General features: G+C 42.4%; 1 protein-coding gene and 2 long non-coding RNA genes across 9 annotated transcripts; 2 read left to right on the plus strand and 1 right to left on the minus strand.

Annotated features, from left to right (window-relative positions):
- Nucleotides 1-103,726: 103,726 nt before the first annotated feature.
- ZNF608 (zinc finger protein 608) lies at nt 103,727-214,753 on the minus strand. 7 transcript variants are annotated; one of them, XM_025431899.3, is made up of 10 exons: nt 214,451-214,734; nt 209,882-210,988; nt 160,967-161,222; nt 115,194-115,281; nt 112,212-114,672; nt 110,107-110,524; nt 109,332-109,504; nt 107,784-107,937; nt 105,506-105,587; nt 103,727-104,716 (listed from the first exon to the last, which is right to left on the minus strand). In XM_025431899.3, exons 2-10 carry the CDS (start codon nt 210,791-210,793, stop codon nt 104,710-104,712), a joined length of 4,551 nt encoding a protein of 1,516 aa, XP_025287684.3. In that variant the 5' UTR covers nt 210,794-210,988; nt 214,451-214,734; the 3' UTR covers nt 103,727-104,709. The 7 variants fall into 7 exon arrangements, with proteins under 7 accessions (XP_025287684.3, XP_025287686.3, XP_025287681.3 ...); XM_025431901.3 differs by lacking the exon at nt 214,451-214,734 and adding an exon at nt 212,401-212,630; XM_025431896.3 differs by lacking the exon at nt 214,451-214,734 and adding an exon at nt 212,009-212,146.
- Nucleotides 175,963-178,229, plus strand: LOC125756038 (uncharacterized). The gene is made up of 2 exons (XR_007413933.1): nt 175,963-176,098; nt 177,678-178,229. It is a non-coding gene; the product is annotated as an uncharacterized LOC125756038 (long non-coding RNA).
- On the plus strand, nt 212,309-216,312 carry LOC118350155 (uncharacterized). Its single transcript, XR_004803456.2, has 2 exons — nt 212,309-212,445; nt 216,068-216,312. It is a non-coding gene; the product is annotated as an uncharacterized LOC118350155 (long non-coding RNA).
- Nucleotides 216,313-268,718: the final 52,406 nt, after the last annotated feature.

Raw genomic sequence — 268,718 nt, forward strand, 5'->3', positions numbered from 1 at the left:
GGCAATCTGTAGCACCATGCAGTATTTACTGCCAGGCAGCTTATATTAAATGTGCCAGTAAAAAAAAGAGCCAGCACATCTATTATAGAAAACAAATCCTGGAAGAGAGATGTGGGGGGCAGGGAGGAACTGTGATATTGCCAATATTTTAAATAGCTCTGCATGATACACAGTGCCTTGTACCAAGAGAAAAGGAGAAATCATGAGGCTAGGTAAAAGCAACAACATTCCAAAATGAGTCAGAAATGAAGGAACCACTGAGGCAAAAATGGTCTCATGATGCTTTGGTCAAGACCCCAAGCACCCATTACAGAAGGTCTCATTATTTAGTAGAGGATGCCTATAGCCATCCCAGGGGAACCTTGGTGTGGTAGCATCATCAACTCCCTGAAAACCCACCCTGAGTTGGATAAACTCTAGGAACATGCAGCATTCTTGCCTCCAGAAAGTTGTAGAAGCAGCACTACAAATTCCATAGATTTTGAAACTCAGTCCTAGAACATTAGCAATTCACCTGTAACCAGGACAACTGTACCACATGATCTGCTCACCCCAAAACTCTTGGAACTTTCCCATGACCCTGGGACAGCAGTGAATTAGAACTCAGGCAACAGCTGTACTGAATTGTCTGCTTGTCCAATGAGATATGACCTCAGAGATACCTTTAATTTAGAAGAGCAAGGTAGGGTGACATTTCTGTTTAGAAATAAGATTCATACCCACTAAGACAGAAGCTCAACAGTAGAATCTCACTGGTGCCTCTATGAATTCCCTCTGCTTTGAATTTATTTAACCCTTTTACATTTTCAGAATAAGGCAACTTTTCCATGTGACTTTGGCACAAGAATTTGCCTGAATGTGCCAAGCTAGACCTAAGAAGAACCATGGCTGGCCTGAGAGAGCACACCACCTTCTAAGGTGAACAAAGGCAACTTTTAAAACCTACATCCAGACAAATATTACCATGGGAATTGCCAATTCCAGATTGAAATTGTAGCTTCTATGATGTGGAAGATCATGGCCATCTTTTCTCTTCTTCATCAATGGTTTTCAAAATATTCTCTGAGTAGTCCTATACATTCCACTAGTCTCCTTGGGGAAGGTACTGGGGGCTTGGATGGGGGCCCAGAGCTTGACTCTCCTTCCCCACCCAGGCTCTAAGTGCCACAGTCTACTCTCCTCTGTTGGATTCTGGATATAACTCATGGTTTGTGTGGTTTTGTTTCAAAAAACAGTCCTGCTGCTCTAACAGTATTGAAAACCACTTTTAGTGACTGTTATTTTGTTTTCTAAGTTTCTTCCAAACCTCTTCATCTCTGGTGGCCCATAGTGCAATAAATCAAGTCACTAGACAATCACTTCTGAGCCTGCCAAGTAAGTGTGTTTATACTAAATGGTGTTAACACTTTCAGTTTAACTCGGTTCATTTTTACCTGCCTTTCTATTCAGATTTCCATTCTAGTTTCATACCCAAATGTCAAACAGTAATAAGGATTTCATCTGAAAGGATATATGGTTTGTTTGAAAATCCATACAATGCTTTGACAGCACGAGAGTGCAGCATATACCAATTTAGTAAGAATCTAATGTGTTCTATACATTTATCTTTAGCATGTGCCTAAGCTTTGAAAAGAAGAGAATCCCATCTGCCTGTTGAACAGAGATTAGAGGAGATAAATTTAAATGCTGGTGTTCATCATTCTTATTTAATAAGCAAGAACACACTGTAGAAACATCTAAGGCACTTTCTATATTACAGAGAGGTCAGTGGGCTCTCTTTTAGCCACAAGGCCCTCTGCTTTCAATATGTCGTCAAACAAATCCACTCAAATAAAGTCACCTACCTCTAAATGTAGTACTTGTTCATTTTTGCCAAAATGTCAGGCTATTCTGCAAGGTTTCATTTAAACACCAGTGGAGAACACAGTCTATAAAAACTCCAGTTTAGAAGAGCCGGAGCTTCCTAATTTTCTCAAAATAAAAACTAAACAGAAAGGTAGTAAGCTGTTTAGACTCTAGCAGTAGCTGAGAGCCAAAAAGTTGTGCTGGAAAGTAGCAGTCCCTTTCTGGACATAATGGCATCAGGCATAACAGGAAAGCATTATCCTCAGTCTATGGACTTCCTCAGCGCCCTCTTGGGACACATACGGTTCCTTCTTCATCTATCTATCCTGTGGCCTGAGAAATGGCTCCATCAGACCCCTGATTTCTCAAACTATGGAACTCAGCATGCCTCATACTCCTGCTCTTCTCACCCCACTCCTTCATTCAACTAGTCACCAAGCTCTATTCCATTCTCCTGCTTAAATGTCTCCCCAGTTATCTTATGTCCCAGGTTACCTCCCACCCAGGGCTACTGCCCTCATTGAGGCTTGTGTCATGTATTAAACAAACCACTAGGACAGTTCCTAATGAGTCTTTCTACTTCTCAGCTCCATTCCTTTTAATTCACTGGCCACGTTTACCAAAATATGATCTTTCTAAATCACAAACCCAATCAGGCCTCTGCTTATAATCTTTTCCTGGTTTTCCACTGCCTTCAGAATAAGAGCCAAATTCCTTAACAATGCATACAAAGTAGGGTGACTCTTTCCTGCCTTTCCAGTCTAACCTTCCATAACCTCTAGATATATTCCCTGTGGCCAGTCTGCCACCTGGTTCCATGATTATGCCTCACTTTTCATACATCTGGGCATGCTCATTTCTCTCCCATGAAGAAAGACTTTATCTGCTCTTCCACTGAGCAGAAAGTTTACTTACCCGGCAAGACTCACTTCACATTTCACCTCCCCTAAGAAATCCCTTTACATTCTGGCATATACTTCTTTTTGGATGTTTGTCTCTCTATATTTGAATTGTTTGTTAACATGCCCGTCTTCCCACTACCACATGATTTTCTCCAGGACAGGCACTATGACTTCACCAGTACTTCCTGTGTAGTATGGTGTCTGGCATAAAACAAAGATCCCCCAAATGCTGACATACTGACAGCTTGTCTACAGAAAATTTCATTAGTTTAGGTGCCAGGAGTCCAGCCTCCTAGTCTCACCCTTGCAACATTCAACTCAACCTCACTGAGGTCCAGAATCTTTAAAAAATAAAACTATGACACTAAATGGTTAGGTGGGTGAGTCTCTTCCCAGCTTTAAAAAAAATTCTACAATTCTATGGACTCTAGAGCTGTGGTGATAACCATTCCTACCTTTAAGGACTCCTGTGCAACAAAAGTGGTTGTTAGAGGCAATTTCAGAGTGATATACCTCAAGAAACAAGAAAAACTCAAATAAACAACCTAACTTTGCACCTCAAGGAACTAGGAAAAAAATGGAACCCAGAGTTAGTAGAAGAAAAAAAGTAACAAAGATCAAAGCAGACATAAATAAAAGAGAAACTGAGCAGACAGCAGAAAAAAATCAATGAAACCAAGAGCTGAAATAGAACAAACAATTCTAAAAGCTGTATGGAACCATGAAAGACTTTCAATAGCAAATGCAGTTTTGCTACTGCATGATGCAGGGAGGCATCATACTCCTTGAATTCCAGCTATATTACAAAGCTTTAATTATCAAAAGACTATGGTAATGGTGTAAAAACAAACACATACATCAACGGAATGGAATAGAGAGCCAAGAAATAAACCCGTGCACAAGGGTCAATTAATTTATGACAAAGGAGCCAAGAACATACAAAGAGGAAATGACAGTCTCTTCAATAAATGGTGTTGAGAGAACTAGATAGTCACATGCAAAAGAATCGTACATCTTGGGGTACCTGGGTGACTCAGTCAGTTGGTTCAACTCTTGATTTTGGCTCAGGTCACCATCTCAGGGTCATGGGAACGGGCGGGCTCCACGCTCTTCAGAGAGTCTGATTGTCCCTCTCCCTCTGCTTCCTGCCCCTACTCACACACACTCTCTCTGTCAAATAAATAATTAAAATCTTAAAAAAATCATATATCTTACAACATATACAAAATTGACTCAAAGGGATTAAAGACTTGAATGTAAGACTCAACACCTTGAAATTTCCAGTAGAAAACAAACATCATAGGCTCCTTGATTTCAATCTTGGTGATGATATTTTGGACCTGAGTCCAGAAAGCAAAGGCAACAAAAGCAAAAAATAAACAAGTAAGACCACATCAAACTAAAAAGCTTCTGCATATCGCTTCTCAGCTTTTTGGCTAAGATCAAGTGTAGAAAGCTTCTGCACGGTAAAGAAAACCACCACCAAAATGAAAATCAACCTCTAGGTGGGAGAAAGTATTTGTAAATCATATTATCTGATAAAGGGTTAATATCATACATATAAAAATCACCAAAAAAATCTAATGTAATAGCAAAAAACAAATCAGCAAACAAATCATTCAATTAAAAAATGGGCAGAGAATCTGATTTTAGTCATTTTTCTAGAAAATACAGAGAGGGCAAACAGGTATGGAGAAAAAATACTTAACATCATTCATCATCAGGGAAACACAAATTAATACCACAAGAAGATAATACCTCACACCTGTCAGAATGGGTAAAATGAAAAACTCAAGAAAAAAACAAGTATTGGTGAGGTTGCCGAGAAAGGGGAACCCTCGTGTACTATTGATGGGAGTGCAAATAGTGCAGCCACTGCAGAAAACAGCATGTAGTTTCCTCAAGAAACTGAAAATTAGAACTACCATATGCTCCAGCAATGTCATTTCTGGATATTTGTCCAAAGAAAATGAAAATACTAAATATATATATATACACACACACAAACACACTACATGTTCACTGCAAAATTTTTTATAATAAATGTGTAAACAATCTAAGTGTCCATCAATTGATGAAAGGATCAAAATGCAACATGTATATACATACATAAAGTGTGTATATTAAAAAATACATGTATGCATACTGTACACACGTGCATGCATATATAGAATAGAATATTATTCAGCCATAAAAAAAGAATAAATCTTGCCATGAGTGAACCTTGAGGACAGTATTCTCAGTGACATAAATCAGACAGGAAAAGACAAATACCACTTACATGTGCAATCTTAAAGAGAAAAAGAAAAAATCACACTCACAGATACCAAGAACAGATTGGTGCTCACCAAAGACAGGGTGGGCAAAATGGGTGGAGGGGGTCAAAAGGTACAAACTTTCAGTTACAAAATAAATGTCACAGGGATATAATACATAGTATGGCAACCATGGTTAAAAATACTGTATTGCATATTTGAAAGTCGCTAAAAGAGTAGATCTTAACATTTCTCCTAACAAGAGAAAATCTGTTAACTAAAGTGACAGCTATTAACTAGACTTAACGTGAGAATCATTTTGTAAAATATACAAATATGGAATCATTGTTATCTGCCTAAAACTGATATAATAGTCAATTTTCAATTATATCTCAATTTTAAAAAGAAACAAAATTTCAATTAAAAAAAAAAAAAAAAAAAAGGACTCCTAAAGTTGTAAACGCGAGAACACACACCTAAAACCAGTTGGAACCTCTAAGTTCCCTAGATGTCAGGTTATCAAGGCCATCCCATGCCGATAAAAATGAGATCCCTTAAGGAATGAACATATCAGTGAATGGAATCTTTTTTTCATACATTCTACTTTGGTTTATAAATCTAGATTTTGGGATTGCTTCTCAATTTCTAATGGCCTTTTTTCCCCATCAAAGTAGACTGATTTAATGGGGAGAAGCTATTGTTAATTACACACACATCTACATCTCCCAGGAACAGAGCAGAAATTATATAGCAATATTGGAATCGGTCCAAGGCATTCTTATTTTGACAATAGGAGAGGATTAGTTTCTAAAGACTCCAAAGCCAATGACACCTTCCTAATTTGACAGTTTCCGTTTTACTGAGAGAAGAAAAACATGTCATTGGCACCATGTTTTTAATGCTTAATCATGTACAACAGGTGACATGCAAAGCTAAAAGAGATCCTAGTTAGCCTCTTTCAAAGTCAAATGTCTAATGGAAGAGTACTGTCAGAGCAGAGGGAAAAATTAACATTAATTAGCCAGTTCTAGAGGAAATATCTTGAAGCACAATGAAATAATACCCATACAAGCATCAAACTTTTCTGTTATAGCTTTAAAATGTGTACCCACACATTTCCAACTGGCTGTTTTTGCCAGAGATACGAAAGAAAGCTTGACAGTAATGAAGTTGTAGAGGTACTTGATGCAATTTTTCCCAGGCAGACCAATTAGTAATTGTAGCCTTGAAAAGAATCATTTTGTAACTTTCTGTCAAGGGAAATACAGGCAAACTTAGCAGGAAAGGGGGAAAAAGGCATTTCACTTGCCTCTGCTGTGACAGCTTTCCTTTCTCTGGAGAAGATACTGGCCTTCCTCACACCACGGCCCCCAAAGCTTGGTTTGAGGTTCTTTTCCTCAATACATAATCCTGAGTGTGCTGACGTGCAGCATTTTCACTGCTCAAGAAATCCACTCTGGCACCAGCAGCTAGCGGAGAGCTATATGTTACTGGTGTGTTAATCAGTACCCTTTTCAGTTGCAAAAGAAATGCTACCTCATACTGGCTTCAGGCAAAAGGAGATTTGGAGGCTCAAAGCCATCAGGAACCTCCCTGTTCATCTCTCAGGTCTGCTTTCCTCTGTATCCCCTTCAATCTCTGGAAAGATCTCCTGTGTCATGGCTCAGATGCCCTCCTACACCTCCAGTTACATGCTATCAGCTGAACAGCCCACCTACTACATGGATCTCTTTCATGCTAACTCCAGGAAAATGCCCCAGCCAGAACTGTCACTGCCTTATCTCAGGTCGCATGACCTTCACAAACTAACATTAATTAGCCAGTTCTAGAGGAAATATCTTGAAGCAATGGTTCCAATGCTGTAGCCAGCAAGGTTCCAATGCTCTGATTGACAGACTGTGGTGATCCCGGGGCTCCTGGCATGGGGTGATAGGGGGTGAGAAGAGACCAAGTAATTCTACAACAAAAAATTGGGGTGCTGTGGTCAGAGAAAGTGAAGAGAGGCTAAGAAGGCAAGAGTAACCAATGCTGCCTACAAAACGGAGTCATACTTTCCCCCCCAAGGTATGTGCTTGTTTCCTACACAGTTAAAAGTAGAATGAAAAGCAAAAGCAAAACGAGAAGCACATTGTTTTTCTCAACAGAAATACACCCCCAGGCTAATGGCTCAACCATCCTCCCCGTATCACCTTAGAGCCTTTCCTCTGATAGCCTTTCAAAATCTCCAAGGAAGATGGATGGATGGATGGATGGATGGATGGATGAAAGGAAGAAAGAAAGAGCAGGCTTACTAGTCGTGTGTGCCTATGGCCCACTGGCACTTCAAGGTCAATGTCAACAATGGACCCTGTCATATTTCTTCCTGAACCTACTTCTCCTACAGTCTCTGTTTCTGGAGGTGTGACTGCCATTGCCCTCATCCCAGAGAGGCTAACATCACAGATCTTGGCCTTCTTCTGCTCTCTCACCATCTTCCACCCTCAGTGGCACCCATCACAGAGTCGTCACCAAGCCCTGCCAATATTTCCTCCTACACATAAGGTTCTATCTCTGGTGGCACCATCAGGGACTACACCAACTCTCATCTGGACTCCCATGGTGACTCCCATGGTGACTGCCTGCTTCCTTCCAGAATAGCAGCTGAAGGGATGGCACCTCCAGTTTGGCCCATCTCTCCCTACTCCACAACCTTCCTATGCTTCTCCCTCACCTACCACTGCAGTTTCCCAAGGAATCTTATATGAAAGCCCAGCGTGTGATGGCTTGAACAACTTGATGGTTTAACCAACAGAGACATGTCTCTCACTGTCCTGCAAACCAGACCTCAAGGTGTTGTCTCACTTCTGGTGGCTCCAGAAGTCCTAGGTGTTCCCCAGCTTGTAGGGAGCTCACTTGATTCTCTGCTCAGCCTTCTCCCCTGTGTTTCTCTTTAGGGTGTGTATGTCTTCATTCTCCCATTCTTGTCTCTTATAAGGACATTAGTCACTGGATTCAAGACCCACCTAGTCAAACAAAGATGACCTCATTTTGAGACTCTTAATTAAATTTCATCTGCAAAGACCTTGTTTCCAAATAAGATCACATTCACAGGTACCAGGGGTTAGGATTTAGACATCTGTTTGTGAAGGGCACAGTCCAAGCCTCTATGCCAACTATATGCAACCATGTACCTAATATACAGCCCAAGGTGTTACACGACATGATCCTAAGATTATCATGACTTGGGCCCCATCCTCCCTTGGGTGGTATTCTCACCATCTGACACCTCTGCTGTCACCAGCTCCCATGCCTCCTCTGTGCTTCTGTCCTGCCTGGAGTTCCTTCCGGTCTTTGGCAGTGCTGATGCCTCTAACTGGGAGCTCCCTCCCTCGTTCCTGTGTCACCTGAGACCTTGCCAGAGCTAAGCCACCAAGGCACAGGCACCAGTGATAATCACAAGTAAAACTGAACTCCACCGCTTTACTTGGCTTTAGCAACATGTAAGAAAACTTTTAACCAACTGCTGACTTTCAATGATCAAGAGACTGACATAAAAATCCTTACCTGCAGCTGGCACACGGCAGCAAAGCCTGCCTTCCGGTACAACAGGAGCCTGGCACTGAGTGGTGGCGGAAAACTCTTCAGTCCTATGGTGTTTCTCTGTTCATCCACAAGCTGTGGCACTCACCTCCATTTCTGCTAGACCCTGGAGATCATTCCCTGCCCTAAGGCCTAGCTCCCAAACTGAGCTCTCTGCTCTCCAGGGAAATCCATGTCCTCCTCCCCAATGTCCTGTTCCTGTCCCACCGCCTGCCCCTGAGGAGGGAGTCACCTTACGCAGACACTCGCAGTCTTTGCTTGAGATGGGAGGCTTCAACAAGTGAAATGTGTTTCTCACAGTTTTGGAGATTGACAAGTTAAAGATCAAGGTGCCAGCTGATTCAGACTCTAGGACTCTCTTCCTGGCTTGCACATAGGAATGTGTCCTCACATGGCAGAGAGGGATCACTCCAGAGCCCCTCCTTACTAGGGCACCCATCTCACCACAGGCCCTCATGACTCTTCAAAATCTAATCACCTCCCATAAGCCCTACTTCCACACCCCATCACATTGGGGGGATAGTGTTTCAACATATGGATTTGGAGATGGGGGATGCCTTTGGACCATAACACACACACACACACACACACACACACACACACACCCTCACTAGCTGGCACTCTTCTTTGTTCTCCACTTCTTTCACAATAGATTGTACATTTTATATATGCATTTAATGTTATAAGCCACAACACCTAGGTGAAAGCAGAGCACCACTGCCCATATCCAAATGCCTTCCTAACCTGCAAGCCATTAGCCGTTGCCATTTTACGCTTACTTTTCCATTTCAAGAGTGTCTCAGCTATTCATTTTAACCTAGTGTTACTAATATTAAAATGCCAATGACACTGGAAAAAATGGTGGGATGCATCCTACTCCACGTATCTCAAGATGTGGTTCTTTTTTTTCTTTTTTTTTAAAGATTTATTTGAGAGAGAGAGAGAGAGAGCACATGTGCACAGAGTGGGGAGGGGGGCAGAGGTAGAGAGAGACCACACACCCCCCAAACCCTCATTGAGCATGGAGCCCATCGAAGGGCTCGATCCCAGGATCCCAAGATCACGACATGAGCCTAAATCAAGAGTCGACTGCTTAGCTGACTGAGCCACCCAGGTGATACCTCCTAAGAAGCATTTTTAACAGACAGAACTGGTGTTCAGGACCCACTGACCCAGGCTTAGTACATATGGCCCATCTGCGGCAATGTGATGTCCATGCCAAACTGTAGGAGTGAAGGTTTAAAGTGAAACACTACTGTAAGCTGAGAACTGCTAACAGCATGTGGCTGACTACATGGACATCTCCTTCCCCTGAGATAACTAATGGTGCAGTCTCTGGACGTGTGAGCTGGGCCAAGTTACTTCATGTACCTTTGCCTCCATTTCTTTATCAGTGAAATGCGGGTGGCGGTGGGAGCTACCTCATGAGACTGTTGTGAAGGTCAAATGAGTCCCTGTGTGTCATGAAATTAGCACAAGGCCTGGCATCAATAAATATCAGCTATTTTTTCCTGCTAAGGGAGGAAGCAGTTTTGAAAAGGCAGGACTCCAAACCTCAGATGCAAAGACCTGGGGAAAATAGGCCCCCTCATCTGAAAGGAGCAATGCTTACCAAGTCTCTGCTCCCATCACTGCCCCATGTGCTCTTACCTCCCAGCATTTCTAGATAATCAGAAGGCAGGTTTTTATGTGAAAGGTCTGATTTGTCAAGTCCCAAATTAACATTTAAAACATCACATGGTCTGAGCCACCTGGATAGTTCAGTGGTTGAGCTTCTGCTTTCAACTCAGGGTATGATTCTGAGGCCCTGGGATCGAGTCTTGCATCAGGCTCTCTGCAGAGAGCCTCCTTCTCCCTCTGCTTCTCTCTGTGTCTCCCATGAATAAAAAAATAAAAATCTTAAAAAGAAATCACATGGGCCAATCAGAACGAAGCAATGGACCTGCAGTGTGGGTCCTGTGTCCAAAGCAGGAGAGGGACAGAGCCTCCCCGCATTAATTCATTTACCCACCAGCACATCCCAGGGCCCTCCTTGCACTCCCCACTTATTGCTCCTGTATTGCCTCGATCCATCGAACCATCTACCCATTCTTCACTGTGTCTCTCAGTGACTGAAAAAAAAAGATCAAAACCAGCAGCCAGCCACCCAAGCAAATTTTAATTGAAAGGGTAAATTGCTATAATTACTCCTTGGCCCTGCAAACTGGTTCTCTGGAAGCTTCAGAGACCTCTAAACCCTCTAGAGGATGTTCACCAACGCACGCTGCTGGACTCCCATGCTGAGGGAAGCCCTCCCACCTCACCCCCTTCCCTAGCCTCACCCAGATCTGTCCTGTGCTTAAAAATGGCCAAATGGGAGCTCACCTGACAAAGAATAAGTGCTAAAACGCCACAGTAGAATAATTTGTTTTTTCCCAGCTTCCTAGCCTGCTCTCCTGTGCAATACATCAGGTATCTAAGAATCCCATTCATTTTTCCAGAATCGAGTCTCACCCATTCACAGAACCACTCAAACTTCCGGTCCCCACCAGAGTGATCTTTACAGCCACACAGACAAGAGGGTATTGTTGGAAAGCCATCTCGCGCTCAGAGTTCATGTCAACAAAGGGCCTTACGATGAGGAAGTTAGTGTTATTTAACTGTACGACAGGTCCTCTTTAAAACAATGGTGCCCAGAAAATAACTCGCCTCTCATTATTTTATTACTTTACTGTTGTGCTTCTATTTTTTAAATGACTGTGTTGTGCCTTTTGCACCTATATTGCACTTTATTATACCCTCAAGGTGTCATTTAAGTGTATCTGTATTCTCATTTTAGGGCATATGGTTTGCAGTTTTGCAACAATTGGAACAAGTGGAGTTGTAGTAAAGCAATTTGAGGAGAGGCCAGTCTTTGAAGCTTGTACTTTTAAGGGCTTTGAATTGGGAGGGGAAATTTTTTTTTTGTTTTACTTATTCACTGTGGTTTAAAGGACCATTACATTTGCTTGTAAATCATTCATAATTTGAGAACGGACAGTTTCTTTAGAGCCTCAGAAAATAGCCCACTTGCCACCAGCATATTTTCCATTTTGGCGTGGTAATAAAACAGCATTCAGTAAATGAAAGACCTTGGAATTTGTTTGGATTTCGTGTTTGAACTTTTTATATAAAACACTTCTGTTCCATTAGGATAATCCTATTTGACTTGCTTCTCTCAGTCAAAGAAAAGGAAAAAGCTATTATGAGAGCGCCAGGAACAAAGGATTTCCCACCCCTGGTCGGGCTTTTGATCCCCACATGGTCATAACAGGCCTCTGGCAGTAGCCAATAACTTCCGGCTTCAAAGGAAGGGAAACAGGCTTACAATGAAAGCACCTCCCAATGATGCCATGAGGTTTGTGGCCAACAGATTGCTCTCCTGACCCTGTATACAATCTCTTTCTGCCCTCAAGTGATGGATACAATTACCACTGTTTTACCTACAGAGAAGCCCCCACTATTATTTTTATAGCCACAGATTTTCAACTGCTTGCACCTAACAGTCATGGTGTTGAACTCCACCCTCACACACTACATTTGTGTTAAGAAATCAAAGAATGTGATCCTCAGAGTCCCTTTCATTTTCTGTAAAAACACCAGAGAAGAAACCAAGTTTTACAAACTCACCACAGCAAGATTTCTTTTTTTTTTATTTTTTTTTTTTTGAGTCTTCTTTGCTGACGTAGCAACTGCTTTACATAAAAGAAAGAGGACATAAATCTGCTGCTGTCCTGGATCTACACAAACAAGAAAAAAAAAGCACTCATAATTTTGGAAATGATCGAGCTCAGCAACTCTATCAACTTAAAATTAATCTCAGAATGTCAGGCCACCACTGTTGCCAGATTAGCTCGAAAGCTCTCTGAGACCCTAGAATTCTGTGAACCAGACCTTTTCCTTATTTATCTATCTATTTATTTTCTCCCTCCCATATCCTCGTTCTTGCCTCTGTCCCTTCCCATTCCTCTTCATCCTTCCCTATCTGCCACAACTTGGTAGTGATGGTGGGCAGAAGTCATGGACACCACTGTGTATCAGCAGGACCCAAGAGCCAACCACAGAGGTCAGGCAAAGGAAGACAGCCTCCACCAAATATGGAAAAGACAAATGGGTTCTAGGCCATCAAGCTCCACCTCCCGCACACCATCCACATTCTTCTCCTTATGGGCTCTTCTACTCACTTCCCCCCATATACATTTTTGTAGCTCTCTCTTTCTAAACCTCCACACAGAACATTCTTTCTAAAGAAAGAATACCTTCCCTGAGTGTATTTATATAAATCTATTCTTCATTTCAAAATAGAGCTCAATTCTTTCTCTTTCTTCAAGCATTCAAAGACCAAAGGACAGGCTATGAACATTCCTATCTTTGAACATGTAGTAGTAACTGCCCACAGCTAGCATTTCATTCATTCAATAAAGCACACTTGAACACCTTACTATATCCTTACCACAATGCTAAACCCTGCACAGCAGGATATTTTTTTAAATGACCAAAATTTACTCTAGCAAGGAAGAAAAGATGACATATGACACACATATCTGTATGACAATGCAGAATGACAATGCAGAATGTGATGAGTATCAAGAAAGATAGATAAACTAATTTTATAATTCAAAAGAAAGAAGACAGATGACTTTTCTCAGGGGAAATTGCTTCAAGAATTGGCTTGTCCCGCAGCAAGTATCATTCTCAATGGGGAAACACTGGGAGCCTTTCTCCTAAGATCAGGAACAAGACAGGGATGTCCACTCTCACCACTGCTACTCATCATAGTACTAGAAGTCTTTGCCTCAGCAATCAGGCAAGAAAAAGAAATAAAAGGCATGCAAATTGGCAAAGAAGAAGTCAAACTCTCCCTTTTTTGCAGATGACATGATACTCTACATAGAAAACACCAAAGACTCCCCCCCAAGATTGCTAGAACTCATATAGCAATTCGGCAGTGTAGCAGGATACAAAACCAATGCCCAGAAATCAATGGCATTTCTATACACTAACAATGAGACTGAAGAAAGAGAAATTAAGGAGTCAATCCCATTAATAATTGCACCCAAAAGCATAAGATACCTAGGAATAAACCTAACCAAAGAGGTAAAGGATCTCTACCCTAAAAACTAAAGAACACTTCAGAAAGAAATTGAGGAAGACACAAAGAGATGGAAAAATATTCCATGCTCATGGATTGGAAAAATTAATATTGTGAAAATGTCAATGCTACCCAGGGCAATTTACACATTTAATGCAATCCCTATCAAAATACCATGGACTTTCTTCAGAGAGTTGGAACAAATCATCTTAAGATTTGTGTGAAATCAGAAAAGACCCCAAATAAGCAGGCAAGTATTGAAAAAGAAAACCAGATTTGGGGGCATCGCAATGCCAGATTTCAGGTTGTACTACAAAGCTGTGATCATCAAGACAGTGTGGTACTGGGACAAAAACAGACACATAGATCAATGGAACAGAACAGAGAACCCAGAAATGGGCCCTCAACTCTATGGTCAACTCATATTCGACAAAGCAGAAAAGACTATCCACTGGAGAAAGGACAGTCTCTTCAATAGATGGTGCTGGGAAAATTGGACAGCCACGTGCAGAAGAATGAAACTAGACCCTTCTCTTACACCATACACAAAGATAAACTCAAAATGGATGAAATATCTAAATGGGAGACAAGAATCCAGCAAAATCCTAGAGAACACAGGCAACACCCTTTTTGAACTTGACCACAGCAACTTCTTGCAAGATACATCTATGAAGGCAAGGGAAACAAAAGCAAAAATGAACTATTGGGACTTAATCAAGATAAACAGCTTCTGCACAGCAAAAGAAACAGTCAATAAAACTAAAAGACAACCTACAGAATGGAGAAAGATATTTGCAAATGACCTATCAGATAAAGGGCTAGTATCCAAGATCTATAAAGAACTTATTAAACTCAACAGCAAAGAAACAAACAATCCAATCATGAAATGAGCAAAAGACATGAACAGAAATCTCACAGAGGAAGACAGAGACATGGCCAACAAGCACATGAGAAAATGCTCCGCATCACTTGCCATCAGGGAAATACACATCAAAACCACAATGAGATACCACCTCACACCAGTGAGAATAGGGAAAATTAACAAGGCAGGAAACAACAAATGTTGGAGAGGATGTGGAGAATGTGAACTGGTTGCATTGTTGGTGGGAATGTGAACTGGTGCAGCCACTCTGGAAAACTATGTGGAGGTTCCTCAAAGAGTTAAAAATAGATCTGCCCTAAGACCCAGCAGTTGCACTGCTGGGGATTTACCCCAAAGATACAGATACAATGAAACGCCAGGACACCTGCACCCCGATGTTTCTAGCAGCAATGTCCACGATAGCCAAACTGTGGAAGGAGCCTCGGTGTCCATTGAAAGACGAATGGATAAAGAAGCTATGGTCTATGTATACAATGGAATATTCCTCAGCCATTAGAAATGATGAATACCCACCATTTGCTTCAACATGGATGGAACTGGAGGGTATTATGCTGAGGAGAAGGACAAACAGTATATGGTCTCATTCATTCGGGGAATATAAAAAATAGTGAAAGGGAATAAAGGGGAAAGGAGAGAAAATGAGTGGGAAAAATCAGAGAGGTTGACAGGACATGAGAGACTCCTAACTCTGGGAAACGAACAAGGGGTAGTGGAAGGGGAGGTGGGAGGGGGGTTGGAGTGACTGGGTGTCGGGCACTGACGGGGGCACCTGACGGGATGAGCACTGGTGTTATTATAGTATATGTTGGCAAATCAAGCTCCAATAAAAAATATACATACATACATACATACATAATAAAAAATTTTAAAATTTTTAAAAAGGATTGGCTTGTTATGCCAGCCTCGGAGGAATGCCAATCTCTGTCACATAAGTATTTGTGGCCCGGACGTCATCCCTCTTGCCTTCTACCACTTGTGGCCTTGCATTGTCACTCACGTTTTCAAATGGCTTCTGAGCTGCCACTCTAGACTCTGAGCTCAAAATGGACTGAGATTCTACCTAATATTTTACACAGTTCCCTCTCTGCCTCATATATAATGGTTATGTGGTAAATGTCTGTTTATTTCCACCCCCATCCCCCCAAAAAAAATCTTTTACGTCACTCTTAGCCTTTCTAGATTCTGTGCTGTGTTGCACAGTAGTTATACAAAAAGCATATAATCATAAAATCCAGTTCCCACTTAAGTGAAATACATAGTCAAATACTCGATATTTGATTTCCACTAGCAGGTGTACAGTACATCAGCACATAGGCACCCTGAGGGCCAAAACAATAGCAGCCAACCTCTGTAGAGAGGATCCTGGCCAGGGAGTGGTTCCACGAAGGACATGAAAAATGAGCAAAGCTTCACAGAGCGAGTGAAGGTTTACCAGATGGACAAGGAGAGAAGCGGTGTTCCTGACACAGCAAGGCAACGTGCAAAGGGCCAAGACCCCAAAGGAATGGTAAACAGAAGTTGGGGGTGGGAGTGGGGTCTGTATTGGCTACGTTGAGATCTTACTCTGGTGCCTCTCATAGGCACAGTGCAGAATTAGCTCAACCACTCTTTTTATTCCTTATGCTAAAAGTTGGATTTATAAAAAGTTGGATTTTGTCTATTTTAAGACAAAAAAAATTTTTTTTTTGTTTTAGGCTTGTGATTTTCCCTTATTTTCAGTCTGATAGGAAATCCTGAATCTGCATCCTCCTGAAATAAACAACTCAGTCCACTGGCCCATTGTTTCTTCACTACTTCCCCAGATTAAGGAAAAATTAATTTTAGCATGCATATAATTTCCCTTCAAATCCACAGTGGGCCCAGGATGCCTAGGTGGCTCAGCGGTTGAGCATCTGCTTTTGGCTCAGGGCATGATCCCTGGTCCAGGGACCGAGTGCCCATCAGGATCCCCTTGGGGAGCCTGCTACTCCCTCTGCCTGTTTCTGTGTCTCTCATGAATAAAATTTTTTAAAAAATCCACTGTGGTCCCTTCCCCCCAAAAAAAACATTCCATGCAAGATTCCTTCTGAGCAACTATGTAAGTCAGCAATGATATTTGCCTAAAGCAGGCAGCCCTGGGGATTATACCAGAAATTGTGGGTAAATCAAGAGGTCTTTTTGGTAAGGGATCTAGCCAATGGCCAATTCCATGTGGCTTCTCTGAGATTTACCAGGATTCCCAGCCGGGAGCAAGCAACCACAAGAAATTTGGTCTGCGCAGTACTTTCCACAGTTGGATTTCATCACCACTGGCCACTCTTTCCCCTCTGCCTCACTCCCTCTCTCTCCTGAAAAATCAAAAATAATTTCCTCATCCCCAATCCTTCTGGGGATTCCTGACCTTGGAATTATAAAAGTTTAATGTTATTGGACAAGTAGGCATTTCATTTAAAATCCCCATCTCTGTTTTAATAAAGGCATCATTCCTAAGATAAATGCTCCATTTTCTGAACATGTGCATGGATCTGAGCTTATTTTTTCCCATAGGCTCTATGCGGAGACACATTTAAAATATCTGTAGGCTACATTTCAGAAGATCAAGGGAATTTTGTTCTAAAAGATGACTAAGAAAGCTGTTAGTAGGACAATTCCAAAAATAGCTCCTTGGTAGAGATTTCTATATTATTATTGGGTGGAAATTGGACATAGGAAAGCATTTCATTGACAAGTTGGGGACGAAAAATAAATGTGAATTTCATGCTCAGCTGATAAGCATAAAAAAATACATTATGTGGAAGTTCGGTTAAAGAGAAGAATGGAAATTAAGTTCAAGAGATTTGAGGATATAGGGATGCCTAAGTGGCTCAGCGGTTGAGGGTCTGTCTTTGGCTCACATCATGTTCCTGGGGTCCTGGGATCAAGTCCAACACCAGGCTTCCCACAGGGAGCCTGCTTCTCCCTCTGCCAGTGTCTCTGCCTTTCTCTGTGTCCCCCATGAATAAATAAATAGAATCTTTAAAAAAGAGAGAGAGATTTGAGGATATAATGACACTGAAAGGTGGAAACTAACTGTGATAAGGGGTAGGACTGGTTGCTCCAGTGACTATATGGGGTCAGACCTCCTACTACAGATTTCTATTTGTCATTTTGTCCAAGACTCCCACTCTCTAAGCTCCTACATAGAAAAGAGATGTCTCAAGTAGCAATAACCATGTTCCCATAAATTCTAAAGCAATACTATTTGACACTATCTTAGGGTGATTTGCTGGAAAAGAAACAATTAAGGGACTCTCTTGGGGTCCACTGGCCCCACTCCCACTGCATCTAGGTAAGAGTCTACATTTAGAAGAAGCCTGACAACCAGATACTAAGTGATCATACCCTTCAACTCACCAGCACCTCTGTGATCTAATCCAGACAATTAAAACCACCCTTGACTCTTCTGTCCCTATTCTTAGTACCTCCCATTCAATTTATTACAAAATCCTACCAAAAATCACCTCCTATAAAACTCTTGACTCCATCCACATCTCTCCTAACCAATGTCACCTCCCGGCTGAGCCCCCCCGCCCCCGATTACCTCCAGTCTTTTCTCCATGAGCTAGAGAGAGAGATTCTGAAATGTCAGCCTTTCACAGGTTAGAAGCCATCACCTCCTCAGTGACCACCCATAGGATACACTCCTAACTCTTTCCAGAAAAGTCTTCATAGTCCAGCTCGAGCCAGCCTTATCTGGTTCATGGTTCATTCCTCCCTACTTCCACTTGACCCTCCACTACACGTGCACACACACACACACATACACATATACTCTACACATACTCTTCCTCCTACTCATTTTTCAGTACTTACAAGTTAGCTCCTCTGGGAAACTTTCCCTGAGCAATCTAGTTTGGAAGAGCCACTAATGTCCAATGTTTCCCCATTTCTACATTGTTATCTATCTACCTGCATGCAGCCCTGTGCCTAATAGATATGAGGTCAGGGCAGAAAGACAAATGGAAATCCCTGGACTAGGGTTTGCTCTCTCCTTTCTTTCCATTCATGGTTCTAGCAGAACTGAGAGGGCCCACACATACCTTTGGACACCAGAGCCCATAGAGCCAAGTTCTACCCCAACCCTCTTTCCTAATCATCCCCAACCAATCCATGGGCCTGACAGAGCTTATGGAGTCCATGTTATCTAATCTTGGAGGCTGGACCTGGACGAAGGCAATTCGTGCCCGAGAAGATGTTCCAACTGTTGAGGCAGGAATTCCCAGCCTGGGCTTCTGGAGAAAGCATGGGAGCAGTAAGCTTAAAGTGGGAATTGTTTCCCTGGCCCTAGGAATCCCTGCCCTTGTGTAGAGTGTGGCCTCAACTAGTGCAAAGCCTAGTGCAGGGACCAGAATGCCTGGATCAGGGTTAGGGAGGGTGTGCCTCCCTCCCTCCACGTGAAATTAAATTCCTAAGGAAAATGCACAATGACAGCTTGATCACCACATATATCATGCAGACCTTGTCAGAGCATTTAGTAGCTGCTTAGCAAGTACTGGCTACATAAATTAATGACAGACTTTGGGGGAGATAAGGAAGATGGCATGAGAATTGATTACAAAATATGTTCAGATCAGCAACTATTTACTGATCCCTTATGAGTAAAGCTCCATGAAAGATTAAAAAATGAACCAGCTGTGTCTCTTATACTTGGTTACAATCTACTATATATAATGACACGTGTTTATAACTATAGTGCCAGGCAATTAGCTGTATAAGCTCATGGTAAAATATGATTATGGACACTGGTTTCTTAAAGGAAAATATTTCAAGAAAGATACTGATCAAAAGGAAGCTAATGTAGCTGCCTACTTATTAGAGAATTTTGGTACAAATTTTAATTATTATAGCTGATTGTACCACAAGTAGACTTTCTATACATTTTGGACACATTTTATTTTGGAAGCACCTCCCATATGTTTGCATTTTTGCCTGGTTAGAAACTGTGGAATGCAAATGACCTTTTTTTCCTTCTCCTTTGTCCTCAGCATAATAACCTCTTTAAATAATTCTACCTTCCTGGGCAAGGCAGTGTCCTGTGAGCTACCACAAACAGAGCTTCTTCCCACAGAGAGGACAGGAACAGTCTGCGCGGCGTGCTCTGACGCAATCAATGCCTGTTACTATTCCTGTACACAACACTTCACCGACTCCAACTATAGAACAGCAAAGAGGTGTATTTGTCGGCAACTACTTACAAAAAAGAGCAATACTTCCGCCAGATAATCAAAACTGCACTCCTCAAACCTGGCAGATTTTTTTATTATATATTTTTGTTATTTCTAAAAGCTTCTTTGGTAAAGACACCCCTGGCCCTGAAGTCCTCTGTAGCAAGTTCCGTTTGATTGCAATTGTTCATCTTCATTAGGAGTTGCACCTATAAATGAGTGTATTCAAGAGAAAGCTTGGTGGGAGTTTCAAATTAGTTGCTTTCATGCTTCAAATCAGAGATTCTATCCTGTTGTGATTGTGCTCATTTCGGAGTGTTTTCTTTGGTTTGGATACTTGGATTAATTGTTAGACTTGGATCCCTTGTAAATGGAAGTTTCCGAGGTATTGTTTGATCAATATCTTAGTGCTTTAATGATCACCATGTGTCCTCCCCTCCATTTCGGCATTGCAGGTCACACCTTAACAAACTTCAAAGGCCTCCCAAGTAACAGATATACCATAACCGATCACATTACCTGAAATAGATTGCCCACTTTCTGCAGTGTGGAAACTTTTTGCTCTATAGAGACTCAAAGTACGTTGGACTCTTTGAAGATGCACAAAAGAGACATGTGCTCAGGTTACCCCAAAAGGTCGTGGGATTTGTTGCCTGTGTTAATTAACAAGAGTTCTTTCATCCTTTCTTCATTACGGTAGAGGGTCCCCTATCAGCCTTGCTCTCCTGACTCGTCCCTCATTGAGCTGCTAGGCCCATGGCATTCACTGTCTCCAGGAAGAGTTACTGTAGCAAAAAGAGAAGAAAAGTGAAGTCTCTGACTGGATCAGATCTTGAGGTTCTAGTGCTCTAAAGGAAGAGGAATAGACATGTCTCAAAATACACCAAAAACACAAGGAATGTGAGTTAGCACCTGTTCCTTGATGACTAACTATACTGAGATAATCTTGGGCTTCCCAAGGCCATGAGGGAGAAGGATAGTGAGCCAAAGGAAGGGGACATATGCGGGCCTCCAGTTAGGCAGAGCTTGGAGTCACCCTGAGGCAGTACATTTCCCTGGCCTTCCTGATCTTTCCTCCTTTATTAGGCCCTCTGTCACCAGCATCTTCTAAAGGTGGTCTGGTCCCCACAATGAACAAAGCACCTCCCTGCTCCAGAGAGCTGTGCCACCTCTCCTTCCCAAGGCTTCCCACACAAGCATTGCTGTGACAGCAGACAGCACATCTTCAGGAACCCTGGGCTCAACCTTCCCCAAGCCCCACGCCCACCCCAGCACTGAGCCAAGCGGTGATAAAACACAGCATCGCATAAGAATTCCCCAGAAAGCTAGGAAGGCAGGAAACATTCAGAGTCTGCCCAGCCAGTTCTGAGACTGGAATATCGGCTCCGACTCAGTGCAGCACCAGCCTTCAAGCCATCGTATCCCCTCCGCAGGTGACTTCTGCTGTTCCCCACTCCAGGGCCCAGAGCGGGTGGATGACACAGACACTCTTCCTGTTGCTGGGTTCTGAGTTCCCCTGCTCCTGCTGCCGCCAACTAATTCTGAGTGCCTGGAGTCCACATGATAGAGCTGACTGGTTAGCTCATGTAGAAGAGCTAGATAAAGCCATCAGGCCACAGCCCTGATAGGCCACAGGCCAGCCTCTGAGTTGGCTGCCATTGGATAGGGGACCAATCACTGGCCAGATCAATAATGCCAAAAACAGTAGAGGACTTAGGAATGGCAGTTATTCTGAGACTTCACAACCAGGGACATGGGGACTGACAAGTACTTCACAGGCCATTGGGATGGAAAGACTATTATCACATGCAGTTTCCAGCAACCAAACTCCAGGGGGGGGAGTAATCAGACCAATGTCACACAACTCGTTACTGACTGAAGTGGAACTAGAAACTGGTTCTCTTTATATTGTAGAAGGCGAGATACAGAATATAAATACCAATTGAGGGGCATGCACGCCACTTTCCATGTCACCAAAATTTCAACATCTTTTCTTTCTGATGTGTCCACGTAGACCCGGAGCAGCAGTAACAATGGAGGAGGCACAATGTTGTAGAGACAACTTGGATCTCAAACAAAGCAGAAAGCGCACTGAGGAAGAAAAGCTACCTCTCCCAGATTGGAAGATTCCTAAATCAGCTTAAACACAGCCAGCAGCATCTCTGTCCCCGGGACAGGAAGGAGAATAGCGAGGCCACTAAGATTACATTTGCAGCTCCACGGGCCAAGTGCCAGGGGCTCGTGGACTCACTGCAACCTCTCCTATGCAGTGCTGATTTAGGTCGCCTTTTCTGTGCTGGTCACAGGCTGGTTACATTCATGCCCAAGAATATTAATTTGAATTATTCAAGATGCTTTACAAGTATTTCTGCAATAACTGCATGTCCACGTACCCCATAACCAGGGGTTATTCTGTAAAGCGCACACCAAAAATAACAGGACTTTGAGGGGAAAATAGTGTTGAGGAAATTGAGACAAAACTTATGGAACTTTGTCACTGGAGACATAATGAAAAGACTAACAACCCTCATAGATATATGGCCATAATGACCCTGCCACTGCCATTAGCACCCAGCGCCACAATAAGTTGATTATTTGGGGGTTTGGAACCTGAGACCCTGGCTTCCTGCCTTCAGATGTAAATCCTTAAAGGCATGTGGAGACCAGTTTCATCAAAACTAAAAATCAGATCCTTTGTTTTAATACAGTAGGAGAAGTTTTTTTAGCTTCTTTCTCTGTACTGCTGGCTTCCTCAGATAGCTTCAGGTGTTAAAAAGTGTAGTCATTTTTTTTAAGGTACCATTTTTTAAATTTATTTATTTATTTATTTATTTATTTATTTATTTATTTATTTGAGAGAGAGAGAGAACACAGAGGGAGAATGAGAAGCAGACTTCTCACTTAGTGGAGAGCCAGATGTGAGGCTCAGTCCCAGGATGCCAAGATTGTGATCTGAGCTGAAGGCAGATGCTTAACCAACTGAGCCCCCCAGGCACCTCAAGTGTAGCCACTCTTGAACACTTTAACCCAGACATTACTAGCACCAAAGGAGGTCAGTTCTATAAGAGTTTTAGAGATTTTCATGTCTGGTCAAAGATTTCTCTTTGTAAGAAGACTTGCTTCTAATTATTTCCAAACATTAATGTACCTTGGGAAATTCTATGCAAATCCACATGACTTCTGCATTTTACTGACATCATTCCCTGGCATTTCAGCCAGTTTACATTAAATAAACATGCATTGTCACAGAAGAGTCTGTAGTGCTTTAATTGTCCTGTTTTTAGGACAGAGGAAGCTATTAGAACAACACCATTGTCCCTGGCATGTTGGCATTTCTGTTATCAGCTGGAAATAGAAACCACAAATTAGAGATAAGCCATAATAGCTGAAAGCACATTTAAGAAAGCCAAACTTACCCTGAATTTCTGTGAGCTGAGTTTGGTATTACAGAGCTGAATGGTTCAAGTGAAGGAAATGGTAAATGGTGGTGTCAAAAAGAGAACAAAGAGTAGAACTGAATTATTCTTTCATGCTCTTTCTCAGGGAATGCATCAGGTCTCTCAAATGAAAACCAGAACCAAAATTCTTGAAAGCTAACAATCAGACATGCAGGTAAAATTTAGAACAAAGAATAAGCATACCTAGAACTTTCATCTCCTTAAAATAAAGAGACGAAAAAGGAAAGAGTTGGAAGGAGATGAGATCACCTGGGTTCTCAGAGACATATGAACACTGATGATAAGTACTCGAGATGAGATCTCTCAAAAGGAATAATGTTCTCATCATGAATTCAAACTTACTCAATGTCATGTCCTTGTTCCTCATAAAATAATCTCCTGCACCTTCATGGTACACAACCCAGCATGGGAATTCCTGCTCTAGGGCAACCGGTCAGACACTTAGCTACTCAACAGTGGGGAACATTCCCTCAGGTACTGTCTCAGCACCAAGGAGAGTTCCAAATCAATCTGGAGATCGGGCCATTCTTGTATGCTTCGCTTCTGAGCAACCAAGGGAAGTCTGGTCCAGCTGACTCCTTCATCCTTTTGGTGTATGTGTGCTCCAGGTAGATTCCAACTGCACGTTCCAATAAGTTCTTTTGTTCCCCTCCCGGCTGAGACAGGCCCATTCCTATTTTTTTCTTCATCAGAACCCTGTTCTAGAATTCATTCCAGAACCAGCATAGGCTGGTTCCTATGGGGTCTCCTGGGTGGCTCAGTCAGTTGGGTGTTTGACTCGTGGTTTCAGCTCAGGTCATGATCTCAGGATCATGAGATGAAGTCCTGAACTGAGTTCTGCACTCAGCTTGGAGACTGCTTGAGATTCACTGCCACTCCCTCTGCCCCTCCCTCCACTCATGCATGCTTCCATGTGCTCACACACTCTCCTCTCCCCCACTTCAAATATATAAAGAAAGAAAGAAAATCTTTTTAAAAAATTTAGGGAACAATGAAAATGTGAATGTTTATGTGAGAATGGAAGCAATGGTGACCCACTCTGCCCTGCGTGTGTGTGTTTGTGTGAGTGAACATGCATATATAAAGTCAAAGTCAATCTTCCACTCATTATACCCATCCTACGGGTATAAAACCATTTCTCCTCTAACAACTTGGAAACTGAGATATTAAATGACCAGGTGAATTTTGTTCCTCAGGTAAAAACCTGAGTGATGGAATAATAATACAAACACACTGACATTAGCCTTTCACTGTACTTGTATCTGCTCCTATCTTTTCCTCCATGAGACTTGTTTTTTCCTCCTCTCAAAAAGGGCAGAAGAAGAAATAAAATAAGGGCATAAGAGAAAATGAGCTATGATTTAGGTAGCCCTTTTTTCTTCTTTTATTTCAAAAGAATGATCTGGAACAAGGAATACTTTTGTGAGGTAAAACAGATGATCCTCTAAGAGGGCTGCACAATATGTGAGCATTATTGATTTTTCTTCCTAAGTCATTTCAGCGATACAATCTTGAGCCGAGTGACCATCGATAGTAAATGATTTCCAGCCAGACACTCAATCGTCAGACCTGCTTCTCTCAAAGGTTTAGCACTTCTGGTGAAAATACGTACATGGATTTTGAAGTACTAGTAGTATGTGATAGAAGATATAAACTTCAGAGGATTTTTACTTATTATAATAAGCCCTATGGCTGGAATCACAAAGGAGCAGGTTAAAGGGAGACAAAATTCCTGCTAGGTCTTTTTATTAATATTTTTTATTCAAGGCTTGAGAAGTTACATGGACTAGATCTATTGCTTCCTAAACCTTTAAGCCAAAATGAGACAACATTAAATCACCCAGTATGCAGATTGCTCATGTCAAAGGACCCTAAATAAGTTAAATCTTTAATGTCTTAAGTAGAAGCCTACCACCTTCAAAGGTCAGCAGTATCATGATGCATAGGCAATAGGGTCTAAGGGACTTTTTTTTTAATAATCTCTGATGAGCCCCCTCTAAAGCTCTGACTTGAGCTATATTCAAACCAAAGTCCTAGGAAAATTCTAGATAACTGGTTCTCTTGAAGTGTACAAAATATTGATGACTTAACCACAAAATTCACATTTCAAAATGGCTCTTAAATCAAACAATAACCCTAAAACTTCAGGTTCAATTCATAATCTTTCTACCATACATATATTGTCTCCTCTGCACACACCCCCCATTGTTACCTCCATACTTAGGGCCAAGATGATTCTGGACAAGCTCATGTAAGTCCTTGGAAAATCAGAATGATGCTGGACTGCACTGAATCAACCTAATGAGGAAGGACACTCAAGAAAGATAAAAATGTGGACACTCTAAGACTACCCTATAAGGTTCTAGTAGGTTCTCCCAAGATTATCTGGGCAAAGAGTAGCATGTTAATATTCAAAGTAGCAGAAATTTAATGGCAGGAGTGCGCATGGGGAAAGCAAGTGACAACTTCCACAATGTACCTCCAAGGTTATTCTCCCTGAAAAACCCACAGCTTTGTGCCACCTGCATAAATAGCATTTCTATAAGTTCATGGGCTCATGGGTTTGGCCAACCCGGTAGCTAGGTTCTTTTTTTTTTTAATTTTTATTTATTTATGATAGTCACAGAGAGAGAGAGGCAGAGACACAGGCAGAGGGAGAAGCAGGCTCCATGCACTGGGAGCCCGACGTGGGACTCGATCCCGGGTCTCCAGGATCGCGCCCTGGGCCAAAGGCAAGCGCTAAACCACTGCGCCACCCAGGGATCCCCCCGGTAGCCAGGTTCTATCTTTATTTATTGAAAGGTAAGTCTGCTCAACAAATAGATATTCATTAGATTTGCCAGTTCAAACAACTCATCATTTGATATCCAGCTGATCAATTTAAATTACCACTAACTTCACTATAATTGCTTCTCTAATTATAAAGAGGCTAAAAGACTTTGGAAATTATCTTGGATTCTTCAGCACTTACCATAGTATTAACCAACCAAATGCCAATTGCGAGAATCTGTCCCCCACAAAGAGAGGCCTATGGAAAATAAAGAGGGAGGAGAAGCAATGAAATGGGAGGACTTTCTAAACTCAAGGATTAGTGTTGTTTGGAAGATCTATTTCTCTCATGTCTGAAATGAAGAAGAGTCAAAACCAGGGTGGGTAATTCATCGTGTACTAGAGGTGCTGCAGGAAGGACAAAGGTGCTTGACTAGAATGAGGGAAAAAATAAGAAGAAGGGTCTTGGGGCCCCAGGCCATAGGTGACCTCCTGCTCCCATGTGCTAATTGTCACATAATAGCTTGTTGAACTGTCCTTGCCAGTCTTAATAGCAGGTTGGGTTCTCACTTATGAACTATATCAGCTCCTAGTTGTAATTACACACAATAAATTGTCTCTCAAATTCTTTTATTTTTCTTTGCTTCTGTTTCTCAAATGGAATCTCCATCAGCTTGACATGGAGCAGAAACTACGGTGGTAAGAAGGAGAGAAACCAGCACGGACCTTGTAAGTCACTTCTGAGCTGGACTACAAGGCATGGGACATACGGGGCAGGCAGATCTAGAAAACCTGCTACTGATAAACAGCAGCTAGTTCACCTACCCCTTGGGACCAAGTTTTCTGTGACCTGGCTTTACTTCTCCCCTCTCCTCCTCCTACAGAAAGTCCTCTGAGGGAAGGAGGTCTCACCATTAGAATGGTTAGTTTTCCAGAATTTGTGCCAGACATTTCTTTCTAATTGCTTATGGGCCTCAAAAAACAAATTTCAGAACCACTGAGGTCCTTCGACTTGTTTTACTATGAATCAAGAGCCGATCTCTCAATCCACCAGGTAACATTTCCATCTACTCCTTTGAATATCATGCAAGCCCATAAATCACACCAGCAGCGGCTCCTTCTCATAGGAGATGTAAGGAAATGATAATGTTTTATGCGAGTAATTAATCCTGTGGCAGATGTAGAGTCTCCAAGACTACTACCATTAGCACATTGACAGGCTTCCGAACACATATTCCAACACTGGTTAGTAATGATTTTAATATGCTAATACTATGTTACTCATAAACAAGAAACATTCAGGCCGTAAGTTCTATATAAGTGCTATTATTTGCAGAGGCTGTTCAGAGAAGACTAGTGATGAGGTTTTTATATTCTTAATGCTGCTGTTGAATAAACAGTGTCCAATTAACATACCAGCTGGAAGTACACCATTCCTCAGTTCTATTTCTTCCTATAATATCCAACATTTGTAAAGTGAATAAAATAATTCAGATTGAAACTAATGGCCGTTTGGGGAGGAGAAAACAGGAGTTCTGTGCTGGATGATTTCTCAGCGATGTGGCTTTTGGTCCTGGAAATTACCAAACTGACAAATAGAGCTAGCAAAGAAGATGGGAAATATATATATATATATATATATATATATATATATATATATATATTGCATTTAATAATTTAAAAAGATTTCCTAAAAACACAGAACTGGAGCAGGCCTCAGCCTGGCCTCGCCTGGTGGCTGCTGTGGGGGGGTTGTCACAGGATGAGCTTGTAGCTACACATTGGGAGCCCACACAGTCAACAGTCTGAAATTTGCTTTCTTATTTTCCCCTAGTTCAGGTAAGGTAATAATCCCTAGATAGCCACAGTACCTTCTGTCTACTTTTCTTGTTGTCACATTTCCACCTTAAATTGTTCTAGTACAATAATAAATTGCTATCCATGGTAAACGTGCTTCATCATAATTTTGCTACATTCTGAATTCAGAAAATGGCCACTGTCGCTGACAGGCAGTCCGCAAAACGAACAGCAGCTACTGTCTTGCTGCAGGAACTAACTCAAGGTCAAAGCCTCTGTGCTGGAAAGGATAAAACCCAGCCTCTTTGAGAATAGTGTTTCTTAGTGTGATGTGTTCAATTTGATAAGAGGAAAGGACTCTTGTCACCATAAAGATTCAGTAAACAAGTTCTTTCCTAAAGAAAACATTCTGATCAGGCAATATAGGCAACCACTGGCCTGTGGATTGAAACAGAAGGCCGGGGGCACCTGGGTGGCTCAGTGGTTGAGCGTCTGCCTTCAGCTCAGGTCATGATCCCGGGGTCCTGGGATCGAGTCCTATATCAGGTTTCCCACAGGGAGCCTGCTTCTCCCTCTGCCTGTGTCTTTGCCTCTCTCTCTCTCTCTGTGTGTGTGTGTGTGTGTCTCTCATGAATAAATAAATAAGATCTTTTAAAAAAAAGAAAGAAACAGAAGGCCAAAAACAGTGGGGGGCAGGGAATGCATTGAGTAACTAAAGGAATGGATTCCAGCACATTCAGTAGGCTTTGGTTGGCCATCAGTCTTCATTTTATGCTAGCATCGACACACAAGAGTCTTACCAGAAACTTCTCTTGAGTCCAATATACTGACTGTACCAAGGAGAGGGTTTTGTTTGCTTTGCTCAGGCCTCTATGTTATGTGACTCAATCCTTCAGACCCATCATTTCAACAGACTGCCCAACCGTGCTCAGGCTCGAGGCAAATGGCCTTGGTCATATCTCCCAGGGAAGCAGCTAGAAGGTAGTGTTGCTCAGGGGACAGAATCCCTCCCTGCAGTCACCTGAAAGACCCTCCTTTCTCCCATGTCTATGTCTTTCATGATTTGGTCCAAGGAAATGCTGTGAGCGCTGAACAAGTGTCTGAGTTCATACCTTGTCCTAAGCAGTCTCTAACCACATTGCTTAATCCTCAGAATGTCCCTATGAGACAGAAATCATTTTCTCATTTCAGATGAGCCAAAGCAAAGATAATTCAATTGTTCCTGGCCCTGAGATTCAAATCCAGTTTTGTGTGGCTTCAGACTCTGCTTTCATCACTTCTGCTTCTCATCCTCCCAATCCTGACCAAAGTCCCTGGAAATTATTCTTGAAACTCTAGAATGATAAAATCATCCCTCTCTTAGAGAATGGCAAATTTCCACTAACAATTTACAAGCTTAGATTACCAATGGACATTTTCACCTTACAGAATATATCCTAAAGAGTCCATTTAATTTGAAAGCTTCATTGGTAGAATCAAGATTTCAAAACCGCAGCCAACTTAAGCGTTTGCATTTTCTCACTCCGTTTTTCATTTTGTCTTGTGAACCAGGGTGATGTCAGTATAATGAGCTAACAAGGTGCTTTCTCCATAAATAGATGTAAATCTTCAATCAAATTCATCAGTTTTAGTGCTTTAACTATAAGCAGACCTCAAAGACTAAACTACTGCTACATGTTATGCACCTAAAAGGAAATAATATGCCTGAATAATGGTGAATTAGAACTACATTAGACTCTATATGCAGTTACTTCATGCATTTTAAAACTCTTTCCATTTCATTGGTCTCATGTAGATACTGGGGGTTTATGTGAGCCCTGCAGTCCTCTTCCTTTATCAGCCTGGAAAAAGCAGGCATCACTGTCTTTCAATTCCCTGGCCTTTGCAAAATGTACAGTCATGATCCCACAGTGGTGTTTTAAATTCTCCCAATCATTCTCCCCATAGCAAACTCACATTTTCATAATATGTTGCTTCCATAATTCAGCAAATCATTCTTTTGCATTTGCAACATGAGAGGCAGTGTGTCAGGCATACTGTCATAAACAAGTGGACAAAATACTTTCCTTGCTCTTATAGAGTTTACATCCTAGATCAGGGGTCAATATTTTTTTTTTTACATGGCAAGATAGTAAATATTCTAGCTTTGTGAGTCATATAGTCCCCGATGCAACGACTCACTTTTGTCATTGCAGTACAAAAACATAGCCAAAGACATCAGGTCAGTTAATGAGCATACCTGTGTTTCAGTAAAAGGTTACTTAAAAAAATAAGCCATAGGCCAGACTTGGCCTGTCAGTCATAATTTACCAGTGTCTGTTCCACAACGTGCCATGCTGTTACCATTCTTGGTTCTTATTACACGTACTATTCAAATAAACATGATATTATTTTTAACTAGACTTCTTGTTTTTGTATAATTACAGATTCACATGAAGTTGTAAGAAATAATACAAAGTGGGGGATGAGACAAATGGGTAAAGGTGAATAAAGGGCACATACCTTCACTTATAAGATAAATAAGGGGCACAAGGGTATTTCAGCCGGTTGAGTGTCCAGCTCTTGTTTTTTGGTTCAGGCCATGATCTCATGGGTGATGAGATCGAGCCCCATGTGGGGCTCCGTGCTCAGCTGGGAGTCTGCCTGAAGATTTTTATCCTTTGCCTCTCCCCCACTCTCAAGCCCATGCACGCGCTCTCTCAAATAAATAAATAAATCTTAAAAAATTAAAAATAAGGGGATCCCTGGGTGGCGCAGAGGTTTAGTGCTTGCCTTTGGCCCAGGGCTCGATCCTGAAGACTAGGGATCGAGTCCCATGTCGGGCTCCCTGCATGGAGCCTGCTTCTCCCTCTGCCTGTGTCTCTGCCTCTGTGTGTGTGTGTGTCTATCATGAATAAATAAATAAAATCTTTAAAAAATTAAAAATAAGATAAATAAGATCTAGGGACATAATACACAGCATGATGATTACACCTAACAATATTGTATTGTATATTTGAAAGTCACTAAGAGAGTAGAAATGAGAAGCTTTCCCCCTGCACATAGAATATTGTAACTATGTAAGGTGATATGTTAACTCACCTTATTGTGGTAATTGTTTAGCCAGATATACAGATATCAAATCATCAAATTATACAAAACTTATACAGGGTTGTATGTTAGAAGATAAACTGGGACATAGTAAACTTTTTAAAATTTATTTGAGCAAAAATCTATTTCAATTGGGCAGCACCAAACCAGAAGTGGTTAGGAGCTCTCCACCAGCAGGAGCCAGGAGAGAGACTTCTAGAGAGTAGAGGTTGAAGCAAAGCCAGAGAATTATTTGATTGGCTATAGTTTAAATGGTGGCATTATTTGGGAAAACCTGGTTGGCTTTCTGTGATTAGCTGTCTTTAAATTTCAATTTCTTTATCTTGAGGCATTACAGGCTTAGGTTTTAGTTTGCTTAGGTAAGCTTCTAAGGCATTAAAGCCATCTCAGTCTAATGGCCTTCTTTGATTAATTTCATAGTAATATGTCTGTTTTGTTTTATTAAAGCCAAAAAATAATTGCTTTTTTTGTGGCACCTGCCTGGCTCAATAAGAAAAGTATGTGACTCTTGATCTCAGGGTCATGAGTTCAAGTCTCGTGCTGGGGCAAAGATTACTTAAATAAATAAAACTTTTAAGAAAATAATTGCTTTAAAAAAAGAAAAGAAACAATACAGAGAAATCTCATTCACCCTTTACCCAGTTTCCTCCCAATGATGATAACATCTTCAAAAACTAGAGTACAATGTTACAACCAAAATATTGACAGTAATGTAGTCAAAATACAGAACATTTCCAACACTTCATGAAACCCTCATCTTGCCCTTACATAGCCTATGCCCCAAGCTGCCTCCTTACACCCTAGCAACCACTAATCTGCTCTCCATTTATCGCCAGTCCTTCTCACCTTCTTCACTTTCAAGGTTAAGAATAAAATGTTCTTCTCCTATTGCTGTTATCATAACACAGAGAGTCATATCTTACTCAGTATTTAGATTCTAAAGCTAGTAAACAAGTTGAAAGTTAATTGCATATAATCAAATTTATCCTTCAGAGTTTTTAGAAAGGCGCCCCTTTGTAGATACACACACTTACTCAAAGTACAATAGAGCCAACGTGTCCTTCAGGGGTAGACCAGATGGCTTTCTCTTTGCTTAGGCATTGAAAGAGGCTGTTTCTGTATATTCGGGATTATGTAGCTGAATCACTAGAATTTCATTCAGTACTACCGGAAAAGAATCATGGGGAAACTGAAGTTACCAAGAAAACATGTCAGCTTCTTATCTCACATGCCTTATGTGGCAGGTGATTGTCCTTTGAATGGAACATCCTTCTCTGTCCCTCTCTGCATCTCCCTTTTGTTCCCTAATGCCAAGTATATATTGATTTGTAGCATATATAGCGATTCTTCTGATTATCACTGGGGGTTTTACAGTGCAATTCAGTCTTGGTAGAGTTCATCTAACTTGGTAGAAATAGCAAAACTACTGCCTGCTTCTGTTCTAGTTTCACACACTGGTACATTTCAGCTAGATGGTTTCTTAGAACTGCATCAGTTCTTAAAAAAATAAAAATACCTTTTTTCCTCTAGTAGACATTATATAGCTTCAGTACTATAATTTTGAACACAGTGTATAAAGACTCCTTATCTAAAATTGGGTATTTGTTTTATACATTAAGGAGAGCATTAAGGTTTGATTTTTTTTTTTTTTTAGCTTTCATGAAGAAAATATTGCAAACATCTATAGAAAGAATCAATTTTCTCCAATACTTAAGGGCTTTGTTGTCTTCTTGTGACTTTCAAAGAGCTTGGCTAATGTAAACCAAATCAGATTTTTTTTAAAAAAGGCATTATTCAAAGGGAGTGCTCTGGTATGCCAGGTTTTCACCTACAGAGAATTTTTACAGTCAAGTTACAACCACCTTAAAATAGGGTTATAATGGAAAACACCAGAAGACAAACAGTAGTCACTTCAGAAGTTCCTTTTAATAGCAGGATAAGCACTGGCTGCTTTTTCCTGAGAAATATTTGAAAGAGCTAACTGTGTTCACCTTTTTTCAGCCAGGCACCTTCTAAATAATTTCCTAGTACAAGTGGAGGTTTGTGACTAGAAGAGCAGCATGGGCTGTCTGGAATGTTCCCTCAGATTTCTGCAGTAAGCGTGTGCCCTCCACATCAGTCACTCTTAACATGAAAGAGACTTGATTTAACTCCTGCCCAGCTGCATGCCCTTGGACGGTTATGAAATGGAAGCTTATATTCAATGCATGAGCTTGATCCTGAGAGCCTCACGATTCAGAGCTCTCCCCAGAGGGAGTGAAGCCCTTGCTCCTTAGCCTTTGCCGTGTACCATGGCTGTGCCTCTATTTGAGCACATATTTCATGCTGCCTTGCAGAATAATATGTGGTGTGCATGTTCATTTTTCCAACCAGATTCCAAGCTCTCAAGACTATTATTCCCCACAGCATCTAGTGCAGAGTCTGGTGCATGGTGAGTACTCTCAAAATATGTTCGAGACTAAATGTGTGCCAAAAAGCTGTATGTACTGCTGTAAGTGAACTAGATCTGGGGTATCAGAGTTGGCAATACAGAGGACTAAGGACACATGAATTCCAGATAAACAATAACATCTTTTTAATGCAGTGTGGGAAACTTGTAAGGGAATCCCAAAAGAGGAAAGAAAAAGAAAGAGAAGAGATCAAAATGAAGCCAGAGGGGTGAACAATAAGAACACAAATCTGTAGTTTACCTAAGAGTAAATTTCAACAGTAGGACAGGGCTTGGGTGGCTAAACCGTCGTGAATGTTGCAGTCTCGGGGAGCTGAATCTGGGAGCCATGCACTAGCGTGCATCTTCCAAAAATGCCAGCGAGATGCCAGGTAAGTAGTACTTCATCCCCAACTGCAAGAAGAATGAAACACAAATCCTCTCTGCAAAAATATATCCCTAATTTAGGCTCACACAATTCTTGGAGATTCAGTTGAACCAAAAAGGACCTCATAACAACTACAACAACAATAAAAGTCACCAGACACAAGGAAATAAGAAGCTACAAATGAATTCAGCAGAAACAAAAATCCAAGATTCCATGGCTTGATAATTTCAATATTAGAATGATACTGAGAATATAAAATACATATGAAATTAGTTAGTATGTGATTTTTTAACTAGCCAGCAACGAGACCACAAAATTATCAGAAAGATTAATAAGAATCAAACCAAACTTTCAGAAATAAAAAAGAGAAACATTTAAATTTAAAATTCAACTGAAATATTGTACGACAGAGTATACAGAACTGAAAAGAATTAGAGAACTGCGATCAATATTAAAAAGTCACAAAGCAGCACATCGAGGGTGACACAGGAGAGTCAAATCAGAAGGTTACAAATTCACCAAAATACATTCTTAGAAGAGGACAATACTCAAGAGAACTCAAGAGGACAATGTCTGATAGCTTTCCATAACTGATAAAAGGCAAAAATCTTCAGAGAGAGGACGCAAAACTCCTATCAGACAGCACAGATACAAACTCACACTTAGACACATCCTAGTAAAAAAGCAAAACACCAAACACAAAATAAAAAGATCACAAAGTATACAGAATATAAGACGAATCACCTACAGAGAAATGATTAGATGTGCAACAAGATTCTCAAGGGGTGGAATGAAGGCTAAAAGACAGTAGAAGAATTCCATCAAAACACAAAGAGATACAAAGGTCAAGCTAAACCAGTAGAACCAGAAGAATATCCTTTACAAATAAGGAAGAAATAAGGATGTGTTTAAATAAGCAAGTACTAAGAGAATATGCTCAGGAGCCCTTCACTAATGGAAGATGTATTTTAGGAAATGAAAAAAGCTGCCCAATACAGAAGATCTAAGACACGAGAAAAAAAAGAAAAAAAGAAAAAGAAAATTGGAAAACACGCATGTAAACCTAAATAAATGTTGTATAAAATGATAATGATGCTCATATCTGAAATAATGGACAAAAATAGAAGGTAATTAGGAGGTGGGTTATCTAGATAACTAGAATTTCTAAGTTCCTGTAGTGTTCAGAAAAGCATTTACATAAGATTGAGGTTGGACTCTGTTAAGATAAATACATGTAGTAAAATTTCACATGTAACCTCTAAAAAAAATATGCACACACACAAAAAAATACGCACAGTCTTATCCTCCAAGCAAGTGGAAGGAGAAAATAGATATGAAAATAAGTAAACTGAATCTGGAGAAAGAGAGAAAAGCACAGAAGAGTTAAGATACAGAAAAACAACAAAGTAATATGCTAGATGTAGACTCAATTGATTAGAAAAACTAATTGTAAATAAATTTGATTTTTCAACAAGGAATAGAGATCATCAAATTGAAAAAAGCAGTCTGCCTATATGCTATTCACAAAATAGAGTTTTAAAATGAAGAGATGGGGGGCACCTGGATGTCTCAGTCCATTAATCAACCAGCTCTTGGTTGCAGCTCAGGTTATAATCTCATGTGTCATGGGACCAGGCCCCTCATCAGGCTTGTGCTCAGTAGGTTGTCTGCTTCTGAGACTCCCTCTACTCCTCCCCATACTCTCCCACACTCTTTCTCTCTCTCAAACAAATAAATCTTTTAAAAATGTTTTTAAATAAAATGAGGACATGGTAAGGTTGGAATAAAAGAATGAAAGTAGGGGCACCTGGGTGGCTCAGTCAGGTGAGTGTCCAGCTCTTGGTTTAAGCTCAGGTCATGATCTCAGGGTGGTGGGATAAGCCTCACATTGGGCTCTGCATTCATCTAGAGTCTGCTTCAGGAACTATCTATCCCTCTCCCTCTGTCTCTCTTCCCTCTCTTTCTCACTCTCAATCTCTCTAAAATAAATAAATCTTCTAAAAAATTAAAATTTAAAATATTTTTTAAAAAGAATGAAAGTTGATAAAATTGAAAGTAAAAGGAGAAAAATATACAGTCATCATGAACCAAAGAAGGCAGACTTAGATATATTAATTCAGAAAGAAAAGTTTAAGAAATATATATTTTGAAACAAAGGGTGTCATTGTGGGAAAAAGTTTTATGTCAACAGAAATAGGTAAAAACTTAAAAAGCACCTATACCAAACAGAAACTCAAAATACATCAAACAACAGAATGATTAAACCACAGGTGAAAATTAACACATCCACCATTACAAGGGAATGTTTCAGTATGTATATCTCACTTATTGAAAGCTTAAGCTGACAAAAACTAGGTAAATATATAAACTTTAAATTCACAACCAAATACTTAAAAGACATAAGTAAAATGTGTACCCAACAATTTGAGAATATACAGTTCTCTCAGGCACACATGGAACATTTACAAAAAAAATGACCACCCAGAAACCATAAATATGTAAGTACCAACAAATTTCCAATTTTAACCATAACATAGTCTCATTAGAAATAACTAAGTTAGAAATGTTAGACTTCTCTCTAAGCTCATAGAAACGTAAAACAGACTTCCAAATAACTCATGGTTCAAACCAACTCTAATGGATATTTTTAAATACTTGCAAATAAGTGAGAACTTCTAGAAAGCATGCACCAGAAGAAAAACAAAAACACAAACTAGAAATTTGGAGAACGTATTTGCCACACATATGAGAAAAAATGGATTCATAGTCAGAATATATAAATAAGTGCTGCTAAATAATAAAACATGCATCCAAATGGAAAAAAATCAACAAAGATACCGAGAAGTATTTTAGGGAAGAGAAAACAAGATTCTCAAAAAAACTTATGCAGAGGTTCAGGCAAATGTTGAAATGCAATGAGTAGCCATTTTGAATCATTAGATTAGCAGAAATTAAGAGACTTGATAATACCAAATGTTGGCGACAGTATGGAAAAAGAATCTACCACTCAACTACTCAAAATATGAATTATCACTACTTTGGAATAAAATCCTACATTATTTTGTAAAATTGAACTTGCAACCAAACTTGACAGTGCAAGGTACAAACTGAAGAACCTCATGCATATGAGACACGTACAAGATCACTTAGAACAGAAAGTTTGTAGCAAAAACTGAGAACCAGACCAAAAGTATATGAAGGATGTGGATAAATAAAATTTTATCTCAACAGTGGAATTATACGACTACATTAATGAATGAACTCTATGTGCAAAAGAATAAATGAGTTTTAGAAACATGCTGAGTGAAAAAGCACATAAATCTGAAAGGAAAATTATGAAATTCAAATAAAATCAAAGCTAATTGCATATTGTAGTAAAAGCTTATATATAGTACCCTCTGTGGTTAAAAGCTACATTTAAAAACACAAGGGGAGCGCCTGGCGGGCTCAGTTGGTAAAGCATGTAACACTTGATCTCAAGACCATGAGTTCAAATCCCACATTGGGTATAGAGCTTATTTAACACACACACACACACACGCACACACACACACACATGCACGCACCAAAGAGGTCTGGAATTGAGAAAGAAAGGCTAGTAATGTCAATGGATACTGTGTTTCTTTGGGGGTAATGAAAATGTTCCAAAATTGATTGCAGTGATGACAGCACTACTGTGAATATTCTAAAAACACTAAAATCATACACTTTAAACAGTGAATTGTATGATATGTCAATTATATTTCAAAAAAGATGTTTAAAGAAAGAAAAGCAAAGCAATGATTAAACACAAAAATTCAGGAGAGCAGTTGCCTTTGATAACAGAGCATCTCATTCTGGAGATAGAGACAGGTAATATCATGGATGCTTTCTATGTTTTTATTCAAGTTTATACATATCTATGTGGGTACCAAATATTATTTAAATAAAAATGCTATGAAAGGGATCCCTGGGTGGTGCAGTTGTTTGGCGCCTGCCTTTGGCCCAGGGCGCGATCCTGGAGACCCGGGATCGAGTCCCACGTCGGGCTCCCGGTGCATGGAGCCTGCTTCTCCCTCTGCCTATGTCTCTGCCTCTCTCTCTCTCTCTCTGTGACTATCATAAAGAAATAAAAATTTTAAAAAAATGCTATGAAAAACAAACCAACAAATCTATGTAATCTCTCTAGGGAGACCTTACTTTAAGCTTGCAGAAATAGACCTGACATGAAGTTCTAACTGCAGAAGGGACCCACACCTCGTCTCTGGAATACTCATTTTTGGAATATGTGAGTTTATATGAACAAAGTGAAATAAATTCCAAACACTAGAAGCTTGTGGTATAAAAGTTTTCCCACTATAATTAAAAAGTCTAAATATACTTTAGGAATATAACAGAACACAGGACATTTATATCACCACTTTGCTCTTAGAAGCATTTTTAAAGTGAAGCTGACTTATATAAAACCTCTCTACAAATGTTTCCACTGATCTTGAAAAAGTAAGTACATGGCTAGTTTAACTTATATTTAAGATTTTTGCTGGCAGCCTAAAGGCATGAAAAACAGGACTGTACTAATGTGGCCAGAGTTCATCTATAAATTCTACAGTGTTTCAGTCTTTGCTTTCCTACTTTCTCAAAGAGTATCAATTGTTTCACAGAAAGAATAAAATTACAAATGTGAGAATTATATCTAAACTGTATTCGACCAAAATTAGCTTAAAAATTATGTCATTCTTGGTGTCCTTGATTTATATATGTGGACACTACAGGAAATGTTGCTTCTAAAGAGTGCATATGAGGATCCCATGGATCTCAACCACATCCATTTAGAAGAGCACTGTACCTGTGGTATAGCTCTTTCAGATACATACAGTGAGGGGGGCGGGAGGGAGAGAAAGGGATGGATGACCTGGTTATGTGAACAAAATCACACACTATTCCATCTCTGGGGGCAGGAAGAAAATATCTTTATCTATGTGTGTGTGTGTGTGTGTGTGTGTGTGTGTGTCTATAATATATATCTCTACCCACCCACCTACCTACCTACCTGTAGCTCAAACCTCATCCCAGGCCTCCAAAATTAAACAAAACACCCCCTACCCCACCCCCACACACCTTCAGCAATAGCAAAGGTAAAGGAATAAAAACCCCTGAGACAAATCACCAGGTCCCATACTTTCATTGCCACTGCCATGCCATATTTAAAGCCTTAACCTATCCGGTCCATCTTCTAAAATAATTCCTAAATGGTACTTCATGTCTATATAAATAAAATACAAAAGCTATTTCAGATACTGTTGATATGCAACATTCCATCTGATACTTACCATTGCCCTAGAAGGTATGAGGGGACATTTGATTATGTCCATTTATAGATGATGACACAGAGTCACAGAGATCTTAATGAACTCTCAAGGACCTATTTTAATCACATCTATAAAGCTGTGAGATTTTATTAAACCTTTCTAAGCCTTGATTTCCTCATCTGAAAAATGAGGATAAGAATAGTGCCTATCTGGGGTGCCTAATTGGCTCAGCGGTTTAGCATCTGCCCTTGGCTCAGGTCCAGCCCTGAGTCAGGATCCCTGTTCAGCAAGGGAGTCTGCTTCTCCCTCTGTGCTCTGACTCTTTTGCTCTCTCTCAAGTAAACAAATAAAATCTTAAAAAAAAAAAAGGGACAGCACCTATCTTGGGGCACCTGGTTGAATCAGTTGGTAGCACATACGGCTCTTGATCTTGAGGTCATAAGTTTGAGCATGAAGAGCTTGGAATGAGGCAGACATGTGATACATGCTATATGTTAGCTATTACTTTTATTATGCAGGTTCCAGAATCACTGCTGTTTTTGTTATACCTTGTAACACCTATAGGTTGCCTGTTCCTATTCCCAATTGGTAGAAATGTGACCCAGACCTAGTTCTGAATGAAGGAACATTATTGCAGGGAGGACATCCTGGAGTTCTCTATGGCCCAGCCTCCCACCGCAGAGCCCCAGCCCGCAGAGACCCAAGAGCACGTAACAAGTTAGGTGTTGAACTGGATTGAGCAAGCGATGTCACAGTGTTCCATCTTTACTCTGTTCCCACCAACTAAGAGAATTAGCCCAGGGTCTCTAGAATCCCTTCCTTACTCCTGACATTTGGACTTCCTATCCTTATTACCCCTGATTGCATTCTCCATGAAACCATTTTGTTTCCTTTGATCTACTAGCCTGGTCTTCAGGTGATCTAACCCCTCTGGCCAGGTGCTTGCTTGATAATTTGCCCACCTAAACTGCTATCTGCCTTCACCCATGTAAATTTCCATAGTGTATGCATTTGTTGGACCACAAGATGTCCAAGTCGAAGACTGAGCAACAGTGGCTTTTCCTGTCAGTCCTCAAGTCGTACCTTAGGGATATGGAAATAAACACAGACTTTGAAAAATACTGACTTAGAAAGACATGACTACCAAATTCTCTTCATGTCTATATATTTTTTAAGCACCAGGCCACATATTCTCAAATTGACTCATATTACTAAATTCTATGCTGTCATCTGAGCACCTCCAGCAGGGTCTAGAAGCCCCAAACCTTGATCTCTCTCACTTGTCAAAGTATCTTACGTTCTACAAAAAAAATTCAGTTTTGTTTTGTTTTGTTTTGTTTTCAAAGGCAGCTCTGTCTTCCAGAGTTCCTTACTCAAGTGCAAATGCCCTTTAAAAAACAACCACCTGAAGTAGTTCAGCAAGACGAACTGTCAGTCGGGCTCAAGTCCATGCTCTGTAGGAATGTGATTCAAGGTAGGGCTGGGGATGTCCCCACAAAGAGAAGATGACAAGGCATATATTCAGCTAGAGTACAGAGAGGAACAGGATCAAGCAAACCACACTTCTCCCATTTCCTATTCTGGCAGGGGAGGTGATAGGATTACATTTGTTTACAGAGGCAGCAGAATAAGACAACTTTGTGGCAAGTCACCAAGAAACACAGAGTCACCGGTCATCAACTCAAATGGCTTCGGCACCATGACATTGAGGCTGTCACCTTAAAAAAAATTTTTTTTAAGCAGAACAAAAGCTTTATGGCCTGCATTATAGGACACAATATTTCTAGAATAATAAATGAGATATCTCTGTGAGCTAAAAGAGGGAGCCATATGGATGAGAAAGATTCCCCACTGCGACGTGCTACATGTCTAGACTGCCTGAAGCAACTTAATGTATGTCTTAACATTCAAGCTGAGAGATGTTTTAATATTTATCTTTCCTAATTATGAAGGTGATACATTTTCATCTTGGCAAATGGGAAAATTGAAAATGACAATAAAATACCATTTCTTATTCATCAGGTAGGAAAGAAGCCGAAAAGCCCAATCACCTCAAATGTTGGCCAGGATGCCGTGAAATGGAAACTTTTATAGGCTGCTAAAAAGAACAACATAATTTGGCAAGACCTGGTGAAGCTAAAGATGTATGTACCCTGCAATCCAGAAACTCTGCCAGTAGGTATCCACCCTAGAGAAACAGTCACACTTTTACACCTCAAACATGCACAACAGTGTGTGTTGGAGCATGTTTTGCAATAGTAAAATAGTGAAAACAATCCATCTATTTCTCAGTAAAGATAAAGTGTGGAATAGTATATTACATTCAAATTATCTACTAGTATCAACAGATAAATATCAAAAACATCTCATCAACTCTTTTTTAAAGATTTTATTTGATAGACAGCACAAGCACAAGTCAAGGGGAAGGGCAGAGGGAGAGGGAGAAGCAGGCTCCCCGCTGAGCAGGGAGCCCAATGCAGGACTCAATCCCAGGACCCTGGGATCATAAACTGAGCCAAAGGCAGATGTTTAACCAACTGAGCCATCTAGGTGTCCCTCTCATCAAAATTTTTAAAAAGCAAGTTGTAAAAAGCTAGGTACAGTATGATACCATCTAGCTTTAATATTAACACACAATGTATATATTGTTTAGGATACAAGTGTATGTGGTAAAAAAAAAAAAATACAAGACATGAAAAGGATACACAGTACAGTAAATGGATTAATTTAGGCTCCCAGGGAAAGAAAATTTAAAACAGTGGCCTAAGGGGTAACTGGATGGCTTAGTTAAGCATCCGACTCTTGGTTTAGGCTCAGGTCACGATCTCAGGGTCCTGAGATCAAGCCCTGCATCAGGCTCCACGCTCAGTGTAGAGTCTACTCCTCTCCCCACTTGCACTCTCTCTCTTCCAAAAAAATAAATAAATTTTTAAAAATAAATAATAAAAATAAAACAAAAGTAGCTTAAATGAATTATAATTTCATTTGTTTGTCAAACTGAAGTCCAAGTAAGCTGCTTGGGATTGTAATGGCAACTCAGTGAGCAGGAGACATCAGAGCGCTCCTAATTTACAGCTCCACCTTTCTTAACGCACAACTTTCACCTGGTGGCCCATTACAGCTCCTGTCATAATGGCCACTTCCCAGCTAACCTAAGGGGGGAAGGGGAGGAGGGAGGACAGGCGTTTAAGAATTCTGCTGGGAAGGTGTGTGTGTAGCTTCTGCTTTGATTCCACTGACCAGGATTTAATCACATGGCGATATCTGACAAGTACAGTGTTTATTCTAGGCAAATACGTGCCAAACTGAAAATCAGGAGGGAGGGGGAGAGATGGCGGGGAGACCAAAGCTGTTATGTGTGATGTTGACTTCCTTGCATGTTTTAAGGAGAGATTTGAAGCAAATTCGGCATGTTGTTAGTGTCTGCTTATTTTTTGTGATGAGTACTTAAGTGTCAGTTCCGTGATTTTCTTAACTTTTCTGTTTCTTTGAAACTTTCAGGATTTAAAAATGTTTTAAGGAAAACATAGAAAATACAAGAAAAAAGAAGAAAACCCATTGGCCATAGTTCCCTAGACACATCCACGTATATACGTATATACGGTAAATACCAGCATGAACATTTTGGTGGCCGGCCCTTTGATCTCTCCCCCATTACACATTTTTGACACAATTGTGCCTTAAAACTTACGTAGCTTGCAACCTCTTTTCTAATTCATTGCGTCACAAGCATTCTCTGTATCTTTTTAAATTCTTGTAAAATAGAATATTTAATGACTGCCAGGTCATCTATCATAAGGATGGGTCATAACTTAACCCCCTGTGTTGAACACAGGAAACTTCAAATGAATTTTATATTTATGGATTTTAAATGTACTCATTTTAACTTGTGTGACTGTGTCTCCGGATATCATTCATTTCAAGGTAAAAAGAATTCCTCATGTCCCCGTTCATTTAGATTTCTAGTTCACTGCAGACGTGATATTTGTTTTCCTAAGAGATTCTGGTTTCCTGGAGTAACCGTTCAGGTAGTATCTATTCCAGACAAAGTCTTTGAACAAAATTTCTGAGAATCAACTGAAATCCCCTAAGACCCAGTTCTTCCTGCATATTTTCCTGACTCACAGAACTTTCAGTGATTTCCTGAGAGTCTTAGGTTCAATAGGAGTCCAAACATCAAAGAGACGCACATCAAGGACATTGGTCCCCTGGGACTAGTAAGAGCCCACAGCACTCCTTGATCCCATTTCTGTGAGGCCTGGGCTTCTGCACTGGACCAGCCTGATCCCATGAGACCACCAATGCAGATGAGATGCACTTTGAAAAGAGTATTTGGGTACACTTGGTGAATGTGGCAAAGATGATCATCATTTTTCTAATGCTACACCTGATTCTACCTAGAAGGAGAATGATTCTCTTCTTCTTTCTTGTTCTCTCATCCATTTTTAGTGACCTTCCACCTAGACAGTGCATAAAAGATATCATCTGGAATTCCTCTAATGGATGCTCCCAAACAGACTTTAGAACCCCATCTCGATACTACCATGAACCAGAACCTGGTGATGCATTTTCAACCCGAGTCAAAAGGATAGCATTACTACAAATCCTACAACAATCTATTCAAGTAAAAACTTTCCAAATGCCCTCAAACTGACTAATTAATTCACTCATTCAAAAAATAGTTGTTGGGAACTCAGTGTGCTCCAGGAATGCACAGACTAAATGTGGGAGGTAGATCAGGTAAGGACACAATTAAGACAGTATAACACCTAAGTAAGCTAAATAGGAGGTGTTAAGGGAATATTAACTTGTGTATGTGACTATGTGTGTGCGCGCTCGCACGTGCGTAAAACACAGACCTGGCCCTTTGTCTGAAGCATAGGTTATCAATCAGGTCCACTATAAGAAACACACTGACTCACAAGTTCTACCTAATAATTCCGTGGGAACCTGTATCCCACTCAGGAAACTCTTCTCCTTCTGGGTTCTTTCCCAAATATTCATAACTGACATTCCATCCTCATCAACTTATTGTTCATTTTAAGATAAATATAATTTTTGGTGTCCTCATTCATTAACAGTTATAACTGATGGCATCTGCATGGATTCTAACCACATGTCCCTTGCAACCCCATTCTTGGGGGCTCATCTTCCCTGAGGCTTTCTCTCGGTCACGTGACAGCACAGACCTGCTCCGTCTCACCACTACCATTCCCTAAGCACCCACCCCAGAAGCTTGAAGGATTCTACAATAATATTTCTACACTAACAGATCTGATAAATTCAGATCATGCTCCAGTTGTCTTTACCCAGGTTCCTTTTTTTTTTAAATGGACATTGTAGATGAAGCCCAGGGTAAAGACTCAATAAATATTTGTTGAGTGAAAGAATGAATAAATCAATTACTGTGCTTCTAGATTCCCCTTAGCAGAGTGCTGAGCACATAGTTTTCAATAAATTGTCAATTGATTTCCTTCTCTGTTACAAAACTATGAATGTATCAACAGACTTTTTTCTTTTTTTTTTTATGATAGTCACACAGAGAGAGAGAAAGAGAGGCAGAGACATAGACAGAGGGAGAAGCAGGCTCCATGCACCGGGAGCCTGATGTGGGATTCGATCCTGGGTCTCCAGGATCGTGCCCTGGGCCAAAGGCAGGCACTAAACCGCTGTGCCACCCAGAGATCCCAACAGACATTTTTTTTAAAACTAGGTATCCTTTTTCTAATGATTTAGCTTGGCGTTTTTTAATTTATTTAATTAGACATGAAATGTTTGGCAGCACCATTTCAGAATGGGTAATGAGATCTACCTCCCAATTTTGAGATAAGAGATATAAAATTTTTTTGAAAAGAATCTCTAGCCTAGTTTCTCAGATGGCTGACTCCAGGCAAGGCCCTCACTACTGGAGCCTAGACCCCCTAAAGAGTACGAAAAGATCCTTTGGTGTGTTATGTGATCATCATTTTCCTTAGGTACAAGTGCAGCATGTTAAGAGGTACCCAAAGGATAAAATGTCATCCCCCAAAAGCATCCATATGAAGATCTACTATCACACATTCTTCACTTCCTTATCTTACAGGCTGAATTGTGTTTCCTCAAAATTCATACACTGATGTCCCAGCCCCCAATACCCTAGAACATGACTGTATCTGGAGATAGTCTGTAATGTAATTCAGTCAAAGTGAGGCCATTAGAGTGGATCCTGATCCACTATGACTGGTGCCCTTAGAAGAAGAAAGGAGGTAGGGACAGAGACATAAGCAAACACGAGAGAAAGAACATGTGAAGACCCAGGAGGAAGACAGCCATCTATAATCCAAGGAGAGAGGCTCAGAAAATATCAACACTGCCAACCCCACCTCAGACTTCGAGCCTCCGGAACTGTGAGAATATGAAGTCCTGTTGTTTAAGCCACTCAATGTGTGGTTATGGCTGCTCTAGTAAACTAATATGTCTCTCATGGAAGCTCTCCATCTGAACTTCCAGGCTCTAATTGTCCATATTATAATCATGAGCTGCTGGACAATTGTCAACAGGATTTAAAAATGGTATGCCAGTGACCCAGAGATTGACATGCCTGCCCATATGAGCTGAATTGCTCCCTGCTCATGGAGAGCATCGGTGGACAGTGACCCTCCCCATACCCCACCCCTTATTCTCTATCACTCCACCTTACCCTTTACATCCACAGGGTAAGATGCAACCTGTACTTATCTTGTTTCTTGTCTGTCTTCTCACAAGAATGTAAGCTCTGCTAGGGCAGTGGGTCCTCTCTGTATCCTCAGTACCAAGCACAATGCCTACCATAGAGGAAAAGATATTTCTTGAATGAGGCTACAATTTGTGGGGTTTTCTTAATCCTGTCAGTGAGTACAATCTCCATTTTTGACACATTAACCCCATCATACCTTGTTCTGTTTTTTGTTTTGTTTGCTTGTTTTTGTTTTTTTGTTTTTAATTTTTATTTATTTATGATAGTCACAGAGAGAGAGAGAGAGAGAGAGAGAGGCAGAGACACAGGCAGAGGGAGAAGCAGGCCCCATGCACCGGGAGCCCGATGTGGGACTCGATCCCGGGTCTCCAGGATCGCACCCCGGGCCAAAGGCAGGCGCCAAACCGCTGCGCCACCCAGGGATCCCTTGTTTTTGTTTTTATTTCAATTCACTCACTGAGCTCTGGAATCCTGGTTGAGAAACATGGAACTGACTTCTGAAAAGGAAGTTGTAGTGCAAGCCAGAGCCTCGTTTGGGGCACACTAGGCAGCCTGACGGCAACCATTCACACTATTCTATTTTATTTTATTTTTAAAGATTTTTTATTTATTTATTCATGAGAGACACACACACAGAGAGAGAGAGAGGCAGAGACACAGGCAGAGGGAGAAGCAGGCTCCATGCTGGGAGCCCGATGTGGGACTCTCTCCCGGGTCTCCAGGACACACCCTGGGCCAAAGGCAGCGTTAAACCGCTGAGCCACCTGGGCTGCCCTGTTCACACTATTTTAAATGATGGAGGCCAGGCAAAGTAGGTGAGCAGGATGGGAAACCCATCAGAGCAATGATTTAGCATTCAGAGGAATGTTAGAAGTGAAGCATGTGTTATAAATAATAAAACACACCCAACTGTGCATATTAAGTTATAATTCGATCTCTGGCTTCTTCTGACAATGATAAACCACTCAAACACTCCTTCTCATGGTTTCTGACTCCACGAGTTACTAACCTCTCCCAGTGGAATTTCGACCTTAATATTATGAGGTACCATCAATTCTAAATTCTGCATGTATGAAAAATGGGATGGAAAGAACTGGACAACCCCAGATTTTGCTTGCAACTGTGTTTAGCCAGTCATGAAGAGATAAAACATTCTTCTAAATGGAACACCAAAAGGCAGCTGGAGAGAGCAAAGGTTCTGGGTTCTACCTGTAAATTCAGTGAAACGGAACAGAGCAGCGAAAAGCTCAACAGAGCTCTGGGTTCAGGTCCCGGAGCTGCAAACTGTCTCCACCCTGTGCTGACCTGGAACAACACTCATTCTCAACCAGTAAACGCCTCCTCCGGGGACCTGGGGGGGAGGGTAGCCAGCACCCCTCCGGTGAGCAGGCCAGCGGCCTGGGCTGCTCTGCGTGCCACCAAATGGCCTTCCTGTCTTCAGCCAAAACTACGCTACCAGCAGCAGTGGCCCTTCATGCTTCCCGCCATCTGATTGAAGAGGCTCCCCTAGACTTCTCTTCTGAAAGCTGGCCTTGCAGCTACTTGCTCCTCCGCCATCAAGGCTTTCAGCTCCGGCTCACAGGCCCTGCTCAGGATTCAATCTGGGCAGGGCATTTCCGGGCACTTGGAGACCAAACACGAGCTCACTCTTATACCTACTTACTACCCTAGAATTTGGCTCCCGAGTCCCACCCTCCTTCTATGGATCTGGTTTATTCCCTTGGGGGCAACAGGGCATCTCCTGAAGCTACTGAATATGCTGGGCCCTTCTGCCCCAAAGCACTTAGCTAAATCAGAGAAAAGGCATCTCAGATGCCTAAAATAGGAGTGGAGCATTGATTTTTTTCTTTTTCCTCTCACTTCTCTCGACACCCTACTCCCTTCCCCACCAGTCACTTTCACTTCAGCACATTCTCCCCTGAAATCAAGTGAAGGAAGGTCGAGGAGCAGGGGAGGGTCAGGAATTAAAAGACGAAAGCAAGAGCAAGAGCAGGGAAGGGAAGCAGACAGACAGATACGATCCAGGACAGGAGACCCCGACAAGTCGAAACACACATTTCCTCTCACTGGACCAGCTGGGGGGCTGCCGCTCACCCCCAGGGTGGCCCCTGCCCCCCACACAGAGGGTCTTGCTGACGTGCCATGTGGACGAAGCAGCCAGAGCATCCTGAATTGGACACCCTGGATGCTCAAGGGCAGGCTGTGCCTGTCTTGCCCCAACAGCAGGAAAACCACTCCCTTCGACCATGGAGTTTGCTCCTCTTCAAAAAACATTCACCAAGAACAGAGTGTGGATATGTACACACACACACACACACATATACACACAAAACTGCTAATAAGAGTTTATTCCCAAGGGATGGGGTGGACGTCAGAGGGAGACACTGACTTCTTACTTTGCATTTTTTTATAAAAAGCATTAGGGTCATAAGCAGTTTTCACTTCCTTTTGCATTCTCTCTTATGCACTTTTTATTTAAATAAATATGCATTATTAAGAATTATTTCTTTAAATAAAGATGCTTGGGACACCTGGGTGGCTCAGTGGTTGAGTGCCTGCCTTCAGCCCAGGGAATGATCCTGGAGTCCTGGGATCGAGTCCCACATCGGGCTCCCTGCATGGAGCTTGCTTTTCCCTCTGCCTGTGTCTCTGCCCCCTCTCTTTCCCTCTCTCTGTGTCTCTCATGAATAAATAAATAAAATCTTAAAAAAAAAAAAAACGCTGCTTTCCCAGCATGATCACATTTAATATTCTCAACAGCCCCTTGAGGTGAACAGGGTGGACATGGCTAAGGATTCAGGGTCACTTGGACTTGGGTTATGACCCCTTTTCTCCCATCTACCAGAGGTGGAATCTGAGCAGGTGATTTAACCTACACACCACAGACATAATTGGATAATAAAACCCAATATGCCAGGTTCCTAGGAGAATTATAGCAAATACAACATATTAACCCTCATAATAATGCTTGGTACATGATCAGCACCCTGTAACTAGAAGTTACCATTATAATAACAATAATAATTATTATTATTAATTATTATTATTATTATTATTAAAGAAGCTCAGAGATTAACCCAGGGCACTACAGCCACACAGCTAACAGTAGCCTAAGCCAAAACCAGAGCCAAGTCCGTTTAACCCACATTCCAAGGGATTACAGGGACTGTCCACACTGCCCACATTCAAGAGTGTCAGAATGGAACAACACTTCCAGGGCCCACTCCAGAATCAGCCTCAGAGAAAAAAAACTCCATGAGATGTGCACAGCGGGGGCCATGGATCTACCCAGCCCTGTAACCTTCCCACTCCAACCCACAGTTCTTAGGGAACAAATAATGCTACCAAAATAAAGTTTGGCAGAAATAAAATCTGTGCATGGTGGGCACAACCAGAGACAAAGATTTGAAAGGAAAATGAACGTATATGTGGATAAACCTAAAACTGACCTCCTCTTGCAGATTTTGAGAAGAATTTTTAATTGCCCAGAAAGGGAATCAACAACAAACAAGTAGTCTGAACACTCCTCGAGCCTGGTCTCCAATCTGGGGGTCAAAGCAATTCCAAAATTTAGCAGTATTTCACTGCACTTTAGGGCTTCCTTCACCACTTTTATTTTAGACAAAATGATTGACTTTCAGTCTTTTTAAATACCCTCTACGCCATTTAGATTGAAGTCTAAACAGTATCTCAGGTTTTCTAGGTTTTTCGCTTGCGGCCTGGAAGGAGGGTTCACTTCAATTGGGCCTGAAAGCAGCAGTGAGGCATCAACAGAGACCCAGAACCCAGAGATGGGGAAGCAGGGTCTGGCCCTCTGGGAGCAAATACCACCTGGTGTTCTCATTCATCGCCACCGGTGACGACCCCTGACCTCTGCGTGGAGCTGTGCACTCTCAAAGTACATTCTTGTACCTTCATCCACCAGCCTCTCAACAATCTAATAAAAACCAAGTATTATTAGCCCCATTTTTCAGTACCAGAAACTGAAAGCTCAGCAAATGGAAGAGATTTGCTCAAGGCCATAAGGCTAGTAAGGAAAAACACAGCCTGAACTCCATATCTGGCCCCCTCTCCACTACACCTCAAATGCTGTTCACCCCTCTCACTCCAAAAGGAAGGGTTTTCCATTAAATCTCTCCACCGTCCCTGCCATTTGCCTCCACATTCTCCCTTCCCAAACCACGAAGGCTCAGGGAACAAGAAGCCACAGCACGATCAGCCGATGCCCACTAGAGTCCTGACAACGTTGACAAAGTCCTTGGCAGGCCCTTCTACTTTCGTGATCAATGGTACTGTGGCCAGGACCAAGTCCTGCTGGTGCCCATCTCTGCTGTGAAAACGTGCTCACAACATACACATTCGTTTATATTCCAAGCACAGAGGATGAAATAATTCTGCACCGTGTCCATTTTTGTGCTGTTAAGGCATACGGTTGCTTTGCAAGCAAAACAGTAGATCTTTCATTTGCCAGTGACATTCCACAAAGTGCTTATAATTCAGTGTTAGCTTATCAGCCATCCAATCTCCCACTCTAGGGAATGTGTCAACCATCAAAAGAGTGGAGGAGGTGTGCTGCATCGTAATGGCTTTCATTTCATCAGACTTACTTTCTTAAGGGCATTTAATCAATGAGGACAAGTAGTAGGCAGATTTTTAAATAAATGTGTCACTTTAGGTTAATCCACAGCACGGCTGAATTTATTTGTTTATGCGACTCCCAAATATGTCTCTCTGTTGCTCAGCAGAATTGATAATCTGTAAATCAAAACATGTTACAAGCAGTTTTAAACTATCCCCCAAGGAACAGCTTTATTTGACCTGCCAGAATGGGAGATGTCCAGGAGTTTTTCAGGTACAAGGGTGGGGAATGTCAGCGCTGCGCGGCATCCGTGAGTGAATTGCCGCTTCCATTTACAACAAAGCTTCTGATTCTTTCATTTCCCTTTCTTTCATTAACCAGGTGAAGAATGTGCCAAAAAAAAAAAAAAGCGTTTGGGATGACAAAAGAGCCAGGAGAGGATGGTGAGATGGGAAGCAAGAAGACTGCAGGAATTTTAATCTATTCTTGGGGCTATTATTAAATGCAGAAGTGAGTAAAAATTAAAAGGAAACTGGAATGCTACTGATGAGGCTTGCCTCGTTCTGCATTGATTATACCCAGATACCGGCTTCTGTTTATTCTCTCTGCTTTTTGCATCCTTAATGTGGCCCAGACAAACAGAGGAGCTGTAATTGCATCAACTCTGGTCCCATGTCAAATAGAAATTTCTTTTGCCATCCATTATCAGCTATCTGAACTGTCAAAATATGATTGTCACATCTGCTGGAAGTGTATTGGCCAGGTTGTGATGTGAATGCGGTTTTGTTATTTTACATTGATTTTCTTAATGCTGGCCATAAGTGTGCCCGTGTGCAGACTCGCAGATCTTTTCAGCCCTTTTAACAAAGCTTGAACTGTGTTGACATTTGTCCCCAGGCAGCAGTGTCCATTCAGAGCAGGATCTCTGCTGAGGCTTTTGTTGGAAACACTTAAATAATCTCTTTCTTCTCTCTCTCTTTTTTTTTTTTTTAAACAGAGAGTATTTACCAAATAAGATTGAGACCGTATGATCCTTTTGACACTGTAGCTAACAAAAGTTATTAATATTCTGTGGGCTTCAGAGCAAGAATCTATTTAATGGTTGCAAGAATCATTCGAATCCCGGGCACAGCCTTAACTACAGCTTTTTTACAGCTAGAAAAGGATATCCAGGCCTGTGTGTGTGCGTGTGCGGGCGACAGTGCAGAGACACTGGAGGTTGATAAAAGCTCACTGTATTATGTCTCTTCCCCCCATTTCTTTACAGACAGCCAAGGAGAAGCTGGTTTTCTTGAACTTGGGAAGTCATTAAGCTGCCAGCGCTTGTGAATGAACATCAGAAGAAAAGTTGCTGCTCTTCATTTCATTTTATATTACGGAAAATAGTGACATTTAAATAATGACGCATAATCTCTCTGCAGGCCTAGCAAGGGCTCTGCGGGTCTTCTGCATGTTGCCTCTGCTACCACAGAGTGCCAGGACCTCGGAGTTTCTAAGACTCTTGGGTAGAGGACTCCAGCCCTAAGTGTACCTATAAACATACATAATAGCCAATTTACAACAGAGTCAAGTCAGGATGGATATTCATGTGCCAGCTTGTAGTACAATTCAGTTCTCAATTCTGAGACAAATTAAATTCATTCTTGTGCATCCTGGTGGTAATGTACAATTAGCTTGCAGAAACTGCAATGTGTTTTCCTATCATATACGAGCATTTGGAAATCTCAAGGATAACCCCTCCCATTCCCCTTTACCATAATCTTAAGTGTGTTATCTCCAAAGTTACATAAATCAAACCATTCGGTAAACTGTGTGGTAACCTTTTTAAATATAGCTCCCTGTTAGCTTTAACATCATTATATCCCATTGTGATGAAAATGGACTTTCTGTATCCAGTGATAATTCTGCATGCAATTATCCAGGCTTTTCTCAGACTCTAGAGAAATCTAAGCTAATTGCTTTGGGACTTTTCCTACATTTCCATAAATTCTTTGTTAATTTTTCATGAGAAACTGTTATTGCAGTCGGCCCTTAAAGTTCCCATTGTATTCAATAATGTAAAGAAGTCATTATAAAAACAGGACGATTTGCTGGTGTCCCCGCCTGAGCTGGGTTTCTTTTGATCTCTGTGTATTCTCAAATGAGGTAGGGTTTTTTTTCTTTTTCTTCTTCTTCTTCCTTTTTTTTTTTTTTTTTTGATACAAGCTTTTCTTCATCTGAGTTTACTCAAAGCCAATCTAAAAGAGGTTCTATGCGGTGCATGACCTTGTCATTATAGGACATGAATTGAGTTTGCTTTATCTGACAGTTGGCTCTGGAATTGCTTTTATACCTACTCATCAACCCCAGAGACAAAGAACTCTGTTTTAAGTGATAGAGGAGAAACTGAATGAGCCAAGTTTCCCAGGGAATGCTCTGAAATTACCTTAGATGTTACATTTGATTTATTGATTGCTTCAAATCCAGATTCACAATTTCTGTGGCTTCCAATAAGCACTACGTAAGGACAGCTCAAACACATCACAGAGATTTTCAGGATTTTTCATCTTGATTGTCTCCTCCGAGCTCCCTCAGGCACAAGAGCACACTCTCTGGCACTACTTATTCAACATGGGGACACCAACCAGGTGCTCCAAACACCAGCAAAATGAGAACACGACATGCAAAGACACAGAGAACCGGAAAGAAAAGTTTAGTTTGGGTACATCTATCCAAAATCAGCCATCTGAAAACCTAAAATGAAGCTCTTTTAATGTCAAGTTACGTGCCAGGTTTGTGTTTTAGATTTTTTGCACCCAATTTTTATTGCAAATTGCATTGGGTATATTTAAAAATTCATCAACCCGTATCCAAGATTTGTGCAGATTACAATATGAAAGCTATATCTCAATAAAAAGTGACTTGGAAAGAACCCCTCTTCAAAAAGAAACAAACAAATTACCCTAACCTTGTCATTTTCATGGGCCGTGAAAGGCTGGGGTCTTTACAGGAAGGCAGCGAGCATCAGTAACTGTGCCACTCAGCCCACCTTGAACTCCAGGTTGGAAGCTTCGGATGGCTGACTTCTAAGAAAGGCCTCTGCATTCCTTGCAGTTCATAAAGTCTTCTTGAACGTTATGAAAAGGAACTTGGCTATCTTTAAGGCAAACCACAGAGTGGCTAGACTACACCTTTTATTTGGGCACACCTGTGGTGAGCATAGCATCGGCCCTCCCACATGCAACCTAACCTCAGAGCTGACCTTCCATACTGTGCAGTGAACTAACTCTCCTTCACATAGGCTCTTTGTTATGGTGCTGGAAGCCCCATGTGCAAGCTGTCCATTTGCAGACACGCTCATTGATCAGTGAGTGACCAAGCAGACCTTCCCCAAGCATGAAAGCCCACTGGAAGTCATTCAAATCACCTCTCTCTAGGGGCACAGAGTTGACAAACTTGTAAAATTAAACTTAACAACGTTAGACAAAATTAAACTTTCTGTCTTCCAGTCACAAAAGCAAAGTTCTCAAAGCCAGATGGATGTCTGTCAGGAGCCTTACCGGGGGTTACTACCTCAGGAGGCAGCTCAGTAAATATGTGCTAAGTGGAATCTAAAAGAGTAGTGGCATTTGAAATATTCTAAGGGTGTTTTCAGGACATCTGAACATATAACTGGGTACTGAGGAACCCTAAACACCATACTTCCTCTCTTGCATGGAGCCTATCAAGTCACTGGTGCTCTGAAGATGTTCTAGCTTCTCCCAACTGTCAAGGCACAGACATAGCATCAACCACACTTCCCTCCAAATTACAACTTGTGACTCAGTCCTTTCTTAGCCTTCAATCATACTGGCATTTTAACTCATTCCAAGAATTTTGTCAACTACTTCTTTCTGAAATGGCTGCCCTGGCTGTGCAAATGTCAACCCACCAGACAACGCAACAATGAGAGCATTATGTCATCTAAGGATGTGACCTCAAAGAGCAAAGCCAGGCTCTGAGGAAGTCACTATTCATAGGGATTTATATTTGAAAACCCAAAATTAGATGAGTTTGAAACTGCTCTAAGTAAAAAATAAGGAGGTTACTGAACATGAAGTTTCTTTCTTTTTTTTTTTTTTTTTTTTTTTTTTTTTTGCTAACAATGACATTCATCTGGAATAGGTGCTTGCACATCAGCATTCCCTCATGTAATCCTCCTAACAGTAGGATTTAAGAAGCATAATCCCACCTGATTCTCTTCAAGGAGGATGAAGAGATGCAGATTTTAGTGAAGACCCTGAGCAGCAAAACCATCACCCTTAAGGTCAGGCCTAGGGACATCATTGAGCATATCAAAGCCAAAACCCAAGCCAAGGACAGAATCCCACCTGATTGGCAGCATCTAATCTTTGCAGGCAAACAGCAGAATTATGGTCAAACTCCCCCAGGTAACAACAATAGGAGTCCAACCTATACTTGGAGCTTAGCCTGAGGGAGGGTATCATGGACCCTTCCCACCACCAGCTCACCCAGAGCATTTGGAAAAGCAACTGCAACAAAATGATCAAATGTTCGGTTTACCTGAGACCCTGTGCTGTGTCAGCTACCACTAGAAGTCTCACCACCCACCTGAGCCCCCAGAAATTCAAATAAGCCCACTCTAATTGCCTCCTGCCTCCCCTGAAGGGCTGCCTTCTCCTGCACCCCACAGTCCTGGGGCCTCAAAGAAGAGGAACAGGAAGAGAAGAAGGAAGAGAAGATACAGCAGCAGCAGCATCTCTGTTTTATAGGCAAAGCATCCGAGACTAAGGGAGGTCAAATAAATTGCCCAAGAAAATGCAGGAAGTAACAGAAACAAATTCCAACTGCCTCTCTGCAAAACTCCTAATTCTATCATGCCATGTAGGAGACTAGCTCTTTGTGCCCTTTTGATCCACAGCCTTGTCCCATGCTGGGACAGTTGCCCACGTGGTTCTCCGGACTGCCACAGTAATCTAAAGCTTCTTCCAAAGTGCCTATAATATTATATCACAGTTTTTGTGTATGTGTCTGATCAACCGTAAGGCATTTGACGACAGGTGTCTTGTCCTGTTCATCTGTGTATTCCTAGCACCTAACTGCCCTAACTGGTACGGTGCACATTTATCACAAGATAATATGCATGCCCAATAAGCATATATAAAGATACATGAGCACTCTATAAAGAAATGCAAATCAAAGAAACAATGAAATTTTATTTGCTTAGCTCCCAGATTGGTCAATAAGAGATTATTTTCTAACACTGTATTTTCCAGGATGGAAGGTGGGGAGCAAACAAGGACTCTCAGATTTTGTTGGTTGGTGTAAAAATTAACATAATTTTGAATAGCTTCTGGGCAATAGCCACCTAAATTTGAAGTGTACCCTCGTCTTCTAGACATTTGTCCTTCAGACATACCCACAAAGGTACAGATGGAAGTGTATAAGAATGTATATCATGGCTTTGCTTGTAAAGGAGAAAAAAAAATGAAAATTTAATGTCCTTAAAAGGAAACTTTCAATTGTGTAATACATTCATGTGTCAGAATATCATACATCTGAATAAGCGGCAACTGCTTAAAAAGAAAAAGATGATCTTTGTCTACTACAGTGGAAAGAGACACACCTGTACAGAAATCCCTAAAAACAGATACAAGAAACTGAGAGCAGGGGATGCCGGGGTGCCTCAGAGGTTGAGCGTCTGCCGTCAGTCAGGTCATGATCCCGGGGTCCCACATCAGGCTCCCCAATCAGCAGAGAGCCTGTTTCTCCCTCTGCCTGTGTCTCTGCCTCTCTCTGTGTGTCTCTCATGAATAAATAAATAAAATCTTTAAAAAAAAAAAACAAACAAGAGCGGTGTTAGCCTCTGGGGGAGTGGGGAGACCAGGGGACTACAAGACTTTTCCTTTTCATCTTAAATTCACCAACATGTGAATGATTTCACAACCATCATTTTTTTTTTTTAATAATAATTATGCCAAACTAAGGTGGAATTCAGTGAAGGACATTTTTTCAAGTCGGTAAAGCATCTGGCTCCCTCAAGCTCTGTCTGCTTTCTAAACCAAGTTAGGGGGAGCATAGCATTCTACACTAGAGTGACCAACTCACAGGGCTTCGAGCACTGGGAGTCCCACAGCCCAGGGAACTCCTCAGATCCCAGGCAAACCCAAACATCGGTCATTCTTTTAAGTGTGTTGACTCATCTGGCAGTAACCTTCCTTTATCCCAAATCCAGCGTCACCTGAGCTAACTCAGGCTCTTCTCTGGATGCTCTTCCCTAAGTCAGGCCTGGCCATGGGAGTGAGGCACCGTCCAGTCAAGCAGCCTTCCCCAGCAAGGCAGGCAGGTTCTTGGGAAGCCAGGCATCCAGCCCGGGGCCTCCATCGCATGTCAATGCTGATTGTGATGCTGTGCTGTGCTGATCTTGGTGTTCTGGGAACCAATGGGCAAAGTTGGTGCTCCACGGTGAGTGCACACCATTCTCTGCTTTGCTCAGCTGTCATCTCCAATGGTGAGCAGTAGGCAAACAGCCCCTTGAACTGTTTAAAGAGAAACTACCTCTCCCCAAGAGGCAGATTGTGACTCTCTCATCTGGGGGAGCAGTAAAGACATTGGACATTGGCCGGTGCATCCAAATCCAGTGCCTACTGAGACACTGAATCAGAATTCACTTTTCCTTAAAAGTGGCCACGAAATTCAGCGGAGAGTGGGCTTTGTTCTGACCCGGGTTCATTTATCAGCCAGTTGCACTCCTTGCTGTCCTGCATTCTGGCTGTCCAGGGCAGCAAGCAGAAAGTGCCTCCCTCCACATCTGGCTGCATGCATGGCTTTTCTGGCTCAGCGCTGGCCCATGCATTATCCCATCCCCAACATCAGTTGGCATTCATGACAGACAATTGGTTCTTTGAAAACCCCCTGGAACTGCTCGCATTCTCCTCCAGTGGGGAGCGGGAAGCGGGGAGGGAGACAAGGGTAACTTTTAGGCTATTAAAACATCCATCATACAGTCCTTTGCTGTAATGAGTACCTCCCGGGAAAGCAAAGCAGCCAAAGCCAAGAGTATAAACAACTCCTGCCTGTTCATGATCCTGCAGCATCTCTAAAAACTCTTTGGCTCCTGCGTCCAAGCCCCAGCTGGGTGGAAATGAAGTGTCCTGTGCGTCAACCTTGTTCTCCATGATTCCCATTCCTCCCTTGTTCCAGCAGGAATTTTTTCTATGCCACTGTGCAAAAACAGCACTTTACTTAAAGATACTGTGTTGCGTTAAGCAGCCAGTCTGCCATGACTTAGCAACCACACTATACTATGGATGCAGTCCTGTTGTTTTTATTAAAGAGGTTGTCAGGATCTATAATTCACACATCATTAACTGCTTCATTAAGACAGCTGCCCTGTGGGTCCTCAACTCAGGAGTTTGAAGACCATGCAAGTAAACACTCTCCTTGTCTGAGCCAGGGAGGTGGGCCCCCTGTCCAGTGGGAGTGTCTCCAGCAGTGCTGTTTTCTAGGAAACAACTTTTTCTAACTCTAGAGCATAAATGTGTAAAACATATTCACTTAAAACTGATTTAAGTTAAAAGCATTACTTTGCAATGAGCTGCACACCATCCCACACCATCCATCAAAATCCAGCCATCACAGGCCACAGTGTGGAGATACTTAAGCATTTTCATATGCCAGAGCCTTTTTACTGGAAGAAAGAGCAAGACATGAAACACACGGAAGGGAAAACATCCAACTATCTGTACACAGCCCCTGACGTTGATATTCCTCTAACACGGGGTTTTCTGGTTTCAATGGAGCCAAATCCTGCATGTCTTCCCAGCAGCACTCAGCAGATCTTGAAACACAATATGTGGGCTCTGGTTTCCCAGTGAAATCATACGGTTGGTCTGTTTCCTCAGAATAAATGGGCCATATGGAACCAACCCCAGCCCAGGCCCAGATCAAACAGAGCAAGAGCTACAGACCTCTCTGGATCAGCCAACACAGCCAACATACAGACCATTGTTTTTCAAACTCAGCCCTGCTGGTTTCTCCAGACCCTTTCCAGTTGGTTCTATAAATTGGGATTCCTCTGAAGTTTTTGTTTGAAGAAAGCATTCTGGGACGAAAAGAAGTGGAAAATACTGTGACAGAACTTTCTTAAATTTTTTTTGACCACATGAAAACTTCCCTGACCTTATTGCTGTTTTCCTTGGAGCATTGTTAGATAATTGGCTAAGTAAACTGTGTAGTAATAGAGCTAACGCATAAGAGATGAAAACAGAATATATTTATCCTTGCTGCGTACCATTTGCATTTTTACTCAAGTCTTCAATCTCCTCATCAAAAGGAGTTAAGGACGAACTTCAGGTTTCATGACAGGGCTACTTGACAAAACAGTTTTGCCAGAGGAGAGGGGCATGGAGGAGGTGTGCCCAGTACTTAAAAACCATTCCACCTTAGCAATTGCCTCAACAATAATTCCTCAGCTGTGGTGCCCAGATCAGGTACATCAGCACCACCCAGGGAATCTCTTAGAAATGCAAATTTTCAGGCCCCACCTCTGCCCACTGAATCAGAAATTCTGAGCTTGGAGCCCAGGAATCTGTGTTTTCATCAGCACTCCAGGGGATTTAAATACATGCAGACCCTTGAGAACCACAGACCTAGAATAGCATTCTATGTGGAGGTATCTAGAAGCAGAGCCTGAGATGGAGATTTTTATGAAACTCGTATTAAACACATGCTCTCAGGAGGAACTTGTAAGAAGGGAGTGGGGGAGAAGCCAGGAAAGCCTGTGGGCTCAGGGGGAAGTCTACCCTTGGCTGGCTTCACAGAACCAGGCTCTGGAGCACAAACCACACAGCAGAGTTATCGCCCCTCCAGACAACAGGCTGACCTCTGTTTTACCATTTCCTTAGTTACTGACTGCAGGGAGGAGGGTGGCCTCCCATTAGCCGAGGCCAGTTCTCTAGAGAAGAGGAAGCTGATTGTCACTAAAAGCCAAGAGTCACAGTCGCTAGAGAATGGGGAGTCTGCGAGAGACACAGAGTCTACTACTGCTACCATCAATGTATATAATCAGCTTTGGAAATTAGTAAACTCCACCACTTTTACTGTGGATCAGCTAGAGAAGAACTTGGCCTACTTACTCCCAGTAGCCAAGACAAGAGTGGGCCTACAAATAGGAAACAGGACAGGTCTTACACTTGGTCTAGCCCTAAATAGCCACCAGAAGCCCCATGCACACTCCATGAGCATGAGTGATACTAATACTGAAATCCCCTTGGTCAGAACAGGAAGGCAGGAGCCTCTAGATTATGTCCCAAGATCATTCCTTCCATACAGCTTGGGTTTCGAGGACCCCAAATAAATGTACTCTGATCTCCCTTGGGGTATGTATTTCTTCCCCTGGCTGTTCTGGGCTTGGCGAAGCAGATCACTGTGCCTGTTTCTGCTGGACAAGGTGTGAGCATGTGGCCCAAACCGGGTTGTATGGTTGCTCTCCTTGAAATTAAAGTCTTGATCAGAGTAACTGACTATGGTGAAAGTGTATTCATAGCAGTGACTGAATCTGGAGGAAAGCCTTTATCAGTTGCTACTACCAAGGCCCCTAGGGGGCCTCTCTGAGCCAAAACATTCAGAATTCCCATACATCCTTTCAGCTCCATAGTGTGGCAATAACTTCTCTTTTGCTTGAGCCAGAGTTGGGTTTCTTTTCTGCAACCCAAAAACCCTGACATGGGTTCCTCAAATACCTTGAGTTGGAAGGTCCATTTAAAAAAAATATTCAGTTGAGACACCTGGGTGGCTCAGTGATTGAGCATCTGCCTTCGGTTCAGGTCATGATCCCAGGGTCCTGGAATCGAGTCCCACATCAGGCTCCCCATAGGGAACCTGCTTCTCCCTCTGCCTATGTCTTTGCCTCTCCCTCTGCCTATGTCTTTGCTTCTCTCTCTAAATAAAATCTTTTTTAAAAATTAAATTAAAAAATACATGGTTTCTATTCAGTTATTCAATCTTTTTATACCACTTTTGAGAGCATTAAATTCTTGACATCATTTTAAAATTCAGTGGTGTAAAATAGCTATTTTAATATGCTCATAGGTCTGTGGGTCAGGACACAGCACGGGCAGTTTGTCTCTACTAAAGAATGTCTGGAACTTCAGCTCAGAACACCCAAATGCCTGAGGTAAGGAAGAAAGGGTCACTCAATGGGCAGCCCTGGTGGCTCAATGGTTTAGCGCCACCTTCAGCCCAGGGCCTGATCCTGGAGACCCAGGATTGAGTCCCACGTCAGGCTCCCTGCATGGAGCCTGCTTCTCCCTCTATGTCTCTGCCTCTCTCTCTCTGTGTCTCTCATTAATAAATAAATAAAATCTTTAAAAAATTTAAAAAAAAAAAGAAATAGGAGAAGTTTTTAATTAAAAAAAAAAAAGAAAGGGTCACTCAAGAGTGGGAGGCTGGAATCATCCAGAAGCATCATCTTTCATGTGTCAGGTACCTGAACAAGGATGACTGCAAGGCTCAATTCAGCAGGGATGTTGAGTTCATTACCTACATATGCCCTTTCCGTGTAGCGTGGGTTTCCTCACAGCATGGCAGCCTCAGCATAGTTGAACTTCTCACAGAATAAGTCAAGACACCAAGGCAAGTATCTCAGTCATCAAAACAGAAGCTGCCTTTTATGACCTGGCCTCAAAAATTACACAACTTGCAATTCGAGGCATTCTATTAATTATAAATGAACTTTATGTCTAGTTCACATTTAAGGGGATATGATTTAGATCCAACTCATGAGGCTGAGTCTAAAAATTTGTTGACATGTCTTAAAACAACCATTAATACATAAAGTACATAAAATCCATCAATCCTAAGTGTACAGCTGGCTAGTTTTACAAATGTACCCACTCATCCACCACTATCAGAATATTTCTCAGCACCCTAGATGTTTGACTCGTGTCCCTTCCCACAGTCCCCTGAAGGAGCAACAATTGTCCTGACTTCTATGACCAACAGTTTTGCCTATCTTTAACTTCACTGAGTCTGAATCTTAGAGTATGCTCTGACTGCCCTTTTTTTTTTTTTTTGGCTCAGCATCATGTCTGTGAAATTCATCCATGTTGTATCATTTATTCATTTTTATTCCTTGTGGTATTCCTCTATAGGACTATACCACAATTTATTTATACACTGTTTTGTTGATGGACACATCAATTGTTTCTAGTTGAGGCGCAGTTATGAATAAAGCTGTTATCCTTGCATGTTTGAAAACCCATTTTACTAACAAAAAATGTTAATGAATTGCCTCCATGTTCTAGTAGTTATCGATCTTAGAAGTACATAAGGCTAAAAGCTAACTTTTAAAAGCATTTCTATAATATTGTTTCAAAAGAATATACATACATTTCAAATAAGAACTATATCTGTGAAATTATCCTACTAGTGGTAACATAGAGGGTCACATGGATTCATGGACCCCTTTGCAATAACCTGTGCTCTCCACCCATGCTCTGAAGGGTATCTGGTTCTCAGATCAGGAATAACTGCCATTGGTGATTCACTTTTGGGATCTTTTAAGTAAGAAATGTGCTAAAATTTGGATGCCCCTCTTCATACCTCTAGGGTCACAAACTCTCACAATCACACTGGAAGGCAGAGTTTGTACTCATCACCATTCTGTTACACTTTCTTGCTCCCTGATGAAATACCACTTTCTACCCTAGTGGGTCCTGTAAGCCCAGGCTCATCCCTGCCCAACAGAATTGTCCTTGGCAAAAATGGCTTCCTGTGTGGTTACGAGAATGAGACTGACTTTCACTTTGAATGAAATAATAAAAAATATTATTATCAAATAAATAATGAAATGCATTTGAGCTGAAATAAATCAAATTAGGAAGAAATAAAATCCAACCCAATAGGAATCTATGTTGGGATTATTGTTTTAGAAAGACCTTCCGGCTTTCAGAAAGGCTCTTGGAGTCACCTGACCACATCTTCTCCTGTGCTATCTTCTGTTGAGGTCAAATCTCACTGCATTGCTGGGGTTGCAGTTGAGTTTTCTGGGCTATTGACTCCTACCCACTTTTCACTGTCTTTCAGGATTTTATTCTTGAGGTGAGTCGTTTTGAGACATTCACTTTTCACCCAGGGCCCAAAAAAAGCTGTAGGAACAATCCTTGGTCACATCTCCTCAGGTTTTGCTCCATCACTGTCAAGGTGGTCTGCAAAGGAGATCTCAGGAAAACGATATACAATATTTTATGGGACAGCACACAAAGAATGCTAAAGAAGATGGACGATGTTGTACTGTACACTTTGATATTAACCTAAGAGCACCAGGAAGAACTTAATTGATTGATGATATGCCAAAGATCCATTTGAATTGTGCTAAGCTCATTCATTTTAGTTTTGCTGACAATTTAAACACCGTATTTGTTAGCATAAAGTCAGTCTCTGGGTAAATGTACTGTCAGCAGTGATATTGTACAGTCCTTTGAGGTGAAATGTGACGACTTCTATCAATAATTTTTAAAGTAAATAAATTTAAATTTAAAAATTATAAAGCTCTCTCCCTCGGCTCCTATCGGCAGGTGTAGATGACTGATCCAGCTATCTCTTTCTCTTTAATCACTGGCCAGCCAGTCAATGACATCATGGTCTCTGTGGGAAACATTACTCTGAATATTTTTAAGTCTAGTGATTTCTTGGGGGCTGAGGGGTAGGAATTTAATCAAGAAAAAAAACCCTCTTGCTGACAATAAAATGCAGTTAACTACCTCACTTTGACTCTTTTGTATATAGGTTACAAATTATGATACAGTCTTGCTATAATTCATCAAAATACACATGCTACAAATCTGCAGCCAGTACAAAGCTATCGTTAACCTTCATTTACAAACAATGCTTGTGTTTCCTTCTCCCTGAATCACCTCAACTCATTCTATTTTCTTTTCATGAGTTAGCCCTTCAACTTCCAGGATATATTTATGTGATGCAAGATCTGACAAGATGAGATTACTGAAAATCTCCTTATTTTTCTTTTAAAGAGCCACCTGGATGATTTCTGTATTTGTTTATCAGAAAATGAAAGATAAGGACATTCTAATATCTGTCCCTATAAGGGACTCCTATAAAAAGATTGGGCTAGGGACACCTGGGTGGCTCAGTGACTGAGCATCTGCCTTCAGCTCAGGCCATGATCCTGGGGTTCTGGGATTGAGTCCCACATTGGACTACCTTCAGGGAACCTGCTTCTCCCTCTGCCTGTGTCTCTGCCTCTCTGAGTCTCTCATGAATAAATAAATAAAACCTTAAAAAAAATAAGATTGGGCAATTCCCTAACACTGTTTCCCAATCACTGCCATCACCACAACCGAACACACACACAGGATCTCACCACTGTCCTCAGGCTCAACCTACAAATATCCCTGGCAGAAAGACACCTAAGCTCTAGTGACATTAGTTTGGCAGAGCTTTGCCTGGGACGAATAATAGCCAGGGAGCATGTTAACTCTGTTTCCTCAAGAAATACTGATTCACCCATTTGTATGTTGTAAACCAAAGCTTGGACACTTTTTTCATAGAGTGGAAGATAGGACTTGATTTCCTTGAATATCAGCTAGCGACTTAAGGCTTAATTGCTGCTGCTTTGATGCTTATACCGAATATCTGGTCCTGTTGATTATGAAGTGTTTTCAAGATGCTCAGCAACTGCACAAAGACACTCGATTATAAAAATCAGGGAAACTCTTCCAAAACCATAAATAATAGTAAAATGGAACATCTCTGCCTTGTACCGATGAGGTAGAGATTACCTGAGGCAAGTGTGCACATTTCAGAGATTTATAGATCTTGATACTTCAAAGGTTTATCCTCTCATTGGGTCTATTTTTATACTTATTGTAATATAACTTTACAAGGCTTAGAAGGGGACTGTAAGAAATCTATATTAAGCAGAGAATAAGAATACCTCTATCCTTTTCCTACAGGTCAGCTTCACTCGGAAACTGGAAAGCTTGTTGGCATCTTGAAGTTTCAGTCCTGATACATATTTTTATGTCCCATGAACTGTTTGGCCCAATGTTAAATTCAAAATGAGTTATCCTTGAGAAGTTCCTGATTGAGTGAAGGCTGGTTCTGATGCTTGTGATGTAAGATGGCATTTAGACCTTTTCTGCTACTCTGCCTCCTTTCTTTATCTCCTTTTCTAGTTATTTTTCAAATTCTTCTTAGAAATTCAGCAGATATAGCCATACATAATATAGGTCACTAGCAAGATTTTCTAGTAATTAGATACAAAATGATTTCGATGACTTAAAGAAATGCTCATAAAATAACATTGATCAATAATACCTTGATGATATCAAGGCATAAAACTATTTCCTGGATGAGTCTGCTTATTTGCAAACCAGTTCAATTTTCTACCTCACTGTTACTGTCCCCATAAAAACCCAGAGATAAAAACAAAAAACAAAACAAAACAAAAACAAAAAAAACAAAAAAAAAAAAACCAGAGATCTCCTTGCTGAGAGGTTGTCACTGACTTGCTCATGGTTGGAGTCTGACCTAAGGCCATCAATTATATTTTCTCTGTTACTAAAATTTTTTTCTATTTTATTTGTTTAAAAATTGTGATGTTTGGTGGCACCTGGATGGCTCAGTTGGTTCAAGGTCTAATTCTTAGATTTCAGCTCAGGTTGTGATATCAGGGTGGTAAGATCAAGTCCCATGACATGTTTGGAGCTCAGTGAGGAGTCTGCTTGAGATTCTCTCTCTCTCATTCTCTCTCTCTCTCTCTCTCTCTCTCTCTCTCCCCCCCACCCTTCCCCCATCCCTGTGCTTATTTGCTAGCTCTCTCCCTCAAATACATAATCTTTAAAAAACTGTTATATTCACATTTACAGTAAAATCTTTTTTAATGTACAATTCTATAAATGTTGACAAATACATACAGTCGTATCACAACAATCACAATCAGAACACAGAACATTTTCCCTATGCTTAAAAAACTTTGTACTACTACACCTTTGTAGCCAAACAATGTCCTCACTTCAAACTTCTGGCAACCACAGTTCAGTTTTTCATTCCTATACTTTCGCTTTTCTGAGCATGCTCTAATAAGTAGAATAATATACTATGTCACCTTTGAACATGGCTTATTTTACTTAATACATTCAAGATTCATTTGCCTTGTTGTATGTATCAGTACTTCAGTCCTTTTCATTACTAAGTAGTATTCCATTGTATAGATGCACCACAGTTTATTTATGCATTACCCGTTGAAGAACATTTGGGTTGCTTCCAGATTTGGAAAATTATGAATAAAGCTGCTATAAACATTTTTGTGGAGATTGCCTTTGTTGTTTTTATTTCCCTTGAATAATAAATATGTAGAATTTCTGCATCATATGAGAAGTATATATTTAACTTTATAAGAAACTGACAAACTTTTCCAAAGTAGCTTCAAAACTTTTGTCCATATTTTAATTAGATTGTTTGTTGTCTTATTACTGACTTTTGGGAAGTGGTTGTGTACTTGGATACAAGTCTTTGTTGTTCTATGTTGTGCAGGTATTTTCTTCCAGCATAGGGCTTGTCTTTTCAATCTCTTAACAGTATCTGATGCAGAGCAAACATTTTTAATATTGATGAAGTCTCAATTTATCAATCATTTTCTTTTATGGATTGTGCTTTTGGTGTCATACCAAAAAGAAATCTTTGCCCAACCCAAGATCACAAAGATTTTTCTCACTGAGCCCTAGCTTCAGCTGTTGGGTCTATATTTTTTGGCCAAAGGTACCCTGCTCCTACTGTGGTCACTTCATGTGGCAAGCTCCGCAATTACTCCAAGCTACGTCTGGATCCTGCTTTGCCATGGGGAACCAAGGACAGCTCCAGAGAGATCAACTTTAGGACGCCCCTCCCTTGGCCTGAGCATGCTGTACCACCACAATTATTTTACTGTAGCTTCCCCTCTGATGGGTCTGAGGTAGCCAGCCTGGCAACCTCCTCCCACACCCTCAAGATAGAATAGGAAGAAGAAGGTGGGCCACAATCCTGTTGATGTTAACTTCACTTCCTTAACTCACCTCAGGGCACATACCTGATCCCTTCTCTTTTCTTCTCCTTTCCCCTAAACCATACAGGGCTAGAAGAGAGCCATGCTCTTGTGTAGCCCTCCACTGAGCAACTCCCTATGACCCAGGGTGTCGTAATATGGACTTTGATATACTAAAGTAAGGAGACAAAGGAATTTGGGGATTTCTTTCTCAAAGCATTATCATGGCTTTCCAGACTGTCACTTGCAGCAAAATCCTATTTTTTTAATGTCAAAAGTTGAGTATTTTCTCACTTGTTCCTGTCTGCTTTTATGGCAGATGGATAGGTGGATGACTCTGTGTAAGATCAAGTTCAAGCACTTAGAGAAGCAAAAGAACACATCAAACTGTTTTAAACAATTATCAGCTCTACACCTTCTATGGCCCCTCCCCTTCCCCATGCATTCACGCACAAACACAGTCTGAAGAGACCCACAGTGCTTCCTCCCAACTAAAAGCCTATCACAGCACAGACTTCCATCCAAAACCACATCCATGACATCAAAGAAAACTTCCTTAATCTCTTCATGGACCCGCCTCTCAAGACTTGGCATCATGATTATTTCCTCCTATCTCCCTTGTTCCTCAAATTGTAGCTAACACTATGCTGCTTCAGGGTTTTCCTCTCACTTCAACCTTCATTACCCTCTTCTCAGTCTCAGACCTCCCCTCCCCCACACCCACACCTGGGTTCAAACTGGCCAGAGGCTACCTTTGAGGGTGCTGTCTCATGCAAACCCACACCACCACCCTTGGTCCCCCATCCTCTTCTCCCACTAACCCAAATAGCACATTAAGACCTGGTGCCCAACATAGGAGTCTTCTTCAGACAATTGAGGAAGGGACAGAAAGTTCACATGTTAATATGTTAAAATATTTGCCTGGTCACACACACACATACACACAGGGGCAAACACACATATGGAAAATGCCTCAAAAAAAAACACACTCAAGTGTGGTCTTCTCTGGATGAGAGGATGAGAGCAGATTCTTTTCTTCTTCATACTTTTCGGAATTTTCATAAAATGCAATGTTGTGTATTTATTCCTCCCACAGTAAGAAAAACATCATCAAAGTTGGTAACTCTACAACTTGGCTAAAGTATTACTTCCTCCCAGAACCTCATCTATTCACTTCCTCCACCAGAACCTCCTGTCATTAACTTAATAACATTCAACTACTAATTTAATGAGTATTAGTTATATGGCTGTCTCCAGGCTAGGTGTGTGGATACAATACCCAATAAGTTCAATGCACAGCATATTTATAGCCTAGGTAACAACTATCAGGGACTCTTGAATAACACAGGTTTGAAACGCATGGCTCTACTCATACATGGATTTTTTCTTCCCATAGTGTAGTACAGTCAATGTATTCTCTTCCTTTTAATTTTCCAAATGTTTTCTTTTCTCTAGCTCAATTTATCGTAAGAATACAGCATAAAATACACATAAGATACAGACTATGTGTTAATGCAGTGTTTGTATTACTACTAAGACTTCGAGTCAAAGTAAGCAGTGGCCAGATGGGGAAGACACCTCTGTCTCTGTTTCTCTCTCACACACACACTTTCTTTCTCTCTCATTGTTCAAAGGGAGCAGGGAAGGGAAAACAAAGCAAAAAGAATTCCTTATTGTTGTCTATGGAATCATCATTCCACTTCAAAGCCATAGCCAAGATCAAGGGGCAACCCTGCTGGAACACACGCATGCATGCACACGTGTTCCAAAGACAGATGAAGCTGAATTTTAAGTTCTCAGTAAAATAGTGAAGGCAAGAGGTACTAAACTGTATGCAGTAAAAGCAGATCTGTCACAAACAGGAAGCCCAGCTGTCCAAGTGACCTCTCAACTTCACTTAGGGCAGGGTGAGGGACAACCGACTCCCCGGGTTGGTTCAAGATCTCCACATCCTCTTTATTCACTTTCTGTCCTGAGTGTCCTGCACAGCCCAGGACAACCATACCTCTGAGGCCTCTGAAATGTCTGTTTATGTGTCCTGCTTCCTGGAACCTTCCTCCTGGGAGATGAACTCCTTCATTAAAATGGATAAAAACTGCTGGATTCCATGACTGAAACCCTTCCCACTGAGGTCCTGGCATTTCTCAGTGTGTATCTAAGAAGTGTTCTTTAGGAAGCCTGCCTATTCTGGTTTCCAACTTGGATGGCTATGTTCCATCTGTTAGAAGGCTAATGTTGCGATCAAGCTTGGATCACAACCTCCCTGAAATGAGTTGAAACTAGTCGATGGACCACTCTCGTGAGCTACTTGGCAGCCCTTCACTCACATGGATTTTCATTCAGAGCACTTTGAAGTTCCAAAAGAAAATCAACATTTCTTGTTTCTTATGGGGGTAGGGGCAGTAAAAGCAAAGAGGCCAGTCACATCTCCAAATCCAGTATCACTTTACTGCCAAAGATCACCTAGTCCAATTAACTGGGCACCCCCTTGTTATTTTAATCAATATCTAATTCTCTAAAGGATTTGCAGCAGAAAACAAAAATAACTACAAATAAAAATTAGATGGTAAAACACAGCAGGAAAGTGCCTCCTTGAATTTCACTAACAGCTCCACTAAGGCTTCCCTCTTTTTCTTCCTCTTTTTGGACTCTTCTTTTGTCTTCTGTTCTTGTCCTTTGTCCTAACTATATGTATGTATCCTTAAGATTTTGGAATCTTGGATTTATTATCTGTATGGTCTCATAACACCTCACACAGAGTGAGAGTCTGACCAATGCTACCATTTTTCTTCCCTATTATACCTTTTCTCTCTTGTATAATGAGGAAGTGAGATGTTTCTTTCTTCAGTCTTTAACCTCATCCAGAATAGAGACTTCTATTTCTGGCTTTCCATATGAAGGCCAAAACTAACTTCAGTTGCTTTCAGTGAAACTTGAATGTAACCCTTCAAACCCACACTTGAACAATACAAAAATCTCCCCCCTTCTCTAAAGAGATCCCTTTGTCCAGGCCTCCAGAGGCGAAGTCTTATTTTAATTCCCACTCTCCTTTGGGCCTCCCTAAGCCCAGATGATTACATTGAGAGCACTACATGTGGATCAGTCTCTGTGTCTTCTTAACATTCATTTCTACTTCTTCACTGCTCTATGGCCATCATATGCTTTTGAGGGCTACCTGTTTCCCCTACCCAATGGCCAGGTACATCCTCCTTATACCCCCAGACAGATTGATGGCCACTCGAGAGCCAGAAATATCTCCCTCCCTCCCACCAGTAACATCAAATCCCAATCCAGCTTTTACAGCTGTCTCTCCTCATCAATCCTGTGCGATTTTCCACATCCCTAAATCTAAATCTAACCAGGGCTCTACGGGTCCAGTGCTTAATCCCACAGTAAGCTTGGGCTTACCTCCATCTCTCTGGGAGCACCCTCCTTCCTCTGGCCCATCAATACAAAACATTGATGTTCATCAAGCATCAGCCAAATACTTATGAAGCTTTTCTGAGGCAACCACATCTCAAACTGTTTCCTTTTCTTTGAATCCCTTGGTGCTCACCACCTGGGTCACACGTCACACTTGTTCCTATTATTTCAATTGAGTCCTAGTCTCCTATCTCAAATTATTAAACATACATGTGCACACACATTATATAGGTCTTCTAACCCCAATTCAGATTCCCTATTGTGCCTGCACAAGTGATACGCTTCAAGTTGACCTTCTGAGTCCACTGCCAGCTCCTACGGGGTCCAGATGATTGTCAAAAGACAATGTTTCTCAAAACCTGAGACTCATCCTATTGAAGGTGTGGGAGATGAAATAGTTCACCAAGCCAGCCTTAAATAACACTAACTCTCAGAGTGAGAAAGTTATTCTATTTTAATGGTCTCTCAAGCCTTCCAAATCAATCAAAGAGAAATTTCTAGTTCGGTACCAGAAAACCCTTCCCACTTTTCTAAAAACCAACATTTCCCTTCTAATTAAAAAAAAAAAAAAAAAAAAAGAAAAGAATAGGCCTCACACTCAGATCCTTATGGCCTTGAGTCTCTAAAATACCACTGTTTTGACTTCACAGTTTTTTGCTGAGTCTCCTACTTATGACCTGTGATATCCTGTTTCCTTTTATAACACATTTAAGTAAAATATATATATATATATATATATCATCATCAACTCCCCCCCTTTTTTTTTAATTTAGCAAATTTGGAAAGGTGAATCTACAAAGGACTCAAGTATAAGAAATATTGCTCTAAAAGATACTCAAGCTAAAATTCTTTATCTCTAAACCCTGGTGATCACCTTTGGCCCAGAGCTGTAAACATTATCAGTGGCTCTAAGGTGCACTGGTTAGCACTAGCTCTGGACGGTGAAGAGGGAACAGGAAGGAGACAAGGTCTGGGCATTGAACCTGAAACGAGACAGGACCATCATCAATACACAACTCCTTCACAAACCTTCTCTAATACTAAAACAAGCTCCCCATCCCTTAGCTTCACTGACTGCCCTTCTGTGACCTGCCTCCGGACATTACTTCAATTTCCCTCATGACATTCAGTGGCAGAAGGGATATACAGTGGGATTCACTCCAGACCCAACTGCATCCCAATGCTCTGAACCTCACATTTTTCCTAAATATGAATCAAACTCATCCAGGCTCATCTTTGAGCTACATACAAGATGGACATGACAGCCACAATTTGGTATGCTTAAATGTTAGCTGAAACTCAGGTAAGTTCCTGGTCTTACAAATTCCTGAGGAATTCAGACCAAGGAAATTCCATGACACATTAACAATAATGTACCTAAGAAATAATTACACTGAAAACCCTTTGTTATCTATTAATATCATCTGCCAGGCATGCTATCAGCGTAGGGACAAAAAAGAAACCATGATCTTTCACTTCTTACATACTAAAAGAGATAAGATAAAACAGCAGATTCCCATTTGGGCAGAAGCAGACTCTTGTTTTTGTGGTCAACAAAATAGTGCACTAGTTAAGTTCCATTATCGTTCAACAAGGATCTAAAGGAGATTAATGGCTGAGGTTAAAATTCCAAGAGATTTATTCCAAACAGAACTGATAGGAGGAAAACATAACAGAAGCAGAGTGAAAGACTGATCTAAATGTTAGGAATGGCATCCACAAGGGAGCAAGGTGAAGTCCAGTAGTAAATGAGGAGGATTATGGCAAGAAGGGCAGGAATGAAGCCATCTGCCTTCAGGTCAAGATTATAGGAGCTAAGACAAAATACCATACATAAATCATTTAAATAATTGCAAAAAAAAAAGGTTGATTATATAATGCATTCTTTGATGGTCTAATAAATATGTACAGATTTATCAAAATTAGTACAGACTTAATTCTTCAAACTGACCTCTTAGACTTTGCATTAGTTGAAGACTCCAGGTGGTCTGTAAGAATAAGTCCAGGAGACTCCATGGCTGTAACCCTGTCTCGTGTCATCCCCCAAAGACCTGGGTAACCTCATCGATGTTGGCAAACAGCCAGGATAGAAGTGGACTAGCCAGCTACTGTGACATATTTTATATTTTCTTTTTTTTTTTTTTTTTATTTTCAATAAAAGCTGTGTACTTGTGTCTTGTGGAAAAAAAGTACTTACATACCAAATGTGATAATGTTATGGATAAGTCAAAATCTAACTTAGTTAAGGCACTGGAAACTTTTCTTTGTTACCAATAAAGCTGCATTACAACAACTTCTAAACTCAGAATGCACTCCATATTAGGAAAAAAAGTACATATTAATAGTAATAAATAAAACAAAGAGGTATATTGGCAGTTGCTTATAAGACTTATCAAGTATATCCTAAATCTTTTTTTTTTTAAGATTTTATTTATTTATTCATAGAGACACACACACAGAGAGAGAGAGAGGCAGAGGGAGAAGCAGGCTCCATGCAGGGAGCCCGATGTGGGACTTGATCCTGGGTCTCCAGGATCACACCTCAGGCTGCAGGCAGCGCTAAACCGCTGCGCCATGGGGGCTACCCATATATCCTAAATCTTAAGATTCACACTCTATTTGAATGTCCTTCATAAAAAGGTACGATCACACGTGTCAGAGTTCTAAGCTCCTGAGACTTGATTGAGCAAATTCCACCTTAATGCGGTTGTTCTCTCTTGCCATAAAGTTTATTTTTTAAAGATTTTATTTATTCATGAGAGACAGAGAGAGAGGCAGAGACACAGGCTGAGGGAGAAGCAGGCTCCCTGCAGGGAGCCCGATGCAGGACTTGATCTCAGGACCCCAGGATCACGCCTTAAGCCAAGGCAGATGCTCAACCACTGAGCCATCCAGGTGTCCCTCTACTGACATAAAGTTTATAATTAAGAACATCATGTTAATATTGATGGCAAACCGCCGTCCATCCAGGCAAAGGACACAGACATCCACATATACGCATAATTACAACCAACCAAGACTGAGCCTTTGTCTTTTTTTCTGTACTTGCAGACATATTGAACATGACGTTGATGCATTCGGATTTCACAATGCTCAATTTCACAGCTGGAAGGAAGTTACCTTGAAGATGCTGTTGCCCGGGAAAGCCAAGATCCAACAAAGTCTGGGTTCAACCCTCCCGCTAAGTAGGCTACCTATTGACCAGTATATGACTGTGAGCACAGTGCCAGCTTCCCCGAGCCTGCGGGCCAGCTCCTCGCGGGCGCCAGCCACGGGCCCTCTGCAGCTGCACCAACAACAGCTCCTTCAGCCCCGATGGGGGCCAATAAAGACTCGGCCCACTTCAGGCCGTTGGGAAGTGGGAGCGTCAGGGCTTCAGTCAGGTTTCCTGAATTCTCATCCGGGGCCAGTTGCACTTCACCACGGCTGCCCCTAATGTGGCATCTCGTCTTTGAGATCACATTTGTAAGAGACTGATGAATGCGCCAAGCCTGCAGCCTCTTGACTTCGCAGAGAAGCCACGGGAACTGCCTGCGATGTGAGACGAAGTGGCGTTCGAGCGGGGTCTTTAAGAACACTGGAGAAATCCCTCTTGTGTTCCATGACTTTAATTATGACACAGCGAACGAGACTCTGCAAAATTGCCAGCCTGAGAACATTTGCCCGCAGAGACACGCAGGGCTGGCAGTGGCCCCTCATCACGCCCTCGGTCAGGTGTCAGGCAGGGCCCAGGCCCCGGGCACACAGGCGACTTTTGTTTCAGATACCTCCAAAAGCCAGCCAAGTGGCAAATGTGGACATCTGTGCTAGACTGTGGCTGTCCTGTTTTTGCAGTCTAATCTGTCAAGATAACCATTTCCCCATTCTCTTAAACAAACACAGACTTCCTTGTTTAAACACTATAACAGTTCTAACAGAACACACAGCTTTTAATCATTCTGTGTTAAGTACACTGGCAAGAGTCTGAGGAAGAGAATCAAAACATCTTAAATGTGAACTGGCTGATTCTGCTGCTTTACAAATCCCAGGAAACGGGAGAGAGGAACCCGAAGTTCCAGATAAAAGAAGAGGAACATCATAGGAGAAGCTAGAGTGAGTTTTTAAATGATCATTGAATTACAAATGCAATTGTGACTCCAGTTGGCTTCTAAAGGAAAAAGGGAAAGAAATCAGGTCAGGTTTTAATTTTTCTTCTGCAAGGAGTTTCAGGTTCAGCAAATGTTAAGTTCATGGCTCCCACTGTTTTGTATACATTTAGTAAGGCCAGAATATTGGCAAATGCTCAAGTTCAGGATGTGCTTCAGCCTCACTACTCACCCCTTCACTTGCAAAATATCCAAACTCACTCCAAAATGTGACGAAGATAAAACTCACACAAAACGCTGATTGGTATCCTAGAAAAAAAGGGTGATCAAGTAATTGATCATTGATGAAACCCTCCGTTGCCCATGGTTGCATGTTCAAGTACAAGCATGGAGATCTGGCGTCCACATTCTGGATCAGCGATGATCATGTGACTTTAAACGAGATAATAAGCCCCATGGAGCCTTAGGGTTTTGTTTCATTTTGTTTTGTTTCACCTGTGAAATGGGGCTAAGAATCCCTTACAGAGCACTTCTGAAGATGAAAGGAGATTAGCAAGGGTAAGGGCTTCATAAAGTTAGCATTTGTTAAGTAAAGCGTCCACTACCATTCCTGGATAATATTCTAACAGACATAAAATTCAAGTTAATACAGCTGACATGTGATATCTGGATTTCTAACTTTACAAAATTAGAAAATAATTTAACACTGAAATACTAAGCCTGTTTAAGAAATAGAATCTTCTGAGTGTCGATCACATGTACAACTCCTTCTGGAGAAGGGGCCAGAAGTTGCAACAGTTGTCACAGCCATCCCTACACAGCTGGCTGGGTCACATTCCCTAGACACCGGTGGAACCCCAGTCTCTAAGCTCTGGCATGTGGTCACCTGACAGACTGTGGTCCAACCCATAGATGGCTGGAGAATATTGGTAGGTTGGGATCAGCTGACTTGTCCCATCTTCCCCTTGAATGAAAAGTCAAGCCTTGAAGAGGGCGATGGTAGCAAGGACTCACAGAAGCTGACTAATGGTTACTTGATCATGATGGAAAAATCTTGAACTTGGAGAGCAATAGAGACCTGTGCTGAGGACACAGAGACAGAGCCATCAGAACTGAAAATTCTGGTTCTCCACCAGCCCTGATTGTGTGTAAATGAGATTTTATAAATCATTCTTTATTTCCTCATGAATCCTTACAACACCCTAATCGAAATATATACCCAAATATATATTGGCTACTTTTTTAAAGATTTTTTAAAAAATTTGTTTATTCATGAGAGACACAGAGAAAGAGAGAGGCAGAGACACAGGCAGAGGGAGAAGCAGGCTCCATACAGGGAGCTCAACATGGGACCCTGGGCCGAAGGCGGTGCTAAACCTCTGAGCCACCCAGGCCGTCCTATTGACTACTTTTCAACCTGAGTCTCAACTGCATCATTTTATCTTTGATGATTCAGGAGGCACCTAAAGATCTCAAAAACACTTGAGGGTCACAATTATTCTCCTCAGTTCCCATAGGAGCATAGATCTCCAATTACTTCCTCTTGGGATTTTGTGTCTGTATTCTGATAGCTGCTATTACATGGTGGATGACACTAATTAGAGCCTCTTAAGCTCAACCTACATAGGTTAATTAAACAAATATTAACACTAAATGGAATACTATGGTCTACTATGTGTAAGACACAGAGCTGAACGCTGTAAGCAACTAACAAATGAATAAGAAACTTTCCTGTTCTCAAAGGTATTAGAACTTAATGGGATTTGATAAGTTCATGAGTACTATCAGACTTAAATGCTTTAAAAGAAAAGAAAAACTTGTACCATGTTCCAGATATTCATTCACTTGATGGTGGTTGGTAATCATTTCACAAGGTAGATGAATACCAAATCATCACATTGTATCTTCAAATGTATACAATTTTTATTTGTCAACTATATCTCAAGAAAGCTGAAAAAATTTTCAAAAATTGCAATTGAATGGGTAAGTCATTTGCTAAAATAAATTTTTTTAAACATTATTTTAGAGAGAGGCTGAAGATGGGAGGGGTAAAGGGAGAGAGGGGAAAGAGAATCTCAAGCAGACTCCACCTGAGCAGGGAGCCCTACATGCGACTTGATCCCACAACCCCAAGATCATGACCTGAGCAGCAATCAAGAGTTGGATGCTATGCTGACCCAGCCACCCAGGTGTCCCTTGCTGAAATAAATTTTTAAGAACAATGACGATGACGACAATAGTTTGACAATGGTCACATTGGAAGAAATGACAGGCACTTAGGAGGAAAAGTATTCCAGGCATCAGGGAACACTGAGGAAGGGCAAGACTGCACACACCTTGAAATCCAAGTATAGTTTTGATGGTAACTGGAAACCATGACAGGAACAGGATAGAGCTTGGACAGGGACAGTGAAGAGATCACTTGTGCTAAGAGATATATTCAGAGCAAAGTTTGGGGCCAAGGAACAAAGGCCTTGAAATGTCAGGATAAAGCACTCAGAATTTATTTTGTGAGTAATGTTGTCTGGAGAGGTTTTTGAGCAGGGAGTGTTATCATCAGCTGACACAGAGTCTGACACATGCTTCCACACCTGAATAACTTTTCTATAAAAATATGACTTTATCAAAATATCTTTATGAATAAAATAGTGCACACCTATAAAACATGAAGAAGCAAGAGAAACACAATAAAAGACTAAGAATTTAAATAGTATAACATGGAGGCATACTGGAGGCTCCGATTTGCCTTATCAGAGAGAGATGTCAATTTTCTCTCCTAATAATCACTTCAGGCTGATTTCTTTTCAATATTCTTTTTTCTTTCACAGAGCATCCAACAGACCAGTGCTATTTGTCGGGCTCTTTCCTGAGGCTGCAGCATGAGGCAGACATAAAGAATGTGAGCTAGTCTGCACAGAAACGGAAATTTTCATCTGTAATTGCAGCAGTATAAATTGGTACAGCTCTCTTGGAGAGCAATTTGGCATGTCTATTAAGAGCTATGGTATGTTCATATCCATTGACCCAGTCTACCCACTCCTGGGTCTCTCGTCTAAGAACATTTTTAAATAATAAAGAGAAAGTGGTGGGGATTAATACGATTATCATTGTGTTTCTTATACTTCTGAAGGAAAAATAGAGAAACTGAAATTTTTTTAAAAGTAGGAAGAATTCTTAAATAAGTGACAGACTATGTACTCCATGAACTATTATACAGCTATTTTAAATCACAGTTACAAAGACTACATAGGAACATGCAACAATATTTCTGGGTTAAAAAAAAAAATCAGACCCAAAATATACAGCACAATGACAAATGATATAAAAACCCAAAACTTCCTATAAAAGACACTGGACAACAATAGATTAATAATAATAATAATAATAATAATAATAATAATGCCAATTGTGTTAGGATAAGTTTACTAAAGGAGGTGCATTTTTCCTCCTCCAAAATGCTCATATGTTGTTATAATTACCAAATAGTAAAGGAAGAAAAAGATTAAAAGCAGATCTCTAAAAGGAAGCTAGCAGTCCCTTTAAGATGGCATGGGAAGAAAGAAGAAATTGACCTCAGGTGGTTTCTCCCTTGACATATCCTAGGGGTGCTCTGAGTGCTGGCAGGTGGGAGGCTTCCCAGAAGATCCTCAGCCACCAGAGCCACGTGGTGGAGAATGAGAAATGGATTCCTTGATGAATTTGTCCTCGTGGGTCCCTGCACGATGGTGCAGTAAGAAGGGAACAGAGAATGGGAAGAAGGATGTATGACATTCCACTGAGTTGTAGCTCTAACAGACAGATCATCAAATAACACCCTCCACCTTCTGGTCTCAAATGCTAACAGAGAGTACGGTTTCCTTCTTCCTCACTCGGAAATGAGAAATACAAAGTTCAGAAACAGAATACTGTGGATGTAATCACTGCTTACCAGCTGATATTAGCCTCATACATTCAGAAACAGAACTGTTTCATTCTCTTTTTAAGCAAACCAGTACAAATAAAATGGTTCTAGTCACAACTGAGACCATGATAAAGACCTTCTTGAATGTCTTGTGAGTAGCGGAACAGAATGTGGATTCAATCGTGAGCTGCAAATAGTCAAAGTGATGTCTCTACATTTCTCAGAATAACTAATCTCTAGAATTATTCACAATTCCACAATATGTACAGCCACTGAGAGACTAGGAAAACAAAGCATTATCGTATAAAACATAGCCAATTAAATTATTACTTCACAAGGATATAAATATTACTTAATAATTAATGTGCTACGTGGATTGAAACTGTTTTTAAGAGGAAGGAGTGGTTCAAAGGCAATTAGTACCATGAAATGAAAGTTTTGCTTTGGGGATTTTTATTATTTACAAGATAGTTTTATCACTAATGTAAATTAGACAATATCTAACTAGGTATCTACCATGCATGTTGCATAAAGCGGAAGCCACCACTTCTCTCTGAACCGTTTTCTCTGTAGACCCTCTTCCCATTGGAGGTGGCTGTTCAGACCTGGTCCCACGTCCTGGAGTTATTTTCTGGGTGTACAAACATCTTTAACCCTGCGCCTCCTGACCATTGTGACGAAGATATGCAGAAAGAAGGCAGAATCCTGGCAGGATGTCACACTTCGTTCCAAGGAGGAGGCAAAGGTTAAGAATGAGTAAAATTAAGCAGACAACCATGTGTGGCTTGCTATTCTGCAGAGGCGGATTCCCCGGGCACAAATAGAAGAAAGGCCCATGAATGAGATCATGTCAACTTCCTCTGCTTACATAGTCAGACCAGCCTCCTTTCCTTTCGGAAAAACAAGTCATCCGTGCAGCAGAGTTCAGGGCTGCATTGTAAAATGTTTCCGAAGTCCCGGGGACAACACACTCACACAGGTCCAGGGGACTGGCCCAGGCTGGCTTTTGCAGTCCTGCTTGAAGGGTCCTACCAGGATCCAGAGTCCACCTGCTGCATCTCAACGAAATCTGAACCTCTCAGTCCCCAGTAGTCCATGAACCTCTGGAAACACATGCCAAATGAATGGGCTTGCCTTGGCAAGAGAGCACTTTTTCAAGAATTTCAAGATGGTGTTGAGCTGGCTTTGGGCTTAGCGATACATTTTTAAGTGTTATAAGGAAGCGATTCTGGTTTTTGGCAGAGCTGGTGCTCATAGAGGACGAGACTCAGTAAAATTGTTTCACAGATGAACTCTATCAAGTCACAAAGAGTTTTCTAAATGATATTTTAATCCATGGATTAGTTCACTCGATTTCTTTTATGATTTTCTTTTCTCACTAAATTATTTTTGCTCTCCGGGAGTGATTCTAGTTAGGAAATATGACATCAATTCCCAGAGTAGGCATTAACTCATGGTAGATTGAAAGGCTCAAGATCATAATATTTTATATACGAATGAGATTCCTATAATCTAAATCTGAACATTACCCAATTGTTTTATGGGCAAGTCGGCCTCTAAGTTACTGTACATTAAACAATGAGTAATATGTTGCTATGGAAATTCTATATTAAAATCAGATGTGTATAAATGTCTTCTTTTTTTTTTTTTGGTTGTTGCATGTGTGAATATTTTTAAAGTCTCTGTGGGAAAAAAAAAAAAAAAACTTGAAAAGATCCCATAGCTGATATCAGACTAGTAGCCCTCTTGGCCAAGGTAAAAGTTATTAGTAGGGTAAAGGGGTATTATTACTCCAACGACACTGCCCCACCTCAAAGTAATGTTCCCTTGAGGGCAGGTGTCTCTATAGACTTCGTGGTATTCCTTAGGATTTCAGAAACAAAGCTATCTCACACCAAGTAATTTAACAATACAGTAGATCCTCCATTAACTGATCCCAAAAGAGCCAAATCACAGGCCAGGTGATCTATTCCAGCCATAATTCCTGGCCACCAAGGTGGCTCCTCTCATCCCTGATGGGCTCTGCCCTAGACAAAATGTCTGGATTATATTGTGTATCTGCCAGGAAGAAGCTGTGTTGGCTTCTAAACCTGTCTATATAATTTGTCTTTGTTACTATGATTAGGCAATCTATTTACTATTTAAAAGAAACTGATAAAATAAAAATGACAGAAGCAAGATTTGTACTTTCTCTGAAAGAGGGGTCTTTTAAAAATACCAAATCAGGAGTGGGTGAAAAAAATTATAAATGTTCATTGGGCTAATGTAAAACTTTAGAAGAATTTCTTTTCAGATTGCTTCAAAAATTCCTTTAAGTTCTTGTACTTAGGAGAAGAAAAAAAGGGAAAACCCAAAACCAAAGAAACCGTGCAGCTGAGATGTTCGTGCAAAAAAGATAATGTAGAATATGAATCAGTAGCCCAGGAAGTGTTAGACTAATGCACATTTACATGCTTTAAGTTAAAAGAAAATGTTTATGGTATGTGTGTATCGTCACTCAAGATTCCCTGTTTTAACTGACATTCTTTTTATCAACCTGTAAGCTACTGATGTATACTGTAGACACAAATACAAAGTATACAAATATTCCGTAGCATATTTCTACTATAGTGGATAGATTTCTACTGTAGCATATAGATTTCTATTGTAGTATACAGATTTCTATTAAAATATATAAATCTCTAGTGTGGTATATAGAATGCCCAGGTATCAATGAACTAGGAAGAACGATCCTGGAAGCTATTTGAGTAAAAATAAGAAGGAATGAGAATCTGAATTACAGTGATGACAAAGCAAGAGGTGTATATCAGAAAAATTGCTAAGCAAAAGTAGCAAATTCCTGAATATTTAGAAGGGGCTAACATAACTCCAAGGCTTGAGTATGGGTGGTAGGTAGCACTCCGGAAAGACACAGAAAGTCCAGGAAAAGCAGCCGATCTAGTAGGAGGAAGGAATTTGGGTTTCTGATTTAATTAGTTTAAGACTGACAAAGACACCCAGGAGGAGATACTGGACTATCACTAGGATGGGACACGAATAGAAATACAGGTTTGCAAGTGGCAACACAGGCAAGAGTGGTTGAAGTCCTGAGGGTGGAAGAACTCAGAAGGAAAAATCTAGGTTTGAGGGCAAAAGGGATGAGAAGAGCCACATAGATAGGAGAGTTCAAAAACCAAAGATGAGAATCACAAATGGACCAGGTCTCGGATGCTGAGGGAGGAGGGAGTTGGGCAGGTGGCGGATGCTGAGGGACGTGTACCCAGGGAAGTGCCATGTCCTCTGTCAACTGCCAGGCTCCAGTCAGGGAAGCAGTCTCAGGACAAAGGTGAGCGAATACACCAGGTTTCAGAATGTGAAACACTAAGTATCTGGTGAGGAAGAAAGAACACAAGTAATAAAAAGCTCAAGAAGAAGTTTGATGGTGAAGAGGAGAGAGACCACATTATGTCATGGATGGTTAAGATGGGTAAGAGGCGGAGCTGCTGAGGTTTGTTTAGGAGGATGAAATCTGAACTCAGAAACAAAGTCAAAGCTGTGACCTCCACTAGCTTACATTTTCCTTCTTGAGTCTTCTATGCAGTGGCCAAATCCATGTTCAGTGATTAAGAGGCTCTAACATGGGATGCCTGGGTGGCTCAGCAGTTGAGTATCTTACCTTTAGCTCAGGTCGGGGTCCCAGGGTCCCGGGATTGAGTCCCACATTGGGCTCCCTGTGGGGAGCCTGCTTCTCCCTCTGCCTGTGTCTCTGCCTCTCTCTCTGTGTGTCTCATGAATAAATACAATCTTAAAAAGAGACTCTAACATCACCTATGTGTAATTATTAAGCATAGAGTCAGGGGCCACAGTTGAGGCCCCCCCTACGTAGGGGCATACTCACCAAAGGAGACAAGTGATCACAGCATTCAGCAACACAAGCACTCTCCACATAAAGAAAATACAACCAAACCTTTTCTTGTTCTGTTTTCCAACGTGGATGGACATTACACAGATAATCACGGCATCTGGGAGAATTAAGCAAAGATTAAATTAACCATTTCTGAAATTTCTTTTCATGTCCTCCAGTCGTGACTGGGCAGCAAAGTCACCCAAAGGCCCTCGTTGGGATATCACCCAGTCTCTCTGAGCAGCCACTTTCCTGAATAATTGTCTCGTCTAATTATCACAGCATTGACTTGAATTCTTCCGCACACAGACTTCCTAGGGCTGGGTTTGGTATTTCTAAATAAGGCCCCGCCACAGGGAATTTGCTCCTCAGACAGCAGAGCCTCCTGTCGATAGGATGACAATTCCCAGGCACCCCCGTCAGTGAGCTTCACCCGGCAGGCCTTTCCTACCTGTTCACGGCCACTTAAAAGGGTGCCGGATTTACACATGAAGCAGCTGGACTGTTTTTTTCTTTTTAGAAAAACCCCAACAACTGAGGCATTCAGAAGTTAATGTGATAGGAATCAGCCTTTTCTGGATTATTTCAAGTTTACGCTAAAGCGTTTTGCTTGCATTGAGTAATGGAGGGTAATTCTCTGTTCCTGGTGCCCATGACTTCTAGTCTTCACTGATCTTTCTAAGAGGCAGAAGATAACTACATTATATGATTCCAAGAGGGAGCCATCCCCATCCCTCTCTGTCCCAATATATTTCCACCGTGAGGTTGCTCAAATCCCAGACAGCCCTATTTCATTTCTGCTGCTAAGCCACTATAGTTGTATAAATCACCTTTAGGATGAAAATAATCCCAAGAGAAGAGATAACCAATGATTTATAAATTTGGTATAACAAATCCGTCAGTCTGTCCAGAACAATGAAGGACAGAAAGGCGAGAGCGGCAAATGGTCTAGACTCCAGGTAGGCCAAAGAGAACAGGCTTGGGGAGGAAGCTACCCTAGGCCAAGGAGCCGGAGCAGCCAGCGTGGTCCTCTAGAGAAGGTACAGAAATAATTATCCAGGGCAAGTCAGGGAAGGCTTCCATAACTTACCATGGGCCTCCAGAGGCTTGTAGATCACACAAATCTAATAAGGTCACCTGGGTTGTTGCGCACCATTCTGCTCCACAGATGAAATTCCGGTTCAGTGACTTCCTCCCAGCCCAACCCCCAGTGGGGTTCCCAGGGGATCAAGTTACAAAACAAAGGGGATCAGGTCACTAGGTGATCAATGAAACCTGATGATACTTAACATCTCTTCTACCATTGAGATTTGACGATTCTGGAAATTATCACTCACAGTGTGTAGACCAAAATTTAGGATTTCCAAGGTGTTTGTTTCGACAAAGACACTCTTGCAATAAAGATTTGGGCTTTTTAAATGATTAAATTATCTAGGATCACTTTTCTGTTTACATGGACCAAGCAACTATTGCATACTTGGCAATTCATTTTCTTATTTCTCTTTTATACCCATTTGATTTGATACCCATTGAAGTTAAATAACTTGCCCAGGGAAATAAAACCAATGGGCACAGATTCAAGGTGTGACCAGAGTGCTTCTGATACCAAATCTCACGCTCCTGCTACCATGCATGATGGTCTCATGCTTTGATGGATTCCATCAAATCACTCCACATTCACTGGTGAAAATCACATTAGTTTGAAATGTGGGTATAATCCTAAGAACATTCTTGGTCCAAGTATATAGCCTTTGCTAAATAATCTCTTACCATATAAGGAAATCTGTATGCCCATTCTATTCATAGAAAGAATTTCAATGAACTGAATTGTGGTAAATCATTAAAGCATTTTAAGTACCAAATAGTGAAATACAGGATTGTGGGTTTTATAATATGTGTTCAAGCAAAGGCTCAAAGGCAAAAATACCATAGTGGGGTCCTTTAGAAAGGAATCTGATGCTCTACAATACACCCAAATATGACTAATCTTGCATATCCAAAGAGGATGCTTGAAAAAAATAATAAGTCTAGAATAGTTTAAATTCCTTCTCATGTCATGGTTGTAGATCTTATTTTACTCTGGTGTTTAATTTAAATGTTTACTAAAGTCATAAATAGATTCCCTTGAAATACGGTGACAGACTTGCTAGCAATTATATGAGAATATATATATCCTTAAATCATAATTCTCTGACACAGAGCAAACTAAGTAGGCTTTCTTTGCCTTTCCTTCAAAATTAGAGAGCAAAATAAAAGTAGATTGTGTCCCCACACGATTTGAAATTATCTCAAGGAAATCTATAGAAAAAAATCTGATTTTCATGAAGCTATGTATTTGGCTATTTTCTCCACAAAGTTAGAATCCTTTAAGCATGCTTCTCTAAATGTTTGATTCTTCCTGCAAGAAGAATCAAGCGAAGATTGATCGTGAGTTATTTGATTTTTTTTAACTGCTAAAAGAGTAAGAAGGCTGCTGTCAAAACTCACTGACCATGCAATGGACAGTACTGGAAGCATTTGGACAGAACCACCTCATGTGCCACTCTGGGCATGCAGCTCCACCTCGCCTTTTATTAATAAGCTCAGTTTGCTGAATTCTTAGATTAAGAAAGGGCTAAAGTACAACATTCTTTAATTTTTTACTCTTTCCTCTGAAATTTAAGGAACTGTAGTAGTTGGCACCAAGATGATACCATCCATTAGCAACAAACATTATTACAGCTCAGGTCCATGAACTTTGTGTATATCTAGTCTGGAGTTGAAAGGGGGAGTTTAGTTCCAAGAGCTTTCTTTTAAGGGTCCTTTTTAGTTCGTTTGGAGCCTCTTATGCAACGATAGGTTCCAGATGAATCCCAGAACTGGGAAAATCATGCCAAATACGTCAAAATTCTGAACACACTTCAAAGTAACTGCTACCGTCCCATACAATTTTTGACTTAGTATCTTGGGAAATTCTTTTCCATGGATATATATCTTATTTTATAGTCATCATCAATAGGGAAATGGGATTTGCTTTGCAGAAATTCGCTTTACAGACAAATTTGCTATCGTGCATCTATTCCATAAACTGAGAGACGAATTTATATACGTTCGTATCTATCATCTCTAGAACTGCCTACTTCTCTGGGGCTTCCTTCATGTGGAATCTGACAGGAGAAAATTGAGCCAAAGGAGAACGTGGCTAATTCAACAAATATGATAGAACGTGTTGGGGAGAGCTCAACGTACTGTTTACAACCATCTCACAGAACACTTTCTTATGAAGTCACTTGCCATACTGCCTCTCGCTCTCCACCCTCTTCACCGAAAAAAACACAACTAAAATTAGTATTCTCCTTGTGTTATTCTCATCCGTATTTTACAGATTAGGAGGTAAAAGGTTTGGCGATGTTACCTCATTTCCTCAAGATTGCAGAGTTAAGAAATGTGGCACTAATCTCAAGACAGACATTCTTTCACGCCTCCTAGCCCCAAATTCTACTTTATTGTTTTCGCTACACCATACTGATTCGCTTGCTCCATCTGCCAATGTGGTGACCATTTTTATTTTTGCTTTATTTTGCTCTCTTTCTACTGAAGTTCTTTTCTCATTTCTTCACCCAACTGAACAGAAACAGGTGAATGGATTACAAATTTTCAATATTGTAATGCTTCGTCTTTGTCTCTTAAACTCCTCGGTGAGAAAAAAAGATGCTGAGCAAGCTTTATTTCAGGTCAAAGGAGTCTTTAAGCCAAATTGCAAAATGAAGACTGTGTGTGTGTGTGTGTGTGTGAGCGTGCGCGTGCGCGCATGTGCGTGTGTGTGGGTGTGGGTGTGGGTGTGGCAGGGAGGCGAAGGAGAAAGGAGGAGGGAACTGTCCAGAATCCAAGTGGAATCTTTAAGTAGGACTCAGCAATACCTCGCGAGAGGCAGGAAGGGTCTCCTGAAGCAGCAGTCATTTATTTGAGCTTCAGATTATTCACTTTCCCAACTAATCAATAATTGTTATAATTAAAATTGATAGCTGCAAATAACATGACAGAGGGCTGCTGCCAGAATACTGATTGTGTCTTTGGCTTGGAAAGATAGGCAGCAGCGTGGGACACTTACTTTCCAATTTGCTCTTAGCTGTGTGCAAATTGCTTTAGCTGTATCCAGCTGATTTAGACCTTGCCTAGAGGTGCACTAGATTAATTGGGAGCCACACATTCATTGCTTACAGAATGGACTCTGTAATTGGCGAAATTTGTTAGTGCCAGTTATAAAATAACTATATGGTTCTGCTTTTAGCTGTCCTCTCATTACTCTTGCCATGAGAGGGGAGGGGAAACAATTAGGACCCGGTGGACGATTAAGATGAGCGTTTTTACATAAGGACTAAAAAGGAATGTATCCGCAGTCCCTATTTTATGCAAGCTAACATTAGGGTGAAGACGGTATTGATTTTTTTGCAGAAACTGAAAAAGCACTTGAGCATCTCTAAGAATTTTTCCAGCTTTGTTGGGATGGTACCTTTGATAAGAGAACCCACTATGTCAGCACTATAAGATTTTTCAAAATGATTCTTTGTTTTCTGTCCGAATGTCAGAGTCCATGACAATGATGGGCACCCTTCCTTGTTGCCAAATGCAACAATAAGAATGATCCTGTGGCCACAGCTGGGTGCCCTCGTTTGTCTGATTTCTTCCACTCTCTTCTTGGGGCCTTAAGGTACAGGAAAGGGGGAACCCACAGGGCCTAGTAGAAGTATCAGATGAAGCCCAACGAACATGAAAGTCATTTTGGGCAGGAAAACATTTTTTTTTTTCAGGAGCAAAACCTGGTAGGCCAAGAAGAAAATGTAAGCTACACTACATGCTAGAAAACCAAAGAGTTGTCTTTAAAAAAGCTCAGCAGACTTATATATATGCAAAATGGTCAAGTACATTCATCGCATAAATTGTTGTATATGGCCATGCACAGCCACTTGTACAAAGGCTATTCCCGGAATATTCAGAAATGATATAGAAATACGTATGTAGGGGTACCTGGGTGGCTCAGTCGATTGGGCATCTGCCTTCAGCCCGGGCCATGATCCCGGGGTCCTGGGATCGAGCCCCGTGTCAGGAACCCTGCTTAGTTGGGAGCCTGCTTCTCCCTCTCCCTCTCTCTGCTGTTCCTCCTGCCTGTGCTCTCTCTGTCAGATAAATAAATCTTAAATTAAAAAAAAAAAAAAGAACAAAAGAAACACATATGTACTCATGGAGGAGAGATATCAGACAAGACTCTTGGTCACTCAAGTGACAAATTCCCAACTCAAACACATTTCAGTTCACCAACAAATGAAGAAGTGTGGGAGGGGTGATGATTGGCTCAGAGAGGTGAAAAAGTCTGGAAGGAGGACCCCTGTAGACACACTCCAGGGGCTCCCGGAGGTATCATGAGGTTCTCCTGTCACCTTTTCACTCAGCTCTATTTCCTGTCGGCTTTGCTTGCAAGAAAAGCCTTCACTACACAGATGGTCCATCAGACCGAGAGTTCCAGTCTATCTGCTCAGCAACTTCTCTGCAGTTCCAGCAAATTCTCAGATGGAAATTTCTCAGGTCCCTAGTGACTCACTGGCCCACTCCTGAACCACTCACTCCCTGTGGCCAGGAGGGTAGAATGCGCTGACCAACCACACTTGAGCCTGAACGCTCCCAGAGCAGGTGTAGGGGACCCAGCCTGCAGCCCCTGGGTGAGAGCCCAGGACAGAGTCCCCCAGTGGACACGGGGAGAGCGTCAAAGAGCAGGGAAACAGATGCCAGGTGGGAACAAAAAATGACCACAAGATGGAGAAACAAAATAGTAGCAAACTATTGGTATTAGTCATATTTCTTAAACTTCATTCATTTCTATCCTTGGAATCTAACTAAAACTAAAGATGTTTTCTTCCAAAAAAAACACCTATATGGCCATGTAATGCAAAATGCTGCCACTTATTTCAGGAAGGTTCCTGCACCTCCAGAGCCTTGATGATAATGTGGAAACCCAAAAACCTTTTTGCAGTAAAAGACACTTTAGAAGCATCTGCTTCTCCTGAGGGCAACGATTTTGGGTTTTCATTTTCTTTCATTTTCTTTTTCTCTCTCAAGCAAATCTGTTTGTGAAGAATTCCCCTTATGCAGCTATTCTTTATCCTCGTTGTGGATGAATAAACTCTAAAAACCCAAACTGTACCAAATGACTATTTTGTCCAAATGATAGATTGTCCAGGATCGGCCTTTCAATCGGATGACTAACCGAGCAGCCACAAGAGTGATGTCTGTCCTTTATTTGGCACAAAAGAATGAGTGTTCCGAGGTTAGGCTGTGTCCATGAGTCTAACTTAAGGACTCAGCTTGAAGATAAAGACTGCCAAAAATAAACCCTTTCTTTAATCTTATTTCATACAGGACCCTCTGTAATGACTAGTAAGGAGGAAAAAATACATGTAATAAGGCAAACTTTTTCATGGTTACAATCAGAAAGAGAAACTGCCGAAACATTAAGTGAATACTCAAAACAAAGCATTTCATGAAGTCTTGTCTCAGAAACGTGAATTTGGATATTTAAATTAAAGTCATTTCATAATTTTATTTTATTTTTTTTTTCATTTCATAATTTTAAAAAAAGTAAACTGCACATCAAGGGCATAAAAGACACTGTTAGAAAAAAACAACCATGTAGTATTGCTCCAGAATCATCTTCCCAGAGAGAGGTCCTGTCCTGTGTTTGTGAAAAATGATCTTAGAATCTGCCAGAAATACAGAGGAAGGAGAGAGAGAGAGAGAAGGGGTGTGGGGGCGGAACAGAACTTCAGGCGTTGTTTTCAGATTTTGGGAAAGAGTTTAAATGAAAGCTCACCTGAAAGAAGTAGCAAAATCGCCACTATGGGAACAGTCAACTTTTGTCGAATATTCTGTCCTTGCAGGGAGGCAGAACTGCTCTAAATCAACACCAATAAATAATCCTTCTAACAATTTATCAACAGGTTCTGCAGCCATGGAGTAAGAATGAGGTTAATGGCAGCATAAGATAAGGAAAAGGAAACCAGAAAAAAAAAAAAAAACAAAAAACTGAGCACTCACAAATGTCAAGATTAAAGGTATGAACTTCTTTTTTTAAAAACAGAGAGAGAGCGCGCACACACACACACACATGCATGTTCAAGCAGCAGGAGGGGCACAGGGAGAGGGAGAGAGAAACTCAAGTGTACTCCAAGGCGAGCAAGGAGTCCAACACAGAACTGGTCTCCCAACCCTGAGATCATAACCTGAGCCAAAATCAAGAGTCAAGACGTTTTACCTACTGAGTCACAGAGGTGCCCCTAAATATATGAATTTCAAAAATATATAATATCAATTTCATACATACAGAGAAATCTCTAGAAAGACATATACTGACCAGTGACAGAGTTGTTTTTTTCTTTTTTTTTTTTAGTTTGAGAAGAGGCATTAAGGGAGACTTTATTTCCTTTTTTCTTCTGTTCAACTTAAAATAATTCTTAAAATACTCATGTAGTTATATACGATCTATGCAATGAAAAAAAATGACACAATAGAAATAAACATGTTTAAAATATGAGAATGAAATAAGTTTCTGATGTAAACTTAAAGAGAGTTTGGTTCAGAATCTCTCTTTTCTTCCTAGAAACCAGACTGAACAATCAGGTCAATGAAAAAGAAATATCCCTGTAAAACTTGGATACCAAGCACACTACAAACTTATTGTTCATGTTGCCTCCAACAGCTGGGATCAAGCAAAGCCCCAAAAGAAGCTATTCTGGAAGCAGTAGAGAGCCCCCCTGCTCACAGAGGGGCGAAGGGAACCGGGGAGCAGCAGGTTCCAACAAACATCAGCACTAATACACTAAGACTGAAAGAGATCCACTAAAAAGTGAAAGACAAAAGAGAAGTTGGCTTCAAGATGATTAAAATTTAACAGAGCTGAGATCACATCACGTGGTTCAGAGAGGAACAGGAAGCCAAGTGCACAGCACAGAGATGCCACATTGAAGCAAAATGCCTCTAAGGCAGGGAAGGAAAGGATTTTAAGTCACAAAGCCTAGAATTTCATCTTGCCCTACTTCCCACCCTTACTATCCTATAAATAGATGGTCCAGGAAAATCTACCCCAATCAATCACGTGGAACGTAATTAGCATGAGGCTGAAAAAAATTTAAAGCATCAAAATCTAGCAATAGATTAAACACACACACACACACACACACACACACACTCAAAAATATTGCCATAAGGTAGGTGACATCTGGAATCACCAATTTTACTGTGATATGTTAAAATTACTAATAAAACAATTATCTACGTAGAGGAAGGCTTAAAAAATAAAATTATAAGAACACAGAGCAGGGAAGAACAAATACCAGACAGAATAAAATAGATATAGCAGAACTTGGGAAAGAAATGCAAGAGAAAGAAATTTGGGAAATTACTATTATTATTTTTAATGAAAGGAGCAGAGGGGAAAATAGACACTGCAGAAAACCCAAAAAGGAATATTAAAACTAGAAATGAAATCAGCTAATTAAATGAGGTAGATAGAAATATTTTTAAAGAATTAGGAAGATGACAACAATTATAAAAGCTAAAATGTATCTAACAGAGATACAAAGTCAATGGTAACCCACCTACAGATAATTGGAATTCTCAAGAAAGGAAAATAAAGCAGAGTAAGTATTTTTAAACACTCAGTAAGAAAACTAGCCTCAAATCAATGAAGATTTGTATCTACACATTCAAACAGCATATGGTGTATCAGGGAAATTAAACCAGAACAACCAACGTTGAGACACACTCTAATAAATTAACTGGGATTTTAAGATAAAAAATAATCCCCTGGATAGCTAGGCAAAAAGATCAAATCATGTACAATTCTTTTTAAGTACAGAAAATGTTTTTATATAACATGTTTTTAGAAATAAATAAATAATAAATAAATAAATAAATAAATAAATAAATAAATAAATGGTAGGAATTAAATGAGCACAGAAGAATGTTATTTAAAATAGGCAGAATTGAAGACATAATACTATTAAAATGGCAATAAAAACACAATAAAGTTGAAGGAAGGAGTATATTTATGGAGAAAGAAGAGAACATAAGCTAATTTTATTACTAATGATAGTATTTAAAAAAATATTTTATTTATTTATTCATAAGAGACACAGAGAAAAAGAGAGGCAGAGACACAGGCAGAGGGAGAAGCAGGCTCCATGCAGGGATCCCAATGCAGGACTTGATCTGAGGACCCCAGGATCATGACCTGAGCCAAGGGCAGATGCTCAACTGCTGAGCTACCCAGGCATCCCTGATGATAATATTTGAGGTCATTCTATTATATATACCATTGTATGAAGTAATCATGCCTTTCTATGGTACAATAGAGTTGAATAAAATATTTTTTTTTAGAGTTGAATAAAATATTTACACAAAAATACAAAATACTTGTACAGAAATACAAACCTTCTCAAATACTAAAAGAATGGCAATGTTAAAAATAAGCAAAAAATAAAATAACATGACAGCACATAAACAAACAAATCTTTCATAGCCATAAATAAAACTGGGATAAACTTCACTATGAAAAGAAATAGATTTTCAGATCATATTTTACGGAGAAATTTATCTCTAGTCTGCATAAAAGAGACATATCTAAAACAAATGATTCAGAAAGCTTGAAATCAAAGGATAGGCAAAGATTTCTCCAGGCATAAGCAAAATTTTAAAAATGGAGGCTTGCCTCTATTGACATAGAAATATATAGGAGTGGGCAGCCCAGGTGGCTCAGGGGTTTAGTGCTGCCTTCAGCCCAGGGTGTGATCCTGGAGACCTGGGATCGAGTCCCACGTCAGGCTCCCTGCATGGAGCCTGCTTCTCCCTCTGCCTGTGTCTCTGCCTCTCTCTCTCTCTCTCTCTCTGTCTCTCATGAATAAATAAATAAAATCATTAAAAAAAAGAAATATATAGGAGTATATGAGTATATCCTAAGCATGCTTACAGCTCCTGGTCCTCTTAGGTTCTGCTTGTCTACAGATGATAAGCAGGGGTGGGGGGAAAGGAAGACCTATTTTGGGCATTAGCTAACCTTAACTCCTTACTATACCCAATTCTTACTATGCATCTAAGCCACTATATGTCCCCTGTCTCCAAGGTCTCCGAAGTGCCCTTTTAAAAATGCCAACCACAATGCAGATGAGTCCACTGCCAACTCCTCAATGCTCACCACAACTGGATCTCTTAAAAAGATGAAACTCTATAATTTCAAAATGTGAAAAAAATGTGTATTAAAAGAATTTTAAGATAGACCTTTTTACAACTGGTATGGTCTATTTTTAGCTCCAAAATATTAAGCACCAATAAGAGGGTTACTGAATCTGGCAGGGTTGTTTTTTTTTTTTTTTTTTTTTAATTTTGAAGATTTACTTATTTGAGAGAGAGACAGCAAGTGCAGGAGGGAGGAGGGGTAGAGGCAGAGGGAGAGAGAATCTCAAGCTGACTCCCCACTCAGCATGAAGCTGGAGGGGCTGGATCTCACAACCCTGAGATCATGACCTGAGGCAAAACCAAGAGTCAGATGCTTAATCCACTGAGCCACCCAGGCATCCCCAACCTATTCTTAATAAAGACACTTATTTGTTTGCTACTCCATTCAGGCGCTTTCCTCATTAAGCATGTAACGGTATGCATACGATGTTATGCTAAAATAAAACACTATACACAAATAGCCAAGGACAAACTTCACATAATAAATTTCAAGCCAGTTAACATCATTGTGAGAGATTCTAGAACCAGCTAATAAACATTCTCCCTTAATTTAATGTATATATATTAAATAGAGATGAATGACAAAGAGGAAGTAAGATAGCAAGAGAAACGAAAATAAGAGATATCATGCTACATATTCTTGGTGAGAGAAATGACATTTTATTTTGAAAGTGATTTGTGTCCCTCGTTTTAAAAATCAAACAGTTTACAATGATGCTAAAAACAAAGCCCCTTCGTCCTCTTGGCTACCCCCCACTCCCAATTCATGGCAGGTAACCACCGAAAAGAATTTGAGAACCACGCTTTCCAGGATGTCTATACGAATACAAATATAGAACACAAGCACACATGTGTACACACACAAGCCACATGCTGCGGCCACCCTATCGTGTGAATACATAAACACTTCTCTTTCCAAGGCAGCATACTGTGGCTCTGCCCTCACTAGACCCCACTGAGGGACATTTCAGTAGCTCTGGGTTGTTCAGAATGATGCAGTGAACATTTTTGTAGTCTTTGTGTAACTGAGTGAGAAAAGCTGGGAGGCTAAACTCCCAAAAAGGAAATTCCTATGTATGTTTATATTTTTGACAAACAGTGCCAAATCTGTCACACGCATATTTCTCGCTAATAACGTAGCACCTCTGAGCCACACCCTCACCCAGTCTTTAACCTTGGTCGTCCTAATAGGTGAAAAGAAGTCCATTGTCCTTTCACTCACTGTATGAACACCTTTCTATATTTCTGTCCCTCATTGTGGTCCTTTCCTGTTAACTGGTTTGTTTGTATCCTTCATCCCTCCTTTCCATGAGGCTGCTGGCTCAATACTTTTAAAAAAACAATTTCAGTATAAAAATTGGCCTATTGCCTGCGGTCAATTTTGCAAATATTTCCCTCAGTTTCCTGTGTGTTATCTGACTTTATTCATGGTGTTCTTCCCCAAATGCAATTTTAAATTCTTTAATGTAGTCAAATTACCCATCTTTTCCTCGGTTTCTGAATCTGACACTATGTACAGAAACATCACTCCCAGCCCTGAAACCAGAAAAAAAATCACCTGTGTTTTCTTCTGGTGCTATGATACTTCCACTAAATGGTTGATTCTTCTAGAATTTAACTGGTTTTTAAGGAGTTCTCCTGGATTGCAGGCTATTTGCTCTCATATGCTCAATCAGTGTGTCAAGACATGTTTATGATACTAACACACAACCTGTGCTGATTAAGCAATATTTCACTAGAGATGAAGATAAAAAGACTTGTATGTTTCCACCCATTAATTTTTTCAGAAATATTAATAGTGCACTGTAGCCATTCCATAGGTTTTATAATATATATTTCTTTAAGAAACATAATCTGCAGTTTAAATAACACACACTTGTTAATGCTGTGTTATAGGAACATGAGAAAGGAATACCCCGCAAATTCTCTCAACAAGACAGACTCCTAAAAAAAAAGTGAAATCAATTATATTCCACAAAGACATTTTTAAATCATTTCTTCTGTAGAGCTTCAGTGGATTTTTTAGGGTTATATGTCCACTGAAATCGCTGTATCCTTTTGCTTTATGAACGCAGTGCAAAACTTTTATCAAAAAAGTTAAATGTGTTACTTTTCTGCCCCAGCTAACCCAAATCACAGAAATAGGGTGATTAATATAGTATCATTGAAAATTCATTCAAATGGGAAAAAGTATGGAAGGCATATACAATAGGGCATCTTCAGGAGGCAAGTCAAGCTTATTGCAAAGATTGAATGAGAGGCTAAAAACAGCAGTGCCTCTCAGCCTTAAAGGTACCATGTTACCTCCCACCTCGCAAACTTCTCCCATTAAACTTTCTCCCAGCGCTGGCTGCATCTGTGCCCGGCCCCTCCCTTCACATCATGGGGCGACTGCCTCATCCCGTGGACTGTTGCCCCCTCGCCACAAGACTGAAACAGCTGGTAGGCAAATGAGCAAAATTAATATCTATACCGCAGTCTGGGGGACCCACATTCTCAGGACCTTTTTATAAGGACATCCCTCTGCAAAGAATCTGCGGGCACCTGCTTCTATAATTGCGCCCACCTCTTGCCTTTCCTAAAATCTCCCATTCAGGTGATGAAGTTTTAGGCTCATCTAAACAGACAGCTCGTACGTCCCCTTCAGAGTAAAAATTAAGTCCTTGCAATGGCTTCTAACACTGATGCTATGCCACCACTCGGCATCCCTCTCCCGGGCCTCGTGTTATATGCCTCTGCCACACTGAGAATATTCAACTCAAGACAAAACAAAAGTGATTGATGCAAATCATTAGGTGTGTAAAGCACAGATAATTAAATTATTTACCTGGGAGACAGGTTAAGACAGATAAAGCAAATAGAGCATGTATGTGTGAACCTCGATAGAAAGGAAATGGAAGAAGCAAGTAAATACTAAATATTCATGATCGCTAAATATACGTGAGACACACAAAGCACTGAATATTCATTATGTCCTAAATATAGATGAGGACGAGAGGCACTCAGTATCCAGGAGGCCTTACTTCAGCCACTCATTGATGACACTCACGCAAAGCTCTCCCTAACCCCCGTTACTGCCGAGCAAATGAAGCCCGTAGCTGCCCATCAGCCTGTGTTGACTCCAGGCATTTCCTGTCTTCATCATCCTCATGTCTAGTCCTCCGAACCACAAGATCGTGGGGAAGGCTGATGCACCACAGAGATAAACAAGACAGAAGCGTATGTACAACACAGAACTCAGGAGGTGTGGCCCTTCCATCTGCCTGGGCCCTGGCCAGTGTATTAATCCACCCCATTTATTTCCACAGGCTTCAAACTCTATTCATCAGTTTACATCGGTTCAATTCACTGTGCAATTTGTGCATCTTCAATCTGTGTGCTTTCTGTCTCACAACCATGGGACAGCTTGCCTGGCCGGGTACGTGGGGGCTACCATTGTAAGACTGTGTCAACACACAGCTTATCTACCATGGACTCCTCACCTGTGCTCTAGTCACACTCTTCTTCCTCTCCCTTAAATATTCCAAATGCGCTCCTACCTCAGGACCTTTGCGCTTGCTCTTTTCTCTTCCTGAAATGCTATTCTTCAGACATCTATATGATTTGTTCCCTCAACTCCTTTGGGTGTCTATTTTCTGAACACCTCCCCCATATAAAACTGCATCATTTTCTAACAATTCTCCAGTTCTCTGACACCAAGTGAGACAGGTGTCCTATGATTCAGTTCAATTCTGACACTGTCTTGTTAGCAAAGACCCCACAGGTTAAGGATTCAGTCTCTTAAATGAAGACTGCCCCCACTTCAGATGCCAGGTACAAATGGGGTCCTCAAGCTACCTGCGCTTCTGCACAGACAACAATAAATCTAGGGGTTCCCAGAACCCTCCTCCAGTTTGATGATTTGTTAGAATGACTTCTAGAACTTAGAAAACCATATGAATAATAAAATACACTCCCATCACTCAGGCAATTTCAAGTATGCTTAGAAAAGCATGCTTACGGTTATAGTTTAATTGTAAGGATAAAACCCAGGAACAACTAAATGGAAGAGAAGCACAGGACAAGGCATGGTTCAGAGCGTCCATGTCCTCTCCAGGCATGTCACCCTCCCAGCGCATCAGAGTGTTCACCAACCTGGAAGTTCCTCGACCCTCCCTATGGAAGTGCTTTTATCAAAATTTCATTACATAGTCATGCATCATCAAATCATTGGCCATTGGTGATTGAACTCCGTCTCCAGTCCTTGTCCCTCTAAGAGTTCCACCCTCTGATCACACGGTTGCCTCCTCTGCAACCAGCCCTAACTGGAAGCTATTGAGAAGCTGCAAAGAGTCACCTCACTGCTGTACATTTGGGTGTGGTCACAGGGGCTCCTTATGAATAACAAAATACACTCCCATCATTCAGGCAATTTCAAGGGTCGTGCTTGGTTTGCTTGTGTTAAAGATTTATAGGGATGGGGGAGGGACAGAGGGAGAGGAAGAAAGGGAATCTTCAACCAGATTCCCCGCTAGATGTGGAGCCCTGCATGGGGATCGATCTCACGACGCTGAGCCAAGATCAAGACTTGCTCGGATGCTAAACCAGCTGAGCCGCCCAGGCACACCAGCAATTCCAAGGGTATAAGGAGTTTTAATTACATGTATAGAATACCACAAAAATGGGAATTTCCTCTTCCACATGCTAAGTAGTCCCTATCCTCTTGGCTCTACTTTTGCCTGTCTCTACATGGTTCACTACCGCCTGACATGTTACTTATTAACTCGCATATTTTGGGGGGTCACCTTCTCCTAGGAGAACATAAATTGCATGAGCGTGCAGGCACTCAATACATACTTGTCGGATGAGTGAGGGAATGTCATGTGGGATACAGGAGAGATGCCACCCGCTGACCTCCACTCTGAGAATCTGCCTTATGGACACTTCTAGGAGGGACAGTCCTAAGCTCTAGGATTCTGTCCCTCCTCTTCCAAGTCTGGCCAGCCACACCAGGATATGACAGGGACAGAAATCCACCTCACCTGGCATAGGATTTGGAGTGAGAAGCAAAAGGCCAAGTCGGTGAAAGATGGTGAGAGATGGGCCAGAGCGCACTCCGTGACCATCCCCAGCTGTATGTATGTATGTATTTGTTCATTTATTTTTAAAGATTTTATTTATTTATTCATGAGAGACACAGAGAAAGAGAGAGGCAGAGACACAGGCAGGGGGAGAAGCAGGCTCCACACAGGGAGCCCGACGTGGGACTCGATCCTGGGACCCCAAGATCACGTCCTGGGCTGAAGGCGGTCCTAAACCGCTGAGCCCCCCGGGGCTGCCCCCAGCTGTACTTAATAACAGGAGTGGGGGAGCCAGGAGGAGGTAGCATCAGCTTGTCTGTCAACCGAGGCAGGAAAAGGGGACAGTGGCACCAAAAGAAGCAAGGGTAAGAGACCGTGAGTGTCAACTCAAGAGAGATGAGGCGTTTTCTAGACACCGTCACCGTGACCTGCCAATTGCTTCCCTGTCCTTGGACATTACGAGACCGACTTGTAAGCTTTCAACAGACCCTCTTGGTAACTGAGCTGGTTTGAATGGGTCTCTGTCCCGGCCATCGGTGCCCCCTGGACGCAGGCGAGGACGGCAGGGGTGCGGGGCTGGCCCCAGGAAGCAGAACCCAGGAGCCCGCAGAGCAACTGCCCCCCCCCGCCCCCTCGGGGGGCAGGTTGACCCGGAGCCCCAGCTCCTCCGGCCGCGGGGGACCGCTGACCCTGCTCTCCCGGGAACCTGGACTGAGGACCGAGAGCTGGGAATACGGGCAGCCAGTGACGCCTCGCGTTCAGAGCATCCGCACCAGGGAGCAGACAGCGAGCAGCCTCGGGGAGCAGCACAGGGGCGGGGAGGGCAGGGCGGCCAAGGAAGGACCGGGGACCTCTGGTGCCTGCCCCCTTGGAGCTCATCCCCACTTCCTGCCCGTGCTCCGGGACGACCAGTCTGCCCCACTCCGAATCTGCCTATTTCGTTTTTAAGATTTTTTTATTTATTCATGAGAGACACAGAGAGAGGCAGAGACACAGGCAGAGGGAGAAGCAGGCTCCCTGTGGGGACCCTGATATGGGACTCGATCCCGGGACCCCAGGATCACGCCCGGAGCCCAAGGCAGATGCTCAACTGCTGAGCCACCCAGGCGCCCCTGAATCTACCTATTTTACTTGTTTGTTTGAAGAGGTCTCTGCTATGCTATTGACAACTAAGAAGTCCTCGGCCAAGTCAAGTGCTCGAGTGAGCCTGCGAGGCCTCCCGAAGGAGACGCAGAGGCCCCCAGCGCCGCCCCACGGAGCGGGCCCTGTGGAGACACTGGCCTTCCAGGAGCGGCCTGCATTCCTCTTACATGCCCGTCATCGGGACGCCTGCGTGGCTCAGTGGTTGAGTGCCTGCCTTGGGCTCAGGTCATGATCCCGGGGTCCTGGGATCAAGTCCTGCATCGGGCTCCTCCAGGGAGCCTGCTTCTCCCTCTGCCTGTGTCTCTACCCCTCTCTGTGTCTCTCATGAATAAATGGATAAAATCTTTAAAATAAAATAAGTGCCAGTCATCAGTTTCCACCACCAGACCATGAGATGGAAGTCCCTCTGGGTTGATCTTGGGGGATGCTCCTTGGTCACCAACGTGCTCCTGGCCCACCTCAACCTCCAGAGGCAGGCTGGGAACGCTCCTGGACTCCCTGGACTGCCATGTGGGGCTTCCAGAAGCTGCACTGCCACAGCAAGGGGACTCTCAAGATAGAAACCACATACAGGCTGGGCACTAAGGGGCCCCGGGACTTCCCCTGGCCATGTGGCATTTTTTTGCCTCTGACTCTGCTGCTGACTATGGCAGCCTCCAAGCAAGGGGCAGAAATGAGTCACTGACGCTTCCTACCTCCGGGCCTGTCATCTGCCACCCTCCCCAGCAGCCTGCTGACTGAGCTTGCAGCACCACCGGGCAGAGGGCCTCCTGGAGCTGCCTGTTGGGGGCCCTTCCGTGACTGATCCTGCTTCAGCCCCCAGACCATCTGGTCACCAAACTTGTCATAAAACACATCTTTAATTGCATGTGCATCGTTACCACTGAGAGGACGGTGGGGGGTTGGGGGCAGCAGACACCCAGGCACCTGTGGATTTCAGAGGCTGAGCACACCAGGCTTGAAGGTTTAGGAGCTTTGGTGGCAGGGTCCCCAGGGTGAGGGCTCAAGTGCACACACATCTTCGCAGGCAACAGCAGGTCTGTGGGGCGGCTTGACCCAGCCCTGCTGGGGGCTGATGCACAGAGAGGAGGGCCATGCCCCCCTCTGTTTAGAAGGGCTGTGAGCACAAGGGCTGGGCGCTGTGTCCCTAGGAAACACCTGGCCGTTTAGTGGGCACCCGGGAAATACTTCCTGAAAGGATTCTGCGTCCTCTCCTCTTCACCCACTTTCAAAATTCCTTCTTTGGAAGGAGCTGAGTCCCACCCAACATGTTTCCAATCACTAGACCTGCTGGGTGGAGCTCTAGCCCACCCCTCACCCACTCGGAGACCTGCACATGGAACCTCTGAGCTTTCCAGCCTTCCCAGAAGCACCCCTCTTCACCCTGGAGCCAGGAGAGACTGAGAGAAGGGCACGAGATGGGGCCATTCCATTACCTTCTTCCTACCAGCTGCTGTGACCCCCCCAGTGTCAAAGGTTAAGAGGAGGTCAAAGGTTAAGAGGATTAAGCTCCTAAGAGACACAGAAAGACTCATTCCTGTCCCCCAGATGTGGAGGTCTCTGGACAGGGGCCCTGGAACTCCCCAGGCCATTAACACGAGGGATAAAGGGGAGGACAAAGCAGAGTATTCCAGAAGCAGACCCAGGGGCGTGGAGGACTGCATCTGGAGCTCACCCTGCTCTCAGCCTCATGCTATGGAACACAATATATTTCCTTGGGGCTTCAGGAAGTTGGAGTCAAGGTTTCTGTGGCAGAAAACTTCCAACCCTACAACAGCCAACCCTGCTAGAGATGCCCTCTCCATCCAATCAGGTTGAAAAGTCACCCCTGCCAGGCTGGGGATTACACCCCTCTTTCCCCACCTGCCAATCATCACCGTAGAAATAAATCCTGGAAAATTCAGGATCTGATCTAGAAGGATGGGGTGGGTGGTTGGGTGATCCTCACTGGTGAGTGATGGGAAGACGGGACCACCTTTTCTTTCTAACCTATAGTTCTCTGGTGGTTGCACAAGGCTCAGGAAGTCTTGAGCCACCTATGATCTCTATTAGGAAGAATTTTTTTGACCAAATAGTGTATCCTGCCCACAGCATGAAGTCCTTTCAGGGCCCAAGGGAAATCTAGGCCATTCTTTTTTTTTTTTTTTTTTTTTTTTAAGGCTTCCACTATATTAACATAAAGAAGTAATTCCACTAAAGTTTGTAGAAATCAGGATACAGTTTAAATGTTTACTTTCTGCAAAAAAATGTTTCACCTATCTCCATCTGCCACGTTGGCGCACACAAAATGCACTGGAAAAGATCTGGTTACGGGAAATGAATTTAAAGTTGTAGTTTGAACATCTTCCTTTTCTAGTTTGTTTTTTTTTTTTTTCCTTAGTAGGATCTAGGCTCCCTGTGAGCCTTGAACTCATAACCCCAAGAGATCAAGAGCCCCATGTTCCACCCACCCAGTCACCCAGGTGCTCATGGATAGCTTCGCTTTTTTTTTTTTTTTTAACTTAACTTTTCAGAATCCATTTCCCGCATTTGGTGCACCAGCACCGCTTCCCACCAAACCTAACTCGTATTCTGAGCTTTGGGTTCCCAGCTTCATGATGCAGATTATCAGGGGCAGCAAGGACCATCCTGATCACTAGGAAAAAAGTAAAACTTCCAGCAGCTTAGGCCAACGATGAGCTGAGGACCCTCCAAGCTCTCAGGATGCTGGGCCTGGGCTGCTCCCAGGCTCTGGGAAAGGCTGGACCAGGGTTTCATCTTAGCGAGAACTTAGAGACGCTGACTACAGTTCCCTCATTTGCCCCCTCTGAAAGTAATACGGACTTTAGCCAAGAAAGCTGGCTCATCTTATTACTTGAGAGACTTCATGATCCCTTTTCTGAAGCAGGAGAGTACCGTGGTTAGAAAGCCGGCCCCTAGACCTCGAGTTACTTTACCTCGTGCCTCAGTGTCCTCAATGCTGAAACACTAATTGGGTTTTAGGAGTAGGACGCACCGAGGCCAGGAAGCCCCGCTTTGGAGAGCGCTTTTGTTTAGAAAAATAAAGATTCCATGCCAGAAGCCCTGCTAACCGTGGGCTCTACTCCTTTCATGCAAGTAAAGTTCATGCAAGTAAACAACACTGTGATTCAGGCTTCTGCAGGAAGCAGGGGATGGATGGCTCTCGTTTGGTGACAAACAATAATAAATGGCTTTGCCTGTCTAGTCTCTTTTCCAGAGTCAGGGAGGGAATGAAATGACCAGTAATTATCATTGAAACTGCTGTTTTATCTCATATCAATCAGAGCTATTCATTCTGGTTACTCTCAGACCCTTGGGCCCAAACCACAGTAAATCCGGGTCACAGCCAGTGTGAACACAGAAGGCCAGCCTTTAAGTCTCTCGGTGTGAAGGGCTGGTACTGGATGCCACCGGCCAGCTTCCATGAGGAAGCCAGCGGAGATCCTCATCTAGGAGCCGATGGTTCTCCATGGGGCCTGTTACCTGGTTTTTAATATTCTGCATTCGATGGCACCACAGCTGTAAACAACTCCTCACTCCCATTTCTCCTGGAAGTTAATTTGCACTGTGTCAGCACTGGCGGGCTTTTTGCATATGTTCAGGACAAGCTGATATGAGCAGGCCTGGAATGAATAATGTTTAGTAAAATCAATAAACCCTATTATTAGTCACTAAGGGGACTGATTTTATGTCTATAAAAGTAAAACAATTAGAACCGTATTAATGGCAGATTCATCATAGTAATATAACGGAGCCAAGTATGCCTGCCTTTTGGGAATCTTTAATTTACCATTCAGTACTGACTATGTACTCAGCTAGAGAACCGGCACACATAATATAAACAAACCCTGGCCTTTGGGCAATTCATGTTGTCATAAGCAAAGACAACACCATAACAGTTCGGGCGAAGAAACAAAACTTCATTTAGTGATTAATGTAAACCAGTCGTGAATAATGTTCCGGTAAAAGCCTAGAGGGAGAGACTATTCAAATCACATTGTGCTTTTGGCCATATATTTCTCTGCACGTCTGGGCACTCCTGTTTATCACAGTAGCAGAGCGAAGCATGGTCAGATGCACCTACTTACACTCTATCCACTTAGGCGCCTAACTAGTAGTGATCTAAAAGGCTGATTGGTGTGTCCTCTGCACACACCCAGTCACTTTGCGCCTGCAAGGCAAGATTGGCTTTCACGGAATTTTTTAAAGATGCTTTAAAGGCAGGAAAACCATCCAGAATCCATAGCATCACCCAGCCGCCACAGGAACACGCGATTTCAGCAGAAGATGTAAGCTGACCTGGGTCTGAATTGTTTGGTCTATTCTGGAATTGCAGCAGTATGTAGGCAATCAACAGACATACTTTAAACCCTATTCTTGACGGAGGAAACATACTGGCTTAAACAGCATGAGAAAAAATTACATCGACTATTCAAGGACTCATCAAACTGAAAACATCTGATAACTTTAAAAAATGATGAACAGTATGTGAAATTTTCATATAGGTAGGAAAAACCACCACTACCGAGGTTCTCAGAAATAGTCACATGGATGAAACTCAAAAGACAGGCAAGCTGAAAATTCAGAGAAAAATCTTCTTCTGGAGAAATCTATTAAGAACATGGACAAATGTGTAAGGCACCCGCAAACGTAACACTTTTTTTTTTAAGGCGATTTTCCAAAAGCAGAGAAAACACTTTGATTACTTCGATTGCAGGGATCTATTTATTCGTCTGCGAAGCTAAGGTGTCCAAGGAGGAGAGCTAACCAAATGAATACCAAGAACAAAGTTTGTCAATGTCAAGAACGTTTTAGAACACCAAGTGAGAGAACTGCCATTAGCCGTGACAGTAAAAGAAGAAACTGGCAGCTGGAATTGAAGCCCTGAGATCAACCAGCCCAAACGCCTGAAGCACATGCACACTACATGGTTTCTGCTTTGCTTTTGCTTCCAGCTGCAACGCCTTCCCCCCCAGATCTGGGCAAGGACTGCTTGCTTTCCTGTCTCCTGTGGTGAGGCTTCCCCCATCACTCTAGAGAGTCACAGACAGCCCCCCCTCGTATGCTCCCAATACCTACTCCCACGCTCTCTGTCCACAGTGTTGATCAACCATCGAACACGCTCTGGATTATTTTATTAGGCTTACCACACCTAATAGAAAATGCAACTTTTATGAGGACAGGAAGTTTTATCTGTTGTGTCCATGGCTCTATCCCAGTACCTACACAATGCCTGGGATAAAGGAGGTGCTCAGTGCTTATTCGAAGGGAGGGAGGGGGGCAGGAAGGAAGCTCATTCTGTACATGTGGCATAAAATATGCTAATGAAACAACTCAGTGACAGGTTAAATAAATGGCTGGCTGACCAACTTTTCTACAGTCCACACATCACAAGTCTTACATCTTTGGAATATCATTTCCTATCACAGAAATCTGGAACTACTGATTTGTACCAATATTATGCTCCATGTGTGGAGTAAACACCCAATAGATATGCACATGTCCACGGAATTAAATATACCACTTGGATGTTATACCTGTGTATCATATGAGAAAACTCGGTATGTGCGTACATTATCTTTTGAATTGAATATTCATAGTAATAAGAAGCCTTTCTTTGAAAATTAGAATCACCATCGGCCGTCTAGAAATAACATGAGTCAGACAAGAAGCCGTTATAAAAAAAAAAAACCTTTTTAATTCTGATTGCCAAATTATTTAAGGCAGGTATAAAAAAGGAAAGCATTCAATATACATTTTACATAAAATAAACTAGATTACAGCATAAAACAAGTAACCAGGCAATGGCGTTAAAGTCTCTCTCTTCTAAAACTGGATAATTGTAAACATTAAAAAAAAAAAAAAAAAGGACTGCAAGACTATTCAAGTAATAGAACAATCACAGATGTCTCTGGTACGCAGGCTATTGGGTTATTTGCCATTCAAGATTATCAAAAAAATGACACCTCATTATTCACAGATGCTCATTATTTCCCCATTTTAATCTTTACATTATATACAACACAGTTTTTGTGGTACTGGCAACCCCATGCCTTCCAAAAGTCTTTTTTCCACAACACACAAGTACAAACAGTGACTACAGGAACATTTCACACTGATGTGTCTTTAACGGGAGCCACCAAATAGACATCTAAATTGTACCCAAGCGTCATCATCACAGCCAGCCTTTCTGAGGGCCTTACAGGGTATCTATGAAGGATATGCAAGGTTCAGGCACACTGATACAGAACGTCATTTATTTACAATCGAAAAGGAAAAGGAAAAGGAAAAGTAAGCAGCCTTTTGTGGCTAACACTTCTTCAACATGACAAATACGTTTTCTTTATTTCCTTTACTGAGTGGTTTGCGACTTGGCAGCAGACCCTGTGTGTGCGAGCCTGGTTACTGATACAAAAAGTAAAGAATATATATATATATATGTATATATACATATATGTATACGTATATATATATAAAACAGAAGTTTAATTACAGCAACATTTGTTACTCTGTGATAAAATCTGTAATTTACAAAAATGAAATGACTGGTTTTTGCCTGCCATTAAAGGCATTTCAAATTAACACCATGGAACTGATGTCTGTATAAAGCGCTTCCCCATGTGATCCAGTCACATGACAACGTACATTTCCGATCTTGTTATTCTCTGCAAAAGAAAAGAAGACGCTTAGCACAGGGTTCTGTCCACATGTGACACTGCAAATATGAAAACCCCAAGACTGATAGACTTATCTTAGTTCTAGTCCTTTCAAGACATTCAATTCTACAGAAAGTGAATGAACACAAGGGTAATGATATACACTGCAGAAAAAGAAATTATTTTCCCTTCTAAAACAACCTGAGGGACAATTAAAAGTATCAAAGAACAAACATCACCTTTAGCATTATGAAAATAAATAGCTCCCTTTGTGACTTTATTTTTAAGCAGGATAAAACAAAGGGGGTCATGGAGGGTTATTTTAAGCAGGCTGTGAGGACAACCTGAGAGACTTCCAACTGTTCAAAAACAACAACAACAAAAAAAATTAAAAACCCCACAGATTAATTACTAACCTACATTACAGTTAAAGAAAGGAGGGTCCTGGAAAGTAAGCTGTACCTGAAGCACCAGAGACAGAGAGGTACATTCGTTACAGTAATATAAAACCCTCTGGGCACCTGGATGGCTCAGTGGTTGAGCGTCTCCCTTCCACTCAGGTGGTGATCCCGGAGTCCTGGGATCAAGTCCCACATCGAGTTCCCCAGGAGGAGTCTGCTTCTCCCTCTGCCTGTGTCTCTGCCTCTCTCTCTGTGTCTCTCATGAATAATAAAATCTTTATATATAAAAAATCCCAAGGAGCCAAGTGTTTGCTCTAAAAAGCCTAGACTTAATTTCCTCCCACCCATCATGCTGTCTCCCTGTAGAAAACGGATTCCAAATGTACAGGATACTTACCTTCTTTGTGCAGGAAACATTCCTGATGCAGATGCCTGGGCAGCCACCTGCTGAGAGGCAACGAGGGCAGCGGAGGTCAAGCCTAATGGGGAAAAAAATGCAGGGTTTCTGTGACATTGGGTGAGAGAAGAGCAGGTATGGGTCCCACAGTAAAGGGCTACAGCAGCAATCTGTCCTTTCCTAAACACGCACGGTATGTTTCGCTCAGCAAGGACCGAGCACAGACCACTCAGCCTAACCAACATCTATCCATTTATCCCATACTCTGTAGTTTTCTTAATAGCTACTCAAAGGGAATATAGAGCTTTCCATCTCTCAGACTCTGCATGGTGCTAAGTGGTCTGTACGCATTCCCAAATACGAAGCTCAGAGCTCAGGAGAAATAATAGGCACCAGGTCACAAGAGGAATCAAAAGTCACGGTAAATGATGGAAACAACACACTATTTGCTTAGAACACAGTACTTTCTTTTTTTGTTTGTTTGTTTTTTTTTTCAGTACTTTCATCATAACTTTTATCACTTCAACATTTCCCCAGTGAAAGAAGACAACACATTCCGTAAGGCACATGCAATCAGTGAGTCAAACTTAGAAATACTCTTAAGTTGTACCCTGCAAGAAGAAAATGGCAGTCAGAGAATGTAAGAGCTCCAGATGGCATAAAGTTGCCTAAGAGGAAGCAATTTTTAATTCTACAGAAAACAATCCCGAGAAAAATAGAAAAAACAAATGCTAACCTAGGGAAAATTACTCTCCTTCTATGTCCTCTCTGGTCTTTTTTTTTTTTTTTTTTTAAGATTTTATTTATTTATTCATGAGACACACAGAAAGAGAGGCAGACACAGGCAGAGGGAGAAGCAGGCTCCCTGCAAGGGAGCCTGATGTGGGACTCGATCCAAGGACCCCAGGATCACGCCCTGAGCCAAAGGCAGATGCTCAACCACTGAGCCACCCAGGTGCCCCTCTCTCTGGTCCTTCTTAATGCCACTAGTTGACAGCAGGCAACATGGGCTGAATAAAACAAAAACAAAAACAAAAACAAAAACAAACAAAAAACAAACCAAACCAAACCAAAACAAAAAACATGGGCTGAATAGAGAAAAAAGAACCTTCACATTTGTAGAGCACTTCCCACTTTTGGAAGTACTGTTAGGCACGTAATCTTATATTCACACAGCAGCATAAGGGGCAACATGGCAAGTGTAACAACTGTGTCTCTCCAAAATTCCTAGGTGGATGCCCTAACCCACCAATGTTTTTGAAGACAAGACCCTAAATAATTAAGGTTAAATGAGGTCATAAAGATGGTACCCTGACCCAACATCAGCATGCTCTTACACTCTCTCACTCTCTCTCTCTCTCTCTCTCTCTGACACACAGAGAAGAGGTCATGTAAGTACAGAGTAAGATGGAAGCTATCTACAAGAAGGCAGAAACAGAGCATTCACCACAAGCGACCATGCTGGCACCCTGATCTCAGACTCTCAGCATCCAGAACTATGATAAAAATTGCTGCTGTTGAAAGCCATAGAGTCCATGACATTGTGTCCTGGAAGTCTGAGCTAACTAGGAGAGCAAGAACCTGGCAAGTGGGTCGTTGGTAGAGATAGGGCCAGGACCCACCTCCCCCACCATGAGGTGTCCAAGTTGGGACAAGTGGCACAAGCTTAGCTAATAACACCACCAATCGAAGGCTCTCTCACGTCGATTCTATGGCTTTTCAAAATGTTCCTCCATCGTGAAAGTCAGGGTAATGATTGGCTGCAAACAGACCCTGAATTAGAGGTGATTAAAGGTGTTAAACCTAAACACATCACTCCCATTACTTCTGGGGGCGGGGGTGGGGGGGTGGGCGTGGGGTAATGAGAAAGGCCTGCAGAAATCAGCACAATTTCACCCAAGCCTCTCACCATCCCTTCCTTTTTCTCCCCGCAATTTTCCTCGAGGAGCTATCTGATCTCCTGATTGTTATACTCGGTGCCCCAGACAGCGGCCGCCACCTCGGTCTGGGAGATAACGGTAAGCCGCCGATAACATCAACCAGTGACAATTATTAAGTGGGAGCCATCTCATGTCTCAATAGAACACAAAAGACACGGGCGATCGTCTCTGTTGTGTCACCAGGGAATCGGAGGAAATAAGAATTAGGAACTTATTTACTCCCCAGAGTTCATGTTAACCCAAAGCTCAATGTATTCATTTTAAGACATGAAATGTACTGTGGGCACACGGTTTTCCCCAAGCAGAACGAGCCACACGATAGCGACGGAACGGCTGACCTTGGAAAGGGTCATATTGACCCGGGATTAGTGGGTAACCCATGCCAACGTGGGTGTGGTGATGTGTGTGCAGGTGCCGCTGGCCGAAGGGGGAGTGGCGGTCCCTCTCTCTTTCGGCCTCCCGTTCCCGCTCCGCGGTGGCCTTTTCCACGGGCTGCAACAGAAAAGAGACACAGGTCCCGCTTCAAACTCTGAAAAACCACCAGCAAGGGTCCTAAACCACCTCCGTCCCTTGAGCGGTGTGTGTTAATGATTAAGGAACGAAGGCGCAGGTAATTCACATTCCTTATTAATTGACGACAATTTCCAAACGCAGGCAGGGATTGAGCCAACCCTGAAGCAAGGCTCCCACCCACAAGTAAACCGAGCGGCATCCACGTAGGTTTCCCTCGAACTGCGGCAGGAAGGGGACTAACTCTTGGTTCTCGCTCATACCCGCAAGGTTAGGAGTGGCCCGATCTCTTCCCAGAAACAACTTTCATACTGGGGTCAAGGCGGGGTTGGGGGTCGGGGCGGAGGAGTTGTGGACATTTAAGTCAAGTTTTTGAATTATCCTGGTCTTTTACGTACATTTGGTGGGGAGAATCTATCTCGTAAAGTTAAATACGCCTGTCTCTGTTTTCGTCTGTTGAAAATACACGTGTCGGCGCTGTATGTCAATACCGAGTACAGGAAATTGCTGCCCTCTGCCTCTGGAAGCATTCCAGAACCTGTCCGTTTTTGAAGGCGCATAAAAAAGCTCTCAGTTCTGCCAAATAACAGTTTAGTCAAGGACCGTCTTTCCCGTACGTTTCTGCCCACCAGAACTCCGCCAGCCGAAAGTTCTTTGTTCTCACTTGAAAAAAAAAAATCTTTGCACTAGAAGGAGTACCCAAAGAAATAGACTCCTAAATCATCTCTCCTCGCTTCTAGAGTCTCTGGTCGGCTCATTGACAGCACAGATCCTACATTTTATGCCACACTTCTCTTTTCTAGGCAAGAACTACCACATCCTTTGTCTCTTTTCACAACAGCCTCTGGAACTAGCAGATTCCCTTTTCCCTTTTCCTTGGCGGGGGAGCGGCGGGGAGCAGTGAGGGTGGAGCTGTCTTTCACAAAGCCACTTGTTTGCAGGGCTTCGGGAAGTTCCAGGGACAGGACAATGGGTCAAGGCCAAAAGACTCTCACGTGATCACCCTGGCAGACCAGTGTAACAATAGGTCAGGCGTCAAAAATCCTCCGCACCGAAAGTTGGTTCCTATGAATTTAAATGTCCACCTAACAAGCACCCTCCTGGGGAGTCAAGGGTACAGTGCCTCTTGCAAAAGAAAAGCTCGTGAGCACTGCACACATACTTCTGACAATCCCCCACCACCCCCGCTCCCCGCCCCGTGTGAAAGCATCTCACTTTTGAACATTCCCCATTCTTTATGTGTGAAGATAAAACAGCATCTTGAAATCACAGCTGGGTTTGAAAACCATTTATATTTCAAGACCGTTTCCTAGCTTGTCCCCTTTCCTCGCCCCCCAAAACATGGTACTTTTAAGTAACAACAAAAGGAGGCTTACGGCAGGAGACTTGCTGCGGTACTGGTTGGCATGCTGCTGTAGCAAGTCCAGGGCTTTCGATTCCGTCGTTGTTTTCGTGTTGATGCTAGGGCTGCTACTGACTTTCTCTGCCTCTTCTCTCCCTGACATCTTCCCATAAACAGGATAATGAAATCCTGGAGAGAGATAGGCCCCTGCAGATACACAACAAATGCCACATCAAGTTATGGGCTACATCTTTAAAAACAAAAACAAAAAATAACATCATCTGGGTTACATGAACTTGGGAGAAGAGTCGGAGATCTTAAAATAGGGGATTATATTAAGAGTGGGCTACATCGTCGTTAAAACTGTAGGTAGGCTCTCCGATTTTCTTCTCCCAGTTAATTCATCCTGATGAACGGAGGTTATAAACAGAATTGAGCTTACAGCCATTTCATACATTTATGTGTCCGCTTAAGTGAAAGGAATAGGAACTATAATGATTATGACAGTAAGTGCTTAGAATATTTTCATAGGCAATAAAGTATGTGTCAGTCTAACAGCTAGAGCAGACCATCAGAGTCTGCACAAACGAGAGCTGAGGACGCTTGACATTTTACTTAAACAAAAACAAAACCCACTCCCCCAAAAAACCTCATATGAAGTAAGTTTCACCTTGGGGAACTGAAGCAAACTAAAAACAAGCAAAACAAAGGTTACTGTTGAAGCGTCTCATTTATCCTGAGTTTTTCAAACAGCTAATATTTGCACGCAGCCTGTTCCCTCCAATATAGCGAGAACCCGCAACACGTACCAGGGTAACTGTGCATTAGGACGGGAGAGACAGCCCGGTATGCAGGGTGGCTGGGGTCATACATCTGTGGGTAAGGATAAGCATGCAAGTACTGTATGTAGGACTGATGCTGACTCATGGGCGAGGACACCGCCACTCTCGCTCCCCGAGAGTCCTTCCAGTTCATAGGCGTCTTTCCATCATCATTTTTCAGCTTGTTCTCCTCCAGAGACTGAGAGTCAGGACGCTTGGCCTCCTTGGGCTCTTCTTTAATGCTTGTTAGTGATACAGGAAGGCTGGGCACGCCACCCTCCTTAGTGGGGGTCTTCCTAGGACTATCCTCTTTTAATTTCTTTTCCCTATCAAGCTCTTCTGACTTTTGCTGATCCAGGTACTTGGGCTGGTATACGTAATGATGCCATGTCCTTGAATCTGGATCCTGATTTTGAGGGAAAAAAAGAAAGAAAGAAAGAAAAGAAAAGAAAAGAAAAGAAAAGTGGGGGGGAGATTTGTTTTAAAATTTCCATTTTGAAGCAAAACCCATTAATCACCATGACAGCATTATTACTCTTACTTCTAATACTAAGTTAACGTGTATTTCTGGGTTTGCACTGTGCAAGAGCATTACCTCCCTCTTTCCCCAAGTCATGACGTCTGCGGTAGGCATCATTATTAATCTCTTTTACACAAGACAAAACCAAAGCTTTTAAAAGCTCCAGGAACATCAGGGTCGCACCATTGCCCAGGATGGAGCTGGGCCCTTCGTGGGATCCTTCAACATTAAACAGCACGCTCAGACATAATTTAATCGAAAACTCATTTTCCCTTTACTATCTCACACAGGCAAAAAGAATTTTAAAAACTCCCAACTCGGGCTGGCTCATAGTAAATTTAAATCATCATCATATCAATTAACATCAGTTAGTGGGGGAAACTCTTGGTTTCCTAACATATTTTCTTCACCTACAACAGCTGAGGCTTAATACACGGGCTCATGTCTCCTGTGCAGACATCTTAATCAAAACAAAATTTCAAATTAATAGCACACGTTATAGCTTTTCTCTTAGAAAACAAAGGCATCTCTAACCACCCCCACCCCGTGCCCCCAAAGCGTAGGGTTCTAACGCCCTTTGAAGCTACGGCCTGGTTCAGGCCTCCGCAAGTGGGGCAAGGCCTCTGCAACCCCCATCCCAATCATGACAAAACCCCACTGGGTATATTTAGGTCCTGAGAGAACATTCAACCTTGGGCCTACATCTTAACTTCTGGGCAGTAACGAGCATGAAGACAGGATTCTGTGACTCTGGTTCCCCAGGGACAAAAGCATGGGGGTGGAGAGAGGGGTCGGGATGCCAGAAACCTCCAGCGTTAACTCTTAACTCTCAAGAGACCACAGTGAGTCAGGACGTGTGCACTAGGACAGGAAGTGCCAGCACACGTGTGATTTCACAGTGGCTGGTTTTCAGGTGCCGGCCCATGGAACCTCAGGCTGGCTGGCCAGGGGGATCCGGGAGGACTACGGGAGGCCCATGCACCCAGACACCCCCGCCATACTCCACACTTTGCCTCACAGGCGATGGGCACCGAGCCCTACTTTGGGGCTCTTAACATCTAGGCATCTTGGACACCGTGTGGAAGATGGCTGGGCCCCAAGTTTTATGAAAGAGACGAAAGATGGGAAATGTGGACTGAAGGGCCCAGCCTTAATAATATCCCTTGGAGGTGCCAGGAGAAATTTGGGGATGTAACAGAACAAATGTTGTAGAGACCAGGCTCAGGATCTCAGCAGCCACCAGAGTTCCCTCACTCTGGAGTCAGTTAAGAAACTGGGGGGACCTCATCAGATTCACAGTGAGTGAACGGCACAGAACACCAGTCTGCCAAGCACACATCCGAAGTTCCTGTTACCACACAACGCGACAAGGCAATAGTGAGGACCGCGACGCTTGAGAGGTATGAAAGAACTCCTGAGGGAACCTTGTCAGATATTTTTTAGGAGGAGAGGGGATCGACCCTAAGGAGCCCCTGGCTTATTTCCTGCGAAGACGTCTAACCAGATCAAGCCCAGACACATCCAAGTCTCAGACTTGCTCTCTCCCTGTGGGGGCCACGCTCCACAATCTTACTTGTTTAAATCTCGAGGTTGGATCTACACCTGTCTGCTTCATAGAGTCCATGACAGATTTCATTTCTACAGCCTCCTTAATAAGCTGGTGGTTTTCCATCTGCTTAGCTTTGAAGCTGTCGGCCTGAAGCTGCTGCTGGTGACTGGGGAGAAGCTGTGATTTACCTGTCTCCTCAGTTTTATTAGGCACTGGCGGCCCTAGTTTAGAATGGGTTTTGTTAGGCTCCGGGGTAGAGGGAGCTTTTGAGATTGTGGCAGACGGCAGGTTTTTCTGTTTACTGTCCTCCTTGCCCAGCTCTTTCAAGGGGAGCTCGTTTTTCCTGTCGCAATCTCCTCTGCCAGCCTGGGCCAGTTTCTGCTCTGCCAGCCTCTGATCCTCATAGTACTTCTCGTACTGCTGTCTATAGGCAGGGCTGGTGGCCATCAGGGACTTCTGGTCCATATAGAGCCCATAGGCGTACTGGCCGTAGTAAAGTGACTGCGCCAGGGCAGGGTGTCTCTGTGTGATCACTGACTGGTGCTGAGGCTGTAAGGGTGCTGAGGTATGGTCCACTTTCTTGGCATCGAGCTGCTCCACCTTGTCTTTCTTGTCCGGGTCCTCCTCAGACTCCTTCTTGATCTTCATCGCCTGCGCGCTGGCGCCGTTCCCAGCTGCAGGGACTCCCACCTGCCCGGGGTGCATGTAACTCGGAGAATAGTAGGGATCGTAGCCATGGTAGTAGGGTGAATGGGACTCTTTCATCTGAGATGATTGTGCTGGAGCCGAAGGATGCCCTTTGACAACACCATCCTTACTGGAAACGATGTCCGACGGGGAACTGGCCTTGGACCTCATGCCCTCCGACCGGCTGTCGGAACCGCCATCGTCTGCAGCATCGGAGATGTCCGAATAGGCGGGGCTGCTGGTCTTGGCCGCGGACCCCTCTGCGCCGTTCTGGGTGAGCACGTGCAGCGGGGCCAGGGGCGCCTGGCCGTTCACCAAAGTGCTACATTCCATCCTTGAGGCGCTGCCTATGGAGGGGCTGGGGGCGTTGTCCGTGAAGGTGTAAACCTTGTCAGCCTCGGCTTTGATGCTGGCCATCCGGCTCTCCTGGGACTCTGACAGCCCGTTGGCCAGCCCTTCACTCTTGCTGAGATGGTCCTTTAAAAAATGCCCAGATAAATCTTTGCCAGCCCCCTTGGCGTCCTCGAGTTTGCCCAGCTTGGCATCCAGCTTGGGGCTCCCCGACTCTTTCCCCTCTTTGTCCTTCAGCTTCCGCTTCTCCTTCTTCTTTTTGTCTTTGAGGGACACAAGGGCGGGGTTCACGGTGATGGGCTCTCCCATGATCGTGGGCTTTGGCTGAATGGGTTTCAATGGAGGGCTCTTTGGTGTGGCCTGCACGACGGTCGTGGTGAGGGAGGGCAGTCCGGGGATGGTCCCCGTGGTGGTGCTCGTAAAGGTGGCAGTGGGGATGGCGATCAGCTGCGGAGGGGCGGGCGCAGGGGCCGGGGCGGGGGCAATGGGCCGGGCAGTTTTAAGCTTGGAGAGGTTTTTGTCCATTTTGCAGTTGTTGGCTTTCTTGCCCTTTTCTTTGTCGCCCGCGTTCTTCTTGTCGATCAAGCCTTCTGCTTCCAGCTTAGGCATCTCGGCGGCCAGGCCGCCGTCGGGCGCGGAGCAGCTGTCCAGGGTGGTGGTCATGTTGGAGATCACCGGGAGGTTGTTCAGCTCACTGTGGAGGCCTTTCTTCTTGCCCGAGTTCTTCCCCGCTTTTGAGCCGAGGACAGAGCCCGGACCGTTGCTCATCAGCTCTCTCTTCCCCTTGGGGGTGCCCGGGGGATGCCCGGGGCCAGGCGATGCGGGCGCCTTCACCTGCTCGTAAGCCGAGAGGCTGGTGTTGGGCTCACCGCACTCGAGCGCCACGTGACTCAGAGCCTCCTCGCAGTCCGAGATCTTGTCCTCGCTGTCGGGCTCGAACTCCAGCTTGTTCTCTGGGTCCAAGTGTGCGTGAGCCTGGTGGTACCGCAGGCCGTTAATGTGCTTGTACTTTTTGTTGCAGTTGGGGTGGGGGCAGTCGATTAACACTGGAGAGGAGCAGCCTTGGTCCAAAAAAGTAGTCTCCGGCTTCCCTTGAGGAGTGGTGGGAGTGCTTCTGGAATTTGTGCGGACCCGCTTCCCGGGCTTATTGTCCTCGGAGCTGGAATTCAGGTCCAGCTCCATCGGGGGCTTGTTTTTCCTTTTGTTGGTGGAGGAGGGGCTGGCTTTGACGTCCTCAGCGGCACAGTTTGGGGGTGTCCTGCGCCCACTGGCGTTGAGGCTGCCCCGCCGCCCCTTCCCATTGGCACCCCCTCTGTTCTTGTTCTGCAGCCCCCTGGACTCGGTGAAGCTGGCCTCTGAGCCCGGAGCCGCCGCAGCAGACCTGGCTCTCTTCCCTCGGCCCCGGCCCCCTCGCATCTCCAGGTCACTGGTCGGTGACTCACAGAACCTAGGGAAGAGCAAGCGACACATGTCAAAATGAGCACTCCCAAAAGAGCCGGTGAAAACACCAAAGCCACGCAATGCAGGCAAGGGTGGCCAACGGCCCCAGCAGCTTGAGGGCTAGGCCCAGAGAGGGAGAACACACCCTCTTCTTCCGCTATTTCAATCCCTGCGAAAGAACAGGCTAGGGAGGGTGTATATGCTTTAGAACACCAAAGAAAAACGGCTCGGATAGCTAGTTCAAATCCAGTTCCAATTCCCATTTTAAGAGACAGAAAACAAAGGAGTGAGGGAGACGGGGCAGGGAGGAGAGCTCTCGGTGACAGAAAAGAAATCCTGCATCTGCATTTCACTGTGTGCAATCCTGAATTGCCCGTTTCTCTTTTGCCTGGTTTCAATTACAGGCAGACTTTTATGCATTATTAATCTATCTCTCAGGTTTCTTTGCAAAGAGAGGATGGGGGAAAGGAGAGGGGAAGGGGAAGGAAGAGAGAAAACAGAGCCTGAAATAAAAGGCCCTGTGCCTACCTGGGAGGGGCCCAGTCGTGCTTGGTGCAGTCCAGTAGGGTCCCTACGTAAGTTTTGTTCCGCCACGTGACATTGACCACTAGAACACCTGCGGGAACGGGGAATGAAGGAGGTCGACGGTTAGCACTGATTCCTCTATTTCCAAATGATGAAGATGATGATGATCATGATTTTACCAGCAAAGTTCTGCTCTCATTTGCTTTCAAAAGCTGTGGTTTGCATTCTTCCTCTTTCTGGTTTCAGTGACCTCAAGTGAAAACCCACAGGAAATTGTGTGTGTGTGTGTGTGTGTGTGTGTGCGCGCGTGTGTGTAATGCCTGTGCGCATGCGGTACAAAAGGGTAAAACTGTGTGTGAGTGTAATCAAGATACTGCTGACAGAAGGAAATGGTTTTTGCCATGTCCTGCTGTAAAACAGCAACACTCACCTCTTAATTTTTCTATTATTACACATAATTGCTCTCGTTTGGCAAGCAGCCAACAAAAACTAAGCGCCAGTTACCAGTGCTTAAACCAGAAGGTGACTGAAAGGCATCGGCTTTGTTTCCAATTCAACAATATAAAATGGTGATTTTTATTTAGGAAAAGATTATGTGGGTGCACAAAAATACACGTAGAAGGGGAGTGTGGGGGGGTTAGAGTCCAGATAGCAGACAATCAGCTATAATTTCTCTTTCCTAATCCTCCCCTCTCTGGCTTTGTGAGACAAGAAATCAGCCACGGTATGGTATCTGTTTCACTGTTTGGTCTTGTTTCATATTAAGGACTCCTAAAATAGCCCTCTTAAGAAAATAAATGTGCACAATAGGTTTGCTCTTGGGGTTATCTTTAGAATCAACTTTAGTAAGCATTTGCCACAGAGGATTAGAAGAAAAATCTCAAAACCAACACACTTGTTTCCTGCAAGCCATTCTGCTTTTCCCAACTGCTTTGCAGACAGACAATTTAATTTAGCACTGCATCTGTGAATTACTAAACTTAAGTGCACTTAGTGTACCAAATGTCACTGGAAAACAAAATAGAACGTCCTCTTTATTTCTCCAGAGGACCAGCGCTGTATATTTTTTTAATCACTCCTTAAAATTAAATGTATAATAAAAGGACCTAGGATTGTGAGACATACCTAAAACATTAGGGTAAATAAAGGAAACACTTAAACGAGCCTTTGTTTTCTTTTCTGTACCTACAACCCATTCCATCTTGGAAACACCAAGGGACATTAGTCAAAGTCTACTTCTAGCTGGTTTGCTCACTCGCTCACTGCCATTGTGAATTGCAGAGGAAAACCTGTGTTGCACTCCTCTATGGTAAGGGACACCTCACAAGGTAAGACTAATTGTCCTGGGAGCCTTTTAACAGCAGGGGAAAATATCTGAATGGTTGGGACTCAGGTAGTGGGGGAAGGCAGGCTTTCTTCCAAAAAGTCTCAGGAAGAGATTTGAAAATTGTTTCCCATATGGTCTCTGTTGCTATTAGGTGACAGCTGAATTTACTCACTGTAGCAATGGGGGGGGGGGGGGGCGCGTGGGGGGGGGGAGGAAAGGGGACTGGAATGAAGCAAAGCAAGCATTTCCTCAAATCACGGGTTGATTCCATTCTGATTCCCTCAGGGGAAAAAAAAAATCCTGAAACCACTGAGTATAAAAATTCATATTGAGATGAGAATCAATGGTAATTAGGCATTTGGTCAAAATTTGCACAAGACAGAACAATTGGAGGAAAGGATTCTTTATGAGCACATCCCTCCAGGAAAAGGGAGGGGGTGGGCGGGGAGGCGAAGGGGAAGATGGAGCTGGTTTTCTCATCATGTGCTCTCTGGGGCCCTGTGTGTGGTGTCAAAGACCTTTGCAGCTGCTTAAAATTCTTCAGCATGTCAGCTATATTTACAGTGCGGGAATATATCTGTATCGCCAGAAGGTTACTGCATTTGGGCTTTCGACGCAATAGGCTGAATCACCGCGTTCCAGAGTCCCTGATGTAGCACAAATGTATAATTAAAATTGCTTGAAAGGAAACATGAAAGAAACAACAAACCCTCCATTCTTGCAGTAATAAAATTAAAAACAGGAAAAGTCTGCACAGACACTTAACATTTGTCTGCAGTGAAAGGCTTTTGTTATTGCTTTTCCCCTAAGGGGCTCGCGTTTCCAGCGAGCGGCGGCCGCCCATTGGCCGGCACCTGCCGGGGACGCTCGCGTCTGATTGGCTGGGCCCGGGCGGCCGCGGCCCGGGATGAGGGCTCGGCGGCGGGGCCTCGGGGCTGCTCGGGGCTGCTCCGGGGGCTGTTCGGGGCGCGGGGCCCCACGCCGCACCCCGGGAAACGCGGGGGCCGCCCGCGCCGGCAGTCGGCCGCCGGGAGCCGTCACAAAGGCTGAGCTCGCGCTGCAGCAGGCACGCCCCGCCGGATGCGGCCTCTAGAAGCCACGCGGGCAGACCTCGTGTGCGAGCCCCGGTGATGCCGCGAGGTCCCTCATTATCTGCACCGGCACTCGGGGCGGGGGGGGGGGGGGGGGACCCCGCCGAGCCCATTCACAACTTCCAACGGGGCCTCGTTCCAGCTGCCCTCGGCATTTGAGAATGCTCAACCCAAACGCTCCGCTCCCGGGGAGATGCTGACGAGCCTCCATCAGGCCCGGCTGATGGAATACGTGTGCTCGGGTCTATTTTTCTTTCTGCCACAAGAGTATTTCTGTCTGCCCAGGATTCACGTGCGAATACACACACACGCACACACGCACGCCCATGGTGACACAGCCACACTGGAAAGAAGGCTTCAGGAATGCTGCTCTTATAAACTACAAAGTGTATTGTTTCTTTGTAAGGAAGTCTGTGTTTAGACAACATCCCATTGTGCGGGGCCAAGGAGAAGGGTGGCGGTTTAGCTCTAAAACATGCAAACGGTTTCTCCTTTTGCTCAAGTCTCAACATCTCGAATGCATTGTAACCCAACCACGGGGGCATGTCAAGTGGACTCCACTCTTTAACTCACCAAAATGGAAATGAGTCCTTTAAAAGTTCTACTTTGAATGTCATAAATCTGGGCACAGTTGTGTTTCTCGTTTATCTTTTGTACGATGGAAATAAATACACATTTATTACGAAAGGACTTAATATTTCTTTTAATGCACATTTATTCTTCCAACCGCCTAGCCCGTGACCCAGGTGCTGGGGACGCTCTACGCCAGCCTTTTTCATCTTTATAGTCTCCAGGATCCCTCTACGTTTACTGTCCTCCTCTTCCACTCATGAGGATGCTGTTTCTCAAAATGCTGGTAATGCCTGCCCTGTAACGTTTTCTTTTCCCAAAGATTTTATTTATTTATTCGTGAGAGAGGCAGGGACACAGGCAGAGGGAGAGAAGCAGGCTCCATGCAGGGAGCCTGATGTGGGGACTCGATCCCGGGTCTCCAGGATCACGCCCTGGGCCGAAGGTGGCGCTAAACCGCTGAGCCACCCGGGCTGCCCCGAAACGTTTTATATTTGAGAAACATCTGAAGATTGTTGCCAATTACAAATACAGCTGAAGACAGCAATGGATGATTTGTGTGCGCTCACCACACAGGGTTTTCCTATTTATATTAAGGCTCTGAATTAGATACTGATCTAAGAATCTAAGCTACTGCCCCATAAAACTTGTATTATCTACAGGACACTCATAAGAACGTTCTCTGTGTTCTGTGACCTAAGCCTAACGTAACAACCTTAACTCAAGCCAAAAGAGCCCTGAGATCTTGTAAGGATTCCACAGTCACAGGGTTCTAACTATTATTTGCTCTTGTCAATACTTAGCAGTTAAGTGCTCCCAGAGAGACGATCAGGCCCATTAAGCATTTATTGTGTATCTTTAGGTTATATACACTAGATACTTATTTGGTGCTATGGGATCAGCCACATTCTAGCGAGACCTCCATCCAAAGTCTATTCTGCAAGAGCCTGCAAACTTCTAACAGAACCAACACAGGCATACCTGTAATCCAGAAAGGGAAGTATAGATTATGGATTATCCATACCTAGAGAGCAGGCTCCTTGATCCATCAAACTAGACCCTGGATGAGATTTTCCCAGGGTTTACCTTGCCCACAGTCTCTGCTCAGAGGGTAGTTTTAGGTGACTAGGCTCCTAAGCCAGTAATCCTAACCCTGGCCTCATCTGATGTGTCCAGTGATGGGCATCTAAAGCTGAGGCAACCAGAGACTTACTCTGGGAATCAGAGTCAGTCGTAAGGCAAATTGACAACATAAGTAGAAATCTCAAGGTCACAAGGTACCAAAGGCTGAGAGAATTTAAGTGGATCAAAGCCCCAAGGATACAAGAGCTAGGAGATGAAGAAGCCAATGGGTGCAAGACCCTTAGTACTGGTATGTTCCTTCTTTCTCCTCTTCATCAGTGATAGGGGCTCAACAGCACCCAGGATTGCCCCATTATTTTCCAGCCACCTTGGTAAAAAGCTGTTCCTGGTTCTCAATTTAAATCTGTCTCTGAATACCTTGGCTCCTGCTCGTACCTTCCGATACCCTGCAGAGAAAGTCTACCTAAAGTCCAGCCAACAGCCTTTCACCCAGGCAACGGCAATGGCCATGGTAACATTTTCACCCCCAGCTCCCTCTCCTTTTCCCCGCTCCAGCCTACGTGAGTTTCTTCAACCACTGTTTATGCCACAATTTTAATCCCCGGACGATGTTCTATTCCAAATCTCCAAGGAGAGTTCAAGTTCCTAAAGAATCAGCACCAAAGAGAGACAAAGGCAAATGTTATCTCTTCTCTGAATGCTCTCCACTCACACACTGGTGGTGCACGCACATCAAAAAGCAGTTACCTCCCTTCTGAGTCTCCCACGGAACTCTATACCCACAGTCATCTGACCAGTGGATGCTCACCAGAAACCACACTTCCCTCCGAGTCCACAGCTAGACCCTTCTTAGCCTCCCGCCCAGTCAGACACGGATCTGTGGCACATTCAGGTCTAGGACAGCTGGCCCACAACAATCCCTACCCCACCCCGTATGTCCTTCTCATTTCCTCCTCTTTCTGGCTGGCTGGGACAGACTAGGGCAACCATGAAGACCACCAGAGGATGGCAGAGTGTCCTTCATCTGGGACCCAGAATGACAAGGAAAACCCACCAAAGGACTACCAAACTCAGACTATTAGGAAAGCAGCAAATAAACTCTTCCCACATTTGCATGCCACCGAACCTGTCTTAACCTAAATGCACAGTCCCTTGACATCCTACTCCTCTCACAGACAGTCTGCCTCTCCTCCAACCAGAACACACTCCCCGAACACAGGAGCAGGGTCTGCACCCACCGTACCTGGGAGCACAGGACCCAGCTGACAGAGAGAGCTTGCTCAACACCTGGGCATAATGACATGGTGACAGAAGGGAATCTAGATTTGAATCCTTCTTTTCACGGTTACCATACTTTTTCAATAAGCATCATCTCCCACTAGCATACAGATGATAGAAATTCTCTGTGGAAAGACTGTACTCCAAAGATGTTATAAATATGGTTTATGAATTACTGTTTCTGGTATTCGTGAAGATGTTTCCTCAAGAACTGGGCAAATGCCTGATTTCCCAGCGGATCAGCATAACTCTGTTTGTATTACAGTTTAAAGACTGTTTCAGAGTCTTTAAAGTACCTCATCCCTGGGACAGAAGTCTCTGCCAAGCATTGCAAATGCCAAATTTGGAATCAGACGTCGTTTTTTTTTTTTTTTTTTTGAACTCCTATTCAGACTACCACATCTGGATGGACTTGGCGTGCACTCATGCAGAAAACAGAAACCTCACTCTAATAGCACCGAAATGTAACCCAGTTATGCCACAACCCTTTTTTTTTTTTCAAGTTTACACATTTCTTTCCTTTTATATATTTTTTCTAGGGGAATCATTAGTGACAATAAAAAGGCCACATTACGCTGGTTTCATGAGTCCAGGATAATGTTCATGCATTTCAGGTATCCTATTACCTATATCTTTATGCAACATGACTATTGTACCAGGTATGATTTATCACCATTATTCCTTTGTACTTCCACCTCCCTCCCCCAACATTTTATTTTTGTGGTTTCATTGTATCCAACCCTAGTACCTTCTTTAAAAAGACTGAGTCTTGTGTAGTACACTTGTTCCTTTTTTTGCCTTCAAAAGCATCTAACCTTCAGAAAGTTCTTTCTTCAAAGGACAAAGTTGAGTTTCTAATTCTTGGGGGGAGGAAAGGAGATGTTTAATTTATGACTGAGGCTGCCAATGAAATCTCTGACAGCTAAAGAGCAGAGGGACTTTCCTATTCTCCATGCCAAGTATCTATGGAGCACTAAGGACAAGAAAAGTATAGTCACATGACCAGAAAATGCAGGTTTTTTTTTTTTTTTTTTTTTTTAAAGAGCCCTACTGCGGAGCTGAATGTTTGAAGAGTCACTTTAACCACATCCTGTAATCAAACCATCTGGAACACAACGCTGCGATTAGTCACTCTGAACACTGGGCTTTATCTGAACAAATAGTGTATGGCAATGGAGCATGGGAGATAGGGCAGCAGCAACAAAGGGGAGTGTAATGAAACACTTTATGCCCTAGTGTGCCTGCCACCCCAGTCATAAACCCCAGACACACACTGCTCTGGTGTTAATGTACTACTTTATGAAAGCACAGTGAGCTTAAAGATTAAAGAACTGACAGGATAAAAATTGCTGGTTTGGATAGATGTTCCCTGTTGGCGGCTGGAATATGTTGGCACCGCTCTATCTACGTTAATTATAACCTCTCCGACGACAATTCAGCATTCCTTTTAGGGTCTGGTGTTATTTTCAGGGCATCAGGAACAAGGTTCGCTGAGGGGAGGACAGTAATGATTCTCCATTTGCCAGAGGTTCATCTGAACAAGGAGATACTGCTTTTCGGTTCGTCCAAACCCAATCCATAAATAAAGGTGTAGCCTGCAGGAGATCCACTGGCTAATCGAACACCAGAGAGCAAAAAGCAATGGCAAAATGGTGTTGTTCTAATCTACATTTTAAAAGACGGCATTCTTCTTTGAGCTTACTTATCTCTTTCAAAAGTACATTTGATCACTGGGATACCATCTATGGAAATTTTATTAAAAAAAAAAAAAACTGAAAGGTTTCCCCTCCCTTAATACACTGAATAAACCCTAAAAGGGGAGGAGGGGGGGAAAAACATAGCTAAAGAAACCTTGTTTCCCCATGGGCCTTATGGTTTAATACACAAAAGAACACAGAGCCACTTCCATCACTGTCACCTCCCCCGCAGCCTTTGTTCTGAGGCCTGATGAGCTGTATTGATTTGGGAAAATCATTGAGCTTCTTGGAAAACTAGACTCTCGCTTATTCACTGCCATCTATTTCTTTCCCATGAAGACAGGTGGTCAATATCCAGTTGACTGGTCAGCTAAAAGAGGCTCTTGCTGCTTTTCTTTTCTTGCTTCCCTAGTAACATTATCCTTTCCCACTTTTAGAAAATACAATGACCTGTTAAAAAGTCTTGTGGGTAAGAAGAGGGAGAAGAAATAAGGCTTTTGTAAGGCACCTCAAGCAATACTGAAGTGCTGTCCTACACATTTGCATGGGAGCCTGCACTGCATATGCGGCTAATGACAAGATTTTCACTGACCAAGCATTATACAAGTTTAAGTATTAATGAAAAGTCTGATAGCCCAAGACAGAACTTTAAGAAATATACCAAATCAAACCAGATCACTAGAACTTAATGTTCATTTCAGAGACATTTTCCTTTAAAAAAAAAATGAGTACATAAGTTTCATTAAGTTTCTTAATTCTTAATTATAAGATGGTCTAAGTGTCATTATAGACATCTCAGGGAACCAAAAGCATAATGGAAAAAAAAATCACAGGGAGACCTTTTACAAAGTAATTTAAACATGATGAGAACAAAAAGCACTTGATTTCAAGTTAGGCAGACACAGGCATCCTAAGGAAACATTATCCTTGCTGCTTGAGGCTCTTTATTTTATTTTATTTTTTTGAGGCTACTCTTTAAATATATATACAATACAACCACTCACACCAGGATTTTGCAGAGGTGCAGGGAGTCCCCCGCTCCCACCTGGGGATAGACAGGAGGACAGGTTTCAGGTGACAATGTTGGGAACTCAGGCTTGTCCCCTCACCCCACCCCAGCTAAGTCACACTCAGCCAGGCTGCATCAGAAGCTATCCCTGCAACCCCAAGGGGATGCTCTTCAGCCTGTGGTCTATCAAGGCTCAGCCAACACACAGTAAAATGAAGTGATAAGCTCAAGTAAAAGATAAAAGATGAAGGACAGAAAAAAACCCCACAAAGTCTTGAGACAGGCATTTGGAAGAGTTTCAATGCATAAAGTGACCATGTACACATACGGAGTCGATGTATATAGGTATACACTTGTATAAAGAGGTTTCTTGTCTTTGATCAAACTTTCCAGTAAGTAACGCCTTGAGGCTGGCTGGCACAGAGATAAGCTATGGCACCACTCAGATTTCTGGTGCGAAGTTTGAAGCCTGGATTTTTCTCCTGCTCCTTTGCAGGCATGCATTCATATCTCTGAAAACTGATGAGTTCAGATGAATGATTTTTAGTTCCTCAAACCCTCTCCTTTTTTAAGGCACAATTTCCTCACTAGAGAAGCAGGATTTCTCATCCCTCCTCCTCCCTTTCTTCATGGAAAGACCAGGGGTTCAGTGCCAACTGGAACAGAACAGACTCATCTCCCCTACTCCAGCCTCACGAGCTTTAATTATTAGCTCATTAGGAGATCATTTTTTTTTCTTTCTGAACATAATAAAAGCATTCAAAAGTTTGGGAAAGTTATCTCACAAGCATTTCTTGAAGTAGGCTTACTCTGAGCCATGGTCACAATACGATTCTTATCCTATTAACTCCTAATATGCTGTTCCTTTACAAGTGTTATTTTAGGAGGCAGCTGTGTACAAGGGACCCAGGCCCACAATGCATAGCGAGGATGCCCCCCACCCCAACCTCACCCAGAACGGAAGGGACACAGTCTCAACACAATCCCACTGTCAGACCCACCTGCCACCAAAGATAAGCAGCTGAAAGAATGCAGGCCTTTCGTTTCCTGTGCTTAATATTAACCATGGCATCTTTTCTGCTTACAGCTTCTACAGCGGGGACCTCCACAGGGTCGTTGGTTCCCCTTCAGAGACAGGTAAAGAGAACAGCAAGACCAGACAAAAATCAAACTATCCTGCAGGCAACAAGCCCAGCTCTACACCACTGCCCCTAGAAGAGACTGTTCTGAAGCCGAAAGCGGGAAGAAGGGTGCAAGATGCTCTGAATTTGAAAAGTCACTGACTGGGTACTTGTACTGCAATGCCAGGTACAGACAGCAGTCTGTTTCTTGCCCACTGCTCCCCCCCCCCCCAAAAAAGCCCCTCCCCAGGCAGGAGCAGGGTAGGGAGGGGCACTGCGGAGGCCAAGCAATCGCTGAGCTGAATGAAATTCCAACATTCCAGGGAAATAAAACCTAAGAATGAAAAACCTCATATACTTTGGGGAAAGGGAGCAAATTCCAGGAAAGTAATAGGGAGGGACCTTTCTCCTGGCCTGGCTCACAAAGCTCTAGTGGGTCAATCTGGGTGGGTGATTAGCCAAGTTTCAGGTTTAGATGCTAGTGAACTGCTTGTCAAAATATGTGTAATACAACTCTAGGTTACAGGACTGTGTTTTCAAGTAATTTCCTACCATCCCCAGTCCTTGAGATACAGGGAGACAGTGGGAACCAAATGACAATTATGCTCACATCAAAAAGCCGCCACTGATGCATGCATCTCACTGGGACCCAAGAGCCAGGCTTCATATAAATTATGATGCTTTATTTAAAGTCAGAGCGCTTATTTGCTTTTGTGCCAGCTCTGGGCCTTTTTCATCTCCAGCTCTCGCCGGCCCAGGAGAGCACACATTCCTACAGCTTTGCTGGCCACCAGCTGTGTCCCCCATAAATCATAAATCCTCTGAACAAGCCATTCTTTACAAAGACCAACAGCATTTACTGGAGATGATCACTCTGCTATTATTCCACTTGCTGAAATTTAAAATAGCAATTTACAACAGCGGCTGAAAACCAGGGAACTGTGTGTATGTGCATGTGTGTACACAGGAAGGCTCTGCGTGTCTATGGCACACAGAGGGGCACATTTTGTGTGTCACCTAAAAGTCAGCTACTCTGCAAATCCAAAAAGGAAACCAGGGATGTGCCTGTCAGAGGAACCAAAGTCAGTACCCTCACAATTAAAGGCAGTGGGGTGAGTGAGGTGCCTGTCATGGAACAGTTCCTATTCTCACCTGGAGGCAGACAAGCCCTGCAGGCAGTGGGGGAGGGAGTTCGCACACTCTCCTAGTGAGGCCACACAATTATGGCTCCAGTTCAGACTGTAATAAGGAAAGCTGAAGGAATTAACTCCAATCAAGCTCACTCTGCAGGCAATTTTATTTTGAAGACTAGGTGGGGAAGACAGAGTAAGAGTGTTCAGTAATCCCAGTGCAGCATCCCAAGCGCCCGAAAAGATGTCTCTGGAGACAGGCCCACCTGGCTCCCAGCCCGCTCTGCAGCTGGGGCTTCAGCTTGAACTAAACTCTCTCTGCCCCTCGGTTTTCTCATCTATAAAACAGGGACAATCAGAGTATCAGATCATCTGGTGTGATTTCTGTAAAGCATGGAACACATGCACTGGCACAAAAGAGCCACCCAGCAAACGGACTTTGGCTTCCTCATCTTCAAAAGTCCCCTGGAACCCAGGTCAACAAGCTGAAGAATGGAGGGAGATGCCAAAATACTAGGAGTTCCGCACAGAGAGAACAGCCAGCAGCCATCCACAGTGCACTTCGTCCAGGTGAAGCACCCTCGGACACGGGCATCCACCCAAATCATCCCGGAGTCCTGGTGACCAGGCTGTCGTGCACATGGTACATCTGTCTTGTAGAATCTCACGAGCTGCGAATTCCAACCTGAAGGGCTTATGTTATTTCTACGCCTACCACCCATTTCAACCAACATCAAGTTCTCCTTCCTGACATCCCCACTGTTGAAAGCAAACATCTCCTCCTCCTCCTCCCTCCCCACACTCCAGACCACTACCAGATGAGACATGCAGTTCTAAGGCCCTAAAATGTCCAGTATGGTAATGGGGTAAGGAGACCTCACCCCCAGTTTGCAGGAACAGCCACCGAAACAGAATGCCTGGCAACTGTCTAAATGACAAAAGGCAAAACTAAAGGTCCCCAGTACCTGACCCACAGGAATAAGCCCCCGCAGCAAGGCTCTGGGGATGCGAGGCTCTGGGGATGCGGGGAGCGCATTAAAGGCCAACTCATCTTTCCAATTACCATCTGAACAGCCGAGATTTCTCACAATGGTCAGAGGTACCTCCCTCCACCCCCAATCCCAAGTCCCTATCTTTCAGGGAAGAAAAAGGCCCAGCAGAGTTACAAGTATTTCAATAATGTGCTTAGAGACCAGCCCTTTTCTGTAAACAAGCCTAATGAAGCGTGACTAATAGTGCTCTCCGAGCGCAGAGCGAGGGAAAGGGGCCTTTGTTAGCACTTACTGGACCAAGTCATCGTTTTGCTAGAGCAGAACAAAACTTGGCTGGTTATTGATTGACCAGTCTTGCTCGGTGTCACCGCTTTGCTGTCTGTTTCTACATGCCGTGTGTATAAATACATGTGTTTATGTGGGCGCAGAGATGTTCTATACACACACGCATACAGCCACATGCAGCCACCAAGCTAACTTAGGGTGACACTGCTCTGCAGAAGGGATCGAGTCTTCAAGGCATTGCTCTCTTGATACTTGTGCATCTTCTGGTCCTCAATATTCCCCACCGTTTCTCTCCAAGCTGTCAGGACCATGAACCTCAGTTTCAGAGCCTGTAAGCCGATGCTCCCCATGGACACTTAATAGTTTCCAAAGTCACCATGATTTAACCCAACCTAGTTATTACGTTCTACAGGTGATTTACTTTTGTTTTTTAACAAATCCAAACACCTGGTGTTTCTCTCCCCAGCCCCCCACCCCCATTTTACTTCTCAATTCTGAAGCTCCTGAAACCTGGCTCCATGTAACTGCCAAGTAAATACACCTTCCACAGCAGGCTCCAACACTCTTCTGCAATTAAAGTTCATCTTAAATGTTAGTAACACCCGCAACAATGATGGCAGGGAGACCCAAAGCTGACCTGGACTTCTCTTCTGAACCGACAGGAATTCAAGTCAAAACTTGGCTTTCCTTGCAACTCTTAAGCACAAATTTCCGTATAAATTATTGACTGCACTTTGGCCTCATCTGAAACATTAGCCCTGCAGGCTGATAAGTTCTGACCCCAGGTGGCACATCAACCCTCTCCGAAGAGGCTGGAACATTAGTGCTTTGCACTGGGGACTCAGGCGTGAGAGCCAATCAATCAAGCTCCTGACAGCTTTTACGGCCTCTGAGCATTAGGCCCAACTCAACCTCCAAGACTCCTATTGTTTGCATGATTCTCTTCTTCTCTGGTCTGATGAAGTTAGGGTTAAGTCCAAGGCTTCAGCGAGAGAGAAAGGCTATTGTGAGTAACTCAGTCTTTTATTGACTCTGACCTGCAGGGCAGCCAGCTTGAAGTCTCTTCCAGAAAGTAATGCACTGTTAATTGGTGCTCATCATCAGGGTGTGTTTTATACACCTCTTTTCAATGAAAGAAGACCGGACTAAACATTTCAACATCTTTTCCAGGTTGCCTTGTAATTCTCTCAAGAGTTAAATTCTCTCTCTCTCTCTCTCTCTCTCTCTCTCTCTCACACACACACACACACACACACACGGACAAAAATCTGCTTCATACCCATCACGGTCCCTGGGCTGCTGAATTGAATACCACCATGAACAAGGAATGTTTGATCGCACAATGGTAACACTCGTGAGTTGGCATATGGTGCATTCAACTATTTTTTTTTTCCATGGCAAGTATCTGTGGGGATTAGTACATGGCGGGGGGGGGGGGGGTGGTGGCGGAGAGCTGGAGAAATAAGATTGAAACATATTATTTCCTTCTGAGGTCCTCTGCCTGAAATAACCAAAGATCTTTTTTCAGCTGAAACTAGTAGCTGTGTTTGTGAGTAGCCAGCAATAGACTGCGTGGCCTGGGCAGGGAGAGGACACAAAGCCACACGGGCTTCATTTGAAGAATGCAGCACGCTGAAAGGGATGCAGAATTACTAGGTCCAAAAGCTTTCCAGTGTCCTTTGAAAGAAAAACCAGACAAATCATTATCCCTTCTTAGACAAACAGGCCTCCCAGGGGAGGGGAGAGATAAGGCGGCGGCCGGGCAGGAGTGAAGCCCCAGAGCATGCAGTCTGCTTCCCAGCAGACCTGGGCAGCAGGTGACCACATAGGTAAGCCACACACCAAGAGTCCCCCCAACACCTGTTGAAAGTATTGAACAACGGGCTACAAACTAAACACTGTGAAAGAGGAATTTTTTTGGAAATCCTTTTTCTTGGATACAGGAGGAAGAAAAGCACAAAAAAAAAAAAAAAAAAAAACCAACAGGCTTAGCTTTTCACTCAGCTTTTTTGCTTGAGAAATCTTCAGCCACAAAAATCCTACATTTAGCTAAGAGATTATGCTGTTTAATTTAGTACCTCCCAGAATCTGAATTAGTACACATAAATTAGGACATACTTTTCCAAATAAGTGAACAGAAAGCCACTTTTTCAATTAAACTCTGCTTCATTTGTGTGTTTGACGGTATACCAACTCCAAGGTATATGAATGTAATGCTAGATTTGATAAGCTTTCTGAAAAGGTGGTAGTTAAGAGGGTAAACTGTGCTTTCAGACCTGATAAAGTGTCTTGCCACAAAGGACTACGTTTTCTGGTGCCATTCCGTTCGACTCAACTTCAATATCAAAGAAAATTAGAATGTTCTAATTCAATAAGAATGTACAGCCAAAGCACATGTAACTCATAAATATCATGTGCAATCAAATCTAAAGAAGTTGTGTGGACTAGTGAAGAAAACACTGAACGTGTGACCTGTTCATATAAAAGAACTTCCTTGAGTATTCCTACTTCTTTCAGCCCAGAAATAAGTTTGGAAAAGAAGCGGAGAAAACCCAACTACGGTATGCAAGTCATAAGGACCAATTTCAAAGGGTTAAGTCTCAAGTCACCAAAGAAGGAACCCGCAACAAAACAGGCATCCAGTGAAAATGTTTAAGCCTATGGACAAACTGAACTCAAGACAGAATAAATCCTGATAGAGTGGTATAGGAGGTCCCCTCGAAAGCTTCAAAGAAGGAGATTCAAAACTAATACATTTTCCACAACAGGTAGGTCGACATTTTTGTTACCGTCCCTGGGGTGGGGGTGGGGGTGGGTGAAGACAGAAAATAAAGAGAAGGAATACAGTTGGCTTTGTTTTCTGCAGGCCACGAGAATACCATCATGGCATAGATGATCCAGATGATCTCATTTACTTTTCACCACCTACAGGCCAGGTTCTTTGATTATTACTATTTTACCGATGAGCACATTGACCCCACGATAGTTTATCTGACAGACTTGCCCTGAGTTGTTAGAGTCAAGAGATTAGAACACAAGCCATCTGACTTCTGATACCATGCTCCTACGTGCAATGTGTGAGGTCACCTAAACCTAAGTTTATAAATAACAGTTTTGTGAGGGAGCTGCATGTGTGTGCGTGGCAGCCCACGAGCTCAGCGAGGCCGTCTAGGTGGAGAGCACTGGGATGCTTGGGGTTCTGTGCTGTGGATGTGCTTTTCTGTATCTCACACTCTCCCAGTAAAACAAATAGATTCGTTTCTTTGAGGCGTATCTTCCTGGCCCCACCTTCAGTGATCGCACACTGGAAGCTTATAATCGACCACAGTGAGAATATATACACCACAGACAGCAGCAAACATGACAAATCAGGGTTTCCTGCCACTGCCGCCGCCACCACCACCACCACCACCACCACCACCACCCGCAACAGAGCCAGTTGTTAACAATTTACCAGCACACCAATGGTGATAAACCTTCATTTGATGAAATGCCATTCTTCTTTCCCATAAGATGACATGAAAGAATTAGTAGGGTCTAGGGAAAGCAGGGAACCTGGAAACCCTTCCATATTTATGTTTGGGTGCTTAGAAGTTATCTGAAGTGCAAAACTGAGGGATAATTCTAGAACTCACTATAGACTACACTTCTAACTTATAGCATTTTAGCTGTTGTTTCAAAGGAGTCACAATCTGCAATCCCAGACCTCTCCTTCCGTTTAACACTCACACCTAATTGGTCACCAATCTGTGACTGTTTTGACTCCCACTAAACTTCCTAGCTCCATCCCCTCCTCTTCATCCAGACCACTGTCCACAGTCGGGCCATGGTTACTTTTCCACTGTCACCACTCCCCTCTCCCCCACCTCACAATACCTCAAAGTGACTTTAGATGTACCCTGCACACAACAGGTTACTTCTGGCTTCATGCTTTCCTACTGCCTTTTACAGGGAGAAACTAGCCCACCTTAATCTTTAGAGCCTGAGTCCTGGTGCACAGAACTGCAGGACGCCTTGAGGAATGCCTGACTGCTCCCGCAGATATTTCTACCACAGGACTTAAATGACATTCAGAATGCCGGATTTTCACCTGTCAACCTCTGTAGGTGACTCAGTACCAGTACCAGTCTTTCAAAGTGCCTGGCAAAGAGCAGATGCTCAATTTTCCCCCCAAGGCAAATGAAATATTAAAATGAGTAGAAGCGTATAGAAGCCCCTGTGTTATTTTATGCACAAAATCAAAAGAAGTGAAATTGCAATGCCAATGATTATTTGTCACCTGAATCCGATTCCTCCCAAGCAAAGGAGCGCATCTCAGTGGATTCTTTCCAATTTTACAATAATTGGTAATAATATAAATGTAAACAATGTGGGTTTTGAGTTCTATTTTTATTGGAAATTTTTGTGAATTAAGTACTCTGACAAGTTAGAGAAACCCAGAACCTTCCTCTAGGATTGCAAAAGCCATCCACTTTTATTGAACTATTACAAAAGCAATTGATGAGCTACATTTGTCGCTCACCTGATGTAGAAGCTCTAAACACAGACCATAACCGCCCAGCCACGGTAGATCCGGACCGTTGGCCTCTCCCACTACTCCTTGCAATTTAATGAACAGTCATATCCAACAAATCTCCTCCCAATGGGCCTGCCAGTGGTTATTCTCCCAGACTCTGGGGCCCCAAAGACAGATTTGTCATTGCTTAAATAAATTTTACAGATGTAATAGATAAAGGCAATAAAGAAAACAGAGCTTTTATAAAACAAAGTTGACAGAGCAGAAAGCTATCTCTCCATAATGGGCACGTACGTGTGTACGTCCTGGGCTGCGTGGGTGTACCAAAGGGAAATAGACAATGAAGGTTAGGAAGCATGAAATGACAGCCTTCTTTGCCTTTTCAGGGAACGTAAATTTTATTTGCTGAATGTAAATCTTAAAGCCATGGTTTTCAATCTGCATGTGTGATCACCAGAAATTGATTTCAAGGAGATATAAAATTATTTCCCTTATTGCTCAGCAATGCAAATCTCATGTTACACATTCATGACAAGGAATAGTGGAAAACTCTTGTGATGGTGTCCTGTTGTGATCCTTCCTGGATGTGGATTATTTCACCCATCTTTTGGGTAGGCGTGCTACCAGAAGCAGTGCTGGTACTGGTAACTGGTACTAACTGCAAGTCAGCGTTACTGGAAGTATGTGCATGCATCCTGGGTCCTCAACAAGTGGCCCATGACTTTTAATATGGACTTCCTTGGTGCCAGACGCAAAACTGTCTCTGCCAATGTGCTTTTCTGTATCTCACACTCTCCCAGTAATACAAATAGATTAGTTTCCTTTGAAAAGCATCAGATCTTCAGGCTGTGAGGCGCCTAATATAAAGGAAAGACAGGGAAAGGAAACTACTTCAATGCAGTTGCCTTCACAAAGTAGTAACGAGGCACTTTGTTTCCCCAGAAGACTGGGAACTCATTTTGACTTGTGTCTTCACAACTCAAATGATCCAACTCCAAATCAGGTTTGTTGTACGCGTTTTGATCTGTACAACAAACTGTGGTGTTTAATGTTTAATCCCAGTGAATGAGGTTAGTCTAGTTTTACGATACAGCATATTGTGAAACAGAAACTTGGTAGATATGTGTAAGTCACAGTTTGCACGTAAATATTCTACAAGATAGAACCAATAAAAAAGATTTTGGGGGGTAAAAACAGTCATGCTCTATGAGCACAGGGTGTTATAATATATATGTCAGCAAATTGAATTTAAATTTTAAAAAATCTAAAAAAAAAAAAAAAAAGCCATGCTAAAAAAACAAAAACAAAAAAACTGGGCCATAATAGCAACAGTGTAAATGCCAGCCATCCATACATAGGTAGATACAGTAATACAGATGCAGCATGTATCCTCTGGAACAGGAGATTATAAAGATGCAAATTTCCACTTATTATAAATTAGCAATTCAATTGAAAGCAAAAATGAATTGCCTGATCCCTGAATGCATGAGGTATACAGGATCAATCCTTCAAAATAACTTCTACTCAAAATGCACTTACAAGCACAGTCATTACATAAAGGAAATAAAAGAAAAATTTACGAAGATGGGTTTGGGGGCTGGGGAGGAGGCAATAAATATTTTTTACAAAGCATCTACATCTGAAGCACTGTTCCCCACCACGTCTTCTCCTGTTGTTTACATTCTAGGTGATCCCAGAGGAAAGGTACTTCTGACAAGCAGGGAAAACAGGACTCCGAGGGGAGGACGGTTCGTTCACTGCAGATCCCAAGATGCGGTCACTATCTGACCATGGCTCTTCTCTCCTCTCATGTCACCTTTGTTGGAGGGATCTGCAGCCAAGACACCTGCTAGCTTGATATGGCTGTCAGGACACACAGGGCAGTGTGAACACACTGTTAATAACTGGAAGAATATCTACTAGTATGAGCGTCTGCCCATCTTGTAGGCTGGAATCCCAAATTAGAGAGAACATGTTGGCAGGCTAACGAAGAGCACTGCTGTCTCTGCCTAGAAAAAAAATACTACAATGCTGGGAATTCTACTTTGGCTTTTTTTTTTTTCATTGAAAGTACATTTAATGCTGTGTATGAGGCATTATTTGAAATGTCTTAAAGTAGGCTTTCTAACAACCCAACGAGGAGAGTACTATATACTCCCCACTTTACAAATAATGGGCTGATGCATAAAGAAACAGTAAGTTATGTCCCAAGATCACAAAGGCAGGACCCCATGGCATTGCAATGGAACCCAAGGGGCCTGACTCCAGTCTGTGACAGTTACCCAGTGTCCTCATGGAGAAGACACCAGGGCATACACACCTGGCCCCCAATTTAAGGAGTCTTCCTCTTGCACTCATTTGTCAGGGTGCCAAATTCAAATGACAAGAAACACAATTTACACAATAAACTTCATCATATCATGTCCTGAATTCCCTCCAAAACAAACATATCATGCTATTTTCAAGCACAAGAGAATCTTAGCTATCACTTATTCAAAACTTGCTCTCTTTATGAGGAAGTAACTGAAACCCAGAGATTAAATGGTTGATCCCAGGTACCCCCCGCAAGGGAGAAAAGGACCAAAACCACAGTTGGGTCTCTTACTTTCTTCTCTTCCAGAGATCCTGCGGGTCCATACAGAAGTACCCAGGATAGGTAGGCAGCAGCTAGAATGACATGGATGGGGCTCTCAATGCTTCTCTGGTGAGCAAGAGGTTCCTTTAAAGTCAATCACAGAGTCTGGGGCCATTGCAGAATTTTGCCCCAGTGAGACTAACACACATCCAAGTGATAAAAAGTTACTCTGGAGAAGAGGGGACAGTCAAGAAAAGGCTTCTTTGAGGTCTGGATAAAATCCTCTGGATTAAGTCCCAGAACAAAGTCCTGTGGTAGATGAACACAGGAACCAGGGATTTAACTTTTCATTTAATCAATCCTAAATTTCTTGGCCCAATTAGGAAGGCAGCTGAAGGTGAAGATCTCAAATTTATGGCACATAAAATGATTAAAAAGAATCAGAAGACTCCTTGCTGCAGAGGGCATAGTGGGCATAGTGCTAAAACACAGTTCATCTAGTGCCACATTTAGTGTACTGAGAATGAGGAAGAAAACAAGTCAGATAAAGCTATACCCATCTGCCTTCAGTGAATACAACCACAGGCTTCCTGGGACAGCACCCTGATAAGAAGAGAGGTAACAAGTCACAGAGGAGGGGTCTGGTGACTCCTATGGTCCCCCCCCCCCCCCCACTGCTACCAACACATTCTGCCAACAGACTGCATCTCTGTGCTGTCAGAAATCACATGACAAAAGGTTTATCTAGACTGCACTGAGAGCCTCTTGTTCTACTTCCTTTTATCACAAAGCTCAAAAAGTAGCTGCTGATGCCTGAAATGCACGTCCCCAGGTGGTGACTGTCTTTGCTTCGGAAGAGGTGGTGTTCTTGGAATGGCAATGGGTCGTCACCCCCTTCTGGCCTAATGGACATGGTACATGGCTATGGGACCTGGCGAGAGTGAGTGGGTAATGAGCAATACTCAATCCAAATGGAGCATTACTGACACCAAAATCCACGGGCTTCGAGGCTCTGGCTTTTTCTAAATGTTAAGAATCAGGGTTCCACTTTTGAAAATATAGAGCAGGTTTCCAGATGTGGGTCCCTGGCTGAACTACAGAGAAATCTGTGAATCTCACTTCTTTCACTCAAACACACACACACACACAAACACACACACACACAAACACATGCATACACACCCCCTAGAAGATGGCACATGTGGTTTGAAACCCAGGCCTATCAGACTCTAATATTTTCCCAAACTCCCTGGGTGATAAAAATCCTCTTGAGTGCTTATTAAAAATACTGATTCTTAGCTCAACTCCAAACATCTAAGGTGATTCTTATCAGAGCAACTAGGCTAACAGACTTTAAAGGAAAACGTACATCACACAAAATAAGACATACATAAACCATGTTGAGTTTTTCAAGGACAGAAATGGGGAAGAAGGATTATGCTTAATTACCTTCCAGCATGCTGGGGGATAGGGCTGCAGGTGGGGATAGGAGGCATTATGCTATTCCTCTAGGAAAAGTCACCAAGGAGCCTGGAATGATGCTGAGAACTTTTCATCTGCCTGAGCCTTTGGACAGTAGTATTAATACAACAGCTTAACTTGGGTTTAAAGAAAGAATTATTTCACCATCCGCACTAATCTCTTCTGGCAAGAGGCAGGGCTCCGCTGTGGCGACTCACAAAAGATGATGGAGTCCGGCAATCCCTTCTTCAGAGAGGGGAATTGGGAGCTTTACAAAATATTAATATCATCTCACTTCCTAAGATAAAGTGATGCGCCAAAGCACTGGAAATTCTCACACTGGAGCTGCTATATATTTTCTTTTACTTTTTTTTTTCTTCTTCTTTGAACAGAACGGAACTCCAAATAAGAGTGTCCGTTTTCACATCACAGCCTAAAATATTAACATCTTGATATGCTATGTAATTGTGTGCTCTTTTACCAGAAGTCAAATAATTGGACAGGTCACCGGGCAAGATAAAAGAAATTGTAGCTCGGAGCCAAGACTAATGACGCGGCTAGCTCTTCCACCGTTGCAGACAGGGGGACACTGGCATGGGTGAGGGGGGCTGTGTGCCTGAGGGGACCTTCTCACTCCCCATCATCACCCTGCAGCAGAATGAGAGGTAATCAGTGCTTTTCATTAGGTTTATCGAAGGCCTTTTCTTTTAAAAGGTTAAGAAAAAGACAGGCAGGCAGGCAGGCAGGCAGAAAGAGAAGCAAACGAGCCAGCCTTTTCCACCCTGCTCTACCACCAAAAAAACCTCTTGTGAGGTCTTCAAAAATAACAATTCAGCAAAAAGTGACAGCAGAGCAACCACTGAGTCAGCCCTTCTAAGTCCCCTTCAAACAGCTGCTTGCAGGGAATCAATTTTCAGTGTTGTTTCGGTTATCCTTAGAAAACTTTCTACCCTCTCTCCTCTCTCCTTTGGAAATTTGGTAACCATAGTTTCTGTATCCTGCTGAGACCTGATATGTAGAGCTCTATTCTACCTGCTATTAAGCTGCTGATAGCAGTGTTTCTGTTGCAATTTATGAGCAATGTCAGTTGAAGGCAGAGAGTATTGTACACACTATATTTTCCCAGCTGGAGATCTCCGTGAATGGAAAGCAAAAACATGAATACACATGCACTGTGGGCTTGAAAGAATAAAAAGGCAGGGGAAAAAAGTCAGCAGGCTAAAATCAGGTGGGTGGTCTTGATTATAAACCAAGTAGATAATAAAATATTCAAAGGAAGCTCTAACTAAAGGGTCGGGGGTGGGGGGAGAGAAACACGACATAAAGAGAAGCCCAGTCAAGTCTTTTTCTGCCTGAATGTCTCACTGTCAACTCGGAGACTGGTGATGTGCCAGGATGCACCTTGCCGCCTGGGGTTTTAAATAACTTGCCATAACCAAACAGTCATCTGAAACCACAAAGACAAATCCCATTCCACATTAAGTTCCTCATAAGGACCACAGCACAGAGGGAGCTCAACACATCGTTTCCAATCCTCTCCTCTCAATGTCTCCACACAATACCTCCAGAGCCAAATCTGCCTCATTTTCCTTAACCAAAAGCATTTTGTAAGGGGACAGAAGTGGGGTTTTATTTCTGTTGTTAAGAAACAGATACATCATATTGTTGCTGGGCCGTGAGGTCTGTGTCATCACAGAGTGCACCAAAGAGGGGATGGTCCTCACAGAGACCCAATTCTATAGAGAAAGAAAGGATCAATGATCAGTCACAAAACTACCCAGCAAAATTATTAAAAAGCCAAAAGACACTTTCTCTTCCTAAAAACTCTACTGAGAAATACAATATAAAATATTAATAGGCACCTTGTTAAATAAACTTGATTTAATTCTTTCCCACCAAAATAAAATGCAGAATTGGTCTGTATCAGTGGTTTCTGATTCTGCTGCATATCTAAAATATGGGAGAAAGGCTTTTTGTTTTGTTTTGTTTTTAAACAACTGTGCCATGCCCTGACCCCTAATATTGTGATTTGGTTTCCTAGCACTTTTTTTAAAACGTGATTTTAATACTCTCCCCCTCCATGAACATATTAATTCCCTAAAGAATGAATCAAACTGTGCTCAATTATATCAGTAGGCTCTATTCACTGGGAAAAAGGTCTCCAGATACTAAAGGAAACCTATGTGCAAAAAAAAGACAATAACAGAAAGCGAAAGGATCATTCACTTATCAAAAATGGAGCATAGTTTATGATTTTTCCCAAGGAATGCTGGAACAGATGCGCAATTGAGGTAGTCGACTGTCCTCCTAATCAGAATTTAGTGGGGATTTTTTTTATTACGACCCTCATCTCGTAGTACCAACAATACAAAATAAAAATATTTGAGCCTGTTAAATTTACCAAGCTCAGAGCTAACCCAGGAGAAAAGTAATTACCATTTAAATAGCAACATGAACTTCTTTGAGGGAAACCGCCTTTTGATGTTAGCATCTCCAATGCTAAAAGGCAAAAACAAAAATAAGTAAATAAATAAATCTCAGATCTTAAACATTATTCACTGTTTTCCAACCCAGAGAAAACAAATAGGTCTCCTAAAAGTTCTCTCATCAGAAAGAAGTAGGAACCCCAGTCATTTATCATGGGCTTGTAGTTAGGACATGATGACAGCAATAGGGTCCTACAATAAGGACCTTATTTCACTCATTCTCTAAGAAAAAACTAAGAAGAAAAGGGAAGTGTAATCAACTGCCTTCTCACATGATGCAAAAAATGTAACATGAGAGTGGGCATACAGAATTAGTATATTTCTGGAGCTGCCCTCCAATGATGGGTAACCTGACTGCCACACCTGAAGTCATGACACCCTCCACTAGGCTGGCCCGTAACTATCATTCACCTTTTCAAGCTCTTTCCAGTGGATTCAGCACAAAGTTGGCTTTATTAAACTCCATCCCTTAACTCACAGGGGAGGATGGGGCTCTTCTGCCTACAAATGATGGAAAACCTCTTACAGATGACAAGAACCACCAGATAGTACAATGTAGCATATTGTACACAGCTGCCACTCTTATTGCAAGTGATGAACCAGTTGGTAGATTAAACAGGTTGTACATTATTCAGACACTGCAAGACATTCACATTTATCCAAAAACCACAAGACATGATCTTCTAATCTCTTTCCTAGTGGCTCACACAACACTAGGCACATAGTTAGTATCCAATCAGTACGACCCAACAGCTCTTGCTTTCTCACCTTTGCTTATCTACTTGTTTTTAATAGAATGCCACATTTGAGTATCTCGAAACTAGACTAATGAAAACAGAGCAAAACACAATCCAGATAACAGCCCCAAATTTTAAAAAGCCCAGGTGCAGGGGTAAGAAGAAGATCTTCAAGTACAAGAAGACTTTTTTTTTTTTCCATTGGTTTTGCCCTATGAATTCCTACATATTCTAATAAGTAGGTGAGGGTTAGCCATACTCCTGTGGTTAAATATGTATCTCAACAGGCTTTTTATTTCAAAGATTTATGCAACCTGTACTTAATTACCATTTAACTACAGAAAGAAAAAGCAATTACAAATGTCCACTGAAATGTCATAACTGACACATTTTGCTGTTTGTATACATTCTCCTAAATCTGAAATACTTTTGTTTTAACTGGTTTCTTTGCTCAGAGTCAAACCAAGCACATTATGAGAAAATTCACTCACAAGCATAAAATAATAAAAAGCTATATTGACTGGGCTCAGGCCAGGTCCCCCAAACTTGCATGATCATAAGAATCACTGATGGAGTGAGTATGGGATTCCCCAAGTATTCTTCTGGAGATTCTGGAGTGGGTCTGGGAATCTGCATTTTAGGAAGCATTCCAGGTTAGTCGTACCAAAATACAAAACTGTGCAGGCCTTCCTGCGTCAGCTCTGGGTTTATACAGCCCACAGTGGAACACGGTGGTTCAAAAACTGGGGCGCATTAGCATCATGAGAGAAATCTTTTAAAAAAAAAAAATCCTGAGGCCCATCCTGCTTTAAATTTGAACCACTCTGAGCAGGCCCCAAGCATCAATATGTCCTCTCTTCCCAGAGAGATTCCTGGAGACAGATAAGTTTCTAAACAAATCATCTCCTCAAGTGGTTCTCAACCCTCACTGCTGATCAGAATAACCTCAAGAGTCACAAAGAAACTAACACACACACAAAAAAACAATGCTAGATTCCATCCTAAATCAACGGAATTGGAGTATCTGGATGTGAGGTCTGAGCCATGGCATTTCCCCCCGCAAAGTTCCTAAGATGATTTTAATGTGTGGTCTGGGTTGAAGAGAAAGGGTCTAGTAGATTCTGAGGTTAATACAAAGTATTTAAACAACTTAGTAATAAGCTTTTATCCAAACACTCTTTCTCTGCCTGGCACATGACTATGTTTGTCCAATGGAATCACAAATCACAAAGCAAAACAATCCTTCCTCTGAAGGATACTGCAACTTAGCTGGCAGATGAATAATATGCCTAGATAAAAGAACAAGAGAATATCACAAAGTATCAACAGGGGTCAAATTTCAAAACTCTGAATATCTAAGTGTAGATAGGAAAATAAAAATATTCTGAATAAGTTTCCAGTTCCTATGAGCTAAGTGCATTCAGACATGTGCATATTCTCATGGGAAGTTACTGAAGCTGCCTGGGAGTCACAGGTCAGAGAGAAATAGTCTTCTGGAGCCTTCCAAATGACAGGTACTTTTATTTTTGAAGACTGTTATTTACCTACAGGAAAATTCTGAAAGCTGTTTTTGTTTTTTTTTAAGATACTTATTTGAGAGAGAGAGAGAATATGAATGGGAGAAGGGGCAGAGGGAGAGGGAGAAGCAGATTCCCCACTGAGCAGGGAGCCCCATGCAACACATCTTTCACCTTGCTTAAAAAGGAATTTTATATCTGCTAATGTTTTATACTTACTCCATCCATAACCCCATTTCACAGATGAGAAAAATAACAAGGCTAAAGAGTTTGATGACTTCCTTAAGTCTCTAGTCTCTAGGACACATATAAAGACTACAGCCAACCTTTAATTAGAAACCTACTTAATCTGGGGCGTCTGGGTGGCTCCAGTGGTTAAGCATCTGCCTTCAACTCAGGTCATGATCCCAGGGTCCTGGGATCGAGCTCTGCATCAGGCTCCCTGCTCGGGCATCTTCCTCTCCCTCTGCTTTACATGAAGTTCAAGAGAGGCCATGCAAGGCTGTTGGGAATACTACTGGAGAAACCATCAGATCACCAAGTGGCAAGTGCAAACAAGAAATACTCTATGAACTCAGGGAGGAGAGGTGAACACAGCCCGTGTAGACAAAGCAGCCACTTCTTGTGGGAGGGTTTCTTTTCCCACGCTTATCTTTTTGATCTTAAAATTCCTTTTGACTCTTCAAGCTGTAGTTTTGACAAACATTAATGAAACGCATTTTGGAGCAGCAGAAACTTTTATCTGGACCACAATTAAGAGACAAGAAACAAAGCTATGTTTCCTTCACACTGGTGTGTAAATACAGGGCCTTTCTTTGAAGTGGGTAATAAGTGGTCATCTTACAATCTATGATACCTGAAATATTTTGCGGCATACCCTCTTGGCAAAATAAAGCTTAAAAAAAAAATACCAGCATAGTGTTTAAAATAGATTGGTTTGTTTAAAAACTGCCTCAGATACCAAGAGACATGCTACAAGAACGTTCACAGGGACACACGTTTGAAAGAGCAAAGAACTGGCCAGAATCCAAAAATCCATGGGCATAAGAAGGGATAAATCATAATGGTATATTCAAACACCCTGACCCAGCAGTAAAAATGAATCAGAGCTCAATGCTCAGTGAGAACACCAAGTTGAGAGAAGCACTGCACATGATTCCATTTATATGAAGTTCAAAAACATGTAAAACAATGTGCTTCCCTAGGAACTTATAGGTGCAGTAAAATGTGGAAATGAAAAACCCCACAAAATGCAGATTTGTGGGTTTCACGGAAAGCAGAAATGGATGAAGGCAGGGGCACATCAAGGGTTTACAAAGGTCCTGAAACTGAGATTTTCTATTTTTTCATGGAGGTGGTAGGAAATACATGTTTGCTTTCATGTTATTCTTTACCATACACGTCTGCAATAGCATTTTGCATATATTATTTTTCTTTGCATTTGACATATATTTAATAAAACAAGTTTTTGGAACTGACTTTGAAGGGAAACTCAGACCTTCCTCGCCCAAATGCTGCTCTGGCTTGTTTCACATTTGTATGCAAATGCCTTTTTATTTTATTTTTTTAAAGATTTTATTTATTCCTGAGAGAGAGAGAGAGGCAGAGACACAGGCAGAGGGAGAAGCAGGCTCCATGCAGGGAGTCTGACACGGGACTCGATCCCGAGACTCCAGGATCACGACCTGAGCCGAAGTCAGACACTTAACCGCTGAGCCACCCAGGAGTCCCACAAATGCCTTTTTACAAACAGAAGCTGAACACTTTTCCATTTATCCAGTATGTCGGTGACCACAGCCTGGAGAAAAGAGAAGCACCTGAAAACGCAAGACGAATTGCAAGTGAGATCCGTTTTCCCTGAAAAGCCATGGGGAACTGGAGCTGGTGCTCTCCCCTTGAACCAAGTGTAAAGCCTATGGGACCCCCTATCTAATGGACACCACACAGGGTCTGTGACACTTACTGCAGCAACGTTCGCTATTATAAGGGCATATTTTACAGGAAACCAAGGATTCATTTTCTCAAGGCTCATAGGCAAGAATCTCCAAAAAAAGGGGAAAAAATAAAATTATTACATATCCGTGAAAATCAAAATTCATAGAAGAGTGGCAGGCAGCCAACCCAACTAGCCCAGGTCTGCTCCCCCATCTGCTTGGCCTGTTAACTGTCGGAAAATACAAGCAAATCACTTCTTCTGCAACTAATTCTCAATAGGGCTCCTAAAAACCAGACTCCATGATGCAACTTTAATAAGACGGAACAGCTTATTATGATCAATAAAGCAAAGCCTTCCAGCATTGCAGAGCCAAAAGCTGGCTCAAATGCCTCTTGGACAGACATGGAGCATGAACACCATCCTTCCCCAGCACTGCGGAAGGCCCTGGGGCCAGGAACCACTCTGATAACCAGGAATCAGCTCTGTCCTGATTCCCCTCTACAGATGAACCCAAAGGCGTTCTCATCCTGCTAGATTTTATTAGCCCCAATATATGGTAATTAATTTACTGCAGCCTCTTTATTCATAAATGGATCAAATAAAGCCTTACATGGCTTTTGGCAGCTAACCCTTACTAAATTGCGGTGACTAGAAGTTTGTTCAAATGCTGCACATAAGCCAGCCCCTTCAGCTTGTAAAGTTCAATTAGAGAGTTCTTAGCCTATTGTGTGCCTTAAAGCTTCAAAGAAGGCATTATTCATGCATTTGCCATTGCCAAAAAAGAAGAAAGCTGGCCAAGAGGCAATTCCTAGAGGGCTGATCCAGGCATTACCAAGAAATTTTCAAACTTCAGCTCTCAGTACCCAAACGCCTCCACTTTGGGACAAAATCTCAGTGGACTGTATCAGACAAAAATTAATCTGATTAACTGTGGAAATCTACATAATAATGAAAGTTCTGACCCAGAACACACAAACAACCACCTACTAGAGTTTCTTTTTCTATATTCCCCTTACAAGTGGCTGTTGGCAGGTTCCCGTAAATGTGGCCTCAACAGGCTGGAGGCTCAACCAGAGGCCAGAAAGAATGACCTGGAACCACCATCCCCACCACAATGGGCTGCCATCTTGGTTCCGACGGTCCTATCTCAAAACTGGTAGGCAAAGCCAGGGGTGAGGCCTGCTGCAGGTGGCTATGTGTCATAGCCAACTGGCATTTTCAGAGGCTGTATGTCAGGTGCCATCTGCATTTTCTCTGTAGGCAATCTACTTCAGGCAGTGCTTTGCCCACGAGAGGAGGCAAGAACTTTCGCTCTAATGCTCCCCTTCCCGGCAGGTTGGGTGACTGGACTCTAGTTCACCTTCCCGTGGGAGGTGCTGTGGTTGCCCTCACACATGAAAAGGGGTTGACGTATTTTCTCAAGAGCATGCCATTAAGTCAGAGAAGTCCCCGGCCACTGATCTCCATGCCTGTCTGCAAAAGAAGAATCTGGAGCCGCTGGTTCTGCAAACATCCAGCTTTTCCTACTGCGAGGCAGGAGACTAAGAGAAAGGAGCAAGAAAGCAATCCCACTGTGAGCTACTGCCAGGAAGGCCAAGGCTCTAAATCTCCTGGAAGCTGAAAACAAATGAGCAGCTTTGCCTGTATCAAGCCGGCTGACTGCAAGAGGCTCCTTTTCACTTCAGAATTACAAACTGCTCCTCAAAGATAACACTTTTAAGGATATAAAACCATCTCCTTCAGCTTACTGCCAGTCACCTATTGACTCGACTGCTAGAACAGCAGGAAAGTTCCCAGTGAGCGCCACCGTGGGCTCGAGCATCGTGTGGAGAGGCAAGGGAAGAGAACAGGTGGCTTTCAGAGTCGTGCCTGGCCTGATCACCCTTCTCCTCACTGTTCATTCCTGGATTCATTCCTGCAGATGACACTCATTTGTTGGTGGCTGCCCACACGCTTGGCACCACAGGCGTGCACCAGTCAGGCAAAGAACACTGAGTAAGAGAGCAACGTGGTGTTTACCATGGTCTTTCACAGCCATCCCACTCAACATGGAAGTACTCTATATTCTGCTACAGTAGAGGGGGCTAAATGAGAAAAGCCCCTTTCTAGGCTGACAAGGAAAACCTGAAAATACAAATAATTAGTTACAAGTGCTTCAGGTAAGTGAGCAGGGTGCTGCTTCCAGATACAGTCTGCTCCAGCGCTGGGGTTCAGCACGGAAGTCCGCCAAGGAAGGGACCTTAGTTTTAACGAGGCATCTGCACAGCATCCATCCTTTGTAGAAAGAAGAGCTTATAAGAGACCTCTCTCAACCTCAGTGTCTTAGAGGTAGAGGTATTAAAACCTTGGTCAACAACCAAGGGAATGAGACTTTTGCTAAAGGAATGGATTTTTTTTTTTAGACTTTTGCTAAAACAAGGAAAAGAATCTATTGGGGAGAACTTGTGTTGCTAAATATAAGATAAAAAGAACAGAGCTCAAGCCCAACATAATGATCTGGCCAGGACCTGGGAGGGCAGCAGGTAGGGCTGGGATTGGGAGAGTCTGCTTCAGAAGCTACTAAATTTGGGGTCCCTCCGTGGCTCAGTGGTTCAGCATCTGCCTTTGGCTCAGGTCGTGATCCCACAAGGGGTCCTGGGATCGAGTGCCTCTGCCTATGTCTCTGCCTCTCTCTGTGGGTCTATTGAATAAATAAATAAAATCTTTTTTTAAAAAAAAAAAAAGGTGGAGAAGAAAAAGAAGAAGCTACTAAATTTTTTTTTGGTTTGGATAACCAGTGGGCAAACAACAACCAAAAAATAAGGCAGTTTGTTTTTTCATTTATATGCCTCTGTTTTAAGTTCCCAAATGTAGAGTCTGTCTGGAAACGAAGTATAACTCCTGCCACATTGGGGGCAGGGGACTAATAATAAATTGAATGACTTGATCTCCCTATGGAAGTTAAGTGATCATCATGATGGTACATTCCAAGTTGATTAAAACTATCTCAGCTTCAGGTCACGAAATAAATGGTAGCTACCAAGAAAACTTAACAAAGGAACCTAAAGCTCTTGAGTTTTCTCATTTGTATGTGGATAATACTATAGTTATAAAAAAAACGCAAACAGACAAACAAAAAAGTTAAGATTCAATTTTTACACAACAGGGAGTAAAACCTACAACCTTCTTCCTGAAATTGACACCAAAAAAGTCGGTGACCAGGAAATCAGAGAAGGCTTTTCTGGAGAAGCTGATCAAAGCAAGAGAAAAGGCATATGGAAACCCCCACCCCCACCCCTGCTGGGAGATTCCCTAGAGAGACATCCACTCATATCTTCCTAGACCTTCAAAATGCCCTCCCACACATGTGGGACTTCAAACCAGCTTCTAAGACTATCATCCCCACGCAGACAGCCAAGGATCATCAGGCGTTTGAGGAAAGTCTTGGAAGGAAAGGCTACAGACAAAACACACAAAGGAACTTAGAAACAAGGCTGACAAAAGGAAGGAAAGGAGGGATGGAATGAAGGAAGAAAGGATGGGAGGAAGGAGGAAGAAGGAAGGTAGGTCCTCAAGGAATAAGACACTGCAGTCATGAAACTCAAAAGGAGGCTATTAATCCCCATAACATTTAACAACAAAGAGGAGCTTTCAGAAATGAAAAATATGAGAATAGCTTTTTTTTTTCCAAAGACAATATTTAAAGAATGAGGAAACTCCCCAAATCAGAAACTATGTCAAAAACTATAAACCAGAGATTTGAAAAAGGAGAGAAAAGATCAGAAAAGTAGAAGACCAAGGGGCACCTAGGAGGCTCAGTTGGTTAAGTATCCAATTCTTTATTTCAGCTCAAGTTGTGATCTCAGGGTTGTAGGATTGAGCCCCTTCAAGCCCCATGTCAGGCTCCATGCTCAGTGAGGAGTCTGCTTGAGATTCTCTGCCTCTCCCTCTGCCCCTCCCCCCCCCACTCCCACTCTCTCTCTAAAATAAATAAATAAATGTTAAAAAAAAAAAAAAGGGAAAGTAGAAGACTGATACAAGAGGTTCAACATCTAACTAAAAGCAGCTCCAGAAAGAACACGGAAACGGAAATTGTATCTCCTCCAAAGAAAGACATCTGTACAATTTCTAACACTGACAGGGCCCAAGTTCCTAATGAGAGTACCAAGCTCAGCACCAGAGATTAAAAAAGACTCATGCCAAAGGATGTCACAGAGATAGATCAGAATGCTGGAGACAAAGAAGAGATAAAGGCTGGGTGGATAGGGGGACAGCCATTACACTCAAGATCTCAAATCAGGATGGCGCTAAGCTTCTCAAGGACAACACTATGGAGAGTTCAAAGCAGTGGAGCTACGCCTGCAAGTCTGGCAGAAAATGATCTTCACCAACTCCTCATCTAGCCACTTCATTCATCAACTATGAGGGTTGAAGGAAAATGCTGTATGTGTGAACATCCAAGATTTCAACTATTTTACTCCCGGTGGACCCTTTCTTAGAAAACTTTTGGAAGATGGGCTTCACCAAAATGAAAGACAGAAACAAGAGCAAAGCATATGCCAATGCAGGAAATGGAGTATCCAACCTCAGGATGGGATCTTCAGAATGGTGTACAGAGAGCCCAAATTTTTACAACCATTTCACGAGGCCTCTGCATAACCCCTAAAATACCGGTCCAGATTGGAGCAGATGGGAAGACTCTGGAGAGACTGCTCCAAAAGATAAAATGCAGAGAATGCTGGCTGTGTTTCAACAAGTGAGAAGCAATTTATAATTCTGGCGTGACAGTTCTTGGTGAATTAGTGAGGGGTGCATAGAACACTAAGCAAATAAAAAGTGAGGCAACTATTAACTGCAGGTAGAAAGTTGAGGGAGAAAAGAAAAGTAATCGTAATACACTGCTCTGCTGTAAATAATAAATACATACTCATAGTAATGTAAACACTGAATACTGACCTGAGGAAGAATTATTTGTTGTAGGCAGTTCCCAAATGGTCCCAAGTAATTCCTACTTCTTGGTATTGACACCCTTATGTGATACCCTCCCCTCCTGGAACCTGGGCTTGACTTACTGACTCCTAAGGAACCGATTAAGTGGCAAAAGCAATGGGTTGTTCTAACGTGAAGTTATACTAACACTGTGATGTCCACTTTGGGCTCAGTGTCTCTTGGATCTCACCGTGGAAGCAACATACTCTGTTACGAGAACACCGATGGGGGAGGTTCCTCTTCTGACTACTGACCCACAGAAAATGCGAGATAATCCGTGTTTGCTGTTTTAAGGTCTTCTGTCTTGGAGTCATTTGTTGCACAGCAATGGATAACTCACAACTATATTGGGAGAATGGGGAGCAGTCAAATATAGTTGTGTTGGGGAGCTAAGTATGCACTAAATCACCAGTTTCCACCTTTTAAAAAGCCTAAAGCCACACAATGACATCACAAAATACCTACAGAAACATGTGTTTTCAAAATATAATGAAAATACCAATGACAAAAGTTTAAAATAGTTAGCTGCCCCTGGAAAGCAGGAGTAGGTGAAGGAAAAGATGGGAATTTTTCTGCCATCACATTCCTAGTAGAACTGGCTTTTTAAACTATAAACACATGTAATCTGAATAAAACTTAAAGAGAAAATTATACCACATTAAGTGTTTATGCTCATGCATCCAATAAATTTTCTGTTTTGCAGGCTTCTTTTGAACACTGTAAAGATTCTTTTCTTTTTCCTTTTCTTCTTTTTTTTAGATTTTATTTTTAAGTAATCTCTCCACCTAATGTAGGGCTTGAATTTACAAACCCGAGATCAAGAGTCGTACACTTGCCCCCCTGATAGAGCCAGTCAGGCACCCCTGGACGGTGAGGATTCCTAACACAAGGTGTAGATGGAGTAATGCAGAAGTCATTGGAGCTTGTGTGGGCCTTTTAGAGTAGGGGTTCAAAAATCTGCTAATGAAATTGATGATGCTACCTTTTAGGAATCTTTTCAGATAATGTCTTCCATGTGCTCATTCTTCTGTGGAATGTACCAGAGCGTAAAATAAATGTCAGCCTACTCAGAACAGACTTCACTTTACTTGCACAACTGCTAATAGTTCAATAAATGGTTTCAGTAAATAAAGAGTTCCAGAAATAGATCGACTTTGGGACACTCAAAGGCGTGGCTACCTGCTGTTCAACAGGATTTGGCACAAACCCAGAAGGTGATTTAAGGGTAACCCCATTGAGGCTCACTTTTGGCTAACAATTTTCTCCAGAATCTGCTATGTCTGAAATGATTCTGATAAGAACATTCTATGGGAGGCATCTGGGTGACTCAGTGGTTGAGCGTCTGCCTTCGGCTCAGGTTGTGATCCCAGGGTCCTAGGATTGAGCCTCACATCAGGCTCCCCCTTCGGGATCCTGCTTCTCCCTCTGCCTATATCTCTGCCTCTCTCTCTCTCTCTCTCTCTGTCTCTCATGAATAAATAAATAAAATCTTAAAAAAAAAATTAAGCACATTCTATGGGCTTCACACCACCTTTTGCCCCAAAGCTCAGGTAGCTCAGGTAGGTACCCTCAAGGGATTACATATTCTAAAGCCTCCCATTTTACAGATGAGGAAACCAAGGCCCAGGAACCAAGGAAATGCCCCTAGCTTTCAGGGTGGGCAAGGAATAATGTCCACAGAAACAGAGAGAAGCAATAGGAACACTCTAAACGACCCTCATCAGGTCATTATGTATACGTGTATTTTTAGGGCACATGGGGATGGTGCGAAGTAGGCATAACCAATATTAGGGGACGTTTTCCCTTTTCTCTTAAGAACAATATACTCTAGTAACTGCAAAGTTTTAGCAATCAGATCATTTTGATTGGGTTTTTATCCTGGTTTAGCCACTTGTCTTCCCCCAGTTTTCCAAGCAGCAGTTACAACTGTAGTACCGAGAACTCCGGAGGATTCTACAATGGTACTTTTTTTTTTCATCTGCTAAATGGATAGATTTCAAACACTGCAGTGAAAAAAGATAAAGGAGAGTTTTTAACCAAAAAATTATACTGTTCCTTGCTGGATACACTCATGCCCTTCCAGAAGATCTGAATCAACACAGTATTTTGTATGAAATACAATACCTCTCACGGGAGATGATAAAGGCATGTAGCTTCTCATGTGCTTTTTTAGTCCAGTGCTGTCACCCAAGAGGCTTTTTACTAATCAAGTAACCAAAAGACAAGAAGTTAATGTGCAAAGAAGAAAGGCTTTGGCTGCTTCTGTGCAATTATGAATGTCCTGGATTCTAATCAAGCATATTATGCTTACCAACCAGCCTGGCTCTCCTCCTACCTCTTTGTCATGTTTCATTAATTACCAGAACGAAAGAAATAGGGCAACGGCACCTATTTCTGAATCATACAGGTTGAAGCAGCCAGAATTTGCAGAGAGAACACCACAAATTTAGACGCCCTGACAATCCCCTAATATTCCCTTGTAAACACAAGACAACTTTTCCTACTTTCCAAAATATGCAACGATTTACATTGAGCAAATACATGCAAGTTAAGGGTGCACGAGCCTTGGCAGAGTATCTGCATCGTCCTTGGGGCAAGTGTAGAATGAAGCCTGAATCTGCTAATCAGTCGAGGTCAGGGTGGGAGTGAAATGTGAAGGGGAAAAAAGACTTATAAATGAGTCAGAACCCAGACCCCAGAGGATATGGGTTAGCTGCCTGCCAGGTCTGAATTATTCCCCAGAAGACCCCACTGTGATCCAGCCCACCTTTCTCTGAAATTTTATGTAAGTCTATGTGGCTCACTGGACCCTTCCCCAGCCATCACTGAAGCTACTGGAGCTCTGTAGTATTCGATTCTCCTTTAGACCCTGTCTTGACTTCCACTGAAGTCATAAATTCCCCACAGTTTATTTTCTTCCCTTTGACAAAATGAAGACGAGAATGCTAACTACAGCCTCAAATACTCAGCAGTCACACTCAACATGTTACGCTTGGTTGAAATTCCATACTTGGAAATGTGCTACTGCAAGAAACTGCAAGCTCAGGAGGACTGGTATGATGGATGCTATTTATTTCAAGAAGATATTTAATTCAAAAGTCAGATATAAAGGGAGATGTCCTAGAGGTCATACACTTTGGATTCTCTAGTAACTGACTGAGGATTTTGCGGTCAATGCTCGCCTTCTGAATCACTCAAGATGAACATGCAGTCAATAGAATAGTAAGTAGCTCACCGAGTTCTGCTTCTTTGAAAGCTGACCCTCTGTTCCTCTAATCCTCCTGGGTTCATTTGTCCCACTATCAACCTAGACCTTACCACTTTTTTTAGAACTCCCTGGGAACACGATACTGCCTTCTGGTCACCCTACCAAGCAGAGGTTTTATGGAAGAGACAAGTTCAATATATAAGGAAGACTGTCATAGTTCTACTCTGTGGCTCTTCACTTGTCTGCCCTTGGGTATTCAAAGACTCTTTGAGCTCAAAGCATCTCACAGCGCTCAATTACTGCAGCCAGCTCGGTTCCAGGCTCAGAGTGCAAAGCCAGGGCCTTCAACCCAAGGTGCTTCCAGGATGTTGGGGTAAGAAATCATCTTAGAGGTGTATGCTCGAGGTGCCAGTAAGAAGCAGCTCACCGCGAGGCCTGCCTGGGACTGGCTGGCTTTTCCTATTCTGAAAAGCTGCTGGGTATTCTCCTGAAGCTGGGGAAAGCACTGGAAAGCAGTCTTTGTTGGTTCTCTTTAAACAAATTGGCCTGTGCTGCTACTTGAGGGAAATAAGACACATTAAATGTTCAACTTGACTTACTTCAAAAGTTGTCTGTCAACGTGGATATCGAGAAGACATAGACAGGACAACATACAAACCGTGCAGATGTACCAGAGAGTCCCCCAAAAGCTGGCAGGATACAAGCTGCCCACTGAGCCAGGAGAACATGTGGCACTGCCTCTAATGCATGGGAAGTGGTTGGCCATTTTTTCCCTTGTTATGAAATATGTAGTCAAAAACAACATTCTGGGTATTTTTGTAAAAATATTTGGTGAATATTAAATTTAAAAAACATCTCACTCTATAAGCCGAATTGAGTTCCCACATTTCAGTCAAAACCTCAAACTGACAAGCAAATGTTTATTTGCCTTTGAGCATATTTTTTAAATAATTGGTTACATTCATACATACACACACACACAGACTTAAAAACGAGGAAGGGCTGGTCATGTGAGGTACAAAACAAGAATCCAGAAAGGACACACAGACATATTATTCAGAACGGTCTGGGCCTCAGTTTCTCTGCCAGAGTAACAGGGCTCATGATGGGAGTCTTCCACATAAACAAGAAGATGCTATTTAGATGGTGTTGGCAGAGCCACGTAGAGGTCCCCAGGGAAAAGTGTTCGATCACTCAGACACGCCAAACGTGCCATGTGTCATGAAAAGAAGGCAGCCGCGTTTCTAACTTCCAAGGAGTGAAATACTCCACAACTGTTTCAGATACATACTTGAGTCAGAAAGCTTAATTTGAAATGAAGACCATACATGGGTGTGGTATGTTTATAATTGTTCCATTTACTATTCACTTATAAGCAATTATCAAATGAGGGGCAAGGGGCTCACCAAACTCACATCCCTTTGAATCCTACCCGTCTCGGGTTTTCTCTGTGTTACATCAGACTTTGCTAGGTACTCTGCAGTGGTGCCCACGAGCCTAACTCCTGCAACGTTCTTTGCTGAGAATGCTTTTTGCAACCTCTGATAGGCCTTCCCCATATTACAGCTTATTTTCCTTTTGCCAGAAAGGTATTAGCCATCTTATCTGAGGACAGAAGGGCAAGGGAAAGGGTATGTGTGTGAGAACACTTTGGTAGATTACTATTTTTAAAACTACCTGGACAGTTCCTGCTGCTGCAGCCATACAGGGCAGCAGCCAAAGGGAAGAGGCTAAGGAAAAAGAGAAAATGAACGTTGGAAGCAGGGAGGCAAGGCAGGGCTAAGGTGTGCCAGGGAAGAACGTGCAAACAGCCTAATAAGTCAAGTGACAAATGATGTATTATCAACAAATCACAAGGTGCAAAGGTTTTCTGTAAAGATCTTGTCCTTAGTCTACCCTTATTCTGAAGGAGCAAAACTCAAACAGGACTGGCTGAGGTTGCTCCCCATTCAGAATGGATGCTTGATGGACCCAGTTTTGCCCCTGGGTATTTGAATTCCTCACACCCGGAAGTCTTTTTTAATTTGTTTCATTTGGGGGGGGGGGAGGGCCTATGTCAACATAGACAAAAACAGAAGTGATATCTAAACCTCTGTGTCATCCAGAACAAAGTCCTCCCAGGACTTGGGAGGGCTACACACTGCCTGGGGACCCTCGCTGGCACACCTGATTTCTCTGACCGAGCCACTGTCATTTTTATTACAAGGGGAAGAAGGTCGTGTTCCCTTTCTGTCTAGGGCAGGACCCTGGATGTGAGCATTGGAGACTATGCATTTGACTTACAACCCATCCCTTTTGCCACGAAAATGTCAGTGAGACCAAAGTTGTCAGAGAGGTTAAGAGAGAAGAGCGTTCTCAACCAGGGCCATGGACACTGGTACAATTTACCAGTGTCACCGTTCGGGAAAGCAGGTAAGCAATCAATAAATGTTTCAATGCATTGACACAAAAATGTTTGTGTCCTCTGGGTGATTGTTTCTTGAAAGCTGACCCTAGAACAATAACTGCAAATTAATAAAACAGTACAAATATTTCAAGTGCAAAGATACACTAAGCAGGGTGATATCATCTAAGAAGCTGAAAGCAATGTAAATATCCATCCTTAGAGGAATTTGAATTAACTATTGCGTCCATTCCATAATGTGTTTTATATCAACAGAAAATGCATCTCAGAAAATGTTTTGATAACATCAGAAATGCTTGTTTTAATGTTACGATTAAAAGAAAAAGTATTCAAAACTCTATTTACCAAATGATCTCAACTATGTTTTTTAAAAAATGTATTTAAAAAGCAGAAAAAGGAGTAAACCAACAAATTAAAGAGACTGCCTGAACAGTGAGATTATAGATGGTTTTTTTTTTTTCTTCTACCTCTTAGGTGTTTTCTGCCCTGCGGATGTCCCAAAATGGCCAGGTATTCCTTCTAACATCAGAAAATTAAAACCATACTGAGAAAATGAATGACAGAAAAGAAAAAACAAACCAAATCATTTTGTTTCCCCCTTTTTTTGAGATTGGTCTAAGGAGAGCAAAGTTGGGAGGTGAATTTTAATACAGTGTAATCAGATTTTATAGTGGCATTCCCCCCCACCCCTCCAAAGGAAATCAGTGACAACGTCGTTTTCCAGAGCAATATTTTCCAGATTGTCTAGGCCAAACTTAATTCAAAAGTAACATATTCTTGACTAGAAAGCTATACTATGCAAACTTAAACAGGTATCAAGACCATATCACTTTGTTCTGTGAATTTATTCAACATTCAACAAATATGTATGGCACACTTACTCTGTGCCAGGCGCTAGAGATCCAACAGTGAACAAAACAGATGGGATCTGTGGACTAAAGAAGCTTCCAGCTTAGTGGGGCAGAAAGGGATGGTTTGTATACATCAACCCAGATGAAGCAGATTCAGTTACTCCTGCCAAAATCAGATGCTAGCACTATAAAGAATTTCCTATCATTCTGTGCTTAAAAATAAAATAAAAACTCCAATTATTATGTAACATCATACTCTCTTCTTTCCAAAGAGCACTCTAAAATATACACGAACCTGTGTTCAGGGGAAATCCCAGGACTAGGTGTGAAGAGCAAGGAAGGGCTCTGCAAGGCCAAATAGGTGTGCGGTCTTGCACAGGTAAATCCCTTTCTTTTTTTTTTATTTATTTATTTATTTATTTATTTGGTAAATCCCTTTCTAAGTCTCCTTCATGAAAATACGGACTAACATGGTTTACTTTGGACTGTGTTTAAGGTTTAAAGGAAATTATTACCTGGCAAGCATGTCCAGCACAATGCCTGGTATAAGCACTCAATAAAACCACCTTTCCTCTCATCCATAAAATACACATAAAAACAATAAAGAATCGAAGACAAAGATGCATTAGATCAATGAAATTGGGATCGGGGCAAGCAAAAGGGAGTGAGTACCAATGGGTACAGGTTTCTTTTGAATCATAAAAATGCTCTATAATTAATTGTGGTGATGGTTGTAGGACTCTTAGTACATTAAAAAATACCCAATGAATTATACACTTTAAATGGGTGGACTGTATGCTGCGTGAATGATACTTCAATAAAGCTGTCATAAAAATTCTATTTTAAAAAAACAACGAAATCCTTTAAATCAATAAGCGGAGGTGGGCCAAAAGCTATTCTTTGCAACAATGAGAGTATCTCCATTTTGAAATTAGAAAATGCATCTTCAACTCAAGGTCGCTGTAATATTAAGACGCTTTCAAGATTTTCTTACCAAAGAAATCTTGGTAAACTTCAGAGAAATCTTCTCTCTTATAGGGAGAAGATAAATCAAGGGAGGACAATACTACAAATGCAAATCTTGTAAGACAACTTCTTAAATCTTTTACTATGTTCAAGTCTAAAGAAAAGTTGAGTTTTACACACCTCACATTCTGTATTCACATAGAATTTTAGCTACAAATACCAACCAACCTAAAAAGGTAATACTGAAAGGCCTTTAAAGGGAGTTTAGGGATGCCTGGGTGGCTCAGCGGTTTAGCACCTGCCTTCGGCCCAGCACGTGATCCTGGAATCTTGCGATTGAGTCCCACATCGGGCTCCCTGCATGGAGCCTGCTTCTTCCTCTGCCTGTGTCTCTGCTCCCCCCCACCTTCTCTGTGTCTCTCATGAATAAATAAATAAAATCTTTAAAAATAAATAAATAAACAAATAAACAAATAAATAAATAAATAAATAAAATAAAGTGAGTTTAAAGCTGATGGCTTCATGACTTAAGTCACCACCAAAATATACACACAAATGACACAAAAGAAATATGTTTGGTCTAAAAACATGAAGCTGAACCCTACCTAAGAGCATCCTCTTTTTCACACTGACAAGCAGTAATGTTACCATGGTATTGCTTTCCAGAAAAACACACCATCACTCATCATGTGCAAATGATGGCCCTATCAGGAAAGCATCAAACAGGTAGGTCCGAGAGGAAAGCAAAACCAGGAAGACGGCCCAGATAAGCCTCCGCCCTTCCTCATACTCCCCTTCCTTCCTTATACCCCACTTCACTCACAAATGTTTATAGACTACATACTACAAAGACTTGGCCTCCATTTTTAATTTGTGATTTTTCTATGAATCAGGTAACAGGAGTTTCTGTAATCTTAAAAAGAACAAATACTTTGATACGTTTTATAGTTATTTATAATCACATCCTTAAACCAAGTTTATTTTTAAAAAAAAAACTATCACCATTGGACACAGAATAATCAGAGGTAACCAAATTGGTATACGGTCCAGCAAATATACAAATATGGTGTTCTATTTGGGTTGACTTTTGCCTGTAAAAATAGACGGTACTTGCACACTTTGAAAGGCTCACCATTTGAGCTCCTCTGCCACCAGTGGTGATGAATCTCAACTTTTCATTGACAACCACCACTGCAAGGCTGCCCAGGATGCTGAGGGTCAAGTTTATGGCCAATACACAGAGTGGCACTAACTAATAATTCTTCCAGCCCTCTAAACCTCTGGGAGCTCATGCTGAAGATCAAGGCTGGATGCTTTTTCTTAGTAGCACAGTGATTAACCGACTATGCTCATGTGCCAAACTCACAGACCAGGAGCTGATTTACCTCCATTCAGCACATTACTGCCAGGAGGAGCATGCTCATTAGCAATCTCCAAGTTCCCTATGACTGCAGAGTTATAATCATCACTGGTGTGGCGGGTAATGAAATGCAGAAGCGAAACTGGACAGCTTACTTGCCTTGTGAGTCAAAGCTGAATTTATAAAAATCACTGGGAAATACCTCAGTAAGTAATAACATTGCACTTAGTAAAAAAAAAAAAAAAAAAAGGCATTGCATGAGTTCCGAGCTCAGACACCGAAAGCACAAAGTGAGCCTGGATTCATATTTAATCTCTTCTTAAATCAAAATTTAAAATGAAAGTTCTTTTTCCAGTAATAAGTTCAGTAAATCAATACTGCAGCATAGGAGTAAAAATACCCTATGTCAGATCCATGTCAATTTCTAGAGGATCATTTGTCTTTTAATGAATGAACGTGAAACCCCTACACTGCACATTGAAACACTATCCTCTCTATGACTCTGGAGATGCAGAAGAATTTAAGAATATCTCCGGTGGTTTAAAGAGAATCATTTACTTCCCCCAATTAATTACCTTTAAAACATTAATTCCCAAGATCGCTGTTCTTGGAAAACACATAGAACATAAGATGAAAAACCTCATACAAAGAACCATTTTTCCTCTTACACCAGGTGCTAAAGTCTTCTCTAAAAAACCACTTTCATAAGCTACCATTTGCATTTTCACTGTCCCCTCTGAAAGCTCCCTGTGATGCTGCGAGTACAATCTTTTTCATTGGCTACTTTATTAACTCTCTTTAATACTCTGGATTTCTGAACGATTTCAAAAATAATCCAGCAGAGACCACACGGAAATGAAGCTGCCACTGGTCCACCCTACCATATGAATAAATTAGGAAGAGTGGTACCAATTAGTCGTTCTTAACCTCTGTGAAGTCCAGGTTCAGGACCAAACGCTGGACCCTCTTTCTCACTGGCACAGTGATTCAGCAACGACGCTCACTTGCCAGACTGCAGCTTCTAGACATTATCTACCCTGGGAGGTAAATAGAGCAGGGGTGTAGGGTGTCTGTCCATTTTATACCTGAGAAAATGAGGCAATGACACAGTGACTTCCTTAAAGGGAAAAGGTCAAGTAGCTTGCAGAGGGTTAGGACATCCCCTCCTTCCCCTGAGACTGTGGTTCTCAATCTTGTTTGCACATCAGAATCCCCTGGGGAGCTTTGGAAAAAAAAAAAAAAACACTAATGTCAGGTCACCCAACCAGATCAAACTGCCATCCTAGACCAAGTGAATGCCTGGAAGTGGTGCCTGGGCATGTTTTAAAAGATCTCTGGGGGATTCCAAGACACAGAGCTGAGAACCCCAGTCCTATAACCTATACATGTTTTAAAGGCCATAGTAAATGACAGATGTTGACAATGAAGTACAGGCACAGCTGAACCAAGTATGTTCTGGGATAGGGAAGGGGGAGAAAAGCCCACTAAGAAGTATGATTTAATAATAATCCAAAGGAAAATCTATTCATACGAGCTAAAAAGCCAAGTTCAACATGTACGTATTTACACACTCTGCTGTACACATCATGTTTTTTCCGGTTTTACCTCCCTTACCCCCACCCCCACCCCCAAAAGAGTAAATTTCCAAACAAATAACTATACAAAGGCATGTGTGTCCCTAATGTCAGGAATGAAAAGCTAAGGAAATTCTTTCCAACATCTGAGAGTAATTTTGTGCAATACGTCACTGCTCCTATGCAACTCACCTTACAGAAGAGAGATCAGAGTAGGATAACTAAACATCCAAATGCAGTAATAGTTTTTCTCTCCTATTAAGCACGCTCTGAAACCCACTAATTATTTCCAGAGGGAACTTCTCTTGTAACGCATTACTCCTGAGGACAGTCTGATCCTCAGGCAACCAGGACTCCACGTCCTGGCAGCGACACTAAGGGGAAAGTCCATGACTGTAAGAACCCTCCCCACATGAGGATTCCACGCACAAGAAGCAATCAGAATTTAATGCGGATTTCATATTGCAGCCCTGCTGTTGCCAACTACCTTCCAAAAAAAAAAAAAAAATCACAAGAAGACTCCATATTCCCCCAAAGACTGCAAAGATACCAGCTCCTGAAATTTCTAGGGTCTAATACAAACACACACACACACACACACACACACACACACACACACCTACGAATACACATAACAAATTCAGTTTGTGAAAAATGCTGTCAGGTATACAAATAATCTCAAAATGAAAATACCAGGGAAGAGATTTCTTTTTTCAACTCCATCTCCAAGGCCATTAGTCACAGGCAACTGGCCCTTTCCCGAGCCCTCAGCAAGGAGCCTGTCATTAGCATGAACCCATAGTAGAAAACCACGGTGGCTTCACTTCCCCTCTGCTTCTTTCCAAACTCGGCCCTTTTAGCTCTGCCAAATAACTAGCTCCAAATGTGTTTGTTCTCTCTCTCTTTGTCTCTCTTTGTCTTTTCCCCAAAGAGAAAAATTAATGGTCAAGTGGGTTTAATTTTTAAATTGGTACAAGAGCCTGAAACACACTGTACTGGGGGGAAAAAACCAAATGGAATGCTCTTGAGAATGGCTGCACATTAAACACACATTTTAGGACCCAGGCCTTCACAAAGGCAGGTTCTCAGATACTGTGGAGGTTGGAAGCTTAGTTTATGCAGCAAGAATAACTCTATTAAGAGCCTGGGCTCCTTCGTGTCACCACACTCAATATCCACACATTCCAAATACTGGAAAATGTGAGGCAGTAAAAAAGAAGGCTGGCACTACAGGAGGTTCCACTCCTGTGTCTGAAAAGCGCCGAAAGCCATCAGTGTGATACAGGAGGATAGGGGACACCTGAGGGTAGGGGACACACCCATGGCCAGAGGGATCACAGCACATGGGAGTAGGGTGCATGGACTTGGGAGACGGGTGACTCAGAGAACACGGTGCTACTGGTGAGGCTGTGCATGCTGCATGCATCGCAACCAAACAGAAATAATGAAAGATTGTAATAGTAACCCTGATAATACCACAGAGCTCTTTAACCATTTGCCCAGAGTTAACTAGAGTATCTGAATACATTTTTTTCCCCGAGGAACTCCATCTTTCATTAGCAGCTCAGGTTCAAGTCAAAACCAAGCAGACTTCCAAGTGAATCAAAAAAATAACCCAAGACTTGCAGGCGTTCCAGAAAGTTTGTAGCTAATTTTACAACATCTGCCACCCAGTGAGGTCACACTGCAGGAACTCGGTCCTGTCCCACACAGGAATAAATAAAATCATGACCAGCAATAAACCGACAGGCGCTAAGTCATAGCTGAGAAGTAAGCGCAAGGCGCCACTTTAGACAAATGAGCAAGTGATTCAAGTACAAGAAAATCTTTCTTTCTAGTTTATGGAAATTCAATCTTAGCCTTTCCCAATCTTTTTGTGTCTGAATAATCGGTACCCTAAGCTAATTGGCTACAACCTTATAAATGTCTTGATTCTTCGCAGACACCATTAGCTACCACTTCTGCTCTCAGGGAAAATCTGAGAAGGCCAAGGGTGTACAACCCAAGGAGAGGCACTAGAACGAAAGCTTGCTCCCCACATGGGACTCACCCCTGGCACTGGACAGCTTCTAAACAGACAAGTGAGAGAGGAAAATGTGAATTCTAGCTCCTCCTCCACCGACTCCTCCCAATCTGGCTGCAGAGCACTGTTCAAAGTACAGAGAGGGTGCCCACCCTACCTCCCCCCAAACACCAGCCATTCGTAAAGCCAAAAGCCAATGGGAACCACTACTTTCAGTTGAGCACACAAAAGATCTCTGCCTATCTCTTCCAGCTTTCGTTCACCTTCTCCGGTTCCTTCTTCTATAGTGATTTTTCCTTACTGATGCTACCCACAAAATTTGGTATCCAATTACAAAATCTATCCCTCAACAGTATAGTTAACACAATACACAGAATTCGAAGATTCTCCCACGATTTTCTGCTTTTCTACCTTGAGATGGGGTGCGCTGCTTTCCTCCTTCTGATAATTACTGAGACACCTGTCATCTGATTTTCATTCTTTTTTTTTTTTTTTAATATATTTTACTTTCCCTCCCGTGAGTTTCAGCCCTTGGTTTCTCACCTTGATACAGAAGGACCTAAACAGTGATTCTGAGTCTCAGATTTCTAGTTAAACTCCTTCTTGCCCTCACTCCTCTCCCAGCTGGCTAAGATACCGACACAGGTCATCTCCCTTGTCCTTGACCAACATAGCTTGGAGGGAAAGAAAGGGTTGCCCCTCTGTTCTTCACTTTCCTTTGTTTGCCTGGGGCACATTTCTTCCTCACCTTTTCTATTCCTCTCATTCCACCAATGGAGCAATGCAGCGCTCCCCTTGGTATTTTAGTTTTTAATTACCTGTGGGCCTCTACGGTCAGTGACATTGGCCATCGGAAACACAATGGGCCTGGTGACCGTGTGCTAGATGTTGCCAGCCAGCGTTCAGATCTACGGTAGGGATGGCATATGCCACATTTATATTTCTAACAGCAGTGACAGATGAATCCTAACCCATTTCTCTTGTGATGACCGGATTACCCTTGGCAGGTGGCCTGCTGAGCTAAGGGGCAGGGAAGGTGGCTAGGTCTCCAGTCACAGGAGAGAAATGACTGGTGCAGCTGGGGTTTGAGCCTCTGATCTTGGGCTTTGTTCGCTCCATGCACCAATCAGCCACAGCTACATCACGGCCTCGGCCCTCGCCAAATGCAAGAACCCGAGCTCAATTCGGCAGGTAAATTCAAGCCTCAACGACACAGGTCAAGACAAACAAAACCACCAAGTCCGGACAGACAGATCAGCTGGCACATCAAGGAGAAAGTGAACTTGAGAGCAGTCTGTCTCCCTAATTTCCATGATCCCTTCTGGGGGGAAGAGAAGGAAAAGCCTCACCCTGCTTCCCAGACTTTCCCTGCTAGCATTTAAAGCGCAGACCACTTCCAGGGACACCTCCTCCATCCTGAATGGGGAAGCAGCCATGAACATGAACAAAGACGGGGGAATGTGGTCATTTCAACAGAAATCCAGACAGTTGAAAAACCCCTTTTCTTCCTCTCTGAGGACCACAAGACAAAGGCCCCTCACCGGGGGACGTAAATAAATACATCACGGGGAAGAGGGCATAGGGAGAGAGAGAAAAGTGAATTGTATTTACCTTCTTCTGTTTCATGCCACACGATCCCTTCCAAATTCACACTGGTCCCAGGTTCACAGGGCCCGAGACACTCTGGCTCTGTCAGTACTCCAACTTCACATGTATTCACACCCACCGAACGAGTCCGAACCAAAAGCTGCTCAACCGGTGCTGCAATATTGGATGAAGACGGGGAAAAGTAGGAGGGCAGAATCTGAGGCGCGAGGCTGCTGGAAATCGGCGGCGGTGGTGCTGGCACTGTAAACAGGGGGTCAACCTGAAAGACAGACAGGCTTACTGCAGTGGCGCTGTATTCTCGGAGCGGTTTCCAACGCAGTCTGTTTACATCCCTTCTAGAATACATCACCATTCCAAATTCTATTTGCAATTATCATACGCTTCGAGTGTTTGCACGGTGCCAAAAGAGAAAGCAGGATAGCAACGACCATCTGACTCCCCCCACCCCCACCCCACGCCAAACAAGACAACCACCGGGGCTCTTGTGTTCCGACTTAGAGGTGGGACCCCCACGTCCTAGACTCGCCAGTGGACAACTGGTTAGCCTCAGTCTCCGTGAATGAAACACTGCTCTGCAAAATTAAGGCTATTTCCCCGCCTGTGATGGAATCACACTTTTCAAAAGCTACAATATTCTCCAAAGGAGAAACCCCAATAAACACCGCAGATGCATCATTTTGGACAGTTAAGCACAGGAAATGGACTAATATTGTTTTCAAATACTTTATAAACCATAATGAATTAAATCACTGCGAAAATACATTAACTTACTCTGCTGCATATATAAAATACATAAACTTGATTATACACACTCAAACACATAAACTGGATATTATTAGCATGTATTAAGCATCAACTCCTAATTAAGTTCTCTACTGCAAAGTTTAGCAGAATTCATATAAATGGGGAAATAAACCCATGTGCCCAGCATCAACAGAACCGGAGTTTCTCCAATGCACGCATCCTTTTGTGGTTTGACTTGGAAAGATCCCCGATGAATCTGATCGAGTCCTGGGATTCGTCCCTCTAAATCCCAGGAAATGGAAACGACAGCCAAGATAAGAGTTTACAGTGCAACGGTTTATCTCCTTTGCAGCCCTGTCCTACTGAGCAGGGAAGGAGATCTTCACCACAAAAACCTTCAGTAGCCTGGCCATGATGAAACCAAAGGCTATGCAGGTACTCAGTAGGTAAATCACCAACCAACCCATTCGTTCATCAGACCTGTTTTAACCATTGTTAGAACTGTCACAGAATAATCATGGCCCTGCTGATAGGTGGTCAAATGTGGAAGAGCCAAAGGCAAAGCCCACGGCACCATGATGCCACATTCCCTAGATCCTCCTGTTATACACAGATACCTACACGGGATGGTATGCTCTATCAGCTGAGCCAACAAGTCATATGTGTAAAAAAGGACACCCAGAAGGATTTTCTGGTAAGATGCCATCTGAGTCTGTGGTTCATCTATTCCCAATTAACCTTTATGAGAAACCAACACGTGGCTGCAGATATACTATTACATAGTCTTCATTGTTTAAACACACACACACACACAAAGAGTGTATTTCAAGAGAAGTTACATGAGGAAGTGTGCTCCCGGTTAAACAGCTGAAGCAGTCATCTGTGTGGGCTCCTTGTTCATATGACTGCAGGAACTATTTCTACAGTTTGCCTTTCCCTAAAATGATAAACTGACGTTCACTTGCCTGACTGATCCAAGACGCAAGAGAACAGCCCTTCACCCATCTGCATGGTAAAGAAACTTAATTTCCTGCTCTCAGAGCTGCCATAAAACTTCTTTTGCTGCACGCTTTTTATTGTTCTGCATTCTTGATCACAGAGCCCAAGAAAGAAAAGCATTTAACGGCCCCAAACCCCAGATCCGGTGATTTATGCTTTCGCGTAAATAAAGCTTCATGTGGATCAAAGTTCACACTGATATTTCCTATTTTAAAACTGGGCTGACAAATGAAGAAAGCGGTTCTAACGGAGGAAATCTAAGGGGGAGGGGGGCGGACCCGATGCTATCTTGTAGTCTTTACTACAACTGAAAGATTGTGCAAGATTAGAACCGTTTTCCAGAATTAAAAAAAAAAAAAAAAAAAGTCAAGGAAAATTATAAACCAGCTCCTATATAGTCTTTTTTTTTTTTGCATGTTTGCCAACAACTTCTTAATGTGTATAGTTAGCTGTAAATTGGCTATAATTGGTTGCTACATATATAAACTGAAAAGACAAAATGGAACAATATGCTCAAAATACTCTTTATATCACTTGATCGACAGCCTACATTAATTCCAAGAGAACAAACACAGCTTCAGTTGGATAAACAAGAAAATGGGATGAAATAAAAGGAGGTAAGGTGCCCAAGAGGCCATTAATTCTCCGATTTGGAAGGCAAAGCCTATAATAAGGCAAAGCCTACAAAACAAAGTTATTAGGACAGGGTGTTGGACACTGGGAGTTTGGCCTCAACTCTGACACTAATTAGCTGGTGACTTTGGGGAGTCACTTAACCTCTGCTGAACACCACTTTCCTCAACTGGAAAATGTATCCTCCAGCCTTCTACTGATGACAAATCCTATCACAATACAACTTCTGGACTAAATCTCTATTTCAATATAACTATAGTTATGCATGTTGTATACATACAGATACACATACACACACACACACACACACACACACACACAACCATACTCTTTGGGATATTTAAGAGAATCCAAATATCAAACCTCTAAAGAATCTAGAAGGCTTGGAGAGAAAGGCCATAGTATCCTAGGCCTACCAGCAAGTTAACTGAGTTTATTTCCAACCACGCAATCCAAATGTAATGGTAAAAGCCTGGCTGACAGAATTTATAAAGGAGACCTTGGAGCCCTGTCCCCACCAGCATGTCTTAAAACAAGAAGCTAAGTTTCAGAGGGTTTGACCCTCTGAACTAACCACAGACAGTCCCTCAATGCGATAACAGGCTAAAACTCTTTAACTCGATAGGAAAACTCAACAGGCAATACAGTTAAGACGTTCAACTCTTTGACCTACACCATGAACTTCTGGTTCTTTCCACAACACCGGCTTCCTCAAGATAGCTCACAAGCAGCCGTTCCTTTTGATACCAGATCATCACTACCAGTGAGAGAAAAAAGGAGAACTTTCCTCCCTTGTTTTTTCAGAATTTGGAGTCTGGTCTACTGGGAGCCCCTCGTCCCCAGAGGTCACCAACCACAGAGGATGGTAGGGAATTACAGCTCTCCCAGAGGTGTTTTATTTGGTAGGCATGCTACTTCCAAAAACATGATTTTTTGCCAACACAAAAAATGAGGGGAAAGTCTGGATGTGTACTATCTCTTAAAATAATAATTAGAGAATGTGCTGGGCTGGGCCCACATTCCTGGTGGCATCAACCGTCAGGGCTCGGCTTCCCTTTGGCCTCACGATGATGTGCCCGGTGGCAGGCAGCTGACTCTGCATGTCCAGCCTTTCTCTGAGACAATCACAAAATGTTCTACGTAGAGGACCACCTAGCCCAAACTCCTCATCCTAGAAACGTGGCCCATGTTTGCACGAGGGCAATAAGCTAGCTCTGATGGCAACCTAAGTGAGCAGAAGGAAGCCGCATTCTAGAAGCAGAAACGTGACAGAAGGGAGTTCAAAATACACGCCCTGGGAGCCATAAGTGAGGTGGCAGGAAGATAATAGTGCCACAACTTCTTTCTGCCAGCTAATGCACCCCTACAGAAGGTTTCAGTTCTCTTGTGAATCTTCTGGTGCCCAACACAAAGCCACATGCACCATATGCAAAGCAGGACCTGGAGGCATTTTCAGTAGTGTTTTTACCTCCTGCAAAAGATCAACTCCACTGCACCCTGACTTCCCGGTCACTGATCCCTAGACTCAACCGTGACTTCTTCAACCGATGAGGTGCGTTAACACACACGGTAGCAAAAGGACTCCCTCCAAGTGGCACACACTTGTACTTGCTGGTGGTGGATCTCAGGCAGTGATGGGTTCAAATCCTGATCTCCCCGCTATTTGCTGTGGGGCCCCCTAAGCATGCTACTCTGAGGCTCAATGCCCGGGTCTAAGATATGGGAGTAAGACTAACGGTTACCCCCAAGGGGTCACAGTGAAGACTCAGTGAGGTAATTCATCCAAAATGAAGGCTCAAAAAATGCCTAGCTTAGTCAATGCTGGCTTTGAAAAAGTTAAAAAAAAAAAAAAAAAGTCGCTGGTCTGATATTACAGTTCTCTAACCCTGCATGCAACCTTACAAAGCTCCTTTTTATATCCTACTATATTTAACATAAATCTATAATCCCCTCCAAATGCATGGTTAAGTGCGGTTAAAGTGTGTTAAAAGTATAAGAAAAAGGGCTTAACCCTGAGAAGCTCTGCCCCAGGGAAATACTGCTCCTTTCATACATGGGCATCTGGCAACAGCTGACCCAGCTTCATCCCTCCAACCCACTCCTACTTTTACAGCAGATCCTGATGAATCCTATACCTCTATAAAATCTCCTTCTCCTAATCTCTACTTGTACCTTTTTTTTATGCACTGCTGCTCCCCCCAAAAGTCACCTCTGAGTTGCCTCAACTTGATCACACAGCCACCCAAGAAATAGTAACAACACCCCTGCTGTGTGCCAGGCACTGTGCAGCCTGCTGGTGAAACAAGAGCAGGCCAAACCCAAGGCCTCCAGGCCTTCCTGCCTCATCGGCAAGACTGTGGAGCTAATCAAATAATCCTACAAATGCAGCCAAATTATGCAGCAGAACCACATCCCAGGAGCGATCCATCAGGCCTGAGTGCAAAACACAGTATGTAGTGAAGGAAAATGCGGCGGGCATCAGTCTTCAACACTGGAATCCCAGCACTACCTTCAGCTACCCGACCTTTGGGTGAATCACCTGATCCATCTGAGGCTCAATGGCTTCCTCTGTAAAATGGAAATAAGGAGATCCTACAAACACCCCTAGAGCTCAGTTCCCGGTACAGCACTCAACAAACGAGAGCTACTGCCATTGCCAATATTATTATTGTTATTACAAATATACTTGAGACCCGAACTAAAAACCAATAGGTGGTTTGGCCCTCCACAGCCAAATACCAGGATGTGCTACATTTCAAGGCAATTCAGGGGAGGCGATTACGAATACCCTTGGGGAGAGGGGGGCAGAGACCACTAAAATAGTACTAATCGGATATTCCATGCAAAAAAAAAAAAAAATCAGTGGGGAATTATTAGTCTAAGACTACTAACATCTAGAAGAAAAGACCGTAATAGAAAACTAGCCAGTTTTAGCAACGGTTCCTTTGTCAAAGCTCCTTTCTGTCATCTTGATGGGACACTGATGTGACCTATTACACCCCCCCACCCAAAAAAAAAAGAGAAGCAGGAAAGCAGCCATCTCCAGTGGGGGGCGGGGGGAGGGGACCCATAAGTCTAACAGCTGCTGGTGGCAGCCTGTCAAACTGAGGAAAGTTAATGTCAAGAACAGACGCGCGGCAGTCTCTCACTGTTATTTTTGCATGATTATTCCCAGGTGTTGGTGCACGCTGAGCAGTAGCCTGGCTATTTATCACTCGAGAGAGCCTAAGAGCATGGGAGTGGGGGAGTGGGGGAGGTAGAGAGAGGCGGGAAAGGAAAGGTTATTTACACAGATAGCGGCACTTAGTGTGTGTGATCAGAGGGCTGCGGGAGGGGGGATCTGCGGAGAGATTCTGGCAATATTTTCTCAGTTCACCTTATTTCAAGGGCTTTCCTGAGCGCTGAGGAGCAAGGCAGGCTCCAGGGCCAAGAGCACTGGTGGCAGCAGCTCTGCTTCGCTCCAGCACTGGCTGTGTCACTACTGAGAGTGACAGGCAAAGAGGAAGGGTGGCCAGGGCGGGGCTGGGGGCGCTAGGTGGGCACCCCTGCACCCCTCGGATCCAGCAGGGAGGCGGTAGGGCCAGGAAGAGGGAGAAGGGCGGGCCAGGGATGGGCAAGCCTCCCTGGAAGATGTCCCCCCACGCCCTGGGGCAAGCTGGAGCCCGACAGGGGACCTGGGGTTTCTTACAAATCTTGCAAAAGTCTCCACCACCAAGCTCATCTGGCCATTCATTAACCCCTCAATCCTGCGGATCCTCAGATCAACACCAAACGGAGTGGTGATGGTACCTGTAATTCACTCAGTATTTTTACCTTCTTGTGAGCACGCTGGGGCACGATTATTTAATGCTCACATTTTCTCCAAATCACAGTATTTGGCTGTTTTACGAGATTGCCCACAGTCACCTCTTTCATTTAAAACACATTAGACCCGGGACGCCTGGGTGGCTCAGTGATCTGCCTTTGGCTTAGGACGTGATCCTAGGGTCCCGGGATCAAGTCCCACATCGGGCTCCCCACATGGAGCCTGCTTCTCCCTCTGCCTTTGTCTCTGCCTCTCTCTCATGAATAAATAAAATATAAAAAATAAAAATAAAAAGATAAAATGCATTAGACAGAGACTGCCCTTCACATAGGGGAAGTCACAGCTATAGCTATTTGGAGGTGACCACCGCCACCATCTCTCACTTTGCATTTTAACCACCCATGCTACCCAACATCGCTGCTGCTTCATGTAGCAAAGCAAGGGGAGCTTAAGAAACCCTTCGAACTGATCTTTTCCCCAAAAAGGACCACCAAGGATGAATTCCCATCCCTGATAGGGAAACTTGAACATATAGGGGTCGCTTGCTCCAAATTCTGGCCTTCCTAAATGTGGTAGAGACTTTTCCTTTCGGAACCACCATCAGGACAATTTACTCAAGGCCAAATCTCTCTGATTTCAAAGTCTTTGGGCTTTCCTGTAAAAGTACGAGCAGGGACAGCCACGGTTTAACCCCTATTACCTAGGAGGGGTTATACTGTATGCTCTTCTGGTCCATCCAGAAGACTGAGACTGAGAAGGCAAGTATTTACAGATGAGGAAAAGGAAATCTTGGAAAAGTAAGTAACTGTAAAGGGTCACTCGGGGTTGGTGGCTGAGTCAGAACTTGAACCCACAGCAAGGCAAGAGGAAAAGCAAACTCCTCAAAATATAAAATACAACAACACAAGATGGAAAGAAGCCTTTCTCCCAAGGTAATTTCACATCCTTCTCTGTATGTCAGAAGCCACAAACCTGAATCACCTTTCACTGCCCATAGGTCAGAACAGTGCCTCTCGGGGGGATCTAGGCAAACCCTTCCAGAAAACTCGCTGAACCCGAAGCTCGGGTTTGGCGTGGTTATTATTTTAAATCATCCAGTTCTAAAAGCTACAACTACATACAACGGCTGGGCATTGTACTATTACTTTCATTTTCTCATTTCCAGCTATGACGACCAGAGGCTGCCCAAAATAAAAGGCCACAAGCTTACCTGCTAAAAGCAGCTTTTAAAAAGCCTTAGCCGCAGACCTGGGAGGGTCTGCCCGGGGGACTGACCGAGGCTCTGGCCCCGAGACAGCTGCTTCCATTTCCCACCATGCCAAAATCATAGAATGCCAATCCAGGGGCTCTACAGGGTGCTGCCTGGGTGGGAGACGGCACCAGGAGGAGGTCACTGTATGTCACCCCAGAAGGAGCCCTATGCTCAGATCCCAAAGCACACACACACAAAGGCCAGCAACACGTACAAAGTAGACTTTAAACAACAGCAGGTATGTTTACCTTCATTCTCTAGGCATTGGCAGTTTTCAAAGCAAAACAGAAGGTACCGGGGTACATAAAAAATAGAGTATAATTAAGCTACTCAATTCAGTGTCTTAAATTTGTTTTTGTTTTGAAGCCAAATAGAATTCTCCCCCAGGAGGCCCTCAACTGTATAGAGTTCCGGCAGAGGGGCACCAGGGCAGGTGCAGAGGACACAAGGACTCCATCCTGGAGGACTGACTCTATCGGACCACATCCGTTGTCACACGCTTAACTTCCTTTGTGTTCTCAGCAAAAAACCCGTCCTACTGCTGAGCCACAGATTCTTCTGCTGTCTCAAAAGTGCCGCGAACATGTTCCACTGCTCACAGAGGAGCACTAAGTGACCAGGGTTTTTACATCTTGTCCATAGGGTTCTCTGATTTCCTCTCATTCTGCCCATTTCCAAAGTTACTTAAACCACAATAATCAGCCACAAAGGAAGGAGACCTTCATAAAAGTACTTTTAAAAAGTCTATCTTCCTTTGTTAATTCTTTTCACAAGTTCCTTGACTTTGTAGAAAGCTGAATTCCTGAAAATGTCCACACAAATCCCATTTACATCCATTAGACGCGGCTCCCAATCCCCTAGGAATGAAAAAAGCCAGCTCGGTGATAAAAGTCTGGATTTTTAGCTCTGCATTTTGCTTAACATGGGTGTAGCTAACAGTACTAAGCAAATCAGTTTCAAAAACACCTGAATAATGAATATCTGAGCAGATACTACTGGCCAGCCTTCCAGTACCCATCTCTGCATGATCCTTATTTCTCCTTAAAAATTCGGAAAGGTCCTAGGCTTTTCTTTCTACTTGACACAGGCTTAAATTTAAGAGGAAAAAAAGGGGGGGGGGGGTTAAAAAAAAAACAGAAAAAGGAAAGAAAGGCCCATTTGGAAAAAATTACATTATTCCTCTTCTGAACTAACACCAATTCTTTTCTTGCCCCTCTGTTAGGAAATCTCACCTACAATCTGCTACAGAGAATATTTTCAGTTAAAATTCTAGAGATTTGAGCTGCAAATGCAACACATGCTCATCACAACGAATTCAGTCGTAAGGAAGCACCTGAGTCGCACTGTAGAGGTGAGATCTAAGATGGTGCCTTAGCAGGGGTCAAAAACCTGCTTCTGCAAAGCATGGTACGTCAGCCCTAGAAGGGGACAATCCTAACTCCCTGCCCAGGATACCATCTGGGTACCATTCACTCTCCACTCTGCAAAATCTAAACTCTGCTCACTTCAATTCATCCCATGTCTGAGAGGCACAGTGTGAACATCTTGACTCCCTTTCCTCCGTGCCTCCCAAATGCTGTTCCAAAATACTGATCAATTTCAATAAATGAATGAAAGCTTTGAAATTTTAATTTCATACTGAATCAAAATAAATGGCTCCTGAAAGCTCTCTATGCTTTACCACGGAGACAGAGTGGTGAGAGAGAGAGAATCACAGAGCTCCTCCAATCATCTATACACAGGCTCTCAAGGACACCTCAGAGACTTTCATATTCACTCTTATTAGGTCTCTATAGAAAGGCAAGGGTATATTTTCTCATCTGAAGTCTTAAGAGATAAGTTACTTCTCAGCAGCCAAACTAGAGGCTGTCGGCTATCCCAAGGAGGGCTGCTGGGGCCTCTACCAAGCTCTGTACCCAAACTACAACTTTTGAAAGTTTCTTCTCACAAAGCCCCACAGAGAAAGAGCTGTTCACAGGACCAGAATTTTGTTTTCCCTCCTGAGAACAAAGATTCTAGAAGCCAACAGGTCACTCTTTAGGGAGACCCTTTCTTCTAATGGTTCTAATGGTTTCTTATGCATTTCCATCCAGAAATGTTATCCACATAAAAATATGCAGCTCAGAGGGGGGATCAATTTTATTTGACAGCCTTCTGCATGAAATTTTAACATGAACATGTATGACATTTCTAATTTTTTAAAAACTAACCTTTTAACAAAAAGTTGTTAAGCCCTTCTACTGTAGGATAGAAGTAAGCAACTGCCAATGCAGAGGAGAGACAGCATATAATTAAGGCTATTATTTCAAGTCCTTGGGCAGAGGTGCTGAGATCAACAAGTCAAGGGTGGCATAAGGATCTAGTTTGTGTGACAGGAAGACCATGCATAGAACCCATATCATCCCCTTTACAAAGGCTGCTGCTTAAACCCACCTCCTTCCCAGGGAAGTCATTCCTTCATCTGACAAATGTGTTGCCAGGTAACCACCATGTACCTAGCAAGGCCACAGGAGCCCTGGAGGGACACCAACGCCACAGGGGGCACCAGCAGCAAGTGGGCAGGGCTGAGGTGGCATACTGAGGCAGCCCCACAGGATGGGGTGGGGTGTGTGGAAGATGAGTCTTAAGAAAGTGCACGGGGGCAGTAACCTGGGTGGATCGCTGCCTTCGACTCAGGTTGTGATCCTGGGGTCCCAGGATGGAATCCTGCATCAGGCTCCCTCCAGGGAGCCTGCTTCTCCCTCTGCCTGTATCTCTGCCCCTCTCTGTGTGTCTCAAATGAATAAATAAATAAAATCTTAAAAAAAAAAAAAAAAACAGTGGAGGATGGATCCTGGGGAGAGGACAGGGAACAAGGGCAGAGCTGGGCCATGCTAGTCACCACCCAGGGGTTTTTAAGGGGTTTGAAACACAGAGGGTCAGAGTGAAAGCAGGGGAAAAAGCAGGCAGCTCATGGTGACCCTGGATCAGGCTAATAACTTAGGGGTAATTGCGGAGTTGGCAGCCAGTCCTAAAGACATAAAGTAGGGACATGAGTGGGCCAGATTGTTCCTCTGGTCAAAAGCACATGGGACACGGTACAGGGAACAGAGTAGAGGGGAACCTGAGAAAGGAGTGCAGTTAAGAAGCCATGCCAGTGGTCCAAGGTGGTGGCAGTGGTGAGGAGGGCAGGGGAGGACAGGCAGTGCTCCACAGGTTTGGAAGCAGGATGCTAAGATCAGAGTGGTGGGAGGGGGAGGGTATGGTGTCCAACACCGGGACCAGTCCAGAGAAGTCCATGCCCACTCCTGAGGGGCTGGCCCGTGCCCTACCCCCATCCCTCCTAGAGGAGCAGGACTGCTAGCTTTTTAAAGAGTGGTGACTCTTTTCTCTTTTTTTTTAAGATTTTTATTTCCTTATTTGAGAGAGAGCAGAAACTGGGGGAGGGGCAGAGGAAGAAGCAGGCTCCCCACTGAGCAGGGAGGCTGATGTGGGGCTCAATCTCAGCACCCCGGCATCATGACCTGAGCCAAAGGCAGGTGCTTAACCGACTCAGCCACCCAGGTGTCCTAAGGGCTAGTGTTAATGGAGCCCTTAATTTCAGCTTCACAGCAACTGGCAGCCACACTATCTATGGCTCCAACACCTCCTTGTAACCTTCTGTTTCAATCCAGCTGAAGACACTGTGAAAATTAATAAAGGGAGGCCCACTCAAAAGATGGGAAATTCAGCAAGGGACAGAGGAGTGTTCTCATGCCCTGTCACTTGTCATCAACTGCAGACCTAACAAGAAGAGAGGACCTTGCAGGTAGATACTACTTCACTACCCTAGAAGGAAGAAAGGCTTTCCTCCTGCCCCAGCAACAGCCCAGCCAATGAGAACCAGTCATGGCTCAGCCAATGAGAAGGCCTCATATTTCTAGCTCCCAGTTTACTACAATAGACTCAGTTTATAAGAGCCTTCCCACTTCCCTCTGTCTTCCATAAAAGAACTCACTCCTTTATTCTCCAGGGTTAGCTATTATTTTAGCTGCAACCTGCCTGTCCCATATTGCAATTCTCTGCTATTCTCAAAGAATTCCATTTTTGCTGGTAAAATAAGTGGCAGTTTTATTTTTAAGGTTAACATAAAAATGTATTGTGAGCAACTATATACCAACAAATTAGGCAATTCGGGAGAAATGGATGCATTCCTCAAAACCTACAAATTACCAGGGGATCCCTGGGTTGCTCAGCGGTTTAGCGCCTGCCTTTGGCCCAGGGCGCGATCTTGGAGTCCTGGGATCGAGTCCCACATAGGGCTCCCCACGTGGAGCCTGCTTCTCCCTCCTCCTGTGTCTCTGCCTCTCTCTCTCTGTCTCTCTCTCTCTCTATGTCTATCATAAAATAAATAAATAAATCTTAAAAAAAAAAAAACCTACAAATTATCAAAATTTAAACAGGAAGAAATAGAAAACCTGAACAGGCCAATAACCAGCGAGGAAATTGAAGCAGTCATCAAAAGCCTCCTAAGAAACAAAAGTCCAGGGCCAGATGGCTTCCCATGGGAATTCTCCCCAACAGTTAAAGAAGAAATAATACCTATTCTACTAAAGTTGTTTCAAAGGATAGAAATGGAAGGAATACTGCCAAACTCATTCTATGAGGCCAGCATGACCTTGATCCCAAAACCAGACAAAGACACCACCTAAAGGGAGAATTACAGACCAATATCCCTGATGAACATGGATGCAAAAATTCTCACCAAGATACTAACAAATAAGATCCAACAGCACATTAAGAGGATTATTCACTACGACCAAGTGGGATTTATTCCCAGGATGCAAGAGTGGTTCAACATTCGTTAAACAATCAACGTGATAGATCACATTGACAAAAGACAAGACAAGACCCATATGATCCTCTCAATAGATGCAGAGAAAGCATTTGACAAAATACAGCATCCATTACTGATTAAAACTCTTCAAAGTGTAGGGATAGAGGGAACATATCTCAATATCATAAATGCCATCTCTGAAAAGTCCTCAGCGAGTATCATTCTCAATGGGGGAAAAACTAAGAATCTTTCCCCTAAGGTCAGGAACACAACAGGGATGACCACTCTCACTGCTATTGTTCAATATAGTACTATTTATGTCCTTTCCCTTTCTCTTCCAACTCTTGGTACCATATTAAAAATATGTTCTCTCCTTCCCTATGTTTCTACCCCCAGCTACATATCACATTTTCCCCAATGCAAACACCATCCCTTTTTGAAGCAAGGAGCCTTTGCAGAGGAAGTGTATCTAGGGCATTTCACCCTGCCTGGGCCATCAGTCCACAATCTGCACAAGGATCACAAATGAAGGTGGGTGGGTCAAACAATGCCAGCTAATCCATTTTAGTTATTTCCTCTTTAGAGTAGAAAAGGAAAGGGCTAATGAGGGAGTAGGAGAGAGGTCACCCTATCTTAGCATTCATATTTCCAGAATACGTAATCTTACATGTGTCTTATTTCAGAACAGATTTTAGATGACTGTAACAAATTATGAAGGCCAATTTTACAGTAATTGATCCAAACTCCTATCTATCAGATAATACCTGCTCTAAATCTTGGTCATATAAAACCTTGAGATGTCAGGTCCAAAATAAATGGATGACCGCAACTTTTAAAGTTGACTCTATAACCTGACCAAGATTTCTTAAACAATGAATTAGACATTTTATAAAATGGTAGCCTTCCTCCTCCCCCCAAAAAAGGGCAAAAAACTGGGGACATAGTCCAGATACTAATACCAAACCCTGTGGGCAAAGAGCCTCTCATATTTATATTAAAATGTGTATTTCTATTATCCTCCCCCTCAATATTACAGTAATTTCCAGTTAGTCCATAAACACCTGCAGACAATGTTAGCATGAGACTAAGCTAAATTTAAGTTAATTTGAATCATGATGTAAATCATCAGTCAAGAAGAACTGGTATCTTCTTAAAATTAAAGAATGCATACTTATATTTGCCATAATCGTAATACACTTCATAAAACTTACATATACATATATATATATATATACACAATACTTTTTTTAAAGAAAGTTATTATTTAAAGATGGCAAAAAAACCTTTAAATTATTCCAATTATCTTTATCTTTAATATTACCATCCAGCCCTTACACATGAACACGTATTTTACACATCAAAACCATATTCAATCTTTCAATAGCTTTTTTTCAGATTTTACAGCTACATCAGAAACTCCAATATGGCTGCTTTATGTATCAAAACTAAATGAAGAACCCATTTACATCACTGAAAGACTATCCTCTCTAAGTTAATCGTGAATATCTTTCCATGGTTTATTGAAATCAAATAACCATAACCCAAACAACTTATATTTATATTGCTTTCTTTAATAAAAAAGGGAGGGAAGGGCTAATTGCCTTCAACTAGGAATCAATTTCAGAAGCCTAAATATCTTTATTTTTCAATGCTAATCAATGAACAGGATTCACTGACAACAGTACTTATTTTAATTACAGGCCAAAAATTTACTAGGGAACAGGAGTGTTCATGTCAGAGCCACTCCCAGGCAGTTAAATGTAGGACCCAGAATCGAGGACACAATTTAGAAACAAAATGGGAGAAAACAGTTTCATACATGTAAAAATGCCAAACTATTATAGAGAAGGCGTATCTGTCAAGCATTTAACTAACAATTTTAAGTAACTTTAAGAATAACTCTGAAGCACTTGGAATTCTTATCAAACTTCTGGGTTCCAGGGGGTGAGCTAAGAGAAATTTGTTTCAGGTAGCTTTGATGTTAAGTGCATTCTCTTGCATTCTTACATTCTAGAGCCCCAGAGAAACAATTTATTAACAAAACCCTTACTCCCAATCTTGGCCTATACATAGTTTTATTCTGAATACAAGTTAGACATTTTGATAAAATATTTAACTTTGTCACACCTTAAAATTATACAGACATCTCTTAAATGCAATGTGACTTTACACTCTGTAAAGAGAATTCTATTTGTAAAAATCAAATAATTATGATATAACTACTTCTTGGAATCTAGTATTTGACCTAAAAAAAATAATAAGTGAAGATGGATTAACTAATGTTAGCAAAAAGACTCTCAGGGGCTCTGGAGTAACACAGCCCAGGGATATGCAAAAGTATAGAAGGAGAACAGCAAAACGAGCTTGGCAGTTATTTAGTTGCTTTTTTTTTTTTTTTTTTTCAGATAAAGTTACCGCAAGGACACACGATTTTCTAATAGGATAAAGGCCAAGGCTCAGCAGAGGCTCCAAGTCAGCCTACCATGTGCGTGCAATGTGCAACCTGGTTGCATTTCTGCAGTGATCAGACCTCTGGGCAGATGGGGTACTCTAGGTGTGTCTGTGGCAAGCTAAGTATCCCCATATGGGCAGTGAAGGAGAGCGACAGACATGATTTCTGTGGCTGTTACCTCTTTCTCTTGTAATACCTTCTTGCCTTCTCTTGCCCTTCTATGCAGCAGAGTCATACCTCATGCCTGGGTTCAGTACATACTATGATTGAACAATTAGTACAATCTCACAATTCTAGATGGCTGACCCCAGCTATGTCACAATCTGAGTCCAAGCCCATATTCTGAGAACTTTCTCCCCTGTGGCATCTTCTCTTCTTCTCCCCGAGAGGTATGGCCCTAAGAGGCAAAACTGCGCCCTGCCACCCATACCTGTGCATCTTCCCAGTGAGAGCAGGTAATCCTTCTCTGCCTATCATTCTCCAAATGCCTTGTTAGAGGAACAAAAAATTCTCTTTCACATGGTTAGAAAGTCTAATATTTTGTCAAACAGAAATGAAAAATAAACCTAATCTAAGCTGTCACAGAATCATGAAATGCCTCTGGCAGTTCTATCAAAGTACGTAGACATGTACGGACTCTTTGAAGAAATGAAACTGCAGTTTATCAAGTGTGATTTATAAGCAACACTGATGTAGCTGGTAGATAACACTGCTGTCTAATCATCAGTAGTCAGACAACAGCCATGTGAACACATCAATTATGGGCCACTGCCAAAAGCCCTTGAGATCTTGGAGATTAACAGCCAATCCTCTGTTTTACAAGCTCACATCAAAAAGAATATTAATAAGAGGAGGGGCGATGTGAAAGCTTGTCAGAGTAATTCAGCCACTAAAACAAGGCATTTTTTTCCTCTCTCCTCTCTGTTGAATTGGCCCAAGGAACAAGCTGGCATCAGCTACAAAGTGCGACGCTGCCAATTTCTTGGAAAATGTTTTTCACTAACATATGGGAACTTGTAAGGGTCTGCAAAACTGCTATTTGGTGAAGAAAGACAGGCAAGCCTTCTCTGTGTCCCTTTTTTAATGCTGAAATGAAATTCGTGGGATCATTATTGACTTATTCCTAAATTAATATGCAGGGTAGAAAGTAGAAACACCAACTAGCTTTTGCTCTACCCTCAAAATAAAGGAATGTTGGTAAACCTCCCATATGTAGGATACTTCCACCATCTACCAAGATGCAATTCACTGCAAGAAACGACAAGTGCCAACCTACACATTCACGGGTTCTCTCAAATGAACACGGTTCTTCCCAAAGCAGGACCAAAAAAAAAAAAAAAAAAAATCAAAATGTGTGGTCTCTTAACTCTGAGGATTTAAATGTCTTCTTGCCAGCCATCTCAGGAAGACAGATATAAATCCCACCGATATTTCTGCAATTAGCATCAAACCAGCTCTGCCTACCCAGACACCAAAAGCATTTGGAAAAATATATGCCACGGGCATAGCATTTATTTCTGTTATATCAGTATTTAACATACGCACCAGTGAGGATGGCTGTATTTTTGTAAATGATCAAATTAAACCAAACAGCTGGCAGCTCACAGTTTCGTGGGGTTCCAGCAGGCTCCCTAATATGCGAACATGAGCCACATGACAAAATGCATGGCCTGGGTTTCCCTTTGCCACTGAGAAATCGCCTTGCTATTTTTATTTGTAGAACACTCTGCATTCACCAAGTGTTTCCCTAATATTTCAATTGTTGTTCATCATTTCAAAATCAGCATGGCGTAGTGGGAAACGCATTAGGGGAGGAAAAAGAAGCATGGGGTTTCTGTGGCTTCTCAGTAGTCAAGCTGTTTGGCCCCTAACGAAGTCATTTAATTCAAGGGCTTGCTGACAAGCAACTGTTAAATCTGACTCTTTACCCAGGGTTCAAACACTTGGTGGAGTCTGAGACACCATGTAATTATAGAAGCAAAGGTTTGTGTGTTTATACACACCGCTGCGCTTTCTTTTTTTTCCTTCCCCCAGGAGAGAGAGCTCATAGATGCTCAATAAAACTGTAACCCAAAATAGACTTAAGAAGCACTGAGTAACTGTGAGTAAAGTCAGCGGCAGGAGCAACACTTCCCTTTTCATTATACTGCACACTACACACGTCCGCTCAAGTGTATCAGTTACCAGCCTGACTTTCTTCACCTGTTCCAGTTACATGCTCTCTAACAACCTTGAAGACCATCATCAAAATCAACCGGAAACAGCTTCAGAACTACTTAAGCATCATTTAAGCTGTTACTGAATTCAACAAACATTCCTGGGGCACCTGGATGCTGGTGGTTGTCCAAAGATGAATAATTATTGTTTGCATTTTTGATACTAGAAAGGATAGAGCCGGGATGCCTGAGATGGTTAAGCATCTGCCTTCGGCTCAAGTCATGATCTTCGGGTCCTGGGATGGAGCCTTGAGTCTGGCTCCCTGCTCGGCGGGGAGTCTGCGTCTCCCTCTGCCTCTCCCCTGCCCCACCCCCTCCCAATCGTTCTCTCTCCCTCAAGTGAATAAATAAAGCCTTAAAAAAAAAAAAATAGAGGATAGAGCCTTCTGAGTAAATAATTTATCTGGGAAAGTTAGTTGGGGGAGGAGGTCTCAAAAAGAAACTATTCCTAGGCTTTGTTGACACTGTACTGGAAACTCCAAAAGATGCTGAGTTCTCACTAATGAGCATCACCATCAACATCTTATAATATATCCGATTACAAGATTTCTCATCTCATCACTTTTCCAGCAAAGGCTCTCTTGCCATCAGAAAAGCACACAACTTGGTGGGCACTAGAACCACAGGGGTGCCCTGGCCATGTAACACAGCAACATTGGAAACTCACTTGGGTGAAAAAGACTCTCACAATAAACATGTGTAGTTTCAATCTCTTAAATGTATAGTGGCAAGTGTATTTTTTTGAAAAATGTCTTCTAATAACACGTTGAGTTTAAATGGCCAACTTCAAGGTAAAAATCAAACCACTGCTCCATTTAACAAGCTATGACTATTAATGACCTATCATTGTAATCAATGATTATACACCAGAGCTGTCCAAGTGGGCCGTCCTCCAATTTCTTATACAAATCTCACCAAAGATAAAGGGGCCAAATTCATCCCTGAGTTCCCAAGATTTTATTACACTCCAAACTCCTGGGCTGGCCTTTGTTTTTGTTTTTTTTTTTCCCAAATTAGATTGTTAACTTGGTTTAAACAATTTCCCATGGTCACACCTAAACTCTAAGCTATAATTGGCATTTCTCTCTTACTTGAATAATGACCTTTTTTTTTTTTCCTTAAGAGTAGCCTTCCATTTTAGCCCTGAGGGTTTTGTGGCTGACAAAAAAATCGTCAAAAATCAGCCAGCAAACAGGATGTCACTGCAATCTGTTATTCTGACACAGTACAACCCTTCTGGGTAAAGTATCTTATTCTTTAAAATTCAACAGACATGCTCTACCAGACCCAGGAAACCAGGTGCAATATAACTGACTTTACAGATGATGGTGCTTTAAAGAATTAAAAATGCCACATGAATGTGAGATATGAAAAGATCCAGATAATTCCCATCAATGGTTTTGCCTGTGATCTCTACATGGAAAAAAGACAAAAGATATGAACCCAGTGGAGCCAGCCTTGAGGCCCTCCTGCAATCCTATGAAAAGCAGATCCAGCTCAGCAAACATTAACTGAGCATTCCCTACAATCAGGCACAGTGCTGGGTGCTGGGTGCTGCAGAGATCAGAGTTAGTAAGATGGCATCCATCGCCTCAAAGGTCTCAGGTGGGCCGGGGGGAAACATACACGCAGACACAACAGCAACAGACCAGGCTCAAGTCAGAGACACGGACGGGGTGTCCAGTGCAACAGGAGTGGGAGACATGACAATTCTCTTTGGAACTCAAAGGATACTCAGAACACATGGTCCAAGAAGAAACCAAGGCTCAAGGATAGGGATATAGTGACATTTACCCAGGATCATAAAAGAAGTCAAAGCCATTGCATCAAGTGGGACCTAGTCTCCCAATTATTCCCATTCCAGAGCTTCTCCCAGGGATCATGACCCAGGCAGCAATCAGAGTAAAGACACCCCCCATCACCAAATCCCACCCCCCACCCCCAAATACTGCAGAGAACACTCTACCTGAAGACCACATGTGGCCACCACCAACAGGATTTATTGGCTGTGCTCTGCTGAGTAAGAGGGCAAGATAGCAAACTGGCAATTTTCTAAAGCTCAGCTGACCAGAAGAGATGACCCCCATAGATCAGACCTACAGCAGTAATACAACTGCAGGCTTTACCCACTCCCAAACATTTCCTCTGGCCTGCGTGGCAATTACCTACATGCTACTAAACCAAAGTGGCTAACTAAGCAAAACCATGGTTCATCTTGACTGCTTAAGCAGCACGCTGTGCAGGTTGTCTCCGGGAGCCCTAGGAGGACTCAAGGAAACACTGGAGAAGGTATTTATTTACCTGGCTGTGAATATTCCCAGGGCCAGTGCTGCAAATCCTTAGTCCTTTCTCCTCCACCTCCCCTTTGACCAAGTACACTAATTAACCACCTGTAAAACACTTATTGAAGTTATATTTAAAGCAATAGTGTGAGGATTTTTTTTATAAAGAACCAAACAACAACAACAAACAAACCCCAGAAACAGGAAATTCCAATAACCATTCCTAACATTTGCTTTTGAGGAAAAAAAACAAAAAATGACAACTTCCAGTAAGCTATCTGAAGCTTTTTCTAAATGCACACAAAGCAGCCTCCCTGTAGAGCTAGAGAGTCAGAACAGACATACGGGACCTGGAACTGTGTGTTTGGGGAAAGGAAAAAAATTAAGCACTCTTCAAGTGATTCAGATGCACAGCTCTGATTAAGGAACAATCATTTAAATGAAAGGTTCAAGGATTCTGGGTATTTGATCAAACATTATTTATGTTTTATTATTTATTACAGAGGATTAATAAACACTATTTATTATAAAAGCCAATATGACCCCAGAAGCCAATCAGATAAAAATCATATTCACCTTCCAGTTGAAGACTATAAAGATAGACAACTACGACCAAAGCAATACAAAAAAAATTTTTAATCATCTCAGAGAAAAAAAAAAAGGTCCTCTTACACTGACACAAAACCCAGAAGCCACATGAGGAAATGACTAATAAACCTGATGACAAAATTTAAGATACTACAGAGGCAAAAGAAAAAAAAAAAAAAAAAAACTAGCAATAAACAGAATCAGGGGGAAGAATCTGCAAGCACAGGAGAAAATTGGAAAAAATGTTTAAAAAGAAAAGTGTATTTAACTAATATACATTGAATTACTTTAAATAATAAAAAATGGCCAACGACTCCCAAGAAAATGAGTCAGAGGTTATAAATTGTCAATATGGAGGAAAATAGATACAATGGCTTGTAAACATGAAAAGGGGAATTTACAATAAAGGGTCACCATCAGATTAGCACAAATTAAAGTCAAATAATTATAATTCACAGTACCCATTAATTTGTAGAAACACAAGCACTTCGTGTCCCATTGTTGGTGGGAATGCAAGTCATGCCATCAAGGCGGAGATAAATTTTGAAATTTATGTGTTCAGGGATGATCACTAGAGCACTGTGTAACTGAAAAAGGCTGTAAACACCTACATGCTGTTAGTAGAGAATCAGCCATATAAATTACGGAACCAAAGGTAGAAAGCAAAGACAGGACATATCCCAAGATATCCAGTTATACAAAAGAGTAAAGTGCATATTCGTTTCTTTAGCATGCTCGGATCTGTATAAGGAGACAAGAAATATAAATATATATGCTTGAACATATGGAGACTATTTCAGGAAAAGACACACAAAACTGTTCAAAGTAGCTGGCTCTGGGGAGCAGGTCTAATGGAGGGTGGGGGAGGGAACCTACTTTCCATTACATAATATTTTAGTACATTTTAAACTTTTATAGACTCATGTACTGCTTTCTTAATTTAAAAAGAAAACTTGACTAAAAGACATTTTAATAAATGCAACTAGTGTCAAGGTTCTAGACCCATCTCCCACAACAGAGGCATGGTAAAAACCCAGCGGGGATGTGAGAGGTATCCACTGGGGCACAAGAAAAAAAGATGAGAATTTCTATTTATACTCTTACCTCATCATTTTAGAATTTCATTGTTTATAATTTTAGTAATGATCGGCTATATTAATACAATGCCACATGGTTGGGGGGGCACTGTGTGTGCGTGTGCATGCACACAACTGGAGACACCTGGAAACATTCGCTCTGGGGAAAATAATGGTCCCTTTTTAATGAGGAAGCTGCGGAAGGTACCATTGTCTACTCTCTAGGGAAAAAAAAAACAAAAAAAAACAAAAAAAAACCCTTAATATTCATGATCTTGCTTGAGGAACAGAGGCAGTAATCAAGCTTAGGGTAGGTTCTCAAACTCTGAGATCCTTCTATAATATACCTCACAGTGCAGCACCCCCTCACATACAAAAAGCCCCATCGCTCCCCTTCTCTGAGTCTTAGTTGGTTCCTCATGGCTCCCTGGAGCCTGACCTCAGGCTTCTTGAACTCCATCTCTGAGCAAGCTTCTCTCTCCTTCATTCAGCTCCAGCCACCTTGGAGTCTTCCTGAACCACCACACACACACACACACACACACACACACACACACACCCTCTCCCCTCCAGGGCTTATGCACAGGCAGTTCCCTAGTCCCTAGAAAGTTCTCTCCCCAGGGGATCAAATGGCTCCTCCTCACTATCAGGTCCCTATTCAAACACAAAAGAATAAAAACTCTCCTTTCCCACCATCCTTCTCTACCACGTCCTCCCTCTTGAAGCACCTAACACCTCCGGAAACATTTATCCAGAATAAACTAGGATATAAGCTTTATGAAAGCAGAAACTTTGCTCACTACTATATCTCCAGGACCCAGACTGGGCTTGGCATAACAATCAACAGGCAAATCAATCAATCAATCAATCAACAGGCAAAAAGTGTTTGGTGGGTTAAGGAATGAGTGAAGGAATGAATGAAAGAATACACAGAGATCTTCGTTGACACCTCCACCATTTCTGGTATTTCTACTGTCAGAACACAACACAGTCAAAGCTCCCTCCCTGATTACAGGAAGCAGGGAATGAAAATTCAATATCCACCTGTTGTCCAGAATATCTGTATTTAGAAGAATTCCTTAACATAGCAACAATATCCTGCACTAATGATAAAAAAGGAAACCTACCAAACCCACAGCATCTGTACACATTTTCTGACTTTCCCCCTGTTGGAGAGGGGGACCTGTCCCAGCTCCAGAGGCCATGCACAGATGCATCCGTGCAGTGGATATTTCCCATGGCCATCCCCACCCTGAATCCAGGTCACATCACCCCTGCTCTCTCTCCAGGAGATCAGTTCTCTTCTACCTCCCTGTATCGTTCCCATTGGCACACAAACAAGTTATCTAGCAGACAAACAAGCTATTTAACAGAGTGCCCTACTTCTAAAAATGATATAAATATTCCCTGGCCCCATGCTGTCCCTTATGGTAAAGTGTGCTATACTCCTCATGTTCTGTTTTCCTCACCTCACACCCAAAATCTAAGCCCTTCAATCAGACTAGTATTCCCTCCAGCTCCACCTCATCTCTTCCCCAGGACCACTTGTATTAAAATCACTAACAACAGTCATCTTTCCAAAGGCAGAACTCACTTCTGATTCTCATCTTAACCTGACTGCTTGGCAGCGTTTGACACATTGTACTACATCCTTCTTGCTAGAATGTCTTCACTGGCTTTTGAGAAGCACCAGACTTGGATGGGTCCTCTTGCTCCTCAATGAATGCTGTGCTCCCCCTGATGCTCCACACGGCTCAGCACTGGCCTCATCTTTCCCAACTACACTCACTAGATGACCTCCTCCAGGCCCCCGACTGTAAAGCCCACCTGTATACTACCCACTTCTCCCAATCTGTGCCTCCAGCACTGGCCATTCCATTGAGTATCATCACTTGGCAGCCATACACCCAGAGGGTGTCCCAACTCCTGATTCCACCCACCTCCAAAATTCTAGATGCTATCCTAAAGTCTCATCCTCTCACACTCCACATCCAAGTCTGTACATCACCTTAGACAATGTGAGCACTTCTCACCACCTCCATGACCAAGTCTATCCCATTCTGTCTCACCAGGACCATTGAAAAAGCCTTGCAACTGATTCCCCTTCTTTCTCTTCTTGCCTCCCTAGAGTCAATTCTCCTATAAGCAGTCAAAAGTAAATTTTCAGAAACACTGTCACTCTCCCTTACTCAAAATTCTAGAAAGGTTTCTCATCATATTCAAACTAAAATCCCAACTCTTCCCCATGACCTACAAAGCCCTGCGCTATCTGGCCTGCGCTCAACTCCCAATTCAATCTGGGCATGGTCTGCCTGGAACACATTCCATGTGTTATTATCTGGGTGGATTTCACAGCATGTGCAGTCAGCCAAGAGCAAGACCAGGAAGCACATCCAGAAACAAAAGTGCAAACATCCAATCACTGGGAGAAAAGCATTTGGTTCCCCTCAAGTCACTGTCAGGCGCTGAATCTGCTCTTTCTTTCCCATCTCAAGTTTGTACTTGACAAGCACCCTACCCTGTAATTGGGCTACAAACCAGAGCTACCTCACAGCTGCTTCAGCCTCACCTCTTAAATACATGGTGCCCATCGTCAAAGTCCTAAGATCGTAAAGAAATATTAACAGAATACAAGGAGGCTAAAGGCTAATCTTCCACTCCATTTTTCCAATGAATCTCTTCTGCACTGTGTCCTGCAGGATTTCCCATGGAAAGAATATGTAACGGTGTATTTCCAAGACAAAGCTTCAGAGGAAATAAGAGGTACCACTGCCTGCACAAACTATGAGGACCTGTGTCCCGTGGGGGGAGCTGAGGGATACACTGGTGAACTATGTCCTTTTCTGACCTGTGTGCCTAGAATCCCAGTAACCCTGACCTTGTACACCTGCCCTCATAGCCCCTTCAGTTACACACATTATCACATTATTTCAGTTATTTCTATTCCTCAAATCAAATTCATCAGATATATTAAACATACACAAAGAAAATATAGCTTATAAAAATGCATATATATATATATATATATATATAATCTATTAATCCAGAAAATAGAAATATATGACATTTATCCTCCTCTCAAGTCTGTGACTTAATCTGTAACTCAAGGGCAGGATCAATCCTTAGGATCTCATATGCCTACTAGGTTCCTGTTTGAAACACACTCCTTACATTAGTTATAAAACTCCCTTAAAAATATCTGTCGTGAATGGATGCCTGGGTGGCTCAGCAGTTGAGCGTCTGCCTTTGGCTCAGGTCATGATCCTGGGGTCCTGGGATCGAGTCCTGCATCAGGCTCCCAGTGGAGAGCCTGCTTTTCCCTGTGCCTATGTCTCTGCTTCTCTCTCTCTCTCTCTGTGTCTCTCATGATAAATAAAATATTTTATACATATATATATTTTATATATATACATATCCATTATGAAATAGGTGTGTGTGTGTATATATATATATCTCCATTGTGAAATCAAGGGATGATAGGGAGGGCATGGTGGGGAGCCATGTCAGACCCTGCTTCAACCTCATCACTTAAACCTTGCTGCCAGCTTCAAATATACTAAGAAACACTGAAAGAGGTTCTGTCCAAAATCAGCTTTGCAAAAAAAAAAAACAAAAACAAAAAACACAGCTTTGGGGGCAGAGAGGATGCCTAGCCCAAGGGCAGGATGTTCTTAAGACTCCTGGAAATCTCCCCTGCCTCTCCTCCCTACCAAAGGGTCCCTACAGGAGAATTCCATCCCTTGGCCTTCAAAGAAGTCTACTCACAATGTGAGCATGGCACAGTCTTAAAAGTCACCTTTAGGGTCATCTGATGGATTGCTAGCAGAAGGTGAAACTGTTGATAAACGGAGAAAAATTAGGCTCTCAGCAGATAAGGAGATAGCAGAAGGTAAAAAGCAGCTATATTTAAAAGGAATTTCGCTGAGGGCATCGAGGCAAAGACCGCTTCTGCTTTAGGGAGGTTGACCTTCTGTTTATCTTGCTCTCTGTGCCACCAATGATAAGAGCCTCAAAGATCTACCCTCACTCCTCCTGGGAAGCAACTACTCTTGGTCTGTATTTTGCAGGCTTTCCATAGTCTGAAAATCATCGGCCCCACCCAGCTGTTCTCCTGACCTCCCTCACCATGGAAGGCGACCTCCTGCTCATTCCTTGTGCCATTTTACAACACTGTGGCACAGATGTTAGAACAACAGATGGATGGTAACTGTAACACAGATAAATTTGCCTCATTTCTCCATGATTTCTGAGTATCATGAAATGTGTTTATCAATATGTGGACATATTTCCATTCCTGGGACAGAACTGTGTCTATCTGCTTGCCTTAGGGATTACCACGCCAGAAACCCTAGGCAATTCCACTGGAACAAAGCAGATCTTATCTGTAGCCCCAAGGTCTAACCTTCTGGCCATGATAGGTTTACTCTTCTTGCCTCTCTCTCCAGGTAATATAAATAAAGTCCTCCATAGAGCCCTATCAGCCTACCAACTTCAAAGCTAACTTACTGACCCAAGATTTAGGTCAGTGGTATCCCAGCTACAACAGAGGAAGGAGCCAATTTCTATTCTTTAAGCTTGGATCTGAAGCAACCAGAAGGTGGTCTTGGGTAGCTTTAAAAGCATCAGCTCTGGGCAGCCCGGGTGGCTTAGCAGTTTAGCGCTGCCTTCAGCCCAGGGTGTGATCCTGGGGACCTGGGATCGAGTCTCACATCAGGTTCCCTGCATGGAGCCTGCTTCTCCCTCTCCCTGTGTCTCTGCCTCTCTCTCTCTCTCTCTCTCTGTGTGTGTGTGTGTGTGTCTCATGAATAAAAAAATAAAATCTGGGATCCCTGGGTGGCGCAGCGGTTTAGCGCCTGTCTTTGGCCCAGGGCGTGATCCTGGAGACCCAGGATCGAATCCCACATCCGGCTCCCGGTGCATGGAGCCTGCTTCTCCCTCTGCCTGTGTCTTTGCCTCTCTCTCTCTCTCTCTCTCTCTGTGACTATCATAAATAAATGAAAATTTAAAAAAAAAAAATAAAAAAATAAAATAAAATCTTAAAAAATAAAAATAAAAAAGCATCAGCTCCAATTCTTGGAACCTACTAGTGCATGGCCAGCAACCTCGAGAACAGGGAAGGATAAATGGATGCAGACGAGAAGGTGCATCCTTCCAAAGCACTGGGCTCCCTCTGGAGCCCACGTTGGCAGTTCTGGAAGCTCAGGCAGGCCCAGGCCTCAGAAAGCACCATGGCAAGGGGGACACCCACCAGCCAAGAGCGCTAATGCCCTCAGGCTTGATGAGGTAACTGCCAATGCTCTTGAACCAAGAATCCAGGGGACAGGGAAGCCACAGCTTCTCAATACACTTGAGAGAAAACCTTCTTCACGCCCAGGAAATGCCACACATACACATTTGACCAAATAATTGAAACAGAACACACTAAGCCATTAAACATTAAAAAAAAGAAAAAAAAAAAACCCTCTTGATCCTGTCTGTTTATGCTGCTTGGCATAATAAATTCTTCAAGCTTTTCCTGGACTGTAGACACACATACATGTTTAAAAATCTCAAATACACAAATACGCTATATTTAGTGACTTCCGGTTACTCTTCATTCTTTCTGGTTGTTCAGTTGTTGTTTCCTGCACTCCCCCAAAGGGTACTTTGAAATCTTTCCAGTTTTTACAATTAAACCTAACCATCTGGACTAAAATCTTCGCATTCACTAAATTAGTCACAGATTTTGTGGGTAAGCTGAGAAAGTAAATGCTGCGCTCGGTGCTAGGATTTAAACCACATCTACCACAGCAAAACAGTCTGCAATAATCTCTCCAATTATGCACGCACATTCAGGCCTCAAATAGCACAGAGGCAAGTACACCTCACTGCACAGAACATTCGCACAGTCAGGACCAGCCCTCAGCTCGCAATGGGAGCTACCACACACCCAAAATGAAAGTCTCTAAAGACCTGTCAGAATTTATTTGGCAGACAAAAGATAAAACGGTGCCTATTTCTCCCCTGCCACCGAACCCCCCTCCCAGCTGCCAGTGGGTGCTGACAAGCGGCTCCCCAAACCTGAGGTCATCTGCAGAGACCTGTGTCCCTAAGGAGGGGGACACCAAGAACAATATGATCTGAATACACTGGGCGCTTTCTCGATTTTTCCTCGCGCCCCCCCCCCCCCCCCAAGAATGAAAGTCTTTGAACCTCTCTGGGTTTCACTGCAAGGGTCAGAAAAAAATTCAACGGGTTTCAGGGTCAATGTACTTGGCTGAGATCCAACAACCGCACTGCAGCCCCGGTAGAGCTGGGGGCACCGGGAACCTCGGACCGTCCAGCCCTGCGCAGGATCATCGGTGAGAAGGAAGCCCGCAGCGGTACTGCCTGCCAGGTAAGTGGAAAACACTGGCTCTGGCAAGGAAGTAAGGTCCGGGAGTTACAGTGGGCCTTCTGGATTCACACACTAGCCTTTCAAAGGAGACTGGCAGCACGCCTTGAATATGAGCTAAGATACAAAGTATGAGACACGGGCATCAAAATCATTTGCAGAGCACCTTAAAAAAAGTTAGCACCCTTCCTTACACGTTCCAATAGGCTACAGGAAAGCATCCGCTCCAATAGTACACAGAAGAGGTGAGGAAGGAGGAGCCAGAGACCAGGGGAACCCTCATTATTAGGCAGGAAGGCTGAGCACTGACTCCCTGTTATTTTTTAAGATTTTATTTATTTATTTATTTGAGAGACAGAGAGAGAGAGAGCACAAGCAGGGGGAGCAGCAGAGGGAAAGGGAGAAGCAGGCTCCCCGCTGAGCAGAGAACCCCAAGCAGGCCTCGATCTCCAGACCTTGGAATGACGACCTGAGCCCGAGGCAAGCGCTTAACCACCCAGGAGGCCACGGCTCCCTGTTCTCTGGGTACATGTGAATGGGACTGAAACTGAAATATCCAGGATGTTCAGGTGGCTTTTAAAACCCTCTCAAGGGATCCCTGGGTGGCGCAGCGGTTTGGCGCCTGCCTTTGGCCCAGGGCGCGATCCTGGAGACCCGGGATCGAATCCCACATCAGGCTCCCGGTGCATGGAGCCTGCTTCTCCCTCTGCCTATGTCTCTGCCTCTCTCTCTCTCTCTCTCTCTCTCTCTCTGTGACTATCATAAATGAATAAGAAATTAAAAAAAAAAAAAAAAACATAAAACCCTCTCAAGTATTTACATTGTGGAGGCGCTGACAATTTGGTAAAAGTCTTTCTTCCCAGGAGGGATTAAAGCTATAAAGAGACTTTAAGTTTGCAAAGCCTCCAGGCTGTCATAAATATTAACATGAGCAATGTTTTTTATCTTTGCACTTTTGTTTTGGTTTGCTAAGAAAACTTAGGTTGAGTACGTATTAGCAGTCAACACCCAAAGAAATCAAATTTAGGTGAGCATTTGCAGGGATCTACCTCTTTGTTAAACGCAGTAATCCTTTTTGGCATGATTTCTTTAAAAAACATTTTTACACAAATGTAAGCAACTTGGTGACTGTAACTGCTAAAGTTTATGAGATTTCAAAGTTTAAAGTTTTAAAAGTTATGTTGGATGGAGAAGTAAAATCCAGGTTAGAAAATATTAATAGAAAAGCATCCAAAATGAACAACAGCACAATAAAAAGTTACCAGTTTGACAAGACTGAAACCACCTAGACCTTTTACCCTCTTTCTCCTGTTGCTCACCACCTTCCAAAGGAGAAAGATTTGTAAAATGAAGCTATCAGCCATGATTTTGACTGGATAAATCAAGCCTTTCTTAGTGATCATGATACCAAAATAGTCGGAGAAGAACTTAGAGTAAGAAGGAAAATGAAAAAAGAATAAAGAAAAAAAAAAAAACCTAAAACACAATATCACATTAAGTCAATTTAGTGTTTTTAAAATTCAATTTTTCAAATGTGCATCAAATAACAAATAATTTTCACATTCCAGAAGGAACGCGCTTTTTCATGGCCAAACAGAACGCAAAGACATCATGTAGCAACAATACTTGAAAGTATCCTGAGTTGTTATTATGGTGACAGTTTATACACAAAAGAACACTTGGAGATAAAAGGGTTTCATTCCCAAGAAAATGAATGCAAAAATAAAAACAGAGGAGTGTTCAAAATGATACTTTTAGAAAACAACACTTTACTAGTGATTTCCTTAAGCCTATTATTCATAAAAAGGATTAGAAGGACAATCTGCAGCCACAATGGAAACAAAGGCCATGATTTCTGGTCTTCTACTGTGCAATATAATCTAGTCTTAAAAAACGAAAAAAGACATCCTGAAATTCAGGCTGCCTGGCAAACAGCCTGTCCACCCCACCCCAAAATTCCTGTACCACTTCACTGCCGTTGCTGGAGAGTTACTCTCTATTTAGTACCATGGCCACTAACTAAAGAAATAGTGGGGAATTCCTGTAACTGGTCCCAATTATTCAAGAGAATGCATTGTCTAGGGCTGTTTTCACAAAGGCCTTCCAACCAGCACCCACTTTCCCACACACCTTCTATCTACTTTCTACTCCCCACTTCCTCCATCACCACCACTCCCCCTCATCTGAAAAGACAGGAAAATTCACCAAGAGCTGCTTGCTGTCCCTCTCTCTCTCTCAGTTGGAAGAAACCTTAAGTTTTCAGCTTCTGAACCAGACAGTAAAGAAATGACAACCTGCCTCTGCCTTCCTCCTCTCTCTCTCTCTCTAGCCTAAAAAGTACACTTGGCCAGGCAGCTCTCACCATTCCACAATTCATTTTTCTTTTGAGCAAAATGGGCAAAAACAGCTGAACAGGATCACAATACAGAACACTGGGCATTCAAGTCCTATACCTTCCACCCTATTCTTTCACCTCCCGGTCCAGAGGATTTGGTGACCTAATAAATCTTAATCTGTAAACAAATGGTTTGCTCTACAATTAAACCATTCATTCATTTTTTTTTTTTTTTTAACTGCTTGGCGGCTACCCAATCCAGAGACTTCTAGGTTCCTCCATTATTTAGCGCTCCCAATGGTTAAAAGGCAATAAGCTCATTTGGAGTTTATAAACCTATGCACCATCAACAAAAGCATGTAATGCTTCCAAGATGCACAGTGGCTTTCTACGCGCACAATGGGGAGCTGTGTGGAGTCTCCCCCAAAACAAAAATGCCTAGCCCCAATTAAGCGCCTGGGGGGGCCTTCAAAGCATTTATGCTAAGTTGCAAATACAGCAAGATCCACTTGAACTCCAACTGTCTTGTGTGCTTTTCCTCCCAAGGTAGGGAAAAAGCTGGGGCAGACTGACCTCATTAATGGGTAATTAGTGAACCCCGGGACTTGAGGGGCTAGCACAGTCGTGCCTATTGTGAGCATTTCAGTATGGGGCCACTAATTTCTTTTCTTTTTTTTAACCCAGAAGGTCTTGAGAGTCTGAAAGGCCCACATTTTAAGTTTTTTAAGGATTTCAATCTGCCTATGTTTTCTCCTACCAGTCATAGAGTAGGAAGAAAAGAAGCAACACAAAGAGCGACCCTACTTCTTTTGTGGAATTTTGGCATAGCTCAAAGTTTTTAAATAAAATTACTTACATAGTTGGCAGTCCATATGTAGTATTACAATCACTTTTACTTTAGACAAAGTGAAATAAATGCACCACCACCTGATTATAGAGATTGAACATAATATGTACTAAAGAGATACTATAAATCAAGGTGGGGCCTTTAGGATTATACGTGATGATGATGGGGGTGGGGGGTGGAAAACCAAATGATCTATTTGCATGAAGGTGTTATTAAAACTGATACAGGGGATCCTTGGGTGGCTCAGCGATTTAGCGCCTGCCTTTGGCCCAGGGTGCGATCCTGGAGTCCCGGGATCAAGTCCCGCATCGGGCTCCCGGCATGGAGCCTGCTTCTCCCTCCTCCTGTGTTTCTGCCTCTCTCTCTATGTCTATCATGAATAAATAAATAAATCTTTTAAGAAAATAAAATAAAATAAAACTAATACAAAGCAATGTGATCAACATAACCACATTTCCCATCAATAAAATTCTCCACACTTCAAAACTCATGATTATTACTGATACCAATCTGCCAAGATGCTGAGGACTATAAGCCCGTTTACATTACTTAAGAGTACCATCTCTCTGCAAATACACACCCACGGACCCGCTGTCTTGGTGCTAATTCACTAGTATATGAGAAGGTAGTTTGTAAGGCAAGTAATAAATAAAGCGAAACTTGACCTTCTCAGCCATCAAGATCTAAATAACTCTAATACTTACATATAATGAGGTGAATCAATATCTTTGTGGGGTTTTTTTTTAAGATTTTATTTATTTATTCATGAGACACACACAGAGAGAGGCAGAGACATAAGCAGAGGGAGAAGAAGCAGGCTCCCAGCACGGAGCCTGATGCGGTACTCGATCCCAGGACCCTGGGATCAGGACCTGAGCCAAAGGCAGACGCTCAACCACTGAGCCACCAGGTGCCCTCAATATCTTTGTTTTAGAGAAAAATCACTGAAAAGGAGTAAATGGGGTTGGGAGTAATGATCTCCCTCAAAGGAGAACCAGCCCCCAAACCTCAGGTCCAGCATATGGTCTTACAGTGGATTCTGTACAGGTAGAAAGGGTACTAAACTCACAAGAAGCCACTCACTATGCTTACCGCAGCCCTAAAGTTCCAACAGCTCCCAGGACAGGCTGGGGATCTAGGCACAAATTTGCAGGATGGCATTACCGCCCACAGTGGCATCTTTAATGCTGGCCCTGTACTTGGTAAGTCAATTAATCCCACAATTCATTTATCTGGGGTTTACGGCTTTTGAGTATCAAATGAAAAAAATTAAAACAAGTCTTTTGTATTTTGGCCCAATAGACTGAAGTTATATTTAGAAGTGACTTTGTGCGTATCTGTGTTGTATTAAAACACCACACCGGGACCCCCTCCATTAAACTTAGGCCAACAACTTTGTTTTCTTTTAGAAATGCTACAAACTGTATTTGCATAACAAACATATGTAATACATTTGGAGAAATCTTGAAAAGATGGAAAATGCTTATTAAGAGGTGGGGAGACCCCACCATAGTTGTGCTTTTTAAAAAACAGAAAACAAAAAAAAAAAACAAAAAACAAAAAAACAATACAGGAGGCTTGCAGGGAGAGAGGGGGAAAAAAAAAAAAAAAACCACGCAAATCCTGGAAGCCATTCCAAACAGTTGGAAACTCTTCCTCTTAAAGTAAATCCAAGGGCTCAAAAAATAAATATTCAAGAGCATTAATTTGTTTCTAGATGTGTGCGTGCAAGTAAAACAGCAGTCATAATGTGGAAATTTCAGTCACATTTTGCAACTAATTGGAAGCAGATTAGAATTCCGCCTCGGGGGAACGTTGTCAAACTAGAAGCCGGAGCAAATGAAGAAAGAGGTGAGGGCGTCGCGAAGAGCTGACAGATTTACAGCGCTCAGGGCTATAAACGAGCGGCGGGCGGGAGGGGGAGGGGGAGAGGGGGAGGGGAGGGGAGGGGAGGGGAGGGGAAGGGGGGAGGGGGAGGAGGGCGCGCCCCCGCCCGCGCGCCCCCGACACACACGCGCACCCACGCGGCCCCGAGCGCGCGCGGGCAGCCCAGCGGCCACGCCCCGGGCCCCGGCGCTCCATCTGCTGCGGCCTGGAACAATAAACCCGCCTGCGAGCAAAGCAATGGTCCCGATAAGACAGCAACCCTGCAGACTGATAAACTGGAGCATGCAAAAGTCGGCGGGAGAGAAGGTTTCTTTCTTTTAAATGGGGGGGGGGGGGGGGGCGCGGAGGGGAGGGGAGAGAGAGAAAGCAAGCAGATTGTGGAGGATAATCCAGCAATGGAGTAATGGAAACAGCTGCTCGCTTTCTACTTCAGTGTCTGGCATCTGCTGCGGCATCATGGAAAGGCTGGTGAAAAGATTTGGGCAAGGAATATAAATGGAGACAAGTGGCCAAATGGAGTTTGATGCGGAAAAGCTCGACTGCTGTCTTAAAATCATGTTGTTCCCTTCGGGGAGCAGAAGCAAACAGTATCACTTAAGTCGGATTCCACCTTCAAAGCAGTGCGAAGGTTTGGGAATGTGAAGGGCTTTCCGATCAGTTACTGAAGATGGCAAACAGTATAGAGGGGAAATAGCCCTCCGTGGGTCAAAGGGGTGGGCTCACTGGCCAGAGATCGTCACGGAAAAGTGAAATTGAAGGACTTTTCAATTCATTTCACTTACTTTTTTAAAAACTATATACATATAGATGGAATTTATTTATGAAAATTATATACACATACACATACATACATTATGTGTGTGTATATATACTCATATCCATCACAGCTGCTTACTTCTAAACTGGCTCAAGGGACGATTTCTATTTGTTGTGCCTATTTTCCCCTTGGTTGCAAAGATTCAGTTCTAATTTCATTTCCATCACAAAAGAATTGGCAAAGAACGAAAAACTCAGAAACAGAACTGGAGTGCTGCTGTGCTAGTCATAAGCCTATAATAAAGCACAGATTTGATAGCATTATCCATGTACTGTGGTGAACCACACACAAATAAACAGTTCTCCATGAAGAATGAAAACCCAAGGCTTCGACTCTTCCAATTCAAACATTATTGTTGCTTTTAACATGAGCCATCCATAAAATCAGCCAAGGAGGGTAACAGGAAATCCAAAAGTCAGCTGGTCTGGCTACGCACACTTTGCAAAACAAAAGTTAGGAGCCGCTTTCCAACTGGTCCCGATGATATTCTCCACGAAGAATGGGTAAAACTGTAAAATCTCGGTATTGAAATAAATGGTATATTTAGGCCAAGTGAATTCTAACACTCGGTAGGTGTAGCAACCCCCCAAAAAGTACAGCCCTCCCGAAAGGGGAAAGCTTGCTCACCTAACTAGGAACAACTTAGACATGACCTTTGAACCTTCGGTGACTAAAGGCGAAAGAAAGACAGAAAGGTGTACCTAAAAGAACCAGAGGGCCAGATGTGCTTTCCTAAGAAACCAAACCAGTTTTCTTTAATCAAAAGGACGAACTGTAACTTCTAGAAGTTTATGAAAGTGTGACCAATTGGAACTTTGTCGTCTGTTGCTAATTGAAGCATATAAAAGAGTCCATTTCTTAAAACATAACTACAAACACTTTTTTTTTTTTTTTAATTCACTGCCACATGACAAAAACCAGAATCGAGTTGACTGGTGGAAGATCAGTGCAACCAAAGACCACGCTATTATTTCAAACTGTCAGGGGAAGGCAGTAAAATTGCTACCAGGTCTCCTTAAGTTACCCTTCAATAAAAAGAAGCCATCAGGGAAATAAGAGGAAAAGAAAACACATCAAAACCTTAAAAGTCCCTTTAAGTAAAATTATACGTCTGTGGCACCATGCCATCTGCTCTCTGGTTAACATAATAAGCCAATTCCACAACCTAAATATCTGCTTTCTAAAATCATTATATACAACACAAAATATAATCAATAGATTTTTAAAACTGTAAAAGCTGCATTCATATGGCATTATCGGAATAAACCTACATATCCCTGTAGGCACATTTTTCTTATGGTGCTAGCTGACAATGAGGATTCCCAGGAGACAGAAAAGCTCAGTGGTTGAGCTAGAATAGTCACAGTAAAGAATAATCAAACTGAGGAGGAGGGTAGGGATGAAAAGGAGAGCAGCTTTGAAAAGTCAGCAGTAGTATTTATTCATCACTTCAAACCCATTTGTTCTAACCAAAATGGCCTTCTTTTTGAGTTCTCTCTAACAGCTATAATACATATTTTTAAATCTTCATTTAGCCTCACTGTGGGGGGGGGGGGGGAGAAGCCTTCTGAATACCAAATGAGATTCAGGTACTTCAAGGCCTGACCTATCAAAACATATTTGCTTTGTGATCATTTCAGTTCTTCATGTGAAATCCATAATCTCTGTTAATATGTTACCAAAGGGTATCCTTAACCAAAATGTAGCACAAACGTAGAATTCAGCAGAGCAGTCCTGTGCCAATCTCACCCCCTCCTGAAAAATCCTTTGAGTTCTCAAAAAAACCCTTACCAACAGCCGGACTGCTGGTCAACAGACTATGAACAGTTGAACAACCTTTCATTCAGTTGTGAAAGCTTTGTTTCAATTGCCAAGAGACTTTAACTTAAAAAGAACTTGCAGCAGACAGCAGGAAGGCACTCAGTCAAACTTGAGTGGGGAGATAAAATTGAGCCCGGGAGGGGCCTGGGTACCGGGGGTCCCATTTGCCCTGCAGCAGAGTGGAACATAAAAAAAAAACATAAAACTGGTGACACTTATTTTAAAAGAAATCAAGCCCCTACCAACTAGATACTTCCGGTCTACTCTCAACCCAACATCTATGTATGCAACTATAACATATTGCTAAAAAAGAGACAACAGACCCAAAACGGAGTCACTTATGTCAAGCCCCACATCAGCAAAACAAGACTTAACACATAATCTAACTGCAGTTCTAGCCTCTTCCCAGGAATGTAATCTTTAACTAGGTGATCTGGGATTACCTGGTCAGCACCAGTGAGAAAAATCTGTCCAAAAGACCCCTTTTAATCCCCCTTCAGAAGGCGACCCTGCCCAAAACAAGGCACTATGCTAATAAACTTCCTTTTCTTGAACCCTTTCTACCTTTAAAAACTTTTCCTTTCCTATGGTTCTCCAGAGCTCCTTTCTATTTTCAAGATAGGATGCTACTCGGTTCATGAGTCCTTCAATAAAGCCAATTTGATTTCAAAAGTTAGTTGTGTTTTGCTGTTTCACAGATTTGGTGGCAGTGGCAGCACCAGAAGGAGACGTCCAAAGGCACTGGGGACACAGAAGGAGAAACGCAGGCATGGTATCCTTGAGAACTTTGAGTTGTCTTTCTCATCATTTCCAAAGGGAAGGCCATGGATGAGTTCCTCTCAGTTCTGGTTTCCACTCTCTTGGCGTAGAGCTTCTGATCTAACTGGCTTTCCAAAGTTCCTCATTTGATTGAAATCCCTCCCCAAAGTCTCTCCCCACTGCTTCAAGATTCCACATTGGGTAATGCTAGTGGTTATTAGACTGAGTCCAACTTGAAAAACCAGCCTGGGCCTGGAATTGGACTGGGTCTGATTTAAGCTGGACTGTGCCTGATTTGAGCTATTCTGGGTCCTGTGCAAAGCCTTGGGTGAATGAAATTTTAAGTCAAGGCTATTGTTCGTGGGAATCTTGAAGACTACAAAAACAAAAACAAAAAGAAACACAAAAGGCCACAAAATTGATGGCACTGGTCAAGTCATTTAAAGGTGTTACAGTGCTCACCAAACTCGAGCCTTACCTATTGGATAAATTGATGCAACAGGATAAGATTGACACACTAGGTCACCTGCCAACCTCAAGAAAATTTCTGTGCAATAAGACACAATGTAAAACACCACATGATCCCCAACCCAGTTGACATACCCCTCTTAGGTGTTAGTCTGGCTCCAAGACAACCAAAGACTTACCCCCCTCCCCTCAAAAAAGGATCCTTAAAACCCAAAGAGTTAAGTGCGCCACCTTCTGGCATACCGGCTTATTTGGTGTCTAAGAACTATGGTCTCAGAAGCCAAAGATCAATTTTTTAAAAACAGCAAAAACCTTACTGAGCTTGTTTTCAGTCCTAAGAACTTGACTAGGTAACTGTAAGGTTTGAGGGTTCCAAAATACGGCCAGACACAAAAACAGGTTAAACTCCATTGGCAGGTTCCTATGCTCAGGGAACTTAGGCCATTATGAGGAAAGCTCCAATGAGATAAGATCATTGAAGAAGTAGGCTTAAAAGCAAGGGTTCCCAAATCAACCAAACAAAACTGCCCATCTACTTTAAGCCTCTAAGGTCTTCAAAATTCCAAAATAACTAAATTGAAAGATTCACTGCAAAAGGGCAATGAAAAATTAAAAGTACAAAAGGTTCCTAAAACAAGAAACTTTAAGATGGATGTAATCCCACTGTTCTCCTCCACCGTTTCAGTACTCAATCTATTGATCCTTTATCTAAATCGACTTTTCACCCTGAAAAGACTTGTAAACACTTTTAAAATAAGACCACCCAAGGCTCCAAGTGACCCTCTTCAAGTATCTTTCACTCCTTGGTCAAAGGCCAAACTAAGGGCCATAAGTTTAAAAATTAAATTTCCTAAACCCGGGGGACATCCTCAAAAGTTTCTGTTGACAGATTATCTTCTAAGATTAATGAATTAATAAAAAGACAGAAAATAAAAGAATGAGGTCATGACTAAAGGTGAACACTTTGAAACGACCATGACAGTGAACAAAATTGGCCAAATTAATAAAATCTTAAAAAAAAAAAATTGGCCAAATTAGAGGTCTAACAGCCAACCCATTATCTACTCTTGGAGGATCCCATAGAGCTGTCCCCCCACCCCCACCTGCCCCGCAGAGTTGCGGAGACTCAGAAATTTTCTGGTAGAATGCTGTTATTCCCATTAAAAGCCAAGGGAAAACCAAAATTAAAATTAATGAAATTAATGAATTCTGGCGCATACTTTAAACCCAACTTGAAGCCTACAGATGGGATCCTGAGAAAATTAACAAAAGCCAGCTAAGGATGAAAATTCATACCAGAGTCACCTATCCCAAATCTCTGTAGCACCCAGTAGAGAGAGGAAAATAAAGTATTTTTAGCACCATCTCTGGGGACAGCTCGTGTCCAAGGTGTTGTTCAAGATTGCCAGAAATATTTACTGTTTGTCCCAGGTGAGAACTGACAAAATATTTCCAAGTTTTTTTTTCCCCCCAGTAGATGGCCAAATTGGAAGCTATTATTCAGAACATGATACGATGTTTTCAGGCCTTCCCCTAAACTAAACTAAAACTGCACCCAGAAAGTAAGAATAGCCTTCTAAAGTCTTTGCGGAAAGACTCCTAAAATTCTCAAAAAATATAAAAACCCCAACTCCTTTTTCAATTTCACGTGATCTAAAATTGTTTTGTGTGTAACAACTAGATTGAGGTTGTTGGTTTAATTGAAATAGGTGTGTCTTTAAAGTTACCAACATTGAATAAAACACAGATGTACAACTTTTATTCTACCTGAGTTTACTAATCAAGTAAGTTCATGATATCTCTGCTACAACATTTATCAACCAGAAAAATAACTTGGGATATATAATGAAATTTTCATAGGTAATTAAACATAATTGTTAAGAACAGATGAGTTAAATAGATGCAAATGAGATAAAGTTTGTGAACTTTTCAGCAACTTGCCTCCAAAATTTTTTAGCTACTTGAAACAAACTTTTGCCAAGTCAAGTTAAATGACAAATTAAGTCAAGGCCACCGAATAAATATCTGGATCATCTCCAAATAAAATAAAACAGTGAAACTAAATACTTGGGTCCAATAGTAAACATATTTTGTGCCACAGCGAATTTGCTATGAGAAAACATTTATTTCTAAAAATTATGCAAAATATTTATAAATTTGCCAAGCTACTATAACAGTGTACAATTGTTTACTTATTTTTCACAAGAACATAAAGTTTTTAAGGGTTAAAAATTCTAATGTATGTGGAGCACCTGAGTGGCTCAGTCAGTTAAGTGTCTCCCTTCTGCTCAGGTCAGGATCCCAGAGACTTGGGATTGTGCCCCATATGAGTCCCATTTCGAGCTCTCTGCTCAGTGAGGAACCTGCTTCTCCCTCTCCCTCTGCCTGACGCTCCTCCTGCTTGTTCACTTGCTCTCTCTCGATCTCTCTAATTAGCTAATTGATTAAAATAAAACAAAATAAAATCCTTGTCTCACATTAAAAAAAATTCTAATGTATGTAATTGAAGCTACTAGAAACAATAAGGGAAACATCTCTATGCAAAGTAGGATGTGGTTTAAAAAAGGCACAAGGTTGGAGATGCATTTTGTTGAAGGAAAAGAAAAGTACTTTTGTCCTAAAGTGAGGGTGCCTCTGTCAAGATGGGAAAAAGGAAAAAAAGATGACAAAATCAGAATGGAAAAAAAGAAAGTTTGTGAAATAAAAAATTGGGAGGAAAGAATTTTATGCATGCTCAAACAGTAAGATTGAAAACATTTGCTATAAGGGTTTTACAAATAAGCTTTAATGTCAGTAGTGTATTTATATAAAACTAAACCTTGATTTTCTTTCATCTGTTGAGTTGTCTGTAAGACATTGTACAACTATTTAATTTCCTGTATTTGCCTGTAAAGTCTTTTTTTTTTTTTTTTTTTTTTTTAAACTAAGTGCTACACCCAAAGTGAGGCGTGAACTCATGACCCTAAGATCAAGAGTCACATGCTCTGGGATGCCTAGGTGGCTCAGCAGTTGAGCATCTGCCTTCAGCTCAGGGCGTGATCCCAGAGTCAAGCCCAGGATCGAGTCCCTCATGGGGCTCCCTGTGGGGACCCTGCTTCTCCCTCTGCCTATGTCTCTGCCTCTCTATGTCTCTCATGAGTAAATAAATAAAATCTTAAAAAAAAAAAAAGTCACATGTTCTATTGACTGAGCCAACCAGGTACCCCTACCTGTGAAGTCTTAACTCCCCCATTGTTAAATAGATATTTAATCACATTGTTTCACAATGACCAAGTATTTTAAAACCTTTAAAATTTTTGACAAATTTCCCAAAATTAAATCCTAAATGAAGTCTGTTTCACTTAGAACTTTGAGATTTTTCAGAGGGTCCCTAAAACATCTGAAAAGATTTGTTTTCTCTCCTTATAAAAAAGTGAGATGTTAAACTAAGTAGGCTTATTTGCTATGTGGAATTACATGGAAAGCATTGCTAAACAAAAAAATAATAGTAAGACTTCTTTTTTTCCCCTTCCCCCTTGCCCATACCACGACTTCTTTATGTTGTTATTTGCATTTGTTATAAGTGTTTCAGAAACTGTATAAAATTCCTAAAGTCCAATATGTCCTGGTATAACATTATTACCATAGTTCCAGTCATTATTTTTAAATGTGTGCCACAGAAATGACCAAATTTCCTGGCAATTCCCTTATAACGAACTCTCAACTGATCTTTAGCAATGGACATTTTTTTAAGTCTTTTCACTTTCAGGCAGTTACTGTTTTACTCAGATGTTTTCACAAATGTGTTCTGCAAAGGTACATCATCTTTAAGGCTTCAAAATAAGGACTCTGGCAAACACAGGTTTCTGATAACTTTAAGATCATAAAAATAAACTGGTTAATAATTCCCAGAATGAATGGAAAATGTGGATTAAAGCAGAACAAAAATTAATAACATGGGACTGAATGAACTGAGGAGGATGATTATAATTTTTATGACTTCTTATGTGAAATATTGCTAGTTCCTTAATGTTATTTTTCAAGATTTGAGGAAACTTTTTCCCTTATGCTATTTATGACTTACAGTAGTTTGGTAAAGTATATCTTCATGAACAAAGATGAAACATTTACTTTTTTCCTTTGATTTCTTCAGAATTTGGGAACTCTTGAGTATTCTCTTTATGGCAAAATAATTACTTATACAAGTTCAATGAGAATCCAGTCTCTTTGTAACACAACACAACTGGAAACGGTGCTTATATTACCAACACTTTTACTGGAACGTTGTGTTTGAGAGACATTATAGACTCAGGACCAGAGTGTTTTTAAAACCTGAGACTGACTTTATGGAACCAATAAGGCCCCTTGGAAAAACTGGCAGGTACTGTGCTTAAAAGATTCCAGCAATGCAGTCTTAAAAAGAGCATTTTTGGTCAATCACTATTCTTGCTGCATTTACACAAATAATCAAACCAAGTTTAAAGCAAACAAATCACTTTCACTGTGATTATTTCCGGTGGAAATAATGGAAAGAACTATAGAAAGTTAAAAAAAAAAAAAAAGTTTGCATTTAGCTCTTAGATTTATTTCTATATTAGATTCTAACCCTATTAATTGCCTGTAACTGGACTGAGCCCCGAATTCCTCTGTTTCTTAAAATATTTGGTACCACTCCAACTACTGTTTCCAATTTTCTCCCACTTTTCTGATTGGGAATCACTAAGCCCATCAGTATCCTTGGAAGGATGTACCAGATGCCCCTCACTACCCAGATGGCAGCCAAACTTCAGAGACTTGGTTACACAACATATCTCACAGCTGAAGAAGTCTCCACCTGACAGGTCCTATACTCCAGCTGGAGACCTCAAGATCAAATTGACTAGGAAGACAAGTAGCCAACATTGAGGTTCACTGCTTCTTTCCAAGATGTCACACCAAGACTTCATACTTTAAACCTAAAACTTTCTTCCTCGCTTTCTTCATTTTACTCTGGCACTGGCCTGAAAAGGTAATACCATCATCCATATCTCTTAGGCCACTGCAAAGGAGGGTGGCAATCCAACCTCCAAACAATTGTTGGACTTGTCACTACGCTCTCAAACTCAGCAGCCCCAACCCATTTCATCTGACTCCCTAACCATAAGGGTCCATTTCCACATCTCTGGTTAATAATCCCAAAACCCAGGGAACTCTGCACTCAAGTTCGGTGCAAAGAAAGGAATATGAGTCAAGAGTAACTAGAATAAAACTACCAGTGTGGTCTACAAACACTTAAATTTTACTGGCCTCCATGCCTGTACCAGGAGACTTTCATGACTAAAATTAGCTCCCTTTGGCAGGTCTCAATTTCCAGCGTTAGGAGTAAATGCAAGGCTGTGATCAGGAACCCATCCTTAACTCTTGAAAATATTACAGAATCCACCGCCAATGCAAAGTTGTCCCTGAAACACCCTAGACTCTCTGCCCACACTTATTCCTGATAAGAGGGCAGCCCTGGTTTATCTTCCAGCTGAACAACGAGGTGTCTATGCAGTAGCCACCATCACCTGCTATGCCTGGATTTTAACGTTTCTCTGGAAGTTGAAACTCAGTTACTGACTGATCACTGAGCCACTTAGCTTATTATAAAGTGATGCCTTTAGCAGAGTCTTTCCCTGACTTACTTAACTTTGATTGGTTTGGGTGTTGGGGACCATGGCTTCAAAGTGCACTCCAGGCATTGGGAACTATGGAACTATCCTACTTAAAATAATCAGAGTCTTCTCCCTGGCATGCTGTATTCTCTCAGAAGCTTTCAAGTCATGTTGGCAACCACTAATCACTCAGCAAATTAGCTCCCTAAGACTGGGACGCCAGAAAAGGGAGGGAGAAAATGGCCAACTGAACACTGGTGAGCCTGAGGTCATGACCTGCGTGCGAATAACCACCCAAAGGATGAAGAACTGAGAGAACTTCAGATGGGGAACTCATGGGGAGTGGGGCTAATGCCATAAAGTCTGATCACATCTCTACAGTTCAGCAGTTCAGCAGCAGCAGTTCAGCCCTTAATCTAAGGGCAGGGAGTAGGGGAAAGCTGTTAAAAAAAAAAAAAAAAAAAAGAAAAGAAAATAAACAGGCCCAAAACGGAGTCATTTGTGCTAAGCCCCACATCAGCAAACCAAGACCTAACTCTGCCTGCAATTTCAGCCTCTCTCAGGATGTAGACTTTACCCCGTCGTTATGGAATAACCTGATGGAATAACCTGGTCAGCATTAGTAAGGAAACCAACCAAGTAAGACCCCTTCTAGCCCCCCTTAGGAAGGCACTCTGCTAATAAACTTCCTTCTCCTGCCTCCTTTCTACCTTTCAAACCCTCTCCTCTTTCCGACAGCTCTTCAGAGCTCCTTTCTACTTGCTGGATGAGATACTGCTCAATTCATGACTCCTTGATTAAAGCCAATTTGGTCTATTAATTTACTCAGCTAAATTTCACCATTTAATCATTGTACATACACCTATGAAAACAGGAGTTGCAGGGCACTGACACAATCTGTATATCAGCCTTTCACCTTTCACGATGATCAAAGTCATTCTGGAGGCAAAGATTTCACTGGTACTCTTTCCTGGTCTCTAACCTTGACTGTCCAGATGAAGAAACTATTATTTATTGGCCAACAAGCATAGGGAAGAAGGGTTATTTCCACTGTGAGATTGCTAGGCATGGCCCAGTATGTCCTTAGTTCTGGCTCCCATGTCCTACAAGAATGCTATACAAGAAAGTTAGGAATAAACTGTTTAGTATTCAAGCAAAACCCTTGATGTTCAGATCACTGGCAAGTTCAGAGTGCTGGCAATCAAAACTGTGTTGTGCTCCAGTAATTACTATGAAAAAACTTTCAGTGCTTAATATTAAAGAATAGAATAACATGATCTTTCCACCTCTTCTACACCTCTAGAGTGTGTTCAACATGGCAATTATCTCGGTTCAAGAAGTAGAGTTTAAACTGCACTGAAACTCAATTATACCCATGACTTTTTTAAACAGACTTCAAAAGGCAGGTTTCATCACATTCAAATCGCCGAACAAAATCTTCTCCCCAACTTATTTAAAAAAAAAAAAATAATAGATTTTTAATCTGTCTCCTACGAGACCTCTTCATGTATAGAGATGGTTTCTCTTTAGCTTCCGGACCCAGGTTTTTGTTTTTCTGTTTTTTGTTTGTTTTGTTTTGTTTTTGCTTTATGAAGACAGAGGGATGACTGAGCCACGATGAAAGACAAAGAGAGATCCCACCCGATAAAGAGTCAGTTCGAAGGGCAGCTCTTGGACGCCCAGCCTAGAACTGCCACCATTTAAAAAAAAATAAAAAAAAAAATCACACACTTGTTAACCAAAAAAAAAAAAAAACACACACATTTCTTTGCGACTTTTAAAAATGCAAAGGAACCAGGAGTAGTAGATTTATGATTTAAGTGCTTGTGGCTAAAATAGCTTTCCAATTATCAAGGGCCTCTTAGGAAGAGCAAGAATGCATTATGTGTTAATGACCACAACCAGGGGTCCCTTCTTGACTCTTTTGTCAGAACCAGAGCAGATCTTCCCCGCAGCTTCACCATTAATATGTCTGTTTCCTGTCAGCCCACTCAGAGATAATGTCATTTATCTCAGGGAGGTACAAGCCTAGTCATTAGCTTCTATAAAAGACCTCAAACAAAGGCCGGATAACATTTCACCCAGGGCTCTCCCTAAACCCGGAACCAAGCTCGGTGTCTAGGAGTCAGATTCAGAAGTTATCATGGTGAAAAGAATATTTTCCTCCTCATCAACCGTCCCGGATCCAGCTCTGGGGGCGAGCAAGGCCTATGTATAGTAAACACCAGTCCAAAGTGCTATCACGTACAATTAGATTACCCGATAAAAGCTGGCCAGAGTTAGCCTGGGAGAGCCTCTGCCCCTACTGCCTCCAGGGGGAAAATTGACAGAATAATTCAGGTACTGACTAAATAGTGAGATCTTTGAAGAAGTGACCCCTCATTGTGATTGCCTGCAGGAACCGAATAACCATTATAAAGTGTTCAATGGCTGGGCTTCTGGAAATCTTTTAAATAAAAGTGGAACTGGTTAAAATAAATGTAGGAACATGTGTTTTCACAGTGTTGCTCCTATTACTGCAATTTCAAGTTTCTATGAAGTACCAGGTGAACTTTTCTAAATTAAAAAAACACACACACACACACAGACACAGGCAAAATTGGAGCAAATCTCAGCCATTCAATCCTTGTTTTTCAAGCTGAAAACGAAGAACAGATGGTACTTTCCATGTTGTTTGAATCTGGTTATTGAACACCTCTGTGGTTAGGGAGATTTCTGCTTAGCACTTTCGGCATACATTTCATTTACTAACTATAAAATGCTGCTTAGGAAAAATAAGTCTTTATAACACTCTAATTAAAACCATCTTGCAGCCAAGCAATTTCACTTGAAGAGCATTCTTAACCTGGTGACATTTAGACAATGACTCCCCACCCCACTCCCTTCCTCCCCCCACCAGACTATTTGCAAAGTTATTAAAAGTTGCTACACATTACTCATCTCCTTTTAGCACAATCTTGATCCCTCCTATGTATTTTTTTTTCATCTTTCCAGTGCACCTGATACATATCAAATACTATGCTCAGGACTCAGTGATAACATATCAAATACTATGCTCAGGACTCAGTGATACGCCTGGTCACACAAATCCTCCCCCAACTTCCTTGGGTTCTCACAGAACACTTGCTGGGGAAAGGATGGCCTCTGCCTCCACCTCCAAGAGCCCTGTCACCCTCCGAGGCTGCTTCTAGAAAAGTAAGGAGCAGGATCAACGGTGACTGGGAGCCAGCCTTCGTTACCAACATTTTTAACCACTAAATCCCTTATGTAGCTTTCAAAACAGTTTGCTGTCCTGCAACAATGGACTTTGTTTTTTAATTATAGCAAGTGACATTTCTGCCCTTTTATTTCACAGTAGATAAACTGCACTGTCTAAGGAGAATTTGTAGGGGACACCAGATTTGGGGGAAAGGGGTGGAGGCAGGGGGGCGGTTGGGGAGGCTGGCATATTGTCCACAAAACTCATTAATCAAAATATGTTCTTAAACTGCTCACACTCACTTAGAAAATGTGCCAGAATTCCCTAGTGAAGTGTAAAAGGCTTCTACAAGAGAATAAAACAAAATGAATGATACCCCTTATAGACAGGTCCATTTGTAGACAGCACCTTTAGGCTGTTAAGGACCAGCTTAATGAAAGCAGTATGATATCAGGGAAGTAATTCTCTCTGCTGAACATGTACGGAGTAGTCAGAACCCTGAGACACAACTGCAAGCTCTCCTGTGCCTTTTCATGTCTGGGTAAGTCTTAAGTGTTTTAAAGAATTCTCCTGTGTAGTTTTGCATTTTCTGGCAATCCAAAAAAAAAAAATCGTGTACCCTATTTAGCCTGGCCGAGTGCCTGTGTCTGATAAGTCAAAACTGTAAGACGGCTAAGGAGAGAGACATGCAGAAGAGCCTCCATACAGGCTATTATGCTTCAAAAGAAAGGAGGGGGAAGGTGGAGAAGCAGGTTTTAACAACCCAAAGCCAACCCGTCAAATCTACTTATTCAGACATGTCACTGGTGGCTTAACCACAAAATGGGCTATAGAAATATAGCTCAAACATCTTAGAATTATGGCATGTTTTGATTTTGTTCACGTATTAAGGGAGTGGCGACTTTTACAACATACTTGTGGTTTCCACATAAAGGAGTAGAACACTCATTGATTTAATTAGGTTTCATAAGGTCCAATTTATCATGTTTTACATGACTTTGTGTAGTGTAGAAACAGAATAAACAGACCAAAAATAGACATTTAAGCATGCTGTGAAAATTAACCGGTGACAGCAAGGCTTATGAATCTCCTGTGAAACCTTTCAACCAGGAAAAAAATAAATAAAAAATAAAAACAAAAACCCAGAAGAAAAGCACAGGCACAGACAGACACACACACACACCCCCTTCGGCTTTCACATTAGGCCCCTCCTGAGCCACATCTGATGGCTGAAAATTCATCATCTTCACTTCGGAGCCACTTGCTCTTTGCCAACCCAGACTATCAAGCAAGGCGGAAATTAAAACACGATACAAAACATCCAAAAAAAAAAAAAACACCCTTCCTCAAAGATGCCTGGGTGTGAAAATACTTTGTCAGGTAAAGCTCATTGGACTCAATCTGGACCCCCAAAATAGGTACCCTCCGTGAGTTGAGAAGGAAGGAAGTAGTCCCTCCACTGAGGTCTCATTCTCCCATGAATTGGTGGCATTAGGAGTGACACCCCTGGGTGGCATCTGTGCAAGGGAGTGCCATCTCTGTGTGGCAGGGAGGCAAGTGTTCTTAAGAGAAGTCGGTTGGGGGGGGGGAGGTGCGGAGAGCCTATAGAACTCCGTTCCCGGGCGGACACCCCCCTGCTTGACAGAATGGCCAAGGCGGCAGGATCCAAGCCCCCCAGAGCCATCCCTGAGGGTCCCCTGTGCCAACACCAGCGGCCACGATGGGCGGAGGGCGGTGGACTGAATCTAAATGTGCTGAGCTTTCTCCCCTCCTCCACCCCTACCCCACCCCCCTCCACCCCCTCCACTCCACCCCTCTCCACCCCACCTACCCCCCAACCTGACTTGTTTGCTCTTCATTTACGTAATTCATATTATCACATTTATACCGCTCTGACTGAAGAGGAGTTGCATGTATATGAATAATTTAATTCTTCATTCTTTATCCAGTTTCCTCTGTGACTGGAAAGTGAAAAGCGCACACACACACACACACACACACACACACACAAAACGGAGAACCGACACCATGCTCTAATCTCAGTTGCCATGACAGCAGCCTTTGAGATACTGAAATGTTCCGATTGCCAGCTAAACAAAATTGTTGAATGTGAACATTTGGCTGGAAGATTAAAAGGCTAAGGGGAATGCAAAAGGGCAGTACCTCCCACATTCCAGGCCGCAGTGAATCCAATCAAATGGCTCTGACTCCTTAACCACAGCCATTGTGAGCACTGGATTAGGGCAATTCATCTAGATAGTTAGAGCAGATTAGAAGTGCAATTTGAAGACTATTGGCAACAAAAGTAAATGCCCTACTGTACTAAGTAATAAGAAGATTTCAGGACGCCTTTTGGCAGAAATTATGTGCAGCGACACAAGGCAACGTAAGACTCGAAACCTGGGATTTTTGAAAATGCAGTTACGTTCGACGGTGTCAAAAGCTGTTGGACCAAAGGCATACGAATAAAAGAAGCATTCGGACGCTTCTTGGTGATTTTTGGCATCACCTGCACTTTAACGTACCTTCCACCAACTTCCAAAATCATACAATCAGAACTTTCTTCCTGCGCTCTGATTTCAATCTCAAATACAAGAAAACAAAAACAGGAAAGTCTGGAGGGAGAGCGGTGAATAACCGTACTCGGAAATAATCATCCAAAGACATCTGCCATTTCTGATCAAGTTAGAAGTCGGAAAAAAAGCACATTACTTAATAAGCGTACTCCCAAACAACCATGCCAGAAACCACAAAATAGGAATTATAGGAATTCTGCTTCTGCGAAGCACAACCTGCGGAATTCATCTGAAGGTTGACTTGATAAAAACATTACTCAGACCCCCAGCTCCCTCCCAACCTGCCCGGTGGACAGAGCAACCTTCGGTCCCAGGGCACCGCTCAACAACGCATGACCATCACCAGACCAGGGGGTCAGTCCCAGGCCTCCCACACCAGCCACCGCAGCCCCTGGGGGCAGTTTCTCAAAGGCAGTCTCTAACTAGACTTGAAGACAATGACGGAGATGGGAGGGACGCTCCGCGGTGCTTTAAACCGGCGATCCCCCGTTACTCAGGTGCGACACAAAATCCTCGTCCCCTCTAAGCCGTTTCCACGTTTCAGGGACAGCAATCCGCCAGGTCTGTTTCACTTCTCTTACCGACCTGTCCACTCCCTAGGCAAGCTAGCAATCCAAGCGAGAACACGCTTCACTCTCCAGCTGAGAACCGTGCGAGGGGACCAGGGGAGAGCCCTAGGCGCCACCAAAACCATTGCAGTCTTGCTACGCGGTTAAGAAACCAACGACCCCAGGACACCAAGGCTGGGGGGCTAATTCAGGACCAATAAGAGGAGCCCATCCAAGGATGATACCCTTTGACAGAACGATCTTGGAGAAAACAGGTCGAGGGAAGAGTGTAAATGAGAATCCTCGGCATACCTCTCCAGGGAGGGGCCGTGAACCCTGCACCTAAGGACACATTACCAGAAATACCAGGGCGGGCATATTAAAACAGAAGACACCTCTCCTTAGGCGAGAAACCGGGACATGAGTCAAGCGGGTACATGAGCAGGTCTTCTATTAAAAGCACACCACAACCGGCTGGCTGGCCAGGAGCCCCGCTGCAGGGCAAAAGGCACTTGGGAACACCCGGGCCCTCCCACCTGGGGACCCAAACACTTGGCAGCGCCCGCAGCCGCAGCGCGAGCTAAAAGCGGTGCACCCAAGTCAGCTCCCCCACTGCAAGTTTTCATGGAAAGGATGCACACAACAGAAACCTCACAAAGAACCCGAGAGCACGAGTGAGAGGTGTGAGGCACACAGAGGCACACAGAGGCACACACACACACACACACACCCTCCCCCGGCACACACAACAGCCCCCCCCCTACACACACACACACAGAGAGAGACGCACACAAAGAGGAGAGTGGGAAATCTAGGAAGGCGACTTGATCCTACCTTCTCGGTTTTCAGTTTCTTGATTCGCCTGTGGCTCTCCTCCTCCTCCTCTTCCTTCTTTACCAACACAGAGTTTCCCATGAGCCCTGAATCCGGGGCACTTTTGCTAACTTCCCCAGCAGCCGCGCCGCTGCCACTCCCAGCGCCCCCGCAGTGGAAGGGGCTCGCGCCACCTCCATTGCTCTTGGCCCCAAAGGCATAGAGGTGACCCCCCGAAGGGGCCTGGCCGCCACTGCCATTCTGGTGGCCCTGGAGCAGGTCGTGCTTGTCCTTCCTGGATTTCCCCGCATCCTTATCCCGCTTGGCGCCTCGGCTGCTCTGGCTTTTACCTGGCTTCTCCTCTTTGCTTTTCCCGCAGGAGGCCGCCCCCGCGGTGGCAGCGGAGGTGCCGAGGCTGGTACTCGTGCCGTTCGGGTTGCCGCCGCCGCCGCCGCCGCCGCTCACACTTTGACCTAGCGCTGAATTCATGCCAGTTGCCTCTCCAGGGCGCCCTTGGACTTCCTGCCTCCTGCCAGTGCCGCTGATCTCGGGAATCCCATACAAGGCAGCAGAAGGCAGAGATTTATTAGCATCCTTAGAAGTTTTACTCCTTTTCACTTTTGATTTGCTGGTCTCTTTGTGTGAATTCCCCTGGGGAGCAGAGGGCTGAACAGAAGCAAATTTTAGGCCATCAGCTAAGGCTGCGGTAGCGCCGGCCCCACTGGAGGCCAGACCTCCACAATCCTTAGAGTTGCTGCTGCTCGTGCTGTTGGTGGAATTATTCATCTCAAATTTCTGTCTGTCCTTTTCCAAATCAGCGTCCAAATCAATTATTAAATTGCCAACCCCGATTTCCCAATCATCACCACTGTCATAAGTATCAACCGTATTTGGATCCACACCTTTTCCTGCAGTAGAAATGTTCACTGACATCCTGAAGATGAGCTCTCTAGAATAAAAATCCGATGAACTTTCCTTTGGAGATGAGGGGACATTCGTTTAGCTCCGCTGGGCTTGCTCTTAAAAAAAAAAAAAAAAAAAAAAAAATCTTCTAATCTTCCTCTTCTTTTTCCTGCCCCAGGAATGTGTCCAAGGATTTTACACCCTTCAGTCCAGGTCCACCTTTTCCTGTGAAGGGGGGAAAAGTCGAATATTTCTTGTCTGGGTGTTACCAGAATAAAAAACGATTAATACTGGGGAGTCAGTAAGGGGTACAGGGAAGGATGGAGAGGAAAGTGGCTCATACATTGTCTCCACAGCCAGGTTTAAAGGGAAATAACCAAACCCAAAAAACTTACCCACGACAGTAAGCATCTTACAGTAGCTTTAAAAAAAAAAAAAAAAAAGATTCCCTTTATCACCAACACAAGGATAAGCACTTTTTTTTTAAAGGCATTAAGATATCTTAAAGATCTGAGTCAAGTCCAGAAAGGTTTAAAAAACACACACACACACACAGTTTAGGATTTTTTTTTTCATACATGTGATATCTCAACCTCAGAAACGCAACCTAAACACTCAGACAAGAGGGAGGAACACAGCTTTTAACATCCCCAAACGCGTCCTAGATCTCGCAATTTCAAAGACCAGACCCTGCAAGTTCTCTGAGGCTAGTTTCAGAATGATGTTCCTAAATTTTCCTTTATTTCTAATTTGATTACTTCTTTTTACAAATTGTCTGGGCAATCTGTTTTTTGTTCCCAGTAAGGAACAGGAAAAACAAATAACTACCCCCCCTCCAACAAACACATACCCTCTCTTCCCCCACAGTTGATACAATTGTATTTTTGCAATACACACACACATGTCTTCAAGAGCATTTCTCTATAGCAAAGACAGTGTTAAATAAAAGGCTGAATACCTGCCTTTTGAGGGGGAAAAATATTACATGTAAACAATCCTACCCTATTCCTAGGTCACAGACTTGCTCAATCTGTTAAATATGGTGCCACTGACTGTACGGGGAAACTGATTAAGACATGCCCTTTAAGTAGTCTGCGCCAAGGTGGCCTCAATGACCGCAAATGAGTGTGTGTTTGACAAAGATCAGTTAAAACGGTTTTTAAAGGGATCAGCCCCCTTTTAACAGTTGATTGTCGAGAAAAATAAATAAATATACATACACACACACACACAGACATTGCTTACCTTTAATCCTTTATCATTTTTTAATTAGGCCAGCAAATCAAAATGCCTTTCCCACTCCACTCGGCAAACAAGCCTGTGCCTCATTTTACTTAAACACCAAATGATCAAGAAGGAAGAAACCAAATAACACATCTCAGCCAGAATAATCACTCGATAACATTATTCCACCTCCCCACCCCCCTTTTGGCAAACGGATCAGGAGTCCTTTTCTCCTTAAAAAAATGTGTCACTGTACAGCTGGAAGATAATGTTTCACATTCACAACAGAAGGACCAAAGGTTTTTTTTCCTCTGAACAAGCATCGAGAATAATAGTTTAAAAAAAGAGAGAGAGAGAGAGAGAGAGGAGAGAGAGAGAGACAGAGAGAGCTTAGAGAAAAAAGTTTTCCCAACTTCTCATTCCGCCTTCAGTTCCAGACTTCAGAGTCACGGTGATCAGTAAGTAATGATCCCATGTAGCAAACCTACAGGCGTCCGCTAGTAACAAGACAGAATGTGCTAACATCGGGATAAATTAGTGAAAGGGAAGAAAGAATAAGAAGAAACGACTGAAAATCTGGGCTGGATTCCGCCTGTTAGTCGGGAAGTGGCATTTTTCCGCCCGTCCTGACAGATTTGATTTCTTGAACTAACTTAAGAGGAAAGGAGGGGGAGGGGGAGGAGGGGGAGGAGGAAGGGGGAGGAGGGCGGAGGGGGGAGGGGGGAGGGGAAGGAAGAAAGGGGAGGACGAGAAGCCCAGCGAGAGGAGAAAAAGAAAGGTGTGGGGGGGAGGGGAGCAGATGAATCCGTGAGCTGATAAACCGGTGGTAACAGCACTCGCTCGGGGCGGGGGGCGGGGGGACGAGGGAAATAACGGCGTTTAAAATTGGTTCGGTCTTCGAAACCCAAAGGATGTGATGTTTTCCTGTTTTATGTTGTTTTAAGAAAAAGGAACCGAGTTCCTAGTATAGTCCCCCGAGGGGGGGGGGGGGGTAAAATCCGCTGTCGCTCAAGCCAATCAGTCATGTGGTAATTCGATAATTAGAGTCAAAAAAAAAAAAGATTTTTTTTTTTAAGGCGACCTCTTTCAGGACAGTTTTTCCCATTGATAGTCGCAGCAAACGGTGCGTCTCCCTTTTTATTTATTTTCCTCTCCTCCTCCTCCTCCCTCGCCCACCCCCCCCCCCTCCTGTGTTTAGTCAGATGGCCCCGGAGCTTGGCTTAGTATTTTTAATTAGCTGGCGTTTGGAAGCTAAAAGCAGTAATGAATTGTTGATGGATTGGAAGTGGAGAGTCGCTTTGCTGGAAATGTCGGGGCCGGGAGAGGGGGATGGGCGAGTTAGCAACAACCAACCATCTAAAAGGAGCGATTTTGTTACAGTGCAAGCCTTTCACATCACGTGAGGATCAAGGGCTCAATTGGTTGTCGTGAGAACAAAAATGGTGACAAGCGTATCAAGAAAATACTGATCTGGTCTTTAAAAAAAAGCTGAAGGTCTCTCCCCTCCCCCTGCACACACTCCCCCCCCCCCCCCCCGCCGCCGCCGCCGCCGCCGCCGCCTCCCCGCGCCCCCACCCCCCTGCAGTGGGCGCAGCTACAAGTTATGAATGTGAAACATTTCTCGCAGATCTAGGCTCTCGGAAGTTCGAAGGAGTGAAATGTAATGAGCACAAGAGCAAAGCAGATGTTTTAAAGAAACACCTTATAAACCTTTCCTCAACTTATCTCCAATTTGTCGGCTTTCCCGAGGGGCCGGGGATGGGGACGCCCAGAAGGCACCTCCGAGAGCTACTTGGGTTTTTAGGGACCCCCCCCCCTCATGTCTTAAACAAAGAAAAACATTTTGCTAGCTCCCAAGCCAGGTCCCGTAATAAACACACCATTGTTACTCTATTTGTGGGTTTGTTTGGGTTGGGTGGGGCTTCCCCCCCCCCCATGGTGTTTTTGCTGCTTGTTTTTTTTTAAGGAGGTGGAAAATGGTAATTATAACCATTACATGTAATGGGTGACTATTCCCTTGTTTAATATTAAATTATTGGGCACTGGGATGTGGCCAGAGACACAAATCGGCTTGTTCTGCCTTTGCCCTCTTTTTCCTGGCTCGGTTTGGAAGAGGGTCTTGCCCAGCTAGGAGAGGAGAGGGAGGGGGCGAGGTGAGCTAGGGAATGGACACTGCAGATCAGGATATGTAACTGTGTCACTTTTATTCTCCTTGGGTTACAGCCCAAAAGGTAATTTACTCTAAGTTACCCCGAGTGCCCAGTCAAGCTTAATTTGTGTGAAGAAGTTACCAATGCTTCACCCTCCACTGAATAAAATTCACCCTTCTTGGGTTTGTTGTTCTCAATGCAAAAGCCAAACCCTGTAACTAGTTCCTCATTTCAATGCATAAAACTCGCACATTCCCCTGCATGAAGTCCCCGCTAAGTGCTATATAGAGACACACCACGCAACCGTACTTACGGTCTGTATTGGATCGAGTTGACCTTTTCCTTCTAACTGCATTGAGTGTGTTTGGTTGCAGCCGCTTTATTTTGGAAATTATAATCTCTTCAACAAATTTACTATTAAAGAAGATGGACCATCAAATGTCACAGACCGTCCTGTGTATTTTTTTTTATAAAAGCAAAAATCAAAATGAAAAAAAAAAAAAAGAAGAGAAAAGAAAAGAAAAATCCCCCCGGTGCACACACACAAGCTTGTTCTGCAACATTGAAATCAGGACTGAAACACAACACACACACAGGGGGAGTGGAGCAAAAGGAGCTCTCAGCCTCTATACCTGAAAGGCACTTCTCTTTGTTCCCATTGCCCTTTCGCATCGGGCCAATCAGAGAGCAGCTTTTATGAAACTGGGCTCTCTGATTGGCTAGCTGCTTTCTCTTGGCTGCTGTAGGGGGTTGAGATACACACACGTATAAAACACACTCGGAGAGCGGGTGGGGGTGCGGTGGGGGGTGGTGGTGGAGACAAAGCGTTTTATTTTCCAACCAGATTGGGGTTGAGGAACCTCCTGCAGTCAGAAGGGGGGAAAAAAATGGTGCGCCCGTTTTCAATGACTCCATCATTCACAGAAAACACTTATTTATTAAAACAAATCTCAAACAGGCTGCGAGGAAAGGATGTCGGTAAATACAAGTTTGATTGTGTTATCTTGGGGGAAATAATGTATGTGATCGCTCGGTGGCAGAGGGAGGCCAAATGAGCCACCAGCGCGGAGCGAGGAGAAAACCGGAGGCTGGCGGTGTGGCTTCCCTTCCTTGTTGCAAGGGCTCGGCAGCGCGAACTCCCGAGACTGATTTTTCTGGACTGCAGCTTCTGGCTTTCAACCCTCCCCCCCCCCCACCACCACCACTTTGCCCTTCGTCCAATCCCTCCCCCCCCCCCTCCTTGTCTCTCTTTTTACTCGCTGATTAAATAAGAAAAATCGATCTGGGGGGAAAGGCGGTGATGGGGATACAAGTAAACCTTTTGTTTCCAGCCTTCTGGTCTACAAGCACTCGAGTGTGAACGCTGGCAACCACTGAACCACCACTACAGGAACAGTTCTTCCCTGGAATTTGTAACAAATCTTTTCCACCTGGTCCTAGGCCGCTCCAAAAAAAAAAAAAAAAAAAATTAAAAAAGAAAAAAGGTCCCAGCCAACCATATTAACACCTCGGGCCAGCCTCATTTTTTTTACACAATCGATCTGTGGGAGATAAATATACTAGAAAGATTAACCCGTTAAACAGTCCCAGTGTGCATTTTTAAACAGAAAGACGGTCAGAGGTCCCCTTTCCCCAAATCTTTAACCCTATCTTGGGGGAAGTGGGGTGTCAAAGTCCTCTGACGGTTGCACCGCTCAGTCCACCAAGACTACAGAAATATGTTAGAGTTTATTATAGGACGAATGCCAACAACCAACTTAATGGGACTCTGAGGTCACGGGATAAGAGGGGTTATATAAAATAACAAGTTCAGTATTGTACCGTAACAGCTAATATACTTAATGTATTTTTATATATATATACTTATATATTAAGCCTTTAAAGCACTTTTATTTTTAATTTTTCACTTGTTACTTGCCATTACTTTTAGGAGCAACAGTGTGGAAATTTTAAAGTCAGAGTGTGATCTGAGTTTAATTGAAAGCATCATGATCCCAAGCATTAAAGATCCAGCACTACTGTAATTTCGGCATGACAACTGCAATGTGAGAATGTGTCTTCACTGAGTCAAATGGACATATAAAGTGGATTAGTGCTTGCCAAAGACAGCTTATGATGTAAATATTCAGTGATGACTTTGTGGGTCAATAAAAATATTTATGTCACATGTTTTAAGTAATGTCTTTTGACTCATGTTTGCGCTTTCAATATATTTAGTTCTTAAGGAAAAAAAAACTCCAATTAGTTGTTTCACTACCCACGATGAACTCAGTTTGATGCTGCAAATAGTAATAAACAGCAGTTTCCACCCTTTCCTGAGGTCTATAAACTAGAGAAATGCAGTCTAGAATAGTCCTTAGAACTCCCTAAGTAGATCTGTATTCAAATCAACACTGTACATCAACAAATAAAATGGGGCAAATTAGCCACCTGATATCCACTTACCCTCCATTTTCACTTTGATATTTGTTTTATATCGTTGAATGTACAGATGTCACAATTTTTTTACATGCCCTTGATAATAACACAGCATCATATGGGTGATTTAAAAAACAAAACAAAACAAAAAAACTTTTCTTTTTCTGTTGGAAGAGTGGTTCCTCCAACCTCAGGTCACTCTTGGGCCCCTCCAGGGTCCCCAGGGTATCTACTCCATTTCAGCTTTTGAAAGACCACGGCTACCCCATACATTATATCACCTTTTTAAAAACGATCACCGGCTCTTATAACTGGACTTCAAGAAGCGCAGAAAATAAGATCTGAAGTCGGTAAAGTTGGAAAGGGTACAAGCACCCTTCCAACACACTCCCTTGGTAAAAAAGTAAATCACACGGCCTGCAGCGTAGGTTTGAGGATAACTAAAACCAAAGCTCAGGCTTCCTATACATAATCTGATCTAACCCTACCATTAACACCTAACCCTAAAATTTAAAGACTTTTTTGTTAAGCAAGCCCACCTACCAAAGATCGAGGCTTACGCCAAACTCAGTCAATAGATTTAACCCAAACCAGTTTCCTGCCATTCCATCATCTCCAACACCCCATTGGCGCCCCACCCCCCATCGCCTGCCCTCCACATTCTTCCCCAAGATTTGAATAAGCCGGAGTTGTTATGCTGGCTTTGCGTGTGTTTGTTTTGTTTTGTTTGACAAAGGAGGCAATCAAGAGACATCAGAGGGCTATCAGCTAATTGATGAGTGAAACTAAGATAATTAACTACCAGCTTTAGAAAATCAGAGCTACTCCCCTTACAAAATTGGGAAGTTCTCGGTCTGGGAACAGAAAATTTTATCTTTGTCTCTTACAGGATCACAGGAACACGGGAGTCCCCCTACTAATATCCAGGCGCACAAACTCGATGATACTGGCACACTACTGTATAGTACGTGCACTTTGTGACTTAACAGTTTGGTGCGTGTCTCCCCGGGGATGTGGTAGACGGGAAGAGCGGGCCGGAAACAAGTCTAGAAGGAATGGTAGGGGTGGAAGCCTCCGAGAGGATAGTGTAAGAGAGGCTGTTAAAGAGGGTTATCCGTCTCCGATCACTACCAACAGCCCTGCCCCAGGACATTCTGCACTGATTGCAAGGTGATCAGAAGGTCCTGGCACAGGACTTTGCTACTTAATTTTAAGGGCAAAAGAGCTCAAAGTGGAGGAGGCCAGAGGCTTCAAGCAGTGACACAGAAAAAGACAATAGCCTGTCTTTGGTACCTCTTTCCTCTGAATTGCGGTATATTATTAGGGATCAGAAACAAATTCTTGAGCTGCGTTTATTTGGAAGGGAGTACATACCTGGTCCCAGCTCTTCTAAACCCCGGCCAACATGGACCCTTGAGACTTAACTCAGGAACGAGTGGAAAAAGTGGAAAGCAAGGATATAAAAAAATAAAACCTACCTGGAAATGGGCTTAATTTATGGGAAAAGGAACTTAATTTTTAGACATAATGAGAAACCTTGTAGCTGCCCAAGGAGATTGTGGAGAAAGATTCTTATCGGTTTGAGGTTGTTTATGAACAGACCTGCCTCAAGGCAGCGGGCAGATGATCTGCCCTGGTTTCTAGGGAATGTAGAGTTGGTGATTTGAACACCCACACAAACACTAGAAGGTCTTCACTCTTTTTACCTGTGGGTAACATCCTTACTTGCCACTCGCAAAAGATCTTTTAGAGAATACTTTCTCCGCCTTTTCATAAATGCTTACTAAATCCAATTCAAGTTTCTGTGGAGCGTTTTTAACAACATCCATCTCTAGACAACTGTCACCAATAAGAAATGAGTTAAATTGGTTAAATATTTGACATTATTGCAATATCCAGAAATTTTGCCGGACCTAAATAAAGTGACAAGAAGCAGACGTCCATGGGAGAGGACCAGACTGGTACAGAGAAGCATTTCAGGTCCTTTCCTGGGGGCAAGGGTGGAGGTTGGGGTGGGATTTACATAGAAAAGACACTGGTGGGATCACCCTGCCCTGGAAGACCTGGGGGCCTTGTGATAACACATTTCCTGAATATGGACATCGACAACATGTTGTGTAACCACACAGCTGTGTAAACTTTTCAGGTCACTTCTATACACTGTTAGCTCACCTTCAATTTCAAATCCTGGGAGTACAACAGAGGGACTCTCTGTTAGGAGAGAGATGAATGGCTGTCTTGACAAATCTTTCTAACAGTTTTGTTAACAAACGAAATGACATAAAGCAAAATTTCCATAGCTCTGATTTAAGACCACAATGAAGTTTGATCGGAAAGAAACACAAAGTCTAAAGAAGATGCCTCCCTCTAGATGTGTATCTATGTCCCCATTCCTCTTTCTCCCAATCCTCAAACTCAAAAGAAAAAAGACAGCAAATCCTGTCCCTTGAAAGCCGTGCAGCCCTAGAGAAACTAGCAAATGTTGCAAAAACAGTGCATTCTTCTAAAGGAAAACATTTGTACACTGCTCACATTGAGAGAACTGCAATGTAGGTCAGTGTTAAGTGTCTGAAATCTTACCTCCGCTTGGCGCAGGCCCTTGCGGCGTGGTGCACGCTACTATATCTGAATGGGTGCCCAAGCAAGGTCTGCGGATCAGTTAGCAAAGTAAGGCAATTTACCTCGCATGTAATGAAGCCATTTCTGGAAAAGGATTTTTCTTTTATGCCAGTGGAGACCGGGTACATAAAGAAGATCAAAACACAAGCTACAGTTTTCTAAAACTACTTATTGGAGATTGCTGTTGCTGGTTTTATTACAATATGTATTTTACAGATTTAGGTAATAGCCCTGATTTTTCAAATCGACCTCTGTTTAGACACGTTTCACTTTGGGCTGTTTCTTGTCTGCAAAATTACAGTCATTTGCACGTTATTACAGTGAGTAGGAGACAGATTGTATTTAGCGTTGGGTGGGGGAAGGGTTATTATGGGAAGTGTTCTGCTACGGTCAGCACATAATTTCAGCCTGAAGAAAATTGCTTCTGAATGGCTGGTCTGTTAGCTAGCCAAGGAATGGTCACTGGGAGAGCCTGAAAAATACTTCTGCTTAATCTGCATTATAGAATTATTCTCATTTCCAGAAAGATGGTCTGTGGAAAGAATGATGGTTACACTAAATGTAAAAACTTGTAGGTGAAATGTTGTCACCGGTCTGTTTGACTCGAAAACAACAACTCCAACCAAAGACCAAGCAGGAAAGGGCCAAAGGGGAGCAAGATACAGCCAGTGCCTTCTGCTCCCATCGTTTTCCCTTGCTTCGCTCTCTCAGCCACCCCTCCTGCCACTTTTTAAAAATCTCTACGATTTAATGACAGTGGGTCTTTAATATATGTGTAAAATTTTCTGAGAGCAATACAAAACACACTGGCAAATGCATCACCACATTTCACACATACATGACTCCAAGAAAAAAAAAAAATGTTCCCAGTGCAGCTTCTTCTTGGAAACAGTAACACAATCCCCTTAATTGTGAACGTATTTCATGGAACTCTTGGCCCTAGAATGTAAAGATGTCTCCACACTTTACAAACTACATTCCATTTGTGCATATTTCACAGAGCTGGATGAATACAGCAGAGCAGAGATGCTTATCAGGAATAGTAACCCCCCCGTCTGATTTTCATTTAAATCCGACCTTTAGGAGTCTCCTAAGGAGTCTTAATATATGTAGTTAGGGAAGAGAAAAAAAAAAAAAAATCCGGAGATTCAAGTTGAGTTTCAAGAAAAATAAAAGAGTACCATTATATTCGTCTCCTTTGGCTGCTGAGTATCACTTTTGTTGTGAACAACTGTGCCTCTTTTGTTTTCAAAACAAGCTTTCCTAAAGGATGAATCACTGCAATCGTTTGGAGACTATGCAATAAACAACAGAAAGGCAGAAAGTTGTTTCGCTACCTCCTTCAGCAGCGCTCGGCCCATCCCCGCGGCCCTGCGGAGCCTCCAGGCCCCCAGCCAATCATCATTATGGAAATGTGCTTCTCAGCCTCCTGATTGGCTGAGTCCTGGGCCAGTATGTTGGGGTTTCCACAGCTCCACGTACACTGCGTGCTGGCCTGCTCCGTGGACCCTCTTCCAAAAATATTGTAATCACTTTCTCTTTTCCCTACTTTTTTACCCCCCTGCTCTGGTCCTTTCTTTTCTTTCCTTCTGCTTCTTTTTTTTTTTTTTTTTTTTTTAAGATTCTTCATATGGTCCAGGGAATCACCTTTGTTTTTTTTTTTTTTTTTTCCCAAACACCTTTAAAACGTAACGAGCATACTGGAGAACTGCTAGGAATCGTATTTAAGGCCTAGGACACTTATTCTGACCATATTTTAATGTTTTCTATTTCTTTGGGTTCTTACGGCATTTCCTTAGATTCTAGAGGAATCCCACAAGATTTCAATGAACACGTTGTTCTGGCATATTCTTTCATTTTTATAGTCTTAGCATTATCTGTCCTGACCAGAATTGTCTCTGAGATTTGTACAATCTGAAACATTACATTAAAACATGGTTAATTGAGTACTGAAAAGTAGTCATGTCAGACTATTTTTAGGAGCAAAGGAGACCATGTATTTTTTCTTCAAAGCTAAGATGCTGCACCTTCTCTATAATTTTAAAGTCTTTCATAATTTTTCAATGTTATCTCCAAAGACCCACAAATGTCTTAGGGATGCACAATTCTTTCAAACTTAGAAGAGGTTTGTAATTCAAAAACCTCTGAGCAATAATGAGAAATATGCATGTGACTTACCATGTTCCAGAAACTCTTCTTAATTTTTCATACATATTAGTTCATTTAATCTATGTTCATAGCAGTCTCATGAGGCAGGTACTGTTATCATCAGATGAGATGATATGCAGAAAAGCTAAGTGACATTTTCATGTATCACAGCCAAATCTTGGTGGAGCCATTATTAAATGTAGAAAGCCTACCCTGAATCTGAATACTTAGCCACTGTTCTAGACTGCCACAAAAACATGGGTCCAGACAACTATTTCACTCACTTTGTTGAGCGTGGAAACATTAGCAGGTGGCCCATGACTTCTCTTCGTAAAAGAATAATGAATTTAACTGCTTTTCAGTCAAAGAAAAGACATTGTGGTTATTTATTTTTTTTATTTTTATTATTATTTTTTTAACCAGAGATCACTATTATGCCATGCAGCATACATGGCATCTAGGACTCAACATTTATTTTTTAAATATCAATTTCTTATTATTACTCAACTGAAACATTTTAAACAAACAAACAAAAAGTGTTACCATAATGAGTCGCAGAGTGAGGTTAAAAAATGACATAGGACTGGTCATTACTACAATTGCTGGTATATACATTGAGATCATAATACTATTCTTTATGTAACAGACACATATATTTGGACATTTCTATATTAAAAATCAAAAGGAAAACAAGCTACATCTCGGAGAAGGAAGAAGCTATTCAGTAACAGTTTATCCCTTGGCTTTGGAATATTTCTGGCATTAATCCAGTAGGGTAAAATTGTCTCAAATGACATTGCTGAGTATACAAACAACAGATTATACTCGCTTCCTACCATTTGTTTCCTCAGGTTTTTGTTTATTTGTTTGCTTGTTGTAGGTCCAATTCACTTGCTGGGCCATCTATGGAGAAGATCTGTAATGTTCTGTTTGTACATGTGCTTAGGAGACTCCGTTGAACACTTTATAACTTTTTTTTTCTTAAAGATATTTATTTATTCATGAGAGACAGAGAGAGGGGGGCGGGCAGAGACACAGGCAGAAGGAGAAGCAGGCTCCACGCAGGGAGCCCGAAGGTGGGACTCGATACTGGGTCTCCAGGATCACTCCCGGGGCCAAAGGCAGCACTAAACCGCTGGGCCACCCAGGCTGCCCACTTTATAACTTTCTTAAACTGTAGTTCAATCAAGAAGGAAAAAAATCAATCCCATATGGAAACATATTCAATAGAAATTAAGGAATGAAGACTCAATATTTCACTACAGGCATTTTATATGTTGTAAGAAAGAAAAAACGGTATTATTTCGATTTCTATAGCACTTCCTATCTTACTGAAAGAAATTGTAAAAATGAAACCAACAGTTTACTCTTTCATTTTTATTTTTTTAAGATTTTATTTATCCATGAGAGATGCAGAGAGAAAGGCACAGACATAGGCAGAGGGAGAAGCAGGCTTCCCGTGGGGACCCCAATGCAGGACTCAATCCCAGGACCCCAGGATCATAACCTGAGCCAAAGACGGATGCACAACCACTGAGCCACCCAGGTGTCCCTAGTTTAACTCTTTAAATAAAAAGCAACATACAGTGAAAGACAGTAAATGATATAAGCAACATTGAACAGAATTAGACTAAATGATGAGAAAAACTGTTTAATCTTTTCAGAAAGACAATGATATTGAGATTAAAAAGCATTGAAGAAGATGAAATCATGGTAACAGTTCCTATTCTTAACAAACAGGATATAATTTTGTGAAATAATGAAATTATAACACAAGGAGTCACTGATAAAACTGTTATAGAAGAAAATGGATAAATCATTACATATAATGAGATTTAACTATCACTGCAAGAGAAATGATACGTGATTAGAAAAAGGAATAGAGTATAAAAAGAAAGCAATGTTTCTATCCATGGTCCCACATTACTGAAAGCCTCATGATAAAGTATCTCAGGGCCTATTAAAATCGTCCTCTCAAATCCAAGCATGTGTCCTATCAACCTTTCATTTTATTTAACAAACACCTGGACAGCCCCTTTATTTCACTCTGTGAATGGCACTGCACTGAGCATTTTACAAATACAAACTCATTTCCTGTGATTCAGTTTGAGATACTCATTCAAAAAACCTCGATTGTGTCATACAGGTTTACAGAAGATACAAAAAGGAATAAGACATCATCTCTCCTCTTAAGATGTTTCGAATTGTGTAGCCGAGATAAGACACTTGCCCAACTCCAAAGAGGATTTAGGGAAAAAAGTACAAAATGGATTACTTTGGGAAAGAAGAAAAGCTAACTTTACCTAAGGAATCAGTACAGATGCATGGGAAGGAAGTTGGCCAAATCCTTATGCCACATTAGGATGGAAAGGGAGGAAGGTCATGCCAAGCCAAGGAACACAGTGCACATAGGCGTAGAGGCAAAAAAAAAAAAAAAAATTACGAGAGCAGTGGTAGGCCAGCTTAGCTAGATCGTTTGCTTCAGGAATGGTGGTTAGGTTAGAGGCTGAAGCCTTGCTGTAGACAGGGCCATTATGAACCTGTACAGAGGTGTTTTGGTGAGAGAACAATGGAAACTGACATCCAAGTCATGCTCTACTCACTGCCCCGGCTCTGTGCCTGGCAGCCTAAGAAATGGCAGCCTTTTATAACGTATAAACAGGTCCTCTAGGCTGCAATGGATTGGAAACTGCCTCTGTCCTCTAGGAAGAAGAGTGAGTTTACCACAAGGCAATGGATGGCCTAACTCTAGAAGGACTCCGGAAAGCCCATGGATCTTTTATATATTAATTGACAGTCATATAAATATAAAGGATTGGTAGAAAAAAATCCAAGAGGTAGTGAGTGAATTATATTACCCATGCCTGGCTAAGTTCTTGGAAAGTGCAATGTCCAATACCGTTTTTTTAAAACTAATGAACTTAGAATGAACTTCTCTATGCAAGAATAGTAGAAAAGTTTCCCCAGAAACGTAGGAGACGATAAAGGTTAGCGAGGAGCTCAAGGTCTATTCAGGTAAGATTTCAGCCCACAAGTATCGTCAGTGAACAAAATGATAAACATGTAATCAGACAGCTCTGAATTTAGAAACCATCAGCTTAGAAAGTACGAATTCTGTAAGAATATTCCACAGCCACATTAAAGAAACTAACTGGAGCAGGGAGGGTTCTTTATGAATGAAAAACTGTTGAAAGATAGGTCCTTATGAATGAAAACATGTCGACTGAAGCACAAGTTATGTCAACAAGAAGAACGTAAGGTCAAAAATGGAATCTCCGGGGAACACTGACATCTAAGTTTGGAGAAGAAAATAGAACTGTGTGGATGATGAATGAGTATGAGTGAGCAGAGAGATTAAAACAAAAAACAAAAACCCACACACAAAAATCCACTAGGTAAGGGATACCTCTGAGAAGAGCATGACCAACAATTCCAAGTATATCAGGGGAATCAGGTAAGTTTAAGATGAAAAGCCTCCACTGAGGGGTACCTGCTGGCTCAGTGGTTGAGCACCTGCCTTTGGCTCAGGTGGATCCTGGGGTCCTGGGATCAAGTCCTACATCAGGCTTCTCCAGGGAGCCTGCTCCTCCCTCTGCCTGTGTCTCTGCCTCTCTCTGTGTCTCTCATGAACAAGTAAATAAAATCTTAAAAAAAAAAAAAAAAAAAGAAAAGAGCCTCTACTGTTTCTTATTTGGGGGAATTACTCAGTGATCTTAGAAGCAGCAGAGTAAGTAAATTGGTAGCAAAAACCAATGGCTTCATGACTGAAATCGAGGGGACAGATGGACAGATCAAATGAAGCCTACTGTCTTGAGGAGCTTGCTGCTGAAAGGGACCAGAAAAGGAGAGTTTGAAGAAAGAGTCTGGGATGGGGAGACTTTCTCGTCGTCGTCGTCGTTGTTGTTGTTTCATATTTTTCCAGTCCAGGATGAGACAGCCTTCAACATACAACTTGAGAGAAAAGAGTCAGTAGAGAGAATAATTGAAATTTTAGAGGTTCACTGATGAACAAAGATCCTTGCTGAGGAAGGAAAGGACGGGAAATAGTTCAGTTTTGTCTCCAGCAAGACAATTCACCCAGGATCAAGTGAGCAAGGATTTCTAGCACAGGAAACCCGAAATGAGGGGATGAAGCAGAGGCCCTGGGAGCTGCTTCAACAATGCAGCTGCCCCTCACGTGCCCTCAAGTTCCACAAGGGCATCGGTGGAGCCCAGAACAGTCCAGTCCCAGCAGGCAGTGGCAGTGAAATAGCTAATATGAATAGACACTGAGATAATTAGAATTTTTTTTTTATTTGGACACCTAACACTCTTAATAATTCAAGATACCCAGTAACTTTTGGGAAGCTGATGAGTTAAGGGGAAAAGAAACTTCACTTGGGATATTATAACAGATTTGTCTTGTCAGAGTATAAAAAATTTAACATGTATTGTGCTAAATTAGTCTCTCCATTTTTAACAGGATTTCGCTGACAAAAATAAGAAGGGACTTTAGGGCTTCTCTTTACACTCCAACTTTAGATCCTACCGTCTAAGGTTCGAGAGGCTTCTGTCTGACAGCTACAGGCAAATCAAAAGTGACATTTGTCATTGATCCACATTTGAGGCACTTCCCTCAATGCAAAGTGACGGTGCTCACATTAAAATCTGCCAGTTTATTTTATATTGCTCTTTTATTCATCCACTTATATATCATTTATGAAACACCAACTATATTCCAGATACCGTGCTAGACTTGATGATACAACAAAACAAAACAAAATACTTTCTGGATTAATTCTTGAAAAGGGCCCATTTTTTCGTATTTTTTTTCTTTAAAACAAATTTTTTTTTAAGATTTTATTTATTCATTCAGGAGAGGCAGAGGCACAGGCAGAAGGGGAAGCAGACTCCCTGGAGGGAGCCTGATGCGGGACCAGATCTCCAGACCCCGGGATCATGCCCCGTGCCGAAGGAAGATGCTCAACCACTGAGCCACCCAGGCATCCCTAATATTTTATTTTCAAAAAATTTTTTTAAGTTGGATGGTCTCTTAGGAATGAACATAATTCTATAAAATCATGAAGCTTTGCACTCCAGAAATAAGAAACTAATGAGTAGGACTCCCTGCATCCCTTAGTGAAGCATAGATCACTATCAGAAAACAGGGCACAGGATGTCCAGTTCCAGAACTGAGCTTGTCAAAACTTTGAGAACAACCAGGTCACAAACACAACACAAAACAAAACATGAGGCTGTTTTAAGAAGAAAACAAAACAAGCATAACCTGTAAACTCAGCAGCCATCTCAGAAAATTTATTTAAATTTATTTAAATTCAATAGAATGGGGTGCGTCTCAATTGGTTGGGTGCTCAACTCGATTTTGTTTCAGGTCATGATCTCACGGTGGAGAAATTGAGCCCCATGTCAGGTTCTAACTCGGCAGGGAGTCTGCTTGAAGATCTCTTCCTCTGCCCCTCCCCCACTTGTGAGCACGCATACTCTCCCTCAAATAAATAAATCTTTAAACACAGATAAATAAATTCGAGAGAATGGTTCAGAAAGAGCAAAGTTCCTAGAATGATAAATATCATTTTGAGGTGAATAGAATCAATGTATGTAATTAGAGATGATTACACAAATATACTAAACATCTCTCCCCAAACATTCAAAGACACTCTAATGGAAAAAAATATTTGGAAATGGTATATTATTCTCAAGAGGAATCAGAAGAGATTTATGGAAACCATAAAATATTATAGCTCTGGAAAAATATGATACAAAGAAAAAATGTAGGAACTGGATATGCATGTAGTATCTGAGAATAGTACTAAAACTATTAAATGAATTCACCATGGAAAAACAGGTTACCTAAGGTTTTTCATATCCTTAAATATATATTACATCTACTTTTTGATATGAAAATTTTGGATATACTTAGTGTCTGATTATTTTTTAAAACAACTTTATTTAGATATACCTTATGTGCCATAAGATTTATCCATTTTGAGCATATAATTCAATGGATTTTAGTATATTTATAGAATCTTGCAACCATCACATCTAATTTTAGAATATTCCCATCATCCTAAGAAGAAATCTCATGCCTCTTTACCGTCACTAATGGGGTTTCTAATAACAATTTCAGAAACAACATTTAATGATTTGGTACTCTACAAATATTATTCACATAAAAGTTATGATTGGAAAATGAGTTTGATATTTAAACCTATGACTATCACCACCTGAAATCACCTCCTGGAAACATCTGGATAATCCTTTACAGAACTTGATATGAGAAGTACAAGTTTCGATAAAGAAAAATCCTGATGAAGAGCTCATGATAAGAGGCACCTGGGGATCCTCGGGTGGCTCAGCGGTTTAGCGCCTGCCTTTGGCCCAGGGCGCGATCCTGGAGTCCCGGGATCGAGTCCCATGTCGGGCTCCCTGCATGGAGTCTGCTTCTCCCTCTGCCTGTGTCTCTGCCCCTCTCTCCCTCTATGTCTATCATAAATAAATAAATCTTAAAAAAAAAAAAAGAGACACCTGCTCAGTAGGTTGGCCATCTGCCTTTGGCTCAGGTCATGATCCCAGGGTCCTGGGATCAAGTCCTGCATCGGGCTCCCCTCAAGGAGCCTGCTTCTCCCTCTACCTCTGCCCCCTGCTAGTGCTCTCTCTCTCTCTTTCAAATAAATAAAATCTTTTTTTAAAAAAAGAGCTCATAATAATTATGAGTTATCTTTTTTTTTTTTAAGGCCACTCATCTCTGAATTCCTCCTTTCTGCCCACTTTGCAAAAGTGGATCTGAGCCCTTGAAATATTTTTCCTTGCCAGTTGCACAGTGTTAAGCCTTGTTAGTAGAAGGCACTAGAGAGACACTGCAGAAGGGTTTTGTATCCTGGTTCTAGCCGATTCACTTGGCAGGCTCCTGCAGCAGGAGTGGCTTCTCTAGGACCAAGATTCTGTAGCCTAACGCTCCGCCTCTGCAGTGTACAATGACCAGCAGCTTTCCTCCCCACTCCCGTGGCCAATCTTGTAGCTAAATGCCTCTGAAGAGGCAACTCCCTGTGTAGAGCCTTCTCCAAGTCCCTCGAGGATGGATTTCCTGAAAAGTCTGCTGGCATGGGCTCACAATGACTTCTTTGCCATCCAATGACCCAAGGCCATGTTGTCTCCAAAAAGGTTTGGATCTCAGCTGTGGGTGTGGGGGAGACAGAACTCTTCTTTGGGTGCTTTATCTCAGCACAAAGGATGATAGCTATACTATATCATATTACTTATGATATGATATATGATATAACATATTGTTATTCTTATATTCTTTAGAATTCCCCTAACTTCTTAGTAGCTGATTACAATCCCCTGTTATACTCAATGATCATTTATATCAAACTTTCCCTGTTCAAATTACTATTTGGCTTCTAGCACCTGATTTAATGCAAACTGATACAAAAGTATAACATGAGCCAGAAATACCTGCTATTTAAAAGAATCTTTATAACTATCCCCATATCAACAGAGAGTTTAACGTCCACTTACTGTGGATCAATAAGTATGTCTAATCCTTGGAAAACTATGGCTCAATTTAAGAAGACAATCGACACTAATTTCCAAAGGGGAAAAAAAAAATCACAATGCTGAGTCACAGCAGACCAAACACTGGATCAGAACTGAAGTGACCTGAGAATCTTGGCAACTTCAGCCACTGTTCTAATGGTCTATTAGCAAGCAATATCCAAGCAAAGTGGCTTAAAATAATAACCAATTTTCTATATTCCATAATTTTGAGGATCAGCAATAAAGGCAGGACTTGATAAATCCTTTGCTCCATGTGGAGTCAATGAGGTCCATTGGTGGTACTCAGCTGGAGCATGGGCTGCTCTAGAGGGTCAAAGACAGCTTCACTCACATCTCTGGTCCCCTGAGGAGGTGTCTGGAGGGCTGAGCTCAGATGGGACTGTCAACTTTAGTGACAGCCCTTCCAGCCTGGTCCACTTCAGTATAGTTGCACCCCTTACTTGGCACCTTAGAGCCCTAGGAGTAACTGTTCTAGTAAAAGAAGTGATAGTTTTCTGACCCAGCCTTGAAAGGTACATAGGTTACTTTTCTGGTGACAGGCCATCCTGGTTTGTCTGCTTATGAAGACTTCCCTGGGACACTTGCAGTGTTGAAGCCAAGTCCCAAGACACCCAGAATGTTTGGTTCCCACTGGTACCATACTATATCAGTCAAGGGGTCACAGGACCACCCAGATATCAGGGGAAGAGACACAGACCCCCAAAAAAGTCTATGGGAGAGTGTCAAAGCATTCAAAACTATGTTTTTAAAAAAACACCCAGCACCTGAGTGGCTCAGTCGGTTAAGTGTCCCATTCTTGGGATCCCTGGGTGGCGCAGCGGTTTGGCGCCTGCCTTTGGCCCAGGGCGCGATCCTGGAGACCCGGGATGGAATCCCACATCGGGCTCCCGGTGCATGGAGCCTGCTTCTCCCTCTGCCTATGTCTCTGCCTCTCTCTCTCTCTCTCTGTGACTATCATAAATAAATAAAAATTTAAAAAAAAAAATTAAAAAAAAAAAGTGTCCCATTCTTGATTTTGGCTCAGGTCATGATCTCAGGGTCATGGGATTGGGCTCTACACTGTGCATGGAGCATGCTTAGGATTCTTTCTCTCTCTTTTCCTCTGCTTTTCCACCATCCCTCTCTCTTTCCTGCTCTAAAAAAAATAAATGAATAAAAAATAAAAATACTCAGCCAGTTAATCTCTCTGGCTCAATTTCTTTATTTCAAAGACATAAGAATGATTTGCAGAAGACAGCTTCTAAACTTTGATCCATCTCTAAACCTTGATTCTGTCAATGGGAAACAGAAAAGGCATCAGGAACTCTGCTTGGGGTGCACCGAACTCATGGCTGGTACATCTAAGTTGCATAGAGATGACTATATTCAAAGGGCACCTTGCGTCACTGTTTCTTCTGATTCATTTCTTAAATTTCACAGTGTGTGTAGTTGTAGGTCATTTTTTAATGACTCTTGCTCAGCAAACCTGAAACTCTTTTAATTAGCAGGCTTTTATCTGTCTTCATTTCTGGGACTATATTCTTTCTTTTTACTTATTGGTATTTTATTTTTAAGTAATTTCTATGCCCAATGTGGGGCTCGAATTCACAATCCTGAGTTCAAGAGTCGTGCTCTTCATGAGCCAGCTAGGTGCTTCTTCTCCTCCTTTTTTAAAGTCTTGATTAATGTCGACACCCAACGTGGGGTTCGAACTCACAACCCTAGGATCAAGCATGGCCTGCTCTTCTGACTGAGCCAGCTATCCATTATCTCTGTTCTCCCCATCTGGAAGGCTTATTGGATACATGTTAAAACTTCTGGAAATATCTTCTGTGTTTTGTAACTACTTTTTCATATTTTCCATGGTTTTGTCCGCATTAGTCAGCTAGGGCGGCCATAAGAAAATCCTGCAGACTGGGTGGCTTAGTAACAGAAATTTCTATTCTCACAGGTCTGGAGACTGGAAGTCCAAGCTCAAGGCCTGTCTCCGTGGCCTGCAGATGGCTGCCTTCTTGCTGTGTCCCCGGACAGCTTTTTCTCTGTGGGAATTCATCCCTGGTTTCCTGTTTGTACATCCAAATTTCCTCTTGTTATGAAGACACCAGTTTTCATGAGGGCCCACTTACATGACCTAATTTAACCTAAATTACCCTGTTAATGGCCCTTTCTTCAAAGACAGTCACATTCTGAGATACCAGGGATTAGAGTTAAACATGAATTTTGGTGGCAACACTGATCAGCCCAGTCCTTTTGCCCTGTGTTCTGATAGAAACTGTGGGCTCAATTTTCTTGCATATTTATTGAATCACAGTACATCCACTCAGCTTATTTCTTCTATTGAGGATTTTAATTTCAATAAACATCGTTCTTATTTCCAAAAATCCTAATGTTTCTTCTTCATATCTTCCTATTCTTTCATATATGCAATATTCCCTTGACTCTATCTCAATAGCATTTTTTTTCCTAGTTTAAATACATGATTCTATTATTTGAGGCTTTTCCCTCAGGACCGAGTTCTGCTTCCTGAATTTTGAGCCTCTTTTTTACACTATTTTCCCTCATGTGTTTGGTGATATCTCACCATCTGAGTGTGCTCCAGGCTCATCTTCTGGGTTGGGAGCTCCTCTTGGCATTTGTAAGTCACCCAGGGCCCTGCCTCCAGCACGCACCTGTAAGAACTCCCACTTCAGGGACCCCCGTTTAAGGTTTTACCCTTCTTTTTTTCTTTGAGATTGTATTTATTTATTCATGAGGGACACTGAGAGAGAGAGGCAGAGACATAGGCAGAGGGAGAAGAGGCTCCCCGTGGGGAGCCTGATGTATGACTCAATTCCAGGACTCCAGGATCACGACCTGAGCCAAAGTCACAGGCTCAACCACTGAGTCACCCAGGCGTCCTTCAAGGTTTTATCCTAATGGCAAAGCTACATCCAAGAAAAGGAGGGCAACTGAATGCAGCAAGTATTTCCCACCTCAGTAAACCTTGTGTTACACAGGGCTCTTCCCCAACTTGAACTCCTTGCTAGAAACCTTCATTATTGCTTTCTTATTCCAGTTCAAAGCAGCTAGGGTAATAATCTGAAGTAGAAAGCCACTGTTTCCTACTATTCAGTTCACTAGGCAAAGGAGCAAAGAATTGGACTCCACCTGTGCAGCTTTTTCAAATATGGTTCTCTGGGGGCCCCAAGGACCCTGGTGGGACCCCTGTGGACCCTCACCCATGTTAGGTCACTGTCGGGATTGATGCTACGTCCCCAACGATCTGACATGCTAGGTGGTTTTCTTCTATCCATGCTCTTCTCTACTGGTTTCTATTTTCCAGGAATTTCTCAAAATCTGTGGCCCTCTCGTAACTCTCATTGTTCTGCGGCACTCTTAAAAGTGATTTGCTGTCATTTCAGTGGAGTTTTGGGTGTAAGGAGTTAGAGAGTTTGCTTAGGCTACCATCTTGATAGAATCTCTATTAAGTTTTAAATGAACATGATTATTTTTATTCCATCTTAAAAGGTTGTTTTTTAAAAAAAAAAAAAAACAGGAATACAATACATATGTAAGTAAAACAAAAAGGCATATGCTTCCTATCAATGTCCTCCTGACCATACTTCTTTCTCCAGGAGAAACTTCTCCCAAAACTTTACAATGTACCTTTCCATACCTTTTTCTCCATGCATTTATACACATATACATGATATGTAGAGGCGTTTTTTTTTTTTTTTCTCACTAGAACTGGAATTGCACTCTTACAACTACTTTCTACAATGGCTTTTTCACTTTTTAAAAAAAACTTATTTATTTAAGTAATCTCTGCCTTGAACATGGGGCTCCAACTCATGACCTTGAGATCAAGGGTTGCACGTCCTTCCTACTGAACCAGCCAGCCACGCCCATTACTTTTTCACTTAACAATAAATGATAAACATTTGCCCAGGTCAGTAAGTATAAAAAAAAATCTCATTCTTCTTATGGCTACAAAGTATCTTTATTTTTTTATTTTTATTTTTTAAAAGATTTTATTTATTCATGAGAGACAGAGAGAGAGAGAGAGAGAGAGAGGCAGAGACACAGGCAGAGGGAGAAGCAGGCTCCACGCAGGTAGCCTGACGTGGGACTTGATCCCAGGACTCCAGGATCAGGCCCTGGGCTGAAGGGCAGCACTAAACCACTGAGCCACCAGGGCTGCCTACAAAGTATCTTTAGCATGAAAATACTATCATCTATTATGTCAACTCTCCAGGTGACGGATGCCATGAACTGAATATTTATGCCCCTTCAAAAACTCAGATGTTGAAATCCTAATGTCTAATGTGATGGCATTTGGAGATGGGACTTTTAGAAGGTACTTAGGTCATGAGGGTGGATCCCTCATGAATGAGATTAATGTCCTTGTAAAACAAACCTCAGAGAGCTAGCTTGCCCCTTCCACCAGGTGAGGACGCAGTGAGAAGGCAGCTATCAGTAAGAAAGGACTCAGTGAAGAGGTGGGCTCTTACCAGGCACTGAATCTGGTGGCGCCTTTATCCTGGACTTCTAGCCTCCAGAACTGTGGGAGATAATTTCTCTTGTTTTTACGCCAGTCTATGAAATTTTGTTATAGCAGCCTGAACAGAATAAGAATAGATAATTAGACTGTTTCCAGAGAGCTTGTGGTTTGATGTCAACCCCTCCAAGAGTTAGCAAGGTATTATATGAATCAAGTATCAAATGACATTTTCTATCACTATAGAAAATATTCTTAAACCACTATTAAATATGGAAAATGGACGCAATTCCAGGAAAAGCCATTTAGTCGTCTCTCTTGTGCTTGGGATTAAAATTATTAGACAGAAAATACTAAGTTACAGTGGACATGGCTGAGCATGAAAGCAAACATCTCATCAAATATTTGCTTTACACGGGTCATTTCAAGTTCTATCAACTCAGAACACATTGCCTTAAACTGTTGGAATCCAAAAATAGTTGTGCTACTGTTCTCCTTATTGTTCCTATTCATCCCAGATCAGTTTACTTCTGTGAGATGTTTTGTCCTAATATTTATTTAAGCGTTCTCTGGGTGCCAGGCATTCAACTAAACCTTTAGCCAGAGGATTTCACTGAACCCATAACACTCAGAAAAGTATTACCCCCATTTTAAATTAGACAGATTCTGTTCAAATACCAGTTTTATTCTTTGTTAGCTGTGTGGCTTTGTGCAAATAACATAACTTCTTTGAGCCTGAGTGTCCTTGTAAAGAAAATAAGGAACATACTGTAGCATTAAATAATTAACAAACATTTATCAAGTTCTTACTGTGCGCCAGGAATTCTCTCAGGCACTGAGCAGCAAAGATGTTTGGAGGATTAAATGAAATCATGCAAGTAACATGATATTTGGCACAAAACAGGCAATTCAATGGTAGCTACTATTATCGTAGCTAGAAAGATACCAATCTGAATTTGAATCCAAGTCTACATGAGGCCAATGCCTCTCCTCCCCACCCTATTTATTTATTAATTTATTCAGTTGTTTATTTATTTATTTTAAGATTTTATTTATTTATTTACTCATGAGAGACAGAGAGAGACAGAAAGAGAGAGAGGCAGAGACATAGGCAGAGAGAGAGGCAGGCTCCATGCAGGGAGCTGGATGTGGGACTCCATCCCGTGACCCTGAGCCGAAGGCAGATGCTCAACCGCTGAGCCACCCAGGCATCCTCCCACCCTTTTAAAATGACTCCACGCTATCTTCCTAAAACCTACATGTGATCGTACCTATAACTCACTGTTTCTTTTACTGATTTCTGCAATCCAAATTCTATAATTCCTCCAAGGCTAAAAAGCAAACTGAGGGGCAGCCCAGGTGGCTCAGTAGTTTGGCGCCGCCTTAGGCCCAGGGTGTGATCCTGGAGACCCAGGATCGAGTCCCATGTCGGGCTCCCTGCATGGCACCTGCTTCTCCCTCTGCCTGTGTCTCTGCCTCTCTCTGTGTGTCTCTCATGAATAACTACAATCTTTACAAAAAAAAGGCAAACTGAGGGATGTCTGGCTGGCTTAGTCAGTAGACCATGCAGCTCTTGATCTCGTGGCTGTCTCAGCATGACATTGATTGCAGAGATTACTTAAAAATAAAACCTTAAAAAAAATTTAAAACAGTAAACCTAATCCCACCATGGTTTCTGCTCACAGAGGTATGCTTAATTTTAACTAATTTTTTCCTTCTCTGATTTCGTTATTTCTTTATACTGTGCTCTACACGATCTAGTTTTCCAAAGGCGGTCATCCATTTTTTCCTCTAGTGCCTTCTTAAATGTACCTCATCTTTCCAGACTTCACGTGGGCAGACCGTACTTACTGCTTCTTTCATGTTTCTTGTACAGGGCAAAAGCTGTGACTACACATGTGGTAGACTGAGCAATACACAAATGAAATCTGATTTTACGAAATCTGCAGATCAAAAGAAATGGAGGGACAACTGGGATACCTCACCAGCCGGAAAGAGGAGAGCAGTAGAAGATGGTGTGGACCAACACTAGAACATATCAAGGCTCAGTGGGTTAAGGGACTTGGTTTCAGCTCCAGTCATAATCTCAGGGTCTGAGGATAGAGCCCTGTATCCAAGGCTCCACGTTCAGCAGGGAGTCTGCTTGACATTCTCTCTCTCCTTCTACCTCTGCCAACTCGTGTGCACACTCTCTTGAAAATAAATACATCTTTAAAAAAAAATAGAAATAAAAAATAAACATATTGAGGCTTTGTGAAGTTGAAAGAGATTCAAACCAGTGCCCCTGATGTTACAGTAATAAAACTGGGAAGGTGAATGTAAGTCAGCAAGAGTAAACATCTGACCTAACAGTTCATTCAGGGTTGTAAACAGGAACATCACAGTTCAAATGGCAAGCATTTTCACTGCTTCCTATAACCAGCAATGCTATTCCTTCTTCGCTAGAATCCTAGAGTTTTCTTCTTATTTTTAGTTGATTATTCAATGATTTCTATGCCACGATCCATACCAAAAGAGGCAATAGGGCAATATAGCTGAGCATAGCCAGAATTTTTATCTCAAGTAGCCTGTCACATCTAAAATTGTAAACTACAAATACCGACATCAGCTTTTCACCTGCATGTAAGTGTAGCTTTGTACTTTTGTATTTTTATGCAATAATTCCTTGATGAATTCTACCCCTCAAAAAGCAATGTGGTTAGTTGGTAGGAGAGATCTCTTACAACAGAAGAGGATTTGGGGATTTACTATTAGTGGAATGAGTAAGCTGGCTGAGAATGGGGGCAGGCACCATGGAAAGCATTAGAATCCTGGATTCAGAGTTAGAATCCTGAGTTCTTGTCCTACATGTCACTAATCAACAGTGGTGCCTAGGGCAAGCCACTTAAGTTTTCTGCTGTGCCCTAGTTTTTCTTGTTATAAATTGGGACAATAAGGCTTGCTCTACTTACCTCATTAGTTCGTGGTGAGGGTCATAGGAGTTAACATGTACGCACGTACTTTTAAAAGATAAATGCAGTGCAATGCTGTCTGGAAATGCAATGCATTTTCATTTTCTATGTTGACTGGTGAAACTATCAAATAAACCTGTGATGGAATAATATGCCATCTTGACTATTGTGGGTCATACAAACAGGTAAAATACATTTGCTAAGATTATATACTAAAACTGTATTTCCAGTATTAAGCTGATTTTCAGTATGAACTGACAAAAAGTTTTACACATATATGCTTAAGAATATGTTAGAAACTGATATGCTAGAGACTGATGACTATAGGAGATACTGAGATAATGACATAACAGCAAATATGCAATCTAGATCAGTTAGTTTAACACCTAGATAAAGTAATTGTGAGGTTGAGTGTTTTGCTCTAGTAGAAAATGATTTGAAAATATAACCTGAACGTGTATGAAAGTAAATGCTACTTAATTAGAATCAAAGATTTTTAGCTGAAAAAGACCTTAGAATATTCTAATCCAGCTCCCTTAATTTTGCAGCTGAAAACATGGCTTGCATGTGTTCTGTCCGAGACCACACATCTGAGATTAGTGGCAAGATGGATTACTCAGAGCTATCTTTGAAGCTATTTTTCTTTTTCTTTCTTCTTTCTTTCTTTCTTTCTTTCTTTCTTTCTTTCTTTCTTTCTCTCTCTCTCTCTCTCTCTCTCTCTCTCTTCTTCTCTCTCTCTCTTTCTTTCTTTCTCTCTTTCTCTCTTTCACCATTTTTCAACTCCAAAGTGAGAGATTGGCTCAAAGTGGCAGCCAGATTCAGAATCTGAGATTCCATAAATGGGTAAGATGGACATTGCTGGTGTAACTGGTCTAAGAGACTACATAAAGCTCATGGACAACCATGAGTAAAGGCAGATTTGTTGAATGATTCATTCTAGTAAAAAAGCAAAAGTGGGTCAAACAAATTCTAAAGGAAAAAATAGGCTATCCAAGAGAGACCCCGAGCTGGAGATAATGTAGACACAAGGAATAAATTCTACAAGTTAAGACTAACTAACCAAAATGCACTTCGGAGTAATAGCAATACAAGAATAACGATACTACTGTCACTATACTATTACTACTGCTACTACTACTTATAGCTAACTTTTATCCCTTTTAAAAAAAAAAAAACCACAATTCTCTTTTTAAAATCTCACACATATATACAAAATTGAGAAAGAAAGTATGGAGGCAGAGAGTGGGAGAGCTGGAGCCTGGCTTGCATAAGTCCAAAATCCACATACTCAACCACAGTGGTCCATGACCTCTAAAAAAAGGAAGGACAGGGGATCTCTGGGTGGCTCAGCGGTTTAGCACGCCTGCCTTCAGTCCAAGGCATGATCTGGAGTCCTAGGGTCGAGTTCCGCATTGGGCTCCTGGCATGGAGCCTGCTTCTCTCTCTGCCTGTGTCTCTGCCTCTCTCTCTCTCTCTGTCTCTCATAAATAAATAAAATCTTAAAAAAAATAAATAAAAAATAAAAAAGGGAAGGACAGTTAAAGAACATGTGTTGGATTTAGCAATGCCAGCCCTTGACTCATAAATTAACTGGTAGGGGTGCAATATATGACCTCCATGAACTACCAAAGAATCTGAATACAATAAACTACTCAGAACATACATAAAAACTTTGTCTCAAAATTCTAACTTCACATAAACATTCTGCACTGATATTCATATGCCTATGAATTTTCACTATATTAAATAGACATGATAAAGTGGATGTAAAGTGTCGATTGGCTTGTAATTCAGCCTAGTGAACTGACCTTTACACCAAACAACAATCAAAAGCGTAAGATCATTTCCACACTAGTTAAACATTCATAGGATTATAGAATCAGAAATGTATCAAATGTTGATATATATTCTCTTTTTAGGAGAAGCAATTTCTGGGCCTCTATCATATTACCAACATTAATTCATTCCTTCATTCTTTGAACAAATCTTTACTGAGCATCTATTGTGTGCCAAGCTCTATTATAGGTACCGGGTGTATCTGTTACATATAGCAACGTTCTGCTGTCATGGAGTTTGTATTCTACTGAAGTTGAAAAATAATAAGAAAGTAAACAGTTAAATATATATGATAATTTTAGATAGTAAGAACACTTCTTTAGCATTTTATTTAAAAATTTTTTTTAAGATTTTATGAATTTGAGAGAGAGAGAAAGGGAAGAGGAGCAGAAGGGGAGAGAGAAGGAGGAGCAGACTCTCCAAGGAGCAGGGAGCCCAACCCCAGGACCCTGGAATCATGACCTGACCCACCCAGGCACCCCAAGATTTTATTTTTAAGTCACTTCTACACTCATTTTGGGGCTCAAACCTACAAACCTCAGATCAAGAGTCACATGTTCTATTGCCTGAACCAGCCAGGTGCCCTTCACAGAGTAAAAACTTTATGGAGAGAAAAAAACAGAAGAAAATGATGTGAGGGAACCTGACATGGCTGGGAAGAATTTTAACTCTCTAACTGCTCCCACCCCTTCATTAAAGATCAACAAAGCACTCCTCTCCTAAACATGGACTATGAATTGAGTTTAAAATAGGCATCAAAAATACATTTGCGTTAAAGGGAATATTAACTAAGCACTGCCCATTTGAAATAGAATGAGCCCCAGGAAAATCATGTCTTGGTTCCATGCGACCAAGGGATGTGCAAGAGCAGGGCTCCCTAAGCATTTTCCACTCCACCACTGGCCATTGGCTGTGGCCTCTTTGGGGCAACACAACACTGGAATTCCAACCAGCTGTTTTGTTTTGTTTTTTAATATTTTTTTAAATTCAATTTGCCAACATATAGTATAACACCCAGTGCTCATCCCATCAAGTGTCTTCCTCAGTGCCTGTCACCCAGTTACCCCATCCCACCATCCTCCTCAACTCCTGCAACCCTTTGTTTGTTTCCTAGAGTCAAGAGTCTCTCATGGTTTGTCTCCCCCTCTAATTTTTCCCACTCAGTTCCCCTCTTTTCCCTTATAGTCCCTTTCACTATTTCTTATATTCCACGAGTGAAACCATGTGATTGTCTTTCTCTGACTGACTTATGTCGCTCAGCATAATACCCTCCAGTTCCAACCACAGGGAAGTAAATGGTAGGTATTCATCCTTTCTGATGGCTGAGTAATATTCCGTTGTATATGTAGACCACAATTTCTTTACCCATTCGTCTGTTGAAGGACATCGTGGCTCCTTCCACAGTTTGGCTATTGTGGACATTGCTGCTATGAACATGGCCAACCAGCTGTTAGAGATGAAATAACTGTCTGCTGTGGTCTGGTTGGCTGCAAAATAAGGCACGCAGCACATATTTCCTTTGTTTTAGCATATCCATGAATAAAATTAGGCTAACACAAACTAGCATTCTGAAGTAATCAAGAAACTCTCCATACTGGCTGGGCCATTTTCATGATGTTGTCATTTCCCTTCCATAAGCAACGAGGCTCCAATGAGGAAATAGTGCCTGTTAGGCTTGGTCATGTGAATGCAAGCCATCACTCAAGGTCAGAGGAGTAACGCTAGGAAAATGTGGAGACCTTGATTTCACAGTCAGGGCCCCTGTGCACCTGTATCAATATGGAAATGATGAAGGCAAGATGATGACAGGAGACTTGACTGGAAACAAGCTGCAATAAAAATTGGGTTCAAGGTAGTGTTTTCATGAAGAAAAAATCTTTGAAAATCTACAGTGTGGGGCAGTGTGACTGAGGTGGGGAAAGAAGTGGTGAGGAGGGAACAGGAGAAATATGAAGAGGGATGAGAAAGTAGGTAACAAGGCCGGGGGAGGTGGTGGGGTGGGTGGAGCTGATTCTTCCATCTTGGGGCTGTGACTCTGTGCACCTGCGTTTCTCACAAAGGAAGTCCCCGTATCAGATTTTCTCCTGCCTTGGGTGGAAGCTTCTCCTCTTACAAAAACAGTGCCAGCAAGGACAGTCCACTTTGAAAGATTTCACTGAGTTTGTACCCAGGCCACATAGGCTCAGGTTAGGAGAACTATCCCCCTGTGTTTCCTCAGAAGCAGCCCGAGGAATGTATTTTCTTCCAGCCGGTCCAAAGCCCCTGTGGGACGCAGGCCCCATCAAATGCAGATTGACATCTATTTGTAGCACAACTAGAAAAGGCAGTTTCATTCTGAATTATTTAACATGGCAACATTTTGCACATATAAATCATGTCCAGCTTTATTAGATTAGGCCAATTGAAGGAATATATACACCTGCCTGTCATGTAAAGCTCTTCATCTTGGGGCGTCGACTCCCCAGGGGGACATCCCAGGAGGTAAATTGAATACTGAGTGGTTTATCTTGAGATACAGCCTGGATTGGAAATTGAAATTCCTGCATGGACATCGAATTTCACATCAAAAATGAGAACCTAGTTCATCTCTCTTGGTTACCAGGGTACTAATCACTCTAAAAACTGAGATTTACATGACTATGGCCATTCTGTGCCCTTTATGTTGGAGCTGGGCCCCCGTCAATGTGATAATGTTCCTAAAGCCCTTTGAGGTCCTCAGATGAAAGGCATTTTACAAACACAAACTATCACTGGCATAAATCAGCCAAGTAGCTTGATATTATTTCTCTCCGTCATTGGGTTTGCCAGAACGGCACAAGAGATAGCAAATGGCATACAGTGAGATGAAAGGACAGAGATTAATAGGGGACTGGCTGCTTTATAATCAGATAAGGCCTGATGATGTACAGTTGATAGGCCTGATTTTCTGTTATGAGAAAGAAAAAAAATACATCCGGGGTTGTTCTCATTGTACTCGAAATCTCAGAGAAAAATCTCTTTCATAAAAACAGGCTGTATCTCAAATGCTCTTCCTAATTTAAGTTGGGGGGGGTGGCGGGGAGAAATCACTTAGTGCCACATAAGCGGACAGCACAGAGAAAATGGGATTGTATTCCTTCTCTCCCCTCCACCTCCCTCCATCCCCCTTTTTAAAAACCTTGTTAAAGGGAGAAACTATGCATTTGAAAAGAAAAACAAGATGAGGAGACCCAGTGCCATTACTTTGGAGAGCTGAGAGGTGGAGAATGGAAAAGCTATTGGTCTCAGTTTTGCTGCCACAATGGCCTTTTATGAGTGGGATTAGATACGCCGAGAACTGGTACAGCATTCCCTGGTGCCCCGACGACAATTTGGAAAAAGGACGATAAAAATCAGTTTGTCGTAAGGTTAAATCACCAAAGACTTCCTCGATTGGCTTTTCAGATTGTTTTTCCTTTGGAAAGAAGATGAAAAAAGAAAGAAATATGGGCTAAAAGCTGATTTTTCCCCCCTGTCCCTTGCCCCCCCCCACCCTCCGTGCAAGATGTAGCATTCAGAAAACATGTTGAGCCAGTTGAGGCATTAAAAAGATCAGTCTCTGGCTGTTGAATGAAAGGCTCCTGTGCGTGTGACTCACATACTAAATGGAAACCTGCCTTCAAAGCCTATTTTACTGCCTAATTATATATACACAAAATGTAGCTGTCTGTTTCAATCAAATCATAGGAAAAGAAATAAAACTCCTCTAAAGATGCAATTTTCATGGTTTGTCATAACCTTAGAAACACTGCTAATGCAAACGGAGGAAGTACAGCTGCATGGTCCAGATAAGGTTCCAGTAATTGTTTTTCTTTTAATTATTACTTTATAAAGACATTATACCTCCTACTCTGAAGAAGGAAAATTAGTGTCCTCTGTCTCCTTTTTTTTTTTTCCCCTCCCTTCCCATTTTCACACCAGGCTTGTTGATATGCATTTCAGATGTGGCTAAAAGCCAGTGTAGCTATGGAAATAATATTTAAGTCACCGCCATAACTACAGGCTTTCAGAGGATTCCAGGGAGGAAGCCTTTTCCAAATTTATGTTTTGAATTGAGTAGAGCTTTCCAAAGCACAAAACAGAGTGCCAGGGATCAGGATAAAGTGCTTAGACCCAAACAACTGTTTGTACTCTGCTTGCATGGAAATAGTTTCCATTTGTAAGAGCGGATATATTTATTTTTGAAAATTATTAATTGCACGAAAATTTTCATTGTTGTCATCCTCACTGAGGAATGATGTCATAAAACACACAAAAGGCTTCCCCCCCTCAACATTTCATACGTACAGATCTTTCTCGTGCAATAACCCGAAACTGTAAAGTTTAATAAGCCATTACTAATTTACATATTTTCATAGATTCAAATCATTAAAATGCAATGATATTTTAATGGCTTAATATATATCTAATTGCAGATTAAAACTTTCAAACACTGGAGATGGCACTGAACGGACTACCAAGGGATTCCAAGTACCTAATTCAAAAAACATTGGCAGCTACTAACATATCTGAGGGAAACAGAGTTCATTACTGGATGAATACATTGATTATCTTGTAATGTGCGTCTTTTTAAAAAGTCATCATTGTAAGTACACTTACCAGTCTCCTCCTCAATCTCTTCCCACCCACCCCAGTTCTGTTAACTTGGAACCTGCTGTATTAATCCATACAATAAACAAATTGATTAAGAGTTCCATGTTGATTAAGCAGATACAATCATAAAGCTACTCTCGAGGACTCTGAGAAATCCTGCAGCATGAGAAATATGTAGAAAATCAAAAACAGGCAAGAACTGAATGAGGCTTAGGCTCTCAAAATCATTGCCTATATCCTGAATTCCAAAATGGGAGTTTCGACCTGATGGGGCACCTGGGTCGCTCAGGGTTGAAGGTCTGCCTTTGGCTCAAGTTGTGATCCTGGGGTCCTGGGATTGAGTCCCACATCGGGCTCCTCATGGAGAGCCTGCTTCTCCCTCTGCTTCTCTCTGTGTGTCTCTCATGAATAAATAAATAAAATCTTAAAAAAAAAAAAAAGGGAGGGGGAGTTTTGACCTCTTAAAAACAAATGTCCTGGGTGTCTCAGTCAGCTGCACATCCCACTCTTGGTTTTAACTCACGTTACCATCTTGGGGGTTCATGAAATTGAGCCCCATGTGGGGCTCTACACTCAGCATGGAGTCTGTTTGTACTTCCTCTCTTCTGCCTCTCCTCCCAATCCAACACGCTTGCTCTCTCTCTCTCTCTCTCTCTCTCTCAAATAAATAAATGGAATCTTTAAAAACAAAAGTGAACGTTCATGAATGTTCATAACAGCATTATTCATAATAGCTAAAAAGTGGAAACAACTGGAATGTCCATCAACAGATGAATGGATAAACAAATTGGATACACACATTCACACACAATGGAGTATTATTCAGTCATAATAAAGAACAAAGTATCTATCCATGTTACAATGTGAATTAATCTCAAAAACATGCTACCCAAGAGAAGCCAGACTCCAGAGGTCTATGTACATGAAATATAGAGGATAGGTCAACCACAGACACAGAAAGCAAACAGGTGATTGTTGTCAGGGGGCTAGGGGAGGAGAGACCGGGATGTATCCATTTAGTGGGTAAGGGCAATGAATTGGAGTGATTAAAATGTTTTGGAACCAGCTAGAGATGGTAGCTAAGCAACATTGTTAATGTACTACATACCACTGCATTATTCATCTTTAAATTGTTAATTTTATGTTTTGTGCACTTCGCCTCAATGAAAAAAATTTTTGATTGCATTACTCCCTTTACTCATTCGTTTATGACTTCAAGGGGCATCTATTTACCATTGATTATGTGTCAGGCAATGAGGTAGGACCTGGGGATGTCATGTCGACATCATGTCCTATCAGCTAGGCAAGCCTCAGAGAGCTTGCATTCACTGAGCGGCAAAGAAAGCAAAACAAGCCAACAATTGTTTACAAACAGGGTTACCTGAGCAGGAGTGACGAAGTCAGAAGTCAGCCGTATGGGTGCTTTACCTGGAGGGGCTAATGGATGCCTTTCTCAGCGGATCATATTTGAGTTCCGTCTTGAAGAAACAAGAATATATCTGGGGAAGCAAATTACTGGAAGACAGAACATCATATACAAAGGCTTCCGTTTGTCATTTTACAGGATCAGAAATGAATCCCACTGGTAACCAAAATGAGTTAGGGCAAATGCGCAAGACAAAATCAAAGAGGTAAGCAGGAGTTGGTTTACACAGGATCTTGTAGGTCATGTTCAGAAACTTAGATTTTACTCCAATTGTGTTGGGAAGATACTAGAGAGAGTTACACAGAGAAGTGACATGCATTTTCCAAAAGATCATTCATTACTCATGACAGATGAACCAATGGGAGGCGCAGGGCGGTGCCAAAACAAGGACACCAGCAGCAGGCTGCTCTAGCAGTCCACATACAAGATCCCAGTGGCCTGGACCAGGGTGTGAGCAAAGATGGAGAGAAATGGGCAGATGCAGGATCTCCCTTGAAGGTAGAACTGTCAGTATGTGTGCTGGATTAGGTGGGTAGAAGGTAGACGAAGAGAAGCTCAGGGATGACACCTATTTGGCCTAGACAACTGGGTAGATTCTGGTGTTGCCTCTAGAGATGAGGACCGTGTTCTGCTTCTCTTGCCGCTGTAACAACCGATCACAAACTTAGCAGCTTCTAACAACACAGATTTATTATCTCATTGTTCTATAGGACAGACGTCTGACATGAGTCTCAGGGGGCGAAAATCAAGTATTGGCAGCACTGTGTCCCTTTCGAGAGGCTCTAGGGGAAAATCTATTTTCTTGCCATTGCTAGCCTCTAAAGACCACCCTCATTTCTTGGCTCATCAGACTTCTTCTGCAGGTCATCTCTGAGCTGTCTTCTATCATTTCATCTCCCTCTGTCAATAGCTGAGAAAAGTTTGCTATTTTTCAGGATTAAATTGGGCCACATGGATCATCACACTGCTATTATCTCTAGTTTTCCTTTGTCACAGGTCCTCTCTTCTGCCTCCTTCTTTCACTTTTAAGGACCCTTGTGATCACGTTGAGGCTCTCCAGATAATCCCAGATCATCTTCCCATCTCCAGGTCCTTAACCTTAATCACATCTGCAAAATTCCTTTTTCCACAGAAGAGAACACATTCACAGGTCCCAGGCATGTGTATGTACACATCTTTGAGAGGGCCAGACTTCTTCCTACCACAGAGAAAACTAGGACAGGATGAGGTTTAAGATGATAAATAGAGATTTAACTCTGAGATGATTGAAAGATACCCATTGTGGATACTGGAACTCTACTTGCATTTATGTCTAAAGCTCAGGAGAGAGGTCCTGGCTAATAGGTATACATGTGGAAGGTGCGGTATGCAAAACCATGGCACCCAGTAAGATCACCTAGAAAGAGAATGAGAAAGTCTAGAACCAAGCCCCAAAGCTCTCCTGCATCTAGAACTGTGGGGTGAGGGGTGGCAGCAAAAGAGGATTAGAGCGATGAATTAGGAGGCAAAGAATAAAAAAAGCATAGTATCTTGGAAACTAACAGAAGAAGAAAAGCATTTTAAGAAAACATTCTTAATGCGGTAGAGAGAACAAATCAAGAAATGACCTTTGAATTTGGCAATAAGAAAACCATTGGAGAACTTGCCAAAAGAGGTTTCCATGGTGTCAGAGTGGATATGAGGTGAGAAAATAGAAATCATGAGATTAGATAATGTTCTGAGGAAGTCTGGCTCTGAAAGGAAGAGGGAACGGGAACAACATATTCAGAGGAGTTTGTAAAATCAAAGGGGAATTGTTTGTTTGTTTGCTTGTTTTTTTCAATAAGATGGGATGTACTAGCTTGGTGGTTCTCAAAATGTGGTCCCCAGACTGGCTGGCAGCAGCAGCAGCTGGGAACTTGTTAGAATGCAAATTATCGGCTTCCACGCCAGACTGGCTGGATAAGAAGTTCTGGGGGCGAGACACAGCAATCTGTGCTTTATTGAACCCTTTGGGTGATTCTGAGACAAAATTGATTTTGAGACCCAAGACCGCAGTGGTGATGAAGAAGGAAGACCAATGTTATGTGAGAGCGGGGAATGCTTGAAATCTGCAAAGAGATAGGAAGGGATCCTAGTAGAAGGGCAGGACATGGGCTGAATTAGGGATATCTTCCCCTGGAAACACCTCTCTTAAAGAGGTAAGGTCAAGAAGATGGATCCAGTTGTAGGTAAGGCTGCAAAACAGCCAACAAGAAGAAGACAACAAGCCATGGTCCACTATTTCTTTTTATTAAAAAAAAAATGAGATTGGCTAAACAGGCAGGTATAAAATGGAGTGCTGTAAACATCTGATACCCCAATTTTAGAAAGACATATGACAGATTGCCAATGAGATGCTCAGAAAGAAAAGAGACATGAAAATTGGGGAGTCGGAGAGCTGAATGTGGCTGTGGAGCTGGGTGGGGGGGTAGGCAGGACAGTAGTGTCAAGTCTCCATATCAGGGCTTCCCTGCCCAACATTTCACCATCTGCTTGGCTAAAGACAGAGGGAGTGTGCTAATCAAATTTAAATTTGGTATAAACCTGAGGAGGCAAGTAATATATTTGATGACAACACAGATTCAGAAAAACGTTGGCAAATTAGAAAGATGAGCCAGAAACTAAAGATGAAAGTGAACAAGGACAACACTTAATGTATTTATGGTATTTTAAAGATTGTTTCTAGTGACCATTTTGGGATGGGATAAGAGTAAGATTTAGATTGACAGTAGTTTATAGGAGAAAATCTTAGGAATTTTAGTTACCTACACGTTCCATGAGTCAAGAAACTTAGCCTTAGCTTGAGTTAATAAAGTGAAGTAACCAGATCAAGAGATACATCTACTCTTCTGTAGTTGTCATTACCTCTGGGGGTGGGGGTGGGGGGGATTGTGTACAGTACCAGGCAACATAGAGGACTAGGAGACCTCACACATTGACACTTGAATGCACTGAGAAATCTGGAAGTCCTATTATAAGAAAAATTCTGAAGTTACTTGAACTATATTTAATCACAGAGTGAGTATTTCTTGAGCCAGACAAAGGTCTGTGTGATGGGGACAGAGGAGAAAACTGGACAAAGTCCTTATTCTGTCTCCTGGTACTTATCATCTAGTGGACAGATCAAAACAGACCAAAAACAAGAAACAATGTAAATAAAGCAGATCATTTTAAATATGGATCCTTCCCCAAACAAAGTCAGATCACGTCATTCAATTTGTACGTGATATATCAGTATGGCCCCACTGCTGGTTGAGACAAATACCAGCTAATGTCTCAACTGCTCATTCAGAACCCTCCACGAAGAGATTTGCATGGCTTACCCTACAGTCTTTCCATTTCTATGCCCTAGTGACCTAGCCAACAAAAAGGAGGGAATAAATTAAGTTTTTGCAGTCATGTTATATTCCATGTCGTACTGGCCCGATTTCACAGCGAGAGGACTCACAATAACCTCCTTATTCCCATTCTCATGGTTTTTGCACTATGATTTTCTTGTCATCAAAAAGTAGAGTTTATTTCTCTGCCCATTGAATCGAGACTTGGCTGTTGAGACTGACTTTAGCCAATGGGCCATTACAAATGTAAGCAGATATTTGAAAGTGTTTCCATGTGGGTATGCTTCCTTTTGCTTGTGGCTGTAACCCTGAGACTACTGTGTGAATGAGCCCAAGCCAGGCTACTGGAATGGTTATAGGGAGAAAGGAGGTCTCAGCTCTGCAGGGAGACTGCTTCTTCCTACCCCTCTGTCCCTCCCCGCTCCTGTTCCTCTGTGCGCTCCCTCTCTCTCTCAAATACATAAAATCTTTAGAACAAAGTAAAAAATTGCTAGAAGGAGGTTCAGAGAGTTGCTCATAACCTCACAGTAAGTCAAGTGTGGAGCTGGGATTCCAGCCCAGGTCTGCTAACTGCACTGTTTACTTGCCAGTATGTACACTAATTCTCCCGAAGTGTCCTAAAGAGCCACCAACACGGTTAAGCGATATAGGAGGGAAGAATGCATGATGGCACACTTAGCGATGATCCAGACTTAGGGAAAAGGTTCTCTTAGAACTGGATGTACGCAATGCGGCTTGCTTTTTAAATTAAGCAAGGTCATATGATGTCCTTAACCAAAAAAAATAGGTTCGTCCTAGATTTTGGAAAAAAAAAAAAAATCTCTAACCCACTTTATTCCTGCTTCTAGAAAACAAAATAACTTTGTCAGATGCTTTTTCCCATCCTTTTCTGAAGCCTCCAGACAATCCCATAGGATTTGAGCTCATGAGCAGAGGGACCAGGGCCACTCTCCACCTCAGATCCTATGGGTTTGGAGACATCTTGCCTGTGGGGTAGCTAAAATGGTAGCACAGAGGGCCAGGAAGAATGGTGAGCTCTGTAATAATGATAAGCATTCTGAAAGTCACAGGTAATTCTGCATTTGTTTATTTTTAACAGGGATAAGAAAAAGCAAACTTGAAGGGATTGCAGAGGGCAGAAGAGGCAAACTCAAACTCCATCTTGTCCCTAAAATTTCCACTGGCCCTAGAAGTTGTTGATGAAAGGTGATGGAAGTTATCAGCATTCACCTCTGAGGGAGCCTAGATCCTTTCTGACAAGCCAAGGACACCACGTGCTCGGTGCAAGTGTATCAAGCACTTAGTGTGTGCAAAGCACAGCAGGTGCTCAGACAACTGGCAGTCTGTGTGTGTGTGTGTGTTTGTGTGTGTGTGTGTCAGGTGTGCAGTGAGCTCTGGCTTGGGTGCAGAAAGCCCGAGTCCGCAGGTGAGATTATCCCTCAATAGGTTTCGAAGGATAGCCGTGTGCCAACGATTTATGTAAACCCAGCTAACGTGAACTAGTTTTTCTATCAGCACACACACAAAAAAGCCTAATTAGAAGGATAAACCTATTATCCCGGAAAATTTAAAGTTATTAAAAAACTCAGGATAGGCTCATGGTTAGGCCATGCACTGGTGTGGAATATCTGGAACACTGCAATGCAGAGCAATGGGAAAGGATGGGCTGAGGTGGAGAGAACTCTGCTTGTGTCCTAGTTACGATACCATGTGATCTTGCAACTCTGAGTCTCCGAAGGTAGCCTAACTGCTCACAGGTAGGACTGTGAGCAGTAAATACTGTAATGTTTGTAAAAGGTTTGGTACATTGCCTGGTCCCCTGTGGATCTAAAACATGTGTTAGGTCCTAAGTATGTTCCAATGAAAAAAAAATTAACGGAGTATTTACAGGTTATTTTTTGAATAATAAAAATTAAACACTCTCAGGGGGAAGAAAATCTTTAGACAACATCATGGATGAGCCCTGAAAATATCATGCTAAGTGAAATAAAAGACACAGAAGGACAAATACTGCATGATTCCACTCACATGAGGTACCCAGAATAGGCAAATGCATAGAGACAGGAAGCAAAAGAGAAGCTTCTAGAGGGCTGCAGGGAGGAGAGGGAGTTGGTGATTAAAGGGCACAGAGTTTCAGGGTGGGATGATGAAAAAATTCTGGAGATGGATCGTGGCAAGTTTTGCGCATTATGGAAGTCCTTAGGGCCACTACACGGTACACTTCAAATTGTTATAAAGGTACGTATCTGTTAGGTATATTTTGCCACAGACCAATAAAAAAAAAAAAAAAACCTTCAGCCTATCTGGATGAAGCATCGCATAAATGCTAAGTACTCTGCGATGTGTCACTGAGGATATAAAAGACAAAAAGCCTCCCAATCTAGGAGGATAGTGTCAAGTCAGCTTGGGAGGCTAGCTTTGAATGTTAACTACTTCTTTTTAATATCCATTCTCTTTGTCATCATCTCCACAGCAGGTTGAATGAGAACTGATGGATCGGAAAGCAGTTGGCTCCACCTCTGTGCTTAGAGGTCAAGCTCTCAAAGAGGCCCAACTTCTCCATTCTCTACTGCCTCCGCTGGGATCCACCCTCCCCTCCCCTGGAGTACACATCTGGAGAACATAAGCAGTGGAGAGCTGAAGAGGCACAAAAGCTACACGCAGGGGAGACTTAGCGTTGGTGACTCTGGCAGGATTCTTGCATTTCTGGCAAGGAATCCCACTCAGCATGGCTTAAGCAAGAAAGGGAATTTATGGGCTTATGCAACAGAGTTAGTTCTGGCTTTGTAGGAGGCCGGATGCATGGCTCCCATGATGTCACTAAGTTCCCCGGGGGGCTCCCTCCCACTATTGCCCACCTCACTGCCGCCCTCCCAGGGCTCCGGCTCCCCAGGATGGAGCTCAAGAACTCCAGGCTCGAAGCTCCTAAAGCAGTTCCTGACCTCATAGCCTCACACCACATCATCCAGAAGAGAATGGGCCTGTTCTGGTAGATCTCAGGGAGACAGGGACTTGTTGCTCCTAGAAGGGCCAGCAAACACCTCCTTGCATCTCATTGGCTCTGGTCGGGTCACATGCCTATCCCTAAGCTAATCGTGGTGACCCGGGAGATGGGGATGCTGAGTGGCTGAAGCCCAGCTAGTGGCTGCTCCCCCGCTAGTGGCTGCTCCAGGCCTACACTGTAGCCTCAAAGTGACTGACACTTTCTGGAACTGTACAGAGCCCCGAATGCACAGCCAAATCATAAGAGCAACCTGCAAATGTATCTCTTTTTGCCAAGGGTATTCACTCCTTGAATGCAAGGATGGTTGTCACTGTCTTATATCCATTCACATAAGCTGACAGCGTATGGTTACTCAGGAAGATCGTATGAATGAATTCATTATTGTGTGGATGAACAGAAAACTAACTGGAATGCACAAACATCTCAAAAAATCCTGTTACTGAGTACACCAAATATTCTTGATTTTTCCAATAACTTCTACTGGATGATGACCAATTCTTAAATGTTCAATATTAAGTGAAGGTGAGGCCAAGCTTAGATGAATCCAATTTCAACCCTCTGATCTATTGGAAGGTGATATTTTTGGATCTCGCATTTCTTATATCTAGGTTGTTAGGAAAATGCAAAGCTCCGTGAGCAAAAATTAAGCCCTTACCTGAGCCTTGTCTCCATACTCAACATGGGAAAGAAAGCCACCAACGCTGATGGGTTTTTTTGTGACAGTAGTAGGTAGACTATAAACACTAACCTTGCGTGTATTTTTACGATTTAATTTCTCCTTTTTATGGGAATATAAAACGTAGTTTTAAAAATAAATAAATCTTTAATGGAAGTGTATGACGGTGACATGGGAAGTATGTAAATCTGTCACATACGATATAAGACCATATTTAAATACGCATATTATGAACATTTAAAGCTGCAATGGTTCAAAGTAAGTTAGCCTCTTACATGAAACATTATTTTCTACATATGAGCCTACTAGCATCTTAAATACAGATTGCATTTTATATATATAAGCAACCAGGGGTACAATATTTTTAACCTAATAGTTATTCTTAAACGTTCTCTCTCTTTTGGAAATGACTACTGTATGTGCTAAGTTTACTTTTTATTTTGATAGAGAAAAACAGAAAAATCTCTCAAGGCTCTAAGTGTTTTTTTCTGTATGTGAAAAGTAGCACACAGATAATAGAGTCTCCCATAATGACTTCTCTAGTCTGTCTTTCCTTCTATTTCTATGCTCTTCCATGAACACCCTCATTTTCCCCTGTGCCTAAAATAACCACGTATAAGTTAATGACTCCAAATCAGTGTATCCAGTTCTACCATCACTCATCAGTGCCATAATAGGATATCCAACATCCTAACAGAAGTCACCATTATAATATCCCTAGGATCTGAGGTGCCTTGGTGAATGGCATTCGTCATCTGCATATTCCACTCAGCTAGAGCCTTTGGCATCACCTTAGATTCCTTTTTCCCCATCATCTATTCTTTGGCTTCCCTCAGGAACTCACATCTGGTTCTATAATATATCCCTGGCTGGATTTAGGCTGCCATCACTTCTCTTAGGACTGTATCCTCCACCTCTTTGAAGACAACGATTTTAGTTTCTTACCAACTAACCTGTCATCCAACCTGCCCTGTTCCCACATTATAAGAAGTTTCTAATACAATCTGATTATTCAAATTTTCCACCTTAAAATGCTCCCAGACTTCTCATTGCTTTTATTTACTTTTTAAAGATTTTATTTATTCATCTGACACAGAAAGAGAGAGTGCACAGCAGGGGGAACAGCAGGCAGAAGGAGAGGGAGAAATAGGGTCCCTACTGAGCAAGGAGCCCCATGCAGGGCTTGATCCCAGGACTCTGGGACCATGACTCAAGCCGAAGGCAGACACTCAACCAACTGAGCTACCCAGGCATCCTTCTCATTGCTTTTAGAATAAAGTACACATTTGGAGACTCTTATAATCTAGCGCCAACCTGTTGTACCATCTCATGTTCTGAGGCTCCCTTCAGTTACAAGAGCTTCTGCTCCAAGGGCCCAATCCCTGAACTGTCGAGAACACTCTCTAGGTCTTTTTCCCCATTCCTCTGGCTGGACTGCTTTTCTCACCTTTCTTCCCCAGTATAGTTAACTTCAGTAAAGTCTTTGCAGACTTCCCACCATAATTAATCATTCCCCCCTCTGTACTCCCACAAAACTCTGATCAGATTGTGCACATCTGGTACCGGTCTTCCTGGGTGCATCACGCGCTCCTTGGAAGAGGCGGGGAGGGAGGACTGGATCTCATTTGTCTTTGCACGGACAGTTCGACAGTTCGTAGCCAGTGCCTTGTGGTTAGCATGTACTAAAACAATGTTTAGTGAATGAATCTTCTCTTGGATCCTTGGAAAGACTTAACTTCGACCTATAAACTCCTCAAAATAGGAAAAAGGAAGCCTACAGGCTCGGAGTGGTTGTATTGACCACAGGCGGTAAAAGTAAGCAAGTTGTAAAGACAAGCTTTACAGCAGAGTAAACCCATTTTGCTACAGTCCCTTCTCTGTCTTTTAAGAAATGTCTAATTTGAGATCCCTTTCCCGTGCTCCCCTTCCAAGGTTTAATGTACGTGATTAATCTTGACTTGCCTTAATACCGCTAGGAATGTGGCATTGACCTCAGCTGAACACCAGCAAAGTGATTAATGTTACATGAACTGGATGAGATTTTTTTTTCCACTCTAGATCCTGAATAAACACATTCATGCAAGATTCGGTTGCAGACCTTTGCTCAATAGAAAATGTACCATGATTTCAAAGGGTAATGTTTCAGACGCAATAAACAACGTTAAAAAAAAAACATGGCTCTTGTTAAAGAAAATGCTGTTTCAGGCCCAAGTCCCAGGGATCATAAAAGATATATGATGCACTAAACAAAATGAACCACAGGCAGGCAGGTCCATTCGGTGACTAACCACTGATTGAATTTTCCAACACTCTTGGACTTTCTGAGAGATCAACTATTCACAAAAGGTCCATGTTAAATATAAGGCTGTCATTTCCTTTTTATGTTTCTAGTGAGGTCCAAGAACCGTAGAGTGTCCCCCCTCCCTCCCTGCTTCTTTTTTTTTTTTTTTCCCCAATTGGTTGTTTGTGTTTTTGAATTTTTTATGATGTGGGAAGACTGGCAAACACTTGCTATGATTGTCAAATGCCTTAAATCAAGAAGAGAAAATGCAATAAAACACAGTTTCCATGGTAACACATTGTAACCTAGTACCTCTGGATTATGAGCCAGCTTACATCTGTGATCATTACTTGTTGACAGGCATAAATTGAGCCTAAAAGCATTAATTTTAGAGATAAAACTGGAATGTGGAGCTAAGTTATAATAATGTTTAAATATTTCTAAGGTAGTGGCAGCAAATCAAGACTGGTTATGTCACTATTTAAATAATGTTAATAAACTAAGCATAAACACTTAAAAAATTTACAAGCTTTTTCTCTAAAGATGGTGTAAAATACTAATACAAACTCTTGAGGCTGCAAATGGTAGCTGACATGTTTTCGGTGGGGTTAAAAGAAATCCAATGTCAGCAATTAAATGGTATGATAGATAGGCTTTTTAATGAAGGAATGTTTTCAATATGGAAATGACTGAAAAATCTTGGTAGTTTAGTTCCTAAAACTATCTGAGGATATAAATATACAATGTTTCTGGATGTTTTTCAGTAGACATAATTTCCTTTTTTTTATTATTAGAAAAAACTATAATAAAATATGAACTCTCACATTAGAATGTTTTCATATATGCTTTTCTACTTAGTCCCCTGTTCTCATTAAAAGCATTCACACTTCTGTCAGACACTTAAAGGCTTAAAAAAAAAAAAAGATTGATTGTCTTGTGTATATGGCTGTCTCCAGCTGGCTTTAGTAGTTACCCATTAACCAATACGATCAACAGTCGAAAGACAATTTTTTTCCAGGCTATTTGTAACACTTCTAACTATATCCTTATGACAATCAAGATAATCTGATATGATATGATTTAATATGATATGGTAATAAAGAAATGGCCTATTTTCTCAACATTTCGACTTTACATAAAAGTCTACTTTATTCCCCTGGTAACTTCTGAATGCCAATTCCTGGCTAACAGTTAAAGCCATGGTGGGAAAAGCAAGGAAAAGACAGGAAAGTCTTCTTCCTTCAAGGCCTGACTTTTGACGCTTTGAGTCTCAGGGGAACAGAGTGGGGGACGTACCTCGGTTACCACTTCTATACAACAGGGATTAGACCTACTACATAGGAGCACTTACTGAGATGAACGCATGGAGGGAGCTTAGAACTGTACTTGGTGCATGGTAAGCCGTCTGTAAACCCTACTGTTGCCATAGTCACCATCACACTATTCCCCAAGGCCTAGCTCTGTGCTTCACACCTGGGGGTGCCTAGTAAATGTCTGTGAAACTAGTCAGCCAACTTGTTCAACTGGGTACCACAAGAGTTTACTATAATTATTTTTGCTAGAATATATAGCAATTTCAGGAAATTTGACCAGACTGCTTTTATTCACTTACTGTACCTCTCCAAGATTCACCAAACCCCTGGTAAGAGAGCTCACAGAGTTATGCAAGAATCCTATGGCCCGGTGTCACTAATTTGTAGGATTAAACCCTCGGGAACACTGTGGGGTAGCTGAACCAGTGTAACACAGGCTGTGTTTAACCTATTGACCTGGGAAGAGTGTGGATTTAAGAATCCTTCGTCCTTTCAAGCAGTAGCTCTGAAATACGCCATCCACTTCCATGTTCTTGCTCTAGCTTTTTTTTTTTTTCCCCTCCAGCCTAGCTTTTAAAGAATATAACCATTTTAAGAAGGAAGAAAGCAATTTGCTTCTATTGTAATTGCTCTAGACCCTGGATTAGGTCAACCTGCATTTAGTTCGTCTAAAAAAATGAAGACATTGCCCCATGGGTATCCAGCTCTCACTGCTCCGATGTACTAGGTTACATTCCTGTTTTTAATCTGTAATCATTTTCCATTCACCATCCCCCGCGCCTACTCCCAAAAGTATCCATCTTTTAAAATCTGATATCTTTTTTTTTTTTTTAAATCTTAGCCGGGTTCTTCGTCCTGTAGACACAGAAAATAAGGGTTTTCCTATGACATCTCGCTCTCTTTTAACAGCATCCTAACATCTGAGAAAGTGCTGAAGCTATCACACAAAGTCTATGCAAAGCCATCAATAAATGTTAATTCTCTGGTTTCAAGGAAGGAGTTTCCCAGCTTAGGGGAAGCTCTTACCTCTTTCTCAGCTTGACCCTTCCACATATATGCTCAGTTGCTTCCTGAATTTCTCTTCTCTGCACCCTGGTTCTATTCATGGTTCTCACTTCTCTATTTTTAGGAGGGTGTCCCTTTTCTGAATCTTCTCATCGTCTCATATTCTCCCAACCTAGCCTTCCTGCAGAGTCCCTACCTCAATAAAAGCACCTTTGATTCCATTCAGAAATGTAGGGATTATTACCTTTGATACATTCTTTCCCATCCACCGGCCCTAGTGCCCACAGCTGATCCATCTTTAGCAACTGCTCCTCCCTTCCCAGTCTCTCTGTCTTCTCTGTCGCTGCTCTAGGTTGGGTTCAGTGGGACGAGGGTTTGCAGTTGAATAATGTCCAGTGTAGTGGTTGAAAATGGTGGTATAACACTGCTTTTGTCTGGGTGATAGTCTTAATTTAGGATTGGTTTCTATGGTTTTGGGAAATGAATACATTTAGAATGTGGGGCTGGGGGTGCCCGGCTGGCTTGGTCCATGGAGCGTGCAACTCTTAGCCTTGGGTCATGAGTTCGAGCCCCACATTGGGCATAGAGAGGACTCAAAAGTAAAATCTTTAAAAAAAAAAAACCAAAAAACAAAAACGAATGTAAGGCTGGAGAGTTGCAAGGGATCCTTTCATTACTGCATTCCCAGTCTTTGAATTACTGCTCTTATACTCTCACTTGTGGACGAACAGCCCCGGAAAAATTTCTCCCTTTATAGAAACTGCATTTCCTTTCTACCAGTTGTTCAGTGGGCATCAACGTTCCATTAAAGAAACACTATTTTCTTTATGAGATTGGGACCGTCATTGTTTCCTTGGCTCTCTGGGGGTGACAAGCCCCAGAGTATCATTATTCAGTCTATTAGATTTTGATACCAAACAAGCTTACCCACCAGGGGCTAGCAAAGAGAATCAAGAGTCTATTAGTAGCCAACTCAGTGATGGTGTTTCTGGGTAACCTAGAGCAGACTGACTTCAGATCTAGCATGTTTTTGCTTCCTCTAGAGCTCTTCTTCATCCCAGGCAAGTACTTGACCCAAAGGGCAGCAAGAATAAATGAAAGGATGCTAAACCTTCCCCAGTCAGGTCAGCCAACTAAGTGCTTCACCCCTCCAGGATAGCTTTTAAAAATTTCCCAGGACGGGTGCCTGAGTGGTCTAGTTGGTTAAGTAACTAACTCTTTTTTTTTTTAATTTTTTTATTTATTTATGATAGTCACAGAGAGAGAGAGAGAGGCAGAGACATAGTCAGAGGGAGAAGCAGGCTCCATGCACCGGGAGCCCGATGTGGGATTCGATCCCGGGTCTCCAGGATCGCGCCCTGGGCCAAAGGCAGGCGCCAAACCGCTGCGCCACCCAGGGATCCCAGTAACTAACTCTTGATTTTGGCTCAGGTCATTATCTCAGATGTGTGACATCTAGCCCGGCATCAGCCTCCATGCTCAGCATGAAATCTGCTCCAGATTCTCTCTTTCCCTCTCACTATGACTTTCTAAGAGGAAATTAAATAAATAAAAAATTTAAAAATTCCCAGGTAAGCCAAAGCAAAACAGTCCTTCCTCTTTGTGCATGACTACACCTTTTTCATTCATAGAAGAATGTGTTTCCTAGGTTTCTGTATTATCTGTTTCGGTGAAGTGCTGATAAACTGTGGTTTGCCTGTCTTTCCTAAGAGGACATCACTTTCCTGTTCTGGCAATTTTTGGAAGCTTGCAGTAAAGGAAAATAAAAGCCAGGTTCATTGACTAATTCGTGAGGCAGGGATACCTGAACTCCTGACAAGTCTCCATTGTGTTTCTCAGCTCCAGTGCCCAGAGTTGGCTTTCGGTCTTTGGCGTGTCCTAGGGCATACTGTGCTGTCCCCTGAGGACCCGAGGTAGATCCATCCCTACATGCACCATGTTAAAAAGAAAACCACAGGCCCAAAATGACATCACTTATTTTCAGGCCCTAAATCAGTACACCAAGACTTTAATACCTAACCCAACTGCATTTTCAAGCCCCTGGAATGTGACCTTTAGCTAGTCAACATGTGAGTTTCCTGGTCAGTACTAAGAAATTTATTAATAGACCCCTCCCGTTCCTCTTAGGAGGGCAACCTCGCCTACAAAAAATGGATTCTTTGCTACTCATTTCCTTTTTCCTCACTCCCTCTCTACCTTTGAAAACCTTTCTTCAGGATCCCTTTGGAGCTCCTTTCTACTCACTGGATGGGATGCTGCTTGAGTCATGAATTGATTAATCAAGCCACTTAGATCTTCAAAATTGACCCAACTGAATTTTTGTTACTTAACAGCCTAAAGCACAGGGTAAGACGTCAGTTACCTCTACTCCTTCAGTGTAGCCGATATTTCCATCAATGTTCTTCTGAGGGCTTCCACACCAGCAACAAACTCCCGATTACTCTAATCATCGACTGAAGCCTTTCTCTGAATCGCAGCTTTTTTAACTCTGATTTTTTTTTTTTTTAAAGGACAAGACCTCTGTGTTGTTGATTTTTTCCACACCCCCTCAAAAACAGCTGATGCTTATTGACTGATGATTGAATTAAATCGCCTTCAATTTATTAACCGACAAGTACATACAAATCACCAGAATGGAACAGCCAGTCAGCATGATGACATCACAGTCTTTCTTTGAAAGGCGCTTTTAAAAAAAGAAGCTGTGGAACTCAAAGGGCAATGTCCTAACCCAGCTTTGGGAAATGGCTCCACTATCACCATGAGGGAGAGAGAGAGAGAGAGAGAGAGAGAGAGAGAGTTGAAATTCAGATCCATCCAGATTAGGTGAGAAAAGGAAGGGCTGCTTTGCTTTCTTGCCCTTATGCTGCCTCCTTTCATCATTAGTAATTCTATCCCTCTCTTATCTGATCATGCAGGGACACATTATCTCACTAGCAAATGAATACACTGTGGAAAAACTCACCCCATGCAAATGAACAGGAAAAAACGTGCTGATACTGAAATTAAAGGAGGTCTTTTCCCCCCCCTCCCACTGCCTGTGGATGGAGAAGTTATGGATATTCTGAATTAATTCCACCTCTACTTATTCAAACTTTGTCAAGATAAACCTTTTATCTCATTGTTCTAAGGCTACAGAGAGGAGATCATTTACATGACAGTAATTATGTTGCTATATTTAGTAGCATGCTCTTGGCCCATTTCTGGTAACTTCCCTTTATATAAAACACTGAATGGGCTTTTCAAAACTTGGAAGGTATGTGTATGATACTATTTAAAACATGACAGCTAGAAAGCAGAGCAATTTGGGTAGATTTTGTACACCTCATAGCTTTTGGGGAAGATCAAAAGAAGAATAATAGCTCTAAAGTTCCTTTTTAAACAATGTGTACTATTAGAAGGAAGCTTCTGTAAGTTTTATTGGCTTTCTCTTCTTCCCACAAGCAAACGATTATTTTCAATTTTTTATATATTGTGTCAAGCTACCAGAAGCTTTTTTTTTTTTTTTTGTTAACCTGACATTGATTTATTTCTCCTCATCCCTTAGCTTAAAACAATGAAGAAAAAGCAACTATTCCTTTGGTCCAAACAATTTATTTGTAATGTTGACTCCAGAGAGGCCCAGGGAGCATTCTTTCATTGGGTTCAAGGTGTTGATGGGCTTCATCCTTTCTGACTTGTCTGAACACAGTGACGGCTCTGCCCACGGGGAGTTTTCAGGCCAGCTGCCCTATGTCATGTAGGGAAACCACAGGGCCTTTCTTCTTGTTCTGGGGCCCACAGCTCCTGATGGATTTGCTCAAGGTAACATTGCCTCACCTTTTGAATTGACCCATTTGAGTTGTGAGGGTTACGGGTTTCCTCAAATTTTACCTCAAGAATGGCTCCAGATTGTTATCTTGGAATCACAGAGAGCTTCACTAAGTAGAAGGTCTGGCCTGCCCTGACCCCCTGCGGTCTTTCCTCCATCCCAGTCATCAATCTGTAATGATTCTCCCCAACTTTCTAGAACTATCACTAAGTTCTCCACGGTTCATTTTTTATTTCCTCTTCACATTTCATTTTAGTTGCTGAGCTAAGCCTGAATTGGCAACCTCACAAATTTCCCTTTCAGAACTATAAATAATTGTCTCCTTTACTATACTGTGTGTTCTTAAAAGTACATTAAAATGGAAAACTACATTTAGCCTTTCCATGGATGATTTTCTTAATTTTCATTTTTTTGTGTCGGGAAGAAGTGTGGAAGAGAGGGAAAAAACCCAAAGCCTAAAATTGCAGGGAGAGCATGTGTGGGAACATTTCATATATTATAATGGAATTAGAATACATGCTCCCTGATAAATGTGTAACACATATGATCACGTGCCATTTCCAGGGGAATTGGGAAATCTACAAAGCGGAAGAGCTTTTGAAACAAGCTTTTTACTCCTACTCTTTATTGGCATGAGTCTAAAATGGTGTTTTTATTAACAGCATAGCCCTATAGCTCTGTCAGGAGGCATCCCTGGCAGGCCTCTGCACCAGCTGATTCCTCTTGGTCTATATATATATATATATTTATATTTTTTTAAGATTTTACTTATTTATTCATGAGACATGTCGAGGAAGGCAGAGACACAGATAGAGGGAGAAGCAGGCTTCCTATAGGGACCTCATGAAGGACTCGATCCCAGGATCCCGGGATCGCACCCAGAGCCGAAGGCAGCCGCTCAATTCCTGAGCCACCCAGGCACCTCCCCTACTTCTATTTTTCTAGTGTTCTTCCCTCTTTTTTCTTCCTTCCTTCCTTCCTTCCTTCCTTCCTTCCTTCCTTCCTTCCTTCCTTCCTTCCTTCCTTCCTTCCTTCCTTCCTTCCTTCTCTCCCTCCCTCCTTCCTTCCTTCCTTTCTTGTGCCTTCCATGTGCACAATGGTCCTTAGCCCTTGAACTAAACTCTGAACGGTGTCATGACTCTTAAACCACATCAAGAAAAGTCACACAAGGCTCCTCAAAGGATAAGAAATACTGCACCTATACTACTGCACACAGTCGAAGTTTTAGGGCTCCTCTAATCCTAACTTCAGCCTCAAAAACCAGCTGGAGAGGCCCTCTAATTGTTCAGAGCTTTTATTAGAATGCCCAGTGCAGGCTGGAGGTGGGGATTCTGTTTTGAAAGATTCTCAGGTGATTGCTGTTCCCACCAAGGACCCACTAAGATCCTCCCTCAGATACTCATGGAAGCCTCACAAATCACAATGAAATGCATACTCCACATGACTTATTTCCAGTGTAGAGAAAAGAATTTGCTTCAATGGAAAGCTATACATGGTCTGCCCACAGTACACCCTTCCTGTTATCTGATTCGAGACTTTCATTGTCTTTGAGTTGTTTCACAACTTGACATGTTTTAGGTAGCTGATAGACATGCAGATACCTTCCTGTCTGGTAGAGGTTCAATGGATTTCCCTCCTCTCCCTCCTCCCGGTCCCCCAAAAACCCAGTTTTACTCCATTTGCATATTTATTTCAATATTCCTCCTCTGCAAATAGGTCACTTCAGATTCTCAGTTGGTTAAAACATCTCTTGGGTCCCTCTTTGATTAGTAAATAGGATCAAATCTCATTGATTTGTACTCATTTTTGCGCACACGTACTCATTTTTGTACCTGTAGAGGGTCATGATTATACCCTTTTTTGATGGGGCCAGCTGGGTGGCTCTTGGTCTCAGCTCAGGTCTGGATCTCAGGGTGGTGAGTCCAAGCCCAGCATGGAGCCTACTTTAAAAAAAAAAAAAAAAAGAAGAAAGACAAAACAAAACCATTGTCCCCAGCCTTTACCCTTCATTCTTTGCTTACCTTGGAGGGCTCTCTTTACAGGGAGGGGGATTGGGGATTCCTGAATTCAGCATGTGATGGGCATATGTATTTTTTCAAGGGCACGAGGGGCCCCGATATTTAGAGTCGGGATGACCTGGGGAAATCTGGGCTGAATGGCTGCTCGACAATGTGTCCCACAGGACGACATGCTGCTGGGGAAGGTCTTGGGTTCATCTAGTTCCCCCTCCTGTACGGGGAACCGAGCCAACCTCAGCCCAGAACAATTGGAGCCTTTTTTTTGTTGTTGTTTTTCCCAAGACGGCAAGATTTAAAGGAGTACCAGAATGGAACTTGAAGCCAAGTGTGGCTGATTCCAGACTCCGACGGCTTGACGACGACGGCAAATGTACTCTTCCTAAGGTGGAAGGAGAACTCGCACCTGGACGCCACGGCAAGGCTCTCTCGAGCGCAGCGGGCCTCGGCCCAGGGATGCTCGGCCCCAGCAGGCCGGCGCGCCCGCCGCTCCCGGCCAGCGATGCTCAGGGACGTCCGCACCCCATCAAACACGGGGCCCGGACCTGACTGCAGGCGGCCCCGGGGCCGCGGCGCGGGAAACCAAGGCTCCTCCGACCGTCGAGGAGGACGGCAGGTGCTTGGAGCGGTGCGTGGGCCTAACCTAACCTAATCCAACCGGGTGGGCAGTGAATAATTCATCATCTCGAACGATTGCTGCAACTCAATATCCCGACCTACTTTCCCCCCCAGAGAACCGCCTTGCGTTCTGGTGCGGCGTGCACAGGGGCGTGCACAGGGGCGTGCACAGGGGCGTGCACAGGGGCGCCCTCCTAAACCCGGGCGGTGCCGACAGCCTGTTTGAGGAAACTGAGCGGCGGCGCTTCCACTGCTGCGGGCCCTTCCTCCGCACACCTGCGCAGGCCGACCTGCAGCCCCGGCGGACGCGGGGGTGGGGGGGGTGGTGGGCATCAGCGAGCCACCGGCGTTTTGCTGCCCCCCCCCCCGCCCCCCAGCTGTTTCCGTCGCTGCCTGAGCTCTCTGGCCAGGTCTGAGCTGAAGGGCGGCTGCGGAAGCCCCTTCTGGCGGGTTGCCCGGGGAGCCGCTCTCCTGCAGACCGCGCCTCCCTCCAGGAGGTGCCTGCCTTCGGGATAATGGGCCGCATTGAAAGCCGCGAGGCGTTTGGCCGACAAGGTCAGGGTGCCTTTCATTCCCGCAATAATCAACCAGTGTAGCTCTTCCTCAGACCTGGGGAGAGAGAAGATAGAGGTCAAAAGAGCAATTACATTTCACATTGACTCCAGAAAAGGCTTGGATCACAAGGCTGAAAAGAAAAACGGATTCTAGCCTCATTCTCATCCGTTCCCTTTCTGGTCATCTTTGTTATTAACACTGGCCTGAAACCATAACAAGTTTTAGCTGGATGACGTGAAAAACGCATTTTCCGCCTGCAGATGAGATCTTTCTTCCGAGACATTTAGCACTGTCAGCATATTGCAAAAGAATGCAAATGAGCTGTAGGATCTGTAACCAGAGACAGTAAGCAAAGGCCATTAATTATGTTTTTAAAAAATGTTAACCCTAGCAGACTGTATAACAAGCAATTGTGCTAATTTCAATCTGTAATCAGTCCCCACATTAGCATAACTTTATTTATTTAGCATTAAGGCAACAATTTAGAGAATATAATTTAGTTGGCAATGTCAGTAATTTTGCAGTGGCAGATTGTTGTGACAAAGCTACCTCTGTTTGACCTTACAGCTGCCAGGACTAATTAGTTTAATTGCATTAATTGCACTGACCATTCTGGTGCTTAGTGTAGCTGCTGTTTCTCTAACCACTGAGCAAATCAACCTGGCGGAATGCTGTTTCCTTCTAAATCTCCTTTGATTCTTTTCTGCCTTTCGAGAACCCAGATAACCCACAGATTATCAGTGCTGACGCTGAGATCAAGAAGCTTGAGGGAAACCCGGGAAAGAAAAAAAAGAAACCCGTATTTCCTTGATCCTTCATCACTCATTGCTGACTCGATGATAAAATAATGCCTTCAGTTCACGAATGACCAAGAGTGTTTAAAAAATGCTTGTGGCAGTCCGGTAGTAGATGCACACGGTTGGTTTTGTGTTTTGGAATGAAGGCCCCTTTAAAAACCTGTGGTCTTTGTTTGCATCTGTCCCGTGAATACTGGGACGGTTTTCCCTGGGATTTGACTCAACCCGAGGTGAAATACACAGCTAGGTCCAAGCCTGAGACCTGTGGTCTTGTGAATCTAAAAAATGGGTATTTTTTTCTTCATGAGGACATTTAATCCTCCATAGGACATTTAATAAATAATCTGCTACTGAGAACACCCCTATTAGTTGAAATGAACTCTTGAAATACCCATCCTTTTTTTTTTTTTTTTTTTTAAGATCTTATTTATTTATTTGAAAGAGAGTGAGAGAGAAAAGGAGCAAGGGTTGGGGAGAGGCAGAGGGAGAAGCAGACTCTAGGCTGAGAAGGGAGCCCAAAGTGTGGCTCAATCCTGGGACTCCAGGATCATGATCTGAGCCTAAGGTAGATGCTTAACTGCTTAACCGACTGAGCCACCCAGGCAAATTCCCATTCTTATACACGAAATTATGGAATCGGAAAGTCAGAAGGCCTCCATAACATCCAATTCATGCATCCAACCAAGGCACGTGTCTGCTCTCGTTTCTTCCAGATGATTGTCTAATCTCTCGTTAAACACTTGAGGCTTTTTTTTTTTTTCCAGATAACTCAGATTACTTTGTTCAACAACAAAATAATGGATTGCTAAAACATGCTCTGAGCCTGGATTCAAATCCAGATATTTGGGTCTAGAGTCCCTGACTTTGATCTCAATGCTACGCTCCTTCAGCATTAGATCAAATTCTTCCTCCATAGAGGAAGGGTCCATAGAACCAATAAAGCTGCTCTCGGGCTGTGTCAGTGACTCCTGGCTAGCTGTCTCTGGTTCCTCATGTGGCATGACTTCCACCAGGCAACACTTCTCTTGAAAATGAGGCACCCAGATCACAGTAAAGACTAACACAGTGTGTGCAGTACTTAAAGCTAAGTTTGACTTACCTGCAAGTTCCTAACCCATATATCACATCCTTGGGGAAGTTTTCTTGCCCCCTGACCACCTTAGGAAGCCTGATTATAAGCTCTGGTGGACTCCAAGACTTTTTTTTTTCTTTTTAGATTTTATTTATTTATTCATGAGAGACACACACAGAGAGAGGCAGAGACATAGACAGAGGGAGAAGCAGGCTCCCTGTGGGGAGCCCGATGCGGGACTCGATCCCAGATCCCTGGATCACGCCCTGAGCTGAAGGCAGATGCTCAACTGCTACGCAACCAGGCGTCCCCTACAAGGCTTTCTTTATTAGCATGAACTCCTTATAATTGAGCAATTAAGTCACCCTGATTCCCTGCCTTAATAGGGAAAGAAGAAGTGGTAGTGTTCATTTTCAACTGTCTTACCATAAATCAGACAGTCCCACACAAAGCAGGAAGAAACTTAGAAAACACTTGATTCCTTCAGGTTGGTGCTGTATATACCAGTGACACGGTGCCCTCCGGAACAGGTATGGCACTATTAGTCCCCCCGCCCCCCACCTCCCCGTTCATCCATAGCTCCTTATGGCATGTGGAACCCTCCTTATGGCCTCTCTGACAGGTAAAAAAGCTTCTGGACCTAGACTTTATCCCTTCCTCAATAGCTCAGCTATTTTCCCGAACGTAACCCATGACTCTGGCACACCGGGCTTCTCCCTACGTCTTACACATACCCCAGCCTTCTGTCTCCAAGACTGGGCTCGTGTGGTTGCATTCTGCTCACATCCTCCACTCCCCTGTCTGCTTTCTGCTTCCACAAAAAATTGGTGAAATCCTTTCCCTTCCTATGTTCACCTTGGCAGCACATCCAAATCTCTTCCAGAGCCTTTGCAGCAGGCTGTTTTGCAAACTCTATCCTCCCGGATTCCCTCTGCTACCTCGGTTCTCTGCCCCTTGCACCTCCTCTTCATCACCTCGTGCCCGGACCTCTGCAGTAGTAGCCCAGATCCTGGCTGTGCCAGCCCTGTGGTCCCATGCATGTCCCCAGCCTTCCCTGATGGAAAGTCATGGGGGACTCGCCACCGCATTTACCACGGTCAACTCTCAGGCTTGGGCACATCTGCCAGGCATCTTTATGTTTGCAGTCTGAGTCCATTCCTCTGGTGAAGAAGACAGAGCAAAGTAAAAGCTGGATAATTTTATTTGTGCTTTGTCTCAGTGACCTTACATCATGAATGCAACAATGTGACTAACACTTTCTACCTCTTCTTGCTCCTTATACATAGGTCCAGCTGTTTTTTTGGTCATCTTTTTTCTCCCCCAGCAAAATTGAGCTGTTTTTTTTTTTTTTTTTTTTTTTTTTTACTTTATCCTTTATGATACCATTCTTTGGGGTTTGTGCCATTGCATTGCTTTTGTTCTTGGCTGTAAGGTCTTTGATCTTTCCAACAGGCTTTCTAAAATCAGAGCTCAAAGGAGAGTTCTCTAAGCAACCATATTGATTTCTTTAGTTTCTCTCCCATATTCGGCTAATTTTTATTGTACAGTTAGAATTTCATTTTCTATTCCTTCTGGGCCTATCTATACCTTTTGGAACCCTTCTGGCTACGAGATTAAATATATATATATATATATATATATATATATTTAACTTTTTATTATTTTTTATTTTGAAAGATTTTATTTATTTATTCATGAGAGACACAGAAAAGAGGCAGAGACATGGGCAGAGGGAGAAGCAGACTCCTCGCAGGGAGCCATATGCAGAACTCGATCCCAGGACCTTGGGATCACACCCTGAGCCAAAGGAGATGCTCAACCACTGAGCCACCCAGGTGTCCCTTTAAACTTTAAAATGCATGTCAGATACCGATTGATATTCCTGTTTTTTGTTCATCTGAATTCAAAGACCTCATTTCCTCCCAGGTTTTTCAGCACTTCTTTTGTTCTTTTTTATTTTCATTTTTTATTTTTTATTTTTGAGTAAGTTCCACACCTAGCATGGAACCCAATGTGGGGCTCCAACTCACGACCATAATATCAAGACCTGAGCCGAGATCAAGACTTGGACGCCTAACCGACTGAGCTATGCAGGTGCCTCAGTATTTTTTTGTTCTAAACCTGCCCTTTCTTGAAGATCAGAATCAAGTTTAAGGTAACTGTGACTTCCATGTCCAAGCTGATAATCCACACCTCTTTATCTGCTGCGTTGAGGACCTCAGTTTCTGAGGAGAGAGGGGTCCACTCCTCAAACTGCTTAATATGATGGATGGTCCTACCAAGCTTTGGCTCCTGTGCACTAGCGCTAGCTAAGATTGCCAGTGAAGTCGGAGTGGTGACAGCCTTGGGAGAAGTATACCCAGCCTCCTTTACTGGAGAGAAGGTTATCAGGTCAATCGCTTAACCAAAGATGTTGACCACCATCACCCTTTGCCTAGAGGGCCTCCTCTGCAGGTGCAGTTGGGAGATGGTAATGTGGAGGAGATAAGGGAACTAATATAGAAGAAATGGAAAAGGAAGAAGCACAGAGGGAATGGGGGGGGGCAGTAAAATCCACTGAGATGCTCCTGTGCACCAGGCACTGTGAGAGACCCTTCCACATGTTAATCGCTTATTCTCCAAATGCCACTTTAACACATGTGACAACTATGCATTAGGTAAGTTGCTTGACTTCTCTAAGTCATTAGGTAAGTTGCTTGACAGAGCCAGGAAATGCAGAAGCCAGGAATTAAATCTAACGTTGAGGATAAGAGGATAATGAAACAAAACCAAAGCAGGATTTAGAATTCATTGCAATGCAGGCATCTCAGTTACACGCATTATAGGAATAATGATCTTACAAGGACACACACACACAAATCAATGCCTAGTACAACCAACATCAAGAAAATACCTATTCTGTTGCACATTACTAATAATTTTCATGTATGGCACTAGAATCTTATTGTATTTTCTTTCTTGAAACTTGTCCATTATTTCAGTATTTTTTACTAGGCAAGGGTTTGTTTGCTTGGTTCTGTTTTTACTTTAAAATTCTATTGGTGACATTTCTTGGCAAAATGAGGCAACGAAGCAACACCAAAATGGTAGTCACATAATTTGTGACCCTAAAAGGAACTAGTCTTGGTACATTACTGTCAGCTAAACATATAAATGTTCTTTGAAAAGTCTGTTTCTAGATGTTAATGGAAGTATTGATTTTCACCTCTTTTTTTTTTTTTTTTTTTATAACATCTATTTACCATGCTGCCTCCTCATCTCCATTCCGAGCTCTGTTCTCTGGTGTGTCAGTGTCAGAGGCAAATGCCAAAATCAAGGTGACTAAGCGGATGTCAAGCCAGTTGCAGAGACAGAGAGAAGACTTAACTAATGGCATTGGTCTTCCAAGTCAATGGACCCTGTCTCTCCTAATTTCATTATCAATTCACCGCAGGAACCTGACAGAGTCAGTATGTTAAGTCAAATTCAAAGGCTCAAAAAGAAAAGAGAAAAAAAAAAATCCAATATCAGAGTCAGGTAAAAACATCATAATTCAGAGAAAATCTTTATTATTGATTTATAGCTGCAAACTCTTGTCCAAAGGTTTCCTCTTTAAATTAAGAATGCTAATGATTTCCCATCCTGAAATTAATCCAAAAGTTGCACACGTTTTAAAAAGGCACTAATCGTTGTACTTCAACCAGGAAGTGCCAATGCCTAGACTGTTCCTTTCAGCAACTGTGGTTGATGACGCGCCCTGGCCTCCTTGAGAATCACACACTTCCTTGGGAGGCTTTCTTGTGTGTGCCAAGAGGCCATAAATTTGAGAAGGAATATCCTGTTTGTTGAAGCTTCTATACATGCAACCCAATTGCTCTCTGATAAACAGATCTGTTTGGGACAAAAGTTTCTGCCTAAGTAGTTTAGAGACTTCATTGTTCTGGTGGAAGAGGAGACACGGTCCTCAAGTGCAGATAAGTCAGGCAGTCTGGGGTCTGTGCAAGGCACCACATTGGTTCCAGAGGAAACCCAAGGCAACCAGGATAGCTACAGTGACTTAAAACAGATTTGAAACCA

This window comes from Canis lupus, chromosome 11 (genome assembly GCF_003254725.2).
Source record: "Canis lupus dingo isolate Sandy chromosome 11, ASM325472v2, whole genome shotgun sequence".
NCBI lineage: Eukaryota > Metazoa > Chordata > Mammalia > Carnivora > Canidae > Canis > Canis lupus.

Excerpts from the sequence above, each read along its gene's own strand:
- ZNF608 (XM_025431899.3), bottom strand. The coding sequence starts at position 210,793 with ATGTCAGTGAACATTTCTACTGCAGGAAAAGGTGTGGATCCAAATACG. Across the intron at positions 115,282-160,966 it reads GTGGCATGAAACAGAAGAAG|GTGTTCTAGTGGTCAATGTC; the intron begins GTAAATACAATT and ends CCGTTCCCGCAG. Across the intron at positions 114,673-115,193 it reads CACGACTGGGCCCCTCCCAG|GTTCTGTGAGTCACCGACCA; the intron begins GTAGGCACAGGG and ends GCTCTTCCCTAG.